Below are 288,358 nucleotides of genomic sequence, written 5' to 3'. Positions count from 1 at the left end.
TTTGGAAGTGAATCTTATCTGAGTGAGGAGGACAGAATTTTTCAGTGCATCGTATTTTGCTACTGAGATTAATGAACTAGCAATGCAACAAAAAACACAGGGAACCACCATATTTAGGGAGACCCATAGAGGCAGTATTTATATTCACACTGGATTGGAAGTGAACTCCAGTCAAGCAGGATTTTACCTTAGCATGGCTGAAATAACCAAAATATTCTTCTTGGGAAATTGTTTGTCAACAGAATTTTCAGAAAGAGGCAAGAATGTGATCTATTCACGTCATAAGAACTTTAATCAGAGTCAAAATGTTGTGTAGAATCAATCGAAAGTTAACATAAAAAAGAAAATCCAAAACTAAAAAAATAGTCATGGCTGTTGGGGTTCTTAATGCTTGTATGCTTCTGCAAGCTGTGCAACACTCTTTTAACATCATCGAGAAGCATCTAAAGGACAAGATCAGCAATGAGCATGATAGCTTTAAATATATATATATATATATATATATATATATATATATATATATATATATATAAAACAGTGATATTTTTCTGTTGAGTGTTTCAGTTTGGATGTCTGTTTATTCGGTAATCACATAAAAACAGTGGAACTGATTTTCATGAAATTTTGCATGTGCCTTGACATTTATCCAATTTAAAATATAAGCTGCAAGTCGTATTGGGATAAAGGGGTTATAATGGGAGGAGTACATTCCAAAAAAACAGTGCAGACACAGCGACTACAAATCCCAAAAGCATGCTGGGATGAGGATATTGTTATCAGCATGCACAAAGTTTCGGACCGGACAAAGCAGAAGGTACATAGAGCGTTACCTTTTCAATTAATTTGGCATTGTCTCAGAGGATTACAGCTTTTGTCTAATAGTACATAGTTTTGTCTCATCCAGGGTTGTATTTATCTATGTTGAATTTCCAAAAGACACTTTTCTCCCTCATTTATTTATACCCAGCCAATAATAAAAGTCTTTTGACAGAATCACTGAAAAGCCACAAATGATATGTTTATAATTGTTTCATTTTGTCGTATACTGTAATTTACTTTTAATGGATACTATAGTAATTTTCAATCAAATCAACCTCACGTGGAGTTGACAGTTGTCACAAGCTGTTCTGTGGTGTCATTGCCTTTATTTAGTAAATCCGACTGTATGTGTTTGGACTTTGGGAAGGCAAAATAACCAAATTAATTTCTCTCATCTTTTCTGTGGTATTACATGTTGCTTTTTTGTCGGCATGTTCCATTTCAGGGGCAATAATCACATGGTATAAAATTAGGAAAAAATAAGATAATGAAAAGACTGAAGAACCCAAGAGTTTAATAAAATTGGAGGAAGTCTTTTAAATGTTGCAGTAAAATAAATGGGAATTAAAAGTAAACAAAACTTCAGGAGTGACTCGCTGAATACACAGATGTCATAGAGAAGAACAAGACAGTTTATCTGCCACATGCTCTTTACAGCTTTAGGTTGAAACTGAGCAAGTTATTACTTTGAGTGTTAAGACGTCTTTATTGCACAATTTCTGGTCCAGTGTAAACACAAATAATTTGAATCAAATAATCCATGCTATGAGGCACTACATTGTAATCTGCTTGATGACATAGCATGGTGGAGCAATTGTTTACTGTAACGCACTCCTCTCAGGACTACCCAAAAAAGACATAAATCGTTTTGCAACGAGTGCAGAATGCAGCTGCTAGAATCCTAACTAGGAAAAGAAAATCCGAGCACATCTCTCCAGTTTTGATGTTACTACACTGGTTACCTGTGTCATTCAGGATTGACTTTAAAATTCTGCTTATGATTTATAAAGCCTTAAATAATCTTGTCCCATCTTATATATCGGAATGCCTGACACCTTATATTCCAAATTGTAACCTTAGATCCTCAAATGAGCGTCTTCTTAGAATTCCAAGAGCAAAGCTTAAAAGAAGTGGTGAGGCGGCCTTCTGCTGCTATGCACCTAAAATCTGGAATAGCATACCAATAGGAATTCGCCAGGCTGATACAGTAGAGCACTTTAAAACACTGCTGAAAACATATTACTTTAACATGGCCTTTTTATAACTTCATTTTAACTTAATCCTGATACTCTGTATGTTCAATTCATCATAATAACTATTCATGGTGGCTCTAAAATCCGTACTGACCCCAACTGTCTCTTCTGTTTCTTTTTCCAGTTTCTCTGTGGCCACCACCACCTACTCAAAGCATCATGATGTTCCAACAATTATGGATGGATTAAAAGGCAGAAGTCTACATGACCATCATCATGAAGTGCTTCCATGAGAACCCTAAATCCTAAGAGGACTGTTTCATTTATGTTAGGTAGAATGTCCAGAGGGGCCTGGGCGGTCTCATGGTCTGGAACCCCTACAGATTTTATTTTTTTCTCCAGCCGTCTGGAGTTTTTTTTTTTGTTTTTTCTGTCCACCCTGGCCATTGGACCTTACTCTTATTCTATGTTAATTAATGTCTTTTATTTTTCTATTCTTCATTATGTAAAGCACTTTGAGCTACTTTTTGTATGAAAATGTGCTATATAAATAAATGTTGTTGTTGTTTAGCATTAATACTTACATTGCCTAAATTCTGGATTGAAATCCTGTGCCCAGTCACTGCCAAAACCGTGAGTTTTCCTCCCAAGTTACAGTATGTTTTCTGGCCATTGCAAACTGTACCCATATGAATGTGGAATGTGGATTTGTGAGTGAGTGGGCTATGTAAGGGATTGGCACTTCATCCATATTTGGTTCCTTCCTTGTTTAAAAAGCTGCCAGGAAAATAATAATATAATGAGCTTTATTTAATAATAATAATAATACATTTTATTTATTTGTAGGCGCCTTTCTAAACACTCAAGGACACTGAACAATAGATAAAACACACATTATAAACAAAACTAAAATACAAAAATTAAAATCAGACAGAGCAATTGTAATCAAAGAGAAAAAGCAGTCTTAAACAAATGAGTTTTAAGTTTAGATTTGAAAAGTGAGAATGATTAAATATTTCTAAGCTCAGATGGTAGTGAGTTCCAGAGCTGGGGAGCAAAGCAACTGAATTCTCTGCTCCCCATGGTGGTAAGACGGACGAAGGGGACAGTCAAGTGGATGGAAGAAGAGGATCTAAGGGTACGGGAGGAAATGGCAACATGGAGGAGGTCAGACAGATATGGAGGAGCAAGGTTGTGGATAGCCTTAAAAGTTAACAGAAGAATTTTGAATTGAATGCGGAACTTAACTGGAAGCCAGTGAAGCTGCTGCAGGACGGGAGTGATATGGTGAATAAAGGGGGTTCTAGAAATGAAGCAGAATTTTGGACCAGTTGAAGCTTATAAAGAGATTTGTGAGAAAGACCATAGAAAAGGGGAATTGCAATAATCCAAACAAGAGGTGACAAGGCTATGAACAAGGACAGCAGTGGTGTGGGGAGTGAGGGAGGGGCGAATATAAATTAATGTTACGAAAGTGGAAATAGGCAGACCGGAAGATGTTATTGATGTGGGACTGAAAAGATAAGGATGACATATTTACATATACAGCATCCCTTTTTTTAATGTTAGCAAAGTGACTCACAACAAAAGAGATAAAAACATTATCTACAAAGATCAGCCTTTTAGGGGTTCCGATGTTACATCCAAAGGAACGTTCAAATCTCCTATTATTAAAATTATAATTAATACAAAACATACTGTGTAAATCCTTAAGCTCATCAAGAAGACTTGTATGAAGTCTTAGCGAGTGGCAAATAATTAACATAAAAACAGATTTGTGACCGTTCAGGTGATAGGCAGTCAGTGTCTCCCAGCGTCAGCCTACAGTAGCAATGCGAGTGGATTGAGGTCTGATGGTGGCTGATATCCATTCCCTAATTCCTAAAATGTTGTGACATTTCATTTGTCATTCTGCATTAATGACTCTGAATGACAATCCACAGTTCTGACTCAGATGCTAGCATAAACGTTGGTCTATAAGCTGATTTGTCCCAGCTAAAAGTTCCCTACACCTCAGTAGTTCCAGACAAGTCTAGTATTTGCGTCAGATACCTAAGGAAAGAGGAATAAAAGTATTTCATTTCCCATAATCTGATATCTATGCTGGTTTAATGGTCATTTCCTAGGCATTAGCAGCACAAACTTTTGTGGTTATTGGAGCAGTCGTTTTCATAGCTGATGCCAAACTATTTGGTCACTTTTTATGACACAAAAGAGGGACAACAACCTCATTCTAGGTCACAGAGTTATTTTCCTTAATTTGTTATAAATTGAAAAGTCTTCTTTTGAGTTTTGCCATATTGTCTGTAAGTTCACTGCAGTCGTAATGGCTAGCAAAAGTTGTAAAAAGATAAGAAATACATAAATGCAGTGTTGAAGTTCATGTTTACACCCTGCTTAATGAAGTAATTATAGAAATAATAATTACAAGAGACCAATTCGTTAGAGACAGGGCTTCTTTAGCCTCGAACTGGAGCTCTCCAGGGCAGGGATCTGTCTCTGCCAGTTGCTGGTTAGTGAATGAACCCCAACTTCCAGTCTGACCGGTTGTTAAATAGAGGCGGGACTTCAGGTACCAGACAGGAAATGACATCAGAGGCTCCTGCATTCTGGGATTTAAAAAGAAAGAAAGTTAATGGCACTGTCACACCACCCTCAGTTCTCCCATTTCCTACTTGCAGAGACCTCCAAAATGCTCCTTAGGTGTGTGCATCTGACAGCAGGGTTGAAGTTACTGGAGCCATTTTGATAGGAAGATGTATTTAAAGGAGAAACTTCAGCCCTCATATGTTCTGTTCTTTTAATGAGGTCAGAAATCAAAAACCCTATGGACTTTCACAGTTCCCCTACTAATATATCCAGAATATCAAAAAACATTTATATGGCATTTTTTTTTTAATGGGAAAACATGTGAGACTTTCATTTAATTTCTGAAATTACTTTTTAACAATCAAGCCCTTCAAAACTCAGAATCAGCAGACTTAATTATAACAAGCCAAAACATACACAAAGCTCTAAAAGTGTATTTTGAACAGGGAGATAAAGCCATAATCAGATCAATTATATGTTTATTCCCGTAATCAGCCACAATCGCTTTCATCTCCCCTACACCCACGCATACCAGAAACAGATGACCTGCTGGCAGTTTTCTTTTCTGTTTTGATGCTCTGTGGAGCCACATGGTGTAAGAAAACAGTAAAAACTTTTCAGAAAACCCAGTGAAAGTTTTTTTTGGAAAATGAAAGTTGATCTTGTTTACAATGAAGAATGACTGGAATTTAGAAACAAGAGATGAGAGTTAAGAAAACAAGTAAAAGAAATAATGATCCACCTCGTGAAATGACCTGAATTCACACTTCCTGTTCACAGGGACTGAAGCACTTGTGTGGGAGCTGGACTCTGATTCATTTACTGATTTTAAACAACCGCACATCAGAAGAATTCTTTGAAGTGTTTATTGTTTTTTACTGCTTCATTGTAGTACTATACAAGTTGTATTTTGATCTATATCTTGTGATGGGGTTCCCAGGGGCCAGGAAGTTACCAGAGAGGAAAGGGAAAATCTGACCGCAAAAAAAAAAAAATATAGCTGAAATGTAGAGGAAGGAGTAAAAGCTCACTGGAGGGAGGAAGAAAGATCTTGAAAGAAAGTGCACGAGGGACACAGCACATGTGCTTTGGTGGTACTTTAGAGGTGGACACGGGGATGAGCTACCACACCTGTAACAGAACAATTCAAATTGAAAGCCAGCAGACTTTGTTTACCTTTATGTTTTCCCTTTGTTCAAATTATTCATGTGTGTTGTAACAACAAGCACACTATTTTTGTACTCTTTGGAATTTTTGGTATTTATTCTGAGTGCAGAGATTTGGCAGCATAGCCAACTCTCTTCTATTACAAAGTTTAAAGATCCAAACAGAAAGCTATCTATTTGAATTGAACAAGGCTGATCATAAAAATTCTATTATGCCTTTGTCCAGACTCTGTGACATAAAAGCTGGCTCTGTTAAGAGGAGTCAGTGGGTTGGGTATCCTTCATGCCCGTTTAAGAACCCTCCAAAGGACATTATGTTGTGTTGTAACTGTCACTGAAGTTCAGCTTGCTAGAACTCAGGTCAGGTCAGGTTGGGGAGCATGTATTGGTACATGTGTTGCCGCACCCACCAAACGACGAAACAACTCAGGATCCTGTAACTGACGCTCCCTCACAATGCAGCTAATGTGCCTCGTTTGGAATTCCATGGACAACCGCTCATTCGACACAAAGTCAAATCAGCAGTCCCCAAGGATTCTCTGAAGAGACACTACCAAAGGAGTCCAGTCTTCATCACAGGTCACTGGATAATTGATTGTTATTCCAAGAGTTAAGCATAAAAGAAGTGGTGAAGCAGATGCTATTATGCACCAAAATCTGAAATACTTTAACAACAGAGATATGCTAAGCTAACACTGTGTATCATTTTATCTTCAAAACAACTATTTGAATTTGGCCTTCTCATAACAACAGTTTAGTTCAATCCTTAGATATCCATAGAATTATCACACTCTTCACTGAATCTGTATTCTTTGTTAATCTTCACCTTTTTTCTATTTTCTTTTCTGTTTCTTCTGTGGTGGTGTGCCACCTGATCAAAGTCCTGTGCAGCCTCCTGTGATGTCTAAATGTTTAACGAAAAGCAGAATCTTCTAAGACAAACACCTACAGATTCTGTTTTACTTTAGTTTTTTGTATTATTATTATTTCTGTTCACCCTGGCCAACTGACCTTATCATCAGACCGTCATTCAGAGACATAAAAAGAAAAACAATTCTATATTTAAGGGCTCTATTTCTCTTAATTATATATCTATCTTACGTAAGTGTGCATTATTTGTGGATACTATTTATGCATTACATTTCTCAACTAATTGTTATTTGTTTTTATTTGCATGCAAATACTTCTTTCACATCGTAAAGCACTTTGAGCTACATCGTTTATGTGAATATGTGCTATCGAAATAAAAGTTGTTTTTGTTGTTTTCTCCCGGGATTAACACATTCAGACTGAAGTGCTAGCTTTTGAAGGGATCATAAAGGCAAATTAGAGTGTAGACTATCAATCCGGCAATCTTCATTTTGTATGGTGCTTTTAAATCTCCTCTTGAGATGCCATGCCTGCACATGCTCAATCAATTCAAGATTTATTTTCTTTTGAAATATTAGCAGCTATTCTTGGCAAAGTAGGAAGCTGTTGAGTCATAAATAGTTTCTGATAAGATAAAGTCAACACACCCATATGTATTTAATTTATTTATGATATTTTAGGCTTTGGACTGTCCAGTTTTTAAAAACTACTTTCTCTTTTGCCTTCAATTTCTTTTTACTTGTGACTCAAGCATAGGTTGTGTTTTAAGGCATGTGAAGTGATTTTATCATCCCTTCTGCAACAAGAACAACAACATTTATTTATATAGCACATTTTCATACAAATGATGTAGCTCAAATTGCTTTACAAGATGAAGAAGGAAATAAGAAAAAATCTAAAAATAAGATTAGGCAATACTAAGTAACAAAGAATAAAGTAAAGTCTGATGGCCAGGAGGACAGAAAAAACAAAAAAAAAAAATCCAGGGGCTGGAGAACAAAAACAAAATCTGCAGGGGACCAGTCATAGTAAGACAATGTTAATGTTAAATTCTTAACTAAAATAAAATGTTAGTTGTACAGTACATAGATAGCAGTGTTAATACAGCAATAGAAAGATCTGTTTAATCCCCTAAAAGCTACCATGTTTATGGATGATTCTGATGTAACAATAGAGTTAGTTCATATAAAACTTTGCTGTTTGGCTTTGCCAGGGAAATTTCATTAAACAAAGGGCATCAGCTACAGTTCCATCAGTTAAATGATATAACTCTAATTCTTTATTTATTTGTCACATACATAGTTATACAAACAATAAGCAGTGAAATGCATCTTTTTCGCATACCCCTTGGGGTCAGAGCACAGGATAAGCCATTGTACACCCCTGGAGCAATTGAAGGCTTAGGGCCTTGCTCAAGGGCAGTGACAGGGATTTGAACCGGCAACCTTTGGGATGCCAGTGCAGATCCAGAGCCTCAGAGCCCTATAAGGCGTACTACTTAACTACTTTTCTATATACAGTATTTGTAGCTTTTTTATTATTTTTTGGCAGTGAGGTGTAGTGCTTAAGGCTTTGGCTCTAGGACTTCAGACCCTGTGAATGTGACTTCAGATCGTGGTATTGAAACTGTGTGACCCTGAGCAAGTCACTTCACCCACCTGTGGTCCAATTGGAAAAACAAAAAGTATAACCAATTGTTTCTCAAATGTTGTAAGTCACCTTGGCTAAATTCAAATAATAAGCAATAATGGTATTATTAGGTCACTGAACCTACTTACTCTTGAACATGCTATACACAAATATTCATGTATAAAACATTTCTCCATTAGATCAATTTCTGCTTTTCCTAGTGACTGGACTTTACAGGTATTCTTTTAAATTGAAATGATAATCAGTAGGAATAAGGTAAAATTTGAGTATATGCTATTATTATTATGATTTTCATTTGTTTATGTCGCTCACTTGAGTGTTTTTGTCAGTTGTATGTAATCCCCTTTAATATCTGATTGTATATGTAAAGCAGTGCTTGAAGTAGATATACATAACTGTATGTGTTAAACGTATTAACGTAAAGAGTGTAACTTTGAGCATTGCAACACAATTTCTGTGGCTCTCATTAGAAATTTATGATCTAAGACCAGTGCTGGGGTATTGTGCTTTTAAAAGTGCTGCAATACAAGAGTGGGTAATGGTTGGCCATTTCTTTTTTATATTCCCCAGAGCAGAACAGATCATCATGATGAGAGTTTGTACACATCTAAGAGTACCGGTAGTCAATAGAAAAAACATAGGGCTCGCCAACCACTAAGCTTTGTATCTTTCTTGAGCTTCGATGAACTTTCTCTTTGCATTGCATGTGATCACATCTCTTTTTTCTGTCCACGACACCACGCGAGTCTTTAGTCTTCTATCCACTCTGTAGGTTAGTGGTACTATTTAAATGTCCCGTCATCATCTATACATCAACTACCCCAGACCCTTTCTGTCAATTCTGTGCCTTTAAAAATCCTGGTATGTTTCTCCACATATTCAGTAGCCATCCTTCTACTTCTCTGTAGAGGCAACACACCTCGACATCTCTTTCTTCAGTTCTGATTACAAACATTTCTTTCTTCTCCCTCTCTCTCTGTGTCTCGTTCTCTTTCACAGCTCCATCAGAAAATCTTTCCTTTGCAAACTATAGCTGATGAGAAGCTGAGTGTTTCTACTTGATTATTTAGAAAGTCTCATTTTGCAAACTACTGCTAACTCTCAGCCTTGTAGATTAATGGATCTTCCTTAAGCACTTTGAGCTACATTTTTTGTATGAAAATGTGCTATATAAATAAATGTTGTTGTTGTTGTTCCAATACAAATAATAAGAGCTGGTCCTCTGCTATAACACACATCCAGAACTGGATGCTCTTATAGACTCAACTGCATACTATCTTTGCAGTACTCACAAGTTTGGGAGTATTTTTGTTTTTTATTCATCTTTCTCCTTTTGTTTTCTTCCAGGATATTTCTATTTGAATTTACATTGTTTGAACAAAAACATGCTTATGCATAAGTGTTTACTGGCAATGTTCTGGTTTTTAATTTCTTTAATGACAATTTGATCTCAAAAATATATTCCACTCGTTTGTTTAAAATGAAATTCCTTGAAATAGTGAGGCATACTACATTGCCTATTAAGCAGCTCATACATTTTTAAGATGCCAGGTACTTATAGTTCATTATAGTTGTAACCAGATCAATGCACACATTACAAAAAGAGTAACCTTTTCCAGAAAAGTGTGTTTTTATATCCCTTTGACCCTGCAAAAATATACTCAAACTCACACCCATGTTTAACTTTCAGTTTTAAATATACAGTACATCCCCACCTACAGTAAATGTCCATGTTCAGACACGCTTAGGTTTAATTATTCACAGCATTTCACAATCACATTCCTATGCACAAACATACCCAGCTTGGCTTGTATTTACATTTGGCATCAATTGCACAAACGTGTGCCTATAGAATGAAGTCTGTCAAAATTGACATATGCAGCTCTACGGCATTCTTGTGGTTGTTTTAAAGGTTTTCACGATTTACTTCCACCTTCAGAGTATTTTCATTTAGAAGCATCTGTTCTGAGGGTATAAAGTCTGCATCCTTGTGAATGGACTTGAATGTTGGCAATGATAGACAAACCTGATTCTAAGCAAACTGGTTAGCATGACAGTGCAGTCCTTTAAATGTTTGTTTAGTGAATATTTTAATATTACAAATATTTTGCACATTCAGCACCTGATTGTCACACTGTTGTAGAAAACAAAGCATTTATTTCACTGTTTAGTTTGATTTAATGTGTTTACCTCCTGTGGTAAATATATATGTATATAGTCAATACAAATCAAATTTGAATATTACTTTTCATGTTTAACAGAGTTAATCCCATTTTAGTGTATATAAATCTTGAAAAGTGTTAGCATGAGTGGAAAAGGCTTGTTTCATTTGGTAAATTATTTTTTCTTCATCTGTTGACACATGCGTGTGCTTGGAATGCAGCTTAAGGACACAGGTGATGGTAATTACTCACCGAATGAGAGGTTTCCATAGTGTTCTAATGCCTTCTCTCTTCCTCCTTCTGCAGAATGGAAGATTAAAGTCACTTCTGTTGTTCACTGACCTGGACCCTGCCTTACATGGTCATGCCCCAGACATTTTTCTGTGTTGATTTCCTCTCTATCTATCTATCTATCTATCTATCTATCTATCTATCTATCTATCTATCTATCTATCTATCTATCTATCTATCTATCTATCTATCTATCTATCTATCTATCTATCTATCTATCTTTAATAAACAGAATCTGATAAGGGCAGTATGGATGATATAAAAGAAGTCTTATTAGTACTTACTCCAAGCAAACCTAAATGAGTCAAGGGGTCATAGGAGGTTTTGCCAGGTGACAGACAAGGAACCCTACTGAATCTTATGGTCAGACAGAGATTGAACAAATTACCCAGGTTTCTTTGACAATGAGTTTAGAGTAAGGGCTCTAAATGGCATGGACACCATTTGCCACCATCCTGTCTGGAACCCATATAATCAGAACACAACCATCTTTATTCAGTTCTGTATTTGACTCAATTCTGAAATGGTATTGATACAATCTTTGTTAAAAAGATAATCTATTATTTTTTTGAATTTCCCCTTGGGATTAATAAAGTATCTATCTATCTATCTATCTATCTATCTATCTATCTATCTATCTATCTATCTATCTATCTATCTATCTATCTATCTATTGTGGCAAATGGCTGGTACCCAGCAGGGACTCCCAGAAGGACCGGAGGAGGGCTTATGCCTCCTCCAAACCACAAGGGGCCGACTGCCCTGGTGGCTTTGGGGACCATGGGAACAGAGCTTAGAAGCTCAACCCTATAGGGGCCTGTGGTCACCACCAGGGGGCATCCAGATGCCTGAGGAGCCCTGGCCCTCAGCACTTCTGCCACACCGGGAAGAGCTGGGGGGAAGAAGACCAGGGACACACGGTGTACTTCCGGGTGCACATCTGGCACTTCCGCCACAGAAGGGAGTGCCGGCAGTCGCTCATTGGGAGCACATCCAGGTGGTTTTAAGAGGGGCCGTCTCCCTTCATTCAATGGCTGGAGTCGGGTGGAAGAGGACGGAGCTCAGAGGAGAGAAGAGAGAAAGGCATTGAGAGAGGCCTGAACTGAGGTTGTTTGATGCTGTGGCACTGGGGTGTGTGGCATAATTGCAAATAAACGTGTGTAGTGATTCAAACGATGTCTGCCTGTCTGTGTCCGGGCTGTTTAACACTCCCTATAGATAGATAGATAGATAGATAGATAGATAGATAGATAGATAGATAGATAGATAGATAGATACTTTATTAATCCCAAGGTGAAATTTACATACTTCAGCAGCAGCATACTGATCAAAACAATATTAAATTAAATATTGATAACAATGAAAGTATAACAGACAGACAATAATTTTGTATAATAGTAACGTTTACCACCGCAGGTGGAATTGAAGAGTCACATAATGTGGGGGAGGAATGATCTCCTTAGTCTGTCAGTGGAGCAGGACAGTGACAGCAGTCTGTCGCTGAAGCTGCTCCTCTGTCTGGAGATTATCCTGTTTAGTGGATGCAGTGGATTTTCCACTATTGACAGGAGCCTGCTCAGTGCCCGTTGCTCTGCCACGGATGTCAAACTGTCCAGCTCTGTGCCTACAATAGAGCCTGCCTTCCTCACCAGTTTGTCCAGGCATGAGGCACCCCTCTTCTTTATGCTGCCTCTCCAGCACACCACCGCATGAAAAGAGCACTCGCCACAACCGTCTGATAGAACATCTGCAGCATCTTATTGCAGATGTTGAAAGATGCCAACCTTCTAAGGAAGTATAGTTTGCTCTGTCCTTTCTTCAACAGCGCATCAGTATTGGCAGACCAGTCCAATTTATCATCCAGCTGTACTCCCAGGTACAAAGTATATATTAAGTATAGGTCTGCACCCTCTGCACACAGTCACCTCTAATGATCACGGGGTCCATGAGGGGCTGGTCCTCCTAAAATCCACCACCAGCTCCTTGGTTTTGTTGGTGTTTAGCTGTAGGTCGTTTGAGTCGCACCATTTAACAAAGTCTTTGATTAGTTTCCTATACTCCTCCTCCCTACTCCTGATGTAGCCCATGATAGCAGTGTCGTCTGCAAACTTTTGCACGTGGCAGGACTCCGAGTTGTACTGGAAGTCCGATGTATATAGGCTGAACTCCAGATGGATATATAAGTACTACAAATAAATTTGCCAAGTCATACATCCCAGCAATTTACTGAGATTTGCTTATGTGCACATACAACAATGGCCCAAGAGACTTCAAGATTGACGACATTAGTTTCATCTCAGAAACAGGCTGTTAGAAGGCCTGCATCTCCCTTCCATATTTTTCATTTCTCTAGAATAGAATTTATTGGCAAGAAACAATGCTTGAGTGGTACCATTGTCCTTACTCTGCTGTAAACTCAGAGTCTGCATGATGCTTTCCATAGCTTCATTGCTGGTTTCCACCCATCAGGGTATGGCACTCCTTCTTGAAAAGAGGGATTTCCTTTACTTCAAAGGTTCAGAATATTATAATTTTTTAAAAAAATTTATTTAACATAGAAAAGATTCTGCAAAACAATCCAAATTATAGTGAGTTTGCAATGCGGCAGTGGAATTTGCTGGTTTTGATCTCACATACACCAAACCAGGAAGTTCATGTGAAGTAATTATACTATGTCTTGAGAAGGGAAACTGCAAGGCATCAGTCCTGGAATAACCTGCTTGTGTTGAAGGGGTTTAGTGATATTCTTATCCTGGGAATTAAATCTGGGGTCTCTCTTGTCAGTGGCCCATTGAACTTAGAACTGTTAGGGGACCTGGGGGAAAAGGCTCAGCTAGCTGGAGTTTGTGTTGCTCAGGAGAGAGGAAGAGAGAGAGAGTAAGAAAGATGCAGGTAAGTGGTAGAAAGTGACTCTTATTGTGAATTTGTGTTGTTTGACATATACACTTTTTTCCATTTTTGGCATAAGTAATGTATGTTTTCTTTTAATTGTTGTTATTACAACATTACAAACACTTTGTCAGTTGTGGTAATTATACTTCAAAGACACATGATATTCTATATGGTTTTCCACAAGGCTCTATTCTGGGTCCACTGCTCTTTTCGATTTACAAGCTTCCGTTAGTTCAGATTATCTCGGGGCATAACATGAGCTACCACAGCTATGCTGATGACACACAACTGTACTTATCAATAGCGCCTGACGACCCCGACTCTCTTGATTCACTGACACAATGTCTTACTTGTGTTTCTGAATGGATGAGTAGTAATTTTCTCAAACTAAATAAAGAGAAAACAGAAATTTTAGTGATTGGCAATAATAGATATAATGAGTTTATTACAAATCAACTTGATGCATTAGGATTAAAAGTTATAACAGAGGTAAGGCATTTAGGGGTAACTGTTGACTGTGACCTGAATTTTAAATCGCATATTAATCAGATTACTAAGACAGCAATTTTTTCCCTTAAGAAATATAACAAAAGTTAGACCACTTATAACATTGGAAGATGCTGAGAAATTAATCCACGCTTTTGTTTTCAGTCGACTAGATTACTGTAACGCTCTCCTCTCAGGACTACCCAAAAAAGGCATCAATCGATTGCAATTAGTGCAGAATGCAGCTGCTAGAATCCTAACTAGGAAAAGAAAATCTGAGCACATCACCCCAGTTTTGATGTAACTATATTAGCTACTGGTATCATTTAGAATTGACTTTAGAATCCTGCTCATAGTTTACAAAGCCTTAAATAATTTCGCTCCATCTTATATGTCGGAATGTCTTACACTTTACACTCCAAATCAGAACCTTAGATCTTCAAATGAGTGTCTGCTAAGAATTCCAAGAGCTAAGCTTAAAAGAAGTGGTGAGGCGGCCTTCTGCTGTTGTGCACCTAACATCTGGAATAGCCTGCCAATAGGAATTCGCCAGGCTAATACAGTGGAGCACTTTAAAACACTGCTGAAAACACATTACTTTATCATGGCTTTCTCATAGCTTCATTTTAGTTTAATCCTGATGCTCTGTATATTCAATTAATTATCATTATTATTCATGGTGGCTCCAAAATCCGTACTAACCCCCACTTTTTCTTCTGTTCTTTTTCTGGTTTTCTGGGGTGGCAACCTGCACCACCACCACCTGATTAAAGCACTGTGATGTCCCTACATTGATGGATTAGAGGCCAGAAGTCCACATGACCATCATCATCAAGTTCTTCCATGAAAACCCTGAATACCATGAGGACTGATTGAGGTCATTTAAGTTAGGTAGAGTAGTTGCCTAGAGTGGGTTGGGCGGTCTCGTGGCCTGGAACCGCTGCATATTTTATTTTTTTATCCAGCCGTCTGGAGTTTTTTTTTTTGTTTTTTCTGTCCTTCCTGGCCATCGAACCTTACTTTTTTTTCTATGTTAATTAGTATTTCCTTATTCTAATTTTTATTTATTTTGTCTTTTTTTCTCTTTCTTCATTATGTAAAGTACTTTGAGCTGCATAATTTGTATGAAAATGTGCTATATAAATAAATGTTGTTGTTGTTATCATTACATCACTACACTGTCATTTTGATTTTATCGCAGTCATCGTCAATTAGTCACATAGCAGCCTACATGCAGACATCTGCGTATTATCAACATTACTGTTGCCAGTCACTGGCTTTGTTAGATGTAACATTATAATGGTGTGGTTATTAAACAGGGCATCACAAGGATGTGTGGCATATAGTTTTGCGATTTAACATTAAAACACAAATCCATGCATAGAAATATCATTTTTCAGCATGTGTTTGTTGATATCTGAATGTTCTTCTTTGCTTTCTGATTAAGGTTTTTTGCTTTTTTTGGGTTGGTGATTGGCATTTCAAAGCTCTTCCTGGTACAGCACATGTTTTTTTCCTGCTCATACTTTGATTTTCCCTATTCCAGCATCTTGGCTCTTGCTTCTGTTTAGTGGGTATTCCATTAAACCATTTTTCCCTGATCTGTGTCTTTTTGCTTTACTTTTGAGTATTGCCTTGCAAAATCCTAGCAAGAAGTGGTTTCTGCTGTCCATGAGACTGAACCAGCGATATCCATTTTGAACCCATTTTGTCCAATTTAAGGTCATGGTGTATCTGAGCCTGTACTAGCAGACTCAGCCATAAGACATAAATCATTCTTGGATGGGGCATGTGTCTATCACAAGTCACACATTTATTTACACACCTATACTCACACAGGATCATGTAACATGCATGTAATTCAAGTGTCGGAGGAAGACTGGATAAGCCACAGAGGTGCTGGCATAACATAGCAACAGATAAGGAGCATGCCCTGGATTAGACTCCCACTGTGGTCAATGAGTGCATCTTTTCATTAAAATATGCATCATGGGTTTGTTTTTCCGAGTAACAGAGGTTGTAATGATTCAACTACAGTCGGAAACTAAAACACTAGCAGGAGTTAATTGATTGGAAAAAAAACATTTGTTAAGGAGCAAAATAAAAAAAATAGTCATAAGATCTAATAGTCAAGAACATACAAGTCGTTAAACATGTGCTTCTGCTCTATTGAGTCTTCCTTCTATTTTAATAAATGTTTCCAATGTGTGCATTCACAGTCTATTGCTATTGACTAACAAGGTGGCTGTCACGTTATAAATTAGCACATATGCTCTGCAGCAACAGTAAAAGTGTAACTGGAAAATAGGGGAATGCTAGCACAAAAGACAAAAATGCTCAAAATAGAAACAACACTTAATTAGAAGAAACCCACATACTGAAAAATATTCTAATTTGTAAAAACAGATTCAAATGCCGGGAGCTGTGAGACAGAAGCAGTCCAAACCTTGCTAACCTGGATAATTACTAGTGGCTATAAAATGAGTTCATCTCTGAAGATATAAAAGATTGTGGGGCTAGTTGAGCATTGTTATTTATTCCCAGGTTGCTAAAACCTGTTCATTTTAGAATCCATAAATTTCACTTATTGAATCCCAATAGTTCCTAGCACTGTAGAACATTCTCATATTTGTACAGTTAAAGTCAAAATATGTGTTGTGATAGATGGATGCTTGAAAGTAGTATTCACAGTAGCATGGACCACAGCTTGGTTACTGGTCACATGAAGTCTTCATGTTCTCCCTGTGTCTTTGAAGACTTTCTCTGTGTATGCCAGATTTCCTCCTACCTCCCCAGTGCATGCAGGTTAGGTTAACTGGTGACTTTATAGGGAATTTAAGAGTACATCCTGTAACAAGAGCCAACTCCCTGTAACACTAGTGAGTAAAGTTACTATGGATGAGAGTATATATAATATTATAAGCAACCAAACAAAAATTTATCCTCATATTATAATTTAATCCTGACTTTAGGCACAAAAAATGGAAGCACAAAATGATTATTAGCAGATGTCTGTAGCAGAGTACTCAGCTTAGATATTTTTGCAATAAAGGTTTTTATAAATTATCATTTTTTTTCTATTGCCCCCAAGTTATTAAGCACCCAAACAAAACCATTCATTTCCTTTTATATTTGCTCTTGTCTAGTTTACACAAGAAAAGCAGCATATTTCGCCTGCGTGACAGCTTTAATTCAATCCCTGGGGTTTTGTAATTCAAAACCAGGGGATGGTTTATCCCAGTTCTCACGACCTGCCCAACTCAGTCTTATCAAGTCTGTGAACTTTAGAGGCGTGCTTTTCATCCCGCTAATGTATTCTTCTAAGTTAATAATATATTTGCTTTCTTCACTCAATGCTGGCATCAAACCATTTTACCCATGTAGCTCACAGAATGTGTTTATTGGCATTTGTGAAGTCCTAAGCAGGATATTTTTGTCCTTTCTGGAATTTTCTCATGGTTAAACCCCGCCTTCACTTTTTTTTCCCACACTTCTCCATGACGTGTTTCATTTTTACTTATTTCCTCTTAAAGGGCTTGTGGTATGGGGTTTTTTCATACAAGGATTTTCTTAAAGTTTCAATTCACTTTATTACCTTCACACTGAAAGGAATCAAATTACGTCATTATCATGTTAGAGACATGTATATTTATGAAAGGAGAGGTCAGGGATATTTAGACTCTTTGGTACAGGAAAAATGAATTGCACACTCAGGCAAACACCACAAAGAGGAACTGAATAGGGAGACGGGGAGAAAACTCAAGTAAAGAGAAGGGGAGTTCAGGGATAAGCTTGGGGTGATAAAGAAAAAAGAGACACAGACAACAGAATGAAGCATGGTTAGGAAAAGAAAAAGGCACAGTAATGGATGTTATGTCTAGAGCAGGGGTGTCAAACTTACAATTTGGAGGGCCACATTGGCTGCAATTCCAGTCAAATTCTTAACTGGTAAAAATCCCCATTGCTAATAGAACAGACTATTGTTACAAAAGCCACAAAGAGCCATAGCAAGGTTTAGGGCAGCCACCCGTATATTTGGTTTCCTGGCTGCAAATTGTAGTTTAAATGATAGCACTGCTGTGCACAAAACTGAGGGAATAGGGAAAAGGTGGAGACTTTTAAAGGGGAAGACAGGAAGTGAGATCAAAGGGGTCGGGCTCATGAAGATCTTCAGCCATAGGCTCGAGCCCGGACGTGACATCACAGGGGCCGTAGCAGGCAAGGTCTTCTTCTATAGGCTCGGTCCCAGAAGTGATGTCAAGAGGGTCAGGTGGGATCTTCTGTCAATGATCTGCAGGAAAGGAAGAAAAAGAGTCAGTGCACTCTGCCACATCCTGGTATAACTCAGAACTGCCCTTACTCAAGCCCTTTAGCAGCCTCCCATGCGCACGTGTGTGACACTATATTTAAATTCATTTTAACTGACTTGCTTTGTACATCCATTAATTTATTTTTTCCATAACCAGTTAAACAATATTAATTCAGTGTGGAAGACAGTAGGACTTTAGGGACCTTCAAAACTAGATTTGATGTTATTTTGGAAGAATTAAGTCAGGAGTGTCCATCTCCAGTCCTGGTGGGTCACAGTGGCTGCAGGTTTTCATTCTAACCATCTTCTTCATTAGTGAGCCATTTTTTCTGCTGATTAACTTGTTTTGCCTTAGCTTTCATTGATGTGACTCAGGCCCCTTAGTTGTTTCTTTTTCCGTAATGAGCAGCCAAACAATAATGAGACACAAAACAAGCCGCTGCCACATGACCATCTAACCTGAAAATAAAGAAAGGTGAAGGTCACAGTCATGTTGGTCTGCTCAGGTCACCAAAATGTTTTAATGGTGGTCTTAGAAAAAACAGAAAACCAACAGTCTGCTGTGGCAGAATGAGAGCAGCAACAAGTCATGATATTCAATAATAACTTTGATTAACAGCAAGAATTGGCTTCTCATTAAAAAACTGGTTGGAGTGAAATTAGCTGCAGTTTGACGTTCCAATTTAGCTGGTCATCTCTTACCTCATTTTACATCTCATTTCTGTTTGCCTGCCATTTAAAAACATGGCTATTAAAATGAAGGGAAAATGAGTTAATTAGCAGTGAAAACTGCTCGCTGATTAGGAAAAGGGTTAGAATGAAAACCTGCAGCCACTGCGGCCCACCAGGAATGGAGTTGGACACCACTAAACTAAGCGCAGAGCACTGGGGAGCTTTATTGGGCTGAATCACTCCAGATTGTTCTAATGAGATGCAAAATGTGAGCAAACAGATGTCCACTAACTTCAGGGGACCCAAACTTAGTTCCTGGAGGACCACCATTTTTACTCCAGCCAATTCTGGCTGTTAGTGAAATATGTTATTTAATTCTGTGTATTTTTAGTGTTCTTGTTTTGCCACACCAGACATTCCGAAAACACAGGATTGTCTTCTTCAGAGAGCACCCTAAAGGTGTTTTGTGAACTATAGTAGATAAATATTTCAAAGACCTTCACTTTTTTATTTAAAAGTATTTCATTGGAACAGTTTTTGGCAAATGAAATACATTTAGCTGGTCTTTTGTTAGCTCACTAAGCATCCTATTTTTTGTTAGCTGCTAGTTAAGGAAAAACAATAAACAGTTCAGATATCTGAGTCTTAAAAAGCAAGTTAATTAAAGAACACAGAATGTTAGAAATTTGACAAACAGGATGAGCCCATTCAGTTAATCAAGTTAGTTTGTTTAGCTGAGATGTCCCAATATCTCATTGAAATATTTCTTAAAGGTTTCTTCTTCAACTGAATGTCTTGGTAGTTTGTTCCAGACTCCCACAACTCTTTGCATAAAGAAGTGCTTTCTACCCTAAATGCATTTCTTCCTAATTTGCACTGAGTGCGTTATTCACTATTAAGTTGTAAAAGTTCTGCTGGATCTACTTTATCAATGTCTTTGAGGATTTCAAATGCCTGGATCAGGTCCCCACGCAGTCTCCTTGGCTTGAAACTAAACAGGTTGAATTCTGAGTCTGTCAGAGTATGACAGGTCCTTAAATCCAGAGGTGCACTTGGTTGCTCTCTTCTGCACAGCTCCAAGTGCTGCTATGTCTTTCTTGTAGCTGATGAGCAGAATTGCATACAGTACTCCAGATGTCTTTTCACTTGTATGATATATATATATATATATATATATATATATATATATATATATATATATATATACTAATAAAAGGCAAAGCCCTCACTCACTCACTCACTCACTGACTCACTCACTCACTCACTCACTCACTGACTCATCACTAATTCTCCAACTTCCCGTGTGGGTGGAAGGCTGAAATTTGGCAGGTTGATTCCTTACAGCTTCCTTACAAAAGTTGGGCAGGTTTTATATCGAAATTCTACGCGTAATGGTCATAACTGGAAGCAGTTTTTCTCCATTTACTGTAATGGAGATGAGCTTCAACGCCGTGGGGGCGGAGTTTCGTGTGACAGCAGTACATAGAAAACCAGGAAGACCTCAAAAATGCGCTCAATAAAACATGCATTATATAATTGAGAAGGCAGCGAAACAATAAGAAGCGAGTTCTGCTACTTCGGAAACAAAGCACGATGTAAACCTACACTTTAAATTAAGTTCATAGACAGGCTGCCGCTGGCGTTTGTAATTTAGTGCCTGCCCATAGAAGGCCGTCCGTCAGCGGCAATCCAATAGCAAACTGCCACGGGTAAATATTCACGGGTGAAGGACTGTGCTTATGGAGAGGAAGATGAGATGGTCAGGGTGGTGTTTGACACAAACTCAGCAACACTGCGAGAGAAAGTTTTAAGTGCCAGGACTAAGGTAACATTAAATAAAGCTATGGACATAGCACGAGATGGCACCAGCACAGCTGGGAACCTTCGATGCAAGTACACCGAGTGGCTCACGTGAACTGACGCAGTGCACAGATAAAAAGCAACAGTTCCAAAGAGCTGAACAAAACCGAATTACACAGTTGAAAAGGCAGCAAAAATATGAAGCGTCTGATAAGCATATTCATAAATGCAGCTACTGTGGAAACAAAGCACACGGTGGAAAAAGTCAATGTCCCGCTAAAGGAAGACAGTGTAAAAAACCCGTGCATGCAGTGTGTCAGGTCTCAGATAAAGAAGAAGACGAGCTGTTTATTGATGCAGTAAGAAACGAATCGATGAATGAAACCTGTCATCTTTACAACGATTGACAAACACGGAATGTAACTTGAACACAACACATCGTACAAATACGACCCTGATTGAAAGAAATAATGATAATCAAATCCTTGATGACAGCAACATTCAATAACACTCACAAAACAATTACTGTATATTGACAATCATGTTACGTTATTTTTAAAATGTTCCCTTTTCTTTTTCATAACTTCTACTTCTCCACTGCGATACGCGGGTATATATTTAAATGTATATATATACCCCTATCTACAGTACATACTCTCGCATAGACAAGCCACATGCTGTGGCTCAATTGTAGAGTCTTCGCCTCTAATGCCGATATTCGAGGTTCGATTCCGAGAGGGGATGCACTGAGTATGTACGCGCGCTACTGATTCATTTTACCTTCGCATCTCCTTGGTTTGGGACGTATGAAAAATATTCGGTTAACGCAGAATCATGTTACGTTATTTTTAAAATGTTTCCCTTTATTAGCACAAGCACAGCTGAGAAGCTTCGATGCATGTACTCCATAACGCGTTAAAAATAACGCATTTAATCACACTTTCAATTCCAAGCAAACGGAACTTTTGTCAATGCATCATTTCCTGGTACATCCATTACACTGATGCACACATCACAGCTACAAAAATGTTAGAGTCGGAATAAAGCGCGTTCCTACGACTGATCATTTCGACTTCCGCGAAGCCTTGATAAAAGCATGGTTTTGTGCACAATGAAAAGCAAGCAAAATTAGATGCATTACAGAAAGCGGACTTTGTGGCTCTTACTGGGGATCATTGGACTTCCGTGACCGTTAGTAATTCTAATTACATCTAATTACAAAATGTTCAATGATCACACTGTTTTAGCCTAATGTACAAAATAATTTTGGCTAAGGTTACTCAGAGTTTAAAGATTAAGTTGGTCAAATTACCTTTTATGTTTCTGACTTATTTTTTTCAGAAGAAAAACTGCACTTTATGTTGAAATTTTGGTTATTATTATTTAAAGACAATACTATTCTGAAAATCTACTTAAAGTACTTAAACTACCACTTTATTTTTAAGTCTGCCCAATTTTAACCAGGGATGATATTTTTGTTTCTGTTTTGAATTCAAATGCAGTTTAAAGGCTTTTTTTTCAGAAATTAAAACAGCTTCAGTTTACAATATTCATGTACATGTCTATTATTTGATTCTGTGCCCACTAAAACACTTTTAAATTAAAAAAAAACATTTGCGATTTGGGGCAAATTTACGTGCGATTACATACGATTAATCAAGATTAATTCTTACACAGCCTCTAATTAATTGGATTAATTTTTTAATCGAGTCCCACCTAATATATATATATATGTGGATATATATATATGTAGATTTGTATATATAAATGTGTATATACAGTATATATGTAGATATGTATATGTGTATATACAGTATGTATATATACAGTATGTATATATATATGTATGTGTGTATATGTATATATATATGCCAGCAACACTCATGACAATGACAAAACAATTACATTGTCAATCATGTTACGTTATTATTAAAATGTTTCCTTTTCTTTTTAGTTCTCCGCTGCCAATCGAGGTATTTTGCTATATATATATATATATATATATATACAGATATATATATATATATACAGATATATATATATACAGATATATATAAATATATATATTTATATATATAAATAGATAGATATGACAACAACACTCAATATCAATGACAAAACAATTACATTAACAATCATCTTACGTTATTTTTAAAATGTTTGCTTTTCATTTTCATAACTTCTTTAACACACTACTTCTCCGCTGCGAAGCGCGGGTATTTTGCTAGTATATATATATATAATGTTGACTGATTTATATTTTTAACAATATAACCTAACATTTCATTTGCCTTTTTAATCACTTCTGCACATTGCTTAGATGATGAAAATGTTGTATTAACCTAAACCCCTAAATCCTTTTCACAGATTGCATCCTCCAGGATGGATTGTCCCTCTTGTATTTATAACTGACATTCCTTTTACCCACATGTAGGTACCTTGCACTTTTCTACATGCCATGTGCCCTTTAACTAATAGAGAAAATGACTAAATTGAAAATAAGCAGCCACTTCAGCCTTCAAGATCTGAGTTTCAAATGCCTGGAGTACAGGCTAAGGAAGTCGTTCTGAAGTTTAGTCCTAGAGGCCTTCTCTAGCAGGTTTTTGTTCCAACCAGCTTTACAACCCGTGAGTTACTTTACATTTAACTGATCTCATTATCTAATTAGCTGCTCCTTTTTTATCTCTTATTTTGCATTCAGAATAGGGCAGTAGTGTGAGATTTACATTTGTAGTGTCACACATGCACACATGGCAGCCAGCCACAGAGACCAAAAGAAGGAAATTCTATGCCCAGCCAGGGGGTGATAGGACGCATTCAACCCTCTTATTTTGTCCCTGCAGACCAGACACAGGAAATCCAACCTGAATACGAAGACGTCACTTCCACCTCGACTCTGAGGATGTCACTTTCTCTTCTGGCCCCGAGGACGACATTCCCTTCCTCTGTTGATCAGTTCTGTTTAGGACTCAGTTCTCTACATTGCAGTGCTGAATACTTTGCCTTATATTGCAGCCAAGGTCAAGTACATGGGTGGCTGCCCCAAACCTTTGTTTTGTGTTAAGGCTCATTATTTAACAGTAGGTAGTACAGTGATCCCTCCTCGATCGCAGGGGTTGCGTTCCAGAACCCCCCGCGAAAGGTGAAAATCCGTAAAGTAAATCCATACGTTTATATTGCTGTTTTTATATTGTCACACTTGGATCACAGATTTGCACAGAAACACAGGAGGTTGTAGAGGCAGGGACTTTAAAACACTGCAAACAAACATTTGATTTTTTTTCAAAAGTTTAAACTGTGCTCCATGACAAGACAGAGATGACAGTTCTGTCTCACAGTTAAAAGAATGCAAACATATCTTCCTCTTCAATGGAGTGCGGGTCAGGAGCAGAAAATGTCAGAGAGAAAGAGAGAGAAAAATAAACAATCAAAAATCAATAGGTGCTTTTAAGTATGCGAAGCACCACCCGACAAAGCAGCTGTAAGAAAGTGAGCAATGTGAAGGTAGTCTTTCAGCATTTTTTAGAGGTGCGTTCATATCCTCTAGGCCAGTGTGCGAACAGTCCCTCTGCTCACACCCCCTCCATCAGGAGCAGAAAATGTCAGAGAGAGAGAGAGAAAAGCAAACAATCAAAAATCAATATGTGCTGTTAGAGCTTTTAAGTATGCGAAGCACCACACGGGAAGCATATCGTATATCATTGAGGAGTTTAATTTAATACATAATATGTGCTCTGATTAGGTAGCTTCTCAGCCATCCGCCAATAGCGTCCCTTGTATGAAATCAACTGGGCAAACAAACTGAGGAAGCATGTACCATAAATTAAAACACCCATTGTCCGCAGAAATCTGTGAACCACCGAAAATCCGTGATATATATTTAGATATGCTTATATATAAAATCCATGATGGAGTGAAGCCGCGAAAGTCGAAGCTCGATATAGCGAGGGATCACAGTACTTATATTGTTTTCCACACCATTCAGTGTTTAATTCTTTTTGTCATTTTCTTTTTTTAATTCACTTTTTCTTTAGAGTTTGCTCTCTTATTTTTATCAGACTGCTGATAATTAACGACAAGCTTAGCAGACACCCGGGCAAGTGGCACTGAATGCTAACAGGAGCTACTTCAGATTTATCCCCTTGTGTTCTTATTGGTAATAGGTTAAATTACCAGAACATTAAAAAGAAAAAGAAAATTACAAAAAAGCAAAAAAAAAAGAACTCTTACCTATCAAACACACATAAATTCTTCCTTTATTTTGTTAATTTTAAGCATTCCTAGTTTGAATTTTTTTAACTGGTAAAAAATAAAAACTGGAAACTAACAGCTTGCTTAATTAAGGTCAGAATCCAATTAAAAGCAGAAGCTGAATGGGATTAAAACCAACAGCCATAGGCGTGAACAATTGTTGAACCTGTAAAACATCTTGAGATGTTGTTACTATGAAAATGTGCTATATAAAATAAAAGTTATTTATTTGAGTGCAGTTTTACACTTTTTCATTTACTACTAGATCTCCCAATGATAAATGGAATAGGCTACTTAATGGAAATCTCAGTTTACAGATATTTGAAATGTTTGTTTGTTTCTGTAATTTGTAGGACCTCATTGGTAATTTAATGATAATGCACTGTGGAACAAAGTGACTTGCAGAGTCCCCAAAACAGTTGGGGTATCAACCAGGCCACCCCGCTTAATTTTCTTTGGTGAAATACTAAATAAAAACATGGGGGCTCTATAACAGCAAACAGGTGTTCAAGTAGCCTTTGTTCAGGTCTAACTGGGAGCTCCATCCTGATACGCATTCAGGTCACAAAGTGAAATGACACCTTCTGGGTATGGGCCTTTTTATATTTTGGATCAGAAGGAACAGGAGTTGTGGGAGTGATATTGGTGTGGTTAGTCAGTTTCCTAGGCCGTCTTCTTTGAGATGTGGAAAAAAGAGACAAGACAGCAACAGCAGTATCTTTTGCCCAAGGGTGGTACCACACACCTGATCAGAGCTGGTAAGCTGATACTCAGATTCACATGCGTGACAGCACTAAATCCTGACTTGCTGACTAAGCTCCACCTGCAACAAAAATCCCATTCTGTAAGTCTACATCTTATGAGGTGTAACTAAAGACCATGTCACATTATATGACTTTTTCAATGATTTTTAGTCTAAATGAGTCTAGCGACTGACTCCAAGTATTCCATGACTTGCTTTGACAAAGTCAAACAGATTTGATTTAGTTGTAGGAATGATCTTTGTGTGCATGAAAGCTGGCAACCAATTAATACTCATCTGGAAGTATAATGCATTTAATGCAGCAATGAGGAATAAGAAACATGGGTGTTTTGGATCTCACAAGTAAAATAGAAGCTTGTCTGTCTGATGTATTTGTGTTTCATGCACCATGATAGAATGGAAAAAGAAAACATTGGCTGAAACTGCGGCTGAACTTACTGTTAACCCTCAATGATTTTTTCGATCTCCATGCTTCTATTAGGTCAGATTATCTCAAGGCATAACGTGAGCTACCACAGCTATGCTGATGACACACAACTGATTTATCAATTGCGCCTGATGACCCAGACTCTCTTGGTTCACTGACACAATGTCTTACTTGTGTTTCTGAATGGATGAGTAGTAATTTTCTCAAACTAAATAAAGAGAAAACAGAAATTTTAGTGATTGGCAATAATGGATATACTGAGTTTATTACAAATCAACTTGATGCATTAGGATTAAAAGTTAAAACAGAGGTAAGGCATTTAGGGCTAACTGTTGACTGTGACCTGAATTTTAAATCGCATATTAATCAGATTACTAAAACAGCAATTTTTTCCCTTAAGAAATATAACAAAAGTTAGACCACTTATAACATCGGAAGATGCTGAGAAATTAATCCACGCTTTTGTTTTCAGTCGACTAGATTACTGTAACGCTCTCCTCTCAGTCTCATTGGCTGAGACTGCGGCTGAACTTACTGTTAACCCTCAATGATTTTTTCGATCTCCATGCTTCCATTAGGTCAGATTATCTCAAGGCATAACGTGAGCTACCACAGCTATGCTGATGACACACAACTGATTTATCAATAGCGCCTGATGACCCAGACTCTCTTGGTTCACTGACACAATGTCTTAGTAGCAATTTTCTCAAACTAAAAAAGGAGAAAACAGAAATCTTAGTGATTGGCAAAAATGGATATAGTGAGGGTATTAGAAATAAACTTGATCTATTAGGCTTAAAAGTCAAGACAAAGGTAAAGAAATTTGGGGATAATTATTTACTCTCACATAAATTTTAAATCACATATTAATCAGATTACTTGGACAGCAATTTTTCACTTAAGAAATATAGCAAAAGTTAGATCCCTTATGAAAAATTAGTTCAAGCTTTTATTTTTAGTCGACTAGATTACTGTACCACACTCCTCTCAGGGCTACCAAAAAAGGCATCAAATGATTGCAACAAGTGCAGAATGCAGCTGCCAAAATCAAAATCTGAGCACATCTCTCCAGTTTTGATGCTACTACATTGGTTACCCATGTCATTTAGAATTGACTTTAAAATACTGCTCATGGTTTACAAAGCCTTAAATAATCTCACTTCATCCTATATCTCGGAATGCCTATCACCTTAGGCCGGGTTTATACTCCACGCAACATGACGCGTGCTCCAGCGGACGCTACTGCTACACAACCGGTGTACTGTTTATACTTGTGCATACTTTAAGTAAATCTGGAAGATACCGCCGGGTGGCAGTGCAAGATATCATCATGGTGAGAAAACATTTGGGTTCGCTGTGTTGTGAATTCTTTGAAACATCCTTTAAATTCCATGGACACATTGCTACAATATCTCTGAAAAGGATGTTTAATGATTACATCCATCAATCCAGGGATGCACCCATTCCAACAAACATTGGGCACGGGACAGAAACAAAATCCCTGGACGGAACATCAGCTCATCGCAAGGTGAACACAAGCAGACACATGCACTAGCGTCATTTTAGCTTCACCAAATCCCTAAACTTTCATGTTTTTGGAAGGAAACTGGAGCACACTGTGGAAACCCACCAGGAAAGATGCAAACTCCAGGCAATGAACACCAGGGATGCGATTCCCTGCGAGGCAGCAGAGCTACCACTCTGCCACTGTGCCGCCAACACATGTGTAATTATTAACAGTATTAATTACTTAAATGAAGTTAATAACTTATCTGTAAAATGTAACATAGATACTTAAATGCATTTCATCATGAAAGTGATATCAAGTATAAACTTAAGGATTCTAAATGTGCAGAGAGTCATACATTTAGTGTGTTCTGTGTGGTGATCTATTGCTGCTTGCAGCTGCTGTCAGTTCAGGAGGAAGCCCCAGCAGCTTGTAGCGGTTAACAACTGGGTTGGTTTTAAGATGACATTTATGACAATCTACTTTAATGATAAAATAAACTATGAGGTGAAAGTGGACATTTCGAGATTAAAGCTGAAATTTCCACTTTTATCACGAAATACATCTTTTCACTATGTCCTTAATTTTTTGCTCAGTGGCTCAAATACAGCACTGTACATTATGTTGCTATTGTGAAGGTGCAAAAAAAAAAAGAAGACAGCTCAAAAGATGGTATGTGAGACTTTTAAAATGTATCGTGTCATTACGTTGGGAAATATGCAACGCTTGAATATAAAAGCACCCCGAATGCATTTGTATGTCGACATTTTGCTTCACCACATCGAACCATTCATCAAACATCAAAGCACATACATCGATTCTGTAGGATCCACATAGCAGCTTGCTGTCACATGTTAATAGTAAACCAAAACTCTGACGTCGCATTACAACTTGATCAAACTGCGCCCCCCGAACCTGACTTTTTGCTGGTACTGCAACTCATGCATGTATCACGTTAACTTCTGAGGACATGCTCACATGACATGTCAAATGAACGCTGGGAATGTGTGGCAGCCATGATGCGTGTCCTCATGCATTCTGAGCGTGAAGTATAAACTGGCCCTTACACTGTAAATCGTAACCTTAGATCTTCAAATGAGTGTCTGATTATAATTCCAAGAGCTACACTTAAAATAAGTGCTGAGGCAGCCTTCTGCTGTTATGCACCTAAAATCTGGAATAGTTTACCGATAGAAATTTGCCAGGCTAATATAGTGGAGTATTTTAAAAAACTGCTGAAAATTCATTATTTTAACAAGGCTTTCTCATAGCTACATTTTAGTGTATCCCTGATATTCTGTATATGCATTGAATTGTCGTTTTTATCATGGCTCCGCAATCCATACTAACTCCTACTTTCTCTGCTGTTCTTTTTCTGGTTTGATCTGCGCCACCACCACCTGATCAAAGCACCATGCAGTCCCTACATTTGTGGATTGAAGGACAGAACTTAACTTGACCATCATCATCTAATTCTTCCACGTGAAGCCTGAAAGCCATGAGGACTGAGTTAGGTCATTTATATCGGGTACAATGCCCAGCAGAATCTGGGCGGTCTCGTCGCCTGAGAACCCCTGCAGATTTTTTTTTCTGTCCTCTCAGCCATCAGACCATACTTTATTCTTTGTTATTTAGTATTGTCTAATCTTATTTTTATATTTTTCTTTTTTCTTTCTTCATCATATTAAAGCTCTTTGAGCTACATCATTTGTATGAAAATGTGCTTTATAAATAAATGTTGTTGTTGTTGTATAGCATGGTGTTCGTCAGGCAGCACACTGTCCAAAGTGACAAGCTCAACTGTGCTGGAAGGTGGGCATGTGATCTCTAAATTTGACATGGCTAGTGACTTTTTTGTCATTTAAACTGACACAGTCCAGAGAAGAGATCAGCAACTGTGGTTGGCAAATCTGACATATCCACTGGCTAGAAGTTGTATGATGTGGCAATGGCTTTATTGTGGTGTTCTCAAAGATGACAGAACAAAACATTTATTAAATGAAGAATGCTTTTGATGTGTATATAACATCCTTTAAGGAAGGCTTTCCAACTTGGTCTTTGTACGAATACACATTCTCGTTCTTTCTTCACATTTTCACTCTAACTCTATGACTCCTGTATTGTCCTGTCCAGGTTCAGGTATTACTTAGGCCATTTCCTGAATTATGGAATTCATTGGCCTTAGGTCTAACACAGTACCCATAAACATGATTGAAGTACTTTGATTATTATACCACTGCTCTGAGTAAGCACTTATGCTACCAGAATTCTTGTCTGCAGTAATTGTACTTTTTGCCCTGTTTTACTATAAAGTTGTGAGTTGGAGAATGTATAAACAAAGTTGCTGCATGTAGGCTCACCAAAGTCATACAGATAAATATGTGGTAATTCTGGTCTTATTGCTTTCAGACAAGTCCATAAACATAAACTTTAGGGGCTTTTTGAAGCTAAACATTTCATGTCAGACTAGCTTGCCAACAAGTGATTCTGTCTTAACCTAAATAGGGCCTCCACCAGGCTCTGCTTAGTTTGGACTAGTTGTTCTTTCTAGTCACTATGATGCTTCATTAAGCATATCTTCATTTACTTATTTTAACTCAGTAAATCTAAATGGTAGCTACAGTAGTTACTAGTCCTGTATATATCATTAAAAAAGATTGGATGGCTCTCATTTCTGTTGCTGACATATATTGAAGCACTTGTGTTTGTATGGTGCCCTGGGTGCCCGGAGCCTTGGCGTCATCTGTTTTCCAGGACATCAATAGTCATGTACCTTGGATGGACTAATTTGGAAACACATCACTATTTTATACATCACAATTTATTTATTTTATTTATTCCAGAAAATCCAGTCTGTCTTCCAGACCAGTCATAGTACAGAAACTGCACTATCATGTGTTGTAAACGACATTTTGATATCCTCTGATGAAGGAAATTTCAATGCTATTATGTTGTTAGATTTAAGTGCAGCATCTGACATCATTGACCATTCTATTTTACTGCACAATGTCCTGTCTGGTTTAGTTCTTATTTATCAAATCAATTCCAATATGTATAGAAATAGCCTGACAGTACTCCATCATTATATACAGAAGTGAGATATGGTGTCCCACAGGGCTCAGTACTGGGACCTTTACTGTTTTCACTTTACATGCTTCCACTGGGATCTATCATTAGGAAACATATGTTAATTTTCACTTATACACAGATGACACCCAGTTATACCTTTCTTTTAGACCAAATAACGTTTCTCCCATGTTGTCCTTAATTAGATGCCTTAGTGAGTTAAAAGAGTTCCTGGATGAGAACTACTTGTCTTTAAACACATATAAAAATTGAGATGTTAATTATTGGAGGGAATGATGCTGATCACAGCAATATTTTGTCATTATTTAGTTCTGTCGGAATCAGCATTAATTTTACTGAATCAGCCCACAATCTAGGCGTTATTTTTGACACTAGCGTATCATTTAAAGTGCACAATACAAAACTGTCCAAAGCATGTCCATCTTAAAAATGTTGGAAAATTAAGTTGTTTTCTAAATATGCAGGATATTGAGAAATTCATTCATGCATTTATTTCTAGTAGGATCGACTACTGCAATGTGGTGTTCACTGGCTGTTGAAATTGCTCTTTATAGTAGTTTCAATTAATTTAAAATACTGTTGCAAGAATTGTTACAAGAACAAGAAAATATGAACAAATAACTCCAGTTCTTAAATCCTTACGCTGGCTCTTTCGAAATCCTTCTTTTAATATATAAAGCTTTAAATGGCCAAGTTCCTGCTTACTTATCTGAACTCATCATTACTTACAAACCAGAGCGCACATTAAGATCTCAAGATGCCAGTCTGCATATGATTCCAGGGATTAATAAAATAACAGTGGGAGGTCGAGCCTTTAGTTACAGGGCCTCGAAGCTGTGGAACTGTTTGGCTACTAAGAGGTGCCCTTTCAGTCTCAGCTTTCTAATCCAGGCTAAAGACTCGTTACTTCAGTTTAGCATACCCTGACTAGAGCTGCTGATTTGCTGTACAGACTACATCTCTGTGATTAGTCATTAGTACTAAAATTTAAGTAATAAGATATTCATAAACTGTTACTATTGCTCGCCTATACTGTTTCTCTTCTAGGTTCTCACATTGGTGCCACTGCTCTACTGTTAAGACGTTTGCCTGCTTATGGAAAAGACATCTCTGATTAAGGAGCCTGGAATCATCAGATTGGCCAGCCCAGCACTAAGGAGCATCAATGAGCGGGGCTGGCACCACCATTAAGTCAAATCAGCCATTCACTAAGGGCGCAGATCATAAGGGAGGGAAACCCAGCTGCATAGGTTAGCTACCAACAGTTGGTTGGAGCACTACTAAGCTTGGCCTAGGGTACAAAATAACCTAGCACTGGCACTGTCAATGAGGAAAGGCAGTGCTGATTGAACTTACATGTAAACTAGCAGACAGCCATTTTCCTCACTGAACACCTTGCGACCATAAGGGTTTCCACCAGCGTGCACCCATATCCACAAATCCTGCACCACAACTGTATTTATATAAAAAAAATTATGCACCACAAGGAACCCCCGCTGTGCATTAACCCATTCTGATACAATATAACGTAACAGTCTTAAACCCAGTTCACCCAGCTGAAGGTCTTAAGGGTTAGGATCTATCCTGGCTGAAGCCTTCTCCTACTCATAAACTCATACAGGCCATTTTTGAACTGATACTTAACCTAATTGTTTTGAGGATGTTAGAGGAAAACCCTTGTAGATACAGAGAGAACATGCACATTCCAAAATGACAAGGTACAGGGGTGGGATTCAAAACAAAGACTGGATCGATAATGTGGCAGCACTGTCCACTGCAGCAGTGTGCCTTCCCTGTGCATACTCCTTTATACTGGGCCTACTTAATAAACAGTTAAGTTACTCAGCATGACTTATAGGACATGATAAATTACTGCCATTTACCTAGAGATCAAATCTGACACAACCAATCAGCACATAGGCACAGGTGCAGGCAGACATACCCAACATCAACTGGCATGGATTCTTACTGGAGGCACACAGAAACTGCTTTAATATAGAGACATATAATATATAAACTTAGAAAAACCACACATAGGGTTAACCAAGTTGTCTGGCGGTGGCAGCAGCAAACTTGTATCTACAGTAGTGCTCCAAAGGACTAGGAAAGGAACATCTGATGTAGGCAGCAAGAAGGGTACTGTGCATTGGCAGAGATTGCCTATGTAGCAATATCAGAGTAGAAGTAAAATATTGGCGGGGCAAAAACCTGTGTTTACTGACCTGAATGCCCCAGAATCATTATAGTCAGGGAAGCTAAAGAGTGTGAAGCAGCCTTGGAACAGAATAGAATACGACTGAGGCCATGGAGGGCTGGGAGAAGGTTAAAAGACCACTTAGACAATAGAAGGCAGATTGAGGTCAGGCAGCTGCTACTGTGATCTCTTTTAAGCACATCTACTAAGGTCATTTCCACTGAAAGACTAAAAGATAAACTAACACCTTCTCATTGGTAGGTATGACTTCTGCAAATTATTTACTAAAGGAAACCACAAAACCTGAGAGACAAAATACCCAGGGGATGATAATGTCGGTGAATAGGGGAAACCCGGCTGCCTGAGAAGTAAATAAGGCTAAACAGAGACGCTCCGCACCTGCCTGTTATTTGAGCACAACAGTGATAACAGGCCTTTGGGGTATTTAACATTAACCATAAAAATATGCAAATCAAACTTAGTGCAGCTTTTTTCTTTCCTAATGACACTGAAAAATAGGAAAATCTGCTTACACACCCTAACGGGCATCACCTCATTTCTTGTTTTGCATGTGTGCTGATTTCTTTTGAGTTTTATTAAAATATTTTTCCTTGAGGGGACCTCATCTTTTACTTTGTTCTTTAATAACTCAGCTTTCAGCCATTGGCAATGGTTCATATTTCTACAAGGGGAAGTAACTGAGATAACCTTGGTGGTCTGCCATCCCTTTTGGTCAACTGGAAAAATTCACCAAGCCACCATAAGGAGTGAGGAAACTAAAACTCAGGCCATACTAACTTGCCTTTTAATTATTTAGCTAAATAAAAAAATACAATAAAAATAAAAAACATAATCTAAGAATAACAAATTCAAGACAATTAAAAAAAAAAGAAATCCAAAACAAAAAACAAAACACTAGTTTCAGAAATGCTAAAGACAAAAAAAAAAAATCCCAAAAAATATTAACTTTGACAAAGTCTACAATTCAAAACTGAAAATCCAAAACTCCAGCATACAGAATTCCTGAAATCGGAAGAGTTAAAATTAAAAAGTCAAAATGACCACAAAACTTAATAAAATAGAACTAACAGAAAGGATGTGAGAAAAGCATAGCATTGACACCTAAATGTAAGACAATACTGCTCCACTGAAACAAAGACTAAATGGCTATTATTATTGCAATAATTACCAGGTGTTTAAAAAAAGACAAACTGCAGCACCTTGGGCTGGTAATGGAATTAGAGGCAGCCACCCTCCAGCATTAAAAAAAATTAACATAATTAACAGAAGACAAAGAGAACTACTAAAGCTAAAATGAACAACAATAACGTACTGAACTAGAAATAAAAGCAGAAACATTTTTATGTGGAAGGGCCAAGAGAAAAGACAAGATCAAACATAACACAGATAAGGTCAAAACCAGATATTAAGAGAAAAATCAGAAACACTAAACCAAAACGTCAAAGTACACAGCTAATGTCTTATCCTAAAAAATCAAAAAAGAAAGCAATAGATTGCAAATAAATATATAAACTGTCCTGGTGCATTGTGGGGTATGTTCCCATAGTAACAAGAGTGCAATATCTTCAAAATGGCAATACCCATTGGATAAACAAAATAACATTGAAATTAACATTTCAAAATGATACACTTTTAAATTAAGTGTCCAAATGAAGAAACAGACATCAGAAATCATTTTCTGGGATAGAAAACACCAGAACAGGCATATAACTCATTTTTAAAGCTCAAAGAAAGCAACAGAACAAGTAAACATAAATGCTAATTACAACAAATAGACCAATTAACAAAATTTAGACTCAAACAGTAAAGCTCAGAAGAGATTAGAAACAAAAAACAAATGATACAAAAAAAAAAAAAAAACCCAGCATGGGACACTCAGCATAACAAGTGCCTTCCTTCTGAGAAAAGGGCACAGGATTCCATGTCTGCTAAGATGGAGTATATATTAGGCCACAATAGACAGTATTGTGATTCTTCTGCATATATTTCATTAAGGTTGCTTATGCCAACACACACACAGTATCTACTATATAATAAAACACCAAGGTCTATGTGTCAGATTTCCATTCTGATCCTATTAGACATTTGCGTAGCGTTCAGTACCATTGATCATAAAATCTTGCACCATCATTTAGAAACAATAGGATTTTCTGTCACTATCACATAACAAAAAGAGGTTTTCGGGTTACCTGGTGAAATTTTATCTTTATCTTTACCAATTGACTATGGAGTAGCACAAGGCAGCATCAACTGTCCACTGCTCTTTTCTCTTTATATAGTTCCTCCTGGTAATATGTTCAGGAATTACTGTTGATTTCATTGCTATGCAGATGATACTCAACTGTATGTATCTGGAGATACTGTGGTTCTGCGTGTAATGGATAATTTGCCTCAATGCTTAGCTGCTGTAAATGAATGGATGTGCAATAATTTTCTGAAGGTCATTGATGTAAAAACTGAAGTGATTGTTATTGATCCTCAGGTAATGAGGGAGAAAGTGAAGTCTGGGCTTGGTAATTTAGCAACTCAGACTAAATCAGAAGATAGAAATTTTGGGGTTTACCTGGACTGTGATTTACATTTACAATATGGGGTGGGGCAGTGGTAGTGCTAGGACCAAGGATCATTCCTACTTGGATTTCGCATGCTCTCCCTTTGACAGTGTGGGTTTCCTCCTGGTGCTCTAGTTTTCTCCCACAGTCCATAGACATGCAGGTTAGGTGGATTCACAATATTAAATTGGCCTTAATGTGGTTTGGGTGTGTGTTATCCCTGCAATGGACTGGTATCCTGTCCAGAGCTTTGTTCTTGCTTTGCCCCCTATGCCAGCTGGGATAGGCACCAGAACCCCCTGTAACCCTGAACAGGACTAAGTGGGTTAGAAAATGACTGACTGATACAGAATATGTTACTAAAGCACCACTTTTTCATTTATTACTAGTCACCTTGATTACTGTAACTCCATTTTTGCTGGCTTACCAAAAAAAAAAACATTAATAAACAGCAGATTATTGAAAATACAGCAGTCAGGACACTGACAAGAACACCAATTTTGTGTAATCTTCATTGGCTGCCGGTGTCTTTTAGAAAACTGATGTTAAACTTTTATTTACTTCTTAAAGCACTTAATGGCCTGGCACCATCATACATTACAGAACCCCTGTCTTTTTACACTCCCACAGGAAACTTGAGATATGAACATTCTAAAATTCATTATATACACAGCGTTAAGCAACAACACAGTGGATAGTCAGCTTATGGTTATTCTGCCCTAAAGTTATGGAACACACTACCAGATAAAATTGGAGAAGTTGAATTGATTACTACTTTTAAAATATTATTAAAGATATATATTATTTTATTTTGGCAATTTAAATGTATCTTTTTCTTTCTTTTTGTTTTATTGTTCTATTGTCCCTTTTCATTGTTAGTTTTGGGTTTTGATTTAAGTTTATATTTTGTGGATGATTTCTTATTTACTTTGTAAAGCACTTTGAGCTGCAATTCATATATCAACGGTGCTATATAAATACAGTTTCGAATTATTATTATTATTATTACTAGGGGGCTTTGCCCCCTGCTCGCTTTGCTCACAACGGCCAGCACTACGCACCATTGTGAAGTGTGGGGCTGAACGCACCCCAAGGAGACGCGGCGGCTCCTCCGAAACCCCTCTTCAATAGTGATGCAATGATCGAAAAGCTGCTGGCTTGCTGCTGTTGCCATGCTGTGGAATCTGAACTTTGTTCACATACCACCCCGCCCGACCGCCAGCGCTACACGCCATTGTGAAGTGTGGGGCTGAACGCACCCCAAGGAGATGCGGCCACTCCTCCGAAACCCCTCTTAAATGGTGATACATTTTCCTACTTCCATTATCTCTAACCTGCTCTGCATGTGTATCACAGGATTTGCTTCCAAAGGTTGTAAGTATGACGTGACTTGTCCGTTTCGCAGGAAGTGAAAGTGTCTCTCTGTCTCTCTTCAAAAGATCTCTCTGCAAAAGATCACGTCTCGTCGCCAGAAGTCTTTTGTCGCAAGATTTTTTTTATAAAATTGAGAGATTATTATTATTATTGTGTAGATTGTTGGTTTTATACTGAACTGTGAGCTCTAGTGTTCAGAAAGTACTACTTGGGGTTGAGGGACCCAGGGACAGATGCAATTTCTTCAGATATTGCACATTGTACAGCGACTGGCATATATTTAATCTTTATACCTACAGTTTTTAAATTGTATGTTAGCAGTAGATGGCCCCTAGGTGTCAGGGTTCCTGAGGTTCCTAGAAGTCAAAAGTTTTGGAACGCTTGCCTCAGTGCTCAGTCCATAATCCATTCCTGGCCTTTAGCTTGTCATCATAAAGTAGTCTGAAACGAATACACAGATTATTCAGGTGCAGATCACACTCTTCTAATCCAACATGCTGTATTTCACATCTGTTTCATAACAGGGGTTACACACTTCCATTTTAGCATTAAAGCAGTATGCACCACAATCTGGAAACAGATTGGATCCAAAAATGATATCATATGAGTAAACATCTGTACAACAAAGCTAAAGTGCAGTGAGCAGCACTCTATCAGCTGACGGCAGCTTTTAGATCACACCAGTAATAACACTGTGCCGTAGTCATGAGTCAACAAAGACAGCTCTCATGTGGTTCTGCCTGCTGCACATGTCAGCAGTTGTACCTGCCCTTTAACCTTCAGCATTTTCACTACCCGCAACTGCTTGTCTAATTAGCTTTCAACTTTTATATTTTGAATTGCTGGGTTCACATTGTTTAATTCTGTGCCAAGTGAATGAGTGTACACGTGTCATAAAGTGTGATTCCTGCATCTAGCAATGTGAACCACATCCTATAAAATCTGCTGTTTCAAACATTATTGGTAGCAAAACAGAGCTGCCGTTTAATTTTTGTAGCACATTTAAAGGTTTAGATTTTAACATCTATTTTTTTAATGTCATTTATTTCAGAGTTTTCTGGTTTTTGTTTTAATGTTCCGCTTCAGAGTCTGGATGTTTTCAATATTTATGCTAACTGCTTTTTTCCTTCTTTCTGTAAATGTTTTGGCGTCAGCAATCATCATGCTTTAATCTGTAAATTACTATAAATCTTGCTAACTCTTCAGAGATAATAATAATATTCAAAAAAGAAAAAGGAAAACATAATAAGGTAGGATATTGTGCTAAGCCATATGTAATTGTTGCCATTTTGCAAAAATATCGAGAATAATACTGTAACCAGCTCTGAGATAGAAAGACTGAGACATGTATCTGGCTTCCTATAAAGTCAGGAGATGGACTGAAAGAGCATGGGGGGTCATGAGGTCACTGGAAAGGGGTGTGTGGCGCTACCGATATCTATGCAAAAGGATGAAGGTCCAAGACTTTACAGTTCTGGTGCTTCCTGTCTTGCTATATGGTTGTGAGACATGTACGTTATCCAGTGACCTGAGAGGAAGACTGGACTCCTTCTGTACTGTGTCTCTTCAGAGAATTCTTAGGTACAGCTGGTTTGACTTTGTGTCGGATGAGTAGTGTCTCATGGAGTCCCAAATGAGGCACATTGCCTGCATTGTAAGAGAGCGTCAGTTACGGCACTATGGCATGGTTCCCAGAGGGTGATCCAGCTCATAGGATCCTCATTGTTGAGGAACCGAAGGGCTGGACCAGGCCAAGGGGATGCCCACATAACACCTGGCTACAGCAGATAGAGGGTCATTTTCGAATTGTGGGACTGGACCGCGTGTCTGCCTGGGGTGTTGCCAACCAGGATCCTGAGCTGTTTCATCATGTGGAGGGTGCGGCAACACGCTGTACCAGTGCATGCTCCCCAACCTGCCCTGACCTGACCTGACTCTACCATGTCTTACTCTACTGTAGCATCCCTGTCTTAAAAAATTTCCTGTTTCAGTTTCTTTCTTCATTACATCATGCAGTCCCATGGTACTTCTGTCAGAGGTATAGCAAAGTGGGAGATATCTAAAAAATTACAAGAAAGTAGGTTAAGGTGCTATGGACATCTGATTATGAGAGACAATTAATATGTGGGTAAAAGAGTGATGGGAATGGAAAAGTAAGAGAAGAGAAAGTGAGAAGGTCAAAGCGCAGGTGGATGGATGAAGTAAAAGAAGATCTAAAGAAAAAGGTCTGACTTGGGAGGAGGTGCAGGACTGAGCTGTTTGGAGAAGGTTGGTCAAGCACATCGACCCCACACAGAAGCAGGAAAACATGATGAGGAAGAAAGACTCCCATAGTACTTTTTTGATCTGTCAATGCAGCATATCACATGTACCTTTCTTATTGTACTTGTGAGGTTTATTTTTTTCCTTTTTAATAGTTTATTGTAATCTTTGCAAAGAGCCTTCTGATGAAGCATATTTTAAATGGCTATCGGACAGTGGTCCTAACATTCAGCCCTGGAAAGCCACAGAAAGAAGCATTAATTGTATTCTATTGTTAGTGTTTTTATTCTTATATTAAAATTTTTTTTTCCTTCTGAGGATATTGTTCAAAGATATTTCTTCTCGTTCATGTCTTTTGAGATATTCTATCAAAACAGATATTTCATGATAAAAATATACAGAGGTGAAAATGATACCAGATTCGATAGTGAGAGGCTGGCTCCTTTGTCATCTGCATCTTATTTTTAATTGTCAGCTCATTAAGAAACTGAGAAGCAATTAAAAGAGTGCAGCTGTGTAAGACTAAAAGAAGCAATTAAGGGTTGGGAATTTTAATAAGCGACTTAATTAAAATGAAGCACAAAGGTTTTGCTTGAATAATAATTGACTTCTTAGTAAGGAACTGGATGGAACAAAAATCAGCTGCCACCATGCCATCAAACTCAAACTCGAGGACCCCAATGTAGAATGAAGTTGGTATTGCCATCTTTTCTTTGACACAGCAAAGTAGACTTTCATGTCAGGCAAAGGTCTATACAGGGGAGGGCAATGTCGGTCCTGGAGGGCCTCAGTGGCTGCAGCTTTTTGTTTCAAGCCAATTGCTTAATTAGAAATCAATCCTTGCCAGTCTCAGACCTTATTTAATTTTACGGCTTGTTAGTCTGCAATGTTAGGTTCTTATATCTCAGATTTTTTCCTTTCCAAGGATATCGTCCAAATGATTTGAAATCTAAAGCGGATAATTTTCAGTCTGTCACATTTTTTCCTTAAGTGTTTTATTAAACCAAATAGTGCATGATGAACACACACAAGTGTGAATAGAAACAAGCTAGACAGAGAACTGCTGGCTCCTTTGTCATTTGCAACTTATTGCTAATATGCAGCCATTAAAAATGGTGAATGCAGTTGCTTAAAACTGAAAACTACCCTCCTGAAATGATCCTCTATCTGCCGCAGACAGGTGTTACGTGGGCGACCCCTTGGCCTGGCACTGCCACTTGGGTCCCCAACAATGAGGATCATATGAGCCAGATCACCCTCAGGGAAACGCATCAAATGGCCATGGTGTCATAACTGACACTCCCTCACAATACAGGTATTGGGCCTCATTTGGGGCTCCATGAGCAACCGTTCATTCGACACAAAATCAAATCAACGGTACCCAAGGATTTTCCGGAGAGACACAGTACCAAAGGAGTCCAGTCTTCGTCAGGTCACTGGATAGCATTCATGTCTCACAACCATATAGCAAGACAGGAAGCACCAGGACTCTAAAGACTTGGACCTTCATCCTTTTGCGTAGATATTGGGAGCGCCACTCTCCCCTTTCCAGCGACCTCATGACCCCCCATGCCCTTCCACTCTGTCTACTGACTTCACAGGAAGAGTCACCAGAAACATGAATGTCACTGCCAAGGTAAGTAAACCTCTCAACAAGGTCAACACTCTCTCCGCAAACAGACACACTGCTGATGGCTGTGCCCAAGAGGTCATTAAAGGCCTGGATATTGTTTTTTATCCAGGACATTTGCAAGCTCAGACACTCAGACTTCTCACTCAGTCTCTCGAGTGCCCCGATCAGAGCCTCCATTGACTCCGCAAAGATCACAGCATCGTCAGCAAAGTCAAGATCCGTGAATCTTTCTTTATCAACAGATGCCCCACAGCTGCTGGACCCCACGACCTTGCCCAACACCCAGTCCATACAAGCATTGAAGAAAGTAGGAGCAAGAACACACCCCTGACGAACCCCAGAATCAACTGGGAAAAACACAGAGGTTCTGCCTCCACTCTGCACAGCACTCACAGTACCAGTGTATAGTCCAGCCATGATATCCAGCAAGCTCGAGGGGATCCCGCAAACTCTCAGGATGTCCCACAGGACAACTTGATCAACTGAGTCGAACGCTTTGCAAAAATCGAGAAAGGCTGCAAAGAAACTCTGCCGATATTCGCGTTTGCGCTCCATGAGAACCCTTAGTGCTAGGATGCGGTCGATGGTAGACTTGACCCGAGTAATGCCGTGCAGCAGGCGATGCCTCAGCACCACACCAGTTCCGATCCCCAACAGACCTGACCCTACTGGCTCTCCAACGGTTTTGACTCTTTCCGGGGATGGGGCTCCCGAGGGCTTTCCCCCCATCCCCTTCATGATGCAAGCAGCCTTCCTAAGAACAGTTGCATCAGTGACCAGTCAACATGCCTTTAGTATTCTGAAAAGCATAAAAAAGGATATGATCTGAGAGATGCATATGATATTATTTACATTTACTTTCAGAAGGCTTTTATTAAGGTAGCACTTGAGAGGCTAAGCATCAAATTAAAAGAAATGAGAATACAAGGGATATGGTTTAGATGAGTGTAAAACTGGCTCAAATGCAGGGACCAGAAATGAACCATATATAATTTGATGTTAATAGTGGTGTCCCATAAGGATTGGTGCCATTATTATTTCAATTCATATAAATTATACCAATACAAATATAAATAACAATCTGGTTAAGTCTACAGATGATACCAAATCAGGTGGAATTGCAGATATTTTTTGGAATCACCAGAATCTTTAAAGAGGGATGTGGGCAGAATACAACCTTGGGCAGATTTATGGTAGGCGAAGTTTAAAATAAGCAAGTGTAGGGTGTTGCATGTGGGAAGTAAAACATTACATTTGAATACACAATTGGAAATCTGAAACTTGAAATTGCACCTCATGAGAAGGACCTGGGAGTCATAATGAATTTGTCACTTAACAGCTCAAGACAGATAGCAGTTATGAAGACTAATAGAATGTGGAGTTATAAAATACAGAGTACAAGTAAAAGGAGGTTAGTCTTAAATTATACAACATTTAATGAGGCCTCACCTGAATCAGTGTTTGCAATTTTAGTTTTCAGATGATAGAGAGTAGAAAGTGTGATAGAGAATATGAATTTAAGGACATTTTAATCTTATCAGCATGATATTTTGGATACATTAGGTGGATAGGACAGGCAAGCATGTTGGGCTTGATCACTTGTTCACTCCAAATTGTTGTAATGGTCTAAATTGGCCTAAGCATCCTACTTCTTCTTTCTGCAGGTTTCCTATTACTTAGGGCACAGCCTTAAACAAATAGACTTCAGCACCCCTCTAACCCAAAAAGTGACTAAAGCTTGAAATGAGAAGTGCAAGACAGCCTGTAGCAGAGTTTGAAGTGGGCATCCAGCCTTATTAAAGAAAAATGAATTCTCAAGACTAGAAATGCACCAGATGCAACGGCAAATGTTCAATTGATGAAAGCAAAGTGTTAACTGATCCCCAACCCTAAGCAAATGTGTCTTATTGTAAGAAGAGAGAATCACTGCACCTGCAGTGCAGACGGATAATGCATTGTGCAACAAAACCATGACATCTGGACAACAGAAAGCCAAAGGCACTATTCATCCCAGGACCTGAGACCTCAACCCTTCTGGATAAGGCATTGCCTGTAGCTGTTGAGTTGGCAGGGGCTGAACCAAAACTATTTTATCACTCGGACGCTAACTCTACTTGTAACATTTGTGTAGGGGTTGCTGTCGCCCCATTAAACCCATCAGATAGACGCAGACACAGATTAAAAGCACTCAGAGGTATTTTTAATTCTTCTTCTTTGTAAGCAGTGCCTCCAAAGCACCCCAGCCACAATAAAAAGGCAATTAATAAACACTAAACTCAGTAATACAATATTCTCAATTCTCTCCTCCACTCCTCCCAGCAAGCGTTGTCCACCTCCTCCTGGCTCTGGCTCGCCTGCTGGGTTTCTAGCAGTCCTTGAACCAGTTTTTGAACCAGAAGTGCCTCTGTTCTTCCTTCCACGTGACTTGCCAGCATTTCCGGGTCGACTGGAGGACATGAGTTTTTCTTCAGTTTGGAAGTACTTTTGGATTTCCGTTCTCATGACTCAACAGTACTTCCAGGCTATAAGGGAAGCACAACTTCCCCGGTCCATCCATAGCACCCCATCTGCATCTGGGCTGGGATAACGAACTCCAAGTCCCAGGATGCCCTGTGGGTACCGCTATACTCCAGGGGAGCTGCCATCTAGTGTCTTGGGAGAGGCAATGTCCAAAAGTAGGTTCCTTCCACCACTCTTTCATTCTCGGGGCGTCCCGGCCCCACATTATAGTTAGGAATAAAACTCAAAAGTGTATTAACACATGTTAATTATGTTAAGTGGCATAACTTTAGCTGAAACTGGTAAACCAATGTGCCTTGGGTAAATCTCAGGCCTTGATAATTTACCCATTCTCGAAACCATATGGGAAAACAAAGCTTGTGAGATTAAAAGCTCTCTATTTATAACATCCGCTGTTAAGTCAAGCCAAGTCAAGACAATTTTATTTATAGAAACATTTAAACAACAGCAGTTGACTTAAGTGCTGAACAGTTTCTATAAATACACCAATATGTAGAAATAAAATAATAAAACAGTACTCACATGCAAGTTTAAAAAGCTAAAGTAAAAGCATAGATTTTTAGACTGGATTTAAGTGTCCAAAGTTGGTTCTGACCTAATATAAAAGGGTAGACCATTTCAGACCTTAATATCAGCTACTGTAAAGACACAGTCCCCTCTAAGCTTACATCTAGAACTTGGCACAACCAGTACCTTCTGGTCAGGATACCTAAGTGATCATAAGGGAAAGTAAGAGTGTAAAAGTTTAGTAAGATAAAAGGGGGCTAAACCATTTGGAGACTTAAAAACAAACAATAAAATTTGAAACACAATCCTATAGCAAATAGAAAGCCAGTGAAGAGAAGCTAAGATTGGTGTGATGTGGTTCTGTTTTCCTGTGCCTGTAATGAGCCTAGCCCACAATGTTCTGGATGAGCTGAAGATGTACAACGGATGACTGATTAATTCCAATGTACTGTATAGTGAGTTGCAATAGTTCAAGTCGAGAAGAGACAAAGCATGAATTAGTTTTCGAAAATCATTTGCAGAAAGAAAAGGCTTGACCGTAGCTAATATCTTGAGCTGATAGAATCGGGCTTTAACAATGGAGTTTATTTGTTTGTGAAACTTAAGGGCATTATCAAAAAAAATTTTTTGTTAAACATTTACATTAGTTTGTCAGCGGGCTAACATTACTTGCAGGACCACAGGTAAGATCAGAAGGTCCAAAACACACAACACAAACATTTAGACTAAGGAAATTTAGTGACATCCATATTTAATGTTTTCAGACATTCCAATAAAGGTTTAAGAGAATTTGTGTAGTAATGAAAACAAATGTTATGTTTTTTAAAGTGAATCTTAAGAGCAACATGTACAGTAAACAAAAATAGGCCCAAGGATGGATCCCTGGGGGAGTCCACAGGTGAAAGGAGGCAAGGAAAAGGAGAAATTGCCCAGGCTTACTGAAAAAATGTCTACCATTTCATTTCAAAGCAATACCTTTGACCACAAACTGCTCAAGATGGGCGATAAAGACGTCATGATCAACTGTATCAAAATGCTGCAGTTAGATCTAAAAGCAACAAGACGATAGTATCTCCAGTGTCACTTATTAATAATAATAATAATAATAATAATAATATTAATAAGAGAACAATGCTCACATTGCCATGTTGTGCCTACAAATTCTCTACAATGATGTGCTCATTCGGGGCTCTAACAAGAGGATAACTGGCCATTGCATTTAAAAGAAGGCAGGCAATGTAGAGCTTAGTAAGTAAGACAAAAGATCCACCAATTTTAGTGGCTCAAAGACCATATTCTTGCAACAATATTTAAAAGTGGAGATCAGAATGAATATTTCCTAAGGTGTTTTATCAAATGGAGACAAGGGCAATATAACCAAAGAAGGATACTGTGGTTGGCACTCCTGCCTCACAGATACAACCTCCTGGGTTTGAATCCTGCACCTGGTCACTATCTGTGTATAATCTGCACATTGTCCTAATGTCTCCACGTATTCCCCTAAAGATATGTGTGCCAAAATACGACATAAAAGAAAATAAACATTGATTGATTGACAGAGTTTGTTTTTGAGTCAAACACGATTTCAACAGCTTTATAAAGTGCACTTGTAGCTTGTTACTGGGAAAAACTAATAAGAAAATGAACAAAGGTATATGGGTCTTATAAAATATTACACATCGCGCTATAAATATTCAACAACACCTCCCTTTCTACAAACAGATCTGAAAATCAATGGCGGGAGAATTACATTCATGCTGCAGTGGACGTGTGTCACATTGTAGAAAACAAAAAAAGAAAGAATACAATGTATCTAAGGCATAGGAAAAGTTTTAATAAGGCATTTATGAAATATTTCTACATTATATAATAATACTGTAATGGAGAATTTTTAGTACAATGTGAAAAATAAGCCTCTTTTTCCAAAGCTCTTTAAGTTTATTCATATGATTATCGGTAGTTTGGTGGGTTGTGATGCTGCCTCACAGCTCCTGGTGACTGGTGTGAATCCTAAACCAGTCACTATCTGTGTAGAATTTGTATGCTCTCCGATTTTTCATACATGTGTTTCACCTGATTGTATGTTTTTGTCGATCATTGTCACACGTGTAGCTTGGGGAACAACTTATGTGCTTAGATGATGACAATCATACCCCGGAATACTCGAGGACACTAAACAATAATAGTATGTATTCTTCTTTCCCCTCTGCAGAAAGAAAGATTAACGTACCACCATCTATGACGACACTTCTGGGGTCAACCCATCTGCATCTGTCTCTTCCACCCAGAAACCATCTCGACCGGTTGAACGCGACCAGTCTCACTTTAGCGCTTACCACACTTTTTCTTTCTTTTTGCGCTCTTTATAATATACAGGGTTTGCCCCAAGCCCTTTATGAGTGTCTCTGTGTTTTCTTACACCATATACTAAACACATACACTGCTCCAGTGTGAACTGGATGGTCACCCCATCTGAAGGTGCTCTCTGCCTTACATCAAGCACTGCTGGGATAAATTTGAATTCAGGGTGACTCTAGAATGGGATTGAGTGGGGTCGGAAAATGAAAGGATGGATGATTAAAAGGATGCTGTAGTAACAAATATAATAAGCCATATAGCAGTTAAATACATAACTACAGGCATTTTTATAGAAGTGCTGAATACGGTGAATAATAAAGAACTGTTTTTTTACAAGTTACTTGCACTTTTTTGTTTTTCCGTCCTCTGTGAGTTATGAGCTAAAGGCTGGCTCTCCCTCAGCCTGGGCTGGCCAATAAAATGGTAATGCAATAACATAATCATGGGACAAAGGTTCCCAGGCAATGAGACATGGGGGCGTTGTAGCAAAGGTGTAACTTGATTTCCCAGACTGATAATAAATCTTAATCATAGGGCATGGCATGAAGGCATGTTTAAATTCAGGCTATGTCTGTCTTCTTTGTGGAGGTTTTGTAACTCTCGTCCTGTTGTTTGTGCCCAGGTTACACTATGCCAGGTGACAGATGTAAAGACGCAACTTATATTGAATGAACAGAACGATCAAAAATGAAAGATTTGAAAACACTCTGCTATGATGGTCCTGTATCTTATTGCCTTTGAAACCTTTGCTCCATTATTATATTATTGAATTCCTATTTGACCTACCTGCCAAGGATGAGAATGGGCCAAATTTATACCACATTTAAATAATAATATATAAAGTTCAATTTAAAGAAGCAGGACTCTGGCACAAGTAGGCATTCAATTCTGCACAAAGCCTTGAAACAAAATTCACTGAATCCTTGCCTATTGTTAAATGGTGCGACTCAAACCACCTACAACTGAACACCGGCAAAACCAAGGAGCTGGTGGTGGATTTTAGGAGGCCCAGGTCCCTCATGGACCCTGTGATCATCAGAGGAGACTGTGTGCAGAGGGTGCAGACCTATAAATATGTAGGAGTGCAGGTGGATGATAAATTGGACTGCCAACACTGATGCTCTGTGTAAGAGAAGACAGAGCCGACCATACTTCCTTAGAAGGCTGGCGTCCTTCAACATCTGCAATAAGATGCTGCAGATGTTCTATCAGACGGTTGTGGCGAGTGCCCTCTTCTACGCGGTGGTGTGCTGTGGAGGCAACACAAAGAAGAAGGACGCCTCATGCCTGGACAAACTTGTGAGGAAGGCAGGCTCTATTGTTGGCACGGAGCTGGACAGTTTGACATCTGTGGCAGAGCAACGGGTGCTGAGGAGGCTCCTGTCAATCATGGAGAATCCACTGCATCCACTGAACAAGATCATCTCCAGACAGAGGAGCAGCTTCAGCGACAGACTGCTGTCACTGTCCTGCTCCACTCACAGACTGAGAAGATCGCTCCTTCCACACACTATGCGACTCTTCAATTCCACCCGGGGGGGTAAACGTTAACATTATACAATGTTGTTGTCTGTTATACCTGCCTCACACTTTCCACCATACATTTTTTAACATGCACTGCTTTATTTCAATTTAATTAATATTGTTTTTATCAGTATACTGCTGCTGGAGTATGTGAATTTCCCCCTGGGGATTAAAAAAGTATCTATCTATACTGGTCACTTTCTCCTTTGGCTAACTCATACTGTTAACTACAAAACTCTTCTTAATTTATTGCCTTTAATTTAATCAGCTTTCCCTTCAGACTTTTTCTTAGTTTCCTTTGCTTCATTTTATTCTCTACATTGTTGTTTAAAAGGCCACGATGTGAGCTGCTGTTCAGTGAACTTCATTCTTTGTTTTAAACTATCCCATTTTCCCTTTCTTCCTGTCATTTTAACTGATATACTTGCCTCTCTGACCCTGTTTTCTTAAATGAAATAATAAGGTTCCTTGCCATATTTATCTTTCAGTTATGTAATTTCTGATTTTCCACTGCTAGTCTACTTTTGCTTACTTATATTTTCCTTCCCTTCTAATGTGACTTACTGCCTTCATACTATTTTGACATCCTAAATAATTTTCAGTTTGGAGTATTGAAGTAAGAGCAGCAGAGATGCTAATCAGGTCCTTAGGAGTAAGCATGAGAGGTGTTAAATGTGCCCAGGATCTATACACAAATGAACAACAACCAGGGCATCAAAGCCAAAATGGAAATCAAAAGGCAAAAGAATAACACAGTAAAGATCAAAAACAATAAACTATTTCCATAAATAATAACTTTTTAGACAAAAACTTTCCCCTTTATGTTTAAAAGTCCAGATGCAAGATTCTTCTTCTATTTCTTTTTTATGTTTATGTCGTCTCACGTCCCACAGGAAGGTACATTAACATCACCTACTGTGCTAGAGTGTGAGGTAGCTAATGGTGAATTCAGATTTCACCACCCAAACTTGCTGTTACTAGAAATTAAGTTTCAGTTCTACATATTCTTTCTGACCCTTCCTTTACTCCTAAAATCTCTATCACTCCAAGTACTTCCCTTTATGTTCTTAAACATTTATTGTACAACAATATTTTGGACAGGCATTATCACATGTTCCAGCATTTCTGACAGCCCACACATACCATTATCATAAGAGCCAATGATGCGTTTAAACCAGAAAGCCAAAACCAAAACCTTGCTAGCTATCTTTCTTTCTTTATGTTTCTACATACCAGCTGCTTCTCATGCACTGATTTACATAATCCATAATACCATCTTCTCCTTGACTCACATCACCTTAACAAATGCCATCAACAAAATCAACTTCATTTCCTCCTTCTCCATACTAGCTACCATATCCACCTCTAGCCCTTGAATTGCCTTTTTAGAGTCTTTTAATTACTCAAAACACCAGCATGAGTTGGCACCCAACAAAACCAGACCACTATACCCAGGCATTCCAATCCATACAACACAGAATAAATACCCACTAGCAAATCACTTCAGACTCTGAACACGGAATCTGATCAAAGTATGGCTCGACCTGGTTCCACTTCTTCCACTACAGTACTTCTGTCAGCTCCTCTGTGTGCAAACAAACTCCATTTACTGTATCTTTTGATCCATCAGTGTATAGTTGTAGAAAATAATAATATTTCTGCTGTGAATATATTTACGTCTTTATTTATATTTCCACTAAACTTATAGTCCATACCATTTCTTAACAAATGGACACTGGAAAGTTCCATTTCAGCAAATTTCAGTATACTTTATCAACCACTGTTGGGGTTTAGTTCCTGTCCCTAAAATTGTATTTCTGGACATATTTATTCATTGCCCATCCAAAGCTATTTTCCATGGCACAGGTATACTCCTAGCAATTCCTTATTAGTGTCTGGATTCCATGTTCTGCCTCAAAACTTTGTATATATATCCAGTATGTTAGGCCCAATATTTTTCACACCCACCTTGACCCGTAAAACAATAATATGAGAATTACAAATTGTTGTACAACAGCCTAAATTTCATCTAATGTATTTAAGACTATTTAAATGGTGTCACCTTATACTTTAAATATTCTTTATTTGATCCATATTCTTGATACGATCTAAGTAAGATTCAGTAATATTTGTCAAGTGGCCTCTTAGTTGTTTCCTAGCCACAGAACACGTAAGATTAAGGACACATTTACTTTATCCACTAAATATCTTAACAAGAATTCTCCAAGTCAATTGTGCTTCAAACCATAAGCTCAGATAACTAAAAACTAGAACATTAGATAAAATCTGTCCTTATAAATAAATACGTTTATTATGTTATGTTAAAGAAACATCCCCTAACAGGACAGTTCAGTAATCAGGCAGGAGAAAAGCTGTTCATTGTATCTTTTAATTATTCCTCAGCAAAATGCCTTAAAGGGAGCATTCTTCAGAAGCAGTCTGGTACAGCATGGTCAGAATGGTCAGAGAAACAAAGGATAGAGGTTCATTTTGTAAACTACTGAATTTACATACAGTGTCAATGCATATATTTTACTCTGGTTGGTTCATTGGTTTACACCCAAATTATTTATATTCTGGTTCTTCTTATACCTTTGAGATGAAATTTCTGTGCATATAACAATTGTCCATTCTCGTTTATAGGACATCTGCTGATTTCTTAGTCATCTCTTAGTCATCCTTCAGTACATTTTGTATATTACATCAACCTTTCTTCTGGAACATTCTTTATTTAATTGACCATCTCAGTATTTTTCCTAAACCAATTCTTATACTGTATTTCAGTGTACATTTTGTTGTTCACTTGACGTTTATTTGGTTTCCTGGTGTCCCTGAACAGGTTTCTGACATTTATTAAGCCTTTATGCTATTTCTTTAAATGAATGCTATGTTACCCTAAAATTATTCTTCCACAGTATGCATTTATTTTAGGCGAAAAACATTGTGCCTGAAGAAGGGGCCTAAGTTGTCTCGGAAGCTTGCATACTGTAATCTTTTTAGTTAGCCAATAAAAGGTGTAATTTTGCTTGACTTCTCATTACATTTAGAAAAGAAAAATGTAATGACCATTTTTTCCACCGCCCCTCATGCTCATCGCTACCTGTAGGACATCCTGTACTTAATATAACAGCCTCTTTTCCATATGGCCCCATCATCTGCATACCACACCTAATTGACGACTAAATGATTTTTAAAACAATATTACTGTAGAATAATAAACAATGTACAGGACCAGTGACCCTGCTCTGTGCAGTCCTATTATCTACTCCAAATTCATAAACTCCTGCCCAAATGTTACTCTAAATGAATGACCGTACCTTAAATCCCCCCATAGCCATTTGGTCCAGGTAATTTATCAGACACTCCCTCCATGATGTATTTATATGCCACCTGCAGCTCCTTTGTTGTAAAAACTTTCCTTACATCATTCCCTAATCATACTAATGCATTCAATGTGGATCTACCTTTATGAAAACCACACTGGAGAGAACTTATCAGATCTTGTTTTGCCTAAGGGCTGCATTTTAACTAGAGATTCAGCAGATAATTTGATGATTACTTAAACTAAAGAATAAGGGTGGCAGAAAGTTTAGCACGGGACAGGTTTATAACTTCTCATAAAGAAAAAAAAAACAGTGGTTTTAATATAAAAATAAAAGATAACTTTAAAGATAGATACTGTAGATAGATAGATAGATAGATAGATAGATAGATAGATAGATAGATAGATACTTTATTAATCCCAAGGAAAAATTCACATAATCCAGCAGCAGTATACTGCTACAAAGAAACAAGCTTCAAACATTCTAGCCCATAATCTCTTGCCTCTTTTTTTTCTTTTTTCAATTCTTTTGTGGTACATAAAACACTAGATATCAGACAAATGATCTTCTCTTCTGTTTTCAAAGTCCAAAACACGTGCATTCCTTATTTCTCATAGCTGCATCACATGCATTGTACTTCCAGATGGCTGGCATCTCTCTCACACACACACAGAGCCCACATCTATGATTTAAGAAAAAAGTAAATCTTTTTAATTTTCCAGACAGGCTGGATTGAGTCGATGTGGATGTCAGACTACATGACTAGCAGACATGGGAGCATGTTGTGACAATGAAAAAGACACATAATGTGACGGGGCCTTGAGTTGCAGTAATAATGTGAAAGGGATACAATTTAGTGCCTCTGATTTGACCTAACTTGTGTAAAAGTTATTCTTAATTACCATATATAGGCCACCAAATCTACATGTGTTTTGTAGACTTGGAAAAGGCATACAACCTCATCCTGTGGAGTATGTGGGGTGCTTTGGGAGTATGGGGTACCAGACAAGCTGTTGCAGGCTATTTAGTTCCCATAGTTAGATTCGCTCCAGGTGAGTGTAGGACTCAGCTAGGCCTGCCCTTTGCCATCAATTCTGTTCATAATTGTTAAGGGCAGAATTTCTAGGCACATCCAAGGATTATGTGGTCCTGCTGGGTTCATCAGGCTGTGGGTCAGTGGCTGGGATGACGATCAGCACCTCCAAGTCTGAGGATTGAGGGTCAGGGTTGAGAATGAGGTGCTGCTTCAAACTGAAGATTTTAAGTATCTCCAGATGTTGATTATAAGTGAGGGAAGAAGAGAATGGAAGATTGTCAGGAAGAAAGGAGCTTCATTCACAGTCATGTGGACATTGTACCAGTCAGCCATGGTGAAGAAAATACTGAGCCAAAGTCGAAACTCTCTATTTATTGGTCAATCTACATTCCTACCCTCACCTGTGGCCACAAGATGTGGATAATGACCAACAGAAGTAGATTGTGAAATTAATTTCCTTCACAGGGAGTCTAGGCTCAGCCTTACAAATAGGATGAGAAAGATGTATATATTTGAGGTGGTTTGGGTATCTGATTAGGATGCCTCCTGGACACCTCCCTGGTAAGGTGTTTTGGGTTTGTCCAGTTGGCAGGAGACCTCGGGGCAGATGCAGGACACATTAGAGATTATATCTCTCGACTGGCTTGGGAATGCTTAGGTTTTCCCTTGGAGGAGTTGGAGAAGGAGGCAGGGAAAAGGGGTGTCTGAGCAACTTTGTTTAGACTGCTGTCCCCACGATCCAGACACAGATAAGTGTCAGAATATGAATGGATCGATGGGATTGGCATATTAGAATTGAATCAACCATTTTTAACGACTTGTTCTGAATAACACTTAACATCTGGGTGGGATCTGAATTTGCAACAATGGGCTTTAAACTTCATAACACTAGTCAATGGTCTACATATTCAATCATCATCAAGTCCTTCCATGAGAACTCTAAATCCAAAGAGGACTGTTTCATTTATGTTAGGTAGAATGCCTAGAGGGGACTGGGCAGTCTAATGGTCTGGAATCCCTACAGATTTTATTTTTTTCTCCAGCCGTCTGGAGATTTTTTTGTTTTTTCTGTCCCCCCTGGCCATTGAACCTTACTCTTATTCAATGTTAATGTTGATTTATTTTGTTTTCTTATTGTGTCTTTTATTTTTCTATTCTTTATTATGTAAAGCACTTTGAGCTACTGTTTGTATGAAAATGTGCTATATAAATAAATGTTGTTGTTGTTGTTGTATTCTTATATCTTTTGCAAATAATAGCTAATTTTCACAATTTGCAGCTATATAACGAAAACTGGACACATACCATTACCTCTAACGTGAAACTATTTAAAATTGAGTAACACAAACACCACAGATTACTCAGCTATCCTACACCTATTAATCTAGGCAACTACTTTGACTCCTTGATGGTGAATCAGCCCCTATCAGGTCCATACTCATAAACACTCATGCAATCTCAATTAGTAATCTCAATCTTTTTTCCTGCATTTTGTTGTCACATATGTTCTGTGTGAATATAACAGAGAGAGCTGGCATCAGCATTCTGTTATTACCACCATATAAGTTGATTCAAATGTACAGGGACAAATGTGTAGCACTAAACTTTATGCCACATTGACACTCTCTCCACATCACAACTGGTTTATCTGCAATACACAACTTCAGAAGATGAAGTTAGGCCAGAATCAGGCTGCTTTCTCGATTGGTCATAAAATCTAACAAAAATGGCACTCACAATGCTTAATGAAAAGACTTTAACAGAGGAGCCAGGGAGGATTGTAATTGAAACAACACAGTGTCACACACGTGTGCATGGGGCACAGTTCACAGGTTCAAATACTGTTATTCGTCAGCCAGACCGGGAGTTGGTGCTCTCACTTAATCCTTTCTCCTCTTGTTCCTCTGCAGTTCACCCAAAGACCCACCCCCTTGATGACATCACCACCAGTCCACCCATTGTTGATGTCAGATCCGGCCAACACTGATGACATCATTTGCCATATCCAGAATCCATCATACCACAACATCAGTTCCTGTTTCAACCATCTTGACTCCACCTGTTCCTTTTGTCCACCATATTTAAGCTCAGTTATTAACCTGTTAGCCAGTTCCATTTTGAACTATAAAGATGTGTTTTCTTTATTTTTTGCAGTATACGGGGTGGCCATCCCCAAAACTTTTTTTGTCTGCTTTTTACTATAACTGTCATACCTAGGACACAAATAAGGCAGTAAGATGAGTGGTTGACAGATACAAAGGCCATCTTCATTATTAGGAACTATGCCCCAATATTGTGTATGGAGCTACAGAGAAAGCAAACCAAAATAAGCCCAGGATACTGGGGAGAATGGGAAGCATTATTATCTAATATATTTCTCCCTGTTGCTCATCATGATATTATGATTGCCAGGTCTTTTAATAGAAGATTGAGGTCCAGAATTGCAGGGACACTTGGAGCCACCAGGGGCAGTTCTAATAGGATAACCCCAGGAGTTTCTTTGATATTTTGTGCCCCCACCTTGTACAGAATTAAAAGGCCCTTCTAACCAAATGATAATTGAAGTCAAAGTTGGAAGAAGAATTGACAAAAAATCACTTGGCAGAAAAAAGGGAGGGCAAAGAAGAAAGACATTTTGAGGCAAGAGCAAGAGTACAGGTGTGTTATCATTCATTTGTGATTATATATTATATCTACAGTGGCTGGTAAAACTGGCACAAAATATCATTGGAGCAGCACTTCCTGCATTAGAGGACATCTTTAACACCAGAGTTCTCAGGAGGGCCCATGACATTAATAAAGTTTTGATTTTATTGTGAAATATCCATGTTATTTTGGTGACAGAACCCATTTTGTTTTACCACAGTGGCCATTTTGTCATTTAGCTTCACACAAGCTGTCATCTTGTTTATTGCTATGAACTTGTAGAGAGTCTAGCAACATAGTCAAAAAAACTAAAAAATGACCAGTAAATTGGGGACACATTAACTCTGGATAGAAAGAAAAGGGAAAATGAAGAATCTTTATAAATAAAATATTTAGTTAAAAAATTGTTCTGAAAACAGTGAAGCTCAGAAAAGCACAAACAGCACAGCTGGAGATATATGGAAGGGTAATAGCAAACAAAGGGAAACAAGTGCCAATACACATAGAGCATAAGGTAAAAAAAATTAAGTAATATCACAAAAAAGTACAAAATAATCACAAACGAAATTCACACACTTCATGAACCGCAAGGGACTATAGCTTCCTCTCTGGCTTTATAGGGCTGAGGGCAGTCTCTTGACAGTGATGAGTAGGTGGCCCCACCTCTTGGGGGATCACCCACGAAACACATTTTACATAGACAAAGATACCTAAACATAAAGAAACTACATGATTAAGAATATTAAAATAAAAAATAAACAAAGGGACATTTGAACCCCAGTCTTGGGAGGAATCCTGGCTGAAACACAAAAGTTTATGGTATCCAAAGCCACTGCTAATCATGTGTGGTAGCTGGCCCGGACACAGACAGGCGGACACGTTCAACTCACCCAGCACACGTTTAATAGACAGTTCCATATTTACAATAGAGTGGCACACAACCCCAAAGTCAAGGCCACCAGTCCAATGCCTCCCTTCTTCAGGCCGCCTCCTTGCCTCCTCCAAGACCTCGTCCTTCTTACACCCGACTCAAATCATCTTATGAAGGGAGGCGACCTCTTTTATACACACCCGGATGTGCTCCAGGTGCTTCCTGGCAATCTTCCACCGGCACTCCCCAGTGTGGCAGAAGTGCCGGCTGCATCTCCGGAAGCACTCTGGGTGTCCCTGCTCCTCTTCCCCCCAGCACTTCCGGGTGTGGCGGACTGGGTCGGACTGGGTCGCCCCCCCCAGCCATCTGTGACACATGTCACAGGAATCTACATCTTCATGATGTCTTGTTTATTTCCCTGTAAAAGTTGTGTTTAGCTTCCAGTGAAATTTGTGCCGTTAACATAAGAATAAAGGCATTATTTTCCTTTAAGGATGCATTTTCATGAATTAATTCCACATGCATCTGCCTGCTATTTAGTATTGATCAGTGACATTCACCAAAGCGTTTCTTACAGCAAACATGTTGTATTTGGTGGTGACCCTGTTCAACAAATATTTTACAGAAAAATCGCAGTGCGGTGGGTTTAGGCAAACATGTTTTTCCAAGTGCCTCATGATGCTTTGTGAGACCACTGTGACATCACAGAGCTGCGCAAAACTTTCACTCATGCTTACTGTAAGATAGTTGCCAAAGTGGCAGCTGCAGGATCACAAGCACAAAAGGAAACACAAAAGATGTTCTTTCTGCACTCAGAGCTCCTACTTCAAACAATGGAACAAGACAGTTTTACTCCATCTCTTCGTGGCACGACCAATTGTGCCCTGAGAGCAGAACTCTGTGAGCACAATGATCTATGTTTTATTTACTTATCGATAGTTTTCTTTTTCTGTATTTGGTTGTGGTTCATTCTGCATATTTTGTTGCTTGAGGAATGGTGGGGCAGTGGTTAGCACCGCTGCCTCACAGCTCAGATCATATTTGGAAACCATAATTGTCCAGCATAGTTGGCCTTTTATTCTTTAGCCCTCAGGGACACCTAAAAGGCCACTGCACCATTATAATCCACTCAAATGGTTCCTTATTGACTTCAATGCATTTTGCGGAGTTCAGCAAAGGTCACCAACATTTCTCTGATTTCTCAGGGTTTTGTCATCACTACTGCCATTTCATTTTTAAATAAATGTCTCTGGTGGAAAAAAAAAATCACCTGACTTATTTCCTGTCCTGTAGTCAAGTACTTCTCAAGTTAGCTTCTTCCAAGGCATATCACACCAAAACAAACATCCTTATAGCTTCCTTCCTCATACCATAAAGGTAAACTAAATTATAATAAAAATTCTTTGGGAGTGGCAATCATCCTTGGGCACCTACTGGTGTTTAAATGTCTTTAAACACATTGATTCAATTTTGTATTAAGACTAAGCTCTGCTTTTAGCAAACTGAAAAACTAAGGTGAACTTTCCTTTATGAAAAAGTGAGGGAACCACACAGAGGAAAAGAGGGGACACTACTAGAAAAGGAGATTAAAGGGTAGTTTGTCCTAGCCTTCGGAGAACTTGAGTTCTTCATATCCCTCAAAACTATCACTTTTAGCTTCTACAATTTTCAAAAGAAACAACTTATTCTGAGCCCTTTGGTGAGCCTAGTAGCCTCCTAGGGTGGCTATTTTGAGAAGCATTGGTGTAGACATTTTGTTGAGCCATCGGATGTGTGGTTGTGTTGAACTGGTAAGAGGATTATGACAATTCAGATGTCAATTTTGATGATCGTAATCCTAAACATGTATCTGAGACAAAAATTAAATTTGAAGCTTTATTTTGCATGAAGTATGGGAACCCTCATGTGCAGGAATCAAAAAACAAGAAAGGATGTTTGCTAAGTAACAGAGAAAGGAAGCAGCTTTCTGTGAATGTGAATTTTCCTGTGAAGAAAACACAATAAGATGCACAATGGTGGAGAATATACTTACATGTCACATTTTTGAGAAACGCACTGCATCTCTGTGGTGATGTGAATGAGCAACGTAAATAGAATTAATTTGACTAGAGTGTAGAAAATTATTTGCATTACGTAGCTGTGGAAAAAAACACAAGTGAACATGGAAGTATGAACATAGCTTTAAGGAGTGTCACAAGAATGAGTCAGAGACATCATAAAGAGTTAGGACAGCCACCCGTATATTATTTTCTCGGCTGCAAAAGTCTTTTTTTTTTATGGTAACACGATGTGCCTACATCAGAGTCCAAAACAGAACTGGCTGTACTGAGGCAAGATGGCAGTTTTAACAGCCTGGAAGGGAAATTACATCATCGACGCAGGAACTGGGAGTGGCATCCTCGTACCCGGAAGTGACGTCATCAATGGGGCCAGAAACAGACGGGATTTCCCAGGAAAAGTCTGCAAGGGACTGAAAGAGATAGCCAGTACACTCCGCCGCCCCCTGGCCTGGCGTAGAATTACTATTGTTTAGGCCCTTCAGCTGTTTCCTATTTCTGCCACAAAAAACTTTAACTCCCCTGAAAAACTCATTTTAGTGAGTTTGCGTTTCACAATTGCAAAATCGACAGCAAAACTCATTTGGCATCAGCTTTGCAAAACTGCATGCAGATTGAAACTTGTCTGTTTTTCTCATCACTAGTCACTGGCTTTTTTGATCTTCTTGCTCTGACCTTACCTGTAAAAACATTTCTTTTCGTTTCTCATCTCATTATCTCCTGGGGCCTCATGTATAAACAGTGCGTATTCACAAAAATGTTGCGTACGCCTGTTTCCATGCTCACATGATGATATATAAAAACTAAACTTGGTGTAAAGCCACGCACATTCTCACGCCATGTCAAGCCATTGCGTACACATGTTTTCGGCTCAGTTTTGCAAACTGTCAGCACCCAGCATCAAAGTAGTGCTACTGTTACTGTGTGGTTTCCCTTTATCTATCTGAATCACATCCCTGACACGGCTTTATCAAATACATTGACATTAACTGTGTATCTTATTTTAGTTTAAGTCATCTGATTGTAATCAACCTGTAACAATATAATGATGCATGGAATGGCCAAACTATTCCAAATACCATAGCTGCTTTAACGTTGTTACCCTCAGTGCACCAGTATTTTAACCCATTGTATCTGTGTTTAGAATTACAGCTCCACAGCAGCTGATCAGAAAGCTCTATGGCAGATTGTGTCAAGAGTGAAGAAAATTATTGGGGTACAGCATCTAGCACACACTGCCACAGCCATGTGCACAGGGCCGGATTAAGGTGGGTGCTATTGATGCTACAGCATTAGGCCCATTCCAGAAATAGGCCCAGATGAAAACAGATGAGAATTTTCTGGAAGCTGAACAGTTTTCCTTTGCTATATTAACCTCAAAGTAATTCTTAGAATGAAACTTGGAGTCTGACTTTCTGACGCCTAGACACAGCGTTACTTATTATACAGTTACTATTGTTCTTTGCGCTGTGACGTAACTATAACGTCATTGTGTTTATTGTTAACCGAAGATTTCAAGTTAACACTATCAATTTTACGTTAAACTGTTTACTAAGTAATTTAGCTGTGTTTTTTGCAATATCTTGGGGATTCTTGCCACTTTATTATTGTTTCGGAAGTGCCACATAGTAAATTTTCACCTTGAACGTTAGTTGTACAGTAAAAATCGATGGCTATTTAAATGGTTATCTGTAAAGGTAAAACAAAAAGCCGGCCCACAGGCCTGGCATGAATGTTTAGAATTTTTTAAATCCTCGACAGGATTCTGGTCTATTATGAAATTTAAATTGTGGACAAATTTTTACCCTCAAGAGCCTGAACTGAGTGACTTTGACCCAGTGTCTCTGCAAATTCATTTTTTCTTACTCTGCTTCGTAAGAGAATTGCAAAATTTTGTGTATTTCATTGTTAGGTTTTCTGCATTAAGTGCACTTTTCAGACAATTGCTATTGAATGTTGATGTTACATAGTTTGATGTTAATCTCGAGTTGTTACGATACTACGTTGATATTATTATTTATGTTCAATAAAGGCTGGTTGGTTGCGTTGCAAGCAATTAAGGCTCCGTGGTCGGTCTGAGTGCGCATGTACGGTGAGTGTCGAATGCACATGCATCAATGCCAAGAAAAATAGGCCTTTTTTGTGCTGCAGCATCAGGCCCAATTTCGTCTTAATCCGGCCCTGCATGAGCACAGTCTATTTGAACTTCTCACATTCGCCAAATGCTTCAGAGCCTTTCCTGTACAGACCTCACAGTTCAGAAACAGTTTCATCCCAAGAGCTATAAATGCACTCAATCAGTCCATCAAGTGCTCCTGGTAGAACTGTTTGTACTTATAAGTACAGTTACCTAACTATAAACTTGCATTACAGTTGTAATATTGCAAAACCTGAGCCACTTATGCTTTCATATTGTATATTTTTCATTGTTTTTTATAATGTTATTATTATTATTATTATTATTGTTGTTTTTATTTTACGATTTTATAGGAAAATAAGTTTATGGAGGATTTGCATATTGAATCTCATTGTACCATACAATAACAAGAAGAGAGCACGTATTTACAGATGAGGACAACTGGCTTCTAAGTCAATTTAGATTTCCAGGTGCAATCTTCTTGGAGCTCTTGATATCATTTTTAAGATGAAATGCAGTAAAGTATATATATTACATTATACAGATACATTTTAAACTTCATTTAAATAATGTACACTGTTATTAAAGATGTGGACACGGTGGACATCGGTAGCGATGAACTGGCACCCTGTTCAGTGATTGTTCCTGCCTCGCGTTTTATGCTTGCTGGGACTGGTGCGACCCTGGATGGATTGATGGATGGAATAATTAAACATGTACTGCAAAGATATTTCAATGTAACTTAAAAGCTTTGAAGAATCGGTGTTCTAAGCTTACATAAGGCTTGACTTTTATTAAAGAGCTGATTGTGTGGCAATTGGTTACTTGGAGAAAGAAAAGGAAGGACAGGAATTGGGGATTAGTACGTTTGAAAGAGACAGTACTGCTGCAATAAATTATTTCATTGAGGGTCGCGCATGGTGCAGCAAGCATCTTGTGGGAGACAGGAATAATCTCTGGACAGGGTGCCAGCTCATCACTGCCACTGTGGCCTTATATTTAATACATGCTTTAATTAATTTCATCATGAAAATGATATCAAGCATACAACTTAGTATTTAAATTGTTCAGAGAACTGTAATATCATGAATGTAATGTATTCTGTGCCCTGTCGGCATAAGAGAATGCCCGTTTAATAAGAAGCAAGTAGTGATCCACACACATAGAGTACATGGAATACGAAGTATTTAACATGCTACTTTAGTTATTATGGGATTTGAGAAACTAGTAAATTACTAGATTTTAAGATGAAGTTTATGATGTTCTACTTTAATAACAAAATAAACTACGTGATTAAAGTGGAAATTTTGAGATTAAAGTTGACATTTCAAGCTTTTTTTCCACTGTGTCCCTATTTTTTTTCTTTTCTCTGTTCCCCAATAAGCTTCCATATGACACTCAGATGGTGGGCTACGGTTTGCCTTTTCACGGCGACTTTGATATCTGACAACTTCTTTTTTATTTCAGGCACTGTGGGACTTTCCTGATCTTGAACTTTCGATCAGCTTCATTTTTTTGTTTATACAACTGCTTAAACCAACAAATAGTACGTTTTTCATTATCTCCACTTGGCATCCACTGAAATTCTTCTTTTTTCCCTGTGCTTTTGCCATTGTCTTTTCACAGAACGCTGTACTTAAGGGAACATTTATGTTGATTTGCATATTAAAAGAGGCGTAATTCTTGAAGTAGACGGGGTGACGCAGACTGGGATTTATGTAGCGGGAGTGCGTGGAAGTTGGTTTACGCACGGTTTTGTGCATCTGAATTTTTTTGGGCGTACGCACATTTAGACTTTTGTCTGTCTACCATGTTTTAGTGCAAATTCTACGCACACCGTTATGCATGAGGCCCCTAGTCCTTTTGCTCTTGTCTCTTTGGACTGGGTGTTTTTTCATACCTTTGGCAATAATAAGTCAAGCCCAAATAGACAAATAGGGAACTGACCCCTGTTTAGTTAGGTTTTAAAAGGTAAAGGGTTATTATTTTCAGTTGTATCCTTTTTCCAAAGCCTGTACCCATCTGTATTAATTTTGTTGTAATACAATTATTTTATCCTCTTGGCATTCTTAGACTTATTTTGTTAAGGGAACTCAGGTCACATACTATTTTCTGTTCAGCTTTGCTAGAACACAAAGCCAAAAATTTGTGATTTCTGAATCTCCAAGGAGCTACATTCTAGAATTGATCCTTTCAACAAATAATCTGTGCACAACCGAACCCCCAAAAAAACACAATGACATATGTATACCAATAACATTTTGGTAAATTGGCAACTGCATTGTATTAAATAGCTTCTGGAAATGGATGTATGAATGGACAGATTTACTGAGTTTCCTTGTACTGTATGTTAACTTCTTTGTTATTATTGCACAGTAAAACCAACAATGGGGGCTACAGCTAGGCACATCATGTAAAGTATGAAGTTTCTTCTACCTACACAATACTAATCCTTTCAGACAGCTAAAAATCTACTAAAATGATCACATACTGAAACACGAGCCACACTAAGTTTATCTGAGCATGATACTATACTTTATCTTCAAAAACACACAATGCATTCCAGCTAAAGTAAGAAATCTTAATACTCAGTTGACTAATCTAAGCATTGTTTCATAAGTGTTTAACTGCTTGTTAATTTTTGGCTTAGCACTACGAGGTAACAGAATAGTGCTTGTCCATTCACTACACACCGGATGTATAGATGATAAACAAAGCAATGCCATGGAATAATAATTTCCATTGTTAATTCCGTGTTCTTGTGAATCTGTGTGTATGGTTACACACAGCTCTCCATGACGCAAGGCACTCTCTGACATTCCGATTGTGACATCTTTCACCCACTCTATGAAAAGCAGAGATTATACTAAATTGGGTGTGAGCAACATTGGGATCACCATTGGAAGGAGTGGTGAATTGCTTCTCTGATCAAAAAACAATTTGTTAACAATCATCCTGCTCAGAACTTTAGTTCTTTGCTACCTTATTCCAAGCGATTGCCAATGAATCATTGTCTATCATCCCACTGCACCTTCTTGCATGTGAACCCACCCTACCCCAGTCTTCAACAGAACATTTTAAATATGGCATTCTGCAAACTATGTCACATATAATCGTCATTTGTTTACAGTATTCAAATGGGGCCTACTCAAACCCAAATTTAAGCCTATGAGGTTAAAGTAACATGAAATGTGTGTCTTTTAATGAATTTAAAACACAGGGAGGAATGAATAATCAAAAAGGAGTTTATCAAAGCATAAAGCAAAGACATAAAATATATTTTATGGTTGTGTTTCAGATAGTGTTCTTCTGGCTTCTGGTTTGCTGTACATGTTGTTTTTATGTTTGTGTTGTTCATTTTCCTGTGTTAACAATTTAGTTGCTATGTGTCAAAGTATCTTCTGTTATGTTCCTTGTGCTTTTAGGTTGGTCTCCCAAGAGACAGGGCCACCTACCCATCACCACAAGGGACTGCCCTTAACCCTATAAAGAAAGAGAAAGAGAAAGAGAAAGATAGGGGATTGAAAGCATGTGGCTGAGGAAAGCCCACAGTCCCTTGTCGTTCATTAAAGGTAATAGTATCGGGGAGTTTCTCTAGTGATTATTTTTTGTGTTTTTTTGTGATTTTCTGAATTTTTAGAAATTTTGCACTTTTTTGACTTTGCCATTGGAATGTACCTTGGACAATTGTCTTTGCCTTTTCAGGCAACCCCTTGCCATGCCTTTGGAGCTCTTTAGAGCTTCACTGTTTAACAGTGCTTTATTTATTAAAATTCTACTTTTGTCATTTTGTGACTAGCCAGGGTTTTATGGTTTCTCCCTCTTGTGGGAATTTTTTGGATACTTTACGACTTTCATGGTTGGGAGCTGTTTAGTTCATCACAACTACTACATACTGCCAGTCAAATCTCTTGACTCCTTCCCCAACTCCAAATTTTAAGTCTTAACCAGAAACCACTTTTGAGGTTAGGAACACCCTACTGGAGCTCCCCCTACTGGCCCCAGGTGTGTCTGCAATCCTGAGGCCAGCTCATGTATAAAAGGGGTAAGCAACACCTGGTAGTCTACTTACCACAAGTCACAGCAAGTGGCCATGCAATGGGCTTTTATACAGCCACTTAGCAAATGAGGGGACTTCATTTATACTGTTATTTTACCTCTAGTGCCCTGTTTACTTTATTCTTCCCCTAGAGAAGTATTCTTTGTAGACTTCCATTCTAGTAGAATTCTATTCATTCTCACGGACTTCTGTTGTCAACAGTGCCCTATATTTTCAAAGTGCGATTCATGGACCACCTATGGTGCCCAAGCCATGTAGAGTGCAAGGTGACAGTTATCAGGGCAAAGTGACTTTTAAATGGCTTAGAATCATTAATCTGTTTTTATCTATCTATCTATCTATCTATCTATCTATCTATCTATCTATCTATCTATCTATCTATCTATCTATCTATCTACAGTATCTGTCTTAATGGCTAAGCGGTTATTATAGATCACTGCCTGAAATGTGGAAGTTTGGAATGCAAATCCAGCAATGTTGCATTTTAATATTAGTATTTCTTACATAAATACCTTTTTGGTTCAGTGGGTAATTACCATCACCAGTGCTGTCAAGCTGTCTCCCATATGACAGTGTGTATCTGTATGTTCATCTGTTGCTATGTCTCTGTCATTCCAAAACATGGTGCATCACAAACATTTGCAGTAATAAACTGCATTGGATTTGTCAGTCCAACAGATGGCACATCACAAATATTAGAACTGCTTTTACAAATACCCATACCAAATGACATATAAGAGAGACATATGTACTGCATTTGTCATTCTAACAGATGGTGCATCACAAATATCTGTAGTAATGCATTTTAGTACTACAAATGTTTGTGATACACCATCTGTTGGAATAACAAAAGCAATGCATTTTGAGAATAAATGCATCACAAAATACATTCTAATAGATAGTACACTGCAAATGTTAATGTTGAGGTCTACATTAATTACTTAGGTTTCAACCTGTCTTAGATGGGTAACAGAGCTAATAGCATGAAAAGACCAGGTAGAAGTAAATAATATTGTGAACTATATGGGGGTTGAAGTCATGGTGTTCCTAGTGATGTGAAAGTGATTGCAGAAGAATTCCGTATTACAGGACATCACAAAGAGCAATATTGGGTAAAGGTGATTTAAAGCTGATTCATTCAAAGCTAAAAACTGCTAAACATCTCGACTATGCATTGATATCAAAGCCTAAAATTAGTACTGCCTCATTGTACAATGGGTCTGAATAAATGTCAACCAACCAAAAAATAAAAGCTAGTAAAACTGTGTACCAACCACAAAATAATAGCTACTAGCTGATTACCCAGTGGCTTCGCTCACTGAGTGCAAGGGAAAAAAATAAAATGTAGTATAAAAATTATTAAACAGTAAAATATTAACATGTAAGAAGTAAAGATACATTGAGCAGTACTGGAGTGCTTTCGGATAAAGTACATTTTAAAGGCACAATAACACAACAGGTAAGTAGCACTAACAGCAGCTTAAATGTATTTGGATCATCTCTCGGTAGCAGGTCCCTTGTGAAAGGTGCTACACGACCACTGTTGTATAGAAATTACATTTTCTTTGCGATCCTGCAAATTTCTGCCTGACAACCTTGCACTACGTGCCTGTGATTTAAGAGAAATGTGGACTCTGCCCTTCCGTGCTTAACGGGCAGAAGGTCCAAACAATTTCCAAGTCCAAAACTTAACATGAAGAGGTTCATACATCTTCTTAGATGTAAACCCTCTATCTTCTTAAAAGAATTCATCACAAAAGCAACCTTGAATGTTGCGGGGTTTTAGTGACCTGAGCTCACATTAAGGGCAATAAGTAGTCATGCAGCGCAATTTGCAAAGAGAGTTTTGCTTTGATGGCGCCGATCACACTCATTTGCAAAGATTTCCACTCTCCCAAGAGCTGACAGGGCACACGAAGTGTCACAAACAGTGCGAGAAGAGAGGACGCCGCCCGAAACTACAAAGCTCTTGACCCGGCGGAGCAGCCTGACATTCCTCACCTCTGAGCGTCCACTTTGTTCTCATGACCCTTCACCGCTGAAGGCGGTGTCGTCTTCACATTGCTTACAGCTTGGCGCAGTTAAAAAGTAGAAAGATGCAAAGCTGTTTTCCTCATCTCTTCTACTATCAAGTACTGCCAATTAAAAAAAAGTTATAATGTGGCAGTTTCCACAACAGTCACGTGGACAAATAAATAAAACTTCTCTGTCAGAATGCGCCTAGTGGCGGACGGCTCAGCGCTGGAGTCCAGAGAGTAGGGGTGGGAGAGGGCGATGCAGGGCGCACTTCTATGGGATAGATCAGCGTGTTTGTGTTTATTTCTTTTTATTTCAGTAAAATAACTCTCACACAAATAATAACAATTCGTAAAGATGATATAAAAATGGCGTCCACAAATGAAGTGATTAGTTCCTGTATTATAATATGTTCTGTGGTAATACGTAATTTCTGTTTCGCGTGGTCATATGTAATTTTCGTTTCAATCGCGAAAAGAATTTTATTTATATCGATTAATGACTTTTTCTAACTCAAAAGCACCGTTGTGTTCTCTTTCTATAACATTCTGAAAAACAGCATCTCCATCAGCTGTAGAAAAAATGATGTCTCACTCTGTTCCATTGTGGCTTGGCTTGGTTAATTTCTCTTCTTTATTTTTCTTCTCTATTTTTTATATTGTTGATTGATATTTCAGAATCAACGATGATATGTAGATGGAAAAATAGTATTGGCTTTTTCAAAAATTAAACCATTGATTAAAAAAATGTAAATGAGGCAGTTGGCCAAGTGCATCAAGCTACCACCTTCCAGCTGCCCGCATCTCATGTCGTATGGATGGTCATATATTGTTATTAATTATCTATTTTTCATAGGTGCCTCTTGTTATGCCTTTGGTGTTTCAGTCATGTGACCAGCAAGGCTTAAAAAAGGCATTGCTGCTCATCCAGTATTCAAGTGTCTGGAAAAAATACTAAATGCTGTCTTGTGGCTGTTTTGCCTTTCTTTGTTTTTGATCTCTGTTTCTTAATTTTTTTTAATTGCTTGATTGTTTAATGGCCTTGGGTTTGTGTTTTATGCTTTGGTTTTATTAAGCCAATCATTTTTCTTCCCTGTATGACCTAGCACAATATTTTTCCATCCTGATGTTTGGTTGAACAAGAAATGCATATGAAGACCAGGAGTGCTCAAAATCGGCCCTGCAGGGCTGCAAAAGTTGCAGGTTTTTAATTTGATTGAATTTTTAATTAGTAATCAATCCTTGCTAATAATCAAGCTTGTTATTTAATTGTTCGGCTTTTTAATATTTTTATTCTACCACGTTATGTCATTCTTATATTATATATTTTTATTTTCCAAGACTATCATCGTCCTGGGTATGACGTTAAGTCCTGGGTATGACGTTAAACTGCGTCTGGCTCTGCAAGTGGTCCTCCAACTTGTAGGGAAATCATGGGGGTTGGTGGCAGGATGAGCACACTGGCCACCGTAAAAAAAAATTCACAAAGCTCCGAGACTACAGGAAGGACTCCTTTTTGCTCTCCGTGGGAGTAGCTCTGCTGCAGCCGCCCATCAGAAGGCTGCTCGCATCATGAAGGGGATAGGGGAAAGCCCTCGGGAGCCTCATCCCTGGAAGAGTCGAAACCGTTGGAGAGCCAATAGGGTGAGGTCTATTGGGGATCGGAACTGGTGTGGTGCTGAAGCATTGCCTGCTGCTCAGCAGCACTCGGGTCCCAATTTCAGGCGGCCCATACGGGTGGGTGCAGGGAACGTCTTGTTTCTCTGGCAAGATGATCATGTTCCTCTGCTGTCGGAGGAGCTGTGTAAATTCCACATTTCAGTGGCAGCACTCTCTGAGGTTCCGTAGACCTGGCCAGATCTCTGTGCGTGGATACACCTTTTATTGGTCTGGTCGGTCTGATGGCTGTCATACTTAGGGAGTAGCTGTTGCTGTAGTGGATTGGCTTCTTCAGATGGTGTCCGATGTCACTACTTTCAACAAGCATATTATGGGACTCAAATTACGACACTCCCTGAGTGCCTTGTCTGTTGTCTGAGTGTATGCTTCGACCGCGGTGAGTGATGTCTCGGCGAGAGAGACATTTTATTTGCAGCTTCGCTCTGTGGTTGATGGGTGCCCACGGGGTGACACTCCTCTGGTCATGACCACTTCAATACATCCACTGGCACTGACAGCGCTGGCTATGAGGATTATCTTGGTCCCCATAGGTCTGGTGACTGTAGTGAAAGTGGCTCCATGTTCCTTGACTTTGCAAAAGGTCAGGGGCTACAAATCGCTGGATCCTGTTTCCAGCACCCTGAACCGCATCGTTGGAGTTGGTACTCCAATACTGGTGGTGCGGTGAAGGAGATCAATCACATCCTCGTGGGAAGACGTTGGAGACTCTTGCAAAACTGCAAGGTCTACAGAAGTGCCCAGTTTGTGAATTCTGACCATAGACTTGTTATTGCTACTCTTAGGATCCAGCTTAGGTCCAGTAGGTTACCACCTGCTAGGAAAATGAGCCCGGACTTGACCAGACTCCAAGATCAGGCCATTTCTAATGAGTTTACATGCAGTTTGTGTGAGGAACTTACAGACTTGGGTATGACTGCCAATTCTAATGTGATGTGGTAGACCTTTCGTGACAAGACCCCGAAGGTTGCTGAGGGTTGTGTTGGTGTTACCAGTGTTCCCAGAAGGATGTGTTTCATCTCGCAGGGCAACCTGGATATCATCGAGAGGAGTCACAGCACACGGCTCAATGGCAACTGTGGTCTGTACCAGGAACTGAGAACGATGGCTGCGAGGGCTCTGAGGGCAGATAAAGAGGCGTTTGTTAGAGGAATCTGTGAGCAAGTGACACACCATCTGTGGTCTAACAACCCACATCCTGCTTACAGAGGAATCAAAGCATTTACGCACATCTGAATCTGTTCCTCGGAGAGTCACAGTCAGGGCAGCTGATGGAACGGTCCTTATGGATGACACTGCAGTTGTGACCCGTTGGGATGGCTACTTTTAATAATTGTTCAAAGCTGATCCTTCGGCTAGGACGTTGGATATCTCTGAGTGCACGGTCCACTGAGATTGCACAGGGGGTGAACCAGTTGAGGGGGGGAAAGGCTGCAGGGATCTGTTGTATCTGGGGTGAACTTCTCCAGGCTGGTGGTAAGGCTGTCCTCCTGGCATTGCAAGCAATCTTTGCGTCAATTTGGAAGACTGGCATCATCCCAACTGACTGGAAAATGGGATTTGTTGTCCCTATCTGGTAAGGGAAGGGTGATCGCCTGGATTATAGCAACTACAGGGAGATAACACTGCTCTTGGTGCCGGGTAAAGTCCTTGCTAGAGTCGTTCTCAATAGGATCCATGATCACTTGCTCACTTACCAGCGACCGGAGCAGTCTGGTGTTACGCCTAAGAAGTCTACCATCGTTGCAGCAAAGTTTCTTTGCAGCCTTTGTCGATTTTCGCAAAGCATTCGACTCAGTTGATCGAGCTGCCCTGTGGGACATCCTGAGGGTTCGCGGGATCCCCTTGAGGTTGCTGGATATCATGGCTGGGCTATACACTGGTACTGTGAGTGCTGTGCAGAGTGGAGGCAGGACCTCTGTGTTTTTCCCAGTTGATTCTGGGGTTCGCCTGAGGTGTGTTCTTGCTCCTACTCTTTTCAGTGCTTGTATGGACTGGGTGTTGGGCAAGGTTGTGGGGTCCAGTGGCCGTGGGGCATCTGTTGGTGAAGAAAGATTCACAGATCTTGACTTTGCTGACGATGCTGTGATCTTCGCGGAGTCAATGGAGGCTCTGATTGGGGCGCTTGAGAGACTGAGTAAAGAGTCTGAGTGTCTGGGCTTGCGAGTGTCCTGGATAAAAACCAAGATCCAGGCCTTTAATGACCTCTTGGGCACAGCCATCAGCAGTGTGTCTGTTTGCGGAGAGAGTGTTGACCTTGTTGAGAGGTTTACTTGCCTCGGCAGTGACATTCATATCTCTGGTGACTCTTTCTGTGAAGTCAGTAGACGGATTGGGAGAGCATGGGGGGTCATGAGGTCGCTGGAAAGGGGTATGTGGCACTCCCGATATCTATGCAAAAGGACGAAGGTCCAAGTCTTTAGAGTCCTGGTGTTTCCTGTCTTACTATATGGTTGTGAGACATGGACGCTATCCAGTGACCTGAGACAAAGACTGGACTCCTTTGGTACTGTGTCTCTCTGGAAAATCCTTGGGTACCGTTGGTTTGACTTTGTGTCAAATGAGTGGTTGGTCATGGAGTCCTGAATGAGGTACATTACCTGCATTATGAGGGAGTGTCAGTTACAGCACTATGGTCATGTGGCACGTTTTCCCAAGGGTGATCCGGCTCTTAAGATCCTCATTGTTGGGGATCCAAGTGGCTGAACCAGGCCACGTAACACCTGACTGCGGCAGATAGAGGGTCATTTCCGGAGGGTAGGACTGGACCGCATGTCTGCCTGGGGGGTTGCCAACCACTATCCTGAGTTGTTTCGATGTGTAGTGGGTGCGGCAATGCACTGTACCAGTGCATGCTCCCCTACTTGACTTGACTTGATCATCCAAATGATTTGTGAGCTAGAACATTTTCAGTCATTCACCTTTATCTCTTCTATTTCTTTCTCAATGCTTTATTAAAACATACTGTATCCAGCAGGGGGCGTTAGCTCCCTGGAAATGCGTTCTTTTGTAATTGTGGAATATTACATAACCTGAATCTATATAGATATGATATTAAAAGGCGATCCCCCTCCAATAGTGATACAGCGGTAAGAAATCACATAGGAGAAATAACTTAGCTTTGCTTAATGACGGCTTACACTGCATAACAGACGAAGGCAAAATGGCAAAAACCCATTTCGGGAGTGGGGACCCAATGTGTAGTGTCTGCCATTTTCGCCATGCTGTGGAAGGATGTTTCAGTTTCAGATGGTGTTTTCTCCCATCTGTCTGTAGGCTTCAAAGATGTGCCGGGCAATGTTCCAAGGCTTTGTACTCTTTCTTCATGTGCAGGCGCCCACTTAGGTGAATCATGCCAGTCCAAACAAGACAAAGAGAGGATACATTTTCATGCTGACTTTGACACACAAAAATAGTATACAATGGTCCTCAGTCTGACTGTCCGTTTCGCAGTTGTGTCTGTCTGTCTTGTCTTATAATGCTTGCCTAGCAGTTAACCCCTGTGCTAAATCTGGCTCTGTGTCAACTGTGCATGTGAATAGAAAAAGGTAGATTTATGAAATATATTTGCATAGAGCACAGTGACATATTAAACTTTTACACGTATTACACCTACTTAATGGTGAACACACACAAATGTAAAGGGGGTAAATTTATATTTTGAACTGCTGGTTCCTTTGTCATTTTCATCTCATTGTTAACATGTGGCTCTTTTAGTAAACAAGAATCCATTAAACCATGAATGCAGCTCTTTAAGAATAAAAGAAGTAAATAAGAGTTGAGAATTTTAATATCCAGACATGGATGTTATAGCATCTCAGAAACAGTTGGTCTCCTTGAATTTTTAAGAGCCATGGCCTGTAGAGTTTATGGAGAATGGTATGATACATGTTAAATATCCAGCAAGCAGCAGTTTTGTAGCTGATGTGAATAAAGGCGCTATACTGCGCCCAACCCGACACAGATTCATACTGAGGCACGTGTAAAATAAAACCAATATTTATTTTTTCTTTATCCATGGGGCATGTCTTCCCCGTGAACCCCACAGGCATTACACAGTCCCAAGAACACACATGAATACCAAGCACTGCTTTGCACCACCATTCCTCCCTGGCAACATTGTCCATCTCCGCCCGACTCTGGCCGCTGAGTGGTGGTCACTGGCTCCTTTTATTGCCCATAGGAGCTCAGGAGTCCCAAACACAGCACCCCCTGGTGGTGCCTGCGGAACCCAACAGGGCTGCACCCAACTCCAATTCCCATGGAGCCCTGTGGGAAACCGATGCACTGCTCCAACCCAGGGGGTCGGCCATCTAGTGTCCAGGGGGAGGTATTGCACTGTCCAGGATGGCTCCCCCTGAATATAGTGTGCAGCAGAGTCCCAGCTGGGCATGGACCCCAGCTGCCTGCCACACTGAAAACACCAAGTTAATGATAAATCTTGGAGAAGAACGGCCATAAATCCTCAGTTAACTGCTTTATGCAAAAGTGATGTTTAGAAAGCAATTTCTTAATAGGCAAACCATTAGAGCTTGAAAAGGATTTGCTATGGCAGCATAAGTCGTAAGCTGGGCTCCTCCCCTGTCACTTAAAACAGGTCACCAAACCAAGATGACTGGACATTAGAACAATGTTATCAGGTCAAATGAAGCTCGATTTCTAATGATAGTTGGGTAAAAATTAATGATGAGCAAAATTCTTTATGTGATAGTGAATGTGCAACAAAACTCAGTATTTTGCCTCGCCAAAAAAAAAAAAAAACTTCACTTCCAGCGGTACCATTGACACAAGAAGAAAGTGTCATGAGGATATGGACTTTTTTTTAAATTCCTCTTTTTTATATCCTTTTCCATGGCATCAAATGTAATGGAGGTAGCATTTTAGGGGTTCTTACAGGTCAAGAAATTTAGTGGTCTGGTGTATTTTTTGATTTAAGATGTTTTTAAAGACATTCATTTTGAAATACATCTTCCCAAGGCATCATTTTGTTTTTAGCTTCAACGCCACCATTGTTTTCTATTTGTAATGTGGGGTTGCCAGACTGTTGTTAGGTAAGACATCCAGGAGTGTGCGACATTTGATTTAATTACTACAAAGGTATTTAGGTCAAGGCCATACATTCCTTTATTGTCCGAGTTTGTGACTAATTCAAAACTTAAAGCTCTAGCATTACCATTGTTAAAGATCTCAGTGGCTACTAATTCTTTTCTGTTTTTCGACTTAGATTTATGTCTTTTGGCTTAGTTACGTGAAATATTCTAGTTTTTGACCCTCTCACTACACCTCTCAATCAACAATTTTGTCTTATGTTCTGACCTTTGTTTATTTGTTCCTGTCCTCCTGGTTTCAAACTCATTATTACTATTACAATACCTCACCTGATTTCATACTTAAAACTGCTGCTGCCCTGTTCAGTCATTACAGAAAGGTGTTTAGTCTGGTCTGGGAGCATTAACATCCATTAATTCTGCATGCATTTGTCTGTCATTTAGTTTTTAAATAAAGAATGAGGAAAAAAAAAAAAATCACTGGAGGCTTTTTCTGTCACATGTAAACATTTTGTTGTGCTGCTAGATGTGTTCTGCTTGCATGCCCCACTTTGCTGATTATGATGACAATCTTGGTGAGCACAGTCCTAAAGATGCATCAGAGACAGAAAAGAATCTCAAAGCTGTGTGGTGCTTGTGTCCAAGAGGCATAAATAGAACAGAGAAATGACATACAATATACAGTTGTAGAAATGCATGAATCAGACTGTCGTGAATCAGGAGTCCCAAAGCACAGAGGTCCCAAAAGCACTTTCAAAGGTTGCCCTCTAGGTGGGAAATACCATCAATATCATGGTATCAAATTAAAAAAGGGTTTTGAAAAATCTTTATTATATAAAAGTTTTACTTTAACAAAAGGCTCTGCAATGTGCAAATCTCATAAGAGCACAAAAGAGTCATCAGAGAAGGCAAAGCAATCCACAGCAAACAAATAAAAGAATTCAAATGTAAAGTCAAAAACAGAGCACACGTTCAAAAAATCCAGGAAATCCCAAAGCAAAAGCAAAAAAGAAAGATAACCACAAGAAACACTCCACTCCCTAGCACGTTCAAAATGGACCACCAGGAACTATGGAAGGCCCTCCAATATATAGGGTAGACGGCAGTTAGTGGAAGTGATTGACAGGTGGCACCACCCCTTGGGGAACCACCCACAAACTACATAGGACATAATCAAATAAACACAAAGAATAATATTAAAACATTAATACCAATAAATGATATGAACTTAAACAAAACAGACAAGAAACACAACTTTGAACCCCAGCCACGGGAGAAACGCTGGCTGAAAGAAGACACAGACTTTGTGGAGCAATAATTCTTATTTCACATTTTGCAATTGAAAAATCACCTGCAAAACATATTTTAGTGTGAGTTTCATTAAACTGTATGCTAATTTTAAACTGTTTTGCTTATATCAAAATATATATAGAGTAAAAAATTATCTGCACTCTGGTTATATTAAAACTTCTATTGGTGGCACTGTCTTAGTAGCGCTTTCCGTACGAGGTCCCTGTCTCCCCAGTCACTACTGTGCAGGCATGAAGTGTTACATCAGATCATTTGTAACTGCGGTGAGAGAAACAATGGCTGCCCCACTTGTGATTTGCATGAAAAAAGAGCAGTGATTTGTTTTTTGTGGTCTGAGGTTGTGCATAGTGCCGATATTTATCGAAGACTTTGTGCACAGTATGGAGAAAATGTTTTGTCGCAAAGTAGTGTGTATGAGTGGATAGGTGGAAGGTCGTGCAAGTGTCAGCCATGAAGAAGGAGCTGGACGTCCATCCACATCCACAACTAATGACAACATTGAGCGTGCGCATGAAATGATTCTGTTGAATAGACAAGTTACAGAAGATGATGTGGCAAAACATTTGCAAATCAGCAATGGCTCTGCCTATGCAATAATTCACGACAGACTTGGGTTTCAAGATTCACATCTGAAGAGGTGAAGACAATGGTGCATTTGTGGCTCACAGCTCAGTCTAAAATATTTTTAACGAAGTACAAAAGCTTGTTGACAGATGGACAAAGTGTATTGAAAAGTAAGGAGTTTATGTTGAAAAATGATGTACAGTATTTGTCTTTTTTGAAAGTTATTTAAAAGAAATTCTACAGCCTGAGTGCAGATAATTTTTGACTCACCCTCATATATATTATTATATATTATAATATATATTGTGATGGATGGCCGGCCATTTATCCCGGCCAATACCCCCAAGCCGTCAGGTGGAGCCCTCCTTGTAGCGTGGAGGTCCCCAGAAGACCAGCAGGGCATCATGGACATTGGAGTTTTTATGCAAAGCCCTGCTGGATGCCGTGGGGGCCACAGGAGGGAGCTGCAGGGAGGACTGAGGGCTTCTTCGTGCCCTGTTACCCGGAGGTTCGTCACAGGAAGAGCGACGGACTTCCTGGTTGAAGAAAAGGACTATTTACCCTGACCCGGAAGGAATAAGGACTTGTGGACTGTTGGGCAGAAACACTTCCGGGTCAGGAGATATAAAAGGACTGTGGGAGCTCCCAGACGGTGAGCTGGAGGATTGTATTATTGTGGTTTATTGTTTGTTAATGAGTATTGTGGTGGAGAGTGTGCTTTGTGCACTGTGGCGACAAAATAAAGTCAACATTTGGACTTTTACCTGGTGTCTGGAGTCGTGGACAGGGGTTCAAGGGAGCGAGAGCGCCCCCTATCGTTCACAATATATATATATAATATTATATAATAGTCAATATCTGGCTTGAATACATGGATCTTTCCTGCCTCTACTGTGTAAACAGTACATGTGGCTGTCTTGTGCTAGTGTGACTGATCTGAGACAGCCATGCATTTAGCAATGTATTAAACCACTTAATACTAATTCAGCACAATTTGAATACCACTGAGTTCCTAAGCAGTGGTGTTGTCTATGTGTACCTTTTTACGACTACAGGTTTCATTTTTCCTCAAGGATACTTAGATCAAGGTAATACACTGTGTGGCGGATGGCTGGGGTTCATGCTTATGAGTGGAGTAGTGAGGGCAGCAGACAAGAAGGAAAGAAAAGACTGTCATAGTACTAGTGGGTTATGAACTGTGTGTGAGGTGCAAAGGACTGTGTAGTGAAGAAACAAAATAAAAGCCTATGTTTGGACTTCTGTGTGTCCTGGTGTCTGTCTGTAGTTGGGCTGATCTTCTACAACTGTCATAAATCACACATCATTTCAAGCTGATCCCAAAAACATGACAGCGATGTTAGTTTACTTCACTGGCCTGACTAGTTCCCAGATCTCAGTTCAATGGAGTACCTTTATGATATTTTATTTTCATGAAAAATTTGTAGAAACATCCCTAAGGAGTGTTGAATCCATAACTCAAAGAACTTTGGTTGTTCTGGGGGTAAAAGGGTAGCTTACAGTGTACCACATAGGTGTAACTTGTTGTTTCCATACCTGTGGGCCACGGTACATTGGTGGGACATAGTGGCATTGCAGGTGGGCTGTTCCCAATCCTGGATGACAACACTGCTCTGACAGTTACGTTAGATTCACTGTGGCAGCACTGCAGATGGATCACAGTCAATCCTGGACAATGTCCACAACCTCCGCTCTGATGATCATGCCTGGTGCACCAAGAAGAAAAAACAATGTTGACTGTATTTGATTCATCTAATGCTCTGGTAATCACTTGGGGCACAACCTCCCACAACTCAGATGATCACACTAAATTCACAGAGAACAGCAACCCCAGACTTGTGGGATGTGAACACATTGGCATGTGAAAAACTGGGTTGTGACACTAAACCATTTGGGAAAAACTGGTGTAATTAATAAAGTGACCACAATATTCACAACATTGAGCTATATAAACTCATCTCTTGGCTATTATGTTCAAATGTCACTCAAATTTGTTCTATATGTAGCTCTTTCAGGCTCTCCATCTTTTCATTGTTTTTCTCCTTTGCATTTCTTCTTGATTGATTTTGTGATCTACAAAATTCTGCCTTCTTGATGTACGTAACATCAGTTGTCACTTATCCATCCATCCATCCATTCTCTTCCGCTTATCCGAGGTCGGGTCGCGGGGCAGCAGCTTAAGCAGAGAGGCCCAGACTTCCCTCTCCCCGCCACTTCTTCCAGCTCTTCCGGGAGAATCCCAAGGCGTTCCCAGGCCAGCCGGGAGACATAGTCCCTCCAGCGTGTCCTGGGTCTTCCCCGGGGCCTCCTCCCGGTTGGACGTGCCCGGAACACCTCACCAGGGAGGCGCCCAGGAGGCATCCTGATCAGATCCCCGAGCCACCTCATCTGACTCCTCTCGATGCGGAGGAGCAGCGGCTCTACTCTGAGCCCCTCCCGGATGACTGAGCTTCTCACCTTATCTTTAAGGGAAAGCCCAGACACCCTGCGGAGGAAACTCATTTCAGCCGCTTGTATTCGCGATCTCGTTCTTTCGGTCACTACCCATAGCTCATGACCATAGGTGAGGGTAGGAGGTAGATCGACTGGTAAATTGAGAGCTTTGCCTTACGGCTCAGCTCCTTTTCACCACGACAGACCGATGCAGAGCCCGCATCACTGCGGATGCCGCACCGATCCGCCTGTCGATCTCACGCTCCATTCTTCCCTCACTCGTGAACAAGACCCGAGATACTTGAACTCCTCCACTTGGGGCAGGATCTCTCCCCAACCCTGAGAGGGCACTCCACCCTTTTCCGGCTGAGGACCATGCTCTCGGATTTGGAGGTGCTGATTCTCATCCCAGCCGCTTCACACTCAGCTGCGAACCGATCCAGAGAGAGCTGAAGATCACGGCCTGATGAAGCAAACAGGACAACATCATCTGCAAAAGCAGTGACCCAATCCTGAGTCCACCAAACCGACCCCTTCAACACCCTGGTTGCGCCTAGAAATTCTGTCCATAAAAGTTATGAACAGAATGGTGACAAAGGGCAGCCCTGGCGGAGTCCAACTCTCACTGGAAACGGGCTCGACTTACTGCCGCAATGCGGACCAAGCTCTGACACCGGTTGTACAGAGACCGAACAGCTCTTATCAGGGGTCCGTACCCCATACTCCCGAGCACCCCCACAGGATTCCCGAGGGACACGGTCGAATGCCTTTTCCAAGTCCACAAAACACATGTAGACCGGTCGGGCAAACTCCCATGCACCCTCCAGGACTCTGCTAAGGGTGAAGAGCTGGTCCACTGTTCGCGACCAGGACCGAAAACCACACTGTTCCTCCTGAATCCGAGGTTGACTATCCGACGGACCCTCCTCTCCAGAACCCCGAATAGACTTTTCCAGGGAGGCTGAGGAGTGTGATCCCTCTATAGTTGGAACACACCCTCCGTCCCCTTTTAAAGAGGGGACCACCACCCCGGTCTGCCAATCCAGAGGCACTGTCCCCGATGTCCATGCGATGTTGCAGAGACGTGTCAACCAAGACAGTCCTACAACATCCAGAGCCTTAAGGAACTCGCGATCTCATCCACCCCGGGCCCTGCCACCAAGGAGTTTTTGACCACCTCGGTGACTTCAGTCCCAGAGATGGGAGAGCCCACCTCAGAGTCCCCAGGCTCTGCTTCCTCATTGGAAGGCATGTTAGTGGGATTGAGGAGGTCTTCAAGTACTCCTCCCACCGACCCTAACGCCCGAAGTCGAGGTCAGCAGCGCACCATCCCCACCATATACGGTGTTGACACTGCACTGCTTCCCCTCCTGAGACGCCGGACGGTGGACCAGAATCTCCTCGAAGCCGTCCAAAGTCGCTCTCCATGGCCTCTCCAAACTCCTCCCATGCCCGAAGTTTTGCCTCAGCAACAACGAAGCCGCGTTCCGCTTGGCCTGCCGGTACCTATCAGCTGCCTCCAGAGACCCACAGGACAAAAAGTCCTATAGGACTCCTTCTTCAGCTTGACGGCATCCCTCACGCCGGTGTCCACCAACGGGTTCGGGATTGCCGCCACGACAGGCACCACCACCTTGCGGCCACAGCTCCGTCAGCCGCCTCAACAATAGAGGCACGGAACATGGCCCATTCGACTCAATGTCCCCACCTCCCTCGGGGCGTGGTTGAAGTTCTGCCGGAGGTGGGAGTTGAAGCTACTTCTGACAGGGGACTCTGCCAGCCGTTCCCAGCAGACCCTCACAACACGCTTGGGCCTACCAGGTCTGACCGCATCTTCCCCACCATCAAGCCAACTCACCACCAGGTGGTGATCAGTTGACAGCTCCGCCCCTCTCTTCACCCGAGTGTCCAAGACATATGGCCGCAAGTCCACGACACACCACAAAGTCGATCATCGACCTGAGGCCTAGGGTGTCCTGGTGCCAAGTGCACATATGAACACCCTTATGCTTGAACATGGTGTTCGTTATGGACAATCTGTGACGAGCACAGAAGTCCAATAACAAAACACCGCTCGGGTTCAGATCGGGGCCATTCCTCCCAATCACTCCCTTCCAGGTCTCACTGTCATTGCCCACGTGAGCATTGAAGTCTCCCAGCAAAACGAGGGAATCCCCAGAAGGTATGCCCTCTAGCAACCCCTCCAGAGACTCCAAAAGGGTGGATACTCCAAACTGATGTTCGCATACGCACAAACAACAGTCAGGACCCTTCCCCACCCGGCGGAGGGAGGCCACCCTCTGCCCACCGGGTAAACCCCAATGCACAGGCTCCAGTGGGGGCAATAAGTATGCCCACACCTGCTCGGCGCCTCTCACCGGGGGCAACTCCAGAGTGGTAGAGAGTCCAGCCCCTCTCAAGGAGATTGGTTCCAGAGTCCAAGCTGTGCGCCGAGGTGAGTCCGACTATATCTAGCGGGAACCTCTCAACCTCAAGCACTAGCTCAGGCTCCTTCCCCTTCAGAGAGGTGACATTCCACGTCCCAAGAGCCAGTTTCTGTAGCCGAGGATCAGACCGCCAAGGTCCCGCCTTCGCCACCACCCAACTCACATTGCACCCAACCTCCTTGGCCCCTCCCATAGGTGGTGAGCCCTTATCTCTTTCTTAAATGAATCTCACTCTGCCTGATGTAACACTCTGAGCTGATGTTACTCAGTAGTGCTCTATCACTAGAAAACAGATTGTTTTATTGTCTTAGAACTTACCTCTGCAACAGAATATGCATCAGTAATGTATCAGTCATTAAAGCTGTGAAAATCACAAATGAAGGAAGCCATTGTAAGATCACCAGTGTTCAGTTTTGATGCTCCTTTTATTCAACTTCACTGCATTCTTTTCTCTTTTGGGTGTGCCTTTTCTGACTGTAACTTGTTTTGGCTGGTGTGTACCAAGGTACAGCCTTGCTGCCTGAGAGGTGCACATCTGTTGCATTTTGTCTGATGCTCCATTCAGTTTTTGTTTTCTGGTAACCATGGTTTTTGTCCCTAAGCTGGAGGTTGTAGGGGTGTGGTGTTGTAGACAATAACCTCACGCCTAGAGATGAATCGCTCTATACTGTACATGATATGTGGGCCGATTTCTTTCTACCCTTTACTTAGTTTGATAAACTCTCCAAAATACACTCTGCTCTTTCAGATGTACCCAGATTCAGACCCAAAATCATTATTTTCATGGATATGCTCTGGCAAAGGAACACTTTGAAAGCACATCAGATCTCAATGGGAAAAAATCCTGCTGGCTATCTATACTTATATGGACTGGGTAATGTGTTAGGAATGAAAGGATGCCACATCGTTTGATGGAAATGAAAATGATCAACCTACAGAGGGCTGAATTCAAAGAAACCCCGAAAATCAAAGTGAAATTTGCCGAAATTTCATTGCAGCAACTCCAAATCGTACTCAGTAGTTTGTATGGCCCCCATGTGCTTGTATTTATGCCTGACAACATTGGCGCATGCTCCTAATGAGACAACAGATGGTGTCCTGGGGGATCTCCTCCCAGATCTGGACCAGGGCATCACTGAGCTCCTGGAGAGTCTGAGGTGCAATCTGGCAGCATCAGAAAGACTGAAACATAATGTTCCAGAGGTGTTCTGTTGGATTTAGGTCAGGCGAACGTGGGGGCCAGTCAATGGTATCACTTGCTTCATCTTCCAGGATCTGTCTGCATACTTTCACCACATGAGGACGGGCATTGCTGTGCACCAGGAGGAACCCAGGACCCACTGTACCAGCATAGGGTCTGACATTGGGTCCAAGGATTTCATCCCAAAACCTAATGGCAGTCAAGGTATCATCGTCTAGCCTGTAGAGGTCTGTGCATCCCTCCATGGATATGCCTCCCCAGACCATCATTGACCCACCTCCAAACCGGAGTGCGGCAGAGTGGTGGCTCTGAGGCTAAGGATCTGCGCTGGTATCCCGAAGGTTGCTGCTTCAAATCCCTGTCACTGCCAAAAGAGATCCTATTCTGCTGGGCCCTTGAGCAAGGCCCTTAACCTGCAATTGCTCCAGTGGCGCTGTACAATGGCTGACCCTGCGCTCTGACCCCAAGGGGTATGCGAAAACTAACAAATTCCTAATACAAGAAATTGTATAAGGCAAAATAAAGAACAAAAGAAAAAAAAACGGTCATGCAGGATGATGTTACAGGCAGCATAACGTTCTCCACAACTTCTCCAGACCCTTTCATGTCTGTCACATGTGAATCTGCTCTCTTCTGTGAAAAACAAGTGGTGGATCTGCCAATTCTGGTATTCTATGGCAAATGCCAATCGAGCTTCACGGTGCCGGGTGGGCAGTGAACACAGGGCCCACTAGAGACGTCAGGCCCTCAGGCCACCCTCAGAAAGTCTGTTTCTGATTGTTTGGTCAAAGACATTCATACCAGTGGCCTGCTGGAGGTCATTTTGTAGAGCTCTGGCAGTGCTCATCCTGTTCCTCCTTGCCCAAAGCAGCAGATACTGGTCCTGCTGATGGGTTATGGACCTTCTATGGCCCTCTCCAGCTCTCCTAAAGTAACTGCCTGTCTCCTGGAATCTCCTCCATGCCCTTGAGATTGTGCTGGGAGACGCAACAAACCTTCTAGAAATGGCACGTACTGTATTGATGTGCTATCCTGGAGAAGTTGGACTACCTGTGCAACCTCTGTAGGGTCCAGGTATCGCCTCATGCTACCAGTAGTGACACTGACTGTAGTCAAATGTAAAACTAGTGAAAACACAGTCAGAAAAGATGAGGAGGGAATAATGTCAGTGGCCTCCACCTGTTAAACCATTCCTGTTTTGGGTGTCGTCTCATTGTTGCCCCTCTAGTGCACCTGTCATTAATTTCATTAACAGCAAAGCAAACTGATTAACAACCCCCTCTGCTACTTAACTGACCAGATCAGTAGCCCAGAAGTTTCACTGACTTGATGCATATTCTCTGAATAAAAAGGATTCCTTTAATTTTTTTGAGCAGTATATTTAATATACTCTTGCAATCACTTTAAATGTTACTTACAGTATTTTAAAGTGGCAATTTGGAATTGTTTGTATTCTTACAGTACGATTCCCTTTCCAATCAACATAAGCAGGGCCAATTAAAAGTAATTCTAAGTAGTGGAGTCTCTTGTAAAACAATCATGGACAAGAAACCCATTTGACCTGACAGCACGATTCTCCTTAGAAACACCTTCAGGCAGCTTGCTCTTGAGGTGACCAGACTGACCTACCTTTAATGGCACGCAGTAGCTCAAACTCTTTTGACATTTGTCCCAGTTTCTCACGAGTCATTGCTTGCTGGGTGACTCACAGTCAGATAAAAAAGAGAGTTTCGCAAAAAAGTATGTCAAAGGCAAGTTCCTACGAAATAAAGCAAGTTGAGGTCTTTACAGTGTGTCTAGATATGATGACTATTCTCACATGAAGACGACGACAAAGAAAGAAAGAAGTTTGTATTCAGCCAGTCCAAACTTTGGTAGTTTGATGTGGAGGGAGCCTATAGTAAAGAATTAAATAATCTACTTTTTATTCCTGTTTCTCCAGTTACAGTAATTAAAAGAAATGGATGAAATGTTCTGTTATCTCTCAAAGCTGACAAAAACAAATAACTATTATTGTATATGCAACCTCTTTATAGTTAAAACATTTGTAAAACACTTTATTGCTACTTAGCCGTAAAATAATTATTTGAATGTATCATTTCACTTGGAGCACAGGCGGGCAACGTGACTTGCTTAAGGGCACATATTGTGCTTTAGGTTGTAAGCCAACAGAGAGTTTTCCTTCTGTAAAGTAGTATTTAATCTTCCTAAAACATTGTGTAGATACAGTAATGCACACTCGGATGTGAGATAGAACAAAGTTGTGCTTTCTGCCATTCACTTTCTACCTGGCTTATCCAGTTCATGTTCATGTTCCAGTTCCTGTTTGCTTGATCCTGCCCCGACTTCCGTGCTTAAGACATGCTCATCCATAATCTGCATTCTTGTTGCCTCATTGGTAAATGCATGTTTCATTTCAGGTTCTGTCCCTACTGCCCTCAAAACTGCTGCAGTTACACTAATCCTTAAAATACCTGACCGGTATCCTTCTTCTGTCCCCAGTTATAGGCCTATCTCTAATCTCCCTTTTTTGGCTAAGGTGATGGAATGTGTGGTTGCTACACAACTCCATACTTTTTTTCTAGACAGTACACTCTATGAGCCTTTTCAGTCTGGTTATCACACACAGCACAGTACTGTGACAGCTCTTCTCAGTGTAGTTAATGGTTTTCTCCGGTCTGCAAACTATGGTTCACTTAATATTCTCTTTCTTCTTGACTTTTTGTCAGCATTTGTCACTGTTAATCATGAACTCCTCCTGCCACATCTCTCTCTGCTGTAGGGATCTCTGGCTTAGCCCTTCAATGGCTCACATCATATCTCTCTAATAGGCAGCAGTTTGTCACACGCGGCCAATATAAATCCTCCACCTCACCTGTGTCACATGGTGTCCCTCAGGGTTCAGTCATTGGACCATTACTCTTTCTACTTTATATCCTTCCTTTAGGTCAGATTATTCACAGACATGGCCTTAATGTCCACTGCTATGCAGATGACATACAGTTATATCTTAGTACAGACTCCCCTACAGATTCACCTCCCAGCACACTCACTGACTGCATCACTGATCTTAAGCTATGAATGGAAAATAACTTTCTCAAACTTAATGCCAATAAAACTGAAGTGTTACTGGTAGGTCCAAAATCCCAACTTTCTCAGGCATCCAATTTCTCTGTTTCTGTTGATGGTACACTTGTCAAACCTGCTCCTGTTATCAGAAATCTTGGTGTTTTGTTTGATTCGTCACTTAACTTTGAGCTACACATTAGGTCTCTTTCCAAAATTTCATTCTATCATCTCCGTAACATTGCCCATCTCTATCCATTTCTGTCCTTTAATGATGCTCACACTCTGGTTCATTGTTTCATAAGGCCTCATATTGATTACTGTAATTCCCTCTTCATTGGCCTCCCTGCAAAATTTATTCGGAAGCCACAGTACATTCAGAACTCCGCAGCCAGAGTCCTCACCCACACAAAGCATTTTGCTCGCATCTCCCCTGTTCTCTCCCAACTTCACTGGTTACCGGTTCCATCAAGGATTAAATTCAAGATTCTGCTTCTCACCTTCAAAGTCCTACCTAAACTTGCCCCTTTCTACCGTACTCAGCTCCTAGATCATTACACTCCTTGTCGCTCTCTCAGGACCTCGAGCAGTAACCTCCTTACTGTCCCACGCACCAGACTCTCCACCCTGGGAGGCAGATCCTTCAGTGCTAAGGCCCCTCAACTCTGGAACACTCCTCCTTACTCTCTCTGAGATTGCTCCTCTTTCTGCAGTTTTAAATCTCAACTGAAAACTTTCCTCTTCTACAAACGTTTGTCTTCTGTGTAATTTTTTTTTTTACTCTGTATGTAAAGCGACCTTGGGTTTGTGAAAGGCTGTCTATTAATGCAACTTATTATTATTATTATTATTATTATTATTATTATGAGGAACTGGTGGCTAGAGAGTGCAATCAAAAGTCTGTTTGGCAATGCCCTCTGCATTAGAATGTTCAGTGTTACTTTAAAATTTGTAAAATAGAAAAAACTACTAATAAAATGTATTTTCAGTATTTTCTTAACTGACCAAAAAATGAGTACAAAGAATAGTTTGCAACATGTAAATGCATAAGTAATATAGTGGGCTCTAAATGTCACAATCTTTAGTGACTTCCACAGGCTAAAACTATAAATGTTAAATAAAGAAGGCTGAAATAGGCATTTGTCATGTGCATGGACACCAGATAACAGCTTTTCTGCCTTGAAATGTGCCATACACTGGTTCCTTAGCTTTAGTAAATGGTGAAACACTGGATTTCTGGTAAATTGACTATAATTAGTGTTGACTGGAGCACAGAACAGAGGATACAAAGAACATTTGATGCAAGATTCCCTTTCCATGGCTAACCAGGATGATTTCATGGACTTCTGCCAATTTCCAATGTTTTACTGTATAAATACTTGCAGTGCAATTGTAAAATAAAAAACCTAAGTAGTGCCATGTAACAGTCAGCTTTAGATCTCTTTAGAGTGAACTTTTTAAAGTATGGCTATTTTTGATTTCCAGATACATTTTATCACAGGTGAATCTAACCTTCCTACAGAATGATGTGTTTTTATATATATATATATATATATATATATATATATATATATATATATATATATATATATATATATATACAGTATATATATATGTATTATGGCGGATGGCTGGGACCCACTGGGTCCAGGGGTGCAGCCATGGGATGCACACTACGTCCCCCCAGAACGTGTGGTGGCAGCCCTCCTGGGTTACACAAGCATGGGACTTCAGGGTTCAGGCCTGTTGGGCTCGGTGGCCACCACCGGGTGGAGCTGCACAGTTTAATGAGCCTGTGTGGGCTGGAATGTAGCCACACCCGGAAGTGCAGCCTGAATTGGGTTAATTATCACCTGAAGCACTTCTGGGTTAGGCTATAAGAAGAGCCTGCAGGCACTACTCGAGGCGCCAGAGTCGGGAGGAGGACAACAAAACTGCTGGGATGAGTGGAGGAAGGAGAGAGTGATTTTTTGGGTGTTTTCTTTTCTGTGTGTTTTGGGGACTGTGTAGGGCCTGTGGGACACAGGGAAGATGTGCCCCATGGCTGAAGAATAAAAAATAAATCTTTATTTTCATTTTCACCTGTGCCTCTGTTGTCAGTCTGTGTCGGGTCTGTGCCAACAGAGCACTTATTCCACAATATGTTAAAGGCTAAACTCGATTTAGGACAAACTAGTCTAGACTGGGACAAATTTTGTCCTGGGAGCTCTGCATTGATATCAGAATAATCTACTTTGGACTGGTTTCATCCTATCTGCTTCAGCAAACTGGTTTTGCCTAGTCTAAACTAGTTTGTCCTAAAATCAAGTTTGGCCTGTAACATATATAAATATTGTACATGTATACTGTATCTTCATGGCATTTGATACAAGTCCTCCAGTTCTTACAAAGTGTATGGATTCCTCAAGAAAAAATGTCAATTGGTCATGTGCATAACCACATATGCACCAACCTTAACCAATATAAATATCAGGAATTGAAGAACTGTGTATAGTTAACCATTATTTAGGTTATGCATAATTCTATTAGGGGCTCTTCCAGTTTCATTTATCACTTGCCAGTTAAAGGAAGTTAGGAGAAATTGGTTTGCCATGCAGAAACTGTTTATAATGGTAATTTTTTTTTTAATTCTAAATTATGGTTAACTATACACAGTTCTTCTTACCATCATTAAACTAGGGTCTCTTATATCAGCATCACTAGAAATTATAGTTCCTTATATAGACAGTATGTATTGTGACTGATGTGTTGCTTCTGAATGTTTTATTGTCTAACTTGGTTCACTAATCTGCACAAGAATATAATCAATAAGCTGCTTAAGTTTGCAGATGAAACCAAAATAAGTGGAAGAGCAGATAATGTAAAATCAGCCATATCATTACAAAGAAACCTGGACAACACACAGACTGGGCATATTTGTGGCAGATGAAATTTAGGTAAATGTAAGATAATAAACAAAGGAAGTAAACATGTTAGATTTGAATACACAATGGGAGGTCTGAAGCCTGAAAGTACAACTTATGAGAAGAACCTAGGAGTCACAGTGGACTTGTCACTATCAACATCAAGACAGAAGTAAGAACGCGAATAGGATGTTTGGTTATATAGTACAATGTGTGGAGTACAGGTCAAGCAGGTTAGGCGTATGTTATGTAACACACTAATGAGGCCTCGCCTGGAGTACTGTGTACAGGTTTGGTCTCCTTATTACAAAACAGACATAGCAGTGCTAGAGAAAGTCCAGAGAAGAGTGACTAGGCTGATTCTGTGACTAAGTGGTATGAGCTATGAGGAAATGTTAAAACTTGTTCATATTAAGAAAATGGAGATTAACAAGTGACATGACTGATGTGTATAAAATTATGAATGGAATTTGTACAGTGCATCCAAGAGGTTACTTAAAATAAAATTGTGCATCAACAACATGGGGATACATTTGCAAACTTGTTAAGGGCAGATCTTCAAAAATGTTATAAAGTTTTTCTTCATGCAAAGAAGCATAAACACGTCAAATAGATTACTGCAGTGGAGAGTAGGACTTTAAGGACCTTCAAATCTCAACTTGATGTCATTCTGGACAATCCAGGTGAACAGGATGGATGAGCTTGTTCAGCTGAATGGCCTGTTCTCATCACAGTTTTTCTAATGTTCTAATATATGGAATAAGCCTTACAGATTACTTACATAGCATTGTGTTAAATTAAGAAAAAATCTTGCAATGTAGTCATAGAGACACATGGAGTTCTGTAGAAGAATTAATCTCCATAAAGTTCAAAACAACCCACCCCATTGATTTGAATGGGATCAAGGAATAGGAACACAGCTGGATTAACTGGAAAGATATGAGTCTATATCTGTAAAATCTAAATTAAGATAGCAATTAACATATGATAAAGAAAAAAACTGAAACTGTCAGTAAAACCAAGCAGTCCTCTGCATTATTCCTTAATCGTCAAAACAGAAGCTTGAACAAAGCTATTTTTCCTTACTTTTTCATTCTTTGGCTCTGGTAGTCAAATGTTGGGCATCTAATTGTTTTAGAGTTACTATGGATTACAAGTAAATGTGAAGGTACACTGCAGCTTTTGTTGGCTCAGATGTTTGAACACATCACTATCCCACGGTACTGGAATATAGGCTGTACCAGTAGCTATCATAAACAGCAGGCACAAAAAATATAAAAAAAACACTGGATTAATGTACTCCTTGATGCCAAGATCTACACATATTTGGCATGTTTGTAATATTTTTTACCATGTACAGATTGCAATATTTTCCTTTCATTCTCAATGACATCATTCACATTTCAGTAATGCTTGTTGTAGCAGTCACCATTTCATTCCAATTTTGGATCTTTCTCTCCTCCTCCCAGTCTATCTTTTGTGTTCCACTCCAAAGATTTAGTTCATTATTGCACCTATAGTTTCTAGTCTAATTATTTATTTACTTTTGTGTTTAAATTCTTTTTCTTCTTGGTTCTGTTTAATAATTCCCGTTTGTTTCAGTTATTATTATTTTCATTGAAAAGCCTTGGGGAAATGGTACAGGATTGAGCCTAATGATAGAAAGAGCAGAAAGGAGATGTTCAACCAAATAGAGACCAGGATGAAGATACCCAAACTTCTGTAATCACTGTTAGTTTATGAGGTTCCCAACTCTTGGAAGAATACAAGGTTGTTAAAGTAAACCAGACAGTGATGCTTCAAGACAATAAAGATAATAGGCAGACATCAATGGTGAAAAGGTCACAGGAGGCCAGCCTGCTGAGTTTTGAAAGAAGCGGAGCCACAGCTGCAGCATGTTTACATTGTATGAATAATGAACTATGGTAACTTTAGGCTGGGTTGTAATACCAAGTGAAGAAGGTACAGTACAGGCCTGAGAGAGCACAGAGGCATGGTTCAGAAAGATGCCTGAAGAAGAGGATAGGAAGGCTAGAGCTGTAGCCATGAAACAAAGGTATAGCTTGATGGGGTGAGACAGAGTGCAGGAGAAGTGTCTGAAATGGAAGAAATTGAGGAAGACGAAAGAGCAGTGGATTAAGTTTCAGTTTTACTCTTTCTGCCTGCACCAATGAACCTCTACTTGTGGAGAAGGACTTATAGCCCAGGCTCTACACTATGTAGGGGACTGTCCAGCTAGGAACATATCCTTTCATCCTACCAAGCAAACTTGATAAACTGGAAAATCAGGTGACACTATTGTCAGGCGCTGAGCCTGCTGGCTGTGGCATTGGAGCAAGCAAGGAAGGAAGGAAGGAGAATGCATGAAGCATAAATCAATTTAGTGAGTGACCAGGTGAGAGGGTGGCTAAGGAGTCAGCGGCAATGAAGTCCTAGGAACAGCAGGACACTAGGAGATGCCTGCAGATCTCAACTTAGATTACCAAAGAGAATTACTGTCATTGAACTCTAATCATATGTCATCCCCTGGTTAAAAAATACAAAGCAGGTAGTCCATATTGAACTAAGTGTGCTGTGGGAAGAAAAGATAGAGGAGACTCATGAAACATGAAACTCATGAAATATTAACCCATCCATCTTGATTCTACCATCAAGAATAGCTACAGGACCCTCCAGAGGTGATCAGCCTGGAGAGATTTTGGAGTTCTTGCTGTTGTTGAATCAGCTCCAAAGACGTTGGTGCCCAGCCTAAGGAAGAAGGCATAAACAGTCTTCTGGTGGACGTGGGTCTAAAGAAATGAGCAATGACAAAATCAAGCTTGCATCAAAGACACAGAACAGAGCTGAACAGTGTGTAGACCTGAGTGGTTGAGTGGGCAGGCCAGGGACACTGGTTCTGCTGTTCAGTCCTTCTAGCATGTCATGAGCTAGATAGATAGATAGATAGATAGATAGATAGATAGATAGATAGATAGATAGATAGATAGATAATCAGCATCAATGAAACACCAGTGAAAGAGGGTATCCATTTGAGAAATCTATGAACTCAGAAGGTCTACTTTGGGAGGCTATGCTCTAGTGACTTGACTGTATTGTAAATAGACATCTATAACTGGGTTAAATAACATATACTTTTATTTCCTTAATTAGGTTTCATTTGGATTTGTAGTCAATTAGTTCACTTTAGAACTTATTGATTACTTTCATGTGTGTCTAATTAGTGTACGTGTAGTGGTAATTTTTCTCTTTGTCTGAGTCTAGTTTAAGTTTGGTGGGTGTGCTCTTTAAAGGCAATTACAAACACAATCATGGTCCACACAGGCAGCTTGCACCATGATCCTCTCTTGTTACTTGACTGTTCTTTGGATGAGTGCAGCAAATACAGCAAATAACACAGAATAGCTGTAGAACATTTAAATTATTTGTAGAAGATGACAATACTAAAGCCTTAATGTTGGCGGGCTTTCATTTGAAATGGCAGGAATTGAAATACTAGCATCAACATCACTTGCTATCGTGGTCCATTTGTGAGACACATTTAATAGGATTGTCATGATACAACATTCTCAATGTTTATGCAACATTTGTCCTTTATAACATATAGTGACACATTACAGAATGTATCCATAAGGGGGCACCACTGAGCCCCAGACCACAGACACAATGTCATCCAACACAACTCTGGGTTCAAACAAAGGATTTTTATTTGTTGTCAACCACTACCAAAAATGAACACAGCCAATAAACACTGTGGCGGACGGACCTGGAGAGGGACAATACCTCCCATGGGCAATGCCTGGTCTGCATGGAGGCCACAGGATCAGAGCTTAGAAGCTCATCCCTGTTGGGGCCCATGGCCACCGCCATGGGGCGCCTGGAGGATCATGGAGCCTTGGAATGCAGCACTTCTGCCATAAATGGAAGTGCTGCTGGAAGAGATTCCAGGCACACCCAGAGTGCTTTCAGGTGCTCATGTGGCACTTTCGCCACACCAGGAAGTGCTGTCAGAAGATCATCTGGAAGCACCTGGAGCACATCTCGGTGAAGTATAAAAGAGGCTTTCTAACTCCATTCAAGGAGCCGGAGTCGGGAGGCACAGGGAATAGTTTGCAATGGGAGGAGTGGAGGATGCAGAAGAGAAGGAAAAGAGGTAGAAGAGAAGGGACTGAGAATATTGGTGGTGATTTGTGCACTGGTGGACATTGTGTGCAGAATTGTAAAAATAGAACGTGTGTGTTTCTGGACATTTGGCATCCATGTCTATTTGTGTCCGGGGTTCAAGTTCCATAACACACAATCATAAGACTCTTTTCTCTCCTTCCATCTTTATGGTGATTGTTGCACACTGTTTCCCAGCTCTGACTACCTGAGGTGTGGCTGCGGGCTGCTTTTAAACCTGACCTGGGACTGCTTCCAGTGTCACGGCATAGGTCGTATGGCACCACCCAAGGAACCCAACAATTCCCATGGCACCCTGCGGGTGTCCTAACTGGGTTCAGTCCAAAGGAACACTGCCACATTGCATGTAAGGGAATGAACTCATCCTGGCATTCATGTTCGGCCATTCCATCCATTATTCTTCTGTCCTAGCTGGGATGAAGATTGTAAAATGATCTAATCGAGTTAAGTCTCCAATCCCACCGTCCTTCCATTATGGCCTACTGACCGGAAAAGAAATCATCCTCTGTCCCAGCCAGGATGTCTGTACTTCCTCCACAGCACTTACAAAAGCCTTTTTGAAGGTGGAAACTGATGGTAATTAAAGAAAAAATCTCTAATTTATGTCAAATCAAAGTAGTATTCACTAATTCACCTACACTCAAATAGATCTGTCCTAATAAATTACAGCAGTAATCCAGCCACTTATCTAAGTAGTCTAGATTGCCCTCTGCAGAGACCACTGGCAGAAAAATCTTGTTTGGCACATAAATGTCATTTCTGTGAACAAAGCAATGTCAGAAAACAACAGTTAATGATGTTGTCTGTGATTTTAGTTATATTTAGAAATAATCACATATATATATATATATATATATATATATATATATATATATATATATATATATATATATATATTCTTAAGGCGATTCAATTCAATCCAATTTGAATTCCGCAGGGTTAGGACCTATCCTGGCAGCAGTAGGTACAAAATGGTCATCAAACCTGGGCAGGGTTCCATTTGCTCGCAGAGCACATAAACACATTTACATACACCCACACTCACACCGGGCCTATTTAGTGTTGCCAGTTAACCTTAAATGCATGTCTTTGGAATGTAGGAGGAAAGCCCCAGAGTACCTGAAAAAAAACAAAACAAAACATGTGGATTACAGGAAAACAGTGCCCAGGTATGCTATTCAAAGCCAGCACCCTAGGGCCATGAGACAGCAGCACTAACCACTATGGCACCATGCCACCCTTTAAGAAACACATGTTCAATTTCAAAAAATTAAATCTGTATTCTGCTGTATGTTTGATTATATTTTTATTGGTTTTTCATAAAAGGCTTACAGGGTGAGTGGCACGGTGGCGCAGTGGTAGCGCTGCTACCTCACAGTTAGGAGACCCGAGTTCGCTTCCCGGGTCCTCCCTGTGTGGAGTTTGCTTGTTCTCCTCGTGTCTGCGTGGAACCGGGCACTCCGGTTTCCTCCCACAATCCAAAGACATGCAGGTTAGGTGGTTTGGCGATTCTAAATTGTCCCTAGTGTGTGCTCGGTGTGTTTGTGTGTGCCCTGCGGTGGGTTGGCACCCTGCCCGGGATTGGTTCCTGCCTTGTGCCCTGTGTTGGCTGGGATTGGCTCCAGCAGACCCCCGTGACCCTGTGTTCAGATTCAGCGGGTTGGAAAATGGATGGAAATTGGCCCTAGTTTGTGTATGTCCTGCGGTGGGTTGGCACCCTGGCTGGGATTGGTTCCAGCAGACCTCTGTGTTCGGATTCAGAGGTTTGGAAAATGGATGGATGGCTTATAAGGTAAAGTCAGTTCACTGCTTATCATATAATTTTGATGTCTTTTCTTAAAAGTTATGAAGCAGATTTTCAATCTGCCTGTATGCTTTGGTTTGCTAAAAGTAATGTATTCCTTGGAGGAGCTTTTTTCTATCCTCACTAAATGAGGTTGCAGGACTATGAAAATGGGAGGAGGATAGAAACAAGCAATAAACCAACAGGAAGAAGAGCATCCAGAAAACAGCGTAATGAGAAGGACAAAAAATGCCATAAATATTAGCGCTATGATAGACAAGCAGATATGTCATCCCATTGAGATTCAGGGGATCAAGCCCAAGAAGATATGCCCAGAATGGCTGCACCATTACAATTTTATTTTGTGTGTTCTTTGTTTTCCACTTTGGACATAATTTTGTTGAACAAAGTCTTAAGTGACAGGGGACCTAGGAACGGAGAAAGTGTTGAAACAAGATGATGGGAATTTGGGGGTCATCATTGATCGAAAGAAAGAGATAAATGATTATTAAAACAGAATAGAGAGGCAATAGACTGTTAAAGCAGAATAGACTGGGCTTAGACCTAAAGAAGGTAAAATGTTTAAATATTTGGGTCACTTGTAACTTAAAACAGGGGAAAGACAAGTGGAAATAGGTAGTAGTAGCAGTAGTGTCACATGTTTGGAGTGCAGTGTAATACTTAAGGAGAAGATAAAGGCTACATGGAAGAAATAGCAAGAGATGTCTGGGGTGTTATGCGATAAAAGGATGCCAAGCAAAGTAAAGGTAAAAATCAATTACCAACAGCAAGGCCAGGGCTAATACACAGTGCTGAGACATAGGCATTAAGAAAATGAAAAGAATCTTAAAGAACTGGAATGAGAATGAAAGGCATTGGGTCGCATTGATAGACAGACTGAGGAATGAGGAAGAAGGACAGGAGTAGTAAAGATGAATGAGAAAAATTAGAGATGCTAGATAAAGATGGTATGGAAATGTGGTTTAGAAAAAACAAGGGGGAGATGACTGAAAAAAAGAGAGTCTAAAGAAGATCTGTCACAGGCAGAAGGTGAAGGCAGGGACACAGGCTCAGTTGGGAGACTACATCGGAAGGGATATGAGGCAGAGGGTATCGAGGAAGAAGGATGAGGAGCTTAGGCAAAGATGAAAGAGACACATTAAAGAGATACATTAAGGTAGCCCAACCCTACTAAAGAAACAACCATGCGGAAGAACAACAATAACAAGAAAAAGAAATACTCCCCAACCCCACCCGGCTATACATTTGAGAACATAAGAGAAGACAATTCAGTCCATCAAGCAAGTTTGTTTAGCTAATAGCTAAGTTGTTTCAAAATCTCATTTGGGTACTTCTGAAAGTTTGCCAAGGTTTCTGCTTCAAGTACACGGCTCTATAATACATATAATATACAGTATATAATACATGTATAAAGAAGTGCTTTCTAGCTTCAGTCCTAAATGCACTTTCCATTCATTTCTACTGTTGTTCCCTACATAATTAAAATGATCTTCTGTGTTATTTTGAGCTTAGGGTATCTCAATAGCCCCAAAAATTTGCCAAACTACAATTTCTTCTAACTAATTAAGTTATACAAAGATTCTGTAGTCACACATGCTTATAATAGAGTGTCCAATGAAAATTTATCTAACCCAGAATGCTTTGTTTTCTGAGTGTCTTAAAGAAACATCAAGGATGTGTCTTGATGACCTTTGTTCCTATATAACTATGACTCAACACATTCAAATTGGTACATTGGACTGTTTCTTATTGTTGTATTTCACCACTTGTCTGGAGAAGGCATCATGATAAGGAATCCAACCATACACACACTTATAATACTCAGTTTGCAGAGCAAATTTGTTTAGGACATCTGCAAGGATAAGAAACCACTTAATCCAAATTGTCTACAACATGAAGAAGAACATGCAAAGGGAGCACTCAAATAAATATTTAGTAACATCATACAGAAACCAAAAGAAAGGTTTTCTAAATTGCCTAATTTAATTTTGAATTTGAATAAGTGGGTGGGTTTAAAAAAATCATAATAAAATGCTAATCAAAACAACTAGGCACAAGGCTCAATCATGCTTCTTATCCATAATGTGATACAGTAAATCTTGTGTCACACATGAAACTTTCAGGAGTGCCTCAATGGTGCTGGTCTGAGAAAGAATACGGAAAAACACTTTGGGTGTGACACCACCATTAACCCAATTTACGTTTTCTTTAGAGTGGAGAAGAGCAACCTGAAAGATTTATTACATCATATCCAGTCCCGATGTCATGAGTTCCTGCCTCTTCCACATGATCGTCTCTAAAACCAATGTTAACAAAGGAAGTTGCAATTGGAACCAAGCTTCTGAAGGAGGCAGAACTCACCAATGAGAAGCAACCTAAAAGCTTGAGGAGTTATGAGATGCAGTGAACTTCTGCTTTATTTATTTTATTATTTTTTTCCATTTTCTTTTTCTCTGGACATTTAAAGGGTTGTCCTCTGCCCTCTATTTCTGCTTTACTTTGATTATTTCACACTTTGTACCTTATGTGTAACGTCACTTAACCACTTTTCTGGTATTCAGTCATTACAATCTCAAATTTCCAAATTTTGCTTGTAGTACTAGGGTGTTGTACAATGCTAGCCATTATGGATGATGAAGTGAGAAAAAACTTGAGAAGTCAAGCAAAATGACACCTTTTATTGTTTTAAGTTTGTATATTCTAATCTATTTATTTAGCCAATAACAGGTATCATTTTGCTTGACTTTTCAAATTTTGCTTCAAATTTAGAGGAATACAGTGCTGTTTTCAAGTCACATTGGATTAGGGAAAGCATGCTAATACAATCTATAAAAGAAGAAGTGGCTACCATATGGGAGCTCAGCATAGGAAGAATGAGTTTCTGATATTCATGGGAAAATTGCCAGCCTCCTCCATGAATCACTAATTTTGATATAAATAAAAACATACATATTTCCTTCTCTTAGTTTTGTACCTGCTTTTCACTGTCAGAAAATGGCGTAGGCTCATCACCTAGCCCCGTATTAATCCTGAGAATAATCTTTGGGCGATCCTATTAGAACAATTTCAATGATAACATTCACCTCAACAAGCTTGTCATTTGTGTTTTCTGAACATTCTTTCCAATTTTGCAGGCAGAGCTACCGATGTAAACTACTGTTAGTACAGCGGTTCTCAAACTGTGGGGCGCGCCCCCCTGGGGGGCATGAAGCTGTACAAGGGGGGTGTTGAATAAATGAACAAGACATCAAAATTAATTTTTTACATTTTTATTTCAAATTTAAATTTGCAAGCATATAATCACAACGAATGCATTATAACTAAAATTAAAATAAAAATTTCTAAGGCATAGATCTAATGACTAACTGACGAGCGGTGCCGCTGCTGCTGTTTTTATAGTCGCCTATTTTCAATCCAGAAAGTTCGAGACGTATTGGTATCTGTTGTGAACATTCGGGTAACAATAAATCAGGTGATAATGCGGCGCGACTGCACCATATTAGCGTAGCCAATATTGCCAAATTGAGTTAAATAATTTACTGCATATTGGATTATTTTCATGATATGACTAACAGCGTATAATATTTGTTGGACGAAAATACATTCGTCTCGCGCAGATTGACTCCATCGGTGTCCTACGAGTTTTTTAAAAATTAAAACATATTTAATTGTTTCTTTACATAAAAAAATTAAATAAGAGTAAATTATTTTTTCTTTGTTTTTGGGATTAAAATTACAACCAAAAACCACACAAGGCATTTTAACAGATATTAAAGCACTTTAAAAAGAATAAATTGCAAATATTTCATCAAAGTTAGCCGAACACATGCAAATCTTATGGAAGTAAAAATGATAGGATACCGCAATACCACACAAGTATCATACCTTTGTTAGTTGTATCATGGGTTATTCTCATCAATCTGATATTATGTGGGGGGCGCAGAATTATTCCAGGTAGAAAAGGGGGGACGTGAAATACAAAAGTTTGAGAACCGCTGTATTAGTGAGTTACATGGAGTTCAAATTAGATTGGAACCATTGGGAACACTGTGATTCGTTTTTTTCGGGGAAAAATATAAGACATGAATGATTTGTCATTGTTCTGTACACACAATATAATTCATTACTTACACATACAGTAATATGTCGGAAATATGCTTGTTACAATATATTCGGGTAAATATATGTTTAATTATATTTTAGAGATATTATCTTAACAATACATATTTAAACTAAATACTGTATGTATTACATTATATTGAAAGATATGTCCATATATTTTGATATATATTGCAGTATATTTTCATAATGGATATGACAATCCAAAAGGTAATAAAATACTACACCTTATTTAGTTACAGAAACTTTTCAAATCTAGGCAAAAAACATATTTGTTTATTTAGGGCAAAATTCTGTTGTATTATTTTTAATTTGTGTAGAATAATGCAGGCACTTGCCCAAAAATTCTCGGTTTTTACTACCTTCCTTTTTAATGATATATTAGACTTAGTTCTTAACGTTTACATCCTGGAAATCTGTAAAGGGTGCTTTGTGAAAATACCTATTGTAAAATGTGCCATTTAATAAATAAATTTCATTTTATTTTATTATGGTAAAAAATCTGTCTGTTTTCAATAGTCAATTCATAACATAACATAACATAACATAACATAACATAACATAACATAACATAACATAACAACATTAGCCATTAAATCCATCCAGTGTCAGGCCAGTCCATCACATAGCCCATTCATGCCCACATCCACTCTTGCTCTCATAGTGGAGACAAATTTTCCAGCTAATAAAAAAATAATTTTGTGCAAACTTTGAAAAATGAAATGTCTGTTAGCGACTTCATACAGTGTGTGAAGGTATTGATAACATTGTAATATATTATTGCAAAATATGGGTTTCAAAGGGGTACGTGGCAGTCAAGAGGCTGTCTAGAGAAAGCATTCCAAAAAAGTGGAAAACCTCCAAAGAAGACCCTGTTATGCAAAGTGAGTGGTGCATACTGGCACCAGTGCAAGGGACTGAGAGAGAGTGTGGTCAGTGGCAAGATCAAATGAACAATAGAAGACAGATGACCAAGCAAATGCAGAAAAGAGAGAGATGGAAACAAAAGACTGTAAGAGGCCCCTATTTGAAGAAAATGCGGTCAGAATTCCAATTTAAGATCAGGGGCACAGTAAAACTGGCCCGAAGCTTATTTTCCCATCTGGACTATGAGGGTATTCACACAATCCCCGACTTGGAAGTGTGGGACATGGCTGCCCCTTTAAGAGTAAGAGAAACTGGTGGATAGCTTTGAAGACTCAACCCTTTTAATGGCTGCATAGGGTTCAGAGATATAAGGGCATTTAAGTTTCAGTGTAATTACAGTGCTGTGGTTATGGTATATGTAGTGACAGCCACTGTTGGTAAAACTTGATGTCATCGTGTGGCGAGTATAAAAGATGGCGGCGTAGCAAACTATGCTTTCTAAGTTAATGGAATAATGCTAATCAAATGACTCTTTTTTAACTAAGAAATTTTGCCTTTCAATTCTGAACGGATGCTATATTTTTGCTCCTTCTGCTTTTGACTGCTCCTTTAGTTTCCTGTATTGCACTTTCATTTCCTGGTCAATTATTCTTTCTCTTCCTTTTCTTTGAGCAACAAGCACATTGAATCAGTACTGTTATTTCAGCATTTTTTTTTCTGTTTCATGTTTTAATCATGAAAGGGTTGATTTCTCTAATGAAGAGAAGGATGTGCGAGAAGAGTCACATCAGCACTGGGCTCTTGGGCATTTCTTGGGAGAGGCCTAGAGAAGCCAGCATACCAGAACTGACCATTCAAATTTAGAAAGACACTGCTACATTTTGCAAGGGTAATATTAGAGCAAAGAAGTGCTGAAGAAACATTACAGAATTACAACAGGTACAAAATGCCGATATCGGACTCTACTTACTGAATTACAACAGGTACAAAATGCCGATATCGGACTCTATAGTTAGACCAAACATATCATATCTCCACTGCTTTGACTCTATGTGAGATATCAATTCATCTTTAAGACTCTTTGCTAATTTTCATAGCTTTTAATTTTAACTATCCAAACTACCCATTATTTTTGGTTACCCTTGATCAGTTTATCAAATAATTGAAATCTCCTGATATTTGCCTCCTTGTTACTCCAAATCCGTCTTAAGAAACTACTGGCAAACATTCATTTAGAATTGTGATTTATATCATCTCTATCTTTCTCATCAGGTTTGCAAATGAGAATCCCTATTGTTAATGTTCAATCTCTATCATTGTTGTTGCGCAATAAAATTATTATTTAAATGATTTTCTGCCACCACCAAAGTGATGTTGACTACACTGTACTGTCTTTTAAGTCTCATTCTCAATCTTACATACATTTATGGAATTACTCATATCTGAACATTTGAAAACTGTTCTCAGTTTTTGTTTATTTGCCTTTAACAGCCTTCCAATCCATTACTCCATTACTGAATTCTGTTTAATCCAGTTTGGGCTCATGAGGACCAGAACCTATTCCAGTAGCTTTGCAAGCAAGGGATATACAAGTCAATCACAGGACACTCAGCTAATTAACCTAACAGTAGCAGCAGTAGCTGGGTATCATTGGATGTCAGAGAAAAACCATGGTTGGTGAAAATCCCGAACAGACATGGAGACTATCTAAATTTTACATAAACGAATGTAACAAGAATTGACAAGCGACATAAGAAAGGTTTGGGTCATCCACCTGTATAATATGCCCAGGCTGCAAAATGGGTAAATCTCTGCTGAGTTGTGTTCAGATTTCAAGTCCAAAACAGAACTGATTGAAATACATAAAGATGGCGGCTTTAAAGGCCGAGACCGGAAGCGACGTCATCGTCTGCACCAGAACCAGAAGTGACGTCTTCATGGGTACCAGAACTGGAAAGTGACATCATTATGGGCGCCAGAACCAGGAAGTGACGTCTTCATGGGCACCAGAAACCTGTGGGATTTCCTGTGAATGGTCTGCAGAAGATCGAGAGAGAAAGTCAGTGCACCATGCCACCCTCTGGACTGGTATAGAATTGTCATTATTCAAGCCCTTTAGCTGCCTCCCATTCATTCGCATGTGTGTGACACCAGACAGTAACTGGTCAGGGATTTGAGCCAATGATTCTGGACCTGTGAGGCAGCAGCACTAAGCACTTCATGTTACCCTTCTCTGTAAATGTAGTTCAATGGAAGTATTATATCATAACATTTCAGGAGGGGGTGGCACAGTGGCACAGTGGATAGCACTGCTGCCTTACAGTTAGGAGACCCGGGTTCGCTTCCTGGGTCCTCCCTGCGTGGAGCTTGCATGTTCTCCCTGTGTCTGTGTGGGTTTCCTCCGAGTACTCTGGTTTCCTCCCACAGTCCAAAGACATGCAGGTTAGGTGGACTGGCGATCCTAAATTGTTCGTAGTGTGTGCACCCTGTGTTGGCTGGGATTGGCTCCAGCAGACCCCCATGACCCTGTAGTTAGGATATAGCGGGTTGGATAATGGATGGATTTCAGGAGGAAAGCAGACAGGAAAATGTATTCCTTATATACAAACTATTAAAAACAAATGTTTTAAATAGTTTGCATGTTAATCTGAAAATGTGCTTCTGATCAGAATGTGTATAATGTCATAAGGAAGAGCACTCCATGGTACTGTAAATACAAAAGTGGTTTAAAGGAAGTGCACTTTTCACTTTTGCACCAGAAGTGCTGAAGTGTCCTCACTCGCTGTAATGCATTCTCCATTATGATAAATGATTGTCACAGGAGACGGAAGAGGCCAACGGCTGCAGCTGCCTGGGGCATCTCACTCTCTTGGTATTACAACCCCAAGTCTTTAAAGGGACAGGTCTTGTAGGGTGCCATGTGGTTGGCATTATTTGAGGAACATTGTGGTCAAAGTTGCTCCCTTCTGGGACCTTTTGCCCTGAAACAGCCCTGAGGTGTTTCCACCTCTGCCATTTGCTGTTACTCTTACCAGTGCCCCTATCTAATATACTGTTGGACAACCTGAATACTTACACAGTATTCCAGTATTCTTTTGATCTTTCCTGGCATCAGTAATGCATCCTTTTGTAGGAGGTTTTTTTTTTCTCCTCTCCTCTCCTCTCTTTTTTCAGAACATTACTGAGCTCTGGGCCAGTTCTCCAGTCTCCTTTTCCAGTGTCAATGGATAGACTATGAAGCTTAAAGGTTTATTAGTAAAATAAATCCACATTTTGAACTGCTGTAAAAAAAAAAAAAAACTTTTTAAATTTTGAAAGAATGTTCAGAAATGTGTAACTTTCTGGCCACAGAGCTCCATAGCGTGTCACACAGATGATGAAATGACCACCTCTGAGCAGTACACTCAACCAGCTGATTAGAACTCCTGAGTCATTCTGTTCAGCCAGACGGTTCATCAGTCTGACAGATCTTTTCAGTAGGACTGTGACGTAATACACCATTATCTTCTCATACCTTCCATCCCTTTATGTATTTTTGCTTTGTCACAAAGCATTTTTTAAAGTCATTATCTGAGGCCAGGCTCATGCTTTTTATTAAAGATCTAAACATTCCTCATGCATAAATGAGGTTTGGCCAGTTCAGAAAAAACAAACAGTACAATAAAAAGAAAAATTATCTACAATCCACACTGCAGATATTAGGAGCACACTAAGACAGCAGAATTGGTAGAGTGGAAATTCAACAATATTCTAATGCAGATTTTTCAAATTAAACTAATTTACAGTTGCTTTAAAAAAATTAAACAAAATACAATTTAGAACAACATGACTATATAAAAGAGCATGGTAATTTAATCCATTTAACAACAACAACAACAAAATTATTTATTTATAGCACATTTTCATATAAATATCCATCCCATCCATCCATTGTCTAACCCCCTGAATCCAAACAGGGTCACGGGGGGCTGCTGGAGCCAATCCCAGCCAACACAGGGCACAAGGCAGGAACCAATCCTGGGCAGGGTGCCAACCCACCGCAGGACACACACAAACACCAAGCACACACTAGGGTCAATTTAGAATCACCAATCCACCTAACCTGCATGTCTTTGGATTGTGGGAGGAAACCGGAGCGCCCGGAGGAAACCCACGCAGACACGGGAGAACATGCAAACTCCACGCAGGGAGGACCCGGGAAGCGAACCCGGGTCTCCTAACTGCGAGGCAGCAGCGCTACCACTGCGCCACCGTGCCGCCTCATATAAATATTGTAGTTCAAAACACTTTACAAGATGAAATAACAAGGAAGTTATAAAATAAAAAAACAAGATTAGGCACTAATATTATACAGTATGTAATGTAAGAAAAAGGTAAGGTTGGATATCCAGGAGGACAGAAAAAGACAAAACAAAAAGAGAACTCCAGTTGGGAGTTTCCGCAAAACAAAAATCCAAAAGACCATCCAGCCCCCCACTGGGCATTCGGCCTAACACAGATGTTCTAAATGAGTCCTCAGGGTTTTCAGGCTTCACATGGAAGAATTTGATGATGATGGTCATGTGGACATCTTGGGGCTCCTGCCATTCAATCCATAAATGCAGGGAGCAGCACGTTGCCTTGACCAGCACCAGAGAATAGTGCAGATTGGTATAGAATTGCAGAACCCAGAGGAAAATGATAATTCAATGCACATATAGACTAATAGGGATACAACTAAAATGTAGCTACAAAAAAGCCATTTTAAAATAATGGGGTTTTAGCATTTTCTTAAATTCTTCTACAGTATTAGTAGTCTGGCAAATTCCTGTTGGTAAAGTATTCCAAATTGTAGGCGCATAACAGCAAATGACTGCCTCATCACTACTATTCAGGTTGGCTTATAATAAGGAGGCCTTTATTTGAAGATCTAAGGTTATGACTTGAAGTGTAAGAGGATAGACACTAAGAAATATAGGACCGGTTGAGATTATTTAAGGCTTTGTAAACCATTAGTAGTATTTAAGACAAACATTTCTAAAACAAAGCTGTATTTTTATGTATTTTCCATACTAACATAATCAGACATTTTTTGTTGTCACCACAAAATAATTAAGTGACCTAGTTTTAACTTTCAGTTGCTACACATGTCCATAAAGGACACAGTAGCACATTAGACCAAGATGAAAATAATATGAGATGACAACAATATTTTCTGTCCATGACACTGACCCAAAGTTGAAAGTTCTGACTCTTACATTCCAGGCTCTGTTGGGCCCTTGAGCAGGGCCTTTAACTTGCAATTGCTCCATCCTGCATATTATGTTAGTCTGCATCCAGTCCTGCAAGCAGGTCCTCCAACTTGCAGGGAAAACTTGGGAGTGGGTGGCAGTATTGGCACTCCAGCCACTGTAAAAAACCTCCCACTGGCCCAGTGTGGTGCTGAGGTGTCACCCGTTGCATGGCTGTGCTGGGGTCCTAATTTGGGATCCTAAAAGGGTTCATCATGCAGTGGGTGCGGCAACACACTGTATCAGTGCATGCTCCCAACCTCTCTCCTCCTCTCTCCGATTTAGTGTTTTACATCAATGCCTATAAGGCGAATCCTAGACGTGCCAATTACTTTTTCACTGCTATCGACTGGACTTAGTAATCTGTAAACACAGCAAAGAGGGACAATGAGGTGGAATCTGCAATATGAGTACTTGGAAGGGTCAAAAATCCACCCAAGATTGCTCTTTAGTGATCTGACCTCTGCCTTCACTACAATCTAGCCTCATATTTTAGCTGAGATGCTGATTCATAATTACTGTTTGGGCTGTAACTTGATTGCCTGGGGTGTAATGGAAAGCACATGATGAGTATTGATGGCTTTTTTTTTTGATAAATTACTACATGCATTGAGTCAGCTCAAGGCTGCAGTTGGTCTTGTCTTTTGTTTATTCTGTATACAAATGACTGGTATATTTTAGGATTTGTGGATGACTATGAGTCTTTTACATGATAAATAAAAGGACACACTGGTGATGAATTTGTTCAATGGTGTGATAATTTCATTTTACGGCCAAGTTACTCTAAAGCCAACAATATGGCTGTTAATTGTAGATGCCCCCTCCGTCAACACTGATTAAATGGCAAAGTGTGCACATGGAGTAATAATACAAATATCTAGGGACAATGATTTTATTATAGGGTGACTTTTGACTGCAATATAGAACAAATCTGTATTTAAGAATTCTTATATACCGAGAGATATAAAGATTTTGAATTCTAGTAGTTGTAGGAATCCATATAATTTCTAATTTATTATTGTGCACTGGGTCATCAAAGCATAGGCTGTACCTGGATCTTGTGCGTGACATGTACATAATAACCTTTTTCAGATATGCCATTATTCTACCGAGACATGACTGAAGAACAGAAGACAGGCATTTTGGCATTTAGTCATGCACATTGTGCTTATTATTCTCATTTTCTCTTTGAAGGTGCCGACTTCACATTGGGGTGGGAGTGTTTTCTTTTCATAATTTTCAGATCAAAGTGAATATGCCAGGATAGGTAGGAGGATTTGGAATTGCTTCCTTCTTGTAGATTTTCATTCGAAAATGGGAATGGTAAATGACTATGGATGCTAAAAATTGAATAATGTAGGGGTGATGCAGCATCTTTAGTGCCCCACTTTCCTAGTGAGCTTATGCTATGTTCATGACTTAGATTTGTTATTCTTTCTATGCTACATGGCTGAAATTGCACTATAATGTTAAACCTTATATTGTCAAAAAGTTGTGCTGTAATATTAACCATTTGATTACAGTTTCATTACACTGAAATGTTACCTCTTCTGTGATGTAAAAATTACATTGAAATTCCATGAAATAGAAATTAATTAATAGTTACTAGCACTCTATGACTTTAAAATTACACTTGTGGCCACTAGGGGGCATAATAGCATCCCAGACACCATTCACAGCAGCATAGACACAAGTGCCAGGTTCAAAAGACCATTTATCAAACAAAATACCTTCATCTTCATCTTGAACGCGCTATAATCATCTGCCTTCACACTCCTCTCAGCAAACCTTGTCCACTACCTTCTACTCTGACTGATTTTCCTTTGCAGCTTCTTTTATGGAGGACCTGGGAGATCTTTCAGTGGCACATTGTTGGACGATGGAAGCACTTTCAGGTCAAGTATAAGTCCCATAAAACAGAGAGGTCTTTTCCTAAAAGCCCCTCCACCATCACCCCATGGCAACACCAAAGGACCCTGACAGAGCTGCCCTTCTGAACTATAATTTCCAGGCATCCCTGCAGGTATCCAAACTGGGAACATGACAGAGGAACTCTGTCACCTCTCATTTTGGGGGAAAAATTGTCCAGAAATTGTTCCACCAGTCCTTCCATTATGAGCTCTCCCCAACTGGGATTAAAAATGGGAATTATCCATCCATGTGCTCCATTCATTATGGCTTCCCGGCTAAAAGAGGTGTCGCACTCCAAATTTGTCGGAACGCCTGTTCATCTACACTATAATGATAACTAGTTCATTAAGTAAAAATTATGTTGGAATCATTACTAATAAATGATAATTACATATTGAGCATTCAGTTGAGGTAGAAATTACAGAGTGAACTATTCTTTAACATTCCTGTAAAATCACAAGCATTTAATGAAGTATATAAATGACAATATAATGTTAACTACTTAATGAAAACGGACTATAATGCTGGACATTTAATGAGGTATAAATTACAATGTAAGGTTGTTAAGGCTTTAAACTTGGTTTTGCCATTAAAATTACACTGTAATTTTAAATATGTAATGGTATAAAGATTAAATTGTAACTCTGAATGTAATATTTCTATAAAGTTAGACTATAAAGTTCACCATTTTATAATGATACAATTACACCATTATGTCAGTCATTTAATGACATTCAAATTACACTATAATGATAACTACTTTGTAAAAATAAAATTATATTTATGTCAACCATTCAATGAAGTTAAAATTATGTTATAATTAGGGAGGCAAGACCCCCTGGTGCCTTCGGCGCCCAACCCTGAGTTGCGGCCAAATTAGTAGTAAAAATCTGTAAATGTACAAAAGAAAAATGATTATTTATTGGAGTCAAATCACGAAATTCTATAAATATGTAAAAGAAAAATTAATTATTACTTAACAGAGTAAAAATCATGAAATGAAAGTAAAATATTTACTTTCTTACCGATTGGCGTATTCCTGTTAAACTGAGGTCCACTATGCTGAGACCATTAGTAGTATTTAAGAGACTAAATAAATGATCCATTCATTTTAACTGACAAAAACCATGACTTTCTTGATGTTTTAGTTTATAATTTAAAAATGGAATATGAATCTGAAAATCTAACAATATCACATTAAAATTTGATAAATTCGAAAAAAAGAATGATACCTATATATGCAGGTTTTAAAATAAGCCCAATTTAAAGCGTAACAAAAAACGTAACATAAAAATGCCACATAAAATCGTTACACTTTTAGGCTTAGGATTTTATATATTGAGAGTAGATGTTAATCACTCTATGATGATAAAATGCACCAAAATGTTGACGGATTAAACGATAAAGAAAAATCTACTATGTGGTTATTTAAAAACAGCAAATCATTTACTCTAATGACAAAAAAAGAGGTCACTATTTGCTCTCTGATCTCTTCAGATTACACAAGCTTGCACTAAATCATTTACTCCAATGATTAGGCCATTTTTCAATTGTTCCTCTAACAACTTGGAGTAATAAAATGAAGGAAAATTTTCCAACTGCTGTGTTTTGAATTATAAAAAAAAAACAATTTCATGTTTCTAAAATGCCTTGTAAGTTGATTTCCATCCCAAAATGGTTTACAGGAACAATTTGTGAAGGAGACAAATATTTAAAAATCTGGAACACAAACAAGTAAACTGGCCTTTAATTTGTGCCTTCAATGTGTGTCTTGTTTTAAGCCTTAACACTTTAACTATAACAGGCAGCCACTTACTGCTTTAATGTTAAAAGTAAAAGGAACTCATTGGAATTAATGCCTTGACCTATTAAATATAACTGAAGCATCTAAAACTACTAGCCATCTAACCATACAGTTTATGACAAATTTGAAATGTACCTATGCATGTGAAAAACAGCAAAGCAAATAGTTCATTACATTGAACAGCACAATGGGAAAAAACATGATAAGGATACACCCTGCTGGTTGTACAATATGAGTCTATTACTTTACTGCTTGAACTGGATTAGGCAGTTCTGAGAATGTTTTTTTTTTTCTCTCCAGCGGTTACCATGGAAATAACAAACTGCCCATAATTAATATCACATGAACCAAAGAAGAGAGCACTTGACGTGAAAAAATAACTTAAAGTAAATGCTTCACATTTTTATTAGAACTGTTGCCTCTATTCCAGTCCCTAAGAGAACTTACATTTTCTTTTCAGCACTGACAGACCCTAAAACCTGGATTAAGCGGATTGTGAAAACTGGATTGATGGCCAGCTTTTTAACTGCATTTATGGTTCTATACATCAAATAACTCCCTCTCTCTTTCTCTTTATTTTGCTGCTACAGTATAATACTTTTTGATATAGTCAGTTCCAATATTTTGACATATGCTAGCCACATAGTTACTTTAAGACCCTTAAGGCAATGACAATAAAAGAAATCTGAATCTGAATCTGAAGTCGGCAGATCATATGGTGCCATTTATTATATTTATTAATTCAGCTGCATCATATCACAAGGTGAAACCAAGGCTTTCTCTTTGTTACTTTAGTTTCCATGAGCATCCTAACAATGTTCATTTTAAGTTAGCTGGCTTGTCTAGATTAACCTCTGATGAGTTTGTGCGTGAAGGTGCCCTACAATGGTGACATGTTGGTTCCTGCCTTCTGTTTGATGCTGAATAGAATAATCACCATTCACCTATTTAAAAATAAATCCATATCTGTACAATGGTACAATAGTAATGTATGCACAACAATTTATCATTGATAACTAAATATAGAAATCTCCGGACTTGTACCAACTATGTACTGATAAACATGAAAGGGTTTAGGAACTTCATATTTATAAGGTGAGGCAATACCCGTTGTTAACACTCCTGCTCATTCAGCTCTATGTGTGTGTGTGTGTGTGTGTGTAAAAATGAAAATTGAATCCTGAAGGAGGAAACACAAACAGGAGCTCCAATTTCTAAGAGTCTTTCACAGACTTCATGGCATGCAACTTTAAATTTTTGTTTAATTATGGGCAGTGTTTGCCCATTAGCTATAAATGCAATAGATTTCGTGTTTTTTTTTTCACAAAAAGAACAGCTAGAAAATGTATGCTTAAGATACAGTCCACAAAACTAATGCAAATCTTTTTTTTCTTTTGAAATCTTCAGCATTTTGCATCAAAACAACATGTGGAATGGATGATTCAAAGAGTCACACAAAGGCCTCCTGACCAGTAAGCTGTGATTGCTTTGCTTCACATTCCTCAGTGATGAAGTCATCCTTAAAAAGAACATTCCATTCTGATTCTTGTTCCTACAATATTTCCTTTGTCGGTAGCAACAATAGATCTGTGGGTGGCCTTTATTATTAACAACATAAAGAAAATACCAGCAATATAATAACCACCGGATATGATTGTTGTATTGTGAATTCATTTATATAAAGAGGAGAGCCCTACTCTTCTCTTTGAGGCTCATATTTTATTGCTTTGCAATCCAAACCTACTACAGATTTCTAAACTTTTAGTACTTTAAAGCTGGTAAGTAGGACATGTAATGGCCTGTTTTGCAGAGGCATTGTTTCAGCTTAGTGTCTAGTGATGTGGCATTAGTATACATTTAAAGTGCTGCTTATTTTTCAACACTATTAAACAGTAAATATGCCAAAAACAAGTTAAAAATAGCTGTAAGGCTTTGCTTACATACACACTTTACTAAAAAAATGTAACACCTGACTAATAAAAAATAATACATTGCAATATAAGGATTTTAAAAGAGATTAATCCATCACATTTCTTCAAGCCCTAAATTATGTCAAAATGTATAATAAATAGAGTTTTTACAGTAATTATAAAAAATGATCATTGGATAATATAAAGCAACAAAGGAAATTATGAAACAAAGCTAATCACCTTCACTCAAGTTTACCCTGATATTCTAGCTTGAAACTGCTAAGTACAGCCCTGGCTCATCTCCAGTCTTTGTCACTCTTTCCAAATCTTCTTGTACTGCCAAATTGCATTTTGCAGTAGAGACAAAAAAAGGGACCAGAAGAGACAAAGTCCTAAACAACACCAAGTTTGTTACCAAAAAATCAAAACTTTTGGGTTACAACCAAACTAGGACGTTCCCCCTGCTCACTTTGCTCACCAGCCACTTTGTGTCTCTGCTGCTAACGTTGTGAAGAGGGAGGATGAACGCATCCCAAGTAGACGCGGTCGCTTCTCCGAAACCCCCTCTTAAATGGTGACACAATGGGAAACAAATGCAGTTTTTTTTTACCTCCTCTTTGCTCGATCAGCTGTTGGCTTGTGTGATCTGCATCTCGCGCAGCGCTTCGAACATTTAAAAGCCTGTATAGCAGCTGTCCTACTGCTTGTGTTTTATTTCCGGCCCTGGGCATGGTTAAATCTCTCAGCACAAACTCATGTCTCGCGTGACGTGAGTTCTTGATATTTTTTAGTTTATAATTTAAAAACGAAATAAGAATCTGAATATCTAACAACATCACATTAAAGTTTGATAAATTCTGAAAAGAATGATACCAAACATATATATGCAGATTTTAAAATAAGCCCAATTTAAAGTGTCACAAAAAACATGACATGAAAACATCACCGTTTCTCTTTTAGGGTTAGGATTTTATATATATAGAGTAGATTACAGTCAGAAAACCAGAGTGAAAAGATTCTAAAATCAGAATATCAAGTATCAAAGAATACACAAAAAGTATTTATTTGGATCCACAATCTCGGATATCCTGAAAGTATAGAACACTGACCCATATAGTGCTGCAGTGATGGCTTCATGTCCCATGCACTATCATCCCATCCTTACCTAACAACATCACAGTAACATTCCTACAAAATGGTGACAATATAAGATTTCATCATAGTGTCACAAATTGATGTGAAATAAATCTAACAACTAGAAAAAGACATTGAAACTCAAAATAAATTAAAGATTATTTCAATAACTGAAAAAAAAAACATAATAGAATACAAAGACATCTGAAAGGGTTATTAGAGAATGTAGAATAAAACTGAAACAAACTCAAATCATAGCACTATCAGTTGACATTAAAGCCAATTTCATGAATCACTTCTAGGGTTAGACGCCATCTAGAGCTATTGGCCATCAGGTCACAGTACTTTTTTGCCCATTCCAGGAGTCCTTGAAATGAAGAGTCCAAAGTGGTACTCAGGATAAGTGCCAAGAGCTGTCCAGTGGCTGTTTACGGTTTTAGCACCCACCTACCAATTATAGGGAATTTTGTATGCAAAATCTAGAAAATACTCCTTCTCTCTTGTCCTTTCCTAACCACTGTGCATGGCTGATCATGAAAAATAAGTATACTGTATGTCATTGAAAATTTTTGGAGAATAAATGTATACAGTAGACTGACAGAGAAACTAAACTTATAGGCACGGATCAATTGATCATGTGAACTTTTTAAGGAAATAAAACTAAATGTGATGCTGTGAAGGATTTAGGCAATAAAACCAAATTTCTTAGTAATTCTACTTATTATTTCAGCAAAGAGCTTTTAAATTTATGTTCCAACTTTAGATGGGACAGCATCTAACATCCAATCCATCCATCCATCATCCAGCCCGCTGTATCCTAACTACAGGGTTACGGGGGTCTGCTGGAGCCAATCCCAGCCAACACAGGGCACAAGGCAGGAAACAAACCCGGGCAAGGCGCCAGCCCACCGCAGGGTGCACACACACCCACACACCAAGCACAAACTAGAGACAATTTTAGAATCGCCAATGCACCTAAAGTGCATGTCTTTGGACTGTGGGAGGAAACCGGAGTACCAGGAGGAAACCCACACAGACACGGGGAAAACATGAAAACTCCACGCAGGGAGGACCCGGGAAGCGAACCCGGGTCTCCTAACTGCCCTTTCTCTTAAATAATGTGACAATCATCACATTACTAATTGCCCTGTGATGTCATCATAGACAAGTGCCTTTGGAAACCAGTGTAAAACAAACACAGTCAATGTAACAAAGCATGTCTGAAAACTAACATTTACAATATACAAAAGTAAGTAGCAAGGAATCTTGAGAAATATATTCCAATCATGCAAAGATGATATTAAACATCAGTAAAGCCTGACACCAGTGTAAAATTGCTAGTGGGCATCTACAGCACGATTAGTTACTGCCTTCTGGTGAGCACTTCCTTTCTGCATTGGTGGCCAGGAATGCATTCTGACTACCAATGTGGATGTCCGCTTTTCCAAAGCTCTTGTCAAGCCTACCCTGTGCCCCCTCAGTGACACCTTTTCTTCTGACAATCGTCTTACAAATACAGTAAATAAAATGGAGCAGTATTTACCATAATATGTTGTAAAGACAATGACATGCTTAAAGAAATGTTGGGAAAAAGGTAAAAATAATACATATTTATACATATGGCGTGGAGTCAATTCTTACACATTTTTGGTCACCGTAATTTTGAAGGAATTTGGTTGAAGACTGTATGCGTCATGATGATGATGTCACTTCTGGGTGGCTCAATGAAACAAAAGTGGTTAGTTGAAATAGTCCAGAATTTATTGCTGTGAGTAACTATTCATAATCCAGCACTGTAGAGGTTGGTCAAACTCGAACTGTATTTGTTTTGCCAAGTAACTACATAATAATTTACAAATTACCTTAGAAACACAATTAAGGCTACAAATCAAGCAGACTATTTAAAGATGATACTTAATTTAGTCATCATGCCCATACAGAGATCCTCCCTCCCGCTGCTTTTTATGTTGTAGTGAAATGTAAAATCTACTGAATTAATACACTATGATCCTTATGCAAATTCATCCTTTACATAACCTACATATCCAGTTTAGGGCCAAAGGGTCTAGGGCCTATCCCAGCAGTGCCTCACCAAAAACAGAAGCCAACCCTTCATTTGGTGACAGTCCATCACAGGGTTCATTAGAGTGATATCACACCAAAACACGCACTAGGCCTATTTCAAATCTCCAATTTGTGACATGTGGAATTTAGAAGAAAAAATAGATAAATGTCCACACAGACAGAAAGGAAACATGCAATCTCCTCACAGACAATGAACAGGCATTAAACAGCAGAATGGAGAAAAAAAAATCTCTGTGATTTTGATGGCAACATAATTATTTGTGCCAGAAAGATTGGTGTGAGTATTTTGTAACTGCTGATCTCCTGGTATTTTAATGCACAACAGTCATTAGAGTTTAGGGTTAGGGTGTGAAAAACAAAAAACTTCCAGTAAGAGGCAGTAATGTGGACAGAAATGCCTTGTTGATGACAGATGTCACAAAAGAATGGTCAGATGATTCTAGCTGAAAGACAGGCTATGGTAATTCAGATAACAACTGTGATCAGCAGAAAAGCTACTCAGAATACACAACACATCAAACGTTTGGGGCAGATGGACTATACTGTAATAGGTGAAGACCAAGTTGGGTTCCACTCCTGTCAGCCAAGAAGAGAAACTGAAGTTGCAGTGGGAACAGGCTCACCAAAACTGGACAAAAAATGGAAAAACATAACCTGGTCATTTTTGGTCAGATGTTGGCACCAATAACATGAATTCATGCACTCAACATGACTTGTGCTAACAGTCCGTCCTGGTGATGGTGGTGCAATGCTGTGGGAAATGTTTTCTTGGAAAACTTTGGGCCCATTAAATCCGAGCCAATTATCACTTGAATGCCATGGGTTATCTTAGTAGTGTTGCATCCCTTCATAGTAACAATTTGTCAATCTTCTAATGGCTACTTCCAGCACGATAAACTACAATGTGACAAAGCAAAAGTCATATCAGAATGGTTTCAGGAACATAACAATGAGTTTAATGTTCTTCAGTGGCCTTCCCAGTCACCAGATTGGAACCCAGTAATATGGTAGAATAGGAGATTTGTAGTATAAATGTGCAGCTGACAAATATGCAGAAACTGTATGATGCAATTATGGCAATAGTCACAAGAATCTCAATGGAATGTTTCCAGCATCTTTTGGAATCCATGCCATGAAGAATTGAAGCTGTTTTGAGAGCAAAAGGAGGCTTTACCCAGTATTACTTGTAGTACAGTGTTCTTAATAATTTCCTCAGTGAATGTATAGGCTATTATGTGTGTGTGCGTGTGTTATTTAGTTCTGTTATATAAGGGAACCAAAGACAATGACAGCGCTGCACTATATATTAGATGAGTAATTAATTGGAAGTTAAACCAGGAATTGTTAGTTCTATTAATGATCACTGAAGCATAATTTTAAATTAAATATAAGCTGTACAGAGAATAATTTGACTAAAATAAAATATTGAAGTAGTCAATGTTGCATAGCTAGAACAAATTTAAATTGGTGACCTATATTCTTAGGGTCTAACATTTAACCTCTTTGACTCTTTTCTGTCTATAACCCTTTAGCCAGAATTGATGTTGCTGGTTTTGGCTACTTACTGGTCACAATGGGGCCTGGTGATGCTAACACTGAATCAGAGTGACTGAAATATATATACAACTCAAGCTATAATTTTTCTAATACTGTCATCAAATGACCTGAGACGAAAACTGGACTCCTTTGGAACTGTGTCTCTCCAGAGAAACGTTGGGTACCGTCGGTGTGACTTTGTGTTGAAAGAGCGGTTGCTCATGGAGTCCCGAATGAGGCTCATTACCTGCATTGTGAGGGAGCGTCAGTTACGGTACTACAGCCATGTGGCGCGATTTCCAGAAGGTGATCCAGCTCGCAGGATCCTCATTGTTGGCTGCGGCAGATAGATGGTCATTTCCAGAGGATGGGACTGGACCGCGTGTCTGACTGGGGGGGTTGCCAACCGGGATCCCAAGCTGCTGTACCAGTGCATGCTTCCCGACTTGACTTGACTTGACTTGTCATCAAGTGGAAATTTCGTGTTTGCTAAGAATTTTTCACAAGTAAAATGTAATGCTGCTATACAAGAGAACAAACAATGAAAATACCACCATACAATTTTGGCAGAAATTGAATTTCCTTTTCAAACTCAATCCATTTAAAATAATGAACTGCCATGCTGAAAATATCAGTGACTTAACTATAGGCAGTGTGCATGGGTCAGTTGCACCATGGCTTAAGAGCCAATAGTCACTACATGGTTATTGTTTTGCAAGGCTTTATTTATTATTAACAAGCTTGCCTACTTGAAATTGAAACAAAAAAGTTAATAATGTTATTATTTCCACATATCCATAAAACTTGTTTACAATTATTGAAATTTATTGTGGCTTATATGCTTGACATATCTAACTGACGGTGGCCATTTTTTTTATTTGATTTAATCTTGTATTTGTTATCTAGTTTAGTGTTTGTGCTATGACCCACAATTTAATCCAGTTATGGAGTATGCTGGTCTCCACACATTGATATTTCTGCCCTTGGGGCTGTGGCTCAAAGCTTGAAGCTGTTGACTTTTTTTTACAAGTCTGCTTTACAGACATATTGCTAAACTTCTGAATGTTCCAGTGAGCACCGTTGGGGCCATAATCCAGAAGTGGAAAGAACATCATTTCACCATAAACCAGACATGACCAGGTGCTCCTCACAAGATTTCTGACAGAGGAGTCAAAAGAGTAATCGGAAGAGATGTCCAAGAACCAAGGACCACTCGCGGACAGCTTCATGGTCTGGAATTAGCAGGTGCAGTTGTTTCAAAGAAAACAGTAAGTAATGCACTCAACTTCCATGGACTCTATACACGCTCATCGCTGAAGATTCCACTGCTGAAGAAAAGGCACGTTGAAGCTCGTTTAAAGTTTGCTGCATAACATTTGGACAAACCAATGAAATACTGGGAGAATGTAGTCTGTTCTGATGAGACCAAAATTGAGCTCTTTGGATGTCATTGCTCACACCATGTTTTGAGGAGAAATGGCACTGCACATCACCCCAAACCTCTCCAAAATACTGGCAGACTTCATATAACTGAAGGAAGGATGAATGGAGAAATGTACTGGGATATTCTTGAATCTGCTGCCATCTACCAGGATGCTGAAGATGAAACGAGGGGGGACATTTCAGTAAGACGATGATCCCAAACACACAGCCAAGGAAACTCTCAACTGGCATCAGAGAAAGAAAATAAAGCTGCTAGAATGGCCCAGTCAATCACCCAACTTGAATCCAATTGAAAATCTATGGAAATAACTGAAGATCAGAGTTCATAGAAGATTTGAAGACAGTTTGTGTGGAAGAATGGGCCTAAATCCAGCATGAGCAATGCATGTGACTAGTTTCTCCATACAGGAGGTGTCTTGAAGCTGCCATTACCAACAAAGGCTTTTCTACTAAGTATTAAATAAATTTCAGTAAGCGTGTTCAATACTTATTCCCTGTGTCATTCCACGTTATTAGACATAATTATGGACTTATTTGTTTTGATTTCTTTGTATGTGTGGATTACTTGGGTTGTTACCGACATCTGGTGAAAATTTCAATGTCAATAGCCCCATTACAAATATATTTACTGAGAAAAACATAGATGCTTTCAAAATTTATAGTTTCCCCGCTGTATATCTGGAACAGCAACTCTTTTGGAGTTTAGATAGATGTAAGGAGACTAAGTAAGAACCCCCAAAACATCCCCCCAATAGCAACTGAATGCTTAATATACAGTATGCTGTTCCTGTTAATGTATACTGTACTTATTAATTTAATTATTTATATAGTGGCCTGCCAAAATGGTTCATATATAATCATTTTGATACATACCCAGATGCATTCAAGCACAGCTCCAGTTTTATGCCATTTGAATTGGCTACCAATTGAAAAGTGCATTCATTTTAAAATTTTGTCTCTAACCTTCAATGCACAACATGATAAACCTCCTTTATACTTATCCATTTTGATAAACTGTTAGGTGCCAAACAGAACTCTTCACTCCGCTGATACTCATCTTCTTGTTGTTCCAATATGTAGGCATGAAATCTTTGGGGTTCAAGCCTTCAGCTGATATGCTTTTAAACTTTGGAATTCACTCCCAATGAATGTTTGGAAGCTGTAGGGTGTAGAAGTTTACAAATTGACTTAATTCGTTTTCCCTTGAGTAAGTATTTCATTCCATGCCATTAAATATGTATGTTGTATCACGGTCAGGAAGTAGTATATGAACGCTCTAGGAAGTAGTTGGGGTACCTACCAGGTCAATCCATTTAGTTAAACCAAAAAGATGGCCGTTAGGACCCAACCAGCATTTGTAAATAAATGTTTTTTTCATTGTGAAAAGTAAGCCCAAAGCATTGTCTTTGTTTATCTGTTCAGCATGTAATACCGCCTTTCTGGAACAGGTCCTCTTAATACCATCAGGACCAGAAAGGGCAGGGCCTTCATGGGGCTATGTGGGAATGGGTAGGTGTCCAAATGGGTAACTGCTGTAGAGAAAGAAAAGGATACTGTTAGAGTCATCACCCTCAATAGTCCTGGGTGGTACTGCTTACCTCCTCCGAGCTAGGAAGTTGGTCCCCAGGTATGAATCCGTAACATGGTTTATATTTACTTTGTTTCATGTCATTTTATTATTTTAGAGTGTTTTGTGTTTCATGTGGTTTTATGATGTAAAGTGCCTTAGACACGTGTTGTGTAAGCATGTATTGAAATAAAATCCTTGTATCCTTGATGATGATGGAAGGGCCTGGCTATGGAGAAAATCCCATCGGTCTGCTTCTTTACAACAGTGGAGGCTGGCATTGTTGGTAAAATGTGGTGGAAGTGTTTCCTTGGTTTGCATTGCCATCCTTGACAAGACAACATCAAAATTTTTGAATGCCAAGTCTATCACTGCTGGTCAGGTGTATTCCATTCATGATAACTGATTACTCTTTGACAAATGGCCTTCTCAGTAGGATGATACTCTATACTTCTGGACTAAGAAGAATGTTGTGGAATGGAACCTCGATTGATGACAGTTAATTCTGCTTAATGCAGTGGCCTCCTAGTCTGATACAGTATGTCATATCTGTAGGATGAAATAGAACAGACTATTCAGAATGATAGTCCACCAGTAGTGAATATGCCATAATAATAAGGCAATTCAATTTGACATGGGTCAGCATTCTGTTGTGAGGGCAAATGAAGGAATCAGTCAACACAAGTTAGGTGTAGTTAAAGGTGTGATTACCATGCGTAAGTGTTATAATCAAGCCTAACATTCTCATACCTGCTTAATGCACTGCAGGGCTGGGTGTGGAGCCTATCCCAGCAGCAAAACAAAAATCTCTTCACAGGGCTCCAGTCCATCAACTACTCACGCACACACCCAAACTCATATTGAGGTAATTTACAATCATAAGATAACCTATTGCAGGTTTTGAAGGAAAGCCAGAGGACCACACAGACACATGGGAGATACATGGAAAATCATCACTAGCAATAAACCAATCCAAGGATTCTGAATCTGTGATATAGCCACACTAACCACTGTGCCACTCAGTAATCATGCGTTCAATGTTAAATTGTATATCTTTCACAGAATATACTATCACAAATGGCTAAGGAAAGATGCTAAGGTGCAGCAAATTTATGTGCAAAGTTAGACTCCAAAAATAAATCAGATTATGTGGAAATAAAAGTACAGTTATTAAAGAGCAAGATTACCAAATTCATTCAAAGCTTATGAGATTGCAGAATGTGCAGAAGTGGCTGGAAAGCATCTTGGAGGTGGGCATCAGACTGGAGAGTTTGTATGACTGTGGCTTTGTGCATTTGAACCAACTGTGGACTGTTGAGTAGAATTTCTGCTTTATTCTCTTTCATTGTCAACTGGTCATATCTCAGCTGTAATTTTATTGAGCATATTTGTAACTGCTCTGCTTTACTGTCTGTTTAATGTAGTTTGTGTGTTTATGTATGCAATTTTTGTATGATTTAACAATTTGCTCTTGATGTATTGTGGTTTTGGATTTAGATATACATTCTTCCCAGCGATTAAGTGGTTTAAAAGGAAGATAAAGATAATACCTGAAGTCTAAATATTGTTTAAAGAGTGAAGCAATTGTGTAGTGCATGAGGGCTCAAGAAAATTACTGAGACCTCTAATTAGTCTAAGATCTTTCAGGATTTAGCGAGACGTTCCTGCATCCTTAGTATCAGTCTTCCAAATATTTTTCACATATTGTGGAATGTTCTGTTGCTTAGTAAACATTTCAGTTATTATTCCATGTGCTTTTTGCCTGTAATCTCTATGATATTTAAGGTGGAGCAGTCTGCTGGCTGTCTGATTTTTTAATAAGTTAATAACACCGGCTTAATTTTTGTTACCCACAAACCTCTCCCAGTAACATAAAGACAACAATATTTCTAAATACTAAATTATTTAATGTGTAGATGGCTGTTACATTTCACCTTGAAATCATTCAAATAGCCAGGCTATTGATCATCTTAAATTTTACCTTCTTCTACCGACTCATATATTTTTCCTTTTTTTGTGACCACTTTTTATAGATGTTTCGGTAACACTTTAGTTTTGGTACTACAAAAATGCACCTATTATTGATTTGCTCTTATGTAACAAGACCTTAACAAAGACATCTTTTGGTCTTCATAGCACTTATAAAGCATCAAATGATGGGTTATTCATGTCTGTGCAGTGTGGCATTTTGACATGATGGTATAATTACTTGTTCTTATGAAGGATTAACAATAATAATAATAATACTGAGGTGGGCTGGCACCCTGCCCGGGGTTTGTTTCCTGCCTTGTGCCCTGTGTTGGCTGGGATTGGCTCCAGCAGACCCCCATGACCCTGTAGTTAGGATATAGCGGGTTGGATAATGGATGGATGGACGGATGGATAATAACACATTTTATATATTTTTCAGAGACCTTATACTAAATATATAATATCAAGAGAAAGTGATGTGCTCTTAGTAGGCCACATTACAGAGATAAAGAAACACTTTACTGACACTTTGTAAAAACTCAAAGAAGTGTTTGCTAAGGTCTTGTTACATTAAAGTAAAAAAGTAATAGATGCATTTTTGAAGAACCTATACTAAAGTGTTACCGAAGTTTCATAAACAGATTTACAGAAATAAACATAGAATAATAAAGCCCAAACTGTCAACAAGTAAAAAGAAACATGGTAACTAAGTGGGTTATAAGTGTGTGTGTGTGTGTGTGTGTGTGTGTGTGTGAAAGTACCCCGTAATGGACTAGTACCCCACCAAGGATTGATTATTGTCTTGAGCCTGATGTGCCTGGGCTCTAGCCACTCACAACCCTGAGTTGTAAAAAACATGCTTGAAGATATTATGGTATTTAATGTCAAGAGCTACTCCTACTCATAGTGTACCTCATTTTTTCAATCCACAAATTCAGAAATATTACAAATTAAATCTTTTCCCCAGTTTTAATAAACTGTCGAGTTAGCACAATAAGTTGATGAGTGCACAGTCAAGGTCTGCATAACCTTCATCTCTCCATTCTGATAAGCAATGTACACACACTTAACCAAAATACACAGTTTAAAAAAACAGGAATGCCACTATTTTTAAGAACATTCATTAGTGTTCTCATTTCCTTTTTAAATATTCTAGTTTTTGCTTTGGGGTCAGAACCACTATACCAATCCTTGTTCTACTTAAACACACCACAAATGTAAGACAACATGCAAATCTAACGTGGGCTGGCTGTGGCAACCAGTGGGATAAACTGCAACTAAATACAATGTCAATGTTGGTAAGACAGGTTAACCATTCTTATCCAAGTAAAATAAATGAGCATGCCACATAGTTTAAGTCATCTGTTTTAAAATTGAAGGTATAGTTTTTCAGTGCCTCGCAGTTAGGAGACCCGGGTTTGCTTCCCAGGTCCTCCCTGCGTGGAGTTTGCATGTTCTCCCCGTGTCTGCGTGGGTTTCCTCCCACAGTCCAAAGACATGCAGGTTAGGTGGATTGGCGATTCTAAATTGGCCCTAGTGTGTGCTTGGTGTGTTTGTGTGTGTCCTGCGGTGGGTTGGCACCCTGCCCGGGATTGGTTCCTGCCTTGTGCCCTGTGTTGGCTGGGATTGGCTCCAGCAGACCCCCGTGACCCTGTGTTCGGATTCAGCGGGTTAGAAAATGGATGGATGGATGGATGTTTTTAACAATACAAAATGCATATCCAATTGTGACATATGTTTTATGAGTAAATTAAATAAAGGGCAGCACAGTGGTGTAACCACTAGCTAGCTTTGTGTCTGCCTTTTACGATGTAGTATATTTTATACTCACCTCTTTACTTTCATTATGTTGTTTTATGTAATTGAAAGTGAAAATAATAATAAAAAAAAACATTTATTAGGAAAAAGAAAATAAAAAATATGTCTATATGGCCAACATACTGTAGGAAATCAGTCAGCCACACTATTTCCAGGACAGGATTAGAACAAGCAGGACCAACAAGAATTCTTAGACGCTGTGAAACAAACAACAGGAATGTTTGTGGCTTCAATCCTACTGAAATACAAACGAAAACTTAGTGTGTGAATAGTTTCACTTGTGAGTAAATGGAGAATTAACTTGGATTAATTCTGTTTTTCTATGTGTGAGTGATAAAGCAACTTTATCAGTTGCATTGTTTAATTTAAATGTAATTTGTTAATTATAAGACAAAATGTATTCTGTTTGACTTACAATACTTTAATTAATATTGTTCTGTAACGCTACTGCAGTGCATTTTATGAGAAGTTTTTGTCTCACAAACGTCACTTTAAAGGAATGTTTGTGTCCTCGAAACAAGGAGTGTTCAGGTCACAGCCCTCTGAAACTGAACTCCGTAGAAGAATCCGAAATACAAGTATTCAAATTATTTTTATTATTATTATTATGGAAATTTCTGACTTGTTTTAAGCTTAGTCAGTGAATTTCGTGACCAGATGACATAAAAATCCATTTACTGTTCACATCTAGGCACTAGTTCAATTCAGTCTTTTAAATATTCTTGCGTTGCCCATTACAGGTTTTCTCCTCCTTCGCTGTCTTGTCATCACTTACTTTGTACTTACAAGTTTACCTCAAAATAATTTTAATGACCAGGAAAACATTTAAATGGCACTCTATACGTGCGGGTTCCTGTCTTGTGATTAAGTAGGATAGAAAATGGATGTAAGAATGACTGGACCAAAAACATTTCATTAACCAGAATGACATAAAAGGCATGAAAAAACAATGAGTCCATTTAAAAGTTCCCTGTGAGGCAGTAATAATAACAGTTTGAAAGCAATTTTGCTACTGAAGCAAATCTAGAAATAACTTAGCGTTAAAGGTACGTTACAGGACAAAAAAGCACTATTGTAAAGTTAGTTTTGAATATTAACAAACCAACTATTTAATCTGTAATTTTTTTTGTTGCTGGAATAGGTTGGATGACATGTTTTTTGGAACCGCTTACTTATTGTGAGAGGCAGAGATTAAAGAATATTTCTTTAATGGCTTAATCAAATGATTGTAGAGGACATTTGCTGAGGCTGGCACTGACAAATTATTGATTGTTCACCAAAATTGAAAAGGCAAAACCAAATCTAAAGTCAAAAATCAAACATCTCTGGATGAGATATTGGGAGAGCTTGGCTATTAGCTAAACAAACGGGCTGATAGAGTGAATGGTCTTCTCTCATTTGTCAAATTTCTTATGTTTTTATATTTCTTATGGAAAATTAGATGCAGAGATATGCCACAGAGTGCAGTATGGATGGGACAACTGGAAAAAGGTATCAGGACTATTTTTGTGATGGAAGAATTGAATTAAAGGTTAAAGGGAAAGTTTTTAAGACAGTTCTAAGACCAGGCTAGCTATATGGAGCCGAGGCATGGGCAGAAAAGGGAACACGAGAGAAGTTAGATGTGGCACTAATGACAATATAGAGATGGATGTGTGGAGTTACAAAAGGAATGATTTAGAAATGAGGCAATCAGAGGTACAACAAATGTGGAAGAGATATCTCAGAAAGTACAGGAAAGTAGGTTGAAGCATTATGGACATGTGTTGAGGAGAACCTAGAATAGGTGGACAAAAGAGTGATGGTAATGGAAGTCCAGGGAAAGAGAAAGCAAGGGAGGACAAAACAGAGTTGGATGGATAAAATAAAAATAACATTTGAAGGGAAATTACTTGACTGAGGAGGAGTTGCAAGACTGGGCTGTATGGATAAGACTCATCAAGTGCATTGACTGCACATTAAAGTGAGAAAAGATGAAGAGGAAGAACAAGAAGAAGAGTTCACAGAAACAATTGAACACATGGGAACTGTTTGTCAAGAATCCTACTATTTTGAATCCTTATATCATAAACACCTGAACCTTCAGTCTTCCTAAGATCTAGTTACTAGTCACAGTAGTTTGCAAGTGCCAGTAGGCCACCAAAGAAAAGTCATGAACCATAATAACTCAGCGAAGGATGCTGCTAGCCACATTTTTGGCTTCATAAGCTTTTAATGAGACCAAGATGCTTGACAGACAGACTCAACTCTTAGTATTTTATATATATAGATGCTCTTTTCTCAAGAGCAATTTAATTTTATTGTTACAGTGGTAATTTCATTGTGTTATTTTTTTTTTGCTGCTATTTCAGATTGTCTTGTTGTAGCTGAAGTTATATTGTTGATCGGTAGTTATGACCATTGCTACAATATGTCATGTCATTGTTTGGTGACTATAAAAGATGGCGTTGTGACCACTCTGGTATCCTAACTTATGGATAAATTCAAAACAAAGAAATTTGCTGTGGTCGTGTTCATTTTGGTTAAGCAATTTCTGAACAGTCTGGCTTTCAATTTTGTTCTATTTTCTTGACTTAGGATTTTTGTTACATTTATATCTTTAATGACTCTAGCTTGTTTCTGTCCAATAAAAAGTTTTAGATAAAAGCTCTCTTCCATTTTATGATGGGCTTCTCAAAAATTTGTCAGCCCGAGCTATTTTATAATTTATAAGATAAGAAGAGAGGGGTATATATATATATATATATAGAGAGAGAGAGAGAGAGAGAGAGAGAGCCCAATCACACATTTGTGTAAAAAGATAAGAAATAAATAAATCTGTATATGTACTGTATAAATACTGTATACAGTATGCAAATAATAATAATGAATACATAAAAATGCTGTAAACTGAAGTTGCTAGGTAATTACTATACATACTGTTCCTTGGAAGTTCATTTTTAATTTCACACATTTATTTATTTAATAACTACCAATCTGTTGCCCTTAATTTGAGATTAGATAGGAACTCCCCACTCTGTCAGGGCTGCAAAACAACAACCAGAAAGCACTCTGTCTGTTGTATTTGGAAAATTATTAACTTTTTACATTCTTTCAACTGTTTTCGATCCAACTATTATTAGCAACTTGCCTGGCAATATAATATATACAGCATGGACAAATAGTTCACTATACCAAGTGCTCTCTTTCTGATTTCCTAAACTTTGTTGTTTAAACTTTTGTTTGATACTTTGCATAAATAAATGTTCCTCATCAGAGTCAGAATCAGAATCAGAATAATATTTATTGGCCATGTACACATACAAGGAATTTGACTCCGGTTTTGGTGACTCTCTAAGTATAAGTTACACACCTGACATAAAAAAACAAGATAGAGAATATAAATATATATATGCATGCAAAGTGCAGCATAAATTGGTTGCTTCCCTGCTGGAATGTAATTCACATTGCTCATGATGATGCCAGTGTGATCCACACACAGAACCTTTAGACCAAATATTCTTTGTGACACATGGCAGTTAATGTTTGAGTACTCCAAGAGTAAGATATGTTTGTTTCTATTTTCTAGGTCTCATAACACAGAGGAACTATATATGATAGGGTAGATGAAGGTCTTTTTTCTTAGGAGACTACGTATGTACAGGTAGGGGGAACACAGAACCCATATAAAGTTTTGGGATGCCAGCTGGATCAACTCTTTTAATTTGTGGCAGTAAATAAACAAAACAGGTGCTTGAGGGTGCAAAACAGAACATAAAGTGCCTTTCTGGCTTTTAGAAAGAACACTTGTTATGAGTATACAGGAATCTTCAAGCTCTGTCCTCAAGGTTTTTCCAGGTCAAAATGAGAGAGGGCATCAGGGTTAGCTGCCCTTAAGGGGTTGTCTTCTCACTGCTGAGGAAGAGAAAAAAGCAGAAACTATTAGTGGTGGCAGTACTGCATGCCTTAGATGAGCCCTGAAGGTGTCCTTCAGATGCGCATATGTGACAGTGGGTAATGACATGCTTCACATATTCTACAATTCTGTTTTGGCCAGTGTGACTTTCTACACTATGATGTGCTGCATTGGTAACACCACTTCAAGAGAGACCCGTCAAATCAGTATACTAATTAAAACGGTAGGCGCAGCTATGGGACACACTTTGGCCCTGGAGGTAGTAGAAGAGAATTAAAACAAAATTGAGTGCCTTTAAGAAAAAAGCTGCACATCCTCTCTCTGACACACCAACATTGAGGACTTTCAGACAACAAATTATTCAGCAGAAGTATGTCAGGAAATGATACTGGGGCTCCTTTATACCAGCTGCAATTGGTCTGCATAATGCATCACTGTGTCTGTGACTGCAAAGCCAGAAGTTCTCTCTCTCTCTCTCTCTCTCTCTCTCTATCTATCTATCTATCTATCTATCTATCTATCTATCTATCATGTGTAACATCATAACTATATTTAGCAATCCATTCTATTTATCCATTTCCTTTGCAGGGTTTCTCCACTGCAAAGTTGAAGGGAGGTGGAGCCACATTATTAGATGCAAGACCAGTCTTGGACTAGATTCAGGCCCATAGCAGGGCACACCCAAAAAACCCAGCTCATACCAGGATATTTTTGAATTTCCAGTGCATCTCACAAAAACATCTTTAAAACCAAGAAAACAACAAAAAAAAATTATCCATTTTCAGAATTTTTAGTTTAACCAACCTCTGCATGGAATACACGTCCCTGACTGCTACACAAAAGAAGAAATATTTTTGTTGTTTCAAATGTCAAGAATGATGCATCGTGGGAGAGTACTGTCTACGCTCAGCTGCTTTGTTGGAATTACAAAAATGTGTTCAGTGTCCTAATTAGAGCTTACAAAAAAGCAATGTTTCTAAATAAGAGCCTGTCTAACTGAATCCAGCTTTTAGTAGAAGCATTTCAAAAGCTGATAGTTTTCCCAATGCTGTCTCACTGTACATTTCTAGGCTGGTTAATAGACCTAATGTGCTGCAATTGTTAAAATATTACAAGGTTCCATAAAAAAATAAACGTTTTTCTTACATTCCGTAGTATTTTTTAAAAATTCATACAGAATAAAGGGATCTAGATGAAACAAAGATTGCCTGCTAATATTTACTGAAAGCATTTCATAATGTTGTCTCTAAGTGTTTCCTGTTTGAGAATTGCACACAGAGTCTCATTGAAGAATGCAGCAAGTGCTCAGAGCTTAGGAGAAAAAAGATCTCCTTCAATCTCCTAGCAGTCCGGTTCCTGAAATATCTCTCTATAAAAATACTGAAACTTCTTCACACTAGTTGATAATAAACTTTACAGGGACACATCAGTCTAAACAGATACCTTTGGACAATTGGAGGTAAGTGTCAGTCAGTAAGTCATTTTCCAACCCGCTATTTCCTAACACAGGGTCATGGGGGTCTGCTGGAGCCAATTCCAGCCAGCACAGGGCACAAGGCAGCAAAAAACCCCAGGCAGGGCGCCAGCCCACCGCTGGACACACACACACCAAACACACACTAGGGACAATTTAGGATTGCCAATGCACCTAACCTGCACAGGGAGAACATGCAAACTCCATGCAGAAAGGACCCGGGAACCGAACGCAGATCTCCTTACTGTGAGGAAGCAGCGCTACCACTGCACCACCGTGCTGCCCTGGAGGTACTGTAAGTGTTCAGAAGATAAATGTTTTGTGACCATGAGATAAAACAAAGTATGTTGTAAATATAATGCAACAGAGACTGTGTTTACTCTTAGGCCACGGCAAATGTCTCTCATGTTGCCTGAACTCTGCTCATTACACTGGAAAACAGACACAGAACCAACCAGACTGGCAGATCTGAAGATATTCTGTAGTCAAATGACTACTATTGCTCTCATCTATTTAGTTTCTTTGCCTCCACTTTGTCTATAATAAAGTTCTCATGTCCAGTAGAGTTATATGTATATTGGACAAAACAGTCATACATGAGATGCCATGAAATCTGGTATGCATATTGTTTACGAAACCTTTGAAATTCAGGAATTAAAGTTCAGCATGATATCTTTACAGATGTCATCCTGGTTTTGATTACACTTAAGGTTCAGCCTCAGTCTATGTGAAAAATGATCTGTAATTGAAGATTGGCAAAGTAAAAAAATATGTACATTTTTTCCAGAAATGAACATATCTAAAACTATCAGAGAGCTATTTTACCAACTGATGGACTTTGAAATGTATTGCACTATTGGCCTATGTGAGAGTGTAATATCTATCAGAGATCAGGGGCACAATTAGGAGGTATGTAAAGCATGTATTGCATAGGAGTGTCTACCACTAGGGGGCCCTAAGAATCTCCATATGCTTCCCTAATCCTGAAGCAATGCTGGAAAAAAGTCGCTGTGATAAAAATGGCTTGAAAATTTTATACTGAGTGCAATTGAGTCTATGTGTTGCTACAGGCTATTTAGGCTACATTCTTACCACAGATGAAAGTGACTCAATTATGATTTTTACTTTTAAAGTTAATTTAGCAAGTAATTCAAATCCAATATGACTATCTATACCCATCTAGACCCATTGTAAGACGCTAGGGGTTGCTGTTGCTCCTTCAAACCCAACAAACAGACGCTCTGGACACAGGTTAAAAGCAACAGGAAGATCCTTTAATTCCTTTCTTCCTCTAATAGTGCCTTTAAGCACCTCCACCACAATTAACAGGCAAGTAAATACACAATACTATAATAATAATCAAATATTCTCTGCTCCACACCTTCCCAGCAAGCTCATTCCTACACCTCCCGACTCCAACTTGCTAGCTGGGTTTACAGTAGTCCTTGACCCAGAAGTGCTTCTTTCCTTCCACCCACTTGCAACTTGCAAAGTAATTTGCAAAGCACCCTAGTAATAATAATAATAATTATTATTATTATTTACATTTATATAGCACTTTTCTCACTACTCAAAGTGCTTCCCAATAAGGGAGGACCCAGAACTCAAACCTATGATCTCCTTACTGCAAGGCAGCAGTACTACCAATGTGCCACTATGAGTCTAAATAAAGTCAAAGAAAAGGAACAACCTGAATAAATAAAAATGGAGCTCAGGAACTGGTTATTTTTCAGAACCTGACGAGCACAAAAATGGACTACGTTTCGGAATCATTGACTTAATACTGTATGTCCTGATGACTGAATGATTTCCCAGGAGTCATCTGTGTTAGTAGAGGGTATCACATTTGCTAATAAACAATTCAACCTCAAAAAAGGCAGCCATAATAGGTGTCTGTCTGGTTGCTATGTCTCTGTCATTCCAAAAAAACAATTTCTTAAATATTTGGCATTTGTCATTCCAATAGATGGTGCATCACAAATATTAACACTGCTTTTACAAACACCATGGTACATGGTACAGTGCAAATTAAAGCTGAGGACTATTGTGAATTCAATCAAGCAGGATGTTTGTCATTGGAATAGGAGATATGCTGGGGAATCCCACATAAGTCAAGGCACAGCGAGCAACCTTCTCATGGCAGGCACCCAGCATGGAAGCATCCCAGTTGAAAAAGGCCTGTAAGGTGGCAATGCCAAGTGGAAAGGTTAGTGCATACCCCGATATACTGCATGATCATGATCATGATCATGCTTTACAAATATGATATGTATCATATGTATTTGAATGGATTTAGCCTAATTCTAATTAAGCTTTAAACCTAGATACAGTAATTACTTTGTGAGCCACACTCGTAACAGCCATGTTTATTCAACTCAGGTTTGGCAGTACTCTGAAGGAAAAAAAAACTACAAAAAAGCAACAACAACTTACTGAAATTAGCAACTGAAAAAGCACATCCTTGTAAAAGGAAGACAGCCAGGGGCTTGTATGAGTTTATACCTGAATGCAGCTGCCAGACACTTTTTATGTTGCACTAAAGTCAGCTAATGTAAAACTGACAAGGGCAGCCTGAAGGATCTGTTGAGGCAATAATAGATGACATATTTCCTGTTATCTTAGCAATATTAAAGCTGAGACTCAAAATTCTGGGTTACTTTATTAATAACCATTGTTTAGCACAGACATAGAGCCACTGATGTGAACAATCATTACATTTTCTTTTGGTTTACCAAGTGCATTCTTACTGAGGTATGAATAATTCATGGGAATATATTCACATAATTAAGAACATAAATAAGAGAGTTAGTGTACTGTACAGCTGTTATTACTAAGCAAAAAAATGTTGTTATTATCTAGAATTCTGAAAGGTCACATATTATAAAGATGACTCTGCAGAGATCTAAAGCTGAAGGTAGCATGGCACCACGGGGCGGCAAATAATTTTTCAGCAAAACATTATTTTAAAGAAAAATACACCTGCTTGGTTAGCCATTGAAAAGAAATATTGTTCAAAATGAGCTCAGCATTTAACACTGTTGTTCCAGCAAAGATGACACCCAAACTGCTCAATTTACGACTTAGTGCCACCCTCTGCAACTGGATATCCTTACCAACAGACCTCAGCATGTAAGGATTTGCAACATCACATCCTCCCCACTGATCCTTAAGCCCTCTTTTGTAGTCCTTTTTAACCTCTGAATATGTCCAGATACAGCTGCAACTCCAACATTAATTTTTGCTCAATACACCACCATCATAAGCCTGATCTCCAAAAGTGATGAGGTTTACCTGCTTACTCAGTGGTGCCAAAGCAACAATCTGATTCTTAATATCAACAAAAACAACGAGCTGGTCATATATTTCATAAAGCCAAAGGCAGGCAACACTTCCATCTACATTGGAGGGGAAGCTGCTGAAAGAGTGAGCAGGTTTAAGTTTTTTGGAATGACCATCACTGACAGAATGAAGTGAGCACAACTCAGTTCAGCTCTTGTTAAAAGGCTCACCTGCGTCTCTGCTTCCTCATATGTCTGCAGGAAGCTCAATTTGCTCCATCTGTTCTCCCAAACCTCCGTAGATGCATATTAGAGTCCATCTCGGCCCTGTCATATTCTGGTATGGCACTTGCTATGCTCAAGGATATAAAAGCACTGCAGAAGGTGGTGAATGCCACACAGAATATTACTTGAATATTGACTTGATTTTCTATAGTTTGCTTTGTTCTCTGCTCCAGCCAACACAAATTATTTTCAATTTACCAGCAACCAAATGGTTCACTATTTACTAAATATATGAAACCAGTGCAGGATGCTGTATGATGCATTTTAAGGCAGGAAAGCTATTATCTATTGACCTTGTGCACAATAATCACACTTTTAAACCTTCTTTAACCTATGTGGTATCCAGTCTGTCAAAATCACTAGGGATTGTGATAGCAGGACATCTCTATAATGATAATATATTTGCATCTTTTGAACTGTTATGCTCTGTAATTTAATCTTACAGAAGCCTTTATTTGTTTCATATGCAAATTAACTGCTCTACAAAAAGCACTCTATCCTGCATTCCTCAGTTTTTACTTATACCCATCCCTGAGGTCATACTGGTTAATTTTGATGAAGATTTAGACAGCATCTCCACACTATATATGAAAAAAAATCTCAAGGAACTTATTCCTTAAATATTTTAAGGAACAATAGGAAGGGTATCTCTCAATTAAAATTTCAAAAAAGGAATAGAACTCATAGAAGTCAAAAGATACATTTTAGTTCAATGTAAGTCACACACGATAAATGAGCTCCAAATTTTCCATTGTTCACATATATCTTGCCTAAAATTTTCGAAAATGCACCCTTCTAAAAATTCAACCTCTAGGTGACGTCATGAGATATCTGCACTGCTAAGTTGTTTTGAGAGTAACCTACGTTTAAACCATTTGGGACAAAAATATTTGTGTATACCTCGGATAGCCTTGGATTTGAAAAACCAACTAAAGTCTTAACAGCAATGTTCGAGTAATAGTGGATGGTATAAAAGTGTGCTGTGGAGAATCACATGTAATATTCTATAACACACTACTTGCACAATGACTTACGTATTTTGCTTCCCAAATCCCAAAGCATCATCTATAACTGAGTGGAAAAGTGATATTCTAGATTATCTTCATGAGGATCAGTTCTGGATTAAATTCAGAACTTCAAAAGAATTTAGCAATGTAATTTTAAAGTAAACATGCTGGGCATGTGCTCAACCTTCAATCTTGTATGCTCTCAAATCCATTTTAGGCTGTGTAATCGCATACAGTGTCTCTCTTCAGAACTGAGTGCTGATTTGGTGTGCTGGCTATGGAATGTTCATTAGATTAGATTGTGTTTTTTTTATCTTTTTTTCTAAAATAAGTGGTTGGAGAAAGAAAATCTGTTATTTTCATATTAATTTTACCATTCAGACCTCAGTGTAGGATATGTTTGTGTTGGCTTTAGTAACAAATTAATTTCCTCTTGGAATCAATAAATTATCATCTATCTATCTATTGTGAGTGCAGCCCCAAGGAGACACGGTTGTTCCACCGAAAGCCCCTCTTAAACAATGTTATAACGGGAAACAGACACAGCCTTTCACCTATTCTTTGCGGTATCAGTGGCTAGATTACTGTCATGCCATGCAATGTGCTCCTCGCATGGGTCTTTGAACATTTAAAAAACTGCACCGCGGCTGTCCTTGTGTCTCACTGCCCTGTCTCTCTTCCCCCAGACTCCCTCTGCTCCGGTCGTTGCTCCCGAGCCGCCCCACACCACCCCTTTGAAGAGAAAGACTGTGTTCTTTTGACCAGGAGTTGGAGGTGAGGCGGCCAGTTTGTCAGCTGTACCTTGTGCAGTCGGATTGTTCCTGAAAGAGACATGTTTGTTCCACCTGATCTGGAATAAAGTTGCTGTCTCTGGGAAAACCTTCTGAGTCCTCCTGTGCAACTTTGTCAAGATCTATCTATCTATCTATCTATCTATCTATCTATCTATCTATCTATCTATCTATCTATCTATCTATCTATCTATCTATCTATCTATCGATTACAATACAGAAGAAATTAACAATTGATTCCATAATTTATTTTATGTTATTTATTGCAATGTAATAATTAACATCTGTTTTTTGTTATGGCCATACTATTAACCCCACACTGCAGAATTGTTTGCTAACTTCAGATTTAAATAGTGATTCAAGTCTTTAGCTTGTACACCATTCAAATAGCAAGGCTTCTCTAAGCAATATGCACACGTAATAAACTGCTCAAAAAAATTAAAGGAACACTTTGAAAACACATCAGATCTCATTGGAAAAAGAAATCCTCCTGGATATCTATACTGATATAGACTGGGTAATATGTTAGGAATGAAAGGATGCCACATCGTTTGATGGAAATGAAAATGATCAACCTACAGAGCCCTGAATTCAAAGACGCCCCAAAAATCAGAGTGAAAAAATTATGTGGCAGGCAGTCCATTTTGCCAAAATTTAATTGCAGCAACTCAAAATTGTACGCAGCACTTTGTATGGCCCCTGTGTTCTTGTATACATGCCTGACAACATCGGTGCATGCTTCTAATGAGATGACAGATGGTGTTGTGGGGGATCTCCTCCCAGATCTGGACCAGGGCATCACTGAGCTCCTGGACAGTCTGAGGTGCAACCTGGTGGCATTGGATGGACCAAAACATAATGTCCCAGAGGTGTTCTATTGGATTTAGGTCAGGAAAGTGTGGTGGCCAGTCAATGGTATCAATTCCTTCATCCTCCAGGAACTGCCTGCATACTCTCACCACATGAGGCCAGGAATTGTCGTGCACCAGGAGCCACTGTACCAGCATAGGGTCTGACAATGGGTCCAAGGATTTCATCCTGATACCTAATGGCAGCCAAGGTGCCTTTGTCAAGCCTGTAGCGGTCTGTGTGACCCTCCATGGATATGCCTCCCCAGACAATCATTAACCCACCACCAAACTGCTCATGCTGAATGATGTTACAGCAAGCATAATGTTCTCCATGGCTTCTCCAGACCCTTTCACTTCTGTCACGTGCTCAGGGTGAACCTGCTCTCATCTGTAAAAAGCACAGGGCATCTGCCAATTCTGGTATGCTATGGCGAATGCCAATCGAGCTGCATGCTGCTGGGCAGTGAGCTCAGGGCCCATTAGAGGACATGGGGCCCTTGGGTCACCCTCATGAAGTCTTTCTGGTTGTTTGGTCAGAGACATTCACACCAGTGGCCTGCTGGAGGTCATTTTGTAGGGCTCTGGCAGTGCTCATCCTGTTCCTCCTTGCCCAAAGGAGCAGATACTGGTCCTGATGATGGGTTATGGACCTTCTATGGCCCTCTCCAGCTCTACTAGAGTAACTGCTTGTCTCCTAGAATCTCCTCCATGCCCTTGAGACTGTGCAGGGAGACACAACAAACCTTCTGGCAATGACACGTATTGATGTGCCATCCTGGAGAAGTTGGACTACCTGTGCAACCTCTGTAGGGTCCAGGTATCGCCTCATGCTACCAGTAGTGACACTGACTGTAGCCAAATGCAAAACTAGTGAAGAAACAGTCAGAAAAGATGAGGAGGGAAAAATGTCAGTGGCCTCCACCTGTTAAACCATTCCTGTTTTGGGGGTCATCTCATTGTTGCCCCTCTAGTGCATCTGTTGTTAATTTCATTAACACCACAGCAGCTGAAACTGATTAACAACCCCCTCTGCTACTTAACTGACCAGATTAATATCCCATAAGTTTCATTGACTTTATGCTATACTCTGATTAAAAAGTGTTCCTTTAATTCTTTTGAGCAGTATATTTATTTCCACTTAGCCAAATATATCAGACTTGAGACAAACTCATACATGATAAATAATTACAAATATGTTTAAAATTAAATCAACAGGACCATAAGATGTACTATGTTTACACAATTTGAGTATTGCCTCTTCAAGGTCCAAGGAGAATGGATGTCACTTCAGTCACTTTCTCCAAATTATTGCTGCCACACTCATGGATTTCTGACTAACCAGCCATATTTGTATATTGTTAGACCGCTAAGTAGCCAGCTGCTTTACTTCTACCCAAAGTTGCTATCATGCAGTGGTTTGCTTTCCTTGAGGAGCTGTGTCATGTTGGAGTTTGTGTTTCTCTGCTGTTAAAAACATTTGGCTTGTCCTGTATACCACCATCATGAGTATGTATTTTATCCCGGTTTCATTATACTAACTTCATTCATACTTATTTATTTAAATGTTGCTGGCCTGGTCAGTTCTTTGAAGCATACTGCAATGTACTTGTCCTTTATATCTGTGCCATTGTGAGCATTTATTTATCTTTTCAATGAGATTGACTATTCTAATTTCATTTAAATTTTGGAGGCGTGGTCAGTGCTTTGAACCGTACTGTAACATGAACAGCATTATGCAAAAATAAATGACAAAATACAAATAAAAAGTGAAAACACAAATGTAATGAAAAGCAAACAAAAAGTATGAATGCAAAGAAAAATTAAAACATAAGTAAAAAATGAAAATGCAAGCAAAGAAGAAGAAAATGCAAACCAAAAGTGAAAATGTAAGTTAAAAGTGAAAATGGAAATCACCCATATAGGAAAAAAGGGAAAGTGTGCAGATCACTAGATTTAAAAAGACTAGAGTTTCCAGGTTGGGGATATTTTTGAACTTGACAAATGCAAATAATACTTTTCCTTCCCAAATATTCTAAAATTTTCAAACTTGCAGTTTAATTTCTTAAGATATACCGGTTCTTGTTCCAGAGTCTGACTGTCAAGTAAGTACCACACCCACGGTTACAGGAATCTGTACTTTTGAACTGGGAGTGGAACTACTTATGTAATTTTTAATTTTTTTTTTTTTTATAACAATAAGCAACAGATAAAATCTTAAGGGCCGGAGTTGGGTTTTTAAGATGGGGTGGGTCATGTTGTTTTACTGTTATGTAAGAGTTGGTAGAAATTTTGACCTTTATATAATTTCAATAAAATTAATAAATAAATAAAAAATGACTAAGCTCTTAAGGGACCTGCTTCATTAACTTTAACATTCCAACCTTGAGCCGTTTCCATGTACATAAATCACAATCATAATAATAACGTAAATTTAAATTGACAGCACAATGTTTAGGACTCCCAGGTTTAGAGTATGACCAGGTCACAGCCAATGTGAAGTCCCTCTCTGTCTTTCTGGGTTTTCTGCTCATATCTCATCAAACAAGCACCTTATATTAACGGTCAGCTCTTAACTCTTAAGTGCAGAATGCAGCTGCTAGAATTTTAACTAGGAAAAGAAAATCTGAGCACATCTCTCCAGTTTTGATGTCACTACATTGGCTACCTGTGTCATTTACAATTGACTTTAAAATACTGCTTATTGTTTACAAAGCCTTAAATAATCTCACTCCAACCTATATCTCGGAATGACTCTCACCTTACACTCCAAATCGTAACCTTAGATCTTCAAATGGGTGTCTGCTCATACTTCCAAGAGCTAAACTTAAAAGAAGTGGTGAGGCAGCCTTCTGCTGTTATGCACCTAAAATCTGGAATAGCTTACTGATAGAAATTCACCAGGCTCATACAGTTGAGCATTTTAAAAAACTGCTAATAATTATTTTATATGACTTTCTTATAGCTTCATTTTAGTTTAATCATGATTTTCTTTATATGCATTTAATTATCATTAGCATTCATGGTGGCTCCAAAATCCATACTAACCCCTACTTTCTCTGATGTTGTTTTTCCGGTTTTCTGTGGTGGCGATCTGTGCCACCACCACCTGATCAAAGCACCGTTCTGTCCCTGCATTGATGGATTGAAGGCCAGAGGTCCACATGACCATCATCATCAAGTTCTTTCATGTGAACCCCGAAAACCATGAGGACTGATTGAGATCATTCATGCTAGGTAGAATGCCTAGAGGGGGCTGGGCGGTCTCCTGGCCTCGAAACCCCTGCAGATTTTCTTTTCTTCTCTAGCCGTCTGGAGTTTTTTTTGTCTTTTCTGTCCTCCCTGGCCATTGGACCTTACTTTTGTTCTATGTTAATTAGTATTGCCTAATTTTTTTTTTTAATTTAGTTTTTTTCTCTTTGTTCATACTGTAAGGCACTTTGAGCTACAACATTTCTATGAACATGTGCTATATAAATAAATGTTGTTGTTGTTGTTAACTGGTCCAGTACAAGCTGTGGGTATGTGTCCTACAATGGACTGGCAGCCAGTTCAGGAATGATTGTTGTAGACATAAAGGCTCTCCTTGAACTTGAACTGGATAATTGTGTTTGACAATAGATGAATGGATGGAAGGTTTCTTGCTAATAACTTTTTACTTCATATTTTTGTATTTATCGATACTCTAAATTATAAGAGCTTTGTGATTATACCTACTGCGAAAAGCACTATAAAATAATTGATGCATTCCCAATAAACATTTTGTTTTTTAGGAAACTGGAAAAATACTGTGCTGCAAGATTTTACTGCAATTTGTTAATTGTAACCATTTAAACTTGACTTTAAAGGACAAAGTGTCATGTCAGTAATTTCTGGTGAGTAGAGCTGATCTGCAATTAACAACAAATACAGATATTAGGAAAACATTACCTGATTCCTGGCCAGGTGATATACTAGAATGGCTTTAAAAGTTAGGGCTGATCATCTTCTAGTACTTTAATAGAGTTGGTCCAACAAACCCCAGAAGATATTTATCTTCTTTCAGTATGTTAATACTAAGAAGACAAAAACATGTATTAACAGCTGCTGCAACAGCTCAAACTTTTACAAGTAGCACTGCTTCCTGCTCAGAATTGGACACTTTTTTATGCCAGGGAGTGGAGGTTTTCCTCTGTACCCAAACAGACGAGAAATGTGGTGCTGCTGTACTAGATTCAACTACAAAAATTTAAAACGACTGGAAAGAAAAAGTTTAGTAGGGTTAATGAGATGTTGTGCTCAAGGACCTTTGGATTTCCTGGGTTCTTGCTCATAATAACCTGCTTATTTGTATTTTCATTGTGAGTTAATTTTCCATTTTCATTTCTGCACATTATAATGGTCTGTTTATATGTCCCATTTTTGTTTTGATATCATTTCTGTTTGGATTTTTTTTCAGAATCAAAAATTGGATAGATGAACGCAAATGTTTAAATCCCTTAGCTTTTGGCTTTAACCATTATTAACATACATACTATTCAAAGTATATTTATATACAGTACAGGCCAAAAGTTTGGACACACCTCCTCATTCAATGTGTTTTCTTTATTTTCATGACCATTTACATTGGTAGATTCTCACTGAAGGCATCAAAACTATGAATGAACACATGTGGAGTTATGTACTTAACAAAAAAAGGTGAAATAACTGAAAACATGTTTTATATTCTAGTTTCTTCAAAATAGCTCTGATTACTGCTTTGCACACTCTTGGCATTCTCTCGATGAGCTTCAACAGGTAGTCACCTGAAATGGTTTTCATTTCACAGGTGTGCCTTATCAGGGTTATTTAGTGGAATTTCTTGCTTTATTAATGGGGTTGGGACCAGCAGTTGTGTTGTGCAGAAGTCAGGTTAGTTGGACGATCATTTATTTTTCAACAGGACAATGACCCCAAACACAGCTCCAGGCTGTGTAAGGGCTATTTGACCAAGAAGGAGAGTGACGGAGTGCTGTAAATCGTCATGAAAATAAAGAAAACACATTGAATGAGGAGGTGTGTCCAAACTTTTGGCCTGTACTGTGTATATATATATATATATATATATATATATTGGGTGCAGTGTGAGTTGGGTGGTGGCCGAAGGCGGGGACCTTGGCGGTCTGATCCTCGGCTACAGAAACTGGCTCTTGGGGCGTGGAATGTCACCTCTCTGAAGGGAAGGAGCCTGAGCTAGTGCGCGAGGTGAGAGGTTCGGCTAGATATAGTGGACTCACCTCGCGCACAGCTTGGACTCTGGAACCAATCTCCTTGAGAGGGGCTGGACTCTCTACCACTCTGGAGTTGCCCGGTGAGGCGCCGAGCAGGTGTGGGCATACTTATTGCCCCGACTTGGAGCCTGTGCATTGGGGTTTACCCGGTGGGCGAGAGGGTGGCCTCCCTCCGCCGGGTGGGGAAGGGTCCTGACTGTTGTTTGTGCATATCGCCCGAACAGCAGTTTGGAGTATCCACCCTTTTGGAGTCTCTGGAGGGTTGCTAGAGGGCATACCTTCTGGGGATTCCCTCGTTTTGCTGGGAGACTTCAATGCTCCGTGGGCAATGACAGTGAGACCTGGAAGGCGTGATTGGGAGGAATGGCCCCGATCTGAACCGGCGGTGTTTTGTTATTGGACTTCTGTGCTCGTCATGGATTGTCCATAACGAACACCATGTTCAAGCATAAGGGTGTTCATATGTGCACTTGGCACCAGGACACCCTAGGCCTCAGGTCGATGATCGACTTTGTGGTGTGTCGTGGACTTGCGGCCATATGTCTTGGACACTTTCGGGTGAAGAGAGGCGGAGCTGTCAACTGATCACCACCTGGTGGTGAGTTGGCCGATGGTGGGGAAGATGCGGTCAGACCTGGTAGGCCCAAGCGTGTTGTGAGGGTCTGCTGGGAGCGGCTGGCAGAGTCCCCTGTCAGAAGTAGCTTCAACTCCCACCTCCGGCAGAACTTCAACCCGTCCGAGGGAGGTGGGGACATTGAGTCGAATGGGCCATGTTCCGTGCCTCTATTGTTGAGGCGGCTGACGGAGCTGTGGCGCAAGGTGGTGGTGCCTGTCGTGGCGGCAATCCCGAACCCGTTGGTGGACACGGCGGTGAGGATGCCGTCAAGCTGAAGAAGAGTCCTATAGGACTTTTTGTCCTGTGGGTCTCTGGAGGCAGCTGATAGGTACCGGCAGGCCAAGCGGAGCGGCCGGTTGTTGCTGAGGCAAAACTTCGGGCATGGGAGGAGTTTGGAGGCCATGGAGAGCGACTTTGGACGGCCGAGGAGATTCTGGTCCACCGTCCGGCGTCTCAGGAGGGAAGCAGTGCAGTGTCAACACCGTATATGGTGGGGATGGTGCGCTGCTGACCTCGACTTCGGGGCGTTGTGGGTGGTGGGAGGAGTACTTGAAGACCTCCTCAATCCCACTAACATGCCTTCCAATGAGGAAGCAGAGCCTGGGGACTCTGAGGTGGGCTCTCCCATCTCTGGGACTGAAGTCACCGAGGTGGTCAAAAACTCCTTGGTGGCAGGGCCCGGGGTGGATGAGATCGCCCGGAGTTCCTTAAGGCTCTGGATGTTGTAGGACTGTCTTGGTTGACCGTCTCTGCAACATCGCATGGACATCGGGACAGTGCCTCTGGATTGGCAGACCGGGGTGGTGGTCCCCTCTTTAAAAGGGGACGGAGGGTGTGTTCCAACTATAGAGGGATCACACTCCTCAGCCTCCCTGGAAAAGTCTATTAGGGGTTCTGGAGAGGAGGGTCCGTCGGATAGTGAACCTCGGATTCAGGAGGAACAGTGTGGTTTTAGTCCTGGTGCGGAACAGTGGACCAGCTCTTCACCCTTAGCAGAGTCCTGGAGGGTGCATGGGAGTTTGCCCGACCGGTCTACATGTGTTTTGTGGACTTGGAAAGGCATTGACCGTGTCCCTCGGGGAATCCTGTGGGGGTGCTCGGAGTATGGGGTACGGACCCCTGATAAGAGCTGTTGGTCTCTGTACAACGGTGTCAGAGCTTGGTCCGCATTGCGGCAGTAAGTCGAGCCCGTTTCCAGTGAGAGTTGGACTCCGCCAGGGCTGCCCTTTGTCACCGATTCTGTTCATAACTTTTATGGACAGAATTTCTAAGCGCAACCAGGGTGTTGAAGGGGTCGGTTTGGTGGACTCAGGATTGGGTCACTGCTTTTGCAGATGATGTTGTCCTGTTTGCTTCATCAGGCCGTGATCTTCAGCTCTCTCTGGATCGGTTAGCAGCTGAGTGTGAAGCGGCTGGGATGAGAATCAGCACCTCAAATCCGAGCATGGTCCTCAGCGGAAAGGGTGGAGTGCCCTCTCAGGGTTGGGGAGAGATCCTGCCCCAAGTGGAGGAGTTCAAGTATCTGGGGTCTTGTTCACGAGTGAGGGAAGAATGGGCGTGAGATCGACAGGCGGATCGGTGCGGCATCCGCAGTGATGCGGGCTCTGCATCGGTCTGTCGTGGTGAAAAGGAGCTGAGCCGTAAGGCAAAGCTCTCAATTTACCAGTCGATCTACGCTCCTACCCTCACCTATGGTCATGAGCTATGGGTAGTGACGAAAGAGCGAGATCGCGAATACAAGCGGCTGAAATGAGTTTCCTCCGCAGGGTGTCTGGGCTTTCCCTTAAAGATAGGGTGAGAAGCTCAGTCATCCGGGAGGGCTCAGAGTAGAGCCGCTGCTCCTCCGCATCGAGAGGAGTCAGATGAGGTGGCTCGGGCATCTGATCAGGATGCCTCCTGGGCGCCTCCCTGGTGAGGTGTTCGGGCACGTCCAACGGGAGGAGGCCCGGGGAAGACCCAGGACACGCTGGAGGGACTATGTCTCCCGGCTGGCCTGGGAGCATGGGATTCTCCGGAAGAGCTGGAAGAAGTGGCGGGGAGAGGAAGTCTGGGCCTCTCTGCTTAAGCTGCTGCCCCAGCGACCCGACCTCGGATAAGCGGAAGAGGATGGATGGATGGATGGGTGAAGAGGGGTGTGAATGCACCCCAAGGAGACGCAGTCGCTCCTCTGAAACCCCCTCTTAAACTGTGATACAATGGGAAATAAAGTTTTTTTCTTTTACCTCCTCTTAGCTTGATCAGCTGCTGGCCTGGTGCTGCTGCCGTGCCACGTGCTCTGCATCTCACACGGCACTTCAAACATTTAAAAGCCTGTACAGCTGGTGTTCTACTCTTTTTCTTTTATTTCTGGCCCGGGCATGGTTAAATCTCTTTGCACAAAGTCTTGTCTCACAGGACATGAGCTCTTGATATTTATTAGTTTATAATTTAAAAACGGAATAAGAATCTGAAAATCTAACATCACATTGAAGTTTAATAAATTCTGAAAAGAATGATACCAAACATATACAGTATATGTAGGTTTTAAAATAAGCCCAATTTAAAGTGTGACAAAAAATGTGAGATAAAAACATCACATAAAATCGTTGCACAAAATCGTTGCACTTTTAGGCTTAGGATTTTATGTAGAGAGAGTAGATGACACCTTGAATGAGCATAGCGAGTCAATGATGGGGCTGAATGAACAACTTTGATGTTTAAAGTAAAACGTCCCAGCCATTAGGCGGCATTGCCTTCATACAATGTATAATACAGTTTTTGTTGTTGTTTTTTTTTTTTTAATGGCATATAATATTATTTTATATAGCAGTATAATACTAGGGTGCAGTGCTGATGCTTCATGGCCCCGGCAGACTAGGCTATGTTCCAACCTGACTCACTGGCTGTGTACAGCTTGCATGTTCTCCCCATGTCTACAAGTGTGATGTTTCCTCTCACATCTCAAAGTAGATTGATTGGAGACTCAGATGATGCAGGTATCCATGACTAAATCAGAATTGTTGAAAAAATCCAAAACAATGCCAGTACTACAGTGTATAACTGTACCCTAAACATTTACTTGCACATTCAGCTTATTTGAAATTTTTGCCCTGTGCGTGCAATATAACCCAGTGATGTAAATAATGGTGTAAATGTGGATCTCTGTGTATTTTTTTTTTCTACTAATGATCTTCATTTTTTTATTTTTAGAAGTAAAACTTGTTTTCTAAATATGTTGAGTCAGAACATAACAGCTATGGCAGTATATGTTCCATCTTTTTCTGCCATGCTTTACTCCACCCTCATTCATAGAAGAATCTGGGTAATCAACAGAAGACAAAATTACTGGGACTGTATCATTTGCCACTTCAAATCCTAATGGCTGGAGAACTTTTGAATGAGACAAATAAAATTGTAATATCTGTGCAATTGTCTCTCCATCTGCCTCTCTATCCTTTCAGTATGTCACATGTTGCACAAAAAGCGCACAATTAAGTCAAATCTTTGAACTCAAATGGGATATGGATGGTTGGAACTGAAACAGTATTCATTACTGCTGTTACGTGCGTGCACATAGAAGACATTTTATGGGCTTTGGTGATGGTAATTCTCCGCCAATCTAGGGGTTGGCGCTGTTTGATAACTGCTTCTCTTTTCCTCCTTCTGCAGACAGGAAAATTTGCAGTTCTTTTCCCTTGACGTCACTTCTGGGGTCCACTCACCTGGGTCCATCTCTATCTGCCCAATTACATCATAACCAGAAAAACCACCATCTTTGCCAGTTGTCAAATGAGGCTCACATCTGAGAGGACTTATTTTACGTTTTACATGCTTTTATTTGTTTTTTATTTATTAAATCATCAGTTATACAGGGTTTGTGGAAATATGCCCCAACACATTACATATGGTGTGTTTTGTTTCTTACACCACATATAAATGGGGCCTGTTACTGCGCAGATTTTGCGTGTTTTTTTACCGAATTGGTCTGTATCAGATATGCGAAAAAACTGGAATCAGATCAAATCTTAGTCACATGTAAATTTGAGCTGCTATGGCTCTCTGTAAGTGTGTGTGTGTGGCAGCAATGCTAAAGAGCTAGATGATGCTTATCTAGTATGCAAGAATCTGCAGAGGAGAGAACAAGAATGTAGCAATGCTTTGTGGAATCAGAGCTGTAGGGCTGGCGAGCCAGAAATGTCTGGGAGACACTTATCAACTGAAATTTCTGGATTGTGTTGCTTTGAGAATGTCAGATTACACAACCAGGAATTGCTGAGAATGACAAATCACACAATTCCATAATGACTTTTCAGGACAGATCCAGATTTCCAAAGTATTGCAATCTCATTTCATTTTGATAGCAAGTTAACATGCTATTGAACTGCACCAGCATCTGTGTGAATGCTTCCACCTATGGCAAATTCAAACATAATCTCTTTTTATTTCCTTTTTCCACTTGTGGTATGACAAACATGAGACAGCTGAATATATGCTTTGTTAGCATGAGCTTTCATTTTTCCTTGTGGCTGTATTGTATGTTTTGTGCTCCCAGGTAAGCCATCATTGGTGATCAGCTCTCGCACAAACACAAGCACATCCTTACGACTTAAAAACAAAGTTAAAACTGTTGGGATATATCACAGACCAGACTGACTGAGGTTCTGGTTATGTCAGGCCTCAAGACTGGTGGTCATGGGGGAATTGAGCAACTTCCCCCTATTCACTAAGATTTTGAAAATGATGTCTACGACTTATGTAATGTGTTATGTAATGTGATGGGACTTTAAGTCAGCAATGAAGCATTTATTCAAGTAACTCTGGAAAATATTTGTCAAGATTTTATTTGGCCTATACATGCAAAATAAAAACTCTCACTCTTGTTTGCTCAGAGCTTTTAACCTGCATAATGGGAATTAAATTTTGGTCATAACTTTAATTTGTTTTTGTGGCAATTATCACTCTACTGTCTTTTACAAAAGAAAAGATCTTTTGTGAAGTCTGAACTAAAAATTCATCATTACAAATGAAACAAAACCAAACAAAATTACGGACAGAAGGTTAGCATGGGTACAGCTGCATTAGTGTGTAACTTAGATAATTATGATATTAGAGAAGGGCAGCAAAGATTTGTTCTTGCTTTGAAATGAAATCATTTAACTACAAATAGAGGGAACTGTCTGTTTAGGTGGATGCATTAATTATACCTCTTGCTTCACAATATTGAAAAAGAACATTTTGTTTTCATATTTGCAATGTCACATGTTTAATACATAATATTTGTGTCACAATACGTTTATGCATTGACCCCAGGCTAACTTTGTGGCTGCAGGTCTGCGTGTTAGCAAAACACAATTGCAGCCACACCTAGTGTTGCCAGCAGGGAATCAGGACACATTGGGCATATCCCAGCTGTTTGATATTTGGTCTAATGGAATTTGATGATTAAGGGTAGAAATTGAAGGAAAGAACACATGACATCACTGGGTTTTATTATAATTATAATATTCTGGCCATCATGTAAGACTTGCTGCCTCACAGTCACAGGTTCCGGGGTTCAAATCCCAGCCAAGAGCCTATTGGTGTAGTTAAAAAATGTAATATATTTTTGTCGGTGCCAAAGAGTTGGTTGGTTAGGCATGCAAATAAGAATTTCACAGTACTCTTGTACACATAGCAATGTTTCTACTACATTATGTTTAACTACCCTGGTTTTCCGTTACGTCCTCAAGATGTGCATGTTAGGTTCATTAGCCTGGTGCGAGTATGTGTTGGTAGGTAAATCAGTGTGTTCTACAACAGGCTGCCACCCTATCCCATGCTGGCTACTGTGCTGCACTCAAGGCAGTCCCTTGTGACTTTGTTTTAGAATATGCAGATTCAGAAAGTGAAAGAATGGGTGAATTAGTCATTTTTAATGTATATTTGTTCTGTGCAATAATCATCAAAATATCAAAAAACACTTGCAGCCCAAAATTAAGAGTATGTCAGGGATGGTAAATAAATAAATGTTATATTATGACAAAAAACAAACCCCTCTCAAATACACACCTGAATGACTGAAAAGTAAAAAAAAAATTCCAACTTGACTAGTTACTATCACAGTCAGACATGATACAGGAGTATTAATTCATAGGTTGAAGGTAGTCAGTGTTAGGATGTCATAGTGTGCGTAATGTCACTCAGTTTTGTTTTCATTCTCTTCTCTGCTACTACCTCCAGGGTGCCAAGACTGTATCAGCTAACTATGGCTGCTTTCTTAATCAGCTTGATGAATCAGTAGGCCTCTCTTGAAGTGATGTTGCCACTCCTGCACACCACAGTGTAGAAAATCAGATTGGCCATCACAGAGGTGTAGAACATATAAAGGATTTTACTACCCACAGTAAAGGAACACTGTCTCCTAAGAATAAAATAGTCTGCTTTGCCCTTTCTTGTATAGTGTCTTTCTGCTTTACATTTTCAGTTGTGGCAGTAGGGGGCGCCAGTGCTCCCTTGAACCCTCAGGTATGACTCCAGACACCAGGTAAAAGTCCAAGACCTTTTTATTGTTTTCTTCAGTGCACCAAGCAGCTCCCACACTACTCATATATTTAAGTCACTACAAACAACACTATAAACTACTCCTCCTCGCCCAGACACTTTGCTCCTCTCCCACCCAGCACAGCTCAGTGTCTGGACTGAGGCACCGTCCTTTTATAGCCCCTGACCCGGAGGTGTTTCTGTCCCATCAATCCATAGTTCCTAATTCCTTCCAGGTCAGGGCAATCAGTCCTTTTATTCAACCCGGGAGCACGACATTTCTTCCCGTCACGTGACCGTGACATACTCCCGGGTCATACGGCCTCACAGGGCCCATAAGCCCCCCCACAGCGACTCCTGGTGGTCCCCAAGGTATCCAGCAGGGCTGTGTATAAACACTACAAAGTCCATAAGGCCCTGCTGGACCTCGGGGCATGATCCTGCTGTCGGGAGAGCTCCTCCTGGCGGCCTGGGGGTGCAGACCGGCATGGGAAGCCGGCAGTCCTCCACACAGTCCAGAAAAGTCTGCATCCATGTGTACACAGTTGATGTATTGCAGGTTGTAATTTCTATAAAAATGGTGCAGTAGACAACACTGCTGCATCTTTGATCCAGAGTCCTAGGTTTAAGTCAAATGCCCAGTCTTGTCTGTTTGGAGCTTAAGTATGTCTACCATGTTTGTGTAAGTTTTTGTGCAGTTACTCTGTCTTTATCTTGTGTTAAGTGTATTGATGATTACAAACTGACTCTTTACAAATGGGGGGTGTACAAAAGTTCATCCTACAATGGAATGTTGTAACACCCATAGCTGATTCTTGACTTCTGCTCAAAGCTAGCAAGATTTTAATTGGGTGGATTTCAGAATGCTATGCAGGGGCTAAAATAAAATAATGATAAACTAGCAGGAAAATACACAAATCATTAAAAATCGAATTATAATATGGGTGTTAAATTTATCATTTAAAAGTGGACTGCTTCATCAATACACAAAATATTCAACATATGGTATACAATGACTGCCAGTTTTCTTAAAGACCCCTTTTAGCATCTGTTTAATATATACATTTTATTTGTTTATATTATAATTTGGGAGGATTACATTTACACCTGACATTAGAATGTCTCCTGTGTCTGCTTGTATTTACCTGTGCTGCACAATACATTGCAGTTGCTAACCTTTAGATAGAATGGGAACGGGCTGCTCACAATGACCCAAAGAAGAAAAAGTGAAAAGAACTAACATGCCTCATTGCCACAAATAAATTGTATGATTTAGAACTATGCCAAAAACATGACAGTGTAATGAAGGAGATGCTGCTCGACATACACTATTACTGTCACTTTTTAAAGCTGCACAGGTGTCAGGGCTGGTCACAATTCCGCAGCTTACCTGACTGCTGTCACTGCTCTACACAATGCATTTGTTTTTTACACTGACTAGAATGTGGATGTGGATAAAAAAACGCATTTGCATTTCCACTAATGATAATTGATAAATGTAACTATCGCTGATGGAAATGCTCCAGTGCTGAATCCAAGGGATTAACAAAGTAACATTTGTAATTAAGTTAAGAAAAAATATCTGCAGAGACTAATTCAGCATTTTAAAAACTACTTTTATTTCAAAAATACATAATCATTTATGCATAATTTAACAAGCAGTACTTGGGTCAAGTGAGTGGTGAGCAGCTATTGTTGTTATCAACAATATCTGTAATGACAAAATCTGTATTTTATTATTTAAAAACTTGCTTTATGTTAAGATTAAGAAATTCTAATCAAATTCTAATCTATATCTAATAAAAACACACATAAGAAATTCTAATCTAATTCTAATATATCTTATATATAAACATCTATGCATGGAAGTGTGTGTGTCTGTCTGTCTAGCTCGGAAGTGAGAGGTGGTGTCAGGGTAAGGGCTCCACCTCCGAGAAAACAGAAAACTTGCTTAGCTGCTAATAACACAAGTGAGGCCAGCACGTCAGCAAAACAAAACCTCGCTTAGCCACTAACATTGGCAAAACGGTATGCCTTTTACCTTTTCTCCCACCGCTAATACACAAGCGATGTGAGCATGTCGGCAAAACGAATCCCCCTAGGAAAGAGATGCCCAGAGTAGTTCCTTTCAATTACCTGACATCTCTACATTTCAGTTTTTTTTCCTGCCGATTTCAATAGTTTCTAGGATCCCAGGCTTTTTACAGCATGGGCTTACACAGCTAGTCTTATACATAAACGTCAATGCCTTGAAGTGTGTGTGTGTGTGTGTCTGTCCGGACCAGAAGTGAGAGGTGGAGTCGGGGTAAGGGCTCCACCTCCGAGGAAACAGAAAACTTGATAGCTGCTAATAACACAAGCAAGGCCAGCATGTCAGTAAAACGAAACCTCAGAAGAAAGACAAAGTTGCTCAGCCGCTAATATCGGCAAAACAGTATCCCATTTATTTTTCCTCCCACTGCTAATGCACAAGGGATACGAGCACATCGGCAAAACAAATTCTCCTAGGACAGAGATGCCCAGAGTAGTTCCTTTCAATTACTTGATATCGCCACATTTCAGTTTATTTTTCCGATGATTTCAATAGTTTCTAGGACCCCGGGCTTTTTACAGCACGGGCTTACTCGTCTTGTATCTAATGAAAACACACATGTTGTCTTTTTTGTATTTTATATTACGCTTTAAAAATTCAAGCAGTGTAACAACACTAGGAACAGACATGCTTCGGTTAATACATGTAAGTGGGAAAACAAGCACTTTTGTCAGGAGTACAGCACAGCCTTCACATACGCTTGTTGTTCTCTGGGTGGCCTTAGTTGAATAAAGGTTGAGAATCACTACCATAGGTGGTTTAAAATATATACTCACCAAATATCAGAAAAAAAACAATTTCAAAAAATGGAAACAAATATCCACAGGCACCATTATGAAAATGCATAGCCTGTACACATCAATAGGAGAGCACATACAAGGCAGAAAACAACTCTGGACATGATACTAACTAACTGCCTGTTTTAAGACACCAACCGATCTGACATCGGGTGTTTGGACTGCTAGAGGAAACGAGCACTTCCGGAGTAGAGTCGCAAGAATAAAAGCAAATCACAAACACTGTGAAGACACTGTTGTCCAATCACAGAAACGTCCTGTCGCGAAGTGTTCTTGCTATAATTTACTTTTCTTTGGATTCACTTACTCGATAATCAGACAAAATTACAACAGGCAGAAAAATGAGCAAGAAAGCTGTAATTATAGGAGGCTTTATTTCAATTTGATCCACATGACTAAGCTGATTTGAATGGCATTCCTGGCATGTGACGGTTTCGAGAACTTCCGGAACGATTATATAATTGAACAGTACGCTTTTCTCTGTGAAGTCTTGTCGCCCCTGTGTGTCGAAGTCAGGTAGTACTGTCGCTCCCGCGTTCGTGAATTCGACGCTCACTTGTACAGCCTGACCGCGTCACTGTCTTCTGTCAACATAGTGGCAGTTCGAGTGGTCGATGGGAAACGCTTCCTTTATTGTTGAAGTGGACGATGATTTGAAAAAGAAAAAAAATCAAAACAACAATAAGTGATTGTTTAGCCATCATTTGGAGCTTTCGGCTGCATTTATCTTTTCTTTATTTTATTTTCTAAAGAACATATCTGGCAAAGAAGGTCGAGTAATCGTTTCATTTATCATTTGTACTACTCGGGGACATTGGTGAGTCTTTCATGATTTGTTCCTGGTGGTAGCACGGGGTTTGTTTCATTATACTCAATCAAGTAATGCTCCTGTCCTTTCTCTCTGCAGAAAATGAGTCTAGTCTTTAATCGAGTTCCCAGAAAGACTGCGGGGAACCGCATGTCTAAACTTCTTGATGCAGAAGAGGAGGATGAATTCTACAAAACTACATACGGTGGTTTTAACGAGGTCAGAAGTGCCTCTTTTTCCATGTATCATCCTATATTGTATCAGTATACTGCTGCTGGATTATGTGAATTTCCCCTTGGGATTAATAAAGTATCTATCTATCTATCTATCTATCTATCTATCTATCTATCTATCTATCTATCTATCTAGTGTGCTACAGACTGCAGATTTTCGCTCAATTCAATTTTAAAATCAAAAGTCAATTCGTGTAGCCAGTGAAACGCGTTAGTTAGTATTAGGTCTGTATTGTGCTCGTTCTATGACTTCATACGTATCAAGTATACGTTTTTACCTTCACATCACATTTTGAGTACTTAAGACGGATACGTGCAAATAAAATCGAATTAACTGCTCTTTGGCTCGTCATGATACTTCTTATTAATTGGGAGGTGGTTAATATAACAAAGCACTACTGTCGTTTAAGAGTACAGTAAGTAATACAGGCTTTGAATTTTAACAGGCTATTGGATGTTGGTATGTTACAGACTGTTGCCATGGTTTGAATATGAAGAGGTGCACAGCAGAATTTAGAGAACAAAAATGCCTGTGCTTCTCTTTATCTTGTATGAATAAGTCCTGCAAGCTTAAATGTTTGATTTCATGTCACTACATTCTGTAACTGCAGTCGGGAAGCTTCCAGGTTATACCTTTGATTTATTGAGTTATAGTTGATATCACTTCAAAAGTTACTGAGAATTAAGATTTATACTTTTTCAGCAATCCCACAAAATCATACATTTAAATATATACCCATATAAGTCATCTGTTTGAGCAGTCTCCCAGAATCTTAATATTTTTGTTGCTGTTCTTTTATATATTCTTACTTTTAAAACAGTAAACAGTTATTTTTACATATGTTTTAACCATCTTTAGGTACTATGGAACATGGGCCAAACACTATACAGGGTCTGAAATCTGAATTGAAAATATAACTTTTTTCCTGATGCACTTATTCATATGTTTTTTTAAATTTTTGTTTCACTTTAACAAAATATTTTTTTCTGTTTGTTTAGGAATCGGGTGACGATGAATACAAAGGTGACCAGTCAGAAAGCGAAGATGAGGTAGACAGTGACTTTGATATTGATGAAGGGGATGAGCCTGACAGTGACCAAGAAGAGGATGAACCTAAGAGAAAGCGTCGTGTTGTCACAAAGGCCTATAAGGTAGGGAAAAAAGCAATCCTGGAAAAAGACGTTTTAAATGCAAGTCTTTTTTTCTTTAGTTCTTTCAATGTTATATTCTTTTAAATTTTAGTTACATTTTGAAGCATTGTTTTGAATTGATTATAATTTTACTTTTAATGACTGGTCTAGATTACTAGTCGGAGTGCAACACCTGTAGTTTATAACGTTTATCAGCATATCCTGAAAACGGGAGCAGTGTCACTGCAACAGCCGCTATGAAACTGAGATGGTATAGAGCAGGAGTGTCAAACTCATAGCCTGCAGACCAGATCTGGCCTTAGAATCTATATATGAAACACATACTAAGGTTGGTTTTAGAGAAAACTAATAGTTATTGCAGACCATATGTAACATGTTTTGAACATGGGCTGCAATAAAAGATTCAATCTGTAATTGATCTTTGCAGTTGCCACTCCAATGTTTATCTAGTGGTCATTGCATTTAGGCACAGCACAACTCTTTGCAGCCCATCACCTGTAGTTAGAATAACAACAGGCTTCTTAATATGACCCAACAAGAAAAAGTACAAAGAAAGTGAGGCATTACACTGCCATAAATAAACCTTTGTGTTTTAGTGAGACATGCTCATAAAGTAGATGTTAGCTCAATTTCACACACACCACTGCATTCACTTTTTAAAGCTACCCAGGAATCCACACCGGTGGCCAGTCTTTCTGCTGCTTACCAGACTGCTGCCGCCACCCTACACCATTTTTTTTGTCTTTTACATTATATGTGAATACTTGACGAGGGCTAGAATAGGGGCACCATTTACAGGTGGTCTTCCAAATCGTAGGGTTTAGTGTACTAGGTATCACAGAGGTGCTCTTGAGCTTAAAGTCATTCCTTCCTTTTTTTTTTTGTCTTTTAAGTTACACGTGGATAGAAAATGTATTTGTATTTCCACTCATGTTAAATATGATCTCAATCTTTTTCTGACTAACTCTGAATGTGGTTTGTGTACTGCATAACCAGCTCATTACAGTACATCCATTTTTTTTTTTGACAAGGTCAGGTGCCATAGATTGTGATGCATGGAAAAATGCTGGTGTAAACGCATGTACTTTACTTTAGCAATAAATTCTCATCTGTGTGTGGACTGCCACAGGTGGTCTTCCAAATCCTAGGTTTTAGTGTAATAGGTATCACAGAGGTGCTCTTGAGCTGAATGTCCTTCCTTCTTTATTTTCTCCAGGTAAATGTGCGTGGTTTAATTTTTGTTTTTATGTGTATCCATTATCTTGTCTCCCCCCCCCCCTTCTTTCATCATTGGCTTGATTTAGATGTTAGATACATACAGTACTTAGATTTTTATTTCTGTTTCTTCTTTTATTTTTTAAGCACAGTGTACTGCCATCTTATAGTGGTTGTAGGATCATTTATAAATCCTCAAAATATAAGGAATCAAAATACTCTTAGGCTGATCACTGAACTGGTCAATATACCTTTTCCAACCTTGTACAATATATTAAATATGCAAATAAAAAATTGCCATGTTTTATATTATTTATTATTATTATTATTTATTATTATTATTATTATTATTAGTAGTAGTAGTAGTAGTAGTAGTATTATGGTGATCGTTATGTTTTAGTCATTAATGAAAATTATACAAAACCACTGATCATACAATATAGCTGTCACGAGTGTCCTTTTTAATTAAATATACTATTATTCACTTTTTAATATAGATACCCTGTTTGTAAAATGAAACTACCATCAATTAGTTCATTTCCCCATTACGTTATGTATTTTTTTTATACGTATTGTTGGTATCTACACATTTTATAAATAAAATATTCTTGCTTACTAAAATGCTATGTCAAATATTCATTTACCTGATATCTGTAGTAAATTTCTAGCTTTCGTAGGCATCAGTTATTAAAAATGTGGGTTAGAGACTGGACACAGCACATTTACAACTTCACTTAGGACAGCAAAAATACTCAAGCTGGCCTGGAGCTGATGTCATTTTTTTTTTTTTTAACTCAATTCTAATTTTGGTTCCATGGCCATTGGTATCTTTCCTAACATTGCAATTTTCAAGAAATTGAATGCTGATAAAGAGTGAAGAAATTTTCAAGACAGAGGTTAGGCAGAATATAAAATTATGAGCAGACCCGTGTATCTTGTTTGTAACGAAAATGTGTCAGGAGTTGTTTGTTGATGTATTCTAGCCCTTGTCAAGTATATAAAGTGTTATTTTTGGTCCTCAATAAAATTGTGTTTGACACCCCTAGTGTAGAGAAGCAGTTAATCTGTGTAACTTTTTGTAGTAAAATAATGCATTGTGCAAAATATATGCTTAGCTAAATTACCTTGCTTGAAATGTTACATCCCCTGAAATAAGCATTGTTTTCCATTTTTACAATATTAAAGATACCAAAAATGGTGCAAGACCAATGGATATGTGTCAAGTATATATATATATATATATATATATATATATATATATATATATATATATATATATATATATATATATATATATATATATATATATATATATATATATATATATATATATATATATTGTTCTAGTTTGTAAAATAGTTATGCAAGAGATGTTGATTGTTTCCCAGCCTGCACTGAACCCTGTATTGTCCTATAATTGCATCTCAAAAGAAACCAAAGGTTAATTAATTTTATGCACAAATTTGAAAAGGAGACTTGGAGCCTTAAATGCTTTTTGAATTCTAAATACCCTTTTCAAACTTGAGATCTCAAGATATTTGTCCACAACATTTATAATCATATGCTTTGCCTTGTTTTACCTTAAAAATATAAAAGAGGATACATTGATATTTTATATTGATTATTTGACATACATACTTCTGGTTCTTTTTATATCTGCGCATTGATGCTGTGAAAAGATTTCCTTTTCATATTGCTGAAATGATATCCTGATATTTAGCCTGCCAACTGCTGTGGTTGGAGTAGTAACTAAGTAACAAGTAACTCAATCAGTTAATGTTTCTTTAGTGTATGTTGCAGTTATGATTATTTATTCTATTTCTTTGATTGTGCTCACATTTTTCTATCAACAAAATATGTAAAATAATGGTTAAGTTGACAGATACATACTGATTACTTGTTGTGTGTGTTCTATAAAATAGAACAATGCAGTCATCTTCTTCATTAATGCTCAGTGCTTTGATAAAAACGTGTTCCATTGAGCCACATAGCCAATTGCATTTGGAAATCCTGTAATACTTTTATCAAAGAAACTTGCAAGGGGTGAAATATAATTACATAACCACCAGATGGGGTGAGAATGACTATAATTGCCATGCTGCTAGCTGCCTAAATAAGTAAAAGTGAGTTCAGTGTTTCAAGTTGATTGCCTTACCTATGACTCTGTGGAATGTTTAATTGGTGGGGATTATTTTTGTCTCGGAAAGACAGCCTATGTGTGTTTATACAAGTCAGAAGACCCCGCTTCAAAGTTAATCAAACTTTTGTGTCTGCTTTGCCGATATGTGCAATATTTTCAAATGATGTGGAGAAAGCTGTTGTTAGTACACAAAATATTGGGAAATGTACATGATTTGCATTAATCTCCTTTCAAAGCCATGGTGTGTTACACTGAACATATATTTTTAGAAGGTTGCTCAGATATGTTAAAATCCCTGGTTTTGAACGAATGCCTGATTAGGGACTGATCACCTTTTCTTAGGCACTATTTGGTGAAGGAGATGTTCTTCTGTATTGATTACTCCTTTAAGAAGGGACACAACATTGTCCCCAATTCATTGGCCTTTTTTTGCTTCTTAAATAGTGCATTTGTGATCAGTATTTCTGATAAGTCATTTTCCACATTTTGTTCTGTGATTAGATTCTCTGCGCATGAACCATTACAGACTGAAAACATTAATACTACATGTTAAAATTTGTTCTTTTGCAGGTTAGTTTCAGAGCTATGAATGCCCCAGTAGCTAAGCTAGGTTATGTCAAATCTTTCTGTAGTAGGTAAAGCTTGAGCTGTTTCAAAAAGCTGGATTAGTAAATTAGCTGCATCTTTGGCCTCTCGGGCTCACATAATTCTGGCATAGTCTGTTTCAGAAACACAAGTTAGGTTTTTCTGGAATTGGTTTGGCTTGTTATCCATGAATCCCAACTTACTTTACCTGGGTTTCACACTAATCCTCCTTTCTGGAACAGACCACAGGCCTTTTCTGTTTGTTTTACTGTTAAGTGGAGGCTAAAATGCAACACAAATTAAACCAAGTCACATTTTTAGGAAACTGGCAACAGACAAAATAATTAGCCAAGCAAACTACTATGCACTGTAAGAAGACCACTCTCATGTTCCTCTAAATTTGAAAAATAGCTGTTTGCCTTAGTTATCTAATTCATTCTGGTAAGGAGTCATTTATAAGTTGAAACCTGAAGGTAGAGATAAGTCCACTATCATCAAATTGCACAGTTCCGTACACATAAATGTCCCCTGTATGACAACTCTGATTCTTCTCTCATTTACATATGAAACTAACATTTCTCCTCATGTGTAGCTACTTTCCCTTGAGAAAGGATTACTTTACGTGAAACCACGTAGAGAATTAGAATTTTTTTTATTTGGTCATATGAAAGAAGTGAGGTGGCTGTGTACAGGAGACCATCCAAAACCAATTTGCCATATTTGGCCAAATCTGAATATGAAGTGTTAATTGCAGAAAACAAAATGTAGCTGAAACGTCAAATGGAAGCTCACTATGTGATCCCAGTTGCAGAAAACAGTAAAAACCACTGGTACTTGTACAGTACATGCTTGTATTATTATTTGCAAAGAAAAGTCATTTTTTATTTTTTTTAAATAGTTGGCAAATGGAAAAGTACAATGTAACTGACATGATAATTGTATATCATTGGCTGGAACAGAGGTAAAGGCCTCTTGCATATGGTCCTTTTAATTAATGAGAGGTTGCAAAGATTCCTTTCTTATTCAGATGTTTTGTTGTTGTTAATATAGGATATATTAATTTTACTTGCAACCATTTTTTCTGTATATTACACACTTCCAGTGCCATACTGATTGGGAAAGCTCTCGTAATTTGGGTTTCACGGCATCTTTCTTTGGTGAGATGGTTTTATATAATTCATGGTCTGAAGAGGACCACATAGCAGCAGAGCGCCTGTCAACATTTTCCTGTCTGATTAACATTGCATTTTAAGCTTTTTACTAAGATTTATATGGAGTTATATTTTTAGTGTTTAAGTTAAAAAGTAAGAAAAATCATATCAATCCTAAACTGTATTTAATATGAATCTGTGTGTTTTGCTGGAACATGAGGTTGATTGCTTTGTAGCCTGCCTGCTGAATCCATTATAATTTTTTTAAAGTACGGTAGTCCAACATTAACTTTAGTAGGATACACTTCCAGTTACACATCTATTCAATACAAAAGACTTAAAATGTATACAAAATATTTAGCTTGAAGTATTACAGAAAAACATTCTATTTTAAAGCCCATATTTTATGTCTATATCTGTCATTTTACCAGAATGTTACTGTTGTTTATATCCGCTTCAGAATAAATACTACCTGCTCAGTTCAAGTAAATGGTATCTTTCCATGTATCTGTTCTTAAAATTTCTTCTTAAAATATTTGACAATATTAGGTAGTAGGTAGTACATGGCATACAACAGGGGAAGGGACACTTCATGAACAGCAGGAAATGAGTAATTGAAGACTTGTTCTAAAAAAAACCCACTTCTGTTAAAGGTATTATCATGCTTGAAACAATACTTCTTTGGTGTGTTTGGCATATGACAGATTAAACTGTAAAGATCAAAATTAATCCTTTCCTGCTTTCTTGTGAAAACATTTGAAGAATCGCCCAAATACACATTCTTGCACGTTGCCAGAGTGAAATGCAACTTAATATGTGCATGCTTGGGGATATGAGAGGAAAGCAAGAGAACCTCGAGTAAAATCCATGCTGGTGCTGAGAGAACCTATAAACTTCAATCATAGACCTTTTAAATAAAGAATTAACATGGTGTTGCCCAAAGAGGTACATTGTGAATAAAATCAAGACTTGGCATCAGATTGTACCATGAGATCAGGTAAATTCTGTTTTCTTAAAGTGGTGAATTTATTTGGTCATGGCATTATGAGTAAATGACAGAAATATTGGGTAGTAAGAAAGAGACAACACATGTACACTAAGCCACAAGGACTGAAATTCATTCACTTTAATCTAGTTAGTTTTTTTTGTTTCAAATCCAAACTATTTAGAATTACTCTTTACTGTCTAATTGAGGATCATGCTGTAGAAGTCAACTATGGCTTGATGTGTAAAAATGCAAATGAGTACCTCTACTTTCTCAGTAGTATGAAATTGTTTACCATGCAATCATGCTTTCATTGTGTATTAAGGAAAATGGCACAGCTCCTCATGAGTCACAAAATGTATCCTGCAATATTAAAGGATCTGGCATAGGTCTACTGGGTAGAAATATTGATGCTATGCTTTTAAGAGGTTGATTTGTTGCCCAGAAAAACTGTTGTACCTGTACAATATGAAATACCTTAGGTTTATAACATGCAAGAAAAATGACTTGTGGTACTAAAGTGGAATAATCTGTAGCTTACATTTTTTTTTTTTACTTTAGTGTTCGGTTCTTCTTCTATATAATACTTTATTTACATAATCCTTTTCTAATTTTAAGAACATCATCTGTGTGCAGTTTATACTTGAATAAACCTTATGGGGTCTTATTAATTAAAAAATAAGCATGTTTCCAGAAAAAAGAGGGGTTTATGTCAGGCTGCTATTTGTCAAACATTTATTCTGAAAGGTGCAATTAACATTTTTGTTCAGATAATGTCTGCTGCCAATAGTGTGTCTTTATCTAGGCAGCCTACACAGGAGCCAAAATTAGATGTAAAAGGCTTGTTCACACTGCCTAGCATACTTCCTTCCTTCCTTCCTTCCTTCCATCCATCCATCATCTTCCACTTATCCAAGGTCGGGTCGTGGGGGCAGCAGCTTGAGCAGAGAGGCCCAGACTTCCCTCTCCCTGGCCACTTCTTCCAGCTCTTCCGGGAGAATCACAAGGCGTTCCCAGGCCAGCTAGGAGACATAGTCCCTCCACCGTGTCCTGGGTCTTCCCCGGGGCCTCCTCCCTGTTGGACGTGCCCAGAACACCTCGCCAGGGAGTCGTCTAGGAGGCATCCTGATCAGATGCCCGAGCCACCTCATCTGACTCATCTCGATGCGGAGGAGCAGCGGCTCTACTCTGAGCCCCTCCCGGATGACTGAGCTTCTCACCCTATCTTTAAGGGAAAGCCCAGACACCCTGCGGATGAAACTCATTTCAACCACTTGTATTCGCGATCTCGTTCTTTCGTTCACAACCCATAGCTCATGACCATAGGTGAGGGTAGGAACGTAGATCGACTGTTAAATTGAGAGCTTTGCCTTACGGCACAGCTCCTTTTTCACCACGACAGCCTGATGTAGAGCCCGCATCACAGCAGACGCTGCACTGATCTGCCTGTCGATCTCACGCTCCATTCTTCCCTCACTCATGAATAAGACCCTGGGATACTTGAACTCCTCCACTTGGGGCAGGATCGCCCTAAAAGTTATGAACAGAATCGGTGACAAAGGGCAGCCCTGGCGGAGTCCAACTCTCACTGGAAACGGGTTTGATACTTAGTAAATAGTTCGATACTGGCATATTTAGTCTATATAATTAAGTAAATATGTACATAAAGCTATTACAGTTTGCATAGTGATATGAAAGTATTGTCTGTCCAGAGGATGTATGGTCAAGACTCGCTGCAGTTGTAGTAAACACCTGCAGCAGCTCTCTGTGGTATAATTGGCCATGTGCTGAGGTTGCTCTGAGGATTAATAAAATAACATTGAGTTTGAGACATTGTTCATGATAGCCAGCCACTTAACTAACATCAGTTTCCCAGCTTCTGTCTCTTGGGAGTCCTGGGTAACTTTCAGAACAGACAGTTTTTTTTTGACTAATTTATATCCGCACCAACATGCCACTTTGTAGAAAAGTATTTTTGAAACCATAGACTAATGCGTCATTTGCAATAATTTGCTATATATATATATATATATATATATATATATATATATATATGTATGTATGTATGTATGTATGTATGTATGTATATATATATGTGTGTGTATATATATATATATATATATATATATATGTGTATGTATATATATATATATATATATATATATATATATGTATGTGTGTATATATATATATATATATATATATGTATGTATATATATATATATATATATATATATATATATATATATATATATATATATATATATATATATATATATGTATATATATATATATATATATATATATATATATATATATATATATATATATATATATATATATATATATATATATTATATATATATATATATATATATATGTATGTGTATATATATATATACACACACACACACATCTTTAGTATTTGATTCTCAGTAGATTTCAGTTCGGATTCATCCTCAACATCACACCAGCATAATGCCTCACGTTGACAGCCAAGTCTGAAGTTCCTTGTTTTTAATTTACTAACTTTTTAGTCATTCTGGTATGTGTTCAGACCATAGTGTGGGTGTGCATATATTCATTTATTTACTTATGTGTTTATTTATTTACCTATGTGTTTATTTATTTAAAGAGCTTCTGGGGGATGTCTCTGTCTATCTCACTAAAAACCTTCACTCACTCACCTTCTCAAGTTGCATGTTTTGGGAGGTGCCACCTGATTATACTTTATTGGCATAAAATCTTGTTTATCCTACATTTTTTTTCTATACCTATGCTGTTCAATATGAAATGAATATATCTTGGATATTTTTTTAATATGAGAAAACTGATTTTTTGATGGACACTAAAAATTATAAAAGAACTGATCTTCGTATCATAATTTATAAACAAAGTCAGATACTATTAAAAAAAGTTAACAAACTACATGAAAATAATTACAATGAGTAATATGCTTTAATGTAAACTTTTTTTTTTTAGGAACCAATCAAAGCCCCCAAGCCAAAGCCCAAACCAAAGAGGCCAGCTACTCAGACCAGCACTTCTCAAAAAGTAGAAGACTATACACCAGAGCTTTTTGAGTTGCAGGATGACATTGGTGAAAGTAGGTTTACTCCGTTTCAAAACTAATGCATCTGTAAATGTCGGTGATAGGGTTATCATAAAAATACATTTTGTATTTGCAGTATTGTATAACTTTTGTATGTTATTTACAACATAAAAATAACTTTTTAATTAATATGTGCATCATCTTAAATAAATAAAACTAACTACACTTGTAATACAGATTTCCTTATTTTTTTAAAACATGCTGGTAGTTTTTCATTTGAATGCAGTCTTTTATATTTAAGGTGAACTGTACCACACTGTTAATTTATTCATCTTAACATTGTGTGTCAGCTAACATCAATACAAATGTAGCCTGTAGCTTTTTAAAAATTAAGAGAACCTTAAAAGAAGGCTGTATACTATGTGCTTGCAGGCCAGGCAACAGTACGCACTCACTTAAATAACTGACTGCACCAGTGAAAGTAGGACCATCTGGACGTTCAAGTTTTTTTTTTTTTTTTGTTTTTTGGGTCATTGTTTTTAACATATTTGCAAGAAAATTTAGGCTTATTCTCTGACTGCATCTGTCTCTAGACCAATATGCCTTCAAATGTTTTTATCAAACATAAGAACAGGATTTTTCTTCACTTTTTTACATTTTTACATTTTTGTTTCATTAGTTTTGTGACTGAAAATTGATAATCTTCCTGTATACGTAAATAACTTTGAGAGAGATGTGAGGTGAAATTGCAAAACATATCCAAAAGCATACCTTTTTGTGTCTCATCTCCCATTTCTCTGACAGAGATTTTTCTTGTTGATTTGATCATGCACATATATATATATATATATATATATATATATATATATATATATATATATATATATATATATATATATATTAGTTAGATTCAACTGTTTTTCTTTTAACTCTTAAGTTTTTTCTACATGGAGATTGTAGGTCTATATAAATATAAAGACTAGACAAATAGCCCTGGAAAAAGCATGCAATATACTGTACATTCTCAAAGATAACAATTCATCCAGAACAATGCCACACACTGGTCATTCTAAAACGTATAATTTTAGATATCTTGAAAATGGATGAAACTGATGATTTGCAGTACATTTGATAGTAGACCTGATGACAATCTACAGTTTATGATAGAGTTTTTCCTTTACAATTCTGGTAATTATTCCAATACAGTGTTCTTTGAATGTGGGAACAGTAGCTTGCATGGCATAGGTGCAAAAAATACCAGTTTACTGTTTGCAGAAATGTTCGGCAGCAAAATTATTAAACCCTGTCTGCAAGATACAACCCTCTCATTAGAAATGGAAAGGGTGGCATTTCCATGACTGAATGGGGATTATTTGGCCTTTAGAATGACATGTTTTATCTTGTACATGAACCTACTGTCTATAGTTGTGGAGCAATGCATTATTAATAAAAGGATAAACCTCTACTAAAGTGATAGCAAAGTGAAAATGTGGTGAATGGAACTGATTGTAGATCAAAAGTTTATGATATCAGGGGCTTGCGTGCTTTATGGATAATATTTATTTGCATACAAACACTAAATATTATACTAATTGGATTTACATCTAAATTAATTTGTTCTCGTGTTTAATATCATCTCTCTATATATAAAATCCAACGTCTGTATGTGTGTCCGCTTTTCATGAGAGAACTACTTAACGGATTTAGATCGGGTTTTTTTCTGTGATTTGCTTGAATATTCCAGTTGATTTTGTGACTTCTCTCATTGTTCTATGTATTGTAGTTCGCTTATGGTACCGATTTAATCCGAGAGACACGCAGCAGGCCGAGGGGATGGGGGCAGGGCCCGCCTCAGTCACGCTTTAGACTCGGGGCGTTCCTTACCTCCACTTAGCTAGCGAATGAAAGAACTACATGGCAGATTTATATCAGGTTTTTTTCTATAATTTGCTTTAACATTCCGGTTGATTTTGCAACTTCTCTCATCGCGCTAAGAATCATAGTTCGCTTGCAGGAGTGATATAAAGCATGTATGCACAAAAATAAAAGATAACATTCTGTATTTTGCCATATCTTTCAAAACTGAATGATTACATGTTATCTTGAAACTGTTCATAAAAGTCACAAGGAGTTAAAATGGATACCACCAGAATGATTCAAATTAATGTCGCATAAGAAGCTTTATAACCAGGTAGTTTGCACTGAACAATTACAGAGATAAGTGAGTGTTATAGGTGGCAAGAGCCAGAAGAACAAACAAGTGACCAGTTTCAGAAAGAGACAGAGAGAACCTGATGATTTACAGAAACATGCTAAAACGAGAAAAACTAATAACTTATGAATAGTTATGTTACAGGTATTATACATTACTACATAGCTAATGCAATGATATACTCGCTGAAAAGGTCTCAATTCCTTGTATCTTCAAGTCTATACACACTATTGTATTTTAATTTTAATAGGTAGATGCTTGAGGATGCTTTTTGTTATTTTGCATACATCTCATTAGCCATGATAGATTCTTTAGATTTTTCCCATAAGATATATATCTGTGTTCTGTTCAGTTAAATGCTGCATTTTATCTAAAGAATCCTAAATTAGTACATTACACAAATTTAAATATTCAAGTCATTTTTAAGAAACTGCAAAAAGTACTACTTTAAGTACCTTTGATGCTTTAAAGTAATACTTAATCGCTAAATGATCATTTTATCTAGTTAGGGCAAGTCTTGAATTCAAAAGTGCAATCTTGCCTAAAGGCACTCTTCAGTTGTGACCGAGCATTTTCTGGAAGTGGTTTGTTTAACAATATCATAGCCAAAATACATATGTTTGGGACATTTTGAGCATATGGCTAGATACTGATATTTCTGTTATGCAAAACAAGTAACTTCAGATTTTTTATTGATATTGTTTGCTGCAGTTTAAGCTGGTTCTCCATTCAAGCCCAACTTGATCAGGAATTTTCAGAATGATTTTGTGCTTTCCTTGAAAACATGATTAAAAGTTTTTCTTACTCTTCACTGCAAACATTAAATAGTAATTAACAGACACAAAAATTATAGCATTTGGGTGAGGTATTCTTTTAAAGACTTTATTTAACAAGTATTGTATCATTTAGTTATGGCACAAAAGATGGTGTTTGTGGGCCTTAAATTTAAGGTTTGCATAGATAACATTGAAAGTTGAATATACTCACAACTAAAACTGTTTTTCTCCCAAACTGCATACTCCTTATAGATCGAAAGTCTGTGCGGCAGTCTACAACAGAGCATACAAGGCTTACCTACCTGCGTTTGCAAGAGCGGCAAGTACAGCCAAGGAGAAAGAAGGGACCACATCATGATCGTCCATTAACACAAGAAGAGCTGTTGGCTGAGGCTAAAATCACAGCAGAGATCAACTTGCGCTCACTTGGTAAGGACTAGGGGCTGCTGTTTGTGTTTTGATCATTTTTTTATACTTTTTTAATTCCATTTTGTTATAATAAGAATAAAGGCTTTGTAGCTTAAAAACAACATTTGAATGCTTCAATATTTGCATGTGATCAGACAGTTTAAGACACACCCAATATTTAGATGACTAAAAAACAAATTTAAAGTGCTTAACATGTATATAATTGTGTTTAGATGAGAAATCGGGGGAGTATGCACTGAAAATGATTGCCCTAAAGCCACTGTATTGTATGGCATACCTTGAACTGTTAATACCAAACCTTTTTTTATTGCCATTAGTTTGCTTTTTATCTTGTTTCTTTGAATAGTCTTATTGTATGCTTTATAATATGAGTTTCACTGTAAAAGGCATTATATGAAGTAATGGATTATGGTAGATTGATTGCTTAAAGAATGCAGAATTCCTTCATCATTTTTCTTTTGTTTGGTCTTCTGTCACAGCTTAAAGAATTAAACTTGGGTTGACTGGTAATCTTAAATGTTCTTGGTAGTAGCAAATCTAAATTTGTCCATGAGTGTGTTTTGAAGTGACACCGTACTACAGAGCATTGTTTTATGCTTTGCTCCCAGATATCTGTGTTTTCTGTGATTTAGATTTTCTTTTTTTTGTAAAATTCTTATTTGATATATTATCCATTAGGTATTATTTATTAAATTATTTGGGTTATTGGTTTATAGTGCCATTCTCATGTGTACCTTTCCATAAGTGTGAGCTTACCAGTTACACTTAATCTCTTATTGGATTGTTTGAACATTTTATTTTAATAAATCTTGCTCATAATTCCACATAAGACCCCCCCCCCTTAACCTTTACTAATATGTTCACTGCTGCTGTGAGTGTGTTGCTTTGACTACACGCTTAGATGGTTTTTGGAATAAAGTGAAAAATCTTGGCAAGAAATCTATAGAAAGATCTGGCGCGTCTTATTCAACTTGTGGTATATTTAAAGTCATCTTGGGTCTCTTTTATTTCTTCTGCTTGCCTATTATTACAGGGAAAAAGGTACTCTAATAGGCCCTGTTTTTGGTCAAAAAATATTTAACAATGCATCTTTGCAAATGTTAACACTTGTAAACTCTACTTAACGGTCTTGATTCAAATTCCATATATTGAGAAATTCAGTTCTTATGTTTGTGCACACTTCCAAGAACAGATGTTTTGTAAGTAGTTTTAACAATCAGTATTATCAATAATGTTTATTACAGAATTCTAGGCTTTGACACAAAAACAAATTTCCTTCAACCCCCGCCTCCCGCCTCCCCGCCTCCCCCATCCTGATTCTTTTTACTGTGGCTAAGTAAGGTAGTCATGGTGTTTAGGTATTCATATGTTCTAATCTTCATATCACTTACAAGAAACACTTTTACATTTTTTAGTTTTGTTTGGTATTTACGATGTCACTGTTGAAATGTTTTCCCTTAAAGTAACTGGTTCCCATACTAAGAGGAGTTTTCTGACCAGCAACAATCTGAAATTATGACTATTAAATTTTTCATCCTTTTGAATAGCTGTTTTCCAAGTCTTCCATGGGTCATGCATCAATAACTGTTTTAGTTATTTATCAGTTTTATCATTAGACTGGACTGGAAAGGTCAGAACTAACCAACCCCGAGATCAATAGCAGATGAATTGCAAATTTGAGGAGGAAGGAAAAGAAATAGTAAGAGTGAGAAGTTTAAAAAAAATAAATAAATAAATAATGTGCATTACATAGTCAGATTACTTTTTAAAGTAACTTACTTTATTGAAGCAATACTTGCAATACTTAAAAATAAATAAATAAATAAATAAATAAATAATCGGGCGGCGCAGTGATAGCGCTGCTGCCTCACAGTTATGAGACCTGGGTTCGCTTCCCGGGTCCTCCCTGTGTGGAGTTTGCATGTTCTCCCCGTGTCTGCGTGGGTTTCCTCCCACAGTCCAAAGACATGCAGGTTAGGTGGATTGGCGATTCTAAATTGGCCCTAGTGTGTGCTTGGTGTGTTTGTGTGTGTCCTGCGGTGGGTTGGCACTCTGCCCAGGATTGGTTCCTGCCTTGTGCCCAGTGTTGGCTGGGATTGGCTCCAGCAGACCCCCATGACCCTGTAGTTAGGATTAAGCGGTTTGGAAAATGGATGGATGGATGAAAAAAAAAAAACAAATCACATATGCATTGCTGCTTTACCATCCAAGATTAGACACACAGTTCCCAAGAAGAAAAAATCACTTTATTTCTCGGAAGTGATGCCTTTTTCTGCAAAGATGTTGTTTAATGTTGTCGGCTGTCTGGGGACAGCTGAGGAAAAGGTTAAGGACGTGCGTAGTGTGCAATCAATTACAGAAAAATTAACAAAGCAAAAAGTTACAAGTATACATTTAATGCTTTTTATTTTATCAGTTTTAATTAAAAGCAAATAACAATTCTTATGAATCAAATTAAACTTAATAAAACCAAAATTCAATCCCCACCCAAAGGAAAGAGAGGAGAGACAATCAACAAAGCAAATCTTTGAATCAGCAAGGAAGGAAGAGTATCTTTTTTCCCAATATAGAAGCTTATTCTAAAATGTTATTGACTAGATCCTCTGAGAGTTCGATTTTTTTAAGTTACAGTGTGTACTGTATTTGAATTTTTTCCAATGTTATAAATAGTATAGGGCAGGGGTCTGCAATCCTTCAGCTGTGTCGCACCGAACCTATGTTACAATGTTATTGCACGTGGCAACATAATTCCACCAATTTCGTTTTGTTTTTATATATATATATATATATATATACATACATACACACAGTGATCCCTTGCTATATCGTGCTTCGACTTTCGCGGCTTCACTCCATTGCGGATTTTAAATGTAAGCATATCTAAATATATATCACAGATTTTTAGAGTGGAAATAGTTTTTGGAACACACGCATTTCATGTGTGTTCAGTTTCTACAGTAATCTGTATAAACACATTGTTAAAACAGAAACTTTCATATTTTAGTAATAAATGTTACAAAATGTAGGCATAAACTATAGAATATATGAAGCCTGGTTTCCAAAGATCAAATAAACACTTTAACAAAAGGTTCAAGAATGATACATCTCCCATGAGTAGCGGTAAGATATGCTGTCACAGCCTTCCTGCCGTGCCTCAGAGACCTGAGTTCGATTCCCAGCTGAGAAGAAAGTTTTTTTTTTTTTTTATAAAAACCTCAAACGGACATAATTTATAAATCGGTATGCACTGTCAATTAATAATATTGATATATTTTCATGTGGGATGCTCCTTTTAAAATGTTTTTTAACAAGCGTACTGAGACTGCAATTAACATGAACAAGTGTCCTTATAACTGTTATTTTTAAGATCCATAACACACAGACAGAGCACTGCGTAATAGAGAGACAGACAAACATGCAGAGAAGTCACTAAATAAACAGGGATGGCACATGTACTGAAAGAAAAAAAAAGATCAACATGTGCGTTGTTCCTGCCACACTGAATAAGCTCACACGCTCTAACCCCTCCCCCTCTCCCCCGATCTTACTCTAAGTAACGCGCACGCTGTTACTTTGAGTCAGAGTAGAAGTGGCACGCAAACAGGCAGGCGGGGGGGCGGGGTTAGAGCGTACAAGAACCGTCTTTCCTACATTGCGCACACTTTTCTATATGTTGTGGTTTCTATTACATTGAAAGGGCACTTGACACTGACACAGTTTACTTTCCTGGGGAAGCGGCTGTCTTGGAACAGAAGCTTGTCGATGTTGCATCCTCCTTTTTTGAGTTTTATTTTCTCAATGACGATCACGCTCTAACCCCCCGCCTGCATATTTTTCATTTAGCAGTGCTTTCTCTGTCTGTCTATTATACTATGAACTCCGTCTATCTATATAGTAATAACAGTAATTTTATTATTATATAGCAGCTTTCCTGTCTGCCTATCATATAATGCCTTTCCTTCCTATCTATCTATAGAACTATTCCCTTAGCTGTTTTTTGATATATCTATTATACAGTACTTTCCCTGTTTATTTAGTGACTTCTCTGCCTGTTTGTCTGTCTCTCTATTACGCAGTGCTCTGTCTGTCTGTGTGTTATGGATCTTAAAAATAACAGTTATAAGGACACTTGTTCATGTTAATTGCAGTCTCAGTTGTCAAAAAATATTTTAAAAGAAGCATCCCACATGAAAATATAACAATCTCATTAACTAACAGTGCATACCAATTTATACATTTTGGGATGGAATAGCCGACTGCTTGTTGCTCTTTAATCTGCACATTAACAGGACAAAAGACGCTGGGAGAGGTGCGGACGGATTTAAGTAGCGATTTAAGGTGGGACGGATCTACGAGTTTTTTCGCAGGCTCTGGTAATTCTAGTGTTAAGTGTAAAAGGGATTGCTTTGGGAAAAGAATGGATGTTCTGCTACTGAGGTGACATGTTGAGTTTTAAATGAGAGGTGCATGGAAGAAATGCATGGAGCTAACCCCCATTCTGGCTTTTAAAGATAAAGTTTATGAAAGCTGCTCTCTGTAAGCATGAGATGTGGCTAAAAAAATGAAGGCAGAACATGACGCAAACCTGAAAAGAAAATAGAAATGAATGATCCAGTGGATGTGTGGAATGTCATAGAGTGAGGGGAAAGCTAATGCTGAGTTAAGAGAAAGACTTTATATGAAGGTCATAGGTGTTGTGCTGAGGGGAAGCAAACTAAGGTGTTTGGTTGTATGGATCAAAAGGCCAAAGAGCATTGGGTAAAGGTGTCTATCAAGATATGAAGGCAGAGTGTATGACGGAAGAAGACATTGTTGGTGGTGGTGTTTGGTGTGATACTAATTCTTTTCATACCATCCAAGAGTAGTGAGGACCACAGACAGTGGAGGTAAAAGATTTGAAGTAAACTGGAAAATGGCTGTTAAACCAGTGATGAAGATGCATGATGCACAATATATTTTTAAAGAAATTGATAATTCTTTGAGTTTCTGAACCTCAGCTTGTGCTGAATCTATTAAAATGAAGATAGCTTCCCACCTAAATTGTCCATTAGCTCAGTGATTCCTCTCCTTCTCTTTTATTTCACTTGACAAAAATTTGATCTTTACTTAGTAAATTTATTTGGAGGCTTCTCCCAAATTGCATTAATTGCAATCCTGAGATACTGCAGAAATTGCTTTGACCATATCACATCATACTTTATCCACATTTGACACTTTGTTAGAAATAGAATTGGCACAGGACCAATGTGGCATAATCAGTCTACCCTCATTTTTCTCACTGCATTGGCAGGTAGCCTTTCAAATTCAAGTTCAATGAGGAATTTTTACTCTTGTATCTGTTTTCTTTATTCTTTCCTCCTCCTTCCTCCAAATATTTTCTGCTTTAAAAGGTCTAGGTGTCTGCTTCTTTTGACCCTTAAGAGCCTGAACTGTGATACCTGTTTTTATATCTGGTTTGTTACCATGTGAGGCTTTGTTTTCACTACTGTTTTTGATAATGGTCGGGGGGGGAGAGAGTGGGAGGGATTCTTTTCTCTTTTCAATTTTGTTACTGATTTCTATTTATTTTTAATGAATAAAAAGTGTGTGTGTGTGTATATGTATGTATGTATGTATTATTACACACACATTGCATATATAAGATGTATAAATGTAACCTTCTCTTTCCTCAGAGAATTACGAGCGTTTGGAAGCTGATAAAAAGAAACAGGTGTGTAAGAAACGTCGATGTGATGGCCCTACTATTCGATATCATTCAGTGCTGATGCCAATAATTTCGGAGAATCATCTCAAAGAGGAAAATGTTGATGTAGAAGGGTAAGACTGAAAGACTGTAACTGTTTTTTTATATGCTGTTATTTGGGTAATTTTATTTGCTTCAAATTTAATTTGCAAACATTGTGTTTATAAAACTATTGCCTATTAAAAGTGTTTACTATAAACTCTTTTCATAATCATACTGAAGCTAACAATACATTGTGCTGACAGAAATACTTTTTGTGTATCTTACTATTTTTTTTGTCTGCACTGTTACTAGAATTGCTGTGGTTATCATTCCTGTCCCATTAGAAACCATAAGCCTCGTATATTGAGAGTTCACAGTGACATCTTACCAATGCAAATTCCACAATTGGAATCAACTCCAGACCTTCTGCCTGCTTAATCATTAATGAAATAATGAGGGACCTGCTCACACCTGGCTATGGAACAGGTTGTCAGTCAAGTGTCCAAATACTTTTGAGACTCTGGAAATGGGGGGCTATTTTTTAAACGGCTCATACAATATTTTTGGTAAACCGCTTAAATTAAAGCATAAAACCTACACTTTAATCACCTCTTGATTGCTTTATTTCAAATCCATTCTGGTGGAGTACATAGCCATAATTATGACAGTTGTGTCACTGTCCAAATACTTATGGCCCTGACTGTATATCTCATTCATATATGACCATCCACAAGCGTTACCTTGTAGGTAACCGCCCAGATAATCAGATTGCAACCTAAGAATGTAATACACTGATCTTAAGCAGCCGCTGTGGCACAATGTCAGAGGCTTTACCTCAGGTGCTGACGTCCAAGGTTCAATCAACTGATAAGTGTCAATAAGGGCAAAACGTGTACTCTTTGTATTATTTGGCAGATACAGTGGTACTTAAAAATCTTCAAACTAAACCTCTTTTGAATATTCTTTATAAAAAGTTAATAAAATGAGACAAAGCAGGTGGTTGCGTAACAGAGTTCAGAAAGAGAAGGGAGTATTTACAAAGATAAAGTCTCTTCTTTAACACAATTGAAAAGTAATGTAAGATAAATGGGAACCCCTTTGCGGGAAGAAAGAAGTTAACCATCTGGAAGTTTCTAGCTGTTTCTTTCTTAGTCTACGCTTTTTATTTTTGTTTTTAACAGTTTCTAGCATCTTCTGTTTCATGCGAGGACAGGAATTACAAGGTTGTGCTGCTAGAGCTACTGTATGTTAACTGGCCTGACAAACTGAAGAGAGTGTGCTACACTGTTTGTAGCATTGAAAAAATCAGTTTTTTGGGTTGGTTTAAAACATGTGCAATGTTGCAGTTATGGTAACTAAAACTTAAGTGGTTGACAATTCTGTCTTTTTTGTTGATAGTATGTTTCTTGATTAATTAGCTGACAGGTACAATTTCACCACAAAGTGTTAAAAGTGTTGCAGAGGGTATGGAGGAATCTCACATTTGTAGCATGCAACAAGAAAAGTCAGTATTCAGTTTATCTGGTATTACCTCCTCCAGCGTTTACTTACCCAGGTTAGCATGCTTTAAGTCCTTGTCTATGTCAAATTATGGCGGTCTTTTGGATTTTCTGATCCCAAATGCTAAAAAAGATCAATTTAAAAACTGACATGCTTCTAAGGTCTCTCGGAATCCTTACCTTGCATAGTTCACAACAGTTACATTAGTTTCTGTATTTAGTATAAAGACATTCCAGACTGTTGACATAATGTTGCTTGCATTAGTTTTTTTCTAATAAGGAAAAAAGGTTCAAATCATGAGCTAGTCACCGTGTGCAGCAGTCTGCATATTCTTTATGTATCTGCATGTTTCCTTTCCTTTTTGTAGTGCAGTTTTCCCATCACATGACCAAATTCCACACTCGGTGGAACCCATCAGGAATAGACATCTGACATAATCAAATGAGTTTGGATGATTGTTGAAACTGTGTAAGCTGAAATGCCTAGTTCATGGACTGTAACATGAACCTAAACATGTTAATTTTCCATATTCCTGGACTTTACTTTTTGGCACATTTCCTGGGAAGATGCCTTCTCTGGATGCCCCATGTGCAGGTCATCATACATCAATTTCCAGCCTCATCTAAATTGCTTGGCCCAAAACTTCATCATATAGAATGAAGGTGCTTTACGTTGGTTTCTTCCCTTCCTTTGTAAGCAATTTAATGAAAGATAAATACTGCCAGTTAGCCAGTTTCTTTATAGACTTGCAGGTAGATATGCTTGCCATCCTCTCTCTTTCAGTGCTTGACGTTTGAGGTAATTAATATTGTGTTTGGTATTTCAAGACATGTTGTGATCTCCAGTGCCAAGTTCAAATATGTAACCCAAAGGCATGATACTCGTGTATATAAATTATTGAACACTCCTCATACCTTCTCACTGGGGAGGGGGTGGTGTCGCTCGGAGAGTAACTGGTTGGGGTTGATATAACCATAAGTATCTTGTTTGGATACATTAAACATTGAATGCCTGTGCAATTGTCGCTTTGTGTTGGCAGTGAGAAGTGAATGCTGTCATGTATTTGTGTGTGCATGACTGGTGGCTCAAACAATAGTGTGTGAGCAGAAACTTTTTCAAGGCATATATGTATATGTATCATGGGAGAAAGTGGCTTCATACCTTAGGTGGCACATCATGGGCGTTTTTAAAAACCAGTTTGGACTCTCCTGCTCAGTTATGCAAATAGCCTATGAATGGCTGGAATTATTGTTATAATGGGTACTAGCAATACCCTTGTCTTGATTTTTTTAAGAGAGTGCAGTTAGCATATTTGGATTTTTTTTGTGCCACAATAAAAAGCACTTTATTTTTGTAACTGCACCTTTTCTATATGCTTTTCTTCCTGTTCCACTGGCCCTCAGCCCCATCATAATGTTCCCATTCTTGCCTACAAAACTTTAAAGATCCTGAGGCATGATAAATGCTTTTTAATGCAGAGAGTGGGACTTACTGCTAATATTGCTGAAAAGCTAGACATTAAAGACTGGTTGCTTTGTTCTGCTAAGCTGGCATTTCTGTTACTGATTGAGATAATTTTCTAGCTATCATCAATCATGGAGTTTTGGAAGCATTTTTCTGTTTTCTGAAATGAATCTACAAAAAGCAATCAAAGCTGGATGGATCAGATGGACAGGTTTTGTTAAAGTAAGTTTGTGAATTGATTTTGTTAGCTTCAGCAGCCCATTTCTTACTACTGGTGACTTGGTATTCCAAAAGACGGTGTGGAGCATGCACAATCTCCAGTTTTTCTGTTGTGTTTCCATAGGTTATCCAGTTTACCTTTCCCACACCAGACACATTACTAGATAGATGGCCCAATAAATTTCACTGAACAAATACAGTACTAATAAGCTCAGTGTAGCAGTAGTGTTTACTTATTCAACTCATTTATTCTATTTATTCATATACTTTATGGATTTCAATGGAAACTAGGTGCAACATTTCTTGCATCTACATTTGAAAGACAATGTTTTACAAAACAGCCGCAGATAACTTTGAGTTTCTACTCTTTAACGCTTCAGATTTGCATTATGGCTTCTGTCATACTGGCTTTTGTTTACGTGAAATCTCCATTCAGACTAGGCACTATGAACAGAGAAGCAAATATGTACATAGCCTTCCTTTAGGACAGATGGTGCCAAAGATCTGTGATTAAAAATTAGCTGCTTTTAACTTTTCCTGTCATCAATATACCTAAGAAACATAGAAACTGTGCTTTTAGAAACTGAATATTTTCAACCTGGATCTGTGTATATTAAGTATGTTTTAAGGCTTTTTTTCTTATTTGCTAAAGTGTTCCATTGACTGCCATATTTTGGTATGATTATTATCTCAATTAACAAAACAAGTTTTCAGGGCAAATGAATATTTGCCACAGTTGGACTTGGGGAAGTACTGATCTTATTCTTTAATTTGACTACTAGATTCTGTAAATAAACGAATGGATGCATAGTTTTATATTTAGGGAAACATAAATGTAACTACCTGTTGATTTCCACCTTGATGATTAGTTGGACAAATGATTACTGTCTTCAAAAATTACATGTACATCTTGGGCAAATTCTTACATCATCTTAAAAGGCATTTACAGAATACAGGTTGAGCATCCCTATTTCACAATCCAAAATGCTTCAAAAATTTGAGCTCTGACGTGATGCCATAAGTGGAAAATTCCACACCTGTCTCCTATTACCCATGTCAGGCCAATGTTCCCTTTTCTTTTTAAATGGCAAGTGATTGTGAATATCACATGAACCAGAACTTACCATTTACAACTAAATTTCTTTAATCCCCTGTAAAGCACCAAAATACGAATCACACAATTCTGATCCCCAGTTTAAAAGTTGTGTGCGGCATTTTCACAGCTTTGAAGAACCATAGTGTTGTTTGCTCCATTGGCACCAGTTTGTTATCAACCACCCAGATGTACGTACGTATTCATTGCGTGATGTAACTTTGTAATCAACACACAGCATCGTAAGTGGAGACTAGAAGCCAGCAGTTGTTTGCTGTTGCTGTTGTTTAACAGCTGACATGGGTATTCTACTGATGCTACTGTGCACAAACTTTGTTTCATACACAACATTATTAAAAAGTATAGTATATAATTCCCTTCATACTATATGTATAAGATGTATATGAAAGATAAATAAATTTCATGATTAGATGTGGGTCCCATGCCCGAGATATTTCATTATGCAAATATTCCAAAATCTGAAAATATCTGAACTCCGAAATAACTTCCAGTCCCATGCATTTTAACTCTTTCAGGGCTGATGTCAACTTCTGTCAAAAGGAGGAGTTGACAATGGTAATCAACTGTAAACTGTGACAAAACCAACCATTATCTTTTAGTTGGACTCTCGTTGCTAGAAGGAAAGTTAGCTTCATTGGTTTGACCGAGATTCCCTGCACTCGCGTGAGTAGCACGGCACAAACAACGGCAAAAATGGCACTGACATAATGGTGAGAGATCAAAGCGAATGTGTAAAGCAAAATATTGCATGGACGAAGTTTTGCCTATTACCTCTGAACTGGACGATGACTTTCTGGACACCAATTTTGATACAAGTGATCGAAAATGAATGTGAGGTTCCAGCTTCAGCTGACTGGTCCCCAGCTAATCGTGGTGCTGGACAGGTTCATGTAGTTGACACGCCTATGGCAATGTTTGCCAGAAAGACTGCCACTTAACAATGGTAAGAGGTTGAAACCAGATTGCAATGCACTGTGACCATGACCCCCTGCTGCTGCCCCGTCCACGCAAAGACAACCTGGCAGCAAGCCTGCCGCACATTCTTGACAAACTGGCAGCCACAGCATGCAGCAACAGACGTTTAATGTTGATTTCTGTGTGAAACTATTGCTTTTCAGAAACAATGTTTTTCTGGAAAAAAATATTCAGCCCTAAAAGAGTTAAGTTAGTGATATTCAACCTGTGTTAAAGTGGCTGCTTTAGCAATTTATTTTTGTGGTGAAAATTCTGTTTGACAAATTTCAGCTATCAGCTTGTTCTACACATCTACTGTACCTAATAAAGGTGTACAGTATTATAAATTTTGAGGTGTATTGCTAACTCTGATCAGCACAATGGGCTTTTCATATTATCAGTATCAGATAGAATAATGGCATTAGCATCATTCTAAGCTGAATTCTTATAGGTGTTCAATATATTCCTTTTCAGTTTAAGTCTTAAATGCAACCCCTGATATGGAATTCACTGATATATTTGTAGTAGCAGCTGTATTTTAGACCAGGTATAACTGGTTGCTGTCAAAATCGCATACCAAGTTAGTTTTTTTTTCCCCATTTTTAGTAGTTTGTCTTTTTGAATACCGAAATACTGCAAAGTATCTCCTGAATAAGCAAAGTTCCACTGAAAGAACTGTGGTGCTTTTTGGATGAGTTTGGGTACAAAGTTACTAAATGACATTGATCAGGATTAATATATTTCAGAGCCCTTGGATATCCTCTGAAGCAAAGTGAAGTTTTAGTAAGAAGTATATTGCTTCCAAATTCCTCAATATACAGTATCTGGCTATCCTGCCAGATACATGCCTAAGCGAGAAAGAGAATGTTAAGAGGCCAACAAGATGTTAAAGAAAAGAGTTAAAAGGCTCTTGAGGCCAAAATAGTATATCACAATATTTCTAACTCAACATGTGTGAGGAATGCTTTAGAATTTTTTTCCCTTCCCCATGGGTCATTTACAGTGCAGCCTCTACATATTACTTATTTGTTGTGTGTGCAGAGTAAGGGGGTATTGAAACTTACAGCATTTTCTAGCGAAAACATACATGAAATAGTGTATCACCCTTGTAAGTCTGTTAAAGCATTGAGAGGTCTTGCACTAATAACTAGACAGAAAGAAAAAATGTTTATAAAGGACATGCTTTGCAAACCTTTCTCATTAGAAAAATAGGGTTTTAGCCATGACAAGAAAAAAAAAATGAAAAGGACACAGTAACAAACTTTTGTACTCCAAAATAAAAATAAATTTGATGCAAAATTTAAATTTCCACCTTGACAGTGACCCAGAGCTGCTCAAAAATAGCTAGAGGCACAAAAAGTAAAGGTCCTTATAGTGCCCAGTCAGAATTCTTAAATCCTATGAAATTTTTATATCATGACTGCTATCATTTTAAAACTTTACAAGAAATTTGACAGAATTGTACAACAAGGAATTTAACAGAATTTTACTTTATATAAAAAAAGAAAAAAGTTAGCTTTCAGTGCACACAGTTGAGAGAGACCAGTACTAGCAGACTTGCAACTGTAAATGCTGCCAAAGATCCTTTCCCTAGACATTAACTCATGGGGTAGCAATCTAACTTTGATGTTTGGAATTTTTTGTTTTAATATATATCCTCTGTAAACAATGTCCCTTTAAAGTTATGAAATATTTTCAGCAGATAATTGGAAAATACACTTCTATAAATGCATACCATTCAGTTATTGACACAGTAACATGTAAAAATTCAAAGAGTTTTGGGTGTGTAGACATTTTGAAGTTGCATGTATCACAGTACATTGCTGAATGTTTTATGGATTAATAATCTAACCATGTATGTGATAGGACTCATGGTTGGTTTGGGTAAAATGAAATCCCCAATTATCCAATAGTCGATTGTACTCTGTGCTGTTTTATCACACGCATGCTATTTCAGAAGTTACATAGTGTATTTTTTACCCCCTCATTGTAAGCTTTGCACAACTAAACATTGCATGAATACAGCACAAGTTTGCCAGATCAGATGATAATTTTGTATCAGTCCTATATTATTCCTAGATCCTTTTATTCCACTTGTTTTTATATTACCTTAATCCATTCCCTGTTTATTGTATATTGGACTATTTTCTTTTAGGCATTGACCTATGCAGACAAACTTTTTAGTTTTACTTTAACAAAAACAAGAAACTAAAAGAATATTAAAAAAGTCTTTTTCTTTTTTCCTCACTTGCTACTATGACTTTTCTTTGGTTCTCTAGATATTGTGATTAGGGCATTTGTCATCAGTGTTTTGTAATCTGTGACGATCCCGTTTTTATGACGTGACTGTTCTCTCATTATTCTTTTTTTTTTTTTTCCTGCAGACTGGATCAAGACAACCAGCAGTCATCTTCTGCAGGTATATCAGAATGTCTGCCGCCTGGGACACAGACGTCAACTGGGAAGTGTTCACGTACCTTTATCACGTTCAGCGATGATGAATCATTTGAGCAGTGCTTCCCCAGGGTTCGACAATTGCGTGCACCAGTGAAGGAGATCTGTCCAGTTACCCATAAGCCAGCCCTTTACCGAGATCCCATTACTGACATCCCATATTCTAATATCCGTGCCTTCAAGATCATACGGGAAGCTTATAAGAAATATGTTACAGCGCACGGACTTCCAAACACTGCTGGTGGTGGACTAGGAGGACTGGGAGATCCCAATGCCAGGGGCACCAGGCAGAAAATTATCATCAAGCAGAGTATGCCAGCTACCTAGGAGGGCACATAAACTTGTCTAAAATAGCTGTGCAAGAAAAGTATACAGGAATAAAATGGTAAATTTGATGTTTGGAAAGAATGAACACTGTATGAAAGTTTGTTTGAAAGGAAAGCAATACCTTAGGCAATGCTTTTCATGACAAATTTGTTGTCTTCTAAAAAGCAGTAAAGATGTATACCTAAGATATAAAATGTGGACTTGATTTTTAAGTGCAGAATTTCAGAAATGTTGCCGGACTTTCACTTTGAGCATTGTGCAGTTGTAATGTGTTGAAGTTACACCATTACAAATGAAACCGCTGAAGTGCTACTTTTATTGGCTTTATTTTTTTAACATGTAATGATTTTCTAAATTGAGAGCCTGGAAAAAAATTAAACTCAATCTACAACAAGTCAATGAAGCTAAATGAAACTGACTATTTTTGGTGGTTTTATTTGCTAAATATGCTTGCTTATTTCTTTACTTTGGTCTTGTTTGACTCTGCATCATTCTTGGTACCCAAATGTGATGTTCACTCTGGTTGTTGCTTCCTTGGAGTTCTCCCTTAGAGAATGGTATAGTTACCTGCCTTGTACTCATTCTTTTGAGAACGGCAATGTACTACCTTTACATTTCCCAAGCGTACTAAATCGGGTATGAAAATGGAAGCATGGTTGGGCCATTTAAACCCCGCTTTGAAGTGTCATTTTGGTAATAGTCATGTAAATTCCACAGTATTCCAGATCACAAAAACAATGTATAATTGGAATGTTGTTGCATTTCTGAATAAACTGAAAAAGATGTACTTGTGTTAATTTAGGAGTGGCCATTGTACTTAAACAATTCCTAAACTGCTCACAGTTGATTACTTATTTTAGTTTGTTACCTGGCTTGTCATGTTTTACTATTTGTTGAAACTTTGATCTTTTCTTTTATCCCTTATATTTTGAGAACCAGTGAATAAGCATTTTATATTATGGGTAGTTCATTGTGTTTATTTTTCTTAGCAGTCTTTATATTCCTGGAGATTTATGAACATGGGTGAGTATTAATAATTAAAAGTAGTTACTTCTTTTAATTACATCTACTGCAGATGACTGGATGTGAATTTTGTGTCTGTGTGGAATGTTCACATGCTTGCATTGTGTTTTTTGTTTTTCTTCTTATATATGAAAGTAAACGGGCATCCCCAAACTGGGTCTTGTAAGAGTGAGCACAGGTTTGCCTTCTAATAAAGTGGAGTCCTTTCCAGGATTGGTTCTTGTATTGCATTCAGTGATGTCCAGATAGGTCTCGTTCTCACTTGGCTGCCCAGCAGTGGATAAACTGGTAAAGAAGAGAAATATGTAAATGAATAAAGTTGAATTAAAAAAAATGCTCACATGTATTCCTGAATATAAACTGATCTTCCTCCATTCACCTCTCATACCCACGTAAGAATGTTGCTTTTTACAGCCCCCCAGTTAGCTGAATCAACCTGCCAAAATAGTGGTCATCTGCATCTTCACAGTGTAGAAAACATGTTATTAAAATGGAGATGTATTGCTCACTCTATTTGAACCACCACCCATATTTAAAGATATTATCGCTTCCACAGGAGGTACAAGAAAAAACTATTTGGAACACATTTGCAGTATCAGCTGCTACTTACCTTTTGCATTAATGGAAGTCTATGTTGATAATCCACCAGGATATGATGCCTAACTCTTCAGAATTCGTAATCGAGTTTATCATTATGTTAGTGGACTACACCCCTCCAAAAATCAATCTCCGACCTACACCAGTCTTTGCATTATAGACCCTTATAAAGCCCTAAGGCAGAAACGTTTCAGACTAGAAAATACAGAGATCTCTCCTGATTTACTCTGAACACTTCACTGATGCCAACATTCCTTATGCTCAAGCATTTAAAAATATGAGAAGTTGAAGGACAAAGTGCACAAAAAACCACCTGACACATTCAAGAAGTTATGATGTACTTCAAAATTAATTTCACACAAAACCAGTGATGTTAGAATGTTCCGACATCAAATTATATTGCTGACTTTTTCACTACAAACAATGGTCAGCCACCAGCACACAGACATTTAATCATTTACTGCAAGCAAGAAAATCCCAAACACCTTTCTATTTTGAGCCTGTGTATCAATCCAATGGTCTATTATTTGTTTCCACTTGGTGAACATGGCTCGAGTCTATCATTTTAAGATGCGCTAAACCCATTTCAGTTGCCTTATATCTGTGGCAATTCATAATCCATATATATAATGTATAATGCCAGAAAAAAAATCATTTTAGCACTTCCTGCAGTATTTTGTGTTTCTGGGTTTCTGATTATGTTGTACTTTTGTAAAAGTTACCCATTTTGAGATAAAAAATAATTGCATTCCTAGAAAGTATTCAAGTAGGCAATTATAAATATGAGTTACCCCTTTTTTGTTTTTAATTGGGACATATCCATGTGCTTATTAAATAGTTATTAATTTTACCAGGCTCAAGAGAATGAGTTTTAGCAAGAAATAAATATTGATTTGTGGCAGAGCTGGCATTGTATTACTTTGAACAAACAAGTCTAAACCATTATACTGTTAACCTTGTTTAAACATTGACCTAATAAGTTCTTTAATTCTTTCATCTCTTTACACTATCTTAATGAACTCTTACATTTTAATTCATAACCTTCTCATACCCTATTAAGCCATCACTGGGCATAAGGTAGGAAACTACTCCAAGAAGGCATAGACCACAACCATGCTCACATATGGTCAATTTGCGATCACCAAGTGGTCTAAGACACTTATACAGTATACTGGGTGTACAAAGAATATCTGCACAGATGAAGAGAATGTGCAAACTCTGCACAGATAAATGCCTGGATGTGGGATTTGTGAGGTAGCTCCACTAAATAAACATTGTACCACCATGCCATCCATGTTATTTCTTGTATATCCAAAATCTCCCATGATCTCATGTTTTTTTGTATAGAAGGACCGTTGCTACAGCCAAACAAGGAAAGCAGTAGTACGTGTATTTCTTTTTTCCTTTTTCCTCCGTAATTATTTAAATTTAGAGGATATGGTTATCAGTTATTTTAATAATGTATTCAAAAAGGAAAAGGATTGAACTGAAGCACTATAATGAAGTTTTTGTGGAACGAATGTAAAAGAAACAACTTAGAGGATCTACATTTAAAGGCACGATCCCACGTTGAAGCCTGAGTGATCATTACCTAAATTCACCACTAGATGGAGCTGTTGCCTGATTGAAATTCTCCACTGAGCCGCCGAATCGCGTTGCTCTTTCCAATCGCACGCTCTCTCACTCGGGTGCGCACCTACCCCTCCGCCCCCCTCTCCAAAATACTAAAATGCTGATCTCACTAAGCAGCCTGTGCGTCCCTGCCTGTGCGCTAAGCCGAGAGACTGCCCTCCACCCAACGCAGAGGTAAGTCCTGTGCAGACTCGACTGAGTTGGAAGATTCAACTTTCAGTTTAGCGTTAATCTACATAGACCTAAACCGCAAGCCGCGCTCTTTGACGTGCGTGGTCTGAATGACCACCAAATGAGACAACTGCATAGGGCATAAGCAAAATATTTAGCGGAGATGACTTTGTTACAGGGAGACACAGTTTGGTGCAGCCTACTAGCTGCTAACTTGGCACTGTCGTCCCGAATTGGACCGCTCTGGGTAGCGATAAGAGCCTGGCTTGTTTTTTGGTTACCCAATTTAGTCAGCCTTGACTTGAGTTCCTGAAGAACACGGTTTTTTTTTTCTTTCTTTAATAGAGTACAAGTGACTGTTCGCATCTGCTGCTGTCACTGGAATAGTTACTGCTTCACGTGTTTCCAGGGGCCACTTTTGCAGAAATGTCCCACTGAAGAGAAACCCTCGTCTAGCCCGTGTTATTGTTGTTTCTTGTAAACTCCTTCTTTATGGCCGGAGGCACAAAACGTATACTCTGTCATGAACCATCACTTTGTTTGGCTTGTAATATCTCCCTGCGATTCTCGATGGTGGATGCAGTTTCATTTTGTTCGCATCTGAAGTTAAAGAATGATTGCACGCTTATCAAATGTCAATTGAAACGGTTTTTAAAAAGCCCGGTATCTTCTGGAAGGGCAGATTACTGTGAACCCAATAAGCATTTGAAACCACAGACCACAAAACGAAATTTAGCATTTTAGTTGATGATATGACAATATTAACGCCTTACGTATTGAACATGTCTGGGAACATCTGAATTTAGACTTTTGCCTTGCTGATAAGAAGAAAACTGTAAAAAGGTGAAATTTTGATCCAAGAGCATAATGTGTCATGCCATGGAGGGCTGAAAATGTCAACTCTGAAAGACATTTAAATGTAGTATTTAATTTTGTTATGATGCTCTTGTTAAGTGTACTGTTTTTTCAAGTTTATAATTAAAATGCATTCACAATTTGTTCATGTTCTTGCTGTATATCCATGTACAGTACCATTTTTAACTTATTTAAAAATGCTTTCAAATGGCGAGTACTGCATAAATGATTAGTATGTATCATGCAATAACACTATATATTCTGTATATGAAAAAATATATATAGTTTAAGTGTTAATCTAACACTGGCAGTTTTTCTGGGTATATTCAAAAATGTATTGCAGGGTAAGTTAAGTGAGCCCATCCTTGCCTTTTAGTGTATCACAAATATTTGCCAATAGTCTATGAGATGAGGCTTATGTCGATGAGATGGCTGACCATAACTAGGCCCTAAGCTTAATCACTTTTGAAAAGAGAATGTATTTGCTAAACATTTGGTCGTGGAAACACAGGAAACATTTTTATATATGCTGCTTTATTTCTCATACTGCAAATGCTTGCAAGTACTGGCCTTTTAAGGGCTGTCACAATAAAAGACAACCTGGTGTGACTCAAAGTTACCTTTCATGTAAATCCCATCAGCACACTTAGTTTCAGGATGAGTTGCTAACTAGTCTATAATTTTGCAATATAGTTTGATAATTTTATTGTATCATTATAGTTTTAAAGTATCTTTTGTATTATCTGAGCATGCATACAGCTTAAGAAGTCATTCATTTGTTTTCCTTGTTGTCAGAATGTGGCCAATCAGAACACCAGATTAGCCAGAGTGAGGTGGTGGGAGTGCATAAGCTTTATTTAGTACAGTTTAGAATAGGAGTAAAAATGTGCTGAGCGCCTGCTGTGTGTGGGAGCTGAATGCTTCTGGCTTGGCTTTGCAACTTGCCCCATAGAGTATTCTGCGGTGTTTTATCCTTCTGTAAATGTCACATGTACTTTTCGTAACGATTTTGATCATGAGAAAATGACATATCTAATGTAAGTTGACACTGGGAACTGCTTTCTATAAAGTGCTGGCTGTTCTACTGAAGCTCTTAAAAGTGCAAGTAATTTAAATCCTTACAGAATTTAATGCTTCAATCCGGCTGTGTCTCCATCTGTCTGAGATCTCCTGTTTCCTGGGCAAATCTAAATGAAACGGCCGCCTGTAATGTGTTGCTAATGGACATCTATGTTAGTTTTCTTGGTCATGTTTAATCACTTTGGTGTCTTGTTACTCTTAATTTGGAATCATTTTAATGTATATACTGTGTGCAGTGAGGAGTTATTTTATTGGACTCAAACTCCTAGTGTTGACCTCTTGAAGAATTTGCACATTTTTCAGCATCCCTGAACCAGTCTTGACCGTTTTGGTAGTGTGTTTGTTCTGTGGCACAGGGAAGTTCAATCTAATGATTTTTTCTAAAGATGAATGTGTTTACAGCAGCTTTACAGGGTCATTATTGTCATGTGGACAGAGTACAGTGAAATTCTTAAATGGATGCGCTAATCCTTATGTAACATGTCATCACTCACTAGTGCCATCACTAGAGAGTATAACAGCCTTACCTCAAAACTTCTGACCTCCCTACCTCCAGAAATCTCTGAATACAGCTTACAAACACTGTCATTAGACAGAATATTAATTTATCAGGTTTTGGAAACCTCTTGTGAAGTCACTATAACAAAAGTAAATATGCTCATTCTCACTCGAGCCTAGCAAGAATGAAGTATCTTGTGGGTGTGAGGTCATGGAAGCAGTCTATGACAGCAGTTTTGAACTCATGGAGACTAGAACAGAAGTCTAACGATGTAAAGTGGCAAGAAAAAATATGTCAACCTTTTGGAATTACCTGCCTTTCTTTGTTAACTGGTCATAAAATGTGATATGATCTTCATCTAAGTCACAAATGTAGACAAACTCAGTATACTTAAGCAAATAACACACAAACACTATCATCTTTAATGTCCATATTGAACAAACCCATCAAACATTCACTGTGTGCTGTTGAATGTATGTGATCCCCTGCATTTAAATAACTGGGCTAACTTCCTTCCAGCCTCTAACGGATCGGACCTGCATAACAGTCATGAGGAATTTAGATCATTCTTCCTGAGAGAACTCTGTCAAGTCCGCCATATTCTTAGGATATCTTGTGTGAACAGCTTTCTTGAGGTCATTCCACAGCATCTCTATGGGCTGGGCTCTGACTAGGACACTCCAAAAAGTGTATTTTCTGTTTTTATTTTAAGAAATTCTGTAGTAGATTTACTTCAATGTTTAGGGTTGTTGTCCTGCTGCATCTCTCAAATTCTGCTAAACCGCAGCACGGCGGACAGCCACTCTGACATTATCTTGTAAGATACCCATATAAATTAGGAAATTCATTTGCTGTTTGATGATGGCAAGTTCTCCAGGCCCAAGACATCAAAGCAGCCCCAAATCATGATGCTCCCTCAAGCATACTTGGCCATTGGGATGTTTTCATAGTTGGATGTGGATTTATTTACTGCTGCATGTTCTTCCCAAACAGTTGAATCTTAGCTTCATCAGTCCATAAACCATGTTCCCAGTAGTGTTGTTGGAGTGGCAATGTGATCTTTGGCAAAGTTCAGGTATGAAGAGATATGATATATATAATGTACATCTTGCCTGAAGAAGGAGCTGAAGTTGCCTCAAAAACTTGCATATTGTAATCTTTGTAGTTAGCCAATAAAAGTCAAGTGTCATTTTGTTTGACTTACTACATTCATAATAGCTAACAAGGTACAACACCCTAGTACTACTGCTAAAATCAGTAATTTTTATAAAAAATGATTCACCTATTTGTACATATACCACCATATTGTAGAACAATTATATACATCACTAAAGGATAAATGACTTTTTGCAAAATCTGATTTTGTTATACTTTCTACTTGTTGTGACACATAACTTACAATTGCTGCGCAAAACTTCACAAAACAGGCTCTTGCTACTCAGATGTGGTGTGGCTCCAGATATAGCATGGATCTTGAACAAAATGCATTCTCTGTGTAACTATGACTAGAGGACCTGTGACCTTAAAAAAAATCTCTGACTCTGCCAGCATGGCGTGTGGCACAGATGTACCTCAGATCTGTGACATGAATGGCTTGAGTTACTGCTTGCTGCATGGTGTTGGGTTGAGAAAGTCCCCAACATATCAGTGGTGAGCCTGTTTTAACTAAAAGCTATGCACATATTTTATGTTCCCCAAATATATAGGTCTAGACCATAATCATAATAGCAAGCCAAAATTAGTAAAGCATTGTCAAGCTGAATAGCACTACTTGGTGGTGAGCCTGGGACTACTGCCTCGACTGATTTCAAGTGTCTCGTCATGCAGTGATTTGGAGTGAAGTAGAAAGAATGTTCACATAGCTTGGAAATGATCATTTGATAACTTTATCATCCACTGCCTGTTTTATGAACTTGCTTTGTACATGACATGGTCATGGAGCACCAGGGTGTATCCTAGTAGCTAAGATTCAAACCAGGAGCCGACCCCAGATAGACACCAGTAATACACACATGTCTACAGTGAATCATTCCTGGCCAGTTTTATCATGCCTCTGTTCAGATGTTGTGCTTTAATTGCTAAAATGATTGTACAATTTCATTGTTGTTGTATTATTTGAAATGCATAGCATGTCCCTGCATCTTCATAGAAGATTAAGGAAAATATGCTTATGCATTCATTATTTTTAGCTCACTTTTTGCATTCCTTTCCTCTCTGCAATTGTTTGAAAACCAGAAGTCACCATCCATGGAGCATTTGTCAGTCACAGGACAAGACGCACCACACATACTCATGTGTAGCTCATGTTGAGATCACAGGCATTAATCAACTTAACAGAATCTCTTTGGGATGAGGGTGCAAACCATAGCAGCGCTGCCAAAGAAAATCCACAAGATTAACTTCACACAGACAACAACCAGGCTGGGGATCAAGGCCATGATTCTGGAGCTTTAAGAAAGTAGTGAGCGTACTTCAAGCAAGTTCAGTGTACATTAATTTTATAGTTTGCTGCATTATATTTACACATCACATACTTTGACAGGGCCCTCTTTCACATCCATTCATCTATTTTTATAGCTACCTATCCAGAACCAAAGCTTAATCTCATATTCACAAATGCCAGTCTGTCATATGGCACAAAAGCACAGCCACACACATTTATGGAATTTATACTGACCAGCTGCCTCCCAGTATATCTTTGGACTGAGGGAGAAAGTCAGATTTCTGTAAGGATATGCATACTGACATCGAAACAAAATTCTAAAAATGCCCAGATAAAACATGAAGTGGTTAAGAGTTTCTACCTGCCAATTAGTTTAAGAACAAACAGAAGGTTTTGACAGTAATAGGTCTTTCAAGAAAGTATTATCTGTCCCTATTTAAATGACCTCAATAAAATATCATTATGTTGATATTTGATGATTCCCAAATGGACAGAACAATGAGGGTCCATCTGTAATGATTCTGTTGTCCTCAGCAAACTTAACCAGACATTAGTTACAATTGTACCCTAATGAATTGTTTTCTTCCTAAGCACATTTCCACTTATAAACTTACTGTGCAATAATTACAAATGTAGTATTAAGAATTAAGGAAAATGCCAGCATAAACAAAAAGCATAAAGTTGGAAATCATCAGACAGTTGGTATAAATATATACACTACGTGAGGTACTCGCCGTTGCCCATGTGAGAAAGTGGAAAGGTAAAAAGTTATTACAAATTTTACATTAAAAACTTAAATACCCAATTGTTAGCAGTGGAAAAGTGTCTTTATATACAGTGTTCTTGGTTTTTCTTTTTAGCGCTAAGGACCTCAAAATACAATAAATAACTCGGAGACAATATGGATCCACCATGGCAGTTTGAATCCATGATTAAATAGAGGCTAAGAAAAAATTTTAATGTAGTGGAGAGGGGTTAAACCCAGATTTTTTGGTTCAAAGAAAAGCTTGTTTACCGTCATATAATGCATGGTGCTGTTACTATGTCAGTGGGTAACACTTTAGTATTTCACACACCCCCACTATTCTAAAAATGTAACTTTGCTTACTTTCTTTTTTATTTCACAAGTTCTCTGTAATTTTAAAGTGGGAAGCAAGTATTGTATTTAAAGTAAATATGATGGATGATCCCAATGCGTTACGAGATATGAGTTAGTTATGAGATTTATGACCATTCTCTCTGACCCCAAGCTATCTTTTAAATTTTCTGTGTGACTCAGTTCACCTTGCATGTATGTGTTAAGATATGGGATTAAACCCACAGTGCCACTGGGAAACTGACAATGACCTGGCCAAGATTTGAATGCGGGTCCTTAGACTGTTCTGTCAGAGCCTTTAAGTACTGTGCCACCCAGCATCATTCATTATTTATCAATTTCCTGATTCTGCAACAATCTGTCTTCAAATTAGCTGAAGTCTATCCCGGTATTATCAGGCACAAGACAGGACCCCAGATTATTAATGGCCAATCTGACTGAATCTTGTGTCTTTAGATATCACCCTGGGAACTCCTTGGTATCAAAAGGAAACCTTACCAGAGCCTGTTGTGACACCTGCTGTCTCTCCATAATGATTTGTCGGTTTGAGTAATGGCGGATTGGACAGGTGGTTGTGTCCCATTTGAATAGCAGCACATTCTGCTGGAATTTGTCCTGGAGTCCTTGGTCTGAAAAAATAATCCAGCAGGTGATAAGGGCAAAGGTTATCTGTCTGTCATTGTTTATGTTGTCCTGGAGTGGTGACAGTAATTGGTGGGAGGTGCATGAAAGCATGTAGGCCTTCCTCACTGAGCAAGTGAGCTGCCAAATGTCATTTCTTTTGGCAGCTGTGGGAGATGCTGCTTAGTTGCCCTTCAGCTCATATGAAGGTCTGTTATGTTAATTCTAGATTTCTCCTTTTTATCCTCCTCCTGCCAGGGAATTTGTGAGGCCCACTGTTCTGTGCCTCACCCTTAGCTTTAAACAATGCCCATTACATGAATGCACAGACACTTCTGTTCCGCTTGTCGGCTGCAAGGCATGCACAGTGCCAGAGGCAATAATTGGCAGCCTGCTGGAATTTAATTCCAAAGTCGGTGGCTTTATTTATTTCTAAGTTTATTCTTCTTTTATTGTGGTGTAGGGCCATAGGGAGCTAGAACTCGTTCATCCATTACGAGTTACATGGAGTGCCATTCCGTTATAAACCCAGAACGAGCAATTTAGGGATAATAAAAGAGACACTGCTGTGGGATGTGTGGGGAATGCAAATGGACCCAGGACAATATGCAGACTCCACATGGATAGTGACTAGGCTTGAAACTGAGCCCAAGTCTGTGAGACTGTGAGGTAGCACAGCCACTCTTATTTATTTTAATATCTTCACCTAGCTTGTGTTATTTTTTTCCTACACTGCATCAGGTGCCACGAAATGCTAAGTTACAGTACATCAGACAGACTTGGCCAGCTGCAGAAAGCAATGTCTGAATGAAATTCTGACCATGCTTATCATTAGGAGACACTATTGAACCATCTCCAAACCCAAAATGTCACCAAGTGGGCCAAAATCTTAAAAACAAGAAAAAGTTTATTTACTGCACATGGTGAATTTAGTGTAAAAGGGAGAAGAAGGTAACTGGACATCAAAAGGTACAAATTATCCAAATAAACAAAGCACTGTGGGTACTTTAGGTCTTCTTGCATGTGTTACCCGCTGGCTTTTTTTCCTTTCCTCTGGCTCCTCTTAGCACTGCACCTTCCCATTTTCTGAGTCCTGGGTTTATGTACCATCCCAGGCACTGTCTGTGTGAAATCATATTCACACTGCACCTACATGGGATTGTCAATGCACACTTTAGTTTTTATTTCACATACCAAAGACATTTGTGTTATGTTTAAGGTACTACTCTCCTGTGCAAGGTTGGTTTCTTCTTTGTGCCTGATGCTGCTTTGATAAGTTCCAGCCCTCATGACCCAGAACTAGATTAAGCAGGTTTAATAAAGGATGGATGGAAACTATTATAACAAAGATATTGTCAATGAGAAGTCTCTGTGCTGTCTTTACAAACTTCAGGTCAAGTATTTCAGTGAAAATGTATGAAAACGTTTAGCATTTCTGAGCAAGATTGGTTCCAGCTCCCTGTGAATCTAACCTGAAATGAGTGAATTTCATTCACTGTACTTCATTTTCATTTTACAGATCCGTTCAGATAAGTGGAGTTTAATGCAGTTGTATATTGCAAGTAAATCTCCTGTCCCTGTGTTTTAGGGGTCCTATAAAAAGTGTTAACATTTTATTTTCTCACTAGCAAAATACCAGCGCTTCGCAGCGGCGAAGTACTACCTTAAAATTTTTATTAAGTAGAAAAGTAAACCTTTTTTAAACTGAGGGAAAATATACCAATAATTATTTGCTAAGGATCTCTTTCTATACCATGTTGTCAGTTCGGCCCTCCGGTTGTAATATGATCAATCTGTGCGCTGAGCTTACTCTTGAGCATGCAACGTACCGTTGGCCATGTGAAAAGCAATCTTGCCTCAAATCAATGCCAACCTTTTGTAGGGTCTGTCCCTGAGACTTACTAATTGTCATTGCAAAACAGAGCCTTACTGGAATTTGGAGGTGTTTGAATTGAAATGGGAGATCAGAGAGTATAATGGGGATGCGAGGAATAAAAACTCTCTCCCCTGAGCCACTGCCAGTAAAAATAGTTACTTCAATTAGGTTGTTTTGCAGACACGTGACCTGAAGTCTCGTGCTGTTACAAAGTTTCGGTGGCTGTAAATTTCTCAGTAACATTATTGGTGCCCCAACCTTCAAAATTAGATTATGCTCAGGAGTGCCTGGAGGAATCAGAGTGTGGAGAAACTCTACTGGGTAGTGTACCGCGTCTTCCACTTCTACAACTGAATCCACAGACTGATATGTTTTCGGTTGTAAAGGTAGTTCTTGAAGTAAAATGTGCACCAGAAAATGTACCACGACGTCTGACACGCCTCCTTTTTACTGTTTTCTCACAGCTTAGATTGCTGCTGTCATAATCGGTTTGAGTTTCATGGTTTGTTTCAATTACATTAGTATTTGCAGGACTTATTGTGTTGAAGTGACATTCGGCATCTGTCAAGCGTTTTAAGCATACAACCGGTTTCATCGATAACTTCACATCCAGCTTTTTAGAGTTTAAACATTCATAAACATCAAAGTGTCCACTACTCAGATCGTCACCTGTGAATCTAAGATGTTTAAGAGGCATTGGCGGTTGTCAAAAGGTGTAAAATATTTGGCCATTTTGATACACTTGAAAGCGACAACCGAACAATTTAGCGGCAGCCATAAACTCACATGCAGAACCGTAGGTGAAGGGCTTAAGCATTTCACTCTTATAGTGCTCCTGTGTAGTATAATTATCTCCTGTACCGTCATATGACACAATGTTCCTCTGGATGTCAAGAGTGAGCCAGGTATGGCCGTGCAATATGTAACACAGAGAATGGAAAAGGCAGGCGCCATCTCCGGGCTTTGAAAAAACTCGGTAAGTGACAGTTCTTTGATCGATGGTGATCACCTCGATATATATGTTAATGGGGGTACAGTTGGAACGATAAAGGAAATGGGTACCTGAGCAATGTAAAGTAAGTCTAAAATACCTAAACAATAACTATAATCGTAATAAATGAACAATAAAACAGCGGAGAAGCCGTGGATTAAATAAAAAGGCTGCAGTTATCAGCAGGGAGACATGAATACCGTGGCGAAGCAAGGAAGGGAATGAAGAGACCGGAGCGACGGATGGCCTTATATAGGCAGGCAGCCAACTACGTGGGAGGCGTGGGGATGGGGGACCCAATGCCGCCTCACACGGTGACCGAGCTACAGGCTATGGATGTATATATGTACGTAAGTAGGATTCAGTTAGCGTTGGGAACCCGTGTACCATATTTCTTGAAGATAGGACCATAAGTAACAAAGACCGTTGGAAAGTTCAATATGGCGGCCAACAGTGGCGTCATACCACCGACATAAGTACGTACATCGGTTTCGGTTAGCGCAGTGAAGCCGCCTACCAAATTTCGTGAAGATGGGGCCATAAATAAGAAAGTTTAACATGGCGGACGTTGTCGACCGTTATGACCATTACACGTAGAATTTCGAAATGAAACCTTAACTTTTTAAAGTAAGCTGTAAGGAATGAGCCTGCCAAATTTCAGCCTTCTACCTACACGGGAAGTTGGAGAATTAGTGATGAGTGTGTCAGTGAGGGCTTTGCCTTTTATTAGTATAGATAATATGAAATCATATTTGGTATCACTTTAGATTAGATGTCCCTAATTATTCTGTACTTACCATGTAATTTACCTGTATTATTATAGAGTAACTAGACATGGTTAACTTGTCCTTACTGTGTAATACAGTGTAATGCTAAAATGAAGTACTCAATTGTAATTATTATTCCACAGTTTTTATAAGTATGTATGTATATAAATTGTGGAATAACAATTACAACTGAGTACTTCATCCTAGCATTACACTGTATTACACAGTATGTACAAGGTAATAACACCTTGTTATTTTGTAATTATACATGTATTACATGGTAAGTACAGCATATTTCGGACACCTAATCTAAAGTGATACCTCATATTTTATTTTAAATGGGGGATTTTACCATTGGTCAACAAAAAATCTTTGCAGGTTTCGTGATGAGGTGGGATTGTCCAGTTTGGATGTTTCCACATTCAGCCAGCCACACAATCAGGACAGAGTGTACTGAATAAATCGACACAAATGTGTAGTTTTCCATAAGTGTGAAACAGATAAGAGACAAAAACTTGTAAACACACACATTATGGGGTGCCATTTTGATGTGTTTTTGTCATCTATCATGCCAGTGTTGCGTTAGTGGTTTTATCATTTCACTAGAAGGAAAAGGCACTCTGGTATATTGCAGTTTTACTGTAACACAAGCGTAAACAGATGGATTAATTTGCATAAAGAAACTCATCTTGTATTTAGAGGGTTCACCATGATGAACCAATAGACCCTAATTGAGTTGTGTGCTAGTGAGATGTGTACATTAAAAGGCTATTTTATTGCCATATGCATCTCTCATTACTATAGTCTTGTTTAGTCAAGCTAAATAAATAAAATTAAACTTTTATTTGTTTTATTATTATTAGTGTTGGATCCCTGGCAGATCTTTAATCATGATGGTATCAATATACAGTACGCTGTTACAGCTACATCATAATTTAAAGCCTTTTTAAACATCTAACATTTTTTAGAGCTGACTAAAACTGTGAAGGACTCATATTACTTTAAAAACTGATGTACTGTATATCTTGGTGACAAAGACATCCATTTGAATAAGTTGCATTCCAAATGCATTATTACCACAGAATTAGTAATTATTACTCATGATATTGTAATTGTGATAATTAGTTTCAATTAATAGCAGTACAATGATAAATGGATTTTGTGTTGCCAACTGTGCATGCTGCATTCTGTAAACACACAGCACAGTAGAACCATTGCAGTTTTCAAGAGAATCACTCAAAACATTGTTAATGTGAAAGTGCTAAATGCTGAATTTGTTAAAAAATTCAACATTTTGTGTTTTTAACAATATTGTTTCTTGTTTATTGTTTACAATAAAAATATAGAACACATTAAAATATGAGTCCCAGTTTTTGAAAATGCAGAAAATATTGTAAATTACTGATATTCAAGTAATGAATAAATAACATTTAAGTTTAGCAAAAATGTATTCTCTTTTCTTTCTCTAAATGATTGTTATTCAGAGAACAAGCCATCATGACTGCTCACCATTCAAAAATGTACCATGTGAGAAAATGTTATTCATCGGTATGCTAAATGGTATGGGGTTCTCCTGCATTACGAGCATACATACTGCATATGTTTGTAAAATCAAAGCACAATAAAATCTTACATGTAAGATTAATAAATTATTGTAAAGACAACCTGATTGCTTTGTAAAAGCATTAAATGTGACAATATTAATATGTAGCCCTAAGTACCAGAAGTATTTAGATGGTAACTTATGTTACATGGTGGTGCCATTGTGTCCTTTATACAATGAATTAGAACATGGGGTTTGAAAGTAGCCACTGCAGCCTTGCCGAGGTTTGCGTTCTTAAAAAAGTAAAAATAAAAAAGAACATTTTTTAAGAATGTCTTTAAATTTTCTCACATAGATTTTAGTACTGTGTAACTCAATGTGTTCTTCAATTGGTGCGTTATAGTAGTCTTATATCAAAATAGATATTGACCAGAGCTGAGCATTTCCAACCTAATACACAAGGGAACAGACAGACACAGGCACACAAACTGGACAAGTGGCCTTTGAATAAACATATTGCCTGGGCCCACATCCCTGGGCTCCACTTCACTTAAGTTCCTCCACTTCACGTTGCTCTTGTCTCGCCCATCCCCTCTTATTCTCCTGAATTGTTCTTGTTCTTGAACTCAAAGTCTCTCCCCACCCTCTCTTTGACCACCTCTTTGAGTCAATCCATGTCAAAAGCAAGCCATTCCGGAAACCACACGTCAAGAACAAGGAATGTTTGTGTAAAAGAACATCTTAACAGGTGAGTGCCGTCTTACTCACCTTCTCCACCGACTAACAAGATGTTTGCACAATGCGTGTGTGTCTGTGTGTCTTTCTCACTAAGGTTCATAACTATATTGAATAAATTGTTTACTGAAACTATTTTTGTAACAGTCGTAAACATGGTCAGTCTAATGTAGAAGAGTATAAAATGAGAAATAAAGGCTAAAGTTAACAATTATTAATTACAAAATAAAAATATCTAACATTTTAGTATTTACTAATACTAATTCATAGTGTAAAGCTTTTTTGTTCCCGACAGAGTTGTTAATGTTCAGGAACTTTCCTTAAAAAATAAATAGATGGAAACGGAGAACCAAAATGCATACTCATTATTCACATTAAGTTTGAGTTATATTGTTCTTTGTTTTACTAGAAATTCCAAGTAACATGTAAATACTTCTTTTGATCTGGACTAATATGTAAAAGTAAAAAGTAAAAGTATGAACATTTTAGGTTTTTGATTTTTTTATTCCATATCAAACAAAATTACTGGTCTTATATTAGAGAAATAATTCATTAAAATACATTTGTTTTATATTAAAAAAAATTAAAACATGCACCAACACAAAAACTATTAGAAATCACTTTTCAAAATCAAAAAATGTACAGTATTATTAGGGATGAGGGATCGAAGATGTATCACCCTTTAGATGTTTGTGCCTAATAAGAGTAAGAACAATTTAAGACCAAAAAAATTATAGTATTTCAAAACATTATCTTCCTAGAAAGGGTATGCCAAAAAAAAAAAAGGTTGAGAACCTCTGGCCTAGGGATATCCCACAACAGTTGATCACATATGTCTGCTGTAGGTAAACATTCACTTTAATTAAAAGGTCTACTATAATCCATAATCATACTAGGTGACTACTATTAGTAGTAACTACACTATTAAAAAGTATATGTGTCAGAGTTGTTCTTCAGAGTGATGCCATAAGGAAACCATTTTGGCTCCTAAAAGACCCATCCACATGAAGGTTCCAGAAAAATCACTTTATTAATATCTGTAACAGGCTCCATACAGTGAATATCCATGACTAGATGGTAACATGTTTGTGAAATACCTTCTTCCTCTTCTTTCGGCTGCTCCCATTAGGGGTTGCCACAGCGGATCATCTTCTTCCATATCTTTCTGTCCACTGCATCTTGTTCTGTTACACCCATCACCTGCATGTCCTCTCTCACCAATCCATAAACCTTCCCTTCGGCCTTCCTCTTTTTCTCTGTCATGTCATGTCCAAACCAGCGCAATCTCGCCTCTCTGACTTTGTCTCCCAACCATCCAACTTGGGCCGACCCTCTAATCTACTCATTTCTAATCCTATCCATCCTTGTCACACCCAATTCAAATCTTAGCATCTTTAACTCTGTTACCTCCAGCTCTGTCTCCTGCTTTCTGGTCAGTGCCAACGTCTCCAACCCATATAACATAGCTGGTCTCACTACCGTCCTGTAGAACTTCCCTTTCATTCTTGCGGATATCCGTCTGTCAAAAATCACTCTTGACACTCTTTTCCACCCATTCCACCCTGCCTGCACTCTCTTTTTCACCTCTCTTCCACAATCCCCATTACTCTGTACTGTTAATCCCAAGTATTTAAACTCATCCACCTTCGCCAACTCAACTCCTTGCATCCTCACCATTCCACTGACCTCCCTGTCATTTACACACATGTATTCTGTCTTGTTGGCTACTGACCTTCATTCCTCTCCTCTCTAGAGCATATCTCCTTCTGTCCAGGGTCTCATCATCCTGCTCCCTACTATCGCTACAGATCACAATGTCATCAGCAAACATCATAGTCCATGGGGACTTCTGTCTAATCTTGTCTGTCAACCTGTCCATCACCATTGCAAATAAGAAAGGGCTCTGAGCCAATCCCTGATGTAATCCCACCTCCACCTTGAATGCATCCGTCTCTCCTACTGCAGACCTCACCATGGTCACACTTCTCTCATACATATCCTGTAGAACTCTTACATACTTCTCTGCCACTCCTGACTTCCTCATACAATACCACAACTCCTCTCGAGGCACCTTGCTTCCCCAGTTCCACAAAGACACAATGCAACTCCTTCTGGCCTTCTCTAAACTTCTCCATCAACACCCCAGAGCAAACATCGCATCTGTGATGCTCTTTCTTGGCATGAAACCATACTGCTGCTCGCTAATCATCACCTCACTTCTTAACCTAGCTTACCCTACTCTCTCCCATAATTATATGCTGTGGCTCATCAATTTTATCCCCCTGTAGTTACTACAGTCCTGCACATCCCCCTTATTCTTAAATATTGGCACCAGTATTCTTCTTCTCCACTCCTCAGGCATCCTCTCACTTTCCAAGATTCCATTAAACAATCTGGTTAAAAACGCCACTGCCATCTCTCCTAAACACTTCCATGCTTCCACAGGTATGTCATCAGGACCAACAGCTTTTCCATTCTTCATCTTCTTCATAGCTGTCCTTACTTCCTCCTTGTTAATCCGTTGCACTTCCTGATTCACTATCTCCACATCATCTAACCTCTTCTCTCTCTTGTTCTCTTCATTCATCAGCCTCTCAAAGTACTCTTTCCATCTGCTCAACACAGTACGTTTTCATCTTTATCCTTTATTGCCCTAACCTGCTGCACATCTTTCCCAGCTCGGTCCCTCTATCTAGCCAATCGGTACAGGTCCTTTTCTCCCTCCAATCACCACTTTCTGTCCCTTGGGTACACTGTTCATCACTTCATCCAACTCACTCCAAAAATCTTTTTTCTCATCCATTGCACACCCAACTTGTGGGGCATATGCACTTACAACATTCATCATCACACCTCCAATTTCCAGCTTCACAATCATTACTCTGTCTGACACTCTTTTCACCTCCAAAACGTTCTTGACATACTGTTCCTTCAGAATAACCCCTACTCCATTTCTCCTCCTATCCACATCATGATAGAACAATTTGAATCCACCTCAGATCCACCTGGTCTTACTTCCCTTCCATTTAGTCTGTTGCACGCACAATATATCAACCTTCCTTCTCTCCATCATATCTGCTACCTCTCTCCCCTTACCAGTCATACTGGCAACATTCAAAGTTCCTACCCTCAGTTCCACTCTCTTTACCTGCCTCCAAACAAGTCTCCCCCCTCTCCTTCTCCTTCTGCTTCTTCTTTGGCCAACAGCAGCCCAATTTCTGCCAGCACCCAGTTGGCTAACAGTACTGGTGACGGTTGTTGTTGTTAACCCGGGGCTCGACCGATCCGGTATGGAAATTTGTATTGTTGTCCGCATATTGATTTGGCAAAATTTTACACCGGAAGCCCTTCCTGACGTAACCCTCCCCATTTATCTGGGCTTGGGACCAGAACAAAGAAACACACTGGTTTGTGCATCCCCTGTGGTAGGGAAATACCTATGGCTCATGATTTTAAAAGGACTCTTGCTACATACATCCAATAACACAGGATAACTCCAGGCTTTCTTAATCTGTTAGTGTCCTGCACCCTTACTAATACATTAAAGATTTCAGGTTTTTTTTCTACATATTACACAGTTTTGTCAAGCTCAAAGAACCAACTGCAATTGCAAAGGACCCATCCCAGCAACCATCAGGCAATGGCTTGATGAAGAAACATAAACCCAGTTAAGAACCATAAAATGCCATTAAAAAACCATTGTTTTAAGTGTGTACAAATCCAAGATCATGCCCTATTCCCAGGATTGGGTTTAAGTTAAATGGGGCCCTGACTAGAAGGTATAACGTTTTGGGGACTGTGGCTTTAAAATGTTTGGTTTACCCCAGTACTGGAATACCCATACAGCATCAGAAAAGGAACATCACTGTGTAAATACTTTTCAAGTTCACTTAATGCTTACACAATATTTTCACATTATCAGACAGTCAACTGTTACTCACACTATGTAAGATATAGCAACAGCATATTTATATACTGTATAGGCACAAGCTATATACAGTGTTTAGATTAGACTTAAAGTCACAAGATATATGCTCAACTGATCTCTAAGACAGCCTGTCCGATCAAAGCTCGAGGGTCTGGTCCAGTCATGCAGTTGCTTTCCAGGTGTTGAGGAAAATGCATAGGCCGAGTTTAATGGGGCCTGAACAAAATGACAGGTGCACTATGTAGCTAACGTAAAGCTGCAATAAAGGTTAGTTTTTTTTTCCTCAACTTCTTTTTAAGGCTACAGCTAATGTAAATATGTTAGTCAACGAATATGATCATTCAACGATACCTAGCCTTAAAACACAGAAACATTCTATTGAACAATATTACAGATTCATATTTAGCTTGAGAGAAGTCACTTTAGCTTGTTTATTTTGTATACAGTATTTTCCACTTTTACATGTCTCATTCTCAAGTAGCAATTCAAATGACCACAAAGTCACACACCGGTTTCTACATGCCCACATCGTGAATGTGCTGCCTGTCCAAATGGCCGCACAGCTGTCTAAGCTGACCTCTGTGAAACTTCACACACACTACCATGACAAAATATATAATAAACAAAAATGTCTCAATGATGAAGTTAATCAAGAATTAAATTACAATTTACTATCATTCCACCTACTTTCTAACTCATAGTTTTAACCTATTTATGTTAGGGAGATTTAGGGTATATTGTAACTTTCTATTATGAACAATTTATGATATGTGACTTGCATTATGATGGAGGGATACGATATAGTAGTATGGTTGTGACTCTAAAAAATGTAGATTTTTTTATTGTTTGACTGTCCCCCAAAACTCCCACCGCCAGATGTGTCAAACGGTGTCAAACTCCACCAATGAAAAAAAATGTGCTGTTTACATGGGCACTATAATAAACCACTATGCTCAGGCATGCTTTAAAACTTCATCTCCACCATAATTCAGTTATGGTTGCATAAAGCTCCACTTCCTTCATATCCATTTCAAGTTCCGTCCATAGTTTTGAATAAAGGCAACACAAAATCGGTAAAATAGCTGCAGATGGGAGGATGTATCTCTTACCATGGATGTTCACTTTGAAAACCATCTTTGCACAGTTTTAGTCGGAGCCTATCTTGACAGATAAAACGTGATGACGTCCGTTATCTGAATTTGCTTTCCATAGACTGTCTGATGTGAACTGTGTTAACATAAACAATAATTAACGGTTATCTGTTTTGTGGACTCAAGATTAGGTACTGCTTTATGTACTTTTCACGCACTATGAAATTGAATTGTAGATGGTTGTATAAATGTTTGAGTGGTGTGTTCCAATAATTTACACAGTATGCGTTTCTGGTCAATACAAAACAATTCTATATTACGGATGATTCTCTTCTATTTGGTATTAAAAATGTCTACAATGTGTCAAATGATCCAGTTTCAAAATTACTTACACTTGTCTTTTTTCTGGAGGTTGCAGCAAATTGAAGAGAAAGAAATTGACTTTTTGAAGGATGGTGTTCAGGATCCTAAACACTCCTAAAAAATGTGTTCAGCACGGTATACTCATATGATGTGAGTCCACTATATTCTCCGATACACTTGTGCTCAGTAACTGGAAAAACAAGTGCTAAACGGAATGCTTTATGTGCCACAATTCACAATTATTATAAAAGATTAATTGTGTAGCCCAAAATTGCAGCTTCAGATTCCATTGGTGGCTCTGCAACCTGTAGTTTGCAATGGTCAACTTTAGATATACCAGAAATGTTGCAAGCGGCTATATCATTTCAGATTGCCCACGTGATCAGAAGACATGCCTTCATTGGGTGTCTTGAATTTGCATATTAATCAGTTCTGTTATTGATTCAAAGTGCCCAGGCATGTCTATGTCAGGCTTTTTTAGGTTCAATTCACCTGCTTGTTCAGCCCCCAAAACCTGTGTGTTTACATCTGCTTAATGGCTAAATATACTGAGCTCAGTCACAGCTTTAGGGGAATGGGGTGCAAAAAACAGCAGGAGGACAACAACAGGCTGTGTGATCTGCTAATGTGTAAAGCCAGAGAAGCCTGAGAAGATCATAAATAATAATAATAAGCTTGTGTCTCCTGGTTAGATACCCTAAAGTATTATAGAATCTGTTATAATGGAGTCACCAAGAGTGTGATGATGCTAGTGTAATACTTGTAGCACACTGATACCACACCAAGACCTTTAAACTTTAATATTTTTGGGTCAATGTATTTGTGTATTCATCCACTAGCTAATATCAAGAGGCGTTGAGGTGGCATGGGGGCAAGTACAATGGGTATTGTTTCATTGCAGCTTGTTGCTCTAGAATGGGTTGGCATTTAATTGCACTTAACTATGGTTTTATGAACTTTTTGACCACAGTTAGCTTTTCAGCCTACATGGGCTTTGTGAATTCAGTCAGTCAATTGCTTAGAAAAGCTTTTGTTTTTTTCTACCTTCCATAAAGGAAAAAATATAACAATGCTTTATGCCAACTGTGTAATCAGAGTTACTGAGATGGTTTATTGTATAGTAGAAATACAGGATGGGGGAATAGGTGAAATCAGATATTGAGGTCATTAGGATTTATCAGTTCATATTTTTAAATATAAGTCTTTGCAAACCAAATGAAAAGATTAAAATGTAAGATATGAAAACACCACATTAAAGTACTGAATATAAACTTGGGAGTTTATTTTCCATATCACTAAACTACTGGGTGTCATGAGGAAGAGGAAGTAGCAGAGTAGTACTTTGAATCGAAGGTGAGAAGAGTTATTTCTTTCTTTTCCATATATTTTTTATTTATTAATTTATTAGTGCAAGTTATTGTATTATCTTTAATTACTGGTTGAAAAGTTGTGTTAAAAGAAAGGTCCAATGAAATATATGTGAAAGCTAGCTCCACTTTATGTTATTTCTATTTATATGTAATTTTGACTTAGTGGCAATGTTTTGGCTAATATTACCACTGCATTGTAAGGGCAGGTGGTTTTATACTAGGGAGTAGTTTAGACTTGAACATCACTCCTTATGCTCGTCTCTCCTTTACCTTTGTCCTTAAGAGACAACAGTACTTTCTGTATTCTACCTGGCATTCCCTTAAACATTTTAACATTAAAAATAAACAAAAATTCTGCTGCACACTGGCAATATAAAAAACGCTAACATGACTTCTTTTAATGTTGGAAGTTGTAAATAACTTTAATTTTTTCACATACAGATTTTACAGTTTGGTGCAGTGGATGTTCATTATTTAAAAAAGTTAATGCAAAGCACTGACCTATACTCCATTCAGGCTTGGTCTGTTTCTTATGCCTGATGATCCCTGGATAGAGTGCAGCCTCCATGACCCTGTGCTTTACTAAGTGGTTTTAATAATAAATGTGCCATTGGTTAGACAATAATACATTATAAACTCAGCTACAATATATGCAAGCAGAAACATCTAGTTTTGTATAATCAACTTTCTTGGTTAATCAGAATATATCTTGTATTTTTTTTATAATCTTCTTTTCCTCAAACTTTGCTTTGGGAAAACAACACACATTTATCAACAAAAGATTTTATTTGCTGACAGTTGTCAGTGGTGGAACATATACACAGTATAAACTAAAATGCTCTCCTTACTTCTTTGCTATCTGAATGTGTTAGGCTGCTTTTAAATTTAAATCTACACACTCACAGAAATTCACCATGTGCTCAGCAATGTGTATCAAGGACTGGCAGGATACTTAAAGTCACAAGTCAGAATAATGTTTGATATTTCAGATTGTTATGGCTAGTCATTAACATTTTGATTATAGTAGGACATTAAAATACAATCTAATTGTCTAATTGTTGATATAAGCAGAAGGTTTTCCTGAATTTGCTGACTCTCAGAGCACAATATCATGCTTTATTTTCATTTAGATTAAAAGAAGTGAACATCTTATAGTTTGAATCCATATACTTGGGTACTAGCTGTGCTAGATATCTATGATGGTCTGAAATTGAAAGAAGTTTAACAGAACTAAGCAATTTTAAATCCTGTATACTGATTGCTTTAAATGTTAGGTTTGAGTTGCCTTTGGAGGGTAGGCATTGTAATTAAGGCAGAGTGGCGGCTCTGAGGCTAGGGATCTGCATGGGCAATTGGAAGGATGTTGGTTCGAATCCCATAAATGCCAAAAGGGACTCTGCTCTGTTGGGGTTTTGAGCAAGGCCCTTAACCTGCAATTGCTGAGCGCTTTGAGTAGTGAGAAAAACGCTATATAAAATGCAATAATTATTATTAATTGATTATTTTAGGATCAAATAATGGAAAAAAGTAGATTTTAAAGTTTGAGGTCCATGTCCAAAGAGTATAATCATGGCTGGTCATGGATATTAACTCGGTTACTGTATCATATGACTTAGGCTGGACAAAACATTTGCTTGATGTTTACCTATCAGAAGAGCCTACAAATAGGATCAAGATAGTCAACTACTTTGCATGTTTCATTCAGAGCTCTGTAGATGTAAGGGTTATTGCTTTCCGTGTGGTTTCAGGCACTCGGAGTGTCACGGGATAAGTGGTATGGAAAAGGGTAAGGAGTACATCATGTAATTTGAGTTGTGTTTTCTATAAAATAAAACTGAGTTGTGTATTTTAATACATTCTTGTTTATCATGGCAGTAGAAAGTGGTGATGTGTTTGTTGCATGTTGGTCAGACACAAAAATCTAAGAATTTCAATGTACTCTGTACACGTGACAATACTACGACTTATACACATGGACCTATTAGTTTCATTTTATTCATCACTATTTATCGACTACTTTAAGTGCAAGACGCATTCCATCCTGGGATCAACCATTGTTACATTTCTTTCGTGTGCCTGTGTGTTCTTTCTAATCTGCCCTTCAAGGTTTGTATTTGGTAGATGTATTGTAATCTTGCTAGCTCAGTACAACATTTTGTAAATGTGTCTGTTGGTAATGGGACAATAAAAATTAAAGATTGAAATTTAGACCTGAAGGAAATGCCAAACAATCTGTCTTCACTTTACATAGTGCTTTGCAGTGGTGCCGAGGTCAATCAACTGCATCTAAAAATTATGGCACATCCTGTATTCTTTGTTCCATATTAATGTCTACATCTATAAATATTTTTGTGTATCACTATTGTATCTAATGTATTGCTTATTTAGGCTATATAAACAGTTTTATCTATCTATCTATCTATCTATCTATCTATCTATCTATCTATCTATCTATCTATCTATCTATCTATCTATCTATCTATCTATCTATCTATGTCTGTCTGTTATTTTAAGCAAAAGCACATTAAGAGATGATGTGATTGAAGTGTTCAAAATTATGAAGGAAATTGGTACAGTGGGTCAAGTTCAGGGAGACACAGTTGGAAACTTGATAAGGGTGAATTTGTCACAAATAATACATTTTTCTTCACGGAGAGAACCATAAACATTTGGAATATATAGTGTGGTAGACAGTACGACTTTAGAGACCTTCAAAGCCAGATGTTATTTTATTATATTTTGATGTTATTTTAGAAGAATTAAGTGTTGTGAGATGGTCGAACATGGGTTTAAGCAAAGCCGGAACAACTCAAAAAGGTTTGGGACTCCAGCCGGGTAGTTCCTTTTAATTCCTTCAAATTTCACAAACTTAAACAGGTGCCATTTTGTAATACTTAACATAGGGCAAGCAAGAACAAAATTAAAACTACTATAGTGCTTGGTAAGCAAACACAACAACGGAAAGTATTCTCAGAACTTTGACTCTCCAGAACCGGTCTCATCAAGACAAGACAACTTAATTGAGGCACCCAGTCTTTTTATAATGGGAAGACTGGAAGGGTTGGAGCTAATTTCCTTCACTGGGAGGTTTCTGGGAGCTATGGGGAAAAAGGGAGCAAGTTAAGCAACAGTGCCCTCTCTCGCCCTGGTGGGTTACCATTTACCTTGAATGAGCCTTCAAGGAGATCCTCAGATGCACATGTGTGACAGTGTATAGAACTGGTGAGCTTTGTTGGGCTGAATTTCCTATCTATCTATCTATCTATCTATCTATCTATCTATCTATCTATCTATCTATCTATCTATCTATCTATCTATCTATCTATCTATCTATCTATCTATCTATCTATCTGGATATGAACTGAGATGGTGTCAACCACTTGGTAGGTTCAGTCTCCAACTAAAATCTGAGAGCAAAAAATTGGCTTTTTAAAGCTAAATTGAATATAAGCATGGACAACACTCCACTGACAGACCTAGAAAGAGAATTCCATTAAGTATGAGCTGTTAAACTAAATGAGTGTTGGCTAAGTGTTTGTATTATGTATGTTTGGAATAGTGAGAAGGCCAGTCCATATGAGATAAGCAACGATGACAGATAATCTAGGGTGATGGAATTAACAACTTTGTATATCAGTAGCAAAGTTTTAAAGACAACATTGTTACTAACAGCTATTTGAAGGGTGACATATTCATTGTGTTTGATTCATGTAGCATTTTAAATTTTTTAATACTTTTTGTAGCATCACTGAAAAGTGAGATGCAGTAATCCATTTGGGAGACAAGGAAGTTAATGACAAAGTGCTGTCTGACTATTCCAAGCTTTATGATTCTACACATTTAATTATTGGGTGGCATATTTTGAAAGTGAAGTGAACAGCCATAAGTTGAGTGCACATGGGTGTTTTCCAAATTTATTTGCTGCTGCCAATTCCCCAGTTTTAGTTATCAGGCTTCTGCTGAGATGCAGAGAAGAACTGGCCAAGGTGCAGCTCAGAGATAAACCGTCTTTTTAGAATCCACTTTTGTAGCTGTAACGTGAAACCCTTGCCTCTTCAGGGCTGCTCCCAAGAATAGCAGAAAAGGATGACTGGGAGTGCAAGCCGTGCCATTTCATTTACTATTTGAGGGTCTGCAACCCGAAGAAAATAATCATGTCACCCTGGGGATTCTTCTTATTAATTTGACTTGGCAGTCTTTACCCTTTTTCTACTGTTAATGAATTTTATTTCTGAATGTTCTATTAAATGTTAAATTCAGTGTTAGACACTGTCTTTCATATATAATTTAATAAATGGCAGACTGTGATAAAGAACTATTAATACAGTATGAAGAGCCAAAAGTGAAAGTAATAAATAAAGCAACTGCAAGATATGCAGCAATGATAAGGTAATCCCAGTATAAAATGTGTCCTCTGGCAAAATGCACTTGATGTGATCAGTGATACAGAGATGAAGCAAATAGATAGCACCATCCTTAGATCATATGGAACATTTAAAGTAAAAGTTGTCCTCCTAGAAGGCTACACCAATAAGTAAATATCATCAAATGTAGGTTCAGAATCTTAAAAAGGTGTCTAATAACTGGCACAATAGGATACAGCACCATTAAACTCTGGTTTACCATTATATCACAGTACTTTGTAAAAAAAACAACATAGATTAGAATGGGTAGATGGCAGCCTAGTAAAATCAAGGGTTTAACTGATATTTGGTCTGCTGATCTTTGGATTTAGCAATCTCGTGGGGAGCCTGTTCTGCAACAGTTAGAACCTTTATGGCCATCATTAGAGGACGTACTGAGTGTCAACTTACGGCATTACCTCATTCCCATAAATTACTCCTGGCAGAGGCCATGAGACTAAAGCGGGCTTCTTGAAGGAAAAGCTTTTTAGTTCCATTTGCTTTATCAAGATCAAGGAGCAATGCCGTAAAAAAAGGATAGATCCCATTGAACTAGGCTTAGATGAATAGGCACTGTGGTGTGGCTAAAACATTTGACTTTAAACAACAAAGTTACAGGGTTCAAGTAAAATGACCTGCCTACCTTGTGACCCTGAGTGAGTCATTTAACCTACCTGAGCCTGACTTGTAAACAATATGGAAACAAATTACATTTTTAATAATCTTGTAAGTTTTTATGAATGCATACATCAGTCTAATATATGATAATATGTTTGTTCAAGCAATTGATTTTTTATATTGTACCATGAAATTTTAATGCACTGAAAATAGTTTTATATAAAAATTGAAGTCCATTTGGGTTCACTATAAATATTACCAGGTCCGATCCGTAAACCATTTTTATCTCAAGTTGAGAGGCCAAAATACAAACAAGGAAGGGGTTTTATACCAGAGGTGAGGTTATATAAAATTGTCAAGATAAAAGTAGAAACAGAAGGGAAAATAGCAAAGACCTATCTCCACATTGTGCCTGCTGATACAGGTGGTAGACCCTGCCTACCAAGTTTTGATGGATGGCCAACTTACCCACATGAACAAATAGCAGTACTGACTTACCTCCTGTAAAGAACTCCACTCCTCTTTCATATACTGTTACTTTTTTTTCCTCCCATTAACTCAACTGTTTCCTCTGTGTCACCTTCAGACTCTAAGCTCAGGGACACAAAGACCTTTTAAAGTTGTGTTTATGTGCTATGAGAATGATCAGATTTATGACTTGTGATGTTCCACTTTTCCATTGTCTGGGGTTAGCATGACTTTAAGATCACTGCTTGGGAGGAATGTGAAATCCATCGATTTTCTGCTCACTCCACACAGAAATCAATTAATGATTGAAAACAGTACCCATACTAAATGTATTAATATATGACCAAATACTTATATTTTTTAATTTTATAGTATTTAATGAGGTGAGCAATACATCATACTTTGATTGATTTATGTAGCATTAGTTACTCATACATGTTCAGCTGGTAGTTATAACTTCAGATTGCATTCACATTCAGTTTCCAACTGGTAACTTGAATTTGTAGCCTACGCTATGGCTAGGGAACACTTCCAGAATCACCCCAGTTACTACTTCCATGATCATGACTATCCTCTGGAGACTTTGAAGACTACCTCCTAGAATTCCCTCTAACCACCCCAGGTGTTCATTGTATTGGGGGACTCCATTTTTTAGTTGGCCCCACTGTCCATCTATTAAATAACTACAACCAGTATACTTCACTCCAGGGTTCATTCAATAAACAAGAGGTCATAGTGACCCATTGTGGTGATGGTTCAAGTACACTGACACACAAATAATTGTTGCTTCCTATTGTTTGACTGTAGTCTGGTTGAAACAACTGTGTCCCTGGGTCTGACCATCTCTATGCATAATCAAGGATTGTTATTAATTTTATTTACTGTATCCTTCAAAATGCACATTTTCCAAATAATTTTAATTGCTCTAAAAATTAAATGATTTGCTGTGCCATTAAAAGTTTAGAGATCGCTAACACTTACAAAGAAATGTTTGAAGCAACAACTAAGGCCTTCTGCTTGGCAGCTCAAGCCTATCTTATCTTTTTGCGCCACCTTCTCTCACGCCTAAATAGTTCTTTCCTACTGGAGGTTGCTGAAATATATAGTTACATTTCAAAATTCAAGCAACCAAAAAAGAAATTGACTTTTAACTTATTAAATAACTGCAGATTACAAACTGGCCCCATGTAATTTGCACGTGTCTTTGTGTAGGAGGGATGACCGAGTAGCACAAATCAGTATTCGAGTCTCGGTGGCCTTTTTTCAGGGTGCCATGCAGCACTTTTGAACTGCTGCTTAGCTGTTATGTTGCTCACTCCCCCTCCCGAGTAGCAGTTTGAAAGTGGCAAATTAAGGGGGAACAACCTAGTTGCACGGGTTAGCTACTGAACAGTGGGTTGACATACTGATAAGCTTGGCTTAGGATGCAAAATGACCTAAATGGTTCCAAAACCCCATGGGGCATGCACTTATTGTTTATATGACACTGCTTAGTGGCGATCAATCAATACCTCATGGGGTACACCCTGTACATTCATCGTTCATATATTGGTGTTTTGCAGTGGTTGTTACATCACAGGGAAAACTCGTTCATTTCTTGGTGCTTTGAGGCAATTGATCAATACTTCACAGGGGAAAGCTAGTGTAACGTAGTGGAACTGAAGAAAACAGTCAGAAAAGAGAAGTACCAGCTCATCTATTATTATGTAGATTAACCATTGGTCACAGTGACAGCTTTGCAGTCTTCTTGCTTATATGATCTTAACACATCTAAACCCGTTGAATGTCATCCAGTCTTCCTTGCCTTCTTCTTCTTCTTCTACTTTTGGCTGCTCCCATTAGGAGTTGCTACAGCGAATCATCTACTTCCATATCCTCCTGTCCTCTGCAGCTTGCTCTGTTACACCCACAACCTGCATGTCTTCTCTCACCACATCCATAAACTTTATCTTAAGCCTTCCTCTTTTCTTCTTACCTGGCAGCTCCATCCTTTTCCCAATATATCCAGCATCTCTCCTCTGCACATGTCCAAACCAACACAATCTTGCTTCTCTGACTTTGTCCTCAAACCATCCAACCTGAGCTGACCCTTTAATGTACTAATTTCTAATTCTGTTCATCATTGTCATACCCAATACAAATTTTAACATATTTAATTCTGCCACCTCCAGCTCTGTCTCCTGTTTTTTGGTCAGTGCCACCATCTCCAATCCATAAAATATAGCTGGGCTCACTATTGTCCTGTAGACCTTCCATTTCACAGTTGCTGATACCCGTCTGTCACAAATCCCTCCTGACACTCTTCTTCACCCACTCCACCCTGTCTGCACTCTCTTCTTCACCTCTCTTCTACACTCCTGTTACTCTGTATTATTGATCCCAAGTATTTAAACTCATCCACCTTCCCAAACTCTACTCCCTGCATCCTCACCACTCCTCTGAACTCTCTCTCATTTACACACATGTATTCTATATTGTTACTACTGACCTTCATTCCTCTCCTTTCTAGAGCATATCTCCACCTCTCCAGGGTCTCCTCGACCTACTTCCTACTCTCGCTACAGATCACAATGTCATCAGTAAATATCATAGTCCACGGGGACTCCTGTCTAATCTTGTCTGTCAACCTGTCCATCACCATTGCAAATAAGAAAGAACTCAGAACCCATCCCTGATGTAATTCCACCTTTACCTTAAATGCATCTGTCACTCCTACCGCAGACCTCACCATTGCCACACTTCCTTTGTACAAATTCCGTACAACTCTTATATATTTCTCTGCAACTTACAGCTACCTCATAGCATGTGACAGGGTGCCTAGGGAGGAGTTGTGCTTTCTCCAGGTCCACAAAGACACAGTGCATCTCCTTCAGGACTTCTCTGTATTTCTCCATCAACATTCTAAGTGCAAGCATAGCATTTGTGGTGCTCTTTCCTGGCATGAAACCATATAGCTTCTCGCTAATCATCACCTACCTTCTTAACTAAGCTTCCACTACCCTTTCCCATAATTTCATGTTGTGGCTCATCACTTTTTCCCTCTGTAGCTACTACTGTTCTGTACATCTCCCTTATTCTAAAAAATCAGTACCTCTACACGTCTTCTCCACTGCTCGGGCATCCTCTCACTTTTCAAGATGCATTAAACAAACTGGTTAAAACCCCCACTGTCATCTCTAACCTTAAACACCTCCATGGTTCCACAGGTATGTCATTTGGACTAACGGTCGCTCCATTCTTAATCCTCTTCACTTCCTCCTTGCTAATCCATTGTACTTCCTTATTCACTATCCCCACATCATCCAACCTCTTCTCTCTCTCTTTCTCTTCATTCATTAGCCTCTCAAAGTACTCTTTCCATCTGCTCAACACACTCTCCTCACTTACGAGTATGTTTCCATCTTTATTCTTTATCACCCTAACCTGCTGCACATCTTTCCCAGCATGGTCCCTTTGTCTAGCCAGTCAGTACAGGTTCTCCCTCCTTAGTGTTCAACCTCTCATACAGCTTATCAAACACCTTTCCTTTAACCCTCACTACCTCTGTCTTCACCTTATGCCTTATTTCCTTGTACTTCTGTCTATTTTCTGCATCTCTCTGACTATACCACTTATTCTTCATCAACCTCTTCCTCTGGATATGCTCCTGTACTTTCCCATTTCACCACCAGGTTTCCTTTTCCTCCTTACTCTGTCCAGATTTCAAGCCAAACACCCTTTTTGCTGTCACCCTTACTACTTTTGCTGTTGTTGCCCAGCTGTCTGGTAACTCTTCATTGCCACCAAGTTCCTGTCTTACCTCCACCCTGAACTCAACCTTGCAGTCTTCCTTTTTCAACTTCCACCATTTTATCCTTGGCTCTGCCCTCACTCTCCTCCTCTTCTTGATCTCCAATGGCATCCTACAGACCACCATCCTATACTGCCTAACTACGCTTTCCACTGCCACCACTTTGCCTTTTCCAATGTCCTTTAGACTGACCCTCCTGCATAGGATATAATCTACCTGTGTGGTTCTTCCTCCAGTCTTGTACATCACCATATGTTCCTTCCTCTTCTTGAAATACGTATTCACCACAGCCATGCCCATCATTTTTCACAAAATCCACTATCATCTGATCTTCTGCATTTCTCTCCTTGGCAACATACATACCCATCACCTCCTCATCTCCTCTGTTCCTTTCACCAACATGTCCATTGAAATCTGCTCCAATTACCACTCTCTTTCCCTTGGCACACTGTCCACCACTTCATCCAGTTCACTCCAGAAATCTTCTTTCTTATCCATCGCACACATAGCAACTTGCGGGGCATATGCACTAACAACATTCATCATCACACCTTCCAGCTTCATAATCATCACCCTGTCTGACAGTCTTGACCTCCAAAACACTCTTGACATACTGTTCCTTCAGGTTCACCCCTATGCCATATTTCCTCCTATCCACACTATGATAGAACAATTGGAACCCGAATCTGATGCACCTGGCCTTACTCCCCTTCCATTTAGTCTCTTGCATGCACAATATATCAAACTTCCCTCTTTCCATCACATCAGCTAGCTCTTTCCCTTTACCAATTATACTGCCAATATCCAAAGTTCCTACCCTTACTTCCACTGTCTTTACTTTCCTCCTCTTCTCCCGCCTCTTGACATGCCGTCACCCTCTTCTTCTCCTTCTTTGGCCAACAGTAGCCCAATTTCTGCCAATACCCTGTTGGCTAACAGTACTGGTGGCGGCCATTGTTAACCCGGGCCTTGACCGATCCGGTTTGGAAATCTGTGTCGTTATCTGCATGTTGTTCTGGCAACATTTTACACTGGATGTCCTTCCTGACCTAACCTTCCCCATTTATCTGGGCTTAGGAATGGCATGAAGAAATACACTGTTTTATGCATCCCCCGTGGCTGAGTCACCCAGTCTTCCTTACATATTATGTTAAATTCTTTTAAGCTGTATGGTGGATGAAGTCTTCATATAAAATGGTTAAGGGCTGAGCTTTGATTCAAGAGCATTCATGTTTTTGTTGTATAATCATTACACCTTTATGGATGAGCAGCAAGCACAGTTTTCAAGTTGGGTTACAGTATTCAGTAGTGAATCACGGTCAAAACTGTAGAGTAAGTGCAGTTTTTTCAACATCACATAGGTTTTAATTTAGGTCATAAATGTTATCATCCTGTACATTTCTGACAATAAACACATATTGAGACTGAGTGTATTGAGTATCATGATTAATTCTGTGGCCTCACCACTGCACGAATACTGGTTTGACTTCCCAGCCTACCCTTCCTCTGTGGAGTTTTAATTTTCCACCCCCTATCTTCATGGATTCTCTTCAGATTCTCGATTTCCCACTTACATCCAAAAGATGTGCCACTTCAGTGGCTTAGTGACTATAAATGGGCCCAGTGAGGATGAGTGTGTGCTGTCCTGTTGTACTGTCTAGTGATGGTCCCTGCTTTATGCCTAATATTGTCAGAATAAGCTTCACTGCTCCAATGACATTATAATCCACAGTCAGAAAGTTAATGCCAGGACAAAGGCCGTAGAGTCCTCTACTGGTGATAGCTTTTTCATAGAACAGAAAATCTGATCTATACTAATAAAAGGCAAAGCCCTCACTGACTGACTCACCGACTCATCACTCATTCTCCAACTTCCCGTGTAGGTAGAAGGTTGAAATTTGGCAGGCTCATTCCTAACAGCTTACTTACAAAAGTTAGGCAGGTTTCATTTCGAAATTCTACACGTAACGGTCATAACTGGAACCTACTTACGTACATATATACAGCCATAGCCTGCAGCTCGGTCGCTGTGTGAGGCGGAGTTGTGTCCCTCATCGTCACACCTCCCACGTAATTGAGTGCCTGCCCATATAAGGCCGTCCGTCAGCAGCAATCCAATAGACACGCTGCCGCTAAATATTCACTGGTGAAGTACTGTGCTTATGCAAATGAAGATGAGATGGTCAGGGATACTTAGCTAACATTAAATAAAGCTGTGGACATCGCAAGATCACACGAGATAGCACAAGCACAGCTGAGAACTTTCGATGCATGTACTCCGAGCGGCTCACATGAACTGACTGTAAACTCAGTACACAGATAACAAGCGCTGAACAAAAAACGCATTACACAATTGAGAAGCCAGCAAAAGAATATGAAGTGAGTGACGCATACAAGCATATTCATAAGTGCAGCTACTGCGGAAACAAAGCATGGTGTAAACCTTAAGTTTAAATTAAATAAGTTCATAGACACTACGACTAATACGATATTCGAGAGATACAAGTTTAATAAGAAGATGCAGGGTATAAACGAGACTTTTAATCACTTTGTAACGGAGTTAAAATTGCTGTAACGGACTTAAAATTGCTGGTGAAAGACTGTGCTTATGCAAACAAATAGGAAAGCAAGGTGTAAAGCTTAACTTTAAATTAAGTTCATAGACACTCTGCCGCTGGCGTTTGTCATGCCTAAGACGAATATGATATTTGTGAGATACAAATTTAATGAGAGGAGGCAGGGTATAAACGAGACTTTTGATCACTTTGTAATGGAGTTAAAATTGCTGGTGAAGGACTGTGCTTATGCAAATGAAGATGAGATGGTCAGGGATAGAATAGTGTTTGGCACAAACTCAGCAAAAGTGCTAGGGAAACTTTTAAGTGCTGGGTCTGAGCTAACATTAAATAAAGCAGTGGACATCGCAAGATCGCACGAGATAGCACAAGCACAGCTGAGAACCTTCAATGCATGTACTCCGAGCGGCTCACGTGAATTGCCTTTGCAGGACTGGGAAAGGTAAACCTGTGCATGCAGTGTGTGATGTCTCAGATAAAGAGGAAGATGAGCTGCTTATTGATTCAGTAGGAAAGGAACAACCCTCTGACGCTGAATAAGCCTTTGTAGACATATCAATAGGAAAGCAAGGTGTAAAGCTTAAGTTTAAATTACATTCATAGACACGCTGTAGCTAAATATTCACAGGCAAATCCACAACTTAATACCGGGAATGCCTGTTAAATATCTTAGATTCACGAGTACCGATTTGGGTAGTGATCACTTCGATGAATAAAACCTGTTATCTTTACAGTGGTTGACAATGAAGATGAGATGGTCAGGGATAGACTAGACAAACACGGAATGTAACTTGAACACAACACATCCTCCAAATACGAACCTGATTGAAAGAAATAATAATAATCAAATCCTTGATGACAGCAACACTCATAACAGTCACAAAACAATTACATTGTCAATCATGTTACGTTATTTTTAAAATGTTTCCTTTTCTTTTTCATAACTTCTTTAACACACTACTTCTCCGCTGCGAAGCGCGGGTATTTTGCTAGTCATAAATAATTTGTGAGTAACAGTCTGCTCATACAAATTATATTTAGGGGAGCTTTTTTATTTTTTCTTCTGAAATTACATCTACGGATTATTCCATTGTTGAATAAATGTGCCTATTATCAGGCATTACTCTCATTCAGTGCGTGTGTCTCAGTGTTTCCATTTCAGTGTTTGCTACAGTATTATTTTTGATGCTGTTGCAAAGTGCCAACAATAGCATGTAGCTTAGCACAATATTATACCATAATTTTTTTTTTAATTCTAAGCTATTTATACAGAATAGTTTGCTCTTATTAAATTTGTTATGTCATCAATGCTCTCAATTGTACATCAGCATGCATTTTTGTGTATAGTTTGTTGGATACTTAATGTGTACAATATTTCCTAATCTAACTGGTGCTTGAATCAGTGTGTTGCAGCTTCTTTGTTACACACATAAAATTTGCAGATATTGCCTTTCATTTATTGTAGGGCATGTAAGAATGAGAGCTACATTATCAATAAATCACTTGCTCAAGGGTGAGAAAATAACACTTTTCTTAATTGAAGCTAAACATGCACATTTGCTTGGTCAGCCAGGTTGCAGAGCTGGCATTGAGGCAGTTTTTAAGTTTATTATCTCACCAACTCATAACTGCCATGAGATATTCTTGATTTATCCTCAGAATCAAGTCTGATCTGTGCTCAAAATCACCATACTTCAACTTCAGAGAGCTTCAAGAATCTTGACATTAGTCCATGGATTTTTTCACTTACTGTTGTGACACTGTAATTAATACGAATCCATCATTGTTCGTTAAAAGGCCCATAGAGACCTTGGCAGCTTTAGGAACAAAGTAAGAACCAATTGTGAATCACATGTTGTTCCTTTGCAGGGCACATATAAGCACACACTGATACACATACCTATCAGCCCAAATTAGAAACACTAATGAATTTAACAAATGCATCTTTGAAAGTTGGGAGGAAAGACATGAGGAGAACATGCCAGAGAACATGAAGACCAATCAGTCATAGTTAAATGGCCAGTAACTGAATGCAAAATTTTCGTAGCAGCACTGACTGGTAGGAAGCAACTTTGCCACCCTTAAAAAATTTGAAAGCATATATATGGCCATGAATAAGAACAAATCCCAAAAAACAACTCTCTGGCTGGTAAATGTCAGGTGGTAGGAAAAAATTTCTACCTTTCAGTTCTATTTTTCCTTGTCAAAATTATCTTAAAATCTGACTTATTTTTCTATTACATTCCAGACATTAAGTTCATTAAGTGAAAATGATTAAAAAGACATTCACAACCAAATATCTAATATATTTTAATTTCAAAAGCCAGTGTCGAGTCTAATGAAATATATTTTAAGAGGATGACTAACTGGAACAACTTGTATCTTTTTTATTATCTTACATTTGAAAACATGTTTACAACATATACACTGTCAGAAACTTCACACAGAGCCATAGCAAGGTTTGGGGCAGCCACCTGTATAATTGGTATCCTGGCTGCAAAGTCGTGAATATGTTACACCACACTGATGTGCACAAAACCGAGTCCAAAACAGAACTGAGGGAATAGGGAAAAGGTGGAGGCTTATAAAGGGGAATAAAGGAAGTGAAGTCAAAAGGGTCCGGCTCATAAGGGTCTTCAACCATAGGCTTGAGCCTGGACATGACATCACAGGGGCCAGAGCCGGCAAGGTCTTCTTCCATAGGCTCAGACGCGGAAGTGACTTCAAGAGGGCCAGGTGGAATCTCCCGTGACTGGTCTGCAGGAAAGGGATAAAAAGAGTCAGTGCACTCTGCCACATCCTGGTATGACTCGGAACTGCCCTTACTCAAGCCCTTTTGCTGCCTCCCATGCGCACGTGTGTGACAACACTTTATTTTATCATATTGATTGCTAACCTGTTCTATACTGTATTTTATGGTTTTACTTATAATGTCCGTTGCAGAGTCTTTAATAGAGCAATCCAATAAAATGCATTATTATTATTATTATTATTATTATTATTACTAGCAAAATACCCACGCTTCGCAGCGGAGAAGTAGTGTGTTAAAGAAGTTATGAAAAAGAAAAGAAAACATTTTAAAAATAACGTAACATGATTGTCAATGTAATTGTTTTGTGACTGTTATGAGTGTTGCTGTCATCAAGGATTTGATTATCATTATTTCTTTCAATCAGGTTCGTATTTGGAGGATGTGTTGTGTTCTAGTTGCATTCCGTGTTTGTCAACTGTTGTAAAGACAACAGGTTTTATTCATCGAAGTGTTCACTACCCAAATCGGTACTCGTGAATCTAAAATGTTTAACAGGCATTCCTGGTATTAAGTTGTGGATTTGCCTGCGAATATTTAGCGGCAGCGTGTCTATGAACTTAATTTAAACTTAAGCTTTACACCTTGCTTTCCTATTGATATGTCTAAAAGGCATGTTCAGATTCAGAGGGTTGTTCCTTTTTTTACTGCATCAATAAACAGCTCGTCTTCCTCTTTCTCTGAGACATCACACACTGCTTGCACAGGTTTACCTTTCCCAGTCCTGCAAACTTTAGCAAAGTGGTTGAATTTACCACATTTTTACACTGTCTTCCTTTTGCTGGACATTAACTTTTTCCACCGTGTGCTTTGTTTCTGCAGTACCTGCACTTATGAATGTGCTTGTATGCGTCACATGCTTCGTATTCTTTTGCTGCCTACTCAATTGTGTGATGCGTTTTTTGCTTAACGCTCTTTGGAGCTCTTGCTTTTTGTGTGTGTACTGCATTTACAGTCAGTTCACGTGAGCCGCTCGGAGTATATGCATCGAATGTTCTCAGCTGTGGTTGTGCTATCTTGTGCGATCTTGCGATGTCCACAGCTTTATTTAATGTTAGCTCAGACCGGGCACTTAAAAGTTTCTCTCGCACTTTCGCTGAGTTTGTGCCAAACACTATTCTATCCCTGACCATCTCATCTTCGTTTGCATAAGCTCAGTCTTTCACCAGCAATTTTAACTTTGTTACAAAGTGATCAAAAGTCTCGTTTATACCTTGCGTCTTCTCACTAAACTTGTATCTCACGAAAATCGTATTCGTCTTAGGCATGACAAATGCCTCAAAGTGGCAGCGTGTCTATTGGATTGCTGGTGACGGACGGCCTTATATGGGCAGGCACTCAATTATGTGGGAGGCCTGGGTATGGGGGACGCAATATAGGCAGGCAGCCAACTACGTGGGAGGTGTGGTGATGGGTGACGCAACTCCGCCTCACATGGCGACTGAGCTGCAGGCTATGGCCGTATATATGTAAGTAAGTAGGATTCAGTTATGACCGTTACGTGTAGAATTTCGAAATGAAACCTGCTTAACTTTTGTAAGTAAGCTGTAAGGAATGAGCCTGCCAAATTTCAGCCTTCTACCTACACGGGAAGTTGGAGAATTATTGATGAGTCAGTCAGTCAGTCAGTCAGTCAGTCAGTGAGGGCTTTGCCATTTATTAGTATAGATTATCATTATTATTATTATTATTAGTAGTAGTAGTCGTAAAATACAAATGTCCAAAGTGATGAGGCAGAAAAATTAAATTAAGCATTTTTCTTTGTTTTAATTTGCAAAACCACATTTGGTGAGCATCTGGTGATGGCTGTGCTGCAGCAGTTCATTTGGGTTGTCTGAATGGCCCACTATAACTGGAGAAGGTACTTTATTCTGTCATATTTTAAAAACAATGTTGTTCTTCTTTCGTTAGATTTTCATTATTTTTTCTTGCTCTTATTGTCAGTCCTTTGGACTTCTGAAATGATGTGCTGGATCTCTTATCTGCAAAATAAAAAAAAGAATAAGAGAGTAATGCACAGACAGACAATGCCTGTTGTGCACTTATTACTCAAAAGCTTTTCAGACCCTCAGATAACATCTAAGAACTCTTAGGTCTTGTTGAAGTCAGTTTGCAAAAGGTTTAGACAATTGTTTCTATGTGAAGGAGAGAAAGAGTAACATCTTTTATTTTTACCTTTCTATTCCTTGGGTGCTCCTTAGTTCCTCAGTTTCACTATGTTAAAGTTCTTCTTTTATAATATTTATGAAAACTCTTTCATTTTTGCTTTGGGTGATACCTCCTATTTCAACTAATATATACTTATAAAAATACAGAAATAAATAGAGAAGTTGTAATAGTAGCAGTAATATTGTCACGTTTATAAAGTAGAGTGACCATGTCACAGATCCACTTTATCCATTTTAGAGATATGGGGGGAAGCAGGTTCAAATCCTGGATGGTACACCAGTCTATCACAGGGACTCCTTACACTCATGGTAAATGTTTAAGTATTCTCTGAGACCAGACACCATTCATGGGGAGGACGTGGAAGTGGTGCAGAGCCTGGGGCTTAACATAAACAATAAACTGGACTGGACTGATAACACAGTGGCATTGTACAAGAAGAGCCAGAGCAGGCTGTAGTTTCTAAGAAGACTCGGGTCTTACTAGTCCAGAGTAGCCAGTGTGGTGTTCTTTCCTGCAGTCTCCTGTGGAAGCAACTTGAACTCAAAAGCAACACAATGCCTGAACAAACTTATCTGGAATACCTGCTACATCACAGGACGAACCCTGGACACACTGGAAGCTGTTGTGGAAATGGGAATGTTAGCATAATTGGAGTCCATCACAAAAAATCCTCTCCATCACCTCTTGGAGGTGCTGTCTTGGAGCACTTTTAGCCATAGGCTCATTCCACCACTGTGTGCTAAGAAGTGCCTCTGGGGGTTCTTTTCTGCTCAATGCTATCAGGCAATTCAATTCCTCCTCCTGATTTACATTTAAGTTCATTTTGAAAATTCTCTTCCATATACATTTTCTTATTTATTTTTATTTATATATCAATTGATTGATTGTTTGGCTGATTATCTATCCTGTGTATCTATATCCTTGTTTTTTTATGTTTCTGCTGCTGTATGCATATGATTTTCCTCTTGGGATTAAAACAAGTTTATCTAATCTAATAAAATGGTCTCACTAGTCACTACATCTCTGTACCACTGCTTTTGATAAATAACAAAATGTATCCATTCCTCTTAAGGCAATTCAGGGTCATGAGAGGTGAAGCCAATCCAGCACATCACTTGGTGTAACGCAGGAATCAGCCTTGAAAGGCGTGTGAATCCATCTCAGGATTACTCACACACACTCACACTTACTCCCAGGGATCCAATTTGGAATCACCAGTTAACCACACCTAACAGGCACATCTTTGGGGAAGTAAGAGAAAAAGCCCATGCAATCAAAGAAAATAGGTATACACTCCACATGGTCAACAAGCTAGTGTGAGGCATCATCACTAACCACTACAACATCATGCCACCGATATTTGAAAAATGAGATGTTATATTTATTTACACAGAATTTCTGTTAGACTCATAAATGTGTCATAGATGAGGGTGGATGACTTTACCAGAAATGATTGTTCAAGAATTTAAAGGATGGGAAAACATGAGTTCAGTATGAACCGCTGATTTTAGAAATTACAGAACTAAAAAGATGCTTGTTCTCCACATATTAAAGAAAATGTTCGCCTGAAAATCTGGTTTGGTTTGTTCAGCAAAAAATTCTACAGCCTTCATAATGAAAATATTAATGGTAGTATTTGTCAACCAGACAGCTTGATAAATGTTGGACCCTGAGTTTTAAAAAATCCATTACAGTACATCATAGACAGAATTGATTTCAATTCATCCAAAAAGCAACACAGTATAATTGAAAGTTAGCCATCAGTAAGCTTTAATCAAAAGGAAACACATTCTAACAAAGCAAAGGAGCAGACGTTCTTGAAAAGAAAGCCTGCTCAGAACGATGTGTCAAACTTCACTAAGAAACATTTTCAAACTTATTTAATTAAAAGCAGGGTCACAAGGGGCCAAAGCCTGTTCTGTCAGTACAGGCTGCAAGGCAGGAACTGTACAGTGGATTTGGAAAGCATTCAGACCTCTGCAACCTTGTGCTAAAATCATTTATATTTATTTATTCTCTCATCTGACAATACTCAATACCCCAGAATGACAAAGATGAAACAGGATTTTAGAATTTTTGCAAATTTATCACAAAAATAAAGTGAAATATCACATTAATCCTAGTATTTAGACCCTTTGCTATGACACTTGAAATCTGGAACAGGAACCTCCCATTTTATTGATCATTATTCAGATGTTTCTGCACCTTATTTGGAGTTCCCTATGGTCAATTCAATTTATTTGACATAATTAGGAAAGACAAACACCTCTTTATAGAAGATCCCACAGTTGACATTGTGTATCAAAGCAAAACCAAGCAAAGATGTCAAAGGAACCCACAGAGCTTAGAGACAGGATTATATTGAGGCACAGATCTGGAGAAGGCTTAATAAATCCCTGAAGTATTGACGGTTCCCAAGAGCACAGTTGCCTTCATATTTCTCAAATGGAAGAATTTTGGAGCAACAATGACTCTTCCCAAATCTGGCCAACCAGGCAAACTAAGCAAGTGTGGGAGATGGGTCATGGTAAGAGAGATGACCAAGAACCCAGTGATCGCATTGGCTGAGCTCTGGAGAACCTTTGTGGAAATGTGAAAACTCACAGGAGGACACCCATTACTGCAATACTTCACCGATCTGTGCTTTATGACAGATATATCAGACAAAATTAAGCCTCTCCTCAGTAAAAGACACATGGAATTCATCTTGGAGTTTGCTAAAATGCAATTAAAGGACTCTTGGACTCTGAGGAACAATTTTCTCTTGTCTGATAAAATCAAGATTAGTATCATATCTGGAGAAAACCAGGCACTGTTCAGCACCTGTGCAATACTATTCCAATGGCGAAGCATGGTGGTGGCATCTTCGTGCTGTTGGGTTGTTTATCAGCAGCATGGACTGAGAGGCTAGTCAAGATTGAGGGAAAGCTGAATGGAGTAAAGTAATTACGTAATTATGAAAACATATTCCAGAGTACTCCAGACGTTGTGCTGGGATGTAGGTTCAGATTTCCACAAGACAATGACTCTAACCACAAATCAAAGACAACCCAGGCGTAGCTTAGGGACAACTCTGGAAAAGTCCCTGAATTGCCCAGTCAAAGTCTCGACTTGAACCCAATCAAATATCTCTGGAGTGACCTGAACATTGCTGTACACCAGTGGTCTCCATCCAACCTGACAGAGCTTGAGAGGACCAGCAGAATGATGGAAAATACCCAAATCTAAGTGTGAGAAGCTTGTTGCATCATTCCCAAGAAGACTCCAGGCTGAAATTGCAGCTTTAACTAGGTAATGAGTAAAGGGTATGAATACTTGTCTCAATGTGGTATTTCAGTTTTTTATTCTGAATAAATTTGCTAACATTTCTAAAATCCTTTGTCATTCTGATGGTATTGAGTGTTGTTGATATAAAGGAAAAAAATTAACATAAATCTTTTAAACTTGAATGTTTATTTATTTATTGCCAGACATCAAGGTTGCTAGGAATTTGTTTTGGTGTTACATCGATATGCATAACAAAGAAAATATAATTAAGCACTTTGTATTACAATACATGACACCATCACAACATTATAGCATAAGGCTACAACATAGCAAAATGTGATAAAGTGAAAGGTTCTGAATACTTTCTGAATCCGCTGTAAACCCTTTCATGCAAGGACAAGGCAAGCAGCACAAATCAGGTTTACTCTCCACTGACAGGGTGAGGCATTTGGCAGGACCTCAGATTAAAGCTACTGTTGCTGTGGATTGAGAAATTCCAGTTGAGGTTTTTTGTGTCTCTTAGATTTTCTCACTAGAGGTGTAAAGCGCAAGGCCTACTAAGAAAACACTATAGAGATGGCCCAAGACACTTGGGAACAGCTAAATCTGTTTTCTCCTGGTTAACTTATTGCTATTACAAATACTTGTAGTTCTGAATTACTGACAGATTGGTCTGGCCTCATAACACAGAGGAACTATATAACAATAGGCAGAGCAGGCTCTTTTTTCTTAGGAGACAGTGTGCTTTTAATATGGGATGTGACATCCTTCACATCTCCTACAACTCTGTGATGGTTGTGTTGTTCTGGGTTAGTAGCATCACTTTAAAAGAGGCCCACTTAATCAACAAACTAATCAAAAGGGTATGTTCAGTTATGGAATTCACTCTGGGCCACCTGGAGGTCATAGCAAAGGAGAGAATTAAAACAAAACTGACTGCCATTATGAAAAATGCTGCACATCCTCTCTATGACACACTAACACTGAGGACTTTCAGCCACAAATTATTCAGAAAGAAGTGTGTCAGGAAACACTTTGGGGGCTCCTGCATACCAAAAGCAGTATGCCTGTATGATACCCTACTGTAACTGGGACTGCCAAGTCAGATATACTGAATATTTATTTATTTATTTATTTATTTATGTATTTATGGAATTATTTTTTTAAGAGCTTCTGTAAATGCCAAAATTCCCCCCGGGAACAAATAAAGTATGTTCATTCTGTCTATTTGTCTGTCTGTCTATCTATCTAATCCCATACATGGAAAAACAGTTGGCAGTGGGTTGACATGCACTCAGGTGTACAAATTAATTAGATCAGTCCTTAAATACAATAGAAAGCTAACACTACCTCAATATAATATGTTACTTCTGTCACAACAAATGACATTGTATAATGAAGCAGTTTCCTTTAAAACTCTAAATATGCGAGGCGTTTCATGAAGACATGACAGATTGCAGAAAATAAATGGCAAAACAGATAATCAGATAGGTAGACAGTGGCTAATTGAAAATGGATGGTTAGCTAGGTGGCAACTCCTGCTGTCAAACAGGATTATAAAGGAATAAATGAGTAATAATTTACATTGTAATGTTTTATCTTGTGTTGCTTTCTATTGTGTTCTTGTTAACTTTGAATAGCATTTTATTTTACTGTATTTGCCAAAACAATGAACTACTTAGGTGATAGTGTGCAAAAAAAAAGTTGAAAGTGCCATGCATGAGAAAGGGCAAAGAGAAATAGACACACCGTGCCAGAGAAAGAAAAATAAGCTCTCTCAATGACAGTTGCGCTTCAAGAAGTCTTTCAGGGTTGGAATTTCGGCATGTGGCTGTAGGACACCATTCCTTACAAATCCTGCATGGTTTCACTTAATTAATCAGTTGAACGTTCAAAGAAAAAAGGCCTTGCCTCTTTCATGCCATTATGGAAATACACAATTCATGTATGCTTTTTAGTGCACAATGTTGAGACCAAACAACTGTCTGCTGACTGAGCTGAGCGAGTGTCAAGATGATTCACAGCTGTGATAAGGGAGTAAGGGAAGCTTTGCAGTTCTCTTTCACTTGTTATGGACATGGTTACAGTTGTTCATTAATTTCTGACTGGCATATCCAGTTCAAGGTCTCTGGTAGATGGTGCTCATCCCAGCTGCACCTGAGCGAAAGACAGGAATTAAGCCTTGAATGGAGCACAATCCTCATGGATATCTGAGTACATATGATTCCAAAGTAAAATTGATCTAATTAGTGTTTCAAAATTTCCACATGCACACTAAAACACACACACACACACACACAGGGCCAATTTAGGATTGGAAGGTTAACCTATTAGACTGTGGGAGGAAACCAGAGCACCCAGAAGAAACCCACATAGACACAGGAAGAACAAGTAAACTCCATGCAGGGAGCATCTGAGACAAGAAGCCTGGTCTCCATACTGCAAGGCAGTAGTGCTACCACTGTGACAGCATGCCACCTGTCAATAACATTATAATGTTAACTTTTGTAGAATTGGTTTAAAGCAGTTCTTATTTTTCAATTAATAGACACAAACTGTAAGTGAGTAAATTTAGTACATGCACATGTTAAGATGAATCAGGTAGTTAACGATAATATCATTGTTTGTAAACCTCATGCTGGAATCCCCCAAAACTAATAAAAAGCTCCCCATTTGTTGTTACTCAGAGGGTAAGTCCCCTGTAATCCACATAAAATTCAATCTCTTTGCCAGTTTTTATCAAACGTCTCAGAATTACAGCTAGGAATTGCACTAAAGCTCTGACTTGGATAAAAATGTACCCTTCCTCAGAGTAGGACATCAGAAGTAGTAACAAAGTGTCCTACCTCTACTCCCATTAAGGAGTAGTAGGCCATTTTTGAGAATAAATGATATCACAATTTTACAGCACCACTTGCTGTAAATTGCCGCTCATTAAGACATTTTTTAATTTTCTGATACTAATACTCAGGCTTCACCACAGGAAAAAAAAGAAGAAGAAATCATAATACGGTTTGATATTGTGCTAAGCTGCTTGTAATTATTGGCACTTTGCAACACCATCAAGAATAATACCATAACGGGCATGGAGATGGAATGACTGAGACACACACGGCGAATGAGAGGTAATAATAGGCACATTTACAGTATTTAACAATGAATGATCCACAGTTGTACTTTCTGAATAATCACCTTCCCGCGTATATGGTCACGGGAAATACCTCATAAGGTAACAGTTGCTGAAACTAACCGCAGCTGTTCCAGCACTTTTCTGAAGTTGTGTTCACCCCTCTAGTGTCCCAGTTACCTTCCAGAGTCACATGCTATGTTTCTGTCAGTGAGTCCCCCATATCTTCTATGAAGCTCTATTTATCCAATACCATAGGAGTCTCCACCTGCCTTTTGAACCTTCATGGGGTCATGAAATGTAACACAAATGTTCCAGGGGTTAATAGAATGTGGAGCTCAATATAGCTGTGTGACATTGTACTGTCAATCACCAGCCTGTCTTCATGGAATTATGCTGGCTACTATAGTACAGTTTGCATCCTTGACCACCAGTGTGTTGATACTGTGATAGTGCTTGCGATTGAAATATGTGTTCTCATCCACTGTTGAGGCAATGATCTTTAAATAGGTTCCATCAATCACACCAACATCTCCAGGAAAACCAGCATGAATTTGCATGAATGTAGCTTTCTTTAAAATGATCTTTTATGGAGTGGTGGGGAAACTGTAGATATTTGGGTGTGACCTCATGTGTTGTAAGGGTATTCAAAGTTTAGTGAAAAAACTTGAGAAATGGTTGGTTGTAACATACTTAAATCGTCACTATTACAAAACTGTATTTTTCATATGGCCAAAAAAACATAATGTCACCATCACTTTTACTTCAGCTCATCACACTTGACTTCTCTGCAAAGATTGAGTGATCACATGGCATACAAGGTTTATTACAAATGTTATTCCATCTCTGTCAAATCAATATGCTTTTATGAGTGCATTGTTGTTGAGCATTTCCAAAATATTCCACCTTTCCTGGGATGTTTGTGACAGGTTTTGCCTGAACACTTATCTTCTGGTAACTCCTAATGAGTTAGGACAGCTTTCAAGCTCTCCTAAATTCTGGTGAAATACTTGGAGCAGTTTCCTAAATTTTGAAAATTGATAAAATGCTTTACAATCTCCAGTCAGTTGGGACCATTTTCCTACACAGAGGTGCCTGTTAAATACGGGCACTGAACTGTACCTTTTTTTGTAAATTAAAGTATGTAGTCTTAAGGCTAATTTTTATTCTCTGCCAAAGCACAATATTGTTTATATTACTCATTAAAGAGTAATTTATCAAAAAGACACCATTAACTGTACATGAGAAAAATTAAAAGATGTACTCATGCATAATCTATCTGTAATACCTTGTGAAAAACCCCGAAATACAATATTTTTGGATAGATGAAGAAATATTACCTTTAATTTTACTTAATAAATGGAATTAAGGCTGAAATAAAAGGTTGTACTTCAGAACATTTTAAATTCCTGGAGTTGGTATGCCAAGACAAAAAGGTTGAGACTTCCTGGTCTGAAAAGGGCTCCACAATTTGAGTGGTGAATGTTTCAAAGTATTTTTTTAAGAAAGGAATAAAGTACTTATATTTTGTGGTACTCTCTTCATGACAGCTAATGCTGACTCTCCCTTTAGAATTTCATCGTTGATCAAGTGTTTTTGTGCTATTTGTCTTACTTTGTTTTTACTAATTGCTACCTTCATTTGTCAGTTCTTTTGGCCAGTATGATTGGTGTTGGAGGAGTGGTTCTCAGTTTCACACACTTAGAATTCTCAAAGTATTCAAAGATCTGCTAAGTGTGAATATTTCTATAATGTTATTGAGGTTAGATACTGTATATATTGAATGTGTATGCCCATATATAGTATACATGTAGTAGTATGTTGTATATGCTGTTCTAATAGTTATAACCTCCTGCTCTTTTCCTTCTGTGTAGTTTTTATATCAGGTATCTTTTAGACTAGCTTTATTACCTGAAAGTACAGTTGATGTGTTGTCTGACAAGCAGCAACATTTTTCATATTCACATTCTTTCACAAAATTACACATTTTACTTTTTCTTTGCAGGAGCCTTCTCCTCCATTTCTTTGCCCCTCCCTGTGCCCTTTTCACGCATTTCATCTGAAGACAGAAGGCCAACACCATGTCAAAAACAGAAAAGCAAGATTACCGAAACATCGATGAGGATGCAATTCTCAAGGGACTCAGTGCTGAAGAGATTGAGCAGCTGGAGTATGAACTGCAGGAGATGGACCCTGAGGTAAACGCTCGTGATGGGGTGCCAGAGTGTCCCTGCCTCACAGCTCAGACCGATTGTCTGCCTGTTTGGAGTCTGCATTGTCTCACAGTGTCTGCATGGGTTTAATTCCTACATTTATCTTTGTGCCAGCGATTCCAGGGTAGGCTCCAACATCCCTGAATTTGATTAGGCTGGTTTAAGCATGTTCTGTCCTCTTATCCTAAAATGTTACATTAAAAATCACTGCATATGTGAATATGGCGGAAGAGTGTTGATTGTATGCTGCAATGAGCCACCATCTAGCTTTGCTCCTCAGGCTGGAAGTATGAGGATTCAAACTGGAAAAGAGGACAAAGAAAATGAATAGATAGATACAAAGTTATGAAACTGGAGTTATAAAGTTTTTTCAGTTTTTAAAACCCATACGGTGTACTAAAGTGGCTTGCGATGAAAGATTGTTTATGTACCTGACAATTGTTTCTTTTTGTCTGGCCTTTCAACTGCATTTTATTTAGAAGACTACAAGGTACAAGTAAGAGTCATGTGGCCAGGAATTCACAGTCACATTAGTAATAATTAAGTTTAAAAATGGAAGAAATTTTGTATGCACATCCTAGTACAAATGTACTGGAAATGAACTTCAGCACTTAGCGACAAATTGTTGAGATCATATAAAAAAATCAGCCCTCGTTTAGAGTAAATTCATGAAAATCAAAGAAGAGAAAATAAATAAAAGTGTGTCAGACAGAAATGCAGGCAATATAATCTGAGAAAGACAGGATTTGAAAGATGCTCAATAAAGTGGGAAACAGGAGGAAATGATCCATGAATCAGTAAAGTTATCCATAATAAAATAAAAATGTGTAAATATACAAGTTTGAGATAAAATTTTTACATTTTATGGTATCTTGGTTTGGAAACATTTTGGAAATTTCTTGCATTTTTTGCAATTTTGTTGGATTGTTACTTGAAGATGTGTGTTCATACTTTTTTGGAAATGTTTTTCTTTTGACCGAGGAGGAGGTGTAGGACCAAGCTCTATGAAGAAGGTTGATGAAGCACATCAATCCCATTTTGAAGTGGGAGGAGATGAAGAGAGAGAAGATAACCCTGAAAGAAGCTGTGGATGTCACATTCAAGCTTAGAAAGGGATGTCATTTAGTTGTGTGCAAACAAGCACATTCTCAGTGGAGGAGCAGAGGTATCCCAGACACATAGGCAATAATGTGAGAGAACCTTGGACAGTGCAAAGGCAAAAATATATAAATGTAAACCTTTCAGAATGCTTTCCCCCAGCCTGAGCTGAAGGAATGCTTGGCTGGAACAATGTGACAAACTATTCTAGATTACATTAAAAAGTGAATGCAGCCATGGAATGAGCAGTGCTAACCATAATCATTCTAGTCCTTAAACAGTAAATCAAACATGGAGCAATTAATCAAGCGTTAGTTCCTAATTGTTGCTGTTTTCCTCATGCCAATGAGGGTCCTTGACCACATGTATGTGACCTATAATCAAAAGGTTGGACCTAAAGCTGGCTGCACAAGGTGTATGGTGGATGATGTGGATGCTGGTTTGCATATAATGAGCTAAACAGGATTCCGACTAAAAATGAAACATTCTATTTAAATGCTCTCAGAATGCAAAGAATTATTTGTTTCACTTTTGTTAGTTTCTGATCCCCCCTCATCCCTCCATAATCAGGGGATCATCCAGACACTTCTAGAAAAGCTATACTGTAGTTTTTTTTTTCTCTTGAGCATGCTGTAAGATCTTTTGTTAAGGAAGTATTAAAGTTGACTGGTGTAGTGGGGGCCACAGCAATGTCCTTTTCTTGTGCCTTACAGTGTGGTGTGGTGGTCAAAGCACAGGACCTTATTCCCAAAGGCTGCTGGTTCAGTTTCTGCCTCTAAAATGCACTGTGACAAACTGCTAAATTATTAAACTGGACCTGTGCTCCAATTAAAACAATTTAATGTATGTTAGTCTTGTAATTCACTTTGAATAAAAAACATCAGCCTAATATACAGTAAACTAACACTAATAACATAGCATTTTTATACCTACTAAATGCAATTTAGTATTGCAGGGACTAAGCCTATTCGAGTAGCACTGGATGCAAAGATGGAAACTACCATGGACTAAACATCAGTCCATCTCAGAACCCACTCACACACCTACCAAGTTCAAATCATCATCTTAGGGGATGTAAGAGGAAAATTTACAAAGGTACAAAGTAGAAACGCCACACAGACAAAGACCTTGGATGACCAGGCATGGGATTTGAACCCAGGATACTAGATTCATGAAGCAGCAGCACTAACCACTATTTTATTATTTTGCCCACTAATAATCATAATACTGTTTTTCTTTGACTAAATGTTTATAATTTGCACGCACCTGCTAACATATAGGTTTCCAACATATTTTCAAAGTTTCTGAGGGCCTCCATCTTTTAACCAGTGACTGAGCCCACTAATACTTTGTTGACTATGGCTGCCATACCTCTAATGCTGAAGGCTTGGATCACAGCTCCCACATGCTGTGAGTGATGACAAATAGCTGGTTTCACAGCTGATAAAACAAGTGGGTTTCCTCTTACCCACACAAGAAGGATAAACAATTGAGCTCATTATCACAAAAGAAGGCAGATCTGAAGGGTTCTTCATCAGCAAAAATGGGTGGGAAGGGTAAGAGTTTAAAAATTGTTCCAAACTATTAATATCTTTCAGGTTTCATCCCACCAGCTGTATTTATTAATGGTTCTCAAACTCCACTCCCCAGGTCAGCTGAGTGTTCTGAATTTGAATTGCTGACAACAGTATTTATTTTACTTACTCCCTCAGTTTGGGGAAACAAAAAACTAATTTGAATCACTTTGGTACAGAGCTGCCACAGTTTTAAATCTGGGTATGCGTACTAAATACATTTTGTTTTCTTTCCCAGAATGCTATGCTGCCAGCAGGCTTTCGTCAGAGAGATCAGACTAAGAAGAGTCCGACTGGGCCCTTCAATCGAGATGCCTTGATGGAGCACCTGGAAAAATCAGCTTTAGAAATGGCTGACCGAGAGGACCTTGTGCCTTTCACTGGGGAGAAGAAAGGTAGCTTCTGCTTCCCTCCAATGATTCAACTTTTGTAGCTAATGAATTTTAAAGTGCAACTTTTTCTTGTGCAAAGATGGGTAGACAGCAAGTTAGCAGAATGATGGCAAGTAATGTGATTATTGTAGCATCCTGAAACAGGTAGGGACCCCAGGTAAGGTTTAGAGTGTTTTAAAATAAGGTTGTTTTGTTTGTGCGGGGCTGTCACAAACAGAATGCAGATATTGCTACAGTCTTCTAGTAAAGACCCTGATCTGGGGAAACACACACTTTTTAAAAGCAAATTTCACTTACAAATTTCAGTATTTACACATGATAAAATGAACTGTCCGTTGTGGCATTGAAACCAGGATTACAATCACAAGCTTGACAACAACATAGTTATGCTATATTATACTTAATTATTGACCTAAAAAGCAGGTGAACTTGATTAATACCCTTAAAACCATAACATTTATAAATGTAAAACTTCTTAAAACTTACCAACTACTTTATTAAGGTTGTCCAGACACATTAACTGTAAAAGAAATCCAGTGATTCCATATGCCTAGCAGACTGTATGATCCAAGTATATAAATGGATATGTTTTTAAAAAAATAATTTTCACACTCCAGATTTTTGTTTTATGTATTAGTTAGATTGAAACGTTTAATCTGAGAGTAACACTCTGTTGCACATGGAGAATTCTCAGGAACACAGAGAGGAGAGAAAAATTAATTGGGAGCTACTGGCCAAATGGGTAAATCCAGAAAATAGTTGTTAAACTAGTGATAGTGGTTATGTGATGACAATATTCTTTCAGGGACAATTCTCTTTTAAACCACTTCTGAGCGTTACTACAATCAAAAAGTCATTTTTTTTTCGTGGCTGTATTATCTTTGCACATTGCAATGAAAAAATGTGCCCATTCATGTCTGTAATTTCTTTTGTTTACATTGTTTTAAGTTGTTTGGAGAGAAGTGATGGATGGCAATGCTTACTCTTTGTAATAAATATTAGATGGATTTATATTGAAGTCTCAGACTGGGCCATATGTGGTAAGGTGTATCATAGGTCTGTGGTGTGAATCAGCACAGGTGCAGGGTTTTGTTTTAAAATAGTGTGGCTCAGACACAAGCGTCTGGGTATATGGAGGAAAGATGTGTGGCCAAGGAGCACTAATCGGGGAATGGCTTAATTAAGTATGCACAATTTGCACAGCTAACCCTCTTTAGCAGTTCCGTGGGTCAGTGATTGTAAGTCCAACACTCACAGGGTTATATAAAGGATCTAAGCAGATCAAAATGGGAATGAGATAAACTATCCAAAGAAGAAATCAAGGACAAAGGGAAAAAGACAGCAGAATCAAGCATTTGGGACAGTTTAGAGGAGTGGAGGTGAAGCAGTTGGTGAAGCCCCGTGGTGGAGTAAGAGGAATGACAATCCAGGGGAGGATGGAACTTTGCTAAGTGATCAGAGCCAGGAATATTGACTACTCCTGGGGTCCTACAGGTTACTGGCAAAGAAGGCAGGATGAGGGAGCCAGGCTTGGATTGTCCCAATGGGCACCGATGGAAGGTGGCAGGGATAGATGCTGTATGACAAATTGCATTGTCTCGTGTCTCAGTCCAACTGAGCAGACCTATGTGGATGTGCAAGAAGCAGTCCTGACTTTGATTTTATGCACGGCTTTTAACAGCATGTTGGATTTATTTATTTATTGGTTTTATTGTCATAGTACTATTTTTATGGATTATTTGTTGAAGATTTAAACTGTGCTGCAATTTTTACATTGTTGTTGTTTTTAATAAATATGCATTTTTCACTTTTATCACCATTAACTTGTTTGTGTCCTCAACTCCTTCCTGGTTTTTCACTATTGATGTCCTGGGAAACATTCAGTGGCTGCGGGCACCTGGAACACCACACCATACTGAAATAACATCTTTCATTTTATGTCACGGCATATTGCTCTGACAGTTTTGGATTGTTATCCAGCTGAAACACAAACGTATTGCAGTGTTCTAGAAGTAAAGATAAGGATTTTCCTGAATCTTATTTGTCTTGCATGCAGTTCATCTTTTTGTAAATTTGAACAAGACTGCCACCCCCATCATCCTTACAGCACCATGCTACCAATACTACACCTTACTGTGGGGTCAGTATGATATGTCTGGCATCCTGTGTGTGATCTGTGCTACACATTGCTTTGCGTTCAGGTCAGAAGCTTCCATTTTTGTGTCATTGCCCTATCAGACTTTTCATCATATATTCCTCAGTGTGATACTTTTTAAACACATTGTGAGCAAGGATGTGGAATCTTTATTTTATTCTAGGGTTCTTCATTACCTTTCTTTAATAAAGAGCCTACTTGTGAAATGTCTTGGAGATTATTGATCCTGAATATCATCTCTAATTACAGACCCTGACTTCTGTAACTTCAGTTTAGTCACAGAAGAAGAAATGTCCATCAACTGAATTAGCTTGATAGTTATCCTTGCTGCTGGTGTATACCAATGTATTGTGGCCACCATAATAAGTACTGGTTAGCCTATGTAAGTCAACATCATTATTTTCACTTCATTTTGCTTATTTTATGCATTACAATTCATGTACCTTTCTTTTTTGTGTTGAGGAGAGACTGTCATTTCTTCATAAAGAAATTGTTTTTAAAAAGCAATTTCTATAAAAAAAACTATTTCTTTACCAAAAAAATTGTATTTTTGACTGAGGCTCATTTTTGATAAAAAAAAAAATGAGCAAAATATGGTATTATCTGAAATGAGACAGAAGCTCCCCTTAAAGAGTCAAATGTTGAAATTTGGGGTGTCTCTATTATTATTTAAATGTTAATTTTCAACATTTAAAATTATTATAAACCTAAAATGCATACTGACTTTTTGTAATAAATTATAGGAGATATTTTTTTCAGTTATGCTATCATGCATAGGCAATGAAGGAATGACCCTAACTCAAACTGGTATGCAGTTTTCACACGATTTTCACTTGAAAGGTACATTAACTAGACTTACAATTCAAACTTAGTTTAATGGCTTTGACTCACAAATAAAACACAAAAACACACATGATATTCATTATTGTCTCTTTTCTTTATGCCTTTTAGTTTTGCAAAGCAATCCAAAATGAGCAATATGTCTGAGGGTGTTAATGTTACACTAGTGAATGCTGCTAGCATGAGCTATGTAGAATGTATTTTAAGATTTGTTGACCTCCATGCTAAGCCTGCCTGCAAGAATATGTTAGGTCCCCAGAGGTCTCCATGACCCCACCCAAGGATAGAAAGAAAGGAGCTCATCTGTTTTCTTCTTTCTGAAAAGGGAGTGTATTTAAATGAAGAGAACATAAAGTAAGTAGCCATACACATAAACTGTTAAAGAAAAAAATTTACAATGTCTGTGACAACATATCATAAAAAGCAACTAATAACTATGAGGCAGAGTGAAAGGAGTGTATACCAACAATGTTGACATTAATATTAATATACTTCAAGAAATGTCAGTTTCTTTTTAAGATCTGCCTAACAACATGGCTCCATACCTTATTTTATTTGATCCCATCGTCACAACTACCACCCTTCCTGCCCCTTCTTCAAGATGGTCTGGTGTTAGCTCTCCCAAATACCAAAGTATAGTTAATGTACACCCTGATTATGCATATTGTTCTGCCCCTTTAAAGTAAGAAGTCACTTCTGCCTACCTGGTTAGTGACTTCTGTATTTTCTACAATTCACATATCTCTTAGTACTTTGTTAATGTTCTACCACTGAGGACCTGTTCATCAACTTCACATGTTCTTTCATGGACAGTCTAATCTGGCCCCAACACTTTCAGCTGCAGCTTCTTGCAAGTGCCTTCACTATTCAGGTGTTGAACCAGGATCCTTTGAGACTAAATGCCTCATTCCTGCCCACAGATGCAGGAGTAGCTTAGGCTGAACATAAGCACAAACTTGGCATCCCCAGTAAACTTTCAGCACCTATGTGGGCTTCCCAAGTTTGTCCGACTGTTACCCTGACCATCTGAGTCAACTGACCACCAAGACCTGATCAGTTGATAGCTCAGCACCTTCAATGGAGTGTCATAAACGTATAGCTTCAGATCAAGTGACAAAGGCTATTATGGACAGAAATACTCTGTACACATATGAGTAACCTTGTGTTGGAATAAATTGTGCAGTAATTATTCATCAGTACTACTTGGACCAACCAGAGACACTCCTTCGAAAGTCACAGAATAGGTGAATCCATCTTTCAATATGTGAAATCTCCCAGTGAAAGTAAAGCCACCCTGCGCAGGTGTAATGGTTAAGGGTTTGGACCTCAAACCCTAAGGTTGTGGGTTCAAATCCCACTACTGACACTTTGTGACCATGAGCATGTCACTTGACCTGCCTGTACTCCAATTAGAAAACCAAAAGAAATGTAACCGATTGTATCATAAATGTTGTAAGTCACCTTGGGTAAAGGTGTCAGCGAAATAAGTACAATACATGTAAATCTATCTGAATACCCTACCAACCATTTCTAAGAAGACTGAATGTAATAAAAAGATTTTACGTATAAGCAACATGCTAAGCTTTCCTCTCTGTAACTATCATCATTCAAAATCCAGCTACACATAACTGGTACCCAACAAGGACCTGTACTATAAGAATCCCTCAAAATTTATAGGACAGTTCTGGTATAAAAATCTACACCAGGTTGAGGCAGCTGTTTTAAGAGACAGTGCTAGGCACTGAAATGAGTCAGACTGTAGCTAGTTAACCTTTTTCAACCTCCTCAGTTCCAGCATCTTTCCTGGATGTCATGAAATGTTCCACATCTAAGGTATTGTTCCACATCTGAGCTAATTTCCATTGCCAACGTATAATTTGCACTGATCTTTTACTTACGTTGTTTGGTTGAGCCTGACCAAGCGGGGTAAGTCACCAGCAAAGCTGACATTTTTGGTGAGTCTCACTCACATTCTTAGCTTGAGGGTTGAATACCTGTATCCCTGTTCTACAAAGGTTTTATTGGCATAATCAGGAGAGTTCATTTTGAATTCCTTTTTGTTTAACCATACATCTTAGGCCAGTTTGAGATGGTTACCATTCTAAGTACTCAAGATTCATATGTGAATAGTGTTAGGGAGAAGAAGCTACTGATGGATGTTAATCAATCAAATAACTGTTTTTCCCTGGCAATGATAGTAAGTAATTAGGTAATTAGGGTCCTACTTTATTTTACTGACCTTTCTCTGTAAGGTGTTTTTTTCTGGCCATTAGACTTAACTGATGCACACTTGCTTTAGAAAACAGAATCACACAACATATTGCTTCAACTTTTTGGTAAGTCTGGACTCTTAACAGGCCTTGCATGCACTGAAAGCAAAATTAATTTCCAATATTTCTTACACTCCTGAGCAAATAGTTCTAAGTATTCCAAGGGTATGCTATTTAATTTACCACAATAATGTTAAAAATCCTCAGTACTTTACTTTTACTTTTAAAAATATTTTAAAAATATTATATAATTTAGACCCAATATGTTTATGTTATTTTATTTAGACATTTTATTGAAACACAAACAATACTTACTCAAGTTATGTAAATTTTCTAATAAGACATGCAAGGGATATATTTCAAAATCATGACTGGATTGTTTATTCCAATATGCCTTAACTTTTTTGTAGAGAAATGCTTTGTAATCTTTGTGTTCTTTCTTGAATGCAACTATTTTTAACAGCTCTGCAAAGTACATGTTTCATGAATTTAATAGCTTTATTTAGCTGAAAATATGAAATTTTGAAAATGGAGATTGCATCTCTATTAAATCTTCTTTGCCTAAAAATGAACAGATTGGGCTCTCTGTTAGAGAGGGACTTATCCCAAAGGGCAATGATTCAAGTTGTTACTCTTCTTTTTACAGCTTTTAGGCTAACTAAGTGTTCAAAGAGTCCAGCTGTAGGCCTCCACAGCTCCACTCTGTTTATGAGCCAATCAATGCAGTATGAAAGTCAGAATTACATACAATACTCTAAATGTGGTGCAGTGTACAGTTTCACCATAATGACATCATAACGTGTGATGTACTATATATACTCAGCAAAAAAAGAAACGTCCCTTTTTCAGGACTGTGTATTTCAACAATAATGTTTTAAAAATCCAAATAACTTTACAGATCTTCATTATAAAGGGTTTAAACAATGTTTTCTATGCATGTTCAATTAACCATAATCAATTCATTAACATGCACCTGTGGAATGGTCGTTAAGACCTTAACAGCTTACAGAAAGTAGGCATTTAAGGTCACAGTTCTAAAAACGCAGGACACTAAAGAGACTTGTCTACCGACTGTGAAAAACACCCAAAGAAAGATGCCCAGGGTCCCTGCTCATCTGTGTGAACGTGCATTAGGCATGCTGGACCAGACAGGAGTGGCAAAAAGTGCTCTTCACTGATCAGTCACGGTTTTGCCTCACCAGGGGTGATGGACGGATTCGTGTTTATCGTCGAAGGAATTGAGCACGTCTGGGACCTGTTGGATCGCAGGGTGAGGGCTAGGGCCATTCCCCCCAGAAATGTCCAGGAACTTGCAGGTGCCTTGGTGGAAGAGTGGGGTAACATCTCACAGCAAGAACTGTCTGGTCCAGTCCATGAGGAGGAGATGCACTGCAGTACTTCAAGCAGCTGGTGGCCACACCAGATACTGACTGGTACTTTTGATTTTGAGCCTCCCTTCATTCAGGGACACATTGTGAAACATTTTTAGTTTATATCTTATGGTGTTGACTCTTTTAGTGTTCATACAAATATTTACACATTAAGTTTACTGAAAGTAAAAACAGTTGAAAGTCAGAGGACGTTTCTTTTTTTGCTGAGTATATATGCTACCTATTTTACATTATTTTCTATGAGGATTTTTAAATGCTTCTTCTCATTACATGGAGGATGATAACTTTTAATCATTTAATTACCTGTGCCCCATACTTGGAGACCTATCTTTAATGAATTCCAGTTCCCTCTTTGAAGAGTTTACACTCTTTTAATTTTATATTATTGGCTACATCCACAGTATATTCCAGTGTTGATGCCTGGTATTAGTATTTGGTTTCTGCAAATTTCACTACATCTGAATCTAACTCATTTCTATTTTTTAGGTAGAGCAACAGTCTTTACATATACATCTGTGCAACACCATTGATACACCCTACTTGCCACAGGTTTATGTCTAGCTCTATGGCAAATAAAGTACTCATACCATGCTATCCTGGGGCCTCATTTACAAAGTTTGTGTATGCACAAAAAAGAGGCTTGAAATGTGTGTACATAACTTCCCATGCAAACATTAGGATTTGTAAAAGAACACTTGCTTCGAAAGCTTGCATACATTTATGGCAACTCTGACCCCTGCTTAAGCAACATTTCGGAAAACCTGCAACATGACACCAAACCAGCTAAATGACGACTCACACTCCTAATAATTGTTACCGTGGATCCATTATTATATTTTGTTTTGATGTGAGAAACATATTACATCTCAAAAATGTTTTGGCTTTTCATTAGTTTATACCTGTGGTTGTCAGTTCTCAGGGAAATGGCCAACAGATCAGGAACATATCAGCCAAGCTTCACTCTTTCATACCTGTTTGCTGGAGCCTTTTAACAGACCATTGAGGCACAATATCCAGTTTTCATATGTTTTGGTTGTACATACAAAAAATACATGTTTTTGTCTGCATAAAATGTCAATTTGCAGCAGTGTCTGGCTCTCACTTTACTGCACCCCTTATATTGTAATAAGGGCAACAAAGCAGTTACATTCCATTAATGCACAACTCATCCAAGGTGTGACTGGCAAATCTCGGTGGCCTGAGTCAACCTGTTATTCACTTTTGTTTTAAGCAAAGTAGCTTTGACAGATATGATAGAACTGTACATGGTGGCTGGCATGTTGGAAGGTAATTGGCTGAACCCTCTGTGTTTTATATGGCCTGTGCTATTCATTGTGATAGTGATTACCTGCTCAGATGATGGTATCTTACACTATTCCTGGGACCCCAGAGCACATAGGACAGATGCTATAATGCTGTGTATGATCTTGCACTTTCAATTGCGGAGTACAGCCAGATACTTTTGAATGCAGGTGGTGGTGTCTAGATGCATCAGGTGGGACGCTGCTCTACCAGCCAATGAAATTCTGCAGCCTTGTGATGGCATGCTGTATGTATGAGGTTGATTAGCATGCTCCATATATGGATGATTCAGGTCAGCGTTCAAAGTGTGTTCTTGTACACATATTTACAAGGTGATTGTAATTTATAAACAGATTCTTATGTATAACAAATTTTATAAATCAGATTTTTGTGGTGTATGCATTTTCTTGTTTGTTTTTGACATGTGCATATTTTCATGCTCAAATCCAAGTTTTATAAATTTGAGGTCCCTGGCACCCTAATTCATAATGTGCTGTTTGTTTCTTGAATCACATATTTAAGTTATCTGTGGACCTTTTTTATTATACTGTTCAAAGTTGCCAATAAATCTGTGTAACATCTGTTAATAAACTTTAAACGAATGCAGATCTGTGATAATCTCTGCTTACTTTGCTTAGCATATTTAAACTATATATTAACATAGTGTAACATTTTGACAGAATGTCAGATGATGCATTTCTTACCTTGTATTGTATCAATCCCTGATACATTTCAGAGAATGAAAAATTTACATAAAGGAGAGGAGTTGGTGACTTAGTACCTTTCCTCTTTTGGCTTTTAGACCTACATACGTAACATATTTTGCCACATGCAGTAAATTTATATTGTGCCTCACAAAGTATTTACAGTAGTTTGTTATTGTAAGATGAAAGGTGCAGTGGTTAGTAATGGTGACTCACAGTGCCAACAATCTATTTTTCATTCTTGGGTTGGATATCGTCTGTGAAGAGTGCACATTCTCCACCTGTGATCCTGCTTTTTTTCCCCCTGTATTACTTCTGTTTCCATGTTATTGTATGTGGTGAGTCTAAATTGGCACAGTAATCATACACATAGTGTATTATTATTATTATTTACATTTAATTATGAATCTCTAAAAACACTCAAACATATTTTTAGAGTGTGGGAGGAAATGTTTATTGGGCCAAATACTCTAATATGCACATTTTTAGGTGTGGGAGGAAACAGAAGTAGGTATTTATGCAGCATATATGATTTATGCTATATGTGAGTGTGCCCTGTGAGGTACCAGTGAGCAGCATTCATTTGTGCTTTATACCCAATACTAACTAGGTGGTGCTCAGCTTTCTGTGAACCTGCAATGGAATAAGGGAAGTAAGGTTTTTGATATTTTGATTATGCAATGACTTTCTTAATCACTCGTTTCTTGTTCCTGATACATTATCATAAGAGCAAAAATCAAACTATAAATTGAGAATTCATCTTTTACTGCTGTTTTTGCTTTTTGGTGCTTGTATTGTTATAATTTATTTATTTTTATATAATCCATTGTGATTAAACAGAGCAGGGATGCCAAAGAAATGTTGGGGTGCCACCCGGGCAACCCTTGTTAATCAGAGAATCAAAAAAAAAAAAAAAATCAGTGTGCATGGGCAGTCAGGTCAATGGGGTGTTAATAGTGCAAGGTGTTTGGTTTCATCGTGAGCTGTGTCTCCATTAAAGTTCAGGTTCAGAATGAATACCTCCTTCTGTAGACTGCCTGATTTTATATGGCGTCCTGGGTAGAAGGGATGGGGTGTTCTCCTGGCATTGAGGGCGAGGCGGGGAGGTCCTCTCAGAACTGCAGTGGAGATTGAAGAAATGGTTAGTGCCAGTGCCTCCTCTTGTCCCAAAGTGGTGCCTTTTTAGAGCTTGGCAAGGAGGTTCCCAGGTGAGCATGCATGACACAGTCTCATATCATACATTGCCCAGCAGATTCTAAGTGATCTCTAAGTAGCAGTTTTGCCAGCTGTACCAATTCACTGAAGTATAACTCTCTTTTTGTGTCTTTGAGTGACACTGAGGTAATGTTCTTTTCATTTACATCACACCAATTCATTATATTTTGCTTTCTTTATTATTCAATTGAGCCCAATAACACTTTCAAAGTTTGTAATCTCTATAAACAATTGTTGATTATATTGAACACAATGTTTAACCACACCTAAAATGTAAAAAATTACCAAACAAAATGTTGAAGAATAAAAGTACTTTTCTCTCTTTCTGGTGATCCTTAAATTACTATGTTTGTTTTTGTTTAAAGAAACAACCATAAATAATCAAAAGGAAAGCATTAATATATAAAATAAGTAATGCATAAAAAATATTTGTAATTGAATTGCCACTGATATTCATTTGAACTTTCTGCATTCCTTATTGACAATGCTCTTATTTTATATCGTTACCAGTGAAAATGAGTTGCTTATATAAGCAATGCACTTTTACTTTAACAGTGAATTAAAGCAGATTCTTTCTTTCTTTTTATGACCACTATTACAACACTGTTTAAGAATACTGAATGTTCCATGTCAGTTTCACTTACTGTCCATGCCAATTTACACTGGGAAAAAAATTAAATGGGTGGCACAGTGGTAGTGCTGCAGACATCCCGGGTCCTCTCCTTCTGTGGAGTTTGCATGTTCTTCCATAGTCTGCGATGGTTTCTTCTTGGTGCTCCAATTTTCTCCCACAGTCCAAAGATATGCATGTCAAGTGAATCGGTGATCCTAATTTGGCAGTACTGTGTGGTTGTGCTGTGTGTTATGTGAGTGTGTTGTTATGTGTGTGCATTTGTCCTGTGATGGACTGGCACTCTTTCCTAGGTCTGTCCCTGCCTTTTCTCTGTACTAGATGGGGTAGGCTCTAGCACCCAACCCCTAAAGGCCTGCCGCCCATCCCCATAGCACAATCCTATTCAGGACAAAGTAGTTTAGACAATGACTGACAAAACTGAATTCTTTAGCATGCTTTGTTAGATACACCCAGGTCATTAAGTCTTGAGTCTATCCATATGAAACCTCAGTATATTACTGTCCAAAGACTGTTTTTCAATATTTATGATATGTCTGTTTTAACTGAAAGTTTATACAGTATATCCATACTTGTGCATATGTCAATGCAAAACGTGTGCCAAACTGTTGTGTGGAATGCTCAGAGATTCCAAAAATAGAACAGGCGAGTATAATACAAATCACACATGTGTGCTAACTGGTGCAAGACTGACAAAAATAACTGAAATTTCTTTCTTGTTGTGCAACATGTAATCATTTTGTTTTCACTCTAATTATAGTAAACAGTCTATCCTGCATTGCCCCCCATTCATTTTTTTTTTTTGGATTTTATTGATTTTATTAAAATCAAATAAAATTCCATACAAAAAAGTCAAGTTTTACAAGACTTTGTTTGAAACAAATCAACCCCCAACCTGGATTGCACCTCATTCAAAGCTGCTTCTATCCTCCTTATCTTCTAGATAAACATGTATTGAAGACAGTAGCAGTATTGTCACATATACAGAGTAGAGTGAAATTCTTACAGTATAAGTTTGACTAGCATGCAAAATGTCACCCATCTCTGGCACCTTGATAAATAGAATGGGTGGTTCACAGAACTTAATTTTATTTAGTTGAAAACAAAAATCTGATAACTCCTTATGATAAGCTGATTAGATAGACATTCAGAGTGGTGCATTAGGCCAGAAAGTTTAGTATTGATTCAAAAAAAAATGCAGAGGAAAGGGTATAACAGCAGATGATACTCTCTCCAGGACTAAACAACAAAATAAACACTTTCGGACACCAGTGAGGCGACTAGATTACAGCTCAATATAAGTAAATTCATAATGAAGCTCCTTCCTGCTTTTTCCTTCTTCCTCCTCCATCTTTCACATTCTCCTTGTCAGGTGAGCTGTAGTCATTAGTTCACTCTCAGCTACAGACTCCCCTGGGCATGGGCTAGGGGTCCCTTTTAAATGCTGACCAGAAGCGTTTTCAGTTGTCATACTGACATGATCCTGAAGCACTTCAGGGTTAGCCTGAAGGCTATCAAAGTATTGAGGCTATTTTGTTGGATGAGCCTCAGGTTGCTCTGCCAACAGGATTACCTGTTTGAACTACAACACCCAGGCACCCCTGCTGGATTCTGCAATATTATGGCATAAATTAGCTTCTGCTACCTAGTGTCCAGGAGAACTTTTTTAATATTAAGTATTTCCTCAGTCATCTGCTATGATGTTATTCTGTCCTGGTAATGTTCTAGTTGATATTTTGGATGGGTCCTTAGCTTGATGACTAGGTAATGTCGTAACTCATATTTTGGCTGGGATATGAAACCCTCTGCCATTGCTAGAACCATTATACTCTTCTTTTCAACAGCTATAGTGTTGCTGTGGGTAAATACAATTGCCATATACACTCTTAAAAATAATGGCTCTTCGATGGCACCTTTATGGTTCTTTACTAGTTTGTGTAATCTCTCATAGCTCCATTGCTTAACAAAGAACAATTTCTTTGCATATGAAGTTGGTTCTTTGTGCTTTGAAAAACTTCTAATTTGTGGAAAAAAAAGAATCTTTAATGTATGGTAGGCAACCTGGCAGAACACTAACAGATTAAGTAAAGCTGGACTTGTGTGATTGCATGCAGCAAGAGTTCTTCTAAAATCATGAGCCATTGGTATTTAACAAATCTGTTACCATCTATTCATGGGTATTGTATGGTTCCTGTTATGGATCTAAATAAACAAATGTTCCTTCTGGAACCTTCATGTGGATGGGTCTATTGCTAAACAAAGATGATCCCCCTTATGGCCTTACTCTCAAGAGCCACTCTGGCACCGTTATTTAGTAAGTTAGCTTTCAACACTATAGTTATTGGTGTAAGCTTCTTGGCCCTTACCTTGGATTATGTTGGTTTAAATTTGGATTGTTATATTGATGTCCAATAATTAGCACAGCATTTGGCCATGGTTTGAGAGCGGACATCAGAACACGGCTGCACAAGTGGCCTATGTTTTATATTACACGGGAAAAGAAATATTGGTCATTTGGTGAAAAATTAACTTGTTTCTTTGTGGTTTCCAAACCTGCCCTTTAGGCATTTCGCCATCTCAGCCTAGAAAACAGGAAGGTGTTGTTCTTCTGCTTGTTTAAAAATTAGACAACAGAATATTTTGGTAGTTAATTGTTTGGTGACTTGAACCTAATTTTCACAGATCTGCAGTTTTATTCATTTAATGTGGTATTTAAGAGCATGACATTTTGACAATCTGACCAAGCACGGCTTTAATATTAACAAACAAATGTCTAGTTGATATGCTGCTCTTAAAACTGATCACAAAGTCTTAAAAAGCTTATCTCATCAGAGAAATGAGCACACACTGAAAGCATAATGAATGTCTTCTCTCCCAATTACTGTTACACTATCAGTATATTAGAAGTAGTAAGTCATTTTTTTCTGCCCACACTGAGTGACACTTGACTGTTTCATTTGTTTGTAATTATCCCTGCTTAATTGAAAGTGAAAAGTTTTGTAATTGTAATGTTATCTATATTTAGCCATAAATGTGTGCACTAGAAATGTTTCCATAGCAGCAGCAGGATGATGTCAGTTTTTTCTTGAGCAGCACTGAAATTCATCACAGTCTGATTATATGCACAATGTCGGAGCCAAGCACCAGACAAAGGAATAGCCAGCTTTTGTTTTTGGTTTTTTTTTTTTGGTTGTTTTTTTTTTAACAAGTGTTTTGCTCAACACAAGTCCAGGGCTAATTATCTAAAGATGTCTGGCACTCAATTGTGCGATCTTTATGAGATTAAGCGGGGGGCTGTTGTATTTTTGGATGGATCTAGGAATGAGGCATACACAGCTGATTTTGAGCTTCACGTGTTTTTTCCAGTCTTGTTTGCCTAGTGGTGGGGTTGGCTGGATGCCCCATTGTGTCTTTTAAAGCTATTGCATTTGCATCTAACACGTTAAAGGTTTTGTTTTCCTTACTTGTTTGCACAATTTTGCACAGTTTATCCGCATTACACAGTTGGGTGTGTAGCATTCCTGGAGAAGGAAGGGATTTGTAATTTCTGCCTGTCAAGCACTGTCCCCCACATAAATTTTTTTCAATGTACATGCAGGCATATCCATCTAAAATCTGATTTAAGATATTCCAGATGTGCATCCTTAGTAAGTTTGCATAACATTGTGAATACCTATGTGTTTTTTTATTTTATAAGTACAACTTTTCTAGGACTCTACTGGTTCTTTAAAAACAAGCTCTTCAACAGAGCTATGGAGAATTAATGGAATCTAGTAAAGGGTAAATCTTAGGTTTCACACAAATTAAACATAACATTCTCAGACCCACTAAATGCAGTTCAGGGTCATAGGGGAGCAGCATTAGACCCAGCATTAGCCATCAGCACCATTCCAACACTGGGCACTCTCACCCATATCCATAGTGGGCCAACATAGAATTGCTAATTAACTTTTGGAAATGGAAGGAAAGCCCATGCAGAACATGCAAACTCCTCATTGACAATGAGCTCAGGATTCAAATCCACAACACACTGTGTTACAATTGTGCCCATTCATGTTAGGAAGTATTTCCACAGAGAACAATTATATGTTAGGAAGCTGAGTAGCAGAAAGTGGTATTTTACAAACTTTCAAAAACCAATTCAATGATATTTTGAAAAGGTTAGTCAACTAGGGATTGACAAGCAACATTCTGGTGAAAGGCCTGGGGCCTCATGTATAAACGGTACGTACGCACAGAAATGTTGCGTATGAACGTTTACATGCTCAAATCACGATGTATAAAACCTAAACTTGGCATAAAGCCATGCACATTTCCATGGTGCCTCATACCCTGGCGTACGCAAGTTCTGCGCTCGGTTTTGCAGACTGGCGGCACCCAGCGTCAAAGCAGTGCTACTGTTCCTGTGTGGTTACCCTTTCTTTCTTAGATCCACATTCCTGACGCGGCTTTATAAATACACTGAAACTAATCGCATATTGTTTATTAGTGTAATGCATCTGATTGTAATTAACCTGTAACAACAATGGTCCAGGGAATAGCCATTGTATTCCAAATACCATAACTGCTTTAGCGTTGTTACTCTCACTGCACCTTCTCTTTCTTCTTTCAGCTGCTCCCATTAAGGGTTGCCACAGCGGATCATCTTTTTCCATATTACTCTCACTGCACCACCCGGAGTATTTATATCACTGTATCTGAGTGTGGAATCACAGCAGCAGCTGATCGGAATTATCGGTATACAGCATCAAGCACACAATGCCTCAGCCACGGCAAAATGCTTCAGAGCCTTTCTTGTATGGACCTTGCGGTACAGAAACAGTTTCATCCCAAGAACTTTAAACACAGTCAATCAGTCTATCAAGTGCTCCTTGTAGAACTGTTTGTACTTATAAGTACAATCACCTGACTGTAATCTTGCATTACAGTTATAATATTGCACAACCTGCGCCACTTTATAAAGCGCGTATTTACATATGATGGCGATATAATTTTTAAGATGAAATGCAGCAAAATATGTTGATTATATTATACAGATAAAACTGTAACTTCATTTAAATAGTCTGTATTGTTAATAATTAAACATGTGAGGACACGGTGCCGCAGCACTAGCTAGTTCACGGATTGATCCTACCTCGTGCAGTATTCTTGCTGGGCTGGCACAACACTAGAAGGATAGATGGATAGAATAATTAAACACGTACTACAAAGATATTTCAATGTTCCTTAAAAGTTTTGAAGAATTGTCGTTCTAAGCTTACAGATAGCTTAACATCTATTACAGAGCTGATTGTGTGGCAATTGGGTATTTGGAGAAAGAAAAGTAAGGACAGGAATTGGAGGTTAGTACGTTTGAAAGAGACAGTACTGCTGCAACAAATTATTTCATCGAAGGTCGCACATGGCACAGCAAGCATCTTGCCTGAGACATGAACAATCACTGAGCCCATGTTTAATAACATGCTTTCATTCCTATCATCATAAAAAAGATATCATGTATACATGTCACTATTTTAATTATTCAGAGAGCTGTAATATTATGAATGTAATGGATTCTGTGTCCTGTTGGAGAAAGCACGGAAGCACGTAGTGATTCATGCATATAGAGCACATAGAAGATCAAATACAAAACAAAGCATTTAACGTGCTACTTTAGTTACGATGGGGTTTGAGAAACTAGTAAATTAAACGATTTTAAGATGAAGTTTATTATGTTTTACTTTAATGACAAAATAAACTACGTGATTAAAGTGGAAATTTCGAAATTAAAGTTGACATTTCGTGCTTTTTTCCCACTGTGTGCCTATTTTTTTTTTTCTCTGTACCCTAATAAGCTTTCATATGACACTCAGACGGTGGGCTACAACTTGCCTTTTCATGTCGACTTTGATATGTGACTTCTTTTTTATTTTGGGCACTGAGCGACTTTGTGAACTTGAGCTTTCGAGTTTCTCCGACACTCTGTCACTCGATCAACTTCCTTTTGTTGATTATACGACTGTTTAAACCAACAAATAGTATATTTTTCCTTGCCTCCACTTGGTATTCGCTGAAATTCTTATATTTTCCCCCGTGCTTTTCCCATTGTCTTTTAACAGAACGTTGAGCTTAAGGGCTATTTATATTGATTTGCATATTCAAAGAGGCGTAATTCTGGGAGGAGTTGGGGCGGGACAGCAGGCGCGTGCACGTGCGTTACTTTTTACGTTGATCGGGATTTATGTAGCAGAAGAACGTGGAAGTTTGCGTAAGCACAGATTCCTGCATCTGGATTTTTCTGTGCGTACATACTTTCCTGCTTTTGTGCTTACGCCATGTTATAGAGTGAGTTCTACACACAGCGTTATACATGAGGCCCCTGGTCTCATCGATTTTTTTTTTTTATATCTCTCAAGTTCAGGAGATTGGGTTTGAATCCTGTGCTTATAGCTGTCTGGGTGAAATTTAGATGTCTCCGAGTGTATGAGCTTTTCTCTATCTAGTTTGCTTGTAGTTGAAATTGCCAAGCAACTTAAATTGGGAGTCATGGCCAGAGCCAAATTGTATGTGATAGGCATGGACAAATAAAAAATAAAAAGAATTTAAAAACTGCAAATGAAAGGCAAGGTTTACATCCACGGAACTCCCTCCATTGAGCAAGCAGCAGCAAGCAATCAATTATTCTGCTTCTTCTTCTTCTTCCTCTTCATCTTTGCTACTATTCTGTGGGGTCCATGAACTTCATCACTCTTCTCCAAACAGCTTGGTCCTGCACCTCCTCACGAGTCAAGAGGTTTTCCTTCAGATCTTCTTTTACTTTATCCATCCACCTATGCTTCAGCCTCCCATGCTTTCTCTTCCCCTGTAGTTCCATTCTCATCAGTCTCTGTCCACATATTCATAATCTCTCCTCATCACATGTCCATAACACTTCAGCCTACAGTATTTTCCTGTACTTTCTTAGCTAGCTATCCCACTTTTGTTGTACTTCTAATTGTCTCTTTTCTTATTCTGTCCTTTTTGTAGCTCCATACATCCATCTCATTTCTGCCACATCTAACTTCTTCTCCTGCATTCCCTTATCTGCCTATGTGTCAGCTCCATACATCACTGCTGGTTTTACCACTGTCTTAAAAACTGTACCTTTAACCTTTGCCTTAATTCTTCAATCACACAACACTCCTGATATTTTCTTCCAATTGCTTATTCCACAATGCACTCTTTGGGTTACCTCTGCATTTAGTTTTCCATCTTGGGCTACCATTGATCCTAGATATTTAAAAGTATTCACTCTTTTCAATAACTCTCCCTGTAGGCTAACATTTGAATCCTGATCATTATTAAACCTCATATATTCAGCAAGTGGTCCTCCAACTTGCATGGAAAACTTGGGGGTTGGTGGCAGGATTGGCACACCAGCCACTGTAAAAACCGTGTAGCTCTGAATTGGTGGACAAGACACCTTTCTGCTCTCCACGCGAGAAACTCTGCTACAGCTGCTCACAGTAAAGCTGTTCACATTATGAAGGGAGTATGGGAAGCCCTCAGGAGCCTCATAACTGGAAGAGTCAATGGGGTCAGGCCTGTTGGGGACCGGAACTGGTGTGGTGTTATGCGTCACCCACTGCACGTCAGCACTTGGATCCCAACTTGAGGTGGCCCATCCGGGTAGGTGCATGGAGCATCTTGTCTCTCCAGCATGATGATCATCTTTCTCTGCTGTCAGAGGAGCTTTGTAAACTCAGCATTTCAGTGGTGGAACTCTCTGGCTAGATCTCTGTAAGTGGGCACAACTTTTACTGGTCACTCTGACTTGTTGCTGTGGCAGATTGGCTCCTTCCGATAGTGTCCAATGTCACTCCTTTCATCGAGCATATTATGAGGCTCAGATTAAGGCACTCGCTGGGCATCTTGTCTGTTGTCTTAGTGCATGCTCCATCCACAGTGAGTGATGTCTTAGTGAAGAATTTATTTGCACTCCTCTGGTAATAGGTGACTTCAATGCGACCACTGACAGGGCTGACTATGAGGACTGTGTCGGTCCCCATGGATCCTGGTTCCAGCACCCTAAGTCACATTGTTAGGCTTTGTACTCCAATACTGGTGGTGCAATGAAAGAGATCAACCACACCCTCATGGGCAGATGCTGAAGGCTCCTACAGAACTGCTGGGTCTACGGAAGTGCTCAGTTTGTGCATTCCAACTACAGACTTGTTGTTGCTACTCTGAATATCCAGCTTAGGTCCAGTAGGCTACCACCTACTAGAAGAATGAGGTTGGATGTGTTTAGTGTTTCTAAACACATTAGTATTTCTAATGGGTTTGCATACAGTTTGTGTGAAGAACTTGCAGACTTAAGTGCGACTGCTGATACTAATGTGCTGTGGGAGGCTTTTCATGACAAGACCCCAAAGGTTCTGTGGGTATTATTGGTGTTGCCGGTTTTTCCAGAAGGGGGTGTTTCATCTCTCAGGGCACAATGTATATCACAGAGAGGAGTTGCAATTTCCAACTTCTTCTCCACTTCCTTCCTGTTTTCTGTTGATACACAACACATGATCATTTAATTACTGTGTTACTGTCTGTCATTATCATGATAAAACCAGCACCTGAAATTGAAAAAAATAAGTGGCAATACTCCATGTTTTTGTTGACTTCTTCGTCCTCTTCCAGATACTTTTCTAATTTATACTATTTTGTAACCGAAAGGTGGGTGGGAGGTGTTGTCACCCTTAGACTATTAATCAGAATGGTATTTGTATATTTAGTAAAACAGCAGCCCACTTCAGCCCTAATTAAAACTCATACTGATTTTTTCCTTCTTTTAATACTCTCTCCTGCTTTTGCAATGCTGTAATTAGCAAAATGGACCACTTTGATGTACAAATGACTAGTACTGCAAAACCTGTGCTTATCCAACGCTATTCAGCCAAGTTTATGAATGAGGTAATCTATGTCAGTCAACTAGATTTGAAACTTTGATCAGTTGTTCTCAACAATGTTGTCCGTGTATAATATATAATCCAAAATTGTGAGTCAAGTGGTCAGCAAGGTGTCTTTTAAATTATGAGGGTCCAAACAGGCCATAAATCAGGTATTTGTGTGTGTAATCTATTGGTTTACGTGTTCACACTCTTGGGTTATGAGTGTTTACTATTTGCATGCTTACTTTATTGGTTTGCATGCGTACAATACTGGTTTCATTCATATGAACTGTATTAGTGTTTGTATGTATACTACTGGTTTGCATATGAACTACATTGATTTGCACTTGTGTATCACTGTTTTAGGCATGTCTGTTATTTGTTTGTGAATGATCTGCATTGGTTTGCATTCATGTGGTACCAGTTTGCATATGTGCTATATTGGCTTGCGTTCATATGCTACTGGTCTCTATTTATTATTTATTTATTTATAGTCTCCACTGTCTCTATCTATTCCTAGCATTCTGGTTTTATTTATTTACTTATTTATATTCAATTATTAATAGTGTTTTTTTTGTCTATGTTCACTGTCTGTGGGGGCACATGCAAGCAAGCATTTCATTGTACATGGTACTTGTACACATGACAATAAAGAATTGAATAGTCAGCTTATAAAGCAATGGTTTTGTGTATGCACTATATTGGCTTCATGTCAGTCTTATAGTGGTTTCATGTGGGTAATACTTCAGTTTCATGTATGATCTCTGTCAGTTTTGTGTATGCACTAGATCAATTACATGTCAGTCATATACTGGTTTAATGTGTGTAATATGCTGGTTTTATATCCATAACATGCTGGTTTTATGTGATTACTATATTGGTTTTGCATATGAAATGTAGTGGTTTTACATACGCTCGCTGTTGTAGTTTTGTGTTTGAACTCTATCAATTCTGCGCACAGATTATATTGATTGTTCACATGATATTCAGTGGCAATGGGAGGGGAAAGAAGAAGCAACTCAGGGACTGGTAGAATCATTTCAAGAACATGAAGAGAAAAAGACAAGAGATAAAAGTTAAAACAGCTTAACATTTACTTTTTCACACATACTTTGTGTAAGGGCTTGGGGTTAATTATTACAATGTCACTTTCCCTTAACCTGTTAGTGTGCAGTTAGAAGACCAAGGAAGCTTGTCCTAGCTTACAAAGCCTGCATCAAATAGGCACTCCAGAATGGCACACATATCATTCACAAACTTGCTTAATCCAATTCAGAGTCACAGGTATATCTCAGTAAAACATCTTTAGGGTTTTCCCTGTGAGATTTTCCAGCCTTCACAAAATTAAACCATATACTATTTATTGTCATTTTAACTTGTTCCACTCAAGATGGAGGAGGTTTTTGATTAGGAAATTAATGCTATTATTTAACAAACTAAAATTTCAAAATGGGCAACAATATAAAAGTTGAACAAAACTGACCAAAGTCCAGACATTAATCAAAAATCAAAGTCAAACATCCTTTTTAAAAGCGGTGCTATCCTAATTCTTCTAATAATACCTCTAATTACACTGCAAAAGATTTGTTTGGATGCTGGCAGAGGACACCATCTTAAAAACATTTTTCCTGATGACATAACAATGCACGGCACCCATGAAAATCAAAATGATAGTGAAAAAAATAAACATAAGGCTGAAAAATAAGAATATTGTGCAAATTATTAATTTGTACAAAATAAAGAACTAAAAGAAAAAACAGAAAGTACATCACCCCAAACATTTTACAGTACTGTTTCTTTTAGAGTAGCATCACCTTGCACTTTACAAAGCAATCAGAAGAAAACAAGTAGATTCACTTATTAATGCACAAGTAATATGGACAAAGTACATCACCTCCATTCCAACTTCTTCCTTGTTAGTGTCAATTCACACATTTAGAATTAAACTCGATTGATCTGAGAACTCATCAACCCTTCACTTACAGCTCTGAAGGTGCTGAGGTTTACACTTAAGCAGAAATACTTCTAATTTAAGAAACATGGCTCAAAGGATTGCATTGTAAGAATACTTCTGAAACTGGTTCTTTACTATTGGATGCTGCTCCTGGCACAGGTTGGCCCAATTGGTTTTCAGATGCAAATTTGGGTCTGTGCCCTGTTTGAAAAGCAGAAAGCAACTGTCTTAGCCAGTTAATCCAACAGAAAAATTTGCTGGCTCAATTGCCTCCATGATGCAAAATGTCACCACTCTGCAATGTCTTTATGGCAAAGTGAAAAAAACAATTGTCAATCTCTTCATGATAAGAATGTTAGGTAACAAAGTGACTAAAACATTAGTATCAGTTTTCTTTTTTTGATCTTACTTTATACCTGCCCTTCCCCTCTTTAATTTTTGTGTTATTCAATTGTAACACACAAGACCAAATCTAATCCCCCCTCAGAAATGATGAAGTTCCCCATGACCTTGATTGTATTGCTGAATCATGCCAAATATCTACTACACAGAACAGTGTACAGTGGGGCCTGCACGAATGATCAGGCACAGCATACCGACCTAATTGCTGTCATCACAACGGTACATTTCTCGACTTATTTTTCCCATATTGGAGCAACGGATATGTTAGGTAACCTTAGCTCGATCAAACAGAGTGTCAAACGTGGGAGTTGAACTGGCAACACTGGGTTTTATTGCATAATGCCGTACACATAAGTCTTCCAAAATCTCAAACCAGGGATTTTAATTAGTAATCATGAGTGACATCAGTTGAGAGTAAAAGGAGTAACGATTAACTACAGCGTAGGGAATCATTTTTAAGGGGCAGTTTCTGCCCCCACTCACTGAAGTCCAGGGACACTTTATAGATGCACAAAATTACATTTTACCTAATCATGGTGAAAGCCATTATTTAGTCTCAGTAATAGAAGAAATTACAAATTAAGCAGTGCATAAATTTAATTTCCTTAGTTTTTTTCTTTAAAAAAATGTCAAAAGCAATATATTGATCCACCCAAAAGAAAACAGGCTTCATATATGGTAAGACAGCGGTACCTAAAGTATTTCAGACTGAGGATTAGAATATGTTGACTTGCTGTTAACATAGAAAAAGTAACTGGTTTGCAAAAGCTGTGTGAATAAGTAGCAGACTGCAAGCAAATAATGTAGCTAGGAGCAAGTAAGAAGCCGTACCTAACTTCCACTTTCTGTTCATTTCAGCCTTGAGGGCAAATACTGTTAAACAGTAATGGTTGACTCTGCTTATGTGGACTTATTTGGGACGTTGATGGCCACACAGCTCCAAGAGTCTGTGTCTGAGTGCTGTCCCTCTCTCTGTCTATATGGGGTTTGCACATTCTCACCATGTCTTACCGAAATTTTCCTCTCACATCCCAAGGACATGTGTATTATGTTAGTCAGAGGTCCTAAATTAGCCTGGTGTGAGGGTGGGTGGGTTTGCGAACTGACTATGTTTCCATTAAAGGAATCTAAAATTTAATTAAGTTGGTTCAGAAAATAGTGGAATGAATGGTTGAATTAATTTTTATTTAAAGAAATAAATGTCTATAAAATAGGATGGTTGATGTTTTTAGGCATTTTTGACTGTAATATATATTGTGGAGCACCGAGGGGCATACAGCTGCCCTAACCTGACATAGACAGAAAGACACAAGTTCCAGTCCAACACACACTTTTCTCTGCTCACAGCAGCACAGTACATAAAGCAAAGCACAGTCCTCTTTTCCTTCTCTCTTTTCTCTTCCTTTCTCTTCCATCCTTCCGCCTCTACTCCCTCTCAGGCAAGCTTCATCCACCTCCTCCCGGCTCTGGCTCCATGAATGGAGTGATGCAGCTCCTTTTATTCAGGTCCTGGGATTATTCCAGGTGGCTCATCAAGATTACCTGGAATCACTGCCAGGTGTAGTAGAAGTCCACTATAAGTCTCTGCTGCTCCCCCCGGCGGCCCCCATGGAACCCAACAAGGCTATACAAAACTCCAGCTCCCAGCGTGTCCTGCGTGATGCCACAACCAGCCAGGAGGGCTGCTCTCTAGCATCCCAGGGGAGGTGTTACCTCAGCAATTCTCTGTCCTCCGGTCCTTCCATTCTTTTGGCATTCCAGCCAGGTAATGGCCAAGACTGCCAATCACAATATTTATACTTTTTTTTATTTTTGCATCTTGCCAAGTTTACTTTAGTAATGTCTTAAGTTCACAGGACTGTACTAATTTATTCCATGTGCTTGTTTAGAGTTATGTGATGAAATTGTCCTTACAGTAGACTCTGCTCTAATAAGGCCTGAACTATCACTGCCCCTTATACCATCCATCCACTAAGCTGCTTATCAAATTCAGGGTGGCAGGGCACCTGCCAATCTCGACAGCACTGGGAACAGGCTAGACCAACCCTGAAAACAGTGCCAGTCCATTACATGGCACACACTGGCTTGACAACTAACCAGTACCTACTTATTATGAACTGGATGAAAGAAACAGAAGTCTGAACAACCTCATTTACGCTGGTGAAACCAACTATTAAAATGTATACACATCTATGCTAGCTTTCATGTTTCCGTCCTTATTTTGAATTTGCTTATTCCAATTCAGAGTTGTAGGCAGCAGGAAGCATATCTGGGCAGTATTGTACACCAGTCCATCATAGGGCACCCACACAGGTAACTGGCTAATTTAAACTTAATAATTAACTTAAAATGCACATTTTTGAAGCACATGTGGAAAACTACAGTACTAAAGAAAAACAGAGTCAGTAGGAGAACATGCCAACTCCACAAAGGCAGTGATCATCCTGGGATTCTAACCAAGCTGAATGAAGCTATGCAATGACAGCACTGTACAACCATGTCACCCACTGCTACGTTTCATACTAATGGTTAATTGTTAATTAACAGACTAAGTCTGGAAACAGAGGAAGGAGCTTTGGAAATGATCAACATTAGCTTTTAATTAAGAGTATGGTTAAAGTAGAAGAAGGCCACTGGGAAGACAATTGTTTATCCCTTATTGTAGAGGCTATTTAAGGATAAAGAGTAGATCCATGCAAGTAGGCCACACCTTTACATCATTTGTTTTTCTTCTTCTGTAGGGAAGCCATTTGTCCCCAAACAAACAAAACGTGAGATTCCAAAGGAAGAGCAAATCACCCTGGAACCAGAGTTGGAAGAGGCCCTCGCCAATGCCACCGATGCGGAGATGTGTGATATTGCAGGTAGGCTTCAAAAAGATCTGAAAGGTGCAGAGTTGACTTTATATTTTTTATTTTAGCATCAGGTCTTGTTATAACAGGCATGATGGAGTTCTTGTGATACAGTTAAAGCTACATACAAATGTTACGTCAGTTCATTTTATTGTTGCATAGAACTGTCACAGCTTTATAAATTAGTTACCCTTTGTAAATGAATGTGCCCTGTGGCATCCCATCTTGAGTTGGTTCCTGCTTTGCATTCATTTTTCCTGGCACAGGCTCCAGTTCCCTATGAATCTGCATTACAGTAAGTCAGTCAGGAATGTTTGGATGAATGCTGAATACCTAAAAATTACATTTAACCTTTTTATTTTATATGAAGAAGCGACACAAGGATTCAGTTGTTAGCTCTGTTACTTTACATCTTCACAGTCCTGGGTTCAAGGCCCAGTGTTCTCAGTTCCTATTTAGATTATATACATTTTCCCTCACCTCTAAAAACACACAGGTTAAGTTTAATTGTGCACCCAAATCAGCCTGATGTCTGAGTTGGCATTTGCCTTGTGTCCAAAACAGCCAGAATGGACTCCAAAACACATGTGTAAAAAACGGGTTTAGAAAAATATTGCATATCTTTTGAAACCCACTTATTCCAAGCTGGAGCCTATCTGAGTAGCATTCAACAAAAGTCCTTTGCCAGACGTAGTCACCCACAGTGAGACAAAATAAGTAACTGACAAGGACAAGTGGAGTGAAACTCCAGGGTCTAAAGGCCAGGATTTGAACCCTGGTCTTTGGAATTGTGAGGTCACAGTGCTAACCCCTGTGCCGGTATCTAGTAAATGAGTTTCATATATAAAAGGGGGCAGTTTTAGCTGTAAACAATAAATAATTAAAGTAATTAAATAAACAAAAAATGGTCTCCCTATGTTTACTTTTTCAGGTCTTCCAATCCCTGACTGTAGCTCACTCACTCACTCTACTGAAACACACACAGAGGCACTAACGATAGTAACAGTAAATATCAGGCAGTGTCCAGTACTGCCCAGCATCCCTGCTTGCTGGTCGGTGGGCTGTGTTGGGAGACCGTCAGTTGGAGTCGAGGAGGGGGTTGGGTTTCACAGTGAAAGGAGAGAGCTTTACCAGATTAGCAAGCCCTCCAGAGACAGCAACCCCTGCTCATCACTCTCAACAAGCTTGCCCCGACATTTTATCCAGTTGTCAGTTGGAGCAGTATGTCGGGAAGCATAACATGTGGACTTTGGAAATTAAAAAAGGCCACAGAGCAAAATGTGCCTATAAAAATTCTCCATCAGCAGTGTTTCTGATGTCAGCCATTTTCTTCTTGGCTTAAGTTTCCTCCAGACCACTGAAGGAAAACCCCCTTTGGTTCTGAATCACGCAAAATTTGGAACTGCTTCAGAATTCTTCTTGCAGCTCTTAGTTGAAGATGGCCTTCAGGAAGGTGGATGCATCTGAATGATTTTCTTTTGTCTGTGGCTCTGAATGAGCAAAATCAGTTGCTTAATTTATTTAATTACCCAAACGAAAATGACTGAATTGGTCCAGGAAAAGTCACTCCAGCTAAAGAAATAAAAAAATGAACTCTACAAAAGTAAAACTCAGATAAACCCCTAAAGAAATGAACCCCCTGACGCACACACTTGTATCCTCAGTGGGTTCAGAGATCTCCAATTCCCATGGCTCAGCAGCATGCAAAGGCCAACTGGCAAACAGCCGACAAAGCTATAAGCGGCTACGAGGTGATGGGCAGAGATCAGTTTACAGTTTATAGAAGCGGAACTGACGAGATCTGCTGCTTAATGCTGGGTGCACCCGCTCGTCGGCCAATTGTGTTAGCCAGTGCCCACCCACTCCAGAGGGGATTGCTCACTGTAGCCTCCACTGTGCCAGTATGAGTTGGTCTGCTGTCCTGTAACTAGTCTTGGTTTGAGGCCAGGGGAGGGATCTTTCCTTGATAGGATGTTTAGTTCCTAGTATTGCTATACTAGGAGCCTCGGCTGAGTGCTAAGTAAAAGGTTGACTGGCTAGGTCAGAAATAATAATATTTATAACAAGTCATAGATAACACATTGACAAAATGCAAGATTTAATGACCCAGTATGAGTGAGTGTAGATATGTCTGCAAATGTGTGTTATGTTAAACTCGCATACCATCCAAGGCTGACTCCTGATGCTTCCGGAATATGCTCGGGCTGCAACCCTGGACACGATAAAATATATTTCATAAATTGATGGGTGAATTAATGGGTAAGTTTATGAGAGTGTCAATGTTTGTGTCAGCCCAATGATAGATTGGCATGCCAGCCAGACTGCTGTCAGCTTAGTGCTGTGTGCTGCCAAAAGAGGCTCCTGCTACCTGTGGCGTGAAGACTGGATAAAGTGCATTTGCTAAAAGATGGGTGAATTAAACATAAGCATAAAAATATAACCATAGAAGCATGGACATAAAAGCGTTATCCAATTAATATGGTGTCCTTGGTGTAGCAAATATACAGCACAAGTTGCAATAGATACAAAACTCTGTGATGATCAGGCTCCACCTTGTGTTTGTGATTTGTATTAACATCACATGCTTTTGATATCGTGAATTAGGAAGGTGCTTAGAGTGGCCATAAAAAGAAGCTTTTACTACCCAGCCTCATATATTCTTATTACGCAATAAAGCAAAAGATAATAATTCAATGAAACAGGGTGTTATTCTACAAGAAGAGCACATAACACACCTTCACCTTTTCTTTAACTGCATTAAGGCCTTTCAATTAGGTGAAACTTGTTAAAAAATGTTTTGCCTCAGTGCTACAATATATAAGTCTCAAAATTTGTCGATTAACTCTTTCTAACATCTTCTGTAGTATAAGCACTGGACTTTCAGGAACTTTGTGTGCTACTGGGAGATTCTGTTAGTCATGTTTCATAAATATCTGCCATCAGAAGTACTGTAAATTTTTATGTTTAGTATTGAGGACTTGAAGCTGCTCTATTAGTAGCTTACTCCTTCTAAGCCTGTTACATTTAGCATTTGACTTCTTGGTTGAAAACACAGCAAGACTTTGAACTGCACGTCATAACTGCTACACATTATTATAATAAAGTTTTTAAGGGTACTTGATAACATTGATAACTTATTATTTGTTGCCTTTAGTATTGTAAGTTTATAGAATCCTTATTGTCACCTCTACAGAGTATATTGGTATTTTTAATTGCATGTGCTAATCAACACGAAACCTGTCGCCGTCCTCCGGCACCATGTTTATTATTACAGTATTACTACTGTAACTTGAAACTTCTAAGTCATTTTGTAATGGTTTATTCCATGAATGGCACTGTATTGAGTAAAGATTAATTGATGGCTGTTCATTTCAGGAAATACTCAAGCACACATCCTCTTTAAATGCAGCTAGTAAGTCCTTGATTTTTATTAATGTTTTAGTTTGGTTTATTCTATTCATTACTGTTTTTATTTTTAATTCCTTCATATCATGCATTTCCCAGGATGCTCAACTACCTCCTTATCTTAGTGTTTTGTTTACACCACTTTGATTATTTACAGTGCATCCGGAAAGTATTCACAGCACATCACTTTTTCCACATTTTGTTATGTTACAGCCTTATTCCAAAATGGATTAAATTCATTTTTTTCTCAGAATTCTACACACAACACCCCATAATGACGACGTGAAAAAGGTTTACTTGAGGTTTTCAGAATTTATTAAAAATAAAAAAACTGAGAAATCACATAAGTATAAGTACATAAGTATTCACAGCCTTTGCTCAATACTTTGTCAATGCACCTTTGGCAGCAATTACAGCCTCAAGTCTTTTTGAATATGATGCCACAAGCTTGGCACACCTATCCTTGGCCAGTTTCGCCCATTCCTCTTTGCAGCACCTCTCAGGCTCCATCAGGTTGGATGGGAAGCGTCGGTGCACAGCCATTTTAAGATCTCTCCAGAGATGTTCAATCGGTTTCAAGTCTGGGCTCTGGCTGGGCCACTCAAGGACATTCACAGAGTTGTCCTGAAGCCACTTCTTTGAAATCTTGGCTGTGTGCTTAGGGTCGTTGTCCTGCTGAAAGATGAACCGTCACCCCAGTCTGAGGTCCGGAGCACTGTGGAGCAGGTTTTCATTCAGGATGTCTCTGTACATTGCTGCAGTCATCTTTCCCTTTATCCTGACTAGTCTCCCAGTTCCTGCCGCTGAACAACATCCCCAACGCATGATGCTGCCACCACCATGCTTCACTGTAGGGATGATATTGGTCTGGTGATGAGCAGTGCCTGGTTTCCTCCAAACATGAAACCTGGCATTCACACCAAAGAGTTCAATCTTTGTCTCATCAGACCAGAGAATTTTGTTTCTCATGGTCTGAGAGTCCTTCAGGTGCCTTTTGGAAAACTCCAGGTGGGCTGCCATGTGCCTTTTGCCAAGGAGTGGCTACTGTCTGGCCACCATACAGGCATGATTGGTGGATTGCTGCAGAGATGGTTGTCCTTCTGGAAGGTTCTCCTCTCTCCACAGAGGACCTCTGGAGCTCTGACAGAGTGACCATAGGGTTCTTGGTCACCTCCCTGACTAAGGCCCTTCTCCCCTGATTGCTCAGTTTAGATGACCGGCCAGCTCTAGGAAGAGTCCTGGTGGTTTCGAACTTCTTCCACTTACGGATGATGGAGGCCACTGTGCTCATTGGGACCTTCAAAGCAGCAGACATTTTTCTGTAACCTTCCTCAGATTTGTGCCTCAAGACAATCCTGTCTCTGAGATCTACAGTCAATTCCTTTGACTTCATGCTTGGTTTATGCTCTGACATGAACTGTCAGCTGTGGGACCTTATATAGACAGGTGTGTGCCTTTCCAAATCATGTCCAATCAACTGAATTTTCCACAGGTGGACTCTAATTCAGCTGCAGAAACATCTCAAGGATGATCAGGGGAAACAGGATGCACCTGAGCTCAATTTTGAGCTTCATGGCAAAGGCTGTGAATACTTATGTACATGTGCTTTCTCAATTTTTTTATTTTTAATAAATTTGCAAAAATCTCAAGTAAACTTTTTTCATGTTGTCAATATGGGGTGTTGTGTGTAGAATTCTGAGGATAAATAAATTTAATCCATTTTGGAATAAGGCTGTAACATAACAAAATGTGGAAAAAGTGATGTGCTGTGAATACTTTCCGGATGCACTGTAGCATAAGACACTTATTTTTTGTGATTCTGATCAAACATCAAATCTTGCTCAAGACAAATTACTCTTTAGATGAAATGATACAGTTAGCAGTGGATAAATCAGTTATAGTGCCCCATGAAATAAGAAGTCTTAAAAAAAAAAAGTAAATTACAATGTGCACAATGTAACAGCTAGAAATATAAAAAATTCAGACATGAGTGTCAGTAGACTTTGCGCCCTAGAAACCAAGTTACCCAACCTATTCCATAACATTGCAGTAATTATTTTCTGCCCTGATGCTAATTTTTCTGATCATAAAGTAGTTCATTATGATAGCAATCGACGAAAAGAAGTCATAATTGCAGAATTGCGGTATTTGAGAGTTCCTCTAGAGTGCCTCTTTCTTTTTCACATTTTGAGTCAAAAATTAATCAGCAAATTGTCATCTTATAACAGGCTTAAGTTTTGAGTTTGGTATTTTTCCATCCAGCCATTTTTGCTCTCGGCCATCCTCAAGGAACTGTGACACACAGACAGACAGATAGACAGACACACACACCCATCATTAAGATGTTGATGTTTTCTGTATCAGGGGACCCTAAAATATCAAGATCTGTCAAAATCTGGAAATTGTAATTTTTGACGAATCTAAAGCTTTCTCTCTCTTCCCACATAGATGATAGGTTATGGTGGAGGAGGGGGCAAAGCAAACATGTACAGTCTTTCCCTATCTGTGCAGTATATCTCATTGACTTACATCTGGTACTCATTTATTTAGCCATATTTCATGTGTAGCTATTTACTTGACTAGCTTATGTTTTACGGTACTACTGTCTTTATTTACTTCTTTTACAAACATAAGTAATGTCTACTGTTCCATTTTAGAAAAAAAGTGATGAAGAATTTGTGTGTACTCAATAGGAGATGCTACAATAGCTTTCATCAGTCCCAAAATAACAAAACATATGGGCACTTATTAAACAAGTAAGTGTGCAACGAGGGATCAGCTAAAGGAGTAACCAAATACAAAATAAACATAAGAGAATACAGATGTCTCTGGGCCTTCCAAAACTGGTTGGACACCCTGTCTTTTGGGTAATGTAGCTGCTCCAGTTCACCACCTCAGTACTTCACCAAACACTCTTCTGTCTCACTTTCTGGTCCTCTTTCTCAACCCAAGCGTTTCTTCTATATACCTGTCCAGTGCTTGCCCTTAATTCATCTCCTGACGCTACACTCCCTGTAGCTCACTGTCACTTGGCTTCAACCATGTTGGAAAACCACTTACAAGGTCAGTGGTGAGGTCAGAGAACAACTCCAGTGGACGCTGGTGTCCACAAACCTGTATGTCCAGTAAGACCAGAATTGATAAGTAAAATCTAAGCCATATTCTACGAGGTGTTGTCACCCCTCTGATGGTTTCCTTTTGGCAGTCTTCTGCTTCCTTGAGTATTGACTGCTCCTGACTCACTCCCCAGTTCTCATTTTCTTTAGAACATAATTGACAAAAGAGAGGAGACCATTCAGTCCACGAAGCCCGTTTGTTTACCTAATGCCTACAGTAAGCTGTCACAGTATTTTATCCAGATTCTTCTTAAAGGTTGTCAAGGTTTCTGCTTCAACTGCATGTCTTGGTGGTTTGTTCCAGTGTTCCACAACTCTTTGTGTCAAGAAGGGCTTCCTGGCTTCAGTTTTAAATGCAAATCTCCTTAATTCCCACTGATGTCCTTGAGTGCATGAGTCACCATTAAACTGAAAGAATGTTGCTGGCTCCACTTTATCAATGACTTTGAGGATTTTAAAAACCTTTATGTCTCCATGCAGTCTTCTCTACTCAAGATTACACAGGTTTAATTGTCTGAATCTGTCAGAGGGACATGTCTTTAAGCCATGGGACTTATCAGTATCCCTTCTTAACACGTTAGTGACATCCAGGAGTGCCAGTATATACCTGCATTTTCTCTTTTTACAATGCGTACCAAATATCAATGAAAAGCGTGTTCAACAATTTACACCATGCAGTCAGCTTATAATAACATTTTATCATTCTTTTAGCCATCTTTTAATAACTGCTTTTTAACAGACTGTTGAGATAACAGGTTTTTTTGTTTTTTATAGCTTTTGCTAAAATCATACATAATGTGATACATACAGTGAAGCAGAGAGATTTGTTAATGGAAACTCCTATAAATGTAAATGCACCTGGTTGTAGTCTCCATTATGTTGTTAACACAATTTTCTTAAATTTGTTATTGTTATATGTGTTGAATTAGTAAATTGGTCATTCATTCAAACAGAATGTTTCTGTTGTAATATGATCCTTGCATTTGCTGAACATAGACAATTCAGTTTTAGGTTCTTTGAAGCTTATCACAACAGTACAGTGTATAAAGTAAGTAGCCCCTTAGATGGGGTGTCCACCTGTCACACGTACACACATATACTAAATTAGACCTGGTCCGTTTACAGCTGTTGAATAACCTAACATATGTGCCATTGAGATGCTCTTATATGTTTTTACTGCTGATATTTCTAATTACCTCAATGTCCACAACTGTCCACTGTACTATTACGCTCTGTCAATTTTTTTTATTTAATTTAATTTTTTAAATAGAGTAGAGGTTGAAGATGAGCCACCAGCCACTATCAGCTGTATCAGGTCTTCAGTTTAGCTCACCCATATTGATATGCAAGGTGCATCTGTACCAGTGATTTGACACGACAAAGCAGCAATGTAAATATTACAATTCCATTATCAGTCAAGTGAGTACTGTGGAGGTGTACTTTGTGATTTTTAGTTCCTTTCAATCTAAAATATATGTTATGTTATATCACTGATGCCTTTTTTCAACAATAATCTAACCCTGATTTCAGAATACAACACCTTTGTGCATCTATTAGTCAGTCACTGCTATGTAACAAGAGCTTAACAGAGGCTTAAAAGATTTTTAAAGCATCAATGACAACATTTTACAACACAGGCTACGTAAAGTGCATCAATTACTCCCAAGCATTTAGTGGGACTTCCAATGCATCAGTGGTGACACTTGAATAGAGACTACCACTAGAGTATTTTTTTGGCACAGAGTGGTGTGCGACAAATGCATAGCTAGGAGTAACTAATAGGAACACAATGGAAAGTCCTTAAAGCCTACATTCAAAAACACTGGCAATAAGTTCTGGGAGCACTGTTATTTTGACTGCAGCAAGAAGGTCATCTGGAAGTGTCTATCAGTATTTTTCTTTTGTATTCTTTCACTATTTGTTTTTAAGATTTCAGAGTTTTCTTAATGCTCATGTTTGAGGTGGACATTTCCTGTAATTAGACATTTATGGTGTGCCTTTTTGTCTTACAGCTATTCTGGGAATGTATACCCTCATGAGTAACAAACAATATTATGATGCACTCTGCAGTGGAGAAATTGCCAACAAGGAGGGAATTAACAGTAAGTAGCTCTCAGATTAATAACCTGGAAAGATAGGGTGTGCTCAGTTGTAAGAAAAAAACAATATGAGGCTTTAACTGACATTATAAAAAGGGAATAAACAACTGTTGGACAAAACACATGCATAATTACCAAGTTTTTTGACTAAAGATTATGATTTATCCTAATTATATCTAACATCCCAATTTTTATTTTAGGCCACATTTCATTGTTTTCATACTATTCTGTGGTTTCCATCTTTTAAATCTAAGTGAATTTTTGCTTTGGATCATTTTCTTTTTCCTTAGATCTAGTCCATTGTACAAAGTAAAATACCGAAATTTTGGAAAAGTGTTACTTTTGTACAAACCATTAAGCATTAGTTTTCACTTTTAATTACACTACAGTGTAAAAGCTGTCAGGTACATTTAGCAAAAATATATTACTATATTTATAGCAATCAATTTTCCATGTAATTGCATTTATTTAGATGCTTATTAACATCATGGTTTGTTAAAAAATACATTGATTCATTTTAATTTTGTATAGAACCTTTCTCAGAGTAGCTATAAAACTACAATAATATACTAAAAATAAGCTAAAAGTCATTTGATTATTTGATGTATGCATATGAGCTCTTCATAGCTCTTTTGACATGACAGAATACAGTTTATTCTTAATTCAGAAAATGTCATTGGTTAGAATGTATTAAATTTACTGTTACTGTTTTTTCTGTTAGTTTATTTGTATTTATTGTTCTATCATGCACAGGCATCTTTGTAAGTATTAATATTTGTATTTCATCCTTGTTCAGTATGTACATGAATTATGCGCCTATCTCATATGCCTAATGCATGTTCGTATAAAATACATGTGACCAAGCAAGCTGCAAAATAAAAGACACCCTTTATGCCATCCAGACTTAATGAAAATTCTGTTTCTTTTTTGAAAATGGTTTGATACTATCTATCTCTGCTCTGAGACACATTCAGTTCAGATTTACTGTTACTGTTAAGTGACTGACATGGTGGCACAGCAGTTAGCTCTGCTCCATCATGGATCCAGCATCTTGGATGCAACTCCCATGCATGGTCATTTTCCATGTGGAGTTTGCACTTTTTCTTTAGATAGATATATAGATAGATAGATAAATAGATAGATACTTTATTAAACCCAAGGGGAAATTCACATAATCCAGCAGCAGCCAGAAATTTAATTAAAGAGTAATAAAAATGCAGGTAAAAACAGACAATACAAAACAATAACTTTGAATAATGTTAGCGTTTAAGCCACCCAACCGTGGTTGGAACTGAAGAGTCGCATAGTGTGGGGGAGGAACGATCTCCTCAGTCTGTCAGTGGAGCAGGACAGTGACAACATTCTGTCTCTGAAGCTACTCCTCTGCCAGGAGATGACACTGTTCAATGGATGCATTGGATTCTTCATGATTGACAGTAGCCTGCTCAGAGCCCGTCTCTCTGCCACAGATGTTAAACTGTCCAGCTTCATTCCTACAATAGAGCCTGCCTTCCTCACAAGTTTGTCCAGGCATGAGGCATCCTTCTTCTTTATGCTGCCTCCCCAGCACACCACCACGTAGAAGAGGGCGCTCGCCACAACCGTCTGGTAGAACATCTGCAGCATCTTATTGCTGATGTTGAAGGACGCCAGCCTTCTAAGGAAGTATAGTCGGCTCTGTCCACTCTTGCACAGAGCATCAGTATTGGCAGTCCAGTCCAATTTATCATCCAGCTGCACTCCCAGGTATTTATAGGTCTGTACCCTCTGTACACAGTCTCCTCTGATGATAACGGGGTCCATGAGGGGCCTGGGCTTCCTAAAATCCACCACCAGTTCCTTGGTCTTGCTGGTGTTTAGGTGTAGGTGGTTTGAGTCGCACCATTTAACAAAGTTCTTGATTAGCTTCCTATACTCCTGCTCCTGCCCACTCCTGATGCAGCCCACAACAGCAGTGTCGTCAGCGAACCGTTGCACGTGGCAGGACTCCGAATCATATTGGATGTCTGATGTATATAGGCTGAACAGGACCGGAGAAAGTACAGTCCCCTGCGGCGCTCCTGTGTTGCTGACCACAATGTCAGACCTGCAGTTCCTGAGGCACACATACTGAGGTCTGTCTGTGAGATAGTCCACGATCCACTACTCCCATCTCAGTCAGCTTGTCTCTAAGGAGCAGAGGTTGGATGGAGTTGAAGGCACTAGAGAAGTCCAGAAACATAATTCTTACAGCACCACTGCCTCTGTCCAAGTGGGAGAGGGATCGATGTAGCATATAGATGATGTCATCCTCTGCTCCCACCTTCTGCTGGTATGTGAAGTGCAGAGGGTCGAGGGTGTGGCGGACCTATGCCCTCAGGTGGTGAAGCAGCAGCCGCTCCATGGTCTTCATCACATGTGACGTCAAAGCAACAGGCCGGAAGTCATTCAGCTCACTAGGACGTGATACCTTTGGGACTGGGGTGATACAAGATGTTTTCCAAATCCTCGGGACTCTCCCCTGTTCCAGGCTCAGGTTGAAGATGTGCTGTAGAGGACTCCCCAATTCCAACACACAGGCCTTCAGCAGTCGTGGCGATACTCCATCTGGACCCGCTGCTTTGCTGGCACAAAGTCTCCTCAGCTCTCTTCTTACCTGCGCTGCTGTAATTGTGGGTGGGGATGTCTCTCCTATGCTGGTATCAGCAGAAGGATGGTTGGAGGATGCAGTACTCTGAGGTGAGAGTGGGTTAGGGTGGTCAAACCTGTTATAGAAGTTGTTCATTTGGTTTGCTCTCTCCACGTCTCTCTCGATGGTGGCACCCCGCTTCGAGCTGCAGCCAGTGATGATCTTCATCCCATCCCACACTTCCTTCATGCTGTTATTCTGCAACTTCTACTCCAGCTTTCTCCTGTACTGCTCCTTCACCGCCCTGAGCTGGACTTGGAGTTCCTTCTGCATGCGCTTGAGCTCATGCTGATCACCGCCTTTAAAAGCCCTTTTTTTCTGGTTCAAAAGGCCAATATGTCAATATGGTGGTGCTTCCCATTTGCAAAGATGTGCAGGTTAAGGTTAGCTGGTAATTCCAAACCAGCACTGTATGATTGTGGATATGTGCAGCAGTGGGTACCAGCTCTGGACTACTATCCTGTCCAAGGTTGTTCTTTTCCTTCTGCCTAGTGCTGCAGGGGTGGGCTCCATCCACCCTTAACTCTGAATTATGCAGGTTTGAGAATGTTATATTACAAAAATGTAACAGTAAAAATACAAAATGTAAAAACACATAAATGCTTATGTTAAGTATTAATGTTAAATATACACACATATAGAAGTGCTTAAGCATTAATAGATCACTGAATTTTAATAATTTTAATTAGTAGAGAGTAATTTAATACAGCATACTATAAGGTAAGGTAAATTTTCCATGAGAGAAGAGGAGAGGAAAAGAAAGAAAAACTCCAGACCACAGTCCTTTGGAAAAGGTAAATCATAATTGATCACACTTTTGCTATCTGGCTTGCTAGTCCCGCCATTGGCTAGAAATTAGTGTCTTGTGGTTAAATCACAAGATTATCTGAGGCAACGTCTGTCACACTGATGTCTTCCATCAACTCTGATGTCCTATTTCAAGTCCAAGAAGATCAACCTTGTCAAGGTAATAATGCTGCCAAGTACCATAGGAGGATAACAACTAGAAAAAGAGGAAGGGAATCTGAATTAGTAACAGCCACACCTGCAGCCTAAAGCATTAGCAGAAATTAATACATTATGAACAGTTGTAAAGTATTTAATACCCTAAAATGAATGCTATATTTAATGAATTCACATTTCTAGGTAGCTGTTAGTAAAACCCACATACATATTCATGAAATACATTTACAACATAACTAATGGATCCTACAAGTTGTAACTACTGGTGGCATTCAGCAAACCAGGAGACATGACTCATGAACGCTTTTCAATCTAGACATGCTTGCTTCTTTTTTAAAAGTGTGGTGTTTCATTTTTTTATCCCCTGAATTTGATCTGTTGTCCTGGACAATACTATGTCTTGTCTAGGAGCGCTTGATCTCTTTCTCTAATATTGCAAACAGGAAAATAGTCATTAGTGTCCCTCCTTCTGATTATTTAAACCCTCAAAGAGTTGTCCTCATCATTTTGCAGTGATGTTTTCGGATAGTGATCTGGCTGTGTGCTAGTGATCACACTTTTTCTGCCTACCTGCAACAAGAAAAGGTCATCACTTGAGGCATCTTGTGCTCTCAGTCCCCTTTAAAGTGGTCTCCACTGTGCTCACAGAGCATTCAATTTGATGAGATCTATGACATCATTCCTTTATTAATATTATTATTAGCAGACACTTTTACTAATGCATCTTGCAAGTAATAAGGAATATAATTTAAACATGCTGTATATTGTATATTGCATAGGCATATAATAACATGTCCAATTATACATTTGAGTCGTTGGCAGGCTAGTAAAAGTTAACATTCATTAAAGAATGAAATCTATGGCGGAGTACCAGTAGCTTAGTACTACAATTAGCCAAAAGAGTGACCTGTAAAATAGCATCATAACAAAAGCAGAAGTGTAGATATCCAGAGGAGAGCAAAGGGTTAGGAAAGCCAAGGTGCTTTGGGAGGATATGGTTAAAAGGCCATTTTGTGTATATCAATAAATCTAAGAATCCTTCCTCCGACTTAAAGGAAGACTAAAGCCAAAAATAATATTTTGTTATATTATTTATGCCATGTAGCTTGTTGTCATAATTTCCTGTTTTCTTGTAAAATGGAAAGAAAAAGGTTTATGATGTAACAGAAGCCAATAATGACCAATGCCGTGCTACAGAGCATCTAGAGAGTACATGGTTCGATTTTTTTTTCTGGGAAGCAATCTGCTGCATGGGATCAAGATAGTATGTAGTGATCACAAGATATTATGTCGTGCACCAGATTATTTCATAGAAACAAATACACCATATTCCTTAAGGGGTTTTGTACTGTACAAAGGTAATCAATGTAAAAAAAAAACATATTGTGTCACATAATTCATATTAACTTAAACATAGCAAGTCAATTTTTAAAATAAAGACTAGACTCTTGACCAACAAATAAGGTGGAGAATCAGGTCTTCAATTCAAAAAGTCATTCCCATGAAGCTTTAGGTTTCCTGTTTATAGTGTGTGCCGTTAAATTCAGAATCGTAAGTCTATGCTGTAAATAAAACAATATTTTAAGGAAACAAGCATATGTTTTGTAGGTTTTGAGTATATGATTGGAAAAATGATATGTGGAGTGTGTGACGTGAGATTCCTTTTTCCTTTTTCCATGGATGTGTTTCACATCGATTGCTGTTGTGCAGCTTTCGTCTCTATTGGCTTCTATTATATCTTAAATGTTTTTCTCTCTATTCTGCATGAAAACATGAGATTAACATTTTTTCTAGGCCATTTCAATAAACTACATGGGGTAAGTACCAAATAAAAGTATTTTTGGGTGAAGTATTCTTTTAAAAATTAGTCTTTCCCAATCACACAGACTTTTTATGGCTTTATAGTTTACTGTATCTGAAAAAAGGCAACTATATATTTCTGTTGTACACCTTTAAAATCCATCCATCCATTCATCTATTTTCTAAACCTGCTTATCTAAAGCATGTGTGCCTTATTAAAAAACATATTACATAACAAATCAAAAGTATCTTTATAAAATGCAGAAATGTTTTATTTAATAGAGAGGGAATCTGGTACAATCATTTGAATTGGACACCATCTTTTCGCTAGGTGTTGTTCAGCCAGACAAATACAAGATCTATCCAGATGAGCCACCAAATCCTACCAACGTGGATGAAACGCTAAAGAAAGTGCAGAGTAATGACAAGAGTCTGACTGATGTTAATCTTAACAACATCAAGGTAAGGAAAGTGAAAGCCAGCAATCTGAGTTAAGCACCAAATGATTTTATTTTTACATATCTTACTGTAGCCAGCATTCAGAGTCTTCTGTGCCTGATCAGCCTTCTCCAAAGAGCTCAGTCCTACACCTCCTCGCCTGTCAAGCCCTTTTCCTTCAGATCTTCCTTTACTTGATCCATCCACCTCCTCTTTGGCCTACTATGCCTTCTCTTCCCATGTACTTCCATTTCCATCACTCTTTTGAGCACATATTCATTATCTCTTTTCATCACATGTCCATACCCCTTTAACCTACTTTCCTGTACTTTCTTAGATATCTGTCCCACTTTTGTTGTACCTCTGATTGTCTAATTTCTTATTCAATAGTTTTTGTAACTCCACACACCCATCTCCACCTTCTCACTTCTGCCACATCTAACTGTACTCTCTTTACTGCCCATGTCTCAGCTCCATACATCATTGGTGGTCTTACCACTGTCTTAAAAGCCTTACCTTTAATGTTCGCCTTAATTCTTCAATCACACAATACTCCTGATACCCTCTTCCAGTTGTTCCCTCCACGCTACCCTCTATGGGTTCTATCTGCGTCTAGTTTTCCGTCTCAGGCTACTACTGGTCCTAGATATTTAAATGTATCTACTCTTTTCAACAGCTCTCACTGCAACCTAACTTCTGAATCCCGATCATCATTAAATCTCAAATATTCTGTCTTCTTCTTCCTGTTTATCTTCAACCGTCTATCTTACAAAATCCTTCTCCATTCTCCAACTTTCTGTCCACTTCCTCTTTTCTGGTGATACACAACACAATGTCATCAGCAAAAACCATGCACCAGAGGGATTGGTCATTTATCCCATGACTCAACACATCCATAACCAGATCAAAGAGGTAAGGACTTAAAGATCGCTGGTGCAGACCTACTCTAACTGGGATTTTTTTTTGTCACCCCAACACTGTTTTTAACCAGAATCCTTACTCCCTCATAAATAGCCTAGACAATCATAACATACTTCTCTGATAATCCTTTATATCTCATGCACCTCCAGACCTCTTAAAGTGGTTCTCTATCAAAACACTTCTCCAAATCAGCACACACCATGTGCATTCAGAGTATTTGTCCTTAATCATTTTTTGTTTCAAAGAGTTTCCTTATAGTATTACATTTTAGAGGACATTTTAAGGATTCAATAGGGACAAGACATTCAACTTTTTCCAAAGTGAGCACCATCCACACAATTTTTAGGATTTCGAACTGGGACTTAGTTTTTATGCTGTAATCATTGCTTTCCTATTTTTGAAATGCTTTCACATTTGTGTGCTAACTTGTCCATGGTTTAATGAAATACAGCCCACTCTTAATACAAGTGTGTTGTCCGTGGTACATGTAGCATCTCTCTGTGTCCATTCTCTATATTCTCTATATGTGGTATTTTATTTCATGTTGTCCAATGTGGTTATGATTTGTTTTTTTTCTCAGGGCATTCCAATACCAAAGCTGAAAGACATTTTTGATGCTATGAAAAAAAACACATCAGTTAAGAGCCTGAGCATCGCGGCCACAAGAAGCAATGACCCTGTTGCATATGTGAGTATAACAAAATAACATTTGACATTTTATTGATCAGTTTAATGCAGAAGTAAACACTTAAAAAAAAGTAAGTATTTATCTTGCAATACTGAGCAGGATAAAAGGATCAGAAAATGAGTGGACAGGTTGATGGCACATGCATGAAATAAGGAGAACTCTAGGTACTGAAGTCAGACTGACAGTCGTTATTAGGAGACATTGCTGTGCTATTTTTGACTTATCCATTGGAAAGTAAAACACGTCTTCATCAAATAGTCACTATGGTAACAACTGGACACTTAAAATGCAAAATACATCAAGGTACAGAGAGCTAATATTTACCAATCTACACATTATGTAGTAGCTAGCTAAAATCTTTATAATCTTTTTAGGCAGATATGGATGTGTATGTGTATTTTAAAGGCAGGATTCATATTCCTTGTAATAAGTAATGAGTTTACTTGATTTTGGCTAAAGGTTTTCATATTGGAGTCTGTTGCTGGGGTTGGGGTAGTTTAGTTTGTTGGAAGCACTCATCAGGAAAAGCAAATCAGAAGTGAGATAAGATTAGCATACATAGCATAACATCACATTTTCTAATTGAATTAATCCAGATAAGAATCTTGGGGTGGCAGAACCCTTTTCTTTACACACTGGGTGCAAGTCAGGAGCCAGCTCTAGACAGAATGCCAGTCCATTGCTGGGCTCATTTCTCCACATTCCCACAATCACACATGACCAGTTTGGAACTGCCAGTTAACCTACCATATAACTACTTTGGGCTTTAGAAACCCAAAGTAGCTTGAGACCCAGACATGGGAAGAATGTAGAATTCTTTTGTAATTCTTTTGTAAGTCGCTTTAGATAAAAGCATCTGCTTAGCAAATAAATGTAAATGTAAGAATGTGCAAACTCCACATGCCCAAAAAACAGGCATGGGATTCGTACCCAAGAACTGCAGCTGTAAGGCAGCATTGCTTACCACTATACCATCCTCTTAAACACTGACACTAACCCAGGTAGCTGGTTCAGTGACACAGAAGTGCCACCCATAGTACCACCAAGCTGCCCGGGTTTATATACAGTATTTTTCAAAAAGTAAAATATTAAATATCTTTCAGTCTTGAAGAAGATGAAAACAATAGTTTACCATGTGCCATTTCTCTGTTTTAATTATTTATTTTATGCATCGTGAAATGTATGATGTATAATACAGTACATTGCAATTTTAGCTGAGATACCTAGTGCCACAGATAAATAGATAATATAATAGCTTTTCTTATATTTACATGTTTTACATTACCTTGTTTTCTTTCACGGCCTCTGCATTTGCCATCTGTTTTCAGATCACATGGTGTTGCCCTTATTTCATTGTTTCTTTTTCCTTTAGCCACTTATGATGGCACAATAAGGGCATTCCCCAGGGTGAATAGAGTTACTTACCAGTTCAAAGAGTGCTACAGCATGCCAAGTGTTTAATTCACTAAAGCAAATGTCTCTTTGCATTCCATTCACATTCTAGGCTTTCAGCCATTTTTATTTTATAGATAATCTTTCATGGTATCCCCAAGTACATAAGATGCATATTAATTCTATTATATTCACAATATTCTTATGTAGAATGCTTCTGTGAAGTAAAACTAAAAGCTGCTAAAGATTTACAAATACAAAAGAGTGGCAGAAAAGTATAAACTATGGAACACATAAGCAAACTAACCAGGGACAGAACTATCGTTTAGTGGAACTATGCAGTGGTCTAAGGTGGCAGAATTTTGGGGACAGTATTTTTTATGCACTACAAACTCTGACTTAAAAACTTGAATTCAACACAGCTGTCCGATTATATTGTTATGACCTACATATGTTCTTCCAAATTCCATGCTACACAGTTATCCCCTTCTGTACATTTCTTTATGTTCTTCATATATAGGTTCATAGTGTTAGTTTTGCTTTTCCTTAAAACATTAGAAACATTTAGATGAGAACAGACCACTCAGCCCAACAAAGCTTTCCAGGCATATCTGCTTAAATCCCCCAAAAAAGCATCAAGTCAAGTTTTGAAGGTCCGTAAAGTCCTACTGTTTATTACATTACTTGGTCACTTATTCCATGTATCTGTCGTCTTCTGTGTGGAAAAAAAAAAAACATTTCATAGGTTCAGTTTGTTAATTTGGGGGGAGTTGGGGGGGGCAGGGTCTAGTTGGGTTTATACAAAGCTGTTGTATGCTGACGTAATGAGTCTTCAGGTCTGGATTTAAATGGAGCAGATCAGGATTTAAGTACACCAGCACACCAGTCAAAATATTGTGAGGCTTGTAGATAAGATTTTTCTGGAGGCATCATATTTTACTGGCGCTCAGCTGCCATCTCACTGCCTTAGAAAGACAAACAATATCATTAAAGGCTTCGACTACAGAATCCTGCACAGTCACTGATAAAATATAGTGTTATAGTTAACACTATTACATGCAGTGTATACTTTTTATGAGTGTGTGTCTTTGATGTATTATTCTCAACTTTTCTACGGAGACATGCAAGTATGGATTACTTTGTACAATTTACATATGACAACACACTTGAACCTGAACTTAACTATCATTTGAATTTTAAAATTGTCTTTACCTGCTTAATACTGTGTATACTCGAGATGGGCTATACATGGCATAGCTCACACCACCACAATGATTCTTGGGATTTTGAGTTCCACCAGGTTAGTACCAAGCAAGTGACGTTACCAGTCCACTCTAACCTTGTGATTTATATGACAACAAAAGCATAATTTCACACTGTGATTTTTTTTTCAAATTGCCCATTTGAAAGAACATTTTTCACTATCAAACAATCAAAAAATGGAACTGTTCTCCATTAAGTTAATTGCACAGTGCTTAAGCCATTCAAGGCTTTACAGTTTACAGCTTTACAGGATTTTCAAATCAGTCCTAGCTAAAAGCCAATGCAGACCTAGTAGGAGTTGTTTGGTCATACTTCCTACCTTTAATAACTGTCCTTCTGGAAGCATCTTGCATTAACTGCAGGCTGGAAAGAGAATGTTCTGGACAGTTTGTGAAGCATTCCACAATAGTAAAACTTAAACTGAGCAATAATGCAAGTACTAAAGGATAGGTCAGTGTCAAAATAAAGCATGCATTGAGCAAATTTGCAAAACTAATATTCTGGCTTTAGTTAGCAACATCTGGTAGAGTGCCCATTCTCCAACAGAATGACAACCAAATTTATTGGACAGGTTAAGGCACAAAAAAAGCAAGATGGGTCCAGCTGTAAACCTCTGCAGCACTGCAATTCAGTAGTTTTGACTGACAGCCAATTGGATTGCAGGTACTTGTCACTTGGTTTGCTTCACGTGAGTCAGACAACCCTCCCCCAACCGTAATCGTAACCATAGTGTAATCAGGTGTTATCACTGACGTATAATATAAAGTGACAACGTCCTCAATGGAGTGGAGCTCTGGAAATCCATAGCTAGAGTCTATTGAAAAAGGTAGCCCAATGCTCAGTAAACAGTCTAACACTGGTTTACGCAGTCATAAACATAGTCAGGTGAAGCTAGCTGGAAGTCCTAGACATGTTTTGTTTTGTTAGGTCTGTTATCTGTGTGCATGCTGGAGTGAGGACATGCTGCATTCCTTGGATCAGCATATTTAAGTTATAAAATAGTATGTTCATGCACGCTTCTTTATGCTGACACATGAAGTACTCATGAAACAATATCCCATGCCAGTGCTCCTCTGAATCATACAATTCAGCATTTGGTAAAATTGTGGCATACTAATGGTTCTATAAACAATGCACCAAAACCATGAAACCCTTCCTTCCATACTCTAAAGGCTGTCCTCATCACTGCAGATTGTATGGAAATAACCTCCCTACCTGGAAAGGGGTCTCTTTTTGAACTGCCTTTCCCAATGTTTCTTCCATTTTTTCCCTACAAAGGTTTTTTTGGGAATTTTTCCTGGTTTTCTTAGAGAGTCAAGGCTGGGGGGCTGTCAAGAGGCAGGGCCTGTTAAAGCCCATTGCGGCACTTCTTGTGTGATTTTGGGCTATACAAAAATAAATTGTATTGTATAAGTCCTTATAAATGGAGGCACTGATTATTGCAAGAGACAAAAATGTTATGAAGTCCATGTCAGCGTGTGCCCCATCATTTGTGGACTATGATTTTGTGCACCACTCAGTATGTATCGAGCAGATTCAGTGACTTCAGGAACACACTCTGAGTTAGTTGAAGGTATAATTTCAACCTTAAATCTAAAAGATTCAAGTGCAGCCTCACAGCCAGAACACTTTACTTCCTTTGCTCATATTTGTGTTCTCATTGTGTGCTTTTTATTTGTACTGTGGATTTGGGTGCATACAATTCTCTATTATAAAAAAGACCCCAAACCCAGAATAAGTGAAATAAAAGGCAAACATTATATAAAAAAATACCTTTTGTTTCTGACAAAGGAGTGATGACTAGGGGGAAAACTCCAAGTATAAAATAAACATGAAAGGAAACTATTAACTTTTTGCCCTCTAGGCATGCCAGCACCAGACCCTGATTGTGTTGTGTTGGTGTCTAAAGCATTTACACATTTGACTATACATCCAATACTCTCCGTTATCATCTCTTGTACCTTCTTAGACCCTCTGGCATCTCATTTTACCTTTAATCAAGCTGTTGTCATCTACTCTATTCTAACTCCTCACTCGCAGGAAGGTTCACCAGATGAGGCTTTTACACCTGGGCTATATGGTAGTTTGGGGGTAGACCCTAGAAAATACTTTCACTGTCTTGTTGGAAGTGCAAAAATCCTGTGGCCATATGCCTAGAACTCCCTCTAGTGGCCCCAGGTGCAGCTGCACTTCCAATCTGCTTTGCTCCATTAAAGGGCCAAGCAACCTTTTCAGAGGACAGAAGGCAAGTATGTATAGCACACAGTGCCACCCTGCTACCATCTATTGGACAGAGAAATCATTCCATCCTCCAGGTGATATTCTATATAATTACTAGTTGTGTTACATTGTTTCGCCTGGGACATTTCATTAGACAGTGAGCCTTGGTTAATTGCATGTATCAGAAGTACTATATAACTAACTGAATACTTTTTTGTATACAATATTTGTAGTTTTTTTTTTTACTGGAGCTAATATTATTCAATCACTGGAGCAGCTTACTCTTGAATATTTTACATGCAATTGCCACAGAGTAAAACATTCCTGCATTCGATCAATTCCTGCATTTCCTTGTGACAGACCTTGGGTTTTGTTGATGGTCAACTGCAAAATAAAATATTACAGGAAATTGTATTCTTTTGAAATGAAATGGGTAATCAGTAAGAATAATTTGCCTTTTGAATATTTATCGTTATTATTACAGTAGAGTCTCGCTTATCCGACATAAACGGGCCGGCAGAACGTCGGATAAGCGAAAATGTCAGATAATGGGAGGTGTTAAGAAAAAGCCTAATAAACATCAAACTATGTTATAATTTTACACATTACGAACCTAATACAGTGGAACCTCGGTTCACAAACATCTCTGGACACGTACAAATCAGGTTATGACCAAAAAGTTTGCCAAACTTTTGCATCTGTTCACGACCACACACTAGGTATACGAACGAGCCAGTTTCCCTTTCAGTTTGTGCGCGCCGATGATTTCCGCACATGTTAGTCTCTCCCTGTGCAGCAAGAGAAAAAGAGCGCGAGAGAGAGACAAAGTTAGACACACGCGCGCATGAGAAAAAGAGACGCACGTGTACACACACACACGTGTGAGAGAAAGAGAGACACACACGCGAGCGCGCGCGCAAGAGAGAGACACACACAGGCGCATGACACACACACGCGCACGCAAGAGAGACACACACAGGCGCATGCACACACACACGTGCGCGAGAGAGACACAGGCGCAGATACACACGCGCACACACACGCACACACGCCAGAGAGGGCTGGCCACATAATCCACTGTAATCATGTTTTACAACAAAACAACAGAAATATTTTACTGAAAAAATGAACTTAGCAACTAAAAATAGACTACGCTCATGCTCGCAACTTGCAGTTCTTGTTGCCGATTGATGCTTTTTTTTTTTTTTGCGGTTGGACGTCGGATAATACAGAATGTTGGATAAGTGAAGGTTGGATAAGCGACACTCTACTGTACTATTATTATATGTTTTCAGTTTTCATTTGTTTATGTTGTTTACTCAAGCAACACATTTCATGTTTTTAATAAGTTGTATAAGCTTCTATTTTTTGTGTTTTCTCATAGACATAGACAGACAATAAAGTTGTAACACTGAATTGTATTTTATTTTAACTTATTACACACAGCAATGACATTTACAGGCTGCACATTTTAGTAGCCCATGCAATAAACTGAACATTTTAGTTTTGGGTTTGTTTTTTGCAGTATTTGAAGTGAAAGAAAGTAACTGCCAGTTACCACGCTTTGGAGGCCTCTTAAACAATAGCAGGGTGGTGGACTGGGCTGGGTAAGGGATTTGTTTGCAGTCCCTGTTTAAAGTCAGTAGATGCTAACGTATATGTAAGCAATTTCAGAGAGGGAGCAGGTGACTTTGGACTACTGCCCCTACTGACAGGGCCAAATAAGGGAAAATGGCAGTACTGAGTACTGGTGATTGATGGCCCACTTCAAGTACTGTTTTTCTCTCTGTAAAAGCAGAGAAAACAAGACATAGGAGTCTCAAATGTAGACAACCAAGGGGAAGTACTTTTTATGAAGGAGTGTGGTTCAAAACAGGAGAGAAGTAAGAAATGTACAGAAGAGAACAGGTGAAAAGAAATAATAACATGATCTTAATGTACAGTGTCCATCCCTTCTCTGTTCTGGTCGTGTTGCATGTGTTAACTGAGCTGTAGTTTAAACTGATGTTGTCATTCCCGGCTAGTCTTGGACACAAGCAAAACACTTTCTCTTGTATTTCTTTCTCCCTCCCTAGTACCCCAGCTCAAGCTTTATAAAGCAGAGGTAATAAACAAATCTTACCTGAGCTTCACCAAACCTTACGCGTTCCACTTCACAGCTCACGACACATTTCATATCGCGTCTTTTTTCTGTGCAGGACACCTCCCCTTCTTCACTTGTCTGTTTACCTTATTGGTCAGTAGCAGTTTTGGTGTACTCCCTCATCACTTCTGCAGCTGCTTTCATTTGCATTAACTACCAAGATCAAAGGGCTAAGCCACAAAAAGGATGTGGTGTCTCAAAATATGCCATAGCATTATTATAGAGAAGTATCAACAAATAAAAAGAAATGAGTTGCCTAGTTTTGTTTTTCCTATAATGTTACTAAATATCAATCAAATCAGTCATTTAGTTTTTATATGGTAGGTTTGCTCCTAAATATTGATATAACAAAATGTCCTTTCTTAGCAGATACATACTGACCTAGGTGTACAATCCTCAGTGACCGTAGCCCATTCCCTTTATTCAATTGGCTGTGGTGGTATGGGTCATACAGTTCTGAAAACCTCACATTCTCTTCATGTTCACATAGATTTTCTCCACATACTTCAGATTCCTCTCCTATCCCAAAACAGGCATACTGGGTTAACTGGGGGCTTTGAGCTGTCTCAGTGTAGATGTTTGCCTGCATGAGTCCAGTGATGGACAAATTTCACATCTAGGCTTAGTTCAGAAAACGGATGGATTTGTAATGGCTGCCAGGATAATTTAATCATCCTGCCAAAGATCAGTCATTAAATTATTTTTCAACCAGTACACTATTAATAGCATATTTAAACTGAATATATGTTCTAGTACAGGTGTACCTTAATTATAGAAAATGCATTCTTCCAGTCACCTTCCAATTTAATACATAATAAGGATTCTCTGCTTCACAATTAAGGAAATCACTCTTTAAAATTATATTACATATGACTATACTGGCATAAATTAAAAGATATAATCTGAAATATATACGAGTTGAATAAAATTATGTTGTTTGGTTTGTAGATATCCCAGTTGCCGTTGTCTACTGTTGCTCTCATTCTGTATTTTTTAATTGTATTGTCTCAAATGTCTTAAAATTTTAGATACAACAATCATAAATCTCTATTTTATATTTTGTTTGTCAGTTGTGCTAGAAATTCTATGAATATAATAAACGTTTTTCAGTCTTGACTCAGTCCATTTAAGTGACATGTAAATATCTACAATATAAGGTCTTTGTTATTTAATTTATTTCCTGTATTTCTTGAAGATGTATGGCTTGTCAGGTAAAGGATACATACAATTTTATTTTTTGTAACATTGTTTTGTCTTCTTTTATAGGCTGTAGCAGAGATGCTTCAAGAAAACAAGACATTGCAGAGTCTGAACATTGAATCAAACTTCATTACCAGTGAAGGAATGATGGCCATTGTAAAAGCCCTGGAAAAAAACACAACACTGAGTGAAATTAAAATTGACAATCAGGTATAATTCAAAACCTAATGTAAAAAAAAATAAATCTGGTAAAGTGTGTAGGATGCCACAGCTGTGTATGACCATAAGCATCCAAAATGAATTACATAATGCAGATGCCAACATTGTTTACTTCTCTCATGGGTTTCAACTGGCATGTCATGAAGAACCTCTGCTGTTTTGAAACTGCACACTTCAAAGTTGTTCTTCATGAGGATTTAACGCTTCATTATTAAAAAACTTTGTGAATAGCATATAGCGCATGTTATGAGAGGCGGCCATGTGCCTGAAACAGAGGTAGCACAGTCACCATTGTTAAAAGGTGTGTCAGGTCCTGTTTATGGAAAACTAAAGGTGCTACATTCTAGACACCTTCTTCCTCAGTTAAATAAAAGTGTCAACCTATCTTTCCCCTGCAGATGTTCCTTCTTCCTACTAAGTATTTGTTTTTTCTTTAATAGTTCTTAGTTTTAGAGGTACTTCTTAAACACTAATAAAATAACATCCATCCATCCATTATCCAACCCGCTTAATCCGAACACAGGGTCACGGGGTCTGCTGGAGCCAATCCCAGCCAACACAGGGCACAAGGCAGGGACCAATCCTGGGCAGGGTGCCAACCCACCACAGGACACACACAAACACACCCACACACCAAGCATACACTAGGGCCAATTTAGAATCCCCAATCAACCTAACCTGCATGTCTTTGGACTGTGGGAGGAAACCGGAGCGCCCGGAGGAAACCCACGCAGACACGGGGAGAACATGCAGACTCCACGCAGGGAGGACCCAGGAAGCGATCCCAGGTCTCCTAACTGTGAGGCAGCAGCACTACCACTGCGCCACCGTGCCGCCCTAAAATAACATTCTCAAACCAAATAAATCCAATTTGTGGTTGTAGGGGGCTAAAACCTATTCAGTCAGTTTATTGCAAGGCATCTTCACACATACAGACAGATTCACATTCAGCCATTTTAGATTTCATTTCTAGATGTGAGAGGAAAACATACACAGGCATGGTTGGTCTGTGCAAAATCCACACAGGGACCAAATGTGCAGAGGATTTAAGCACTGAATGCTGGATCTGTGAGGCAGCACTGCTAGAGACTGCACCCTTTAAAGGTGATGGCTGCCATTTTTCTTTATTTCCTAACATTTTTCTTTTTCATTTTCAACAGTTTTCCAGACTGTTTCTTGTATTTCAAACTCTGTTATAATGCCTCACTGTGCCTGTGGCTATCAAGTCAGTGCTTCAGTGGAATAACATTAAACTCCATCTGTTCCTTGACTTAAGACTGATCCACCCATTAGCCTTAGTTTTTCTAACAAGACTTTCTTTCTTTCTTTCTTTCTTTCTTTCTTTCTTTCTTTCTTTCTTTCTTTCTTTCTTTCTGTGACAACTGCCTGCCATGGTAAATTTCCAATAAGTGTCATTGGTTTAGCACATGCCTTTTTGTGTCCATGGCACCTCACAACAATGTCATCAACGTGCAACAAAGCAATCAACAAAAATGTGAAAAACCAAAAAATTGACAAATATATTTTGTACAAAATAGATAGAAAATGCCCATATCCTGATGTATTGAACCATATATTGGATAGAGATCAGGATAGGAGACTAATAATAATTAAAAAAAAAGCTTTTCAATGGACTAGGTGGTGGAAAGGCAGGAAATTGTGGTCTTTAAACTAGCAGAGGTCAAAACTGAAACCACAGCAAAACCAAAACAGAGTAAGCCCAGGGACAATGTCAAAACTCAAGGCTAAAATACAAAACCCCAAAATTTGTGTAATCACACACCAAACACCAGAAAGGTTTTGTTTTATCAATCCAGAATCTAGAACACCACCTGAAGCGTAACACTGGCATTGTAACATCACCAGCCAAAATGGTTCAAGTCTCCCGAGGTTCGGGCTGAATGACAAATTGTCAAAGTTTTCTTATGTTCTTACGAATCATTTTGGGGTTTGTGGAAATCGAACCTATAAAACCACCCTATAGCTCCTGAGAGATTCAGGATAGGACTGTTCTATCCTTTTTCCTTATAATATAAATTGTAAATATGCCTTTAGATTAAATTGAAGAAACAGTAACAAATTAAGTGATATGTGAATCACAGAAGGAATATTTAGTGTATCTTATCAGGATGATAACTAAGAAATTGAATATTGTTGTGTCTTAAAAGTCATTGTTTGAGCAGAAGTTGAGGTGCAGGCATAATGTGTTTGATAATTATATTTCTTCTGAATTGCAAAGGCTGAAATCTTTGTCTGTGTGTCTTCAGCGACAGAGGCTTGGAGATTCAGTGGAAATGGAGATTGCTGCAATGCTGGAAAAGAACCCATCCATTGTAAAATTTGGCTATCACTTTAACCAGCAAGGACCACGTGCAAGAGCTGCCATTGCAATCACGAAGAACAATGATTTCTGTGAGTACACTCAGTAGACTTTTATATAATGTGATTTTCACTACTTTTGGTAAAAAATCTTTGACAGCCAATTTCATTATTTGTAACTACAAAGAGCAGAAGTATTATGTTTTTACTGTACCAACTCATTAAATAAGCAGCAAATATATATTACTATTGAATAACATTAGGTGCGCCTTTTGCTGTGCATCAATGATAAATCAATTAAAAATGAATCAGTTCTTTACTGCGATACAAAACGATGCAGATTATAAGTATTGTAAAACAAGAAGGTGGTTTGGGGATCCAATTGGAAAACTGTGTCACTATTTGACAGCACCTTTTCATTGCTGAGCTGATTTTAAAGGCTACTGGCTACTGACTTCTCTGGATTCTCATCCATTTCCTTGGCCTGGTCCCATGTGTTCACTCCCTGTTGGCATGTGTGAATGAGCACACTGTTGACAGAATATCAGTATTGCTTAAAATAAAAAAGATTTACTTTTGAAAAATTAGTTTTCCTTTTGAAATGTCTTAATAAAATAATCAAAGCTGCATAGGCTGACTGTTGACACCCACTTAAAACAGGTGATGAATTGGTGGTGTTATTCATTTTCGTGAGGATTTCTTTAAGGTTGGCTAGAATATATTCCATTTCGAATTTTGGCATATGTACAATTAAAATTGTGCATCAGTTTTTGAATTAAAAAAATTATTGAGATGGTAAAAATATTTTGTACCATTTTTAATACCATATTTGATTTCTCCTGTTTTGAATATTTGTTTCTTTGTTAATGTAATGAGTCAGAAAAACACAGTGTATGACGTGGATGAAGTGACAGTTTAAAAGATCATTGCTGGCGTCTCTTCCTCATCCAAAGTTGTGGACAAATCCTTGATTATAAGTTTTCCTCTTTGCTAAAGGCCTTCCCTGCTATTAGACATTAAGTCCCAATTAGAACATTAGAAATATTTAGATGAAAACAGACCATTCGGCCCAACAAAGCTGGCCAGTCCTATCTACTTAATTTTTCCAAAATAACATCAAGTTGAGTAAAGTCCTACTGTACCACACTACTTGGTAACTTATTCCAAGTGTGTATTGTCAGTGTGAAGAAAAGGTTCCTAATGTTTGTGTTAAGTTTACCCTTAACAAGTTTCCAACTGTGTCCCCATGTTCTTGATGAACTCATTTTAAAGTCACAGTCTCATTCTAATTCCCTTCATAATTTTAAACACTTCAGTCATGTCTCCTCTTAATCTTCTTTTTCTTAAACTGTAAAGGCTCAGCTCTTTTAATTGTTCCTCAAAATTCAACCCCCGTAGACCTGGAATCAGCCTAGTCGCTCTTCTGTCGACCTTTTCTAGTGCTGCTATGTCCTTTTTGTAGCCTGGAGACCCAAACTGCACACAGTACTCCAGATGAGGCCTCGCCAGTGTATTATAAAGCTTGAGTATAACCTCCTGTGACTTGTACTCCACACATCGTGCTATATAACCTAACATTATGTTTGCCTTCTTAAAGACTTCTGAACACTTTGACTACAGTTTCTGATTTTAGCTTTTCGTATTGTCTACAGTATTTTTTGATTACCCATTTTTGACATTTGCTCTCATTTTCTGACTATGTCTCATCTTCCAGCCTTTTATAACAAAACCTTTCAGTTTAACAGGAATACCAGCGTCCATGACCTCTGGGTTTTGATAAATAATAACTGTGGAACCACTGTTTATTGTTTTTTTTTAAAAACTCATTTCCAATTCAATAAATTTCAAAGGTCTGTAAATTATCTTTCAATTTTTAAAAAACAAGTCCAGAAATTGATTCAAAATAACCTTTGGGTTTTACTGACATGAATAAAAAAGTTTATTAGTGTATTGCTGTCTTGTTAATATGTATATCATTAAGTACTTGTACAGTTGAATAACATGGTTTTGACAATACCACATTAAGGGTTAAAATGTATTTACTGACTTTTGTATTTAATTGGACTGTAAAAAAAAATAAGTTGCAGGTTCCTCTTGCCCATAGATACTCCTCATGGTAAGAGAAGTATTGTTCATCCATCACCAAAATAACTTCATGTGTTTTTTTTGCCGTGGGGATTCTGATGCAGATTCAGGGTCATTGTGAGAACCAACCTCCAACTGGGTCACCAGTCCATTACTGGGTACATTCATACACATAGATACACTCACTCATCCAGTGTCATCAACCAACAGAAATGTTTTAGCATGCTTGAGGAAGAGTGGAATAACTATAAATACGTCTACAGGCTGGGATGGTAATTTGAACTAAAGGCTCCATCCATATACGTATACCTGTGACATTTTCACATTTTGATTGAATTATTCATTTAAGAATTCATCCCAACATTACTTACAGTAGTTTCCTTTCCTACTGTCATCTAAGGAAAGTGTGTGGTGTCTTGTGATGAACTTGCAACCTCCCTAGGTCAGCATCGCCTACTCACTGCTGCCAGGGGCAGTCCTAGCAATTCTCAATTTTAAAAATAGATAACATACATTAGGAAAATGGATGAAAGTATCCATCTCAGGAGCTATTGTTATTAAGGCCATTCTTACTGGTATGAAGATGTTTGGAATTTGTAGTTTTCCACCAATAAATATACCTGCACTGCACCAATGACTCACTTGTTGTGTTTACTTTACAGATCTGCACAGGTTTAAGATAAACAGGCTTAAATAGGTTAGGTAATTATTAATACGGCTAATGCCAGAGATATGTTTTAAAATACCATACAGCTAAAGCAATCTAAAGTGAGGCTATTATTTCCATGGAAACCTAACGATGAGTTTGACTAAAAGCACTTCAAGCATTCTGTAGTGCAGAGCTCTTGTGACTCATTTAGAGATGTGGAGCACACTCGCTAAAATAGTCAGTTAAATGTAACCTCTAAATGAAACTGACAGACCTACTGCAGTCTAGCAGCCCCCCACGCCCAGCTTTGCTCTTCACATACTGTATGTTCTTCAGGATGCATACTGTATATACACAACAGACGAGAATCGAGGCTGCATCAGCTGGCATGTAAGTGACTTTGTTGTGTTAATTCCCCGTCACTAACACTGCCTCACTTCTTCTAATCACCTCAGTTTCAGGGCAGGTCCTTGTGGGTGGAACCCAAGCAAAAAAAAAGAAGAAAGTTACTGGACCCTCTAACCCTGCTTTTTTATTGGATTTTATTTGAAAACAGCATTGTATATGATCAGGTCTAACTAATACAACTAAGAAAATAACATTACATACAATCAAATCAAACATAACAAACCAGAATTCAACCAACGCCTGAGGGAATTACAGGAGAGCCAACAGCAAGAGGAAATCTTTAAAAACAGCAAAGAAGGGAGAAAGTCCTTTTCCCCGATACAAATGCTTATTCTAAGCTAGAAAACTGCACATCTGGTCCCTTCTCAATGGAACTTGACTGTTCAGTGACACCCACACCTGGTTAAGTGTACACAACTTAACGTAACTGCAATGTGATTAAATGAATTTCTTCTGAATAACCAGATAAACCACAAGATTAAATTCTGTATGTCTGCACGTTTCATGGCAAGAATTTAACAACTCGCTTCCAACAAACACAAACATGCTTTTGACAACAATAAGAAGAGAACAGTTTGATACATAGATCAACTACGGTTGTTTTATAGTATCACAAGTAATTTACCTTATTTATTCAATATTACAACATACTGACAACTAACTTCAAATTTAAAAAACAGCTTAGCCAAAATTATTAGCATAGTGACCTAAGAAAATGAACAGACCTACTGGGGAAATTATAAAGGAATTTCTCCCTGAAAATGGTATAGTCTTTGTGCAGTTTTGATACTTCTTGCATTGCAAAATATCAATTATTGGAAGTGAAAGGAGAGAAGTGGAATAAATGCAATCCATTGCTTGCTACCTAAAAAAACCATTTACCCATCAAATGGTGAAAAGTGCTAAGATTTGTAAACCACACTAAAAACTCACCCACGATCAGAACACAGAGCTAATTAATTAAGAAAAAGAGACCCACTGTATTAAACATCAGATTAATTAAACAATAGAAGTTTAGCAGACACTCAGGCAGGGGCCTGCAGAATAACATTAATGAACTCTTGCCAAATCCTGAACTAACTCTGCACAGTTCCACATAAAGAAAATTGGATTTTTCTTCTACTTTTGGATAATATATCATTGAGTTATGAAGGATGCATCAATATTCTTCCAATTAAGCAGAATTATGTATGGACTGTGTAGTGCAGGCACTAATGGAGAGTCCATCACCAGATAATCTAAAGCAATCTGAAATAACTCCAAAACACTTCAGTAAAATAACTTGCACTGATCAAGAATCTTACACTATCTGACAGATAAGAAAAATCTTTTCCGAAAAGGGCTTTGAAAGTTTGGATAGTCCCAAAACCTGCGCCTGTGTAAAGCTGGAGCACCTAGCATCATTCACAGTTAGGGTCCAATCCCTGATACATTTCAGATCATTTCAATCTGGAGTTGTATTTCTGGTGTACACTTTTCACCTAAATTACATTGTCATGTCAACCCGCTATATCCTAACACAGGGTCACGGGGGTCTGCTGGAACCAATCCCAGCCAGCACAGGGCACAAGGCAGGAACAAACCACGGGCAGGGCGCCAGCCCACCGCAGGGCACCTAACCTGCATGTCTTTGGACTGTGGGAGGAAACCGGAGCACCCGGAGGAAACCCACGCAGACGCAGGGAGAATATGCAAACTCCACACAGGGAGGACCTGGGAAACGAACCCGGGTCTCCTAACTGCAAGGCAGCAGCGCTACTACTAAATTACATTGTGCTTTCCACAAATTGAAGAAGAACAGAATTTACAAATTATTGAATTCCACTCCTTCCCTGTAGTGAGAAGTCAAGCAAAATGACACCTTCTATCGGCTAACTAAAAAGATTACAATATGCAAGCATTTGAGGCAACTCAGGTCCCTTCTGTAATCATTTTAGTTAGCCAGTAAAAAGGGTCATTTTGCTTGACTTCTCACTACATCCATAATGGCTAACACGGTACAACACCCTAGTACTACTCCTTTCCTGCGAGATTGATAGAAAGGTTTCTTTCCCAGCACTGCTGAATGTGATCTACTGGTGAGCTCTGTGACAATAGTTGATAAAGTCTGGAAACAATGTCAACATTTTTGTCCTTACTAGTTAAAAATATTTTTGAGTGTCAGCACCAGTGGAGGTTTTAGCACAAATTGTTTTGGTTTTTTTCTTCAAAGAGAAAAGTAAGTCTACTGAAGGAATTACGCTCAGAATCTGTGAGGCAGCACCAACAGCAACTTCTCTACCATTTTTCTCCTATTAAAATGATTTATTTAAAAATTCCAGAAGTTATGAAGGAAGAACTTTTAGGCTAAATATAAAAGAGCTTATTAAAAAATATAAACTGAACTGAGAAAGCACTCCATGTGTAATCTTACTGTTCTTAATTGCTGGTGAATAGAAGTAAGTCTATATGGAAAAAGGTGATCCATTGTGGCGACACCTGATGGGAGCAGCTGAAAGAAAGAGGAAAAGTAGACGTAGGTAAATCCATCCATAAATATTCCAATTTACTTCTGCTGGAGATCAGGCCTATCCTGGCAACACGGAGCTCAAGGCATATATTAGCACTTTAAATGGCGCCAGACCCTCTCAAACATATAGCCATACTTACAGACATCAGGCCAATTTCAAGCTGACAATTAGCCTTTCATGTGGGACTGGAGTACATAGAGGAGAAGACACACAGCCACATGGAGAACGTGTATACTTCAAATGTGAGTTGGTAATAACCAATCTTGGTGATGGAAAGAATTAAGGTTGGATGGTTGTCTGTGTCAAAAGAGTACTTTATTTTTGATATTTTTAAAATAATTGCCATATTAATATTGTTGCGTACAAGATATATGAAATTCTTTCTTACTCGACCTTTGGGCACAATAATAAATGAAAATCTACTAAAATAACCAGCAATGCTAACTTATTTTAAGTTTGCTTGTATTGAATGTTCATTTAATTCTCCTTGTTACTATATGTCGTCATGACTGCAAGTGTGCCAAAGCATTATGTGCCAACGGAACAAACTGGAAAAGAGTTGAGAGAAGTTGTGGTTCTCCTAAGGGAGAGATCAGAGGCAACAGCTTCTCTTACCCTGGGGTTTAACGATCAGCTATGGATGCTCTAAATTCCAGTGCAGTGGTAAACTGCTTAATTTTCAGACAGAGGGCTGGCTGGCTGGCTACCTGAGGGGGAAGTTCACACAACTGCCTTTTTGTTTCCCTTAGTGCGCCAGAAGAGAATGGGCTGAATGAAAATCTCTCAGTGGATGCCAGCTGATTTTGTGAAGGGTGCACTCCAAACCAAAACCCATCTGCCTGCTACTCTGCCCACAATGGATACCCTGCCATGTTTCCAGCCATTTGCAGAGTGCACTTCCTTCTTCAGTGCCTTACCCAGACAGAGGTATCCAGGTCTGGTACCCGTCCTCATGACAAGGTTTTTAAAGGCAAAAAGTAACTTAGCCTTCAGTTTCTGTTCCTTGGATGCTCAAATTCTACTATTATGCTTGCTTTAAAAAAAAAGAGAGACAGGCTGTTGTTTTCTTGGCCCTTCAGTCAATTATTCGATTTAATAAATATATTTCTTGCTGTCATGCCTAGTGCCACTTGTTTTTGCTCATTATTTACAAAGGAACTGTCTTCTTATGGTACTAAGCTCTGGAGAAATAACCGGCTGTAGTAGTTAACATGACATTAAATACCAGCCTTACTGTTGATTTTAGCAAATGAATCAGAGACTCTTAAAGCTCTTAACATTATAAAATAAGAAATTCAAAATAAATGGATAATGTTTACAGAAAAAAATAACAGAGACAGCCTACAGCAAAGCAAATGGAACATTTGCACGAAACCCTTTTGCCACTCAGAGATGTGACAGCTATAAAAGCCAGGATCACATTGACACCAATTACAAAATGTAAATAAATATATGAATAAAGAGTTTTTAATTGTTTGTATTTGTGGTATTGTTTATTTGGGATCTTGGATATGATCAGTCTTACATAATGTGTCAAAAAAGCAGAAATGTTACAAATTCTCTTCTCTAAAGCAGCACTCTCAGTGTAGGCGGGTGTGTGGTTCATCAGCACTAAAGTCCATGACTAATGGTAAAATTATTCATTTTCAGCTTAATGGTCTTATTAATTCTCCTGGAACTTTACCATACACTTTATTTAATTTAACTGGTGATTAATTAAGCTAGATGGATCAATGTGGGTATATCGTCTCCCAACACCTGTTCATAATTTTAATGGACAGGAGCCCGAGGTGTGCCAAACTGCAGAGAGTATCCAGTTTGGGATCTTAAAGGAGACCAACTTAGAGGAATTCTACTTTGTCAATGAAATTAAATGTTTCATTAAAACAAACTCTGTCAGGGCAGACTTAACACATACACATGGTGCTAATGACTCAGCCATCATTTTTCACCTGCTCCTGCACACAGCAAGAAAGGAGTTATGAACAAATGAAGTCCAAAATCTCGATAAAAAACAAAAAGACAAGGATAGGCTAGCCAGGGCACTTTCTGTGTGAAGCTTCAGTTAAATATACGGGGCCATCAAAATGTGTTGAGCCTGACCAATTAGGAGAAACATCAGTAAAGGCAAACAACTTTTATTTTAGAACATAATCCCTAGTACCACCCAAACAGTTTTCACAACATTCACATAACTTTTCTATGCCACTGAAATAAAATGCTTTATCATACTTGAGTGCAAACCCTGCTCTGTTGATTACTTGTCTTTTTCATTACAGATTTAGGGACAGGGAGAATTCAGACATGGCCAAGTCTGGAGAACAGGGTGGATATGGCATGTTTGATTCCACTGTTTCATGAAGAAACCATTAATTAATTAGCATAAAGATGAAAGACGCCTCACGCCTGGACAAACTTGTTAAGAAGGCAGGCTCTATTGTAGGAGTAAAGTTGGACAGTTTAACATCTGTGGCAGAGCAGTGGGCACTAAGCAAACTCCTGTCAATCATGAAGAATCCACTGCATCCACCAAACAGTGTCATTTCCAGGCAGAGGAGCAGCTTCAGCGACAGACTGCTGTCTCTGTCCTGCTCCACTTACAGACTGAGGAGATCGTTCCTCCCCCACACTATGCGACTCTTCAATTCCACCCGGGGGAGTAAATGCTAACATTACTCAAAGTTATTGTCTGCTTTTACATGCATTTTTATTACTATTTAATTTAATATTGTTTTTTTTGTATCAGTGTACTGCTGCTGGATTATGTGAATTTCCCCTTGGGATTAATAAAGTAAGTATCTATCTATCGAATATCTGCGCAGTATTACAGGAGCTCACTGTCAAATAGCAGAAGGGAGATGTTTCGACGGCTGTCTTTATCGCTTTCCTCCGATTGACTGCTGCAGACACACATGCAAATCAGCATAGTCCTAACTGGTTACAAGGGGCTTTAGAGACAGTATGGCCAACAGTCACACTGGCAATGCCTTGATAAATCTTTGGTACATGCTTCCATTGTTTCAACTCTTGTCTCACCTCTGGGTCATGTAGCCACATTTATATCACTAGCACTACTTACATTTCATCCAGTCAAAATTCATGGGCTCAGAATTCTCCTTGGAACACTGGATGTGGTGATTCCTCATGAGTCAACATCCTAGGCATACAAATTTCTCCTTCTTAATTTTTCATCTGGAAACATTCATCTGGCCCTTAACCAATAATGTGTATTTAATTTGGATTTTCCATTACAATTCGCTCCAACTGTGGCAACGTTTTTCTTCTGTCATCAACGCTGATGGCCAGTCAGCCCTGGTTGAGGGAACAGAATTCTGTAGGCCACCACTCGATTGTGAAATCTGAAGAGGTCTGGCCATGGTATAAATTAACTAGATTACAATGAATGTTTGAAGTTGACTTACTTATGAAAAAAGAAACATAACACATTTCCTAAATTTGTTTTTCACAAATAACTATGGAGATGCAGATCGTTGGTCCTCATCACAGAGTATCCCCTTTCAGCTTCAAAATGTTTTGATCAATCCTCATAGTGAGTGCATGCAAAAGAAACTTACAGGTACTTTACAGTATATCATGTGCTCAGAAGTATCATTGTCATGATTAAGGTTTTACACCATGGACTGCACTACACTCCTTTTTCTTCCTATTCTCTCAAATCTTTGTTCCTACTAGCCTTCACATTAAGACTCATGCCAAGTTAAGGTGCATACGTGCCCATGCATGGTCAGCATATAAACCCAGGTTTGCCCACAAAAGCAATGTATAGAATGCCTGGCGTGTTTAGACAAAGTATGAAATATTTGAATTATTTTAATACTAGGCTGACCCGCCTTTTAAGGCGACCGACTTTTAAGTTGACCACTTCTTAAGGCAATTCAATATGTAGATCAATTTGATATTTTATACAAACTCATTAATTTGGTTATATTGCATTTGTGCGGTATTACTTTAATACTCATAGTTTGTTATTTTTGTGATTAAATTTTAACTTTTTTTCTATATTGAGGTCGCCCTTTTGAACCCCCGATATTTACTATGTGGTGAGGAATTTGCACTCCAACAACATTAATGATTTCCAGAGACATAATTTTGTCTATTTTTCCAGCGCATTGCACACAAAAGCAAGGGAACGATGGGAGCACCAGAACTCTGCTCACATCATGTTTTTATTTTTTTCTCCAGCTGTCTGGAGTTTTTTTTTTTGGTTTTTCTGTCCCCCCCGGCCATTGGACCTTACTCTTATTCTATGTTAATTAATGTTGATTTATTTTATTTTTCTTATTGTGTCTTTTATTTTTCTATTCTTGATTATGTAAAGCACTTTGAGATACTGTTTGTATGAAAATGTGCTATATAAATAAATGTTGTTGTTGTTGATGTTGCTTCATACCGCAAGCTGCAAGCAGTAAGTCTGTGATAAGCGGAATACCGCTACGCTTTCCACTTATGGGACAGAAGGACAATCCCGACCGCTTTTATATAGTAAGAAAGAAGAAGATATCGCACAGTCTGGAGTAGAAAATCATCTTTTACCTGGAAAAACAAAACTACAAATCCCATCGTGCATTGCAAAATGGACAGGGCGTGTGTGA

General features: G+C 38.6%; 2 protein-coding genes across 2 annotated transcripts; both read left to right on the top strand.

The window, feature by feature from the left end:
- The first annotated feature begins 147,326 nt into the window (after positions 1-147,326).
- Positions 147,327-176,671, top strand: vps72b (vacuolar protein sorting 72 homolog b). The gene is made up of 7 exons (XM_039750745.1): positions 147,327-147,757; positions 147,848-147,967; positions 148,981-149,133; positions 158,192-158,315; positions 161,502-161,678; positions 167,351-167,495; positions 175,039-176,671. Exons 2-7 carry the CDS (start codon positions 147,851-147,853, stop codon positions 175,433-175,435), a joined length of 1,113 nt encoding a protein of 370 aa, XP_039606679.1. The 5' UTR covers positions 147,327-147,757; positions 147,848-147,850; the 3' UTR covers positions 175,436-176,671.
- Positions 176,672-178,758: 2,087 nt separating this feature from the next.
- Positions 178,759-284,899, top strand: tmod4 (tropomodulin 4 (muscle)). Its single transcript, XM_039750733.1, has 10 exons — positions 178,759-178,861; positions 223,349-223,541; positions 226,467-226,623; positions 251,129-251,251; positions 259,773-259,862; positions 265,622-265,752; positions 267,230-267,337; positions 275,622-275,765; positions 278,042-278,186; positions 284,495-284,899. The coding sequence occupies exons 2-10, from the start codon at positions 223,425-223,427 to the stop codon at positions 284,515-284,517; spliced, it is 1,038 nt and encodes a 345-aa protein (XP_039606667.1). The 5' UTR covers positions 178,759-178,861; positions 223,349-223,424; the 3' UTR covers positions 284,518-284,899.
- Positions 284,900-288,358: the final 3,459 nt, after the last annotated feature.

This window comes from Polypterus senegalus, chromosome 1 (genome assembly GCF_016835505.1).
Source record: "Polypterus senegalus isolate Bchr_013 chromosome 1, ASM1683550v1, whole genome shotgun sequence".
In the NCBI taxonomy this organism is placed as follows: Eukaryota; Metazoa; Chordata; class Cladistia; order Polypteriformes; family Polypteridae; genus Polypterus; species Polypterus senegalus.
Note: the sequence above shows the minus strand (reverse complement) of the source record. Positions and strands in the feature narration are given on the sequence as shown.

What these genes read in the sequence shown, in the direction of transcription:
- vps72b (XM_039750745.1), top strand. Translation starts at nt 147,851, where the DNA reads ATGAGTCTAGTCTTTAATCGAGTTCCCAGAAAGACTGCGGGGAACCGC. An exon ending in GCAGGATGACATTGGTGAAA is followed by an intron (nt 158,316 to 161,501) that starts GTAGGTTTACTC and finishes TACTCCTTATAG; the next exon opens with ATCGAAAGTCTGTGCGGCAG. An exon ending in GATCAACTTGCGCTCACTTG is followed by an intron (nt 161,679 to 167,350) that starts GTAAGGACTAGG and finishes CTCTTTCCTCAG; the next exon opens with AGAATTACGAGCGTTTGGAA.
- tmod4 (XM_039750733.1), top strand. Translation starts at nt 223,425, where the DNA reads ATGTCAAAAACAGAAAAGCAAGATTACCGAAACATCGATGAGGATGCA. An exon ending in TGCAGGAGATGGACCCTGAG is followed by an intron (nt 223,542 to 226,466) that starts GTAAACGCTCGT and finishes TTTCTTTCCCAG; the next exon opens with AATGCTATGCTGCCAGCAGG. An exon ending in AAATTAAAATTGACAATCAG is followed by an intron (nt 275,766 to 278,041) that starts GTATAATTCAAA and finishes GTGTGTCTTCAG; the next exon opens with CGACAGAGGCTTGGAGATTC.